General features: G+C 41.0%; 4 protein-coding genes and 3 long non-coding RNA genes across 23 annotated transcripts in view; all 7 read right to left on the bottom strand.

Moving 5' to 3' along the window:
* Positions 1-26,683: 26,683 nt before the first annotated feature.
* Positions 26,684-27,844, bottom strand: LOC139354329 (uncharacterized). The gene has a single exon (XM_070998553.1). It carries the CDS (start codon positions 27,842-27,844, stop codon positions 26,684-26,686), a length of 1,161 nt encoding a protein of 386 aa, XP_070854654.1.
* Positions 27,845-130,977: 103,133 nt separating this feature from the next.
* On the bottom strand, positions 130,978-132,428 carry LOC139354033 (transmembrane protein 65-like). The gene is made up of 5 exons (XM_070998275.1): positions 132,127-132,428; positions 131,951-131,992; positions 131,825-131,892; positions 131,565-131,768; positions 130,978-131,501 (listed from the first exon to the last, which is right to left on the bottom strand). The coding sequence occupies exons 1-5, from the start codon at positions 132,392-132,394 to the stop codon at positions 131,406-131,408; spliced, it is 678 nt and encodes a 225-aa protein (XP_070854376.1). The 5' UTR covers positions 132,395-132,428; the 3' UTR covers positions 130,978-131,405.
* A 2,881-nt stretch (positions 132,429-135,309) lies between these two features.
* On the bottom strand, positions 135,310-225,444 carry LOC139354032 (transmembrane protein 65-like). Of its 16 annotated transcripts, none has more exons than XM_070998266.1 (7): positions 225,062-225,427; positions 224,870-225,015; positions 136,459-136,581; positions 136,283-136,324; positions 136,157-136,224; positions 135,897-136,100; positions 135,310-135,833 (listed from the first exon to the last, which is right to left on the bottom strand). In XM_070998266.1, the coding sequence occupies exons 2-7, from the start codon at positions 224,964-224,966 to the stop codon at positions 135,738-135,740; spliced, it is 630 nt and encodes a 209-aa protein (XP_070854367.1). In that variant the 5' UTR covers positions 224,967-225,015; positions 225,062-225,427; the 3' UTR covers positions 135,310-135,737. The 16 variants fall into 16 exon arrangements, 11 of the variants coding, with proteins under 11 accessions (XP_070854367.1, XP_070854368.1, XP_070854369.1 ...); XM_070998267.1 differs by having other exon boundaries at positions 224,870-224,996; XM_070998268.1 differs by having other exon boundaries at positions 224,870-224,991.
* Positions 225,445-232,661: 7,217 nt separating this feature from the next.
* LOC139354057 (uncharacterized) lies at positions 232,662-234,163 on the bottom strand. Its single transcript, XR_011605158.1, has 2 exons — positions 233,104-234,163; positions 232,662-233,048 (listed from the first exon to the last, which is right to left on the bottom strand). It is a non-coding gene; the product is annotated as an uncharacterized lncRNA (long non-coding RNA).
* Positions 234,164-245,654: 11,491 nt separating this feature from the next.
* LOC139354499 (uncharacterized) lies at positions 245,655-247,510 on the bottom strand. Its single transcript, XR_011605460.1, has 3 exons — positions 246,273-247,510; positions 246,046-246,212; positions 245,655-245,989 (listed from the first exon to the last, which is right to left on the bottom strand). It is a non-coding gene; the product is annotated as an uncharacterized lncRNA (long non-coding RNA).
* A 5,276-nt stretch (positions 247,511-252,786) lies between these two features.
* Positions 252,787-253,603, bottom strand: LOC139354523 (uncharacterized). The gene is made up of 3 exons (XR_011605488.1): positions 253,446-253,603; positions 253,219-253,385; positions 252,787-253,162 (listed from the first exon to the last, which is right to left on the bottom strand). It is a non-coding gene; the product is annotated as an uncharacterized lncRNA (long non-coding RNA).
* Positions 253,604-283,531: 29,928 nt separating this feature from the next.
* LOC139354248 (uncharacterized) overlaps positions 283,532-288,358 on the bottom strand; it is a 5,270-nt gene continuing 443 nt past the window's right edge. Inside the window, exons 1-8 of one of the 2 annotated variants that reach the window (XM_070998479.1) lie at positions 287,904-288,358; positions 287,757-287,852; positions 287,349-287,703; positions 286,966-287,241; positions 284,334-286,868; positions 284,187-284,282; positions 283,779-284,133; positions 283,532-283,671 (exon numbers count right to left, since the gene is read on the bottom strand). The exon at positions 287,904-288,358 is cut by the window's right edge and continues 443 nt beyond it. In XM_070998479.1, the coding sequence (XP_070854580.1) occupies positions 287,510-287,703; positions 287,757-287,852; positions 287,904-288,186 (573 nt within the window). In that variant the 5' untranslated portion in view covers positions 288,187-288,358 and the 3' untranslated portion in view covers positions 283,532-283,671; positions 283,779-284,133; positions 284,187-284,282; ... (1 more) ...; positions 286,966-287,241; positions 287,349-287,509. Of the gene's footprint in view, positions 283,672-283,778; positions 284,134-284,186; positions 284,283-284,333; positions 286,869-286,965; positions 287,242-287,348; positions 287,704-287,756 lie in introns of both variants that reach the window. The other variant, XM_070998480.1, reaches the window with a different exon arrangement.

Raw genomic sequence — 288,358 nt, 5'->3', positions numbered from 1 at the left:
TGGATGGAACTGGTGCCCCTGCGCAATGCGACAGCAGAGTCGCTCAAGAAGGCGTTTAGGGAGCACATAATCGCAAGGTACGGGGTCCCGAAGATGGTCATATCGGACAACGGAGTACAGTTTGCAAGCCGTATCCTTAAAGTTTCCTGGCTGAAATGGGTATCAGTCAACAATTCACCGCACCATACACACCACAAGAGAATCCGACCGATCGAGCAAACAGAACAGTCAAGACCAGAGAAACTGGACGAGAAGTGGCCGGACATTATGCTAGCAGTGAACACGAGCACATCAGAATCCACCGGCCATACACCGGCGTTTCTTACCCAGGGCAGGTCTACCCAGCAGCCTATATGATAAGAAAACCCAAGGCACTGGACGAGCTACGGAGACCCCTGAGGAAAACGCCAACAAACTGAGGGAGGTATTTGAGATCGTACGGCGATATATGGAAAAGGCATCCCAGGACCAAGCGAGACACTATAATCTGAGAAGGAGGCAATGGACACCAGCGGTATCAGGATTAAGCGTCGGGCATTTGCCAGAGTCATCCGCTATTACGCCAGGCGGAGAGGACACTTACGAGGATGGCACAGGGACGAATGGTGATCCCGACCGATTCAGCGTCTGTCATTTGCCAGAGTCATCAGGCAAACTTGGAATGAAAGAGAAGTAAATGCCGGTTCAACCAAAAGTGCAACTCACCACGGGCAGAAAAGCCCTGCTGCAAACGAAGGCAAAACGCTATTCAAAACCGCTGGGTCCTTTGTACTTAGGATTAAGGACAACACACGGCCTAGGCTGGTAGGAGCTGAGAAAAAAAATGGAAGAGAAAGACAAATCAACCAAAAGCTGTACGGGCAGATCCAATTTTGCCAATTCACCATTGCCTAGGGAAGGGGGCGCCTCAATTTGTAGGCGGTCGATTGTCACTGGACGATAATGGCGATCGATGGGCGCAAGAAATACTGGAAACATCGGCTAAAGGTGAAAATATTGCAACGAGTAAGTGGAAACGCTTCTCCGTCGGTATCGATAGTCGAGGAAAAATCGATCACGTACGGATAATGTGACCAAATGGAGGAATTATGGAAAGGAGTAGGACGCAGCAATGAGCAGCGAGCTGGGTATCGATTGCACATGAGTATTGATGTTCCAGTGGAAACATGTGAATTATCGGCGCGGAAAATTTGAAGTTGCTACGAGGAGGATGGCTAGCGCTGTAGAAACTCAATGGAGCTAAAAGCGTCGAAGGAGCACCGAGGGAGCACCGAGGCAGCATTGAGGGAGCGCCGGGGGAATCGGCAGGAGCCTCACAAGGACTGGAAGGCTAGGATATGCAAGGAAACGCCGGAGAGTAGGAACGAGCTTTTAAATGTTTCCCGAAGTAAGGGAGGAATGTGAGGAGTTGAATTACTCCCCACAAATCTCTGCAGCAGCAGCAACAGATGGCCGGCCACTTACCAGATACGCGGCGAATTCGTGTAGTAACGGCGCGGCGAGGAGCGGTTGGAGACGAAGAGAGTTTGGAGACCAATGTGGGAGAATAAGAGAGTTTGGAGATCACGGTACAGCTACCGTGGCAGAACCTCGGTTGAAAGCTGTGCGCAAAGGACAAGTGGGACGAACAGGAGTCACGGACTTTGGACCCGGAGTGGAGAGATTTACCGGGCCGTGCGCAAAAGGGAAATAACGATTCCCGGAGGCCCTACATAAGGCCGCAGAGCGGCTGGATCAGTCGATCATGAGGAGTCAAACCATCGAGATCAGTCAAGATACCAAAGTGAACAGTCAGTCAACCAAGTAAACTACAAGGGAGCCACAACAAGGCGAGTCGTCGGAAGCAGCGCTGTGGAAAGCCTACAAGGACCAAGATCGTTACGTCGAGACGTTTGGGACTGGGACATTAGGAATCTCCGAATTGAGACACAGGTGGCTGAGGCCCGGAAGGTATCACACGGCTAGGTCAAGGCGTTTGGTTTCCAACTTTGTCACGACCACACCCTGGCGAATCGCCCGGGGGGTCTCTCAGAGTTAAGCGAAAGAGGCCTGCGACGAAGAACCGTGAGCTCGGGGGGAAAATTGTCTAAGACCCAGCGTACGTTGCCCGACCAAGCAGGACCTGGCGCGAAGGACAAGCGGTGTATCGATTTGTGGTTTCAAGAGGCGTTGTCCTGGAGAGCCCTGCGATTACCGGCGACTACGAAAAGCAACTGCCCAAAAGCCCAAGTGCCAGAAACGCCAACCTATTAGTCAAGATGAGCGAGCGATCGACCCAGCGGTTCGGCAAGTCCCGGAGCGGCGGTTGCTCAAGAACACGCAAGACAAGAAACAGCGCAGATCATCGGCAGTCAAGTCACCATCGCCGCGCGGAGCTCATTGGGGATCGCATGAACGTCGCGGACGTCAAGCATTAGGGTGAAGCCGGGTGAAACGTTCGTCTGCGCTAGGCGTAAAGCACAGTGAGCGGCTGGGCAGCGCGAACTGAGCAAGAACCTAGCGGGACCGTCCGGGACAGAGCAAGGGACGGAGCCCAAAAAAATATTTTCTGACAATGGAACCATTTTCAAAGCAATTGAAAAGATTGTCGAAGAGGAGCTAAAAAATGTTGAGTTTGACAAGCTCATTATAAAATATGACAAAATTAAATTGCGCTTCAATCCACCTGCCGCACCACACATGGGCGGGGCATGGAACGTTTAATTCGATCGATTAAAATGGTACTCAAATCCAGTTCCCCGAACGCCAAATTAAAGGCGTCTTCGGACATATGCAAAAACGTCGCAGAACATCCCGGGCCAGTAGTACCTTTGGCCGATGCGATGGATCGTTTTTCGAATTTCCAAGTGGCCGGCGGTGGGTGCGTCGTGGCATTCCTTCAAGACTTGCGGACGGTGGTCGGTGGGGACGCATAGTTTCCAGCCCAGGTAGTCTTGGTCACCCGGCCGGTGTGCCATGTGTCGATAAAGAGCTCCGTTCTTGATGATATAATCCATATACTTGTGGGGGTCATTACGCACTTCGTCCATTTTCCGTTTCAGCCATTTTCACGTGCTTTCTTCTGGTGCCATTACTATTACAATTAAAGGTTGTTCAACGCTTTAGTGGTCAGCGTCCACATTGTATTTTCCCCGGCGGTAGTGGACGTAGTATTGGTATTGTTGCAATTTCAATGCCCACCTAGCTACTCGCCCAGTGGGGTTTTCTGTGCTGTCCAGCCACTTCACTGCTAGATGATCTGGGAACACGTCGAACCTGTATCCTTCGATATAGCACTTTTGCTTTTGATATTCTCAGATTATGGCTAAGCATTCGCGTTGCACTTTGCGTTTTGCGGCGTAAGCATGTGGGCTTCCGGTTACGTTACCTTGCATGAAATTTTGTTAAAAAAGGTAGTGGGAACCTGTTGTTGGAATTTAGCGGAAGGAAATGACCCCCAAGATTATCTCCGTGGTCGGCTCTGGGTAACCAGTTACCGAAGAGGGCGCGTGGTAGTCAGGCGTAGTATTTGGTGGTTATCAGTATGCTCGGTCTACGCTACTGTTTGCTGTCGGCCAGGGATTGTCCACTGGCGGCGTTTCTGATAACTTGGCTAAGCCTCGGGTTATTGTTTCCCGGAAAGGGCCTCCGGCAGAGTAAACTTCGCGAGTTACAGACCAGGGATGGCCACTCACCACGATTATCAGGGATGGCCCCTGGCAACTACTACCACTGGCAGTGCAAACCGGGGAAAATTTTTGACCGGTCGTCCACGCTGCATTATGTTGAATTTGACCCGTTTCCGTGGCCAAAATTAAAATTTTTGAAATTAACAAGATTTTTTACTGGAGGTTTCTTTTATAATGATGGTTATGTCTTTAGGAAGGTATTTTAGAAAAGTGGGTGTCAACGCCCCCCTCCGCCCACAGAAAACGGAAAAAAACGAAAATTTAAAGAAATTATAATGTTAGAACGGACAAATGAGGACACTAACTGGCTGAACTAAAAGTATGAACTAGCCTCTTACAAAAAGGCCATTAGAAGAGCAAAACGAACGGCATGGCAGACCTTCTGCTCTGACATAGAAAAAACAACTGATGCCGCAAGGCTCAGGAAAACACTCTCTAAGATAGCCGCGCCTTTGGGCTATCTTCAAAAAGCAAAAAGGCAGGGCCTTTGAGGCCCTGATTCCAGACAGAGAGGAATGGGAGCAGGGCCGACCGGGCACGACGAACGCAATCTGTTTCTACACAGATGGCTCCAAATTAGAAGGACACGTTGGCGGAGGTGTATACTCCGAACAATTGGATATCAGGAAGCCGTTCAGGCTCCCGGACCACTGTATCGTCTTTCAGGCGGAGGTCCACGCTATAAAGAAGCACTAACCTGTTTAGGGAATTTTAGCCTCCAAAGAGGACACCTAAACATATATAGAGGTAGCCAAGCGGCTATTAAATCGATCTACTCCACAAACACCAACTCCCGTACAATAGCAGACTGTCGCAGATCTCTCCACGAGATGGTAAATCAGTTTACTATCAGCCTAATATGGACCCGGAACCCACCGGGACATCGTAGGCAACTGCATAGCGGACGAGTTAGCCAGGGAGGGCACCACCAAGCCTCTCCTCCCAGGAGAGGAGAATGTCGGTATGCCCATGGCAACTTGCAAGCTAAATATAAAAAAGTACTTTAACACACTAGCCAACACCCATTGGTAATCTCTCATCATACATGGCCTGTGATAAACAACAACAAACCTCGGAGTTACTCAAACTCAGCCGCACAGAGTGTGGCATGTTGATTCGAGCTCTTACAGGCCACTGGCTTGTTGGCGTACATGCCGGCAGGCTAAAAGCGCCGCAAAATGATTTCTGCAGAAGCTGCAGGGATGAGGAAGAAGTGGAAATGGTAGAACACCTTCTCTGCTTATGCCCAGCCCTATGCAGACTCAGACTGAAACAAAATGATTTCTGCAGAAGCTGCAGGGATGAGGAAGAAGTGGAAACGGTAGAACACCTTCTCTGCTTCTGCCCAGCCCTATGCAGACTCAGACTGAAACACTTAAGAAGTTCCTTCATCGACGATCTTACTTAAATATCGGAGGTTAATCTCAAAAACATAAGTGCCTTTATTAAATCTTCCGGGTGGAAGACATGCTGATCAGCTTAACACAGGTTGAAACTAATAGAAACGGGACCCTAGAGAAGGAAAAACGAGATCATGCGGTATCACAATGGACCCATAGAGGTCTAAGTGTGTCGGACCATAGTCCGACAGCCGCCCTAACCTAACCTAACCTAAAGTTAGAGACCCCAATTTTGGAACACAGGATGAATGTCCTATTTCAAATGTGTCCTGAAAAAATATAGAAGTTATTCATTAAGAAAAAATTGTATTTTGTTGTATCATTTTATGTATTCATTGTCATCAATTTCATTATTATTATAAAAAACAAGGAAGAATGCTATAGTCGAGTACACTGACTATCAGATACCCGTTACTCAGCTAAAGGGACTAAAGGGAAATGGAGATATGCAAGCAGCAAAGCGAGATTAAAATGCGCCACCTACCGGCGGTAGAGAGATTTAAGCGTTATGGGCGTTAGAGTGGGCGATGCAAATTTTTTTTTGATCAATCGATAGGTATTGACGAGACCAATACATTTCAGTTGAAATTTTTTGTCTAGCATGAGAGTGGGCGTGGGCGTGGCAAACTTTTTTTTGGGTCAATCGATAGGTTTTGATGAGAACAATACATTTCAGTTAAAAATTTGATTCTGGCATCAAAACTGCTTGCTGGAGCCACAGTGTTGGGCGGTTTGTGGGCGTTAGAGTGGGCGTGGCACATTGCTGAAACAAACTTGCGCTGCGTAAGAAGCTCAGAAATCTGCACGTCTAATCTCAATATCCTAGCTCTTATAGTTTCCGAGATCTCAGCGTTTATCCGGACAGACGGACATGGCTAGATCGACTCGGCTAGTGATCCTGATCAAGAATATATATACTTTATGGGGTCGACGACGAATCTGGTATACCCCTTTAACTCTACGAGTAACGGGTATAAATATGTATTGTCGTCTTCCCTTGCGTCGATATCATTTTGCAGACTCATCTGCAGATTCAACTTCACAAGCCAACAGCTGGATGACTTCTACTGGCAAAGCAAGTCTCTTATGTTTTTGGATCCGTCTGATTAAGATGTTGCTTCCTTATAAATCAAATAACGCAAAAAGGCGCGAAAAGCGCACAATGTGCTTACAAGTTCTGACTTCAGAATTGACAACTCTACAACATGTATATGTCACTGAAATAATTTGAAATTGGTTTTTAAACTCCTTGGAAAGTTCAACTTTCTTTCCAAAAGTGAAAAGGGGACATCACTTGCTAAATATAAAAATTGTTAGAAAAATACGAACGAAACACGCAACATATTAGTATCAACACATAGTACTAACCTGAAGAATTAATATTTATTTTGAATTTGATTATTTAATGATTTTTTGTCAGAGATATGCCAATTTGAAATTGCACCGCAAAGTTAACTTTTAAGACAGCACGTGTTGTTCGCTTGAACCAACTGACTTTAACAGGTGTTACTTTAACACTAAACTGTTAAGTTAACATTTAACATAGCATTTTGATAATTTCTTAAAATGTTAGCATTGAAAAATTGGAAATGTGCATACTCGCGAAAAATGAGTTTTGGCCACGGAAACGGGTCAAATTCAACAAAGTGCGCTGCAATGTCAGCAGTATACGTTGGGCTGGTGCGCTGAGTCTTGACCGACCGTCCCAGACTTGCAGCGCCCGCACTATATTGTGCTGCTACTGGACGCCTGGTCGCTGTTCCGTATAAGTTGCATTGATTGTATGTCTCGCTCGTTGATAACTTATAACTCCGTCGTGTTGGATGTCGCGTGTTTTTGACCCTTGCTGCGTAACCTTGGTTAGACCGAGCCGTGTAACCGTGGTTACGAACATTCTTCACCCATTGACGGGCTCGTCAATAAAAGCGGAGATTAACTACTTTTTGTCAGTTGTCGATATCTTGCTCGTCCGTTATACGGATCTCTTGTTTCAGTGCGCTTGAGAGGTGAGGGCCACCCTCTCTCACAGGGACTAAGCTTTCTTTACTCAAATGGTCCCAAAATGTTTCGTCGAGGAGACAAATTGTGGATACGTAGTCCGATTGGTGTGCTGTCCTAGCCTTGCACCGTAGCAACAGTTCTATTTTCAGTGCCGATGTGTCATCTTGGGACGGTGATTCAGATTCCGGTGTTAAATGCGATGTTGAACCCGCCTTTATATATACTTAATACTTAATAAATTTACTTAGTTTTACCATTAAGTATATATATATATTTTTGCTGATGTTTCGTTTATCATCTCAGTCTGTCGCAATGGTGCTTGCTGGTCACTACGAAGTCGTTCTGGACCTTGACGGTTCGATGCGTTCTACCCGTGCTCCCAACTGTTGGTCCTTACCGGCTAATATCCCTGGGTTTTATTTACGCCGTCAAAACCTTACAGTCTTGATCCGTACTCCGTGTGGTCCTATTATAGATGGCCTGCGTTATCCTCCAAATTGGCCTGTGAAGGTTGGCTGTGCTTGCTGTTACCTTGAGTGGTCCTCCAGTGACGATTGCTGATCCTTAGAAGCAGCCCGGAGCGCCGTTCTAAAAAGGCTAAAACACTTTTAAGCAACGAGACTTCTGTCGGTGAGTTGGCTGAGTCTTCGAGAGCAGCTAAAGTATACTGGTACAGTTTTCGATGCTTTAAAACCCCTATAATTGAATCCCAGATTTTTGTGCAGATGTCCAGTTTTTTTAAAGTACTCATTGAATTGTTGATAGTGTGTAAGGCCATGTAAGGCCTTTAGTTGGCGGGAGGAGCAGCCTATAGGCTTAAGGTCAACCATTTTTGCTGTGGCGGGGAGTACTAATAACTTCTGCTTCTGACAGAGCTGCGGCCCCAGGTGCTATCCAGTTCGTCGTGGACTTTCCTCAGTAACGCCCAATGGATGTCCAGGTGTCTTTGTAGGGCTGGGGTGACCGTTGGGTTGTTAGATGCTAATGTTAATGATGTTGCATGTGCAATTCGTTTCACCTTCTCTGCAACCTTCGGATAACCGTGTCAATCGCGGAGTCTCTTTTGACTTGATCTCCTGTCGGAATCTTAATGTTGGCCGACGTCGCGTTATTGTCCAGAAATATTTTTTGATATTTTTCGATCAGCTTCTTAAGTGCTACTAGTCGTGAAGCGTAATCACTTCCAGTGGGTAATGCCGCTTTCTGGACCTCTTCATCTAGATCACAAACTTGTTGCCAGAGCTCCCTAAATTGTTCTAATTTACCGGCAAAATAGCCTTCTCGGTGTCGTCGTTCCGCAGAATCCTTGCCATAATTCTAAGCGTAATCACTTCCAGTGGGTAATGCCGCTTTCTGGACCTCTTCATCTAGATAACAAACTTGTTGCCAGAGCTCCCTAAATTGTTCTAATTTACCGGCAAAATAGCCCTTTCGGTGTCGTCGTTCGGCAGAATCCTTGCCATAATTCTTAATGGGCTGTTGGATTTGCACTTGCAGCTCGTTTTGGTCATCTAACAGACGACTGCATAAGTCGATTTTGCTTTGGTTTGCTTCTTCTATGAAGGAGGTTGACATAGTGCAAGTTGTTGTAAGGTACTGCACTCTGTGGCACTTATCTGACTGCGGTTCTTAAGATAGGATTGACAGACGATTGTGTTAGGACATCTTACCTGTTCAAACCGGCCTGTGCGTTGCCTAAGTGGAAGGCGGTTGCTGAAGCGTGATTCCTTGTTGGTAAAGGATCACGTCGGGGTCATCAATGTTCCTGTCTAACCGGAGTAGACAATGTTCGGGTCAGTCCGCGGGACAAGGGGTGTACTGAGCGCTTGTCGCTGGCACGGGGACGCTAGATATGACAGAACGATAGCGTCGCGACACGGGTAACTATGGTTAGTATGGTGCCGGACCGCAGGCGATATATGAACTGTGCTGGGGTGGGCTAATGAATGTTCGTGTTTTACCGGGGTAGACAATATTTTGGGTCTCTTCACGGAACAAGAAGGTTACTAAGCGCTTGTCGTTGGCACGGGGAAGCTAGGTATAACAGGACGATCGCGTCGCGACACGGGTAACTATGATTATGACGGTGCCGGACCACAGGCGATATATAAACTGTGCTGGGATGGGTTAGCTAGGGTCAACCGATGATAGAAGTAATGAGACAAGTGGGACTAAGGCTTATAACTAACTTTATTGAGCTGTTGATCAGAGCTTAAACACTATTCTGACCCGGAAATTGGGTGTATAAAATATCTGCTGTGTAGTGCATTCGTGTTGGGGCTGCTCCTCTACTTTGGTTGACCTGGTTGTAGTTTTCTGACTGTTGACCGGCCGTCCAGGCTGCAATGTCAACAGTATACCGCACGTTGGGCGGTTGCGCTGAGTCATGACCGACCGTCCCAAACTTGCAGCGCCCGCACTATATTGTGCTGCTACTGGACGCCTGGTTGCTGTTCCGTATAAGTTGCATTGATTGTATGTCTCGCTCGTTGATAACTTACAACTCCGTCGTGTTGGGTGTCGCGTGCGTTTGACCCATGCTGCGCAACCTTGGTTAGACCGAGCCGAGTAACCTTGGTTACGAACACCAGGGATGGCCACTGGCAACGCGAGCTAATGTAAGTAAGTGACCAGGGAATAACCACTGCTAGTGCAAGCTACGACCAGTTACTTGCCAGGGATTTGCCACTGGCAATGCAAACTACGGTTAGTTATTCTTATTGGGTACGGAGACGGTGCTGTCCAGGAAGTTTCACTGGCCCTCAGACGGGAGATTCACTGTAGAATTAGAACACTTGGTTAATTTATTTAGTTCTGGGTAGGTATCGCGGGTATGCTGAGTCCCTAATACTGCCCGTTAAGCAGTGGAAAAATATCTGTTCTGAGAGTCTTACACGGAGCACGCGTCCGTCTGCTGTCACGATCGAGAAAACAAGACAGCTTTTCGATATCGCTTCGCGTGCTCTATTACTCTTATCGATACCACGATTGTTATAATCAATATTCGATAGGGGTGTGTGAACACTGTTAAACTGTTACTTAACAGTGGTTGAGGCATCTACTTGATCGGTAGTCGATGACTTTGACTGCTGACCTGACCTTAGCGAACTATCGTTCTATCGCATAGTTAAAAAGACGGAATGTTGGGTTTTGAGCTTAATTTGTTTATCATCCAGTGGACTTATATCTAATCACATGCCATAAATTTTTGGTTATTATATGACAATATTATTATGGGAAACTAAATCTAATTGTGCGCCGCGATCTCCGAAAATGAGGCGTCACACATGTAGCAGCTATGGTCGCTGCGGCAGGAGTCCTGAGTACAGAGGTACAGAGCGGATAACTGAAACGGACGAAATTATGTGTGGAATTAAGGCGGATACTGGCTTTGTAGAGTCGCATGAAATCGAGGCAGTAGTTGAACCGCTGGTTCGATGCAACCTAATGACGACTTCGGCAAGTGGGCCTGTTGTGAGCGCTTGTGCTATCCTGAAATTGATGGTTGCTTGCAAAGCAATTGAAGTAAAATCGCCTAGGCGATCTTCTACCGTCATTTGTAGAAAACGTGTACATATACGCACGGGGTGGTTCTTCTTTGAAGAATGAATGGTGCGTTGAAATTCCTTTAAGGCTGCTCCAGACTCTTGTGCGATGGATTGCAAAAGGAAGAGAGTTTTTAGGGGGCTGTTCACCTGTAATCGGTAATTTTGAAACTATAATAAAGGTTCGACACTAGTCTTTGAATTTAAGTGGCACAATTTTTTGACGAGCGTTAGGGAGTTGAATGCCAGATGACATTGTATTTTGGGACGGAGTTACTGGTGCTTGAGATATTTGGGAGGGGCACTGTCGGACTTGCTCGAGCATCTGAGCTGCAAACGTTTCGTTATATTTCGACAATGCAATTAGAGCATGTGTCATACAGATTCAGTTACCTTTTGCCACAAGGAATCGATATGATCGTAACTGATTTTGCACCTGAAACGTTTATGGAGACCTCGAATTGGGTTAAAGAATGTTGTCATGAAGGAATATATATTACATTTCAAATTCAGAAGTAAGGAAACGGAAACGGGATAAAATCAAATTGGAATGTAGGATCTAATCAAAATCGGTAAAAATATGCGGTAAAACTAGAGTGTTTGGAAAAAGTTAAACCAAGTCGAATTTCAGTTTTAAGGATTTCTTTCGACCGGAAATATTAAATTGTGGGCCCAAAAATGTTTATCAAATGTGGAAAATGCGGAAACTGACGCTTGGATATACAAATATGGAATATATCAGGTGTTTGGATTTTATGTAAAAAAATTACGGGTGTCTATTTGGAAGGAACATTTATTGTGAGCCCTTGACCCACTGTGCGCTGGGGTACACGTGGAGAAAACGTAGATGTACGTATGTATTTTTGTTGGTTGCGAGTAGCGGAAACGCGATAAAATTGCTGGAACAGTGAAAACTTCGCTTATGTATGTTTGTGTATGCGTTTGTTTGTCAACTGCACAATTTAATTGCAGACGTTTTTGCTTGCGTAAATTTGCGTATATTAGGATTTGTTTTCAATTTGTGAAATAAAATAGTGGTAATTGTAGGTAGAGAAACGAAGTTGAAGTGGGCTGTATTAGAAGTAGTACTAGAAGTGGACTTTATTAGAATATTTATGTAAACATATACACGCAGTTGGAGCACTGTGAAAAAAGCATAGTGCAATTTTTGGGAAGCATTTTTAAAATCGAACATTTTTACTGTGGTTGGGTTTTATTTGACTCACACTTGAAATATGAAATATATAATATATATTATATATATTACTCTTGTATTTAGAGAAATATCATACAGAAAGTTAGTCGAAGTAGAAAGCTCTAGGAAGGATTACAAGGACCAGACGCCCACGTAGGTTGGCAGACGGAAGATGCGGCAGAAATCAACACAATGGGGGACGAGCTTCTCCAAATGGGGTTCATAGAGCATTCAAAGAGCACATACAGCTCCCCCATCGTAATGGAGAAAAAAAAGACAGGCAAGTGGAGACTGTGTGTCGACTTCAGACAGATCAACGCGAAGTCAGTGAAGGATGCCTACCCAATGCCCCGCATAAACTACATCCTAGATCAACTAAGGGAAGTACCGCGCTGCCCAGCAGTTTGGAAGGATGTATACTGGCAGATCCCACTGAAAAAAAAAACATGCAATACACGGCGTTCACGGTACCAGGCAAAGGACTATTTCTCCACTCGGCGTCGGCAACGCTTCAGCGGGTTTTGGACCAAGTAATTGGCCCCGAGATGATACCTCACGCATTCGCTTACCAGGATGACACAATAGTGATCGGTCGCACGCTGGAAGAACACAAGATAAACCTTAGAGAAGTGTTCCGGCGTCTAAGGGAAGCAAACCTGAGGCTGAATCCAGAAAAATTCCAATTCTTTAAGAAGGAACTGTTGTACCTGGGACATCGAGTGACTAGTGAGGGAATAGGAACAGATCCAGAAAAAGTAGCCGCCATCGCTGTACTAGAACCGCCATCGACCGTCAAAAAGCTCCGGAAATACCTAGGAGTAGCGTCGTGGTACCGCCGGTTTGTACCAGATTTTTACAGATCGTCAAACCCCTGAATGACCTGCTGCGCAAAGGCAGCAAGTGGGAGTGGACACCAGAGCACCAGATGGCGTTTGAGGAAGTAAAGGCAAGACTCGTGGCAGACCCGGTGCTAGCATGCCAGGACTTCAGTAGAACTTTCATCCTGACCCAGGACACCGAAAAGGGCGAAAGAGTAATCTAATATTCGAGCTGAACACTGAATGGCGCGGAGAAAAAATATTTAACAACGGAGAAGGAGTGCTTGGCAATCGTCTGGGCGATCCGAAAGTTCAGGCCTTATCTGGAAGGGTACCACTTTAAGGTAGTAACCGACCACATGGCCCTGAGACACTGTATAGAAACATACCACAACGATCAGGCAGTGAAGACGTCGCGTCATGGAAGATGTGCGTCCCAAAGTCGCTACGAGAAACAGTGTTGAGGAAAAACCACGACGCACCATCGGCGGGACACGTAGGAAGCCGGAGGACAATTGCACGGTTGGCGGCCCGATACTACTGGCCAGACATGCATTGAAACGCCCGAGCCCACGTAAAAAAATGCGAGACTTGCATGCGGTTTAAGCCCAATCAAATGCAGGTGGCCGGAAAGATGTTACGGTATGTGCAAACTTCGTTGGACCCCTACTAAGGTCTAAGCACTGCAACCAAATGCTGATGGTCATGAAAGACAGATTTTTGAAATGGATGGAACTGGTGCCCCTGCGCAATGCGACAGCAGAGTCGCTCAAGAAGGCGTTTAGGGAGCACATAATCGCAAGGTACGGGGTCCCGAAGATGGTCATATCGGACAACGGAGTACAGTTTGCAAGCCGTATCCTTAGAGTTTCCTGGCTGAGATGGGTATCAGTCAACAATTCACCGCACCATACACACCACAAGAGAATCCGACCGATCGAGCAAACAAAACAGTCAAGACCAGAGAAACTGAACGAGAAGTGGACGGAGATTATGCTAGCAGTGAACACGAGCACATCAGAATCCACCGGCCATACACCGGCGTTTCTTACCCAGGACAGGGAACCCAGCAGCCTATATGATAAGAAACCCTAAGGCACTGGACGAACTGAGGGAGGTATTTGAGGTCGTACGGCGAAATATGGAAAAGGCATCCCAGGACCAAGTCAGACACTATAATCTGAGAAGGAGGCAATGGACACCAGCGGTATCAGGATTAAGCGTCGGGAATTTGCCAGAGTCATCCGCGATTGCGCCAGGCGGAAAGGACACTTACGAGGATGGCACAAGGACGAATGGTGATCCCGACCGTAAGGCAACAGGATTCAGCGGCATTTGCCAGAGTCATCAGGCAAACTTGGAATGAAAGAGAAGTAAATGCCGGTTCAACCAAAAGTGCAACTCACCACGGGCAGAAAAGCCCTGCTGCAAACGAAGGCAAAACGTTATTCAAAACCGCTGGGTCCATTGTACTTAGGATTAAGGACAACACACGGCATAGGCTGGTAGGAGCTGAGAAAAAAAATGGAAGAGAAAGACAAGTCAACCAAAAGCTGTACGGGCAGATCCAATTTTGCCAATTCACCATTGCCTAGGGAAGGGGGCGCCTCAATTTGTAGGCGGTAGATTGTCACTGGACGATAATGGCGATCGATGGGCGCAAGAAATACTGGAAACATCGGCTAAAGGTGAAAATATTGCAACGAGTAAGTGGAAACGCTTCTCCGTCGGTATCGATAGTCGAGGAAAAATCGATCACGTACGGATAATGTGACCAAACGGAGGAATTATGGAAAGGAGTAGGACGCAGCAATGAGCAGCGAGCTGGGTATCGATTGCACATGAGTATCGATGTTCCAGTGGAAACATGTGAATTATCGGCGCGGAGAATTTGAAGTTGCTACGAGGAGGATGGCTAGCGCTGTAGAAACTCAATGGAGCTGAAAGCGTCGAGGGAGCACCGAGGGAGCATTGAGGGAGCGCCGGGGGAATCAGCAGGAGCCTTACAAGGACTGGAAGGCTAGGATATGCAAGGAAACGCCGGAGAGTAGGAACGAGCTTTTAAATGTTTCCCGAAGTAAGGGAGGAATGTGAGGAGTTGAATTACTCCCCACAAATCTCTGCAGCAGCAGCAACAGATGGCCGGCCGCTTACCAGATACGCGGCGAATTCGTGTAGTAACGGCGCGGCGAGGAGCGGTTGGAGAAGAAGAGAGTTTGGAGACCAATGTGGGAGAATAAGAGAGTTTGGAGATCACGGTACGGCAGCAGTGGGCAGAACCTCGGTTGAAAGCTGTGCGCAAAGGACAAGTGGGACGAACAGGAGTCACGGACTTTGGACCCGGAGTGGAGAGATTTAGCGGGCCGTGCGCAAAAGGGAAATAACGATTCCCGGAGGCCCTACATAAGGCCGCAGAGCGGCTGGATCAGTCGATCATGAGGAGTCAAACCATCGAGATCAGTCAAGATACCAAAGTGAACAGTCAGTCAACCAAGTAAACTACAAGGGAGCCACAACAAGGCGAGTCGTCGGAAGCAGCGCTGTGGAAAGCCTACAAGGACCAAGATCGTTACGTCGAGACGTTCGGGACTGGGACATTAGGAATCTCCGAATTGAGACACAGGTGGCTGAGGTCCGGAAGGCATCACACGGCTAGGTCAAGGCGTTTGGTTTCCAACTGTCTTAAGCTGTCTTAGACCCAGCGTACGTTGCCCGACCAAGCAGGACCTGGCGCGAAGGACAAGCGGGGTATCGATTTGTGGTTTCAAGAGGCGTTTTCCTGGAGAGCCCTGCGATTACCGGCGACTACGAACGGCAACTGACCAAAAGCAGTCAAGATGAGCAAGCGATCGACCCAGCGGTTCGGCAAGTCCCGGAGCGGCGGTTGCTCAAGAACACGCAAGACAAGAAACAGCGCAGATAACCGGCAGCCAAGTCACCATCGCCGCGCGGAGCTCATTGGGGATCGCATGAACGTCGCGGAAGTCAAGCATTATTATTATTATTTATTGTTTTAGGCTTCCTAACGCTACAAGTTTTAAAACTTATAAATTACAGCGCTAGTCACAACTGGTAAACATATTTAAATTTGGACAAAATTGGTTCTTAAATCTAATCACATACATTGTTACATTTATTGTTGAACATTTAGATAAATAGAAATGAAGTTAAATCGAAATTAAAAAACTAAGGAAAAGGTTTTGGGGATAAGTCGCAATGTTAAAATAGGATAATATACCTTATAGTAGACTAGAACTGCTATTTTTTAGGTGTGAGAGAAGTTTTGTCTTAAATAGTGTTGCGCTCCTAGTTTATTTTATGTAGTTGGGAAGCTCGTTCCACGTTCTAATCGCATTTATAAAAAATTGTCTATTTGAAAGCAGAAACCTGTGTCGGATGCAGATAATATTCTTTGTTCTTGTAGATCTGGAGAATTGTAATTTTTCAAATAAGTACGATGGCTCCCTGGTGTATATAACTTTGTGTAAAAACATTATTGTTCTACTTTTCATATAATCTGCCAAGCTTATATCAAATATCTTGTAAGAAAATTGAGTTACATGGTCAGATCTATGCAAATTAAATATAAAACGCGCAATACTGTTGTATGCTGTTTTCAGCTTATGTTGACTTGCTACATCACAATTTGCATAGATCTCTAGACCATAAAAGAGTGTGGGTATTATACAAGACTTGGCAATTAGAAGACGCACACTAACAAGTAAGGAACATTTAACTAGTGACAAGGATCTTATTAGTCCGTATGTTTTGCCTACAGCTTTGCTTACGTGGTCATTCCAGTTCAAGGTTCTATTAAATGTGATACCCAAATTATTGGCGGTTTCCACGTACTCAATTGGTGTTTTGTTAATCATCAAGGGAAACAGTTCAATATTGCATAATTTCTTCTTAAAAATGATTAAGCACTTTGATTTCAATGGATTGATGGCTAGACCGTTGTTTTTTGCCCATTCATTTACTCTTCCAAGCTCCATTCTACAAATATCTAAACACTCACTAATTCTGTTTAAGGGACGACTAACATACATCTGAACATCATCAGCATATAAATGGACATTACATTTCGACAGCACAGAAGGAAGATCATTTATATAAAGTGTGAATAATAGTGGTCCAAGAACCGAACCCTGGGGTACACCACGCTTCAGATAGGCAAACGAAGAACAAATATTTGACGATACAACATATTGACGACGATTTTTAAGATACGAACACAAAAGTTTGACGGCAGTATTGGAGAAGAAATACATATTTTTGAGTTTTGAGCACAGGATATCATGATTTACTGTGTCGAACGCTTTGCTGTAGTCCAGCAATAGTAAGAAGGTGACATACGAGTTGTCCGTCTGTTGACGTATATCTTCGGTTATTTTTAAGATGGCTGAAGTGCAGCTACGATTTTTTCTAAATCCACATTGATGGTAATTTAAGAGGCTATTGACAGATATAAAATTATTTATTTGTGATGCGACAATATTTTCAATTCAATAACAAGAGATAAAGATATTAAACTAATTGGAAATCCTTATATAGAGATAAAAAATATTTTAATTACGAAATGAATTATTCTCTAAAGCGGCATCTCTGCTTGAGTTGATTTCGCCGACATCACTACTCAGATCAGAAAGCTCATTGGAGCTTTGCACGTAGTAAGCCTCTCCTCCGTCTATAGGCTTAACAAATACGTCTCCACGGCGAGTAAAGACGGCCGCTACGCGCTTTTGCTTTTTGAGGCGCATGGCATGCTTAAAAATTTCGTAATTTGTTTTCGTTAATTGTTCGTTTAAGTATATAAATGCCGGCGAGTCAAAACCGATCAGCTGTAAGCTCAGCTGCGATTTGGCACAGCAGCACAGCTTTTTCGCGCACGTGATCCATTTTTGTTATTATTATTGGGTCAACAAGTGAGTTTCTTTGGCGCGGTCGGACTCGAAAAATAGACCTAACTCGCGGAGGAGGGGTCAGGTGTAGTGAGAAACAAAGTCGATTGAAAAGGGTGTTTAAATTTTCGCCCTCGACGTGCGGTACACCATGCCAGCGCAGGTTGCATGCAACATCCGCGACCTCCTGTGCATTGCACTTTGCTGCCAGTTGAGCATCCAGTTCACACACTTGTTGTTTCAGTGTATTCACCTCTTTTGCCTCGGTTTCCAGCTCTCGCACTCGTTTCGTAAGGTTGTGTATTTCGGTGTTCATTGCATCGAATTTAGCCTGTAGAGTGTTGAGAAAGCGGGCCTCGCTCTCTCGATACTCTCTACCCAGTGACTCCCTTTGCTCCGCAAATTTATCGTCGATCAGCTGCAACAGTTCCATGTGGATTTCCTTCCGTTGACTCGTGAATTTTGCATCAATTTGTTGCAGCAATTGTGTGTCCGACGTGCGAGCTACCTTGATTTCGGTACTCGACTTTTCACTCCTTAGTCGCTTTGATGCACTCGTACTGTTGTTGTTTTGATCAATTTTGAGTTTGAGTGATTTGTGTAATTGTATAAGTTATTGATTTGAGTGTGTTTTCGGTAGTTTTCAGTCTTTGTGCACTGCAGTATATGTGTGTGAATGTTTCCTTCCAAAAGAAATGTGTTGTAAGTGTTTTTAAACAAAAGTATGGAGATTACACGCACGATTTGAACGCTAAATGATCATAGACCACAGGCGGCTTATAGTCCGATAGAAATTGTTAACGTTTCTAGATTTTATAGACTTTTTGAGCGACTGTTTCGGGAGCTTTGCAAAAACGCGACTTTCCTTTTGTTACTTGATCTAAGCGGGACCTTCCGGGACAGAGCAAGGGACGGAGCCCAAGAAAATATTTTCTGACAACGGAACCATTTTCAAAGCAATTGAAAAGATTGTCGAAAAGGAGCTAAAAAATGTTGAGTTTGACAAGCTCGTTATAAAATATGACAAAATTAAATTGCGCTTCAATCCACCTGCCGCACCACACATGGGCGGGGCATGGAACGTTTAATTCGATCGATTAAAATGGTACTCAAATCCAGTTCCCCAAACGCCAAATTAAAGGCGTCTTCGGCGTTTCTGATAACTTGGCTAAGCCTCGGGTTATTGTTTCCCGGAAAGGGCCTCCGGCAGAGTAAACTTCGCGAGTTACAGACCAGGGATGGCCACTCACCACGATTATCAGGGATGGCCCCTGGCAACTACTACCACTGGCAGTGCAAACCGGGGAAAATTTTTGAACGGTCGTCCACGCTGCACTATGTTGAATTTGACCCGTTTCCGTGGCCAAAATTAAAATTTTTGAAATTAACAAGATTTTTTATTGGAGGTTTCTTTTATAATGATGGTTATGTCTTTAGGAAGGTATTTTAGAAAAGTGGGTGTCAACGCCCCCCTCCGCCCACAGAAAACGGAAAAAAACGAAAATTTAAAGCAATTATAATGTTAGAACGGACAAATGAGGACACTAACTGGCTGAACTAAAAGTATGAACTAGCCTCTTACAAAAAGGCCATTAGAAGAGCAAAACGAACGGCATGGCAGACCTTCTGCTCTGACATAGAAAAAACAACTGATGCCGCAAGGCTCAGGAAAACACTCTCTAAGATAGCCGCGCCTTTGGGCTATCTTCAAAAAGCAAAAAGGCAGGGCCTTTGAGGCCCTGATTCCAGACAGAGGGGAATGGGAGCAGGGCCGACCGGGCACGACGAACGCAATCTGTTTCTACACAGATGGCTCCAAATTAGAAGGACACGTTGGCGGAGGTGTATACTCCGAACAATTAGATATCAGGAAACCGTTCAGGCTCCCGGACCACTGTATCGTCTTTCAGGCGGAGGTCCACGCTATAAAGAAGCACTAACCTGTTTAGGGAATTTTAGCCTCCAAAGAGGACACCTAAACATATATAGAGGTAGCCAAGCGGCTATTAAATCGATCTACTCCACAAACACCAACTCCCGTACAATAGCAGACTGTCGCAGATCTCTCCACGAGATGGTAAATCAGTTTACTATCAGCCTAATATGGACCCGGAACCCACCGGGACATCGTAGGCAACTGCATAGCGGACGAGTTAGCCAGGGAGGGCACCACCAAGCCTCTCCTCCCAGGAGAGGAGAATGTCGGTATGCCCATGGCAACTTGCAAGCTAAATATAAAAAAGTACTTTAACACACTAGCCAACACCCATTGGTAATCTCTCATCATACATGGCCTGTGATAAACAACAACAAACCTCGGAGTTACTCAAACTCAGCCGCACAGAGTGTGGCATGTTGATTCGAGCTCTTACAGGCCACTGGCTTGTTGGCGTACATGCCGGCAGGCTAAAAGCGCCGCAAAATGATTTCTGCAGAAGCTGCAGGGATGAGGAAGAAGTGGAAATGGTAGAACACCTTCTCTGCTTCTGCCCAGCCCTATGCAGACTCAGACTGAAACACTTAAGAAGTTCCTTCATCGACGATCTTACTTAAATATCGGAGGTTAATCTCAAAAACATAAGTGCCTTTATTAAATCTTCCGGGTGGAAGACATGCTGATCAGCTTAACACAGGTTGAAACTACTAGAAACGGGACCCTAGAGAAGGAAAAACGAGATCATGCGGTATCACAATGGACCCATAGAGGTCTAAGTGTGTCGGACCATAGTCCGACAGCCGCCCTAACCTAACCTTACCTAAAGTTAGAGACCCCAATTTTGGAACACAGGATGAATGTCCTATTTCAAATGTGTCCTGAAAAAATACAGAAGTTATTCAATAAGAAACAAGGAAGAACGCTATAGTCGAGTACCTCGACTATCAGATACCCGTTACTCAGCTATATGGAGATATGCAAGCAGCAAAGCGAGATTAAAATGCGCCACCTACCGGCGGTATACAGATTTAAGCGTTATGGGCGTTAGAGTGGGCGTGGCAAATTTTTTTGGATCAATCGATAGGTATTGACAAGACCAATACATTTCAGTTAAAAATTTTTATCTAGCATAAAAATTGTGGGCGTCACAGGTTTTCGCGGTTTGTGGGGTTAAAGTGGGCGTGGCAAACTTTTTTTTGGGTCAATCGATAGGTATTGATGAGAACATTATATTTCAGTTAAAATTTTTATTCTAGCATCAAAACTGTAGGAGCCACAGTTTTGGGCGGTTTGTGGGCGTTAGAGTGGGCGTGGCACTGTGCCGAAACAAACTTGCACTGCGTAAGAAGCTCAGGAATCTGCACGCCAAATCTCAATAGCCTAGCTCCCATAGTTTCCGAGATCTCAGCGTTCATCCGGACGGACAGACAGACGGACAGACGGACAGACGGACAGATCAAGAATATATATACTTTGTGGGGTCGGAAACGCTTCCTTCTGCCTGTTACATACTTTCCGACGAATCTAGTATACCCTTTTACTCTACGAGTAACGGGTATAAAAATGTTATTTTGTTGTATCATTTTATGTATTCATTGTCATCAATTTCATTATTATTATAAAAAACAAGGAAGAATGCTATAGTCGAGTACCCTGACTATCAGATACCCGTTACTCAGCTAAAGGGACTAAAGGGAAATGGAGATATGCAAGCAGCAAAGCGAGATTAAAATGCGCCACCTACCGGCGGTAGAGAGATTTAAGCGTTATGGGCGTTAGAGTGGGCGATGCAAATTTTTTTTGATCAATCGATAGGTATTGACGAGACCAATACATTTCAGTTGAAATTTTTTGTCTAGCATGAGAGTGGGCGTGGGCGTGGCAAACTTTTTTTTGGGTCAATCGATAGGTTTTGATGAGAACAATACATTTCAGTTAAAATTTTGATTCTGGCATCAAAACTGCTGGAGCCACAGTGTTGGGCGGTTTGTGGGCGTTAGAGTGGGCGTGGCACATTGCTGAAACAAACTTGCGCTGCGTAAGAAGCTCAGAAATCTGCACGTCTAATCTCAATAGCCTAGCTCTTATAGTTTTCGAGATCTCAGCGTTTATCCGGACAGACGGACATGGCTAGTTCGACTCGGCTAGTGATCCTGATCAAGAATATATATACTTTATGGGGTTGACGACGAATCTGGTATACCCCTTTAACTCTACGAGTAACGGGTATAAATATGTATTGTCGTCTTCCCTTGCGTCGATATCATTTTGCAGACTCATCTGCAGATTCAACTTCACAAGCCAACAGCTGGATGACTTCTACTGGCAAAGCAAGTCTCTTATGTTTTTGGATCCGCCTGATTAAGATGTTGCTTCCTTATAAATCAAATAACGCAAAAAGGCGCGAAAAGCGCACAATGTGCTTACAAGTTCTGACTTCAGAATTGACAACTCTACAACATGTATATGTCACTGAAATAATTTGAAATTGGTTTTTAAACTCCTTGGAAAGTTCAACTTTCTTTCCAAAAGTGAAAAGGGGACATCACTTGCTAAATATAAAAATTGTTAGAAAAATACGAACGAAACACACAACATATTAGTATCAACACATAGTACTAACCTGAAGAATTAATATTTATTTTGAATTTGATTATTTAATGATTTTTTGTCAGAGATATGCCAATTTGAAATTGCACCGCAAAGTTAACTTTTAAGACAGCACATGTTGTTCGCTTGAACCAACTGACTTTAACAGGTGTTACTTTAACACTAAACTGTTAAGTTAACATTTAACATAGCATTTTGATAATTTCTTAAAATGTTAGCATTGAAAAATTGGAAATGTGCATACTCGCGAAAAATGAGTTTTGGCCACGGAAACGGGTCAAATTCAACAAAGTGCGCTGCAATGTCAGCAGTATACGTTGGGCTGGTGCGCTGAGTCTTGACCGAAAGTCCCAAACTTGCAGCGTCTGCACTATATTGTGCTGCTACTGTGCGCCTAGTCGTTGTTCCGTAATGGTTGCATTGATTGTATGTCTCGCTCGTTGATAACTTACAACTCCGTCGTGTTGGATGTCGCGTGTTTTTGACCCATGCTGCGTAACCGTGGTTAGACCGAGCCGTGCAACCGTGGTTACGAACATTCTTCACCCATTGACGGGCTCGTCAATAAAAGCGGAGATTAGCTACTTTTTGTCAGTTGTCGATATCTTGCTCGTCCGTTATACGGATCTCTTGTTTCAGTGCGCTTGAGAGGTGAGGGCCACCCTCTCTCACAGGGACTAAGCTTTCTTTACTCAAATGGTCCCAAAATGTTTCGTCGAGGAGACAAATTGTGGATACGTAGTCCGATTGGCGTGCTGTCCTAGCCTTGCACCGTAGCAACAGTCCGATTTTAAGTGCCGATGTGTCATCTTGGGACGATGATTCAGATTCCGGTGTTAAATGCGATGTTGAACCCGCCTTTATATATACTTAATACTTAATAAATTTGCTTAGTTTTACCATTAAGTATATATATATATTTTTGCTGATGTTTCGTTTATCATCTCAGTCTGTCGCAATGGTGCTTGCTGGTCACTACGAAGTCGTTCTGGACCTTGACGGTTCGATGCGTTCTACCCGTGCTCCCAACTGTTGGTCCTTACCGGCTAATATCCCTGGGTTTTATTTACGCCGTCAAAACCTTACAGTCTTGATCCGTACTCCGTGTGGTCCTATTATAGATGGCCTGCGTTATCCTCCAAATTGGCCTGTGAAGGTTGGCTGTGCTTGCTGTTACCTTGAGTGGTCCTCCAGTGACGATTGCTGATCCTTAGAAGATGTATTACGATTCCATTTTCAGCAGCCCGGAGCGCCGTTCTAAAAAGACTAAAACACTTTTAAGCAACGAGACTTCTGTCGGTGAGTTGGCTGAGTCTTCGAGAGCAGCTAAAGTATACTGGTACAGTTTTCGATGCTTTAAAACCCCTATAATTGAATCCCAGATTTTTGTGCAGATGACCAGTTTTTTAAAGTACTCATTGAATTGTTGATAGTGTGTAAGGCCATGTAAGGCCTTTAGTTGGCGGGAGGAGCAGCCTATAGGCTTAGGTTAGGTTAGAGCGGCTGCCAAATCATTGACACACTTAGTCCTTAAAAGGTTGTATTGGTCGAGATAATCGACCTGATAGCCGCTTGACTATCACTATAGATGTTAATCAGTTTATTCTGACAGTTTGCATCGTTCAGAAGCATCAAAGCTTCAATTATGGCAAATACTTCCGCCTGGAAGACGCTACAGTGATCCGGAAGTCTGAAGGATTTCCTGATATTAAGTTGTTCGGAGTATATACCTCCTCCGACTTGATTATTTAATTTTGAGCCGTCAGTGTAGAAATTGACTGCCTCTGTAGGGCCCGGCTGGCCTTGTTCCCAGTCTTCTCTGGTTGGGAGCAATGCTTCAAAGGGGGTGTGGATGTATTCAATAGGTTTACATAGATCTGTACTGGGTGGGATCATTGTGTCTTGCTGGAGTATCCTGGCATGACCGTATATTTGGGGCTTCCACTGCCCTAAGTCCCTCATCCGAACCGCAGCTATCTTAGCTCGTTCCATGCCGGCTAAGTCCAGACTTGGAAGGTTCAGAATAGCATTTAGCGCCTCGTTGGGGGTGGTGCGAAGGGCTCCGCTTATGCATAAGGATGCCATTCGTTGTACCTTGTTTAGGTTTGTTGTGGTTGTCTGCTTCATTAGCGCGGGCCACCATATTGACACTCCGTAGAGCAGAATAGGCTTAACTATCGCTGTGTGTATCCAGTTGACGATTTTTGGGGACATGCCCCATTTCGTTCCGATGGCCTTTTTGCAGGAGTAGAGGGCAATTGTTGCCTTCCTCGTTCTCTCTTGGCTGTTTTGTCTCCATGTCAGACGCTTATCTAATATTAACCCCAAATACCTGGCGTTGTTACTGAAGGAGAGAGAGCAGTTATTTAATATTGGTGGGTTTAGTTGAGGAATCTTGTATCTGTTTGTAAACAGCACCAGTTCCGTTTTCGAGGGGTTTACCCCTAGACCTCTTTCTGTTGTCCAGTCAGAGAGTATTTTAAGTTTGGCGGTCATTAGATCGCATAGTGTCTGAGGAAATTTTCCTGAGAAAATAATGGCTACATCGTCCGCATATACCACAACCTTGCATCCACCCCCTTCCATGTAGCACAACAGCTTATTTACTGCGATGTTCCATAGCAGGGGGGAGAGTACACCACCCTGAGGGGTTCCCCTGTTCACGAACCTTGTTTGTGTTGAGATTCCTAGCGTGGAGGTTACCATTCTGCTCATCAGCAATTTATGGATTAACTCCACGATTTGGATCTCAACACCCAGGTCGGTGAGGGATTCGGTTATGGCTGTAGGGAGAACATTGTTGAAAGCGCCCTCTATGTCCAGGAATGCAGCAAGTGCGTATTCCTTGTGATTGAGTGACTTTTCGATTTGGCTGACTACCGCGTGTAGAGCTGATTCGGTGGACTTGCCTTTTGAATATGCATGCTGCGCTGCTGATAACTGTTTCGAGTCCATGACTGACCTGATGTGCAGTCCAATCAGTCGCTCGAAGCTCTTAAGGAGAAAGGATGTCAGACTTATGGGCCTAAAATCTTTCGTCGTCGTGTGCGAGGCTTTGCCCGCTTTGGGTATAAAGACTACCTTTGTTTCCCTCCATGATGATGGCAACGTTCCTATCCTAAGAATGGTACGGAAAATTGTCTTTAGCCAGTTGATGGCAAGTTGACCTGCGTGTTGGATGTGCGCAGGTGAGAGATGATCGGGTCCTGGTGATTTGAAGGGTTTGAAGCTGTTTATGGCCCAACTTATGTTGCGTTCGGAAAGAAGCGTTTCCAAGTCAATGCTTAGACCTGCATGATTTCCTGGGAGACGTTCTACCGGGAGACTACCCGGAAAGTGGGTGTCTAGTAGTAGGCTTAGGGACTCCTCACTAGAGTCTGTCCACGAGCCATCTGGTTTTTGAAGGTACCCCAGGGAGGGCGTTGTTTTGGAGAGGATCTTCTTAAGCCGAGCTGCATCGGCTGTTTCCTCTATGTTTGAGCAGAAGGTCTGCCAAGCTGATCTTTTTTCTTTCCTTATGGCCTTCTTGTAGGAGGCTAGTTCTAACTTGTACTGTTGCCATTTTAGATCCTCATTTCCTGCTTTTGCCCTGTTAAAAAGGGTTCTGCAACTAGATCTGAGTTCTGAAAGTTTCTGTGTCCACCAAGGAGGCTTTCTGGTTCCTCTCGGTTTGCGTTTAGGGTGGGCTGCTTCGAAAGCCGAGTTGCAGGCATTCGTGAACATCCCTACTATGTTATCAAGACTGAGTATATCACTGTTGTCACTTGGGGGTTCTATTGGAAGAATGTTTAGTAGGGCTTCCCTATAAGCGCGCCAGTTGGTACGTCTAAGGTTGACGAATTCAGCTGGAGTAGGAGGGTCTAGCGATAAAGTGGTTTCTATAAATCTATGGTCAGAGAAAGAGTGTTCGTTTGAGACTTCCCAGTTTCTGACTGCTTCTAGCAGATTACCTGACACCATGGTAAGGTCAATGACTGTTTGGCTATTTTTTGTGATAAAGGTGGGGGTATTACCCCTGTTGCATAGAAATAGATTTGAGCCAAGGATGAAGTTAAAAAGAGACTCACCCCTGTTGTTGCTTGTTGGGCTTCCCCACTGAGTGTAATGAGCGTTTGCGTCGCAGCCGATTACCAGTCCTATTTTGAGCGCCTCGCTATCTTTGACCAGTGTCCGGACAAGCTCGTCTGGGGGGTCTTCCTTCTCGAAGGCCATGTAAGCTGAAGCCACCCTGATTGTAGCCGCTGGAAGTTCCAGACTTGCTACGGTGTTGTCTCCGTTGCTGTAATTATGAATCAGAAATATGCTAAGGTGCCTTTTGGCTAAAATGCAGGTTCGAATTTTACCTTCTTTTGGATCAAGCAGCAGCTTGAAATCTTTGGTACCCAGTCCAGCAACCTTGCCTCCTACCACCCAAGGCTCCTGTATGAGTACTAGGTCTGCCCCGCCGTCAGCCAGGCGGAGCAGGAGGGCAGCCGACGCTGCTTTACTGTGATGGAGGTTCACTTGCAGTAGTCTTAGCGACATCTGCCGAGTTCCCCTCCACCACCGTGACGTCCGCTTCCTCGCTGCCGCTGAGGTCGCCGTCGTCTTCGTCCGCCGGGTTCATCGCCTACATCCCTCTGCTTAGCGACGCGTCGGTTGAGTAGCCATCTTCCGGCTCGTCATCTCCAGGAGCCTCTATCTCCTCGGGAAAGACCTGCTCGGCTGGGTTGCCGGTCGGGTCCTCCTTCGAGTTAGAGTCTCCCTTGTAGACTTTTATGCGGATGGCACTGAATCCGAAGTTCAGCTCCCCGTGAGCGGCCTCTATTGGGGATACTGACTCCTTATTCAGCACCACGATGGCCTGGCTGATCGGCCCCTCGTGAGGTTCCACCTTTACGACTTTCCAGTCGTGCGTGGGCAAATTTGGGTTGCACCTTTGCAACATAAAGAGGATGTCCTCCGGTGTTTTGATGGACGACGGCAGCCATATCCTCGCTCGTGGTCTGCTGGGGACGTCGCACCAATCTAGTGCAACGATTTTCGCCCCAGGATACACCTTTCCGAGCTTCTCCGTCGCCTTCTTGTAGAGGTCAGCTGATCTCTGGCTGTCGCAAGACACCACCTTGACGCTGCCCTGGAACCAGCCTGCGTCCTTGCAACATGGCGTCGGTTGGGGGAAGTCCCGGAGCAAGGCCATGCAGATGACCGCTAGCTGCTCCTCGACCGCCTTCCACTGGTTTCTTGGGATCCGGCCTCCGGGGTTTCCCTTGTCAACCAGTCCAATCATAACCTTGTCCCGCGCTATCTCCGCAAATGACAGGTTCTGTTGGACCCTAGTTCTCTTTGCCGCAGGTCCAGGCAACTCTAGAGATCGTTGTCTCTTTGGCTGTGTACTTACAGCATTAGGCTTCTCTTGCCCGTAGTTGGGGAGCACCGTCTTCGCCCATTCCACCTTCTTCAGCCATTCAGCTGAGGGGTTGGCAATCTTGCTCCTGTTGTGTGAGCGGAGTGTCTGCGCGGCAGTCCGCTTCTCCGCATAAGTGTGTTTATTTTGTTCGGTGGTTGGAGCGACCGTCTTCGTCATACCTCCTGCAGTTTTTGGCGCCGGCGCGCACTTTGCAGAGGTGCTGGCGGCCGACTGTCTTCCACCTATCACCCCCAGTTTGGGGTGGGGCCCTTTTGGGATAGCCCCCGAGCTGGTGCCAGCACAGGCGGAGCCAACGCTCGCAGATCCTGTCGCACCCATCTTCTCCTCCGTCACGGGTTTCTTAGGAGTGCCCGGCTCCATTGTGTTTTTCTTTTTATAATTATTGGTATCCATAATCGATTCCCACGAGTTGCGGAGAAAGGGAAGGTCCACCCGGGCAGAGATCCGCGATGCCCGGGTAAGGCGATAAATAGAGCAGGGGGCCGCCATCTCCCTGAGCCCACCGTTTGAGACTGAGCTAGTTTTTAGCCCGGGCCCTCAGCCAGGCTGACTCTCGGCACGGTCCGATTTACACCTTAGTCCGGCCCGAGGTGAGATGTTGTGTGGGATAGGAAGGAGGTAGGTTGTGCGTTTGGGGAAAAAGGGGTTGTGTAGAGCAACTATTTAAATGCGGCTGAACAATTCGCATCGACGGTACTGCCGCTAAACAGCGACAGATACCCGCTGGCTGTCCAGGGCTGTTTATTGCAGAGGTTTCGGTCTGGCGGAATCCGTTTGACCTAGCCTACTGCTATTCACAGCTGGCCTTACAGGCCGTTCGCTATCCGCAACCTGCGACCCGCTTGGTCGCCTCCAGCTAGGCGTCCTCGGAACCATCTCACAAGTTCCTTGGACCAAGAGCCTATAGGCTTAAGGTCAACCATTTTTGCTGTGGCGGCGAGTACTAATAACTTCTGCTTCTGACAGAGCTGCGGCCCCAGGTGTGCTATCCAGTTCGTCGTGGACTTTCCTCAGTAACGCGCAATGGATGTCCAGGTGTCTTTGTTGGGTTGTTAGATGCTAATGTTAATGATGTTGCATGTGCAATTCGTTTCACCTTCTCTGCAACCTTCGGATAACCGTGTCAATCGCGGAGTCTCTTTTGACTTGATCTCCTGTCGGAATCTTAATGTTGGCCGACGTCGCGTTATTGTCCAGAAATATTTTTTGATATTTTTCGATCAGCTTCTTAAGTGCTACTAGTCGTGAAGCGTAATCACTTCCAGTGGGTAATGCCGCTTTCTGGACCTCTTCATCTAGATCACAAACTTGTTGCCAGAGCTCCCTAAATTGTTCTAATTTACCGGCAAAATAGCCTTCTCGGTGTCGTCGTTCGGCAGAATCCTTGCCATAATTCTAAGCGTAATCACTTCCAGTGGGTAATGCCGCTTTCTGGACCTCTTCATCTAGATAACAAACTTGTTGCCAGAGCTCCCTAAATTGTTCTAATTTACCGGCAAAATAGCCTTCTCGGTGTCGTCGTTCGGCAGAATCCTTGCCATAATTCTTAATGGGCTGTTGGATTTGCACTTGCAGCTCGTTTTGGTCATCTAACAGACGACTGCATAAGTCGATTTTGCTTTGGTTTGCTTCTTCTATGAAGGAGGTTGACATAGTGCAAGTTGTTGTAAGGTACTGCACTCTGTGGCACTTATCTGACTGCGGTTCTTAAGATAGGATTGACAGACGATTGTGTTAGGACATCTTACCTGTTCAAACCGGCCTGTGCGTTGCCTAAGTGGAAGGCGGTTGCTGAAGCGTGATTCCTTGTTGGTAAAGGATCACGTCGGGGTCATCAATGTTCCTGTCTAACCGGAGTAGACAATGTTCGGGTCAGTCCGCGGGACAAGGGGTGTACTGAGCGCTTGTCGCTGGCACGGAGACGCTAGATATGACAGAACGATAGCGTCGCGACACGGGTAACTATGGTTAGTATGGTGCCGGACCACAGGCGATATATGAACTGTGCTGGGGTGGGCTAATGAATGTTCGTGTTTAACCGGGGTAGACAATATTTTGGGTCTCTTCGCGGAACAAGAAGGTTACTAAGCGCTTGTCGTTGGCACGGGGAAGCTAGGTATAACAGGACGATCGCGTCGCGACACGGGTAACTATGATTATGACGGTGCCGGACCACAGGCGATATATAAACTGTGCTGGGATGGGTTAGCTAGGGTCAACCGATGATAGAAGTAATGAGACAAGTGGGACTAAGGCTTATAACTAACTATATTGAGCTGTTGATCAGAGCTTAAACACTATTCTGACCCGGAAATTGGGTGTATAAAATATCTGCTGTGTAGTGCGTTCGTGTTGGGGCTGCTCCTCTACTTTGGTTGACCTGGTTGTAGTTTTCTGACTGTTGACCGGCCGTCCAGGCTGCAATGTCAACAGTATACCGCACGTTGGGCGGTTGCGCTGAGTCATGACCGACCGTCCCAAACTTACAGCGCCCGCACTATATTGTGCTGCTACTGTACGCCTGGTCGCTGTTCCGTATAAGTTGCATTGATTGTATGTCTCGCTCGTTGATAACTTACAACTCCGTCGTGTTGGGTGTCGCGTGCGTTTGACCCATGCTGCGCAACCTTGGTTAGACAGAGCCGAGTAACCTTGGTTACGAACACCAGGGATGGCCACTGGCAGCGCGAGCTAAAGTAAGTAAGTGACCAGGGAATGACCACTGCTAGTGCAAGCTACGACCAGTTACTTGACAGGGATTTGCCACTGGCAATGCAAACTACGGTTAGATATTCTTATTGGGTACGGAGACGGTGCTGTCCAGGAAGTTTCACTGGCCCTCAGACGGGAGATTCACTGTAGAATTAGAACACTTGGTTAATTTATTTAGTTCTGAGTAGGTATCGCGGGTATGCTGAGTCCCTAATACTGCCCGTTAAGCAGTGGAAAAATATCTGTTCCGAGAGTCTTACACGGAGCACGCGTCCGTCTGCTGTCACGATCGAGAAAACAAGACAGCTTTTCGATATCGCTTCGCGTGCTCTATTACTCTTATCGATACCACGATTGTTATAATCAATATTCGATAGGGGTGTGTGAACATTGTTAAACTGTTACTTAACAGTGGTTGAGGCATCTACTTGATCGGTAGTCGATGACTTTTACTGCTGACCTGACCTTAGCTAACTATCGTTCTATCGCTTAGTTAAAAAGACGGAATGTTGGGTTTTGAGCTTAATTTGTTTATCCTCCAGTGGACTTATATATAATCACATGCCATAAATTTTTGGTTATTATATGACAATATTATTATGGGAAACTAAATCTAATTGTGCGCCGCGATCTCCGAAAATGTGGCGTCACACATGTAGCAGCTATGGTCGCTGCGGCAGGAGTCCTGAGTACAGAGGTACAGAGCGGATAACTGAAACGGACGAAATTATGTGTGGAATTAAGGCGGATACTGGCTTTGTAGAGTCGCATGAAATCGAGGCAGTAGTTGAACCGCTGGTTCGATGCAACCTAATGACGACTTCGGCAAGTGGGCCTGTTGTGAGCGCTTGTGCTATCCTGAAATTGATGGTTGCTTGCAAAGCAATTGAAGTAAAATCGCCTAGGCGATCTTCTACCGACATTTGTAGAAAACGTGTACATATACGCACGGGGTGGTTCTTCTTTGAAGAATGAATGGTGCGTTGAAATTCCTTTAAGGCTGCTCCAGACTCTTGTGCGATGGATTGCAAAAGGAAGAGAGTTTTTAGGGGGCTGTTCACCTGTAATCGCTTGTTTTCAAAATGGATTTCCACAAGCTGAGCGAGAGCCATCATGATGAGCGGAGATTTTGAAACTATAAAAAAGGTTCGACACTAGTCTTTGAATTTAAGTGGCACAATTTTTTGACGAGCGTTAGGGAGTTGAATGCCAGATGACATTGTATTTTGGGACGGAGTTACTGGTGCTTGAGATATTTGGGAGGGGCACTGTCGGACTTGCTCGAGCATCTGAGCTGCAAACGTTTCGTTATATTTCGACATTGCAATTAGAGCATGTGTCATACAGATTCAGCTGTCTTTTGCCACAAGGAATCGATATGATCGTAACTGATTCTGCACCTGAAACGTTTATTGAGACCTCGAATTGGGTTAAAGAATGTTGTCATGACGGAATATATTTTACATTTCAAATTTAGAAGTAAGGAAACGGAAACGGGATAAAATCAAATTGGAATGTAGGATCCAATCAAAATCGGTAAAAATATGCTGTCAAACTAGAGTGTTTGGAAAAAGTTATACAAAGTGGAATTTCAGTTTTAAGGATTTCTTTCGACCGGAAATATTAAATTGTGGGCCCAAAAATGTTTCTCAAATGTGGAAAATTTAAAAAATATAATCAAACTGACGCTTGGATATACAAATATGCAATATATCGGGTGTTTGGATTTTATGTAAAAAAATTACGGGTGTCTATTTGGAACCAACATTTATTGTGAGCCCTTGACCCACTGTGCACTGGGGTACACGTGGAGAAAACGAAGATGTACGTATGTATTTTTGTTGGTTGCGAGTAGCGGAATCGCGATAAAATTGCTGGAACAGTGAAAACTTCGCTTATGTATGTTTGTGTATGCGTTTGTTTGTCAACTGCACAATTTAATTGCAGACGTTTTTGGTTGCGTAAATTTGCATATATTAGGATTTGATTTTAATTTGTGAAATAAAATAGTGGTAATTGTAGGTAGAGAAACGAAGTTGAAGTGGGCTTTATTAGAATATTTATGTAAACATATATACGCAGTTAGAGCACTGTGAAAAAAGCATAGTGCAATTTTTGGGAAGCATTTTTAAAATCGAACATTTTTACTGTGGTTGGGTTTTATTTGACTCACACTTGGAATATGAAATATATAATATATATTATATATATAACTCTTGTATTTAGAGAAATATCATACAGAAAGTTAGTCGAAGTAGGGTTCAAGCCACCGAACTGCTGAAGAAAATTCACGAAAAACACGGGAGAGAAAAATTCAAGAACAACGAAATCGGATTCGAAGGACGAAAATGTTGGGGCGGAAGCTGCTTCCATGCTGGCAAGTTGAGGAGGTACAAAGATGTCAAAAACTCCACAATCGAAAAAAAACGGATACACTGTTGTTACACGACAAGAGTTTGAGTTTATTGGAACACTGGGAAAATATGACTACTTAAACCTAGCTTAACTAAATCGCTCCAGAAAGGAGCGGAGACTTAGGGGAAAGTTGTAGATGGAGAGCGCTGCCGCTCGACGCTGCCTCCAGAACATTTCATGAACATTTCACCAAACCAGATATTGAAGATATAGGCCGTAAGTTTTTTATATCACTTAGGTCTTTAGTTTTAAATGGGATGGGAGTTATCTTGATTTTTTCCATTCATCAGTGAACTCGAATTTAATTATTATACGCGTTACTAGTAGAGTAAAAGAGTATAATAGATTCGTCGGAAAGTATGTAGCAGGCAGAAGGAAGCGTTTCCGACCCCATAAAGTATATACATTCGTGATCAGGACCACCAAAAATTTTCCACGCCCACTCTAACGCCCACAAGCCGCCCAAGCCTGTGGCGCCCACAATTTTCATGCTATAAAAAAATGATAACTGAAATGTGTTAGTCTCGTCAATTCCTATCGATTGACCAAAAAAAGTTGGCCACGCCCACTCTAACGCCCATAACCCTTAAATCTGTATACCGCCCACATAACCATATATTGATATCGCGGGTAGGTGGCGCATTTCAGTCTCGTTTTGCTGCTTGCATATCTCCACTTCCCTTTTTCCCCTTTAGCTGAGTAACGGGTATCTGATAGTCGAGGTACTCGACTATAGCGTTCTTCATTGTTTTTTATTATAATTATAGAACGAGACTAGTTCCTGTTTCGTAGTTGTGTTCAAATGCATTGTAGCATCTTTTATGTTATTTGATCTATGCCCCCACTCTTTATTTTGTTTTGACCTGGAAGATTGTCAGGAACTTTTGCCTGACAGTTTTTTAAATTTCTTAGAAATCTTCACGCTTCTTTGGTGTTAGCTCTGACTTAAAAGTTCCTTTAGAGATGAGCAGCCTTATAACTTTATATCTTATTTTGAGTTGGCAAGTTGACGTAGCACCATAGAGTAATGAACTATATAGAGGCGCCAATTGCTCTGCCGCTCTCTTTAGATAATGAGGCTATGATGCCACTTAGGCGAAAAATGCTTATTTCCCTCTTTTTGACAAGTTCGATCGAACTTGTAATTCATTCCCACCTCATTCTGCACCGCTCTTGCTCACTGTTTTGTTTTTGTTTTTAATCGAAATCCCTACTGCTGTTGCTTCGCACCTAAGTTAGCTTCAAACTTGGCCTTGAATTGGCTCTTAGCAGAGGTTGGGCAGAGGTTCGGGCAGAGCAATTGGCGACTCTATATAGATTCTTACTCTATGGTAGCACAGCATATGTTTGCGCGGTTGCTTTGCCTATTTGCATGCTCCAAGTCAGTGTGTTGCTGGAGGTTATCCCCAAAATTCACTGCGTGTTCTACGTGCACAATAGGCGTATTGCTTTTAAATAATTTGTGAAGAGTAGAAGCGATAATGGGTCTTTTGCCGATTACTTAACATTTTCATTTTTATACCCTTGCAGATGCTATGAAACTTTCCCAAAAGTCTTATTTCTTTTGCAGGTAGTATATAAGTCTTAAAACTCCCATAGGAATACTAGGAAAAGAAAACAAAAAAAATGTATACCTGTGGTGTTTTTTAAAATATATTCTCCTACGCTTGGAAATAACATTTTTATAATTAGTTCTGAATTTCGAATTCACTATATCATATAGCTGCCATAGGAACGATCGAAAAATTGGTGGGAAAATAATATGAAACAAATTATAGCTTCGGTGTTTTTTGACATATTATCTTATACTGTTGGGAATATCATTTTTTGTGTTTTTATACCCATTACCCGGGTATACTAGATTCGTCGGAAAGTATGTAAGCGTTTCCGACCCCATATAGTATATATATTCTTGATCAGGATCACTAGCCGAGTCGATCTAGCCATGTCCGTCTGTCCGTATGAACGCAGAGATCTTGGAAACTATACAAGCTAAAATACTGGGATTAGGCATGCAGATTCCTGAGATTCCTGCGCAGCGCAAGTTTGTTAAAGCAGAGTGCCACGCCCACTCTAACGCCCACAAACCGCCTAAAACTGTGGCTCCTACAGTTTTGATGCTAGAATAAAAATTTTAACTGACATGTATTGTTCTCGTCAACACCTACCGATTGACGCCCACAAGCCGCCCAAGCCTGTGGCGCCCACAATTTTCATGCTAGATAACAATACCTCTCGTCAATACCTATCGATTGATCCAAAAAAAAATTTGCCACGCCCACTCTAACGCCCATAACGCTTAAATCTGTCTACCGCCGGTAGGTGGCGCATTTTAATCTCGCTTTGCTGCTTGCATATCTCCATTTCCCTTTAGTCCCATTAGCTGAGTAACGGGTATCTGATAGTCGAGGTACTCGACTATAGCGTTCTTCCTTGTTAAATTTAATAAGTATAACTGTAAGGGTATACAAACTTCGGCTTGCCGAAGTTAACTTCCTTTCTTGTTTGTAATTGATTTTTTTTTTTGCTACGTTTTACAGAAATTGTCTTCTTTTTCAACTATCAAAGCTCATAGCTTGGCTAAAATAACACGGATTTCCAAATGCCATAGCTAATGTGGAACCTCTAAGTCAACATTTAATATTTTTGTACACTTGCAGAGGGTATTATGATTTCCGTCAGAAGTTTGCAACGCAGTGAAGCAGACGTTTCCGACCCCATAAAGTATGTATACGAGGGTGGTCCGATAAGTACTTAGCCTCCAAAAGAAAAGCGAAAATTTTGGTAAGGTGGTGATTTATTTCTCAACATAATCTCCTTTTAGCTCGATACACTTGACCCAGCGATCCTCATGCTTCTTTAACCCGTCTGAAAAATACGTTTTCTCGAGGTCTGCAAAGTAGGCCTCTGTGGCGGTGACGACCTCCTCATTCGACGCAAACTTCTGTCCAGCGAGTGACTTTTTCATGTTTGTAAACAAAAATAAGTCACACGGGGCCAAATCAGGAGAATATGGTGGGGTAGCAGTTCGTAGCCCAATTCGACCAATTTGGCCTTGGCGAGGGCGGAAGTGTGAACCGGTGCGTTGTCATGATGAAAGAGCACTTTTTTCTTCGCTAAAATCGGCCCAATAATTTGGCATAGTACATCCCTGTGACCTTTTTGCTCTTCTCCAGGTAGTCGATGTAGATCACACCTTGTGAATCCAAAAAAACGGTAGCCATCACCTTTCCGGCCGATGGGACAGTCTTCGCCTTCTTCGGAGCAGGTTCGCCGGGTGAAGTTCACTGTTTCTACTGTGCCTTGGTCTCTGGTGTGTACCAGTGGATCCATGTTTCGTCGACGGTCACGAAACGACGCAGAAACTGCCCTCGTATTCTTGATCAGCGTCACTAGAAGAGTCGATCTAGCCATGTCCGTCGGTCTTAAAGCTATCGGGCTGAAACTTTCCCAAAAGTCTTTTTTCTTTTGCAGGTAGTATATAAGACGGAACCAGCCTGATCGGACAACTATAACTTATAACTTCCATAGGAATAATTGAAAAAAATTTTTAAATTATGTCGTTGGTGTTTTTTAACATGTAACCTCCAACGCTTGGAAATAACATTTTTTAATTAGTTCTGAATTTCGAATTTAATTTTATCAAAATCGGACGACTATATCATATAGCTGCCATAGGAACGATCGGAAAACTGGTGGGATAATAATATGAAACAAATCATAGCTTCGGTTTTTTTGATATATTATCATATACTATTGGAAATGGTGTTCTATGTATTTTTAAGAATTTCGAATTAAATTTAATAATTATAACTGCAAGGGTGTACAAAATTCGGCTTGCCGAAGTTAACTTAATTTCTTGTTTAAGTTTATTCTAAAGCTATTTTCTTTGGCACTTTCTAAATTATAGATAATATTAAATTGATTTTACTGACACACACATCTATCTCTTTAACTGGAACACGAACACTAGCATAAAGTAAAAATCCCCAAGAAGGATGATGGTGCACGTCTCGATTAGAGGTCGTATTTTTATACCCGTTACTCGTAGAGTAAAAGCGTATACTAGATTCGTCGGAAAGTATGTAACAAGCAGTAGGAAGCGTTTCCGACCCTATACATATATCTAGCCATGTTCGACAGTCCGTCCGTCCGTATGAACGCTGAGATCTCGGAATCATAAGAGCTAGGCTGTTGGGACTTGGCATTTAGATTCCTGAGCTTCTTGCGCAGCGCAAGTTCGTTTCAGCAGGGTGCCACGCCCACTCTGATGCCCACAAGCCTCCCAAAACTGTAGCTCCTACAGTTTTGATGCTAGAATAAAAATTTAAACTGAAATGTATTGTTCTCATCAATACCTATCGGTTGTCCAAAAAAAAAGTTTGCCACGGCCACTTTACAAACTTAACAAAATCGTTAATATGAACGCGGATATCTCGGAAACTAGCAAAGATAGAGAATTGGGATTTCAGATTTAGATTCCGTAGCCTTGTACACAGCGCGAATATGCCACGCCCACTCTAACGCCTATAAACCGCCCAAGTCTATGGCGCCCACAATTTCCAATTTCCATTTAACAATTTTAACTGAAATGTATTAGTTTCGTCAATACCTATCGATTGACCCTCTCTAACGCCTTTCTACCGCCCACATAACCATATATTGAGAGCGCGGGTAGGTGGCGCATTTCAATCTCGCTTTGCTGCTTGGGTATCTCCATTAACTTTTTGTCCCTTTAGCTGAGTAACGGGTTTCTGATAGTCGAGTTAAATTGGTTAAACGAAACTCGAGATATAACTAAAAACAAGAAGATTATTAGTTTCAAATATTTTTGACTTCTCTTCGTGATCCAGGGGTCCAATTCTACCAGAAACTACGTCATCCTTTTTGGGGCAGTTAGACTTAACATAAAGAGCACAAGAAGGGACATCACATTAATTTAGGAACATAAAACTAAAACTATTATCACAACGGGCTACGGAATTAAAATACATATTGCATGCAAACTCACCTTTAACCGTGTGGTCAGTTTGTTGAGCTGCTTTTCCTGTTCCTATATTTATTGTTCCTATTTTTAAATAAATGAATTGTATAGCTTAAATTAAGGTCATATGTAAGAAAAATTATGTCATGTTTTAAAAAAACTGGTTCTCTGACCTGGCGATGGATTTAAATTTTGTTTGGGTCATTAATAAACAAGAAAGAAAGTCAGCTTCGGCAAGCCGAAGCTTATATACCCTTGCAGCTATAATTATTGAATTTAAAAACACAAAAAATTATATTCCCAATAGTATAAGATAATATGTCAAAAAACACCGAAGCTAGAATTTGTTTCATATTATTTTCCTACCAATTTTCCGATCGTTCCTATGGCAGCTATATGATATAGTCGTCCGATTTTGATAAAATTAAATTCGAAATTCAGAACTAATTAAAAAATGTTATTTCCAAGCGTTGGAGGTTATATGTTGAAAAACACCGAAGCTATAATTTGTTTCATATTATTTTTCCACCAATTTTCCGATCGTTCCTATGGCAGCTATATGATATAGTCGTCCGATTTCGATAAAATTTAATTCAAAACTAATAAAAAAATGTTATTTCCAAGCTTAGGAGGTTATATGCTAAAAAAACACCAAAGATATAATTTTTTAAAATTTTTTTGTCCGAGTATGGTTATAGTTAATTTTCCTTTAAAAGGTTACAGTTGAAGTCACCTTCCAGGATAATGTCAGCATAAGAAGCTGATAATTCTGCAATAGTATTAACGACGGATTCGTTTGCAATCATTCTGATCAGTCGGTAGAGACAATATTTTCTTTTTATTTTACAAGATATTTCCAATAGTAAGAATTGTATTTGGCTCTCACTTGGATATTTAGTCTTTATCTTCCTTATTAGTTTCTTATTAACGTAGATTGCGACACATCCAGCATGACTAAGACGATCAGCACAATAAACATAATAACCATCACACAAATTACGCAACCACACCGTGCACTCGCTTTTATTTTGGGCGGACAGCTTAGCTTCTAGTCCCCACATTCTTTCACCCAATGCATGCAAATTAAATTTATTCGTTGTCGTTGATTTAAAAGTATATAATTTTTATTTTTTAAATATTATTTTATTGTTGATTGACCTTATTTTACAAACTCACTAATACATCAAGTGGCTTCAATCCGCTATAGACTGACTCCTCAATTGGAACGCAATATGATCTATAGTTAGAACGCAATACTTTAGGCTTCGAACGAAAGAGTTTGGGCTTCGAACGGAAGCTTATGTTTACTTTACCATTTGTTTATTTATCTTAGCAGGACGGTCAAGCGCGGCCCTCGAAGTTAATGGAAAAGGCAAAGGCAGAATCTTAAGCAAAGGCAGAGCCAATGTCGTTGATACGAGGGCAATATAGCTGAAATTGAATTTTAAAATATGTTTATTCCTTCCATAAGTGGACCCGTTTCACGGGTTTGATAACTCCCCCCTTCTAAAACGGATCGTCCCGATTCATTATGAATTTCATTTAAATGATCTCTTAATTCTGCTAAAACAATTTCTTCGTTAATAGGTTTTTCAAGTTCTGGCCGTTGTTTTTTGGTTACAAATATTCTTTTGTATTTAATAATAGGTAAAGAAATCAAATATATAATGATTGAAATTGACACATTAAAGGATGTAGATATATTGGTATTATTAATTTTAATGAATGGATTTATAATATTTATATTATCTAAAAAGAGATCCGAGTTATTTGATAATATAAATTATAACAAAAGTGATTTCATTATATTTTATTTTATGTATTGGTAACCCGTTAGGTCAGCTTAAGCTCTGTTTAGAAACTGAAAGTACAATTCAAAATGAAACTGCGGGTGGCCACTCCATCGATCGGCCAAGATGCTGATGCCGTACTTTTGGGCAGCCGCTGCTGGCGGCCCGCAACTCTGTTGCTGGCCAAACTTTGTTGACGCTGCGCCTCGTGACCACTCAGCGCTTACATGGGCCGGATCGGATTTTACTGGCCGGATTCCCGCTTACGCGTGCATCCGGTGTTGGCCCCAGATCGTTGACCGTAGTCGGGTTAACTCCTCCCAGTTTTAAGTTTGGACCGCCCGCGGTCTTTCCAAGTATTTCTGCCAGCAGCTTGCTCCTTGTCTTCTTGTCATTTCGGCGTCGGATCAAGAAGAAGAAAGCATCTTAATAGTAGGACGGTGGTAGCCCCACAGCTGAAGACGGAGCTATAGATAATTTGGCCCCCAAGATCGCCGATAGACTGAGGAGTTGGTGATGCTCAGTAATGTTAATTTATGTCATGGCTGGCACAGCTGGTGTTTTCTTCAGAGCCCCATGATGATTTACGTATGGGGTTCCAATCTGGCTTATTTGATCGTCGAAGTTTATAAGGAACGTGCCGGCAATGTTTTGATGAGAATTGCCGCCCGTTATGTTTGCAGCAGCTTCGTTGATGATAAGCATGCCTTCGTCTACCATAACTACTGGCTGAAGATGGCTGGACTTTGTGTCGCAGTGGGAGAGAACGCCGGTCATCAGCTGTTGAGCGCATGTTGAAGTCTCCAAGGTTTTGCAGAAGGTTGTTCCTACGGCTAGTATTGTGTTGATCTAAATCTTATATTACGTTATTGTGCCGAACGGGATAAATCATTAATTTTTTGCACACTTTCGGTTTTGGGAACTTAACTAGAAAATACAAAAGGTTATTATTCTGAAATAACTTTACTTTAGATACCGCTAGCGCGTCAGCCACACTGACATTTGTAAGGTGTTAGTTCGTTATCTCTCTCACATCAATGTTATCTAAAATAACTGGACTCAACCAATCTTTTTTTGCTAAAGTTATTGTCGGGTCACGCAGCTGCAGCAGCTAATTAACTTAATGCGATCTCTTATATTAATTGCATCGCGAAAGGTAGCTCTCTCTATCAAGCTCTCTAGTTTTTTGTTTACTTGCATTCTTGGGCCCAGCATTCGGCTCCCTTTGTAAAACCAGTACGAATTCTGATCTCGACATTAAATGCACTCTCGTCTCGTCTGCTGTACTCTCTCTCGCTAATATATTGTTAACAAGCATAAAGCAACCTGAAATTCGTATTTTAATTTAGCAATAACTAATAAAAAAGATTATTAGTTCAACATTGGTGACCCCGACGTGATTTGTGCATAAATAATACTAAGTTCAAACCATATAAGTCTATTTATTGACTTTTTCGTTCTTGCGGCTGCGGTGTATTGGCGGAGCAACAATCATAAGGCCTTAAATGCAGTGAGCGCTATATAAAAAAAAGAAGTTGGTGATTGCGGAAATTTACATACAAGGCGCAAAATCAGCTTTACATAGAAGCGTACCTAGACAAGTAACGGGTTGTTATTCCCTCGTTTGCTTTGCGCTCATCTTCCCGCTGAAGCCGAATTTCGGGCATTTCGTCTGCTGTTGTTGTTGTAGCCATGCATACGGGAATTTTTGGAGATGTTACCGCTGATGCAAACAGGGCAATATTTTTAAAGCGCAAGGCAACGGCTTTATTTAATAGAGTGGAGCGCTTAGTGGATTCCCTATCATGCGACGAATCCGGTCTTCATGTGAAGTTGGAGTTGATTGATGAGCTTCAGGAGTCATTTAAAAAGGTGCTCGGTGAGCTCGAAGAATTGGATTTCGAGGAAGTTGAAAGTGATTTAAGTGAGAAATTTGATTACATTCTCGTAATTCTGAAGTCATCAGTTCGATCCGAAATTTCAAAGCGCGCCTCACAGCTTCTTTCGCATTCAACTTTTGCTGACGGCATCACTCCGGGAGTTTTCGGCCCCCAGTAGCGTCAGCCTCGACATAGGGCAGCATTGATGCCCCCACTGGAGCTTCCAAAATTCACTGGAGGTTATGAAAATTGGGCAGACTTTTATTCTATGTTTACCACGATCATAGATAGCCATCCGGAAAAGCTGCAACATCTACGATCGTGCCTGAGGGACGCAGCGTAGGAAACTACGCAATTGCGTTAGATTTGCTGCAAAATAGATTTGATAATCGACGTTTGGTTTTTCAGGCACACATTATTGAGATCCTGGGACTTAAGGCGGTGCAGAGTGGTACCGTCTCGACACTTCGGGAGCTGTCCGATAAATTCAACGCTCATATTCGTGCTCTCAAAGGACTGGGCACGACGAAACAAATCGCAGGATACATCATCGTCCAAGTGTTCCAAAAGTTGTATCCGACGAGTCAGGCAAAGTGGGAAGAGCGTTTAGAGGACCCTGCCTTCGCCAATTTAATTCCTACGTGGGAGTCAATGGCATCATTTCTGGAGCAGCGATGCAGGACGTTGAAGACTATGGATTTCGCCATGGCAAACTATGCGCCGGGCAATCAGGTGGGAAGTAACAGAATACCCAATGCGCGTAGATCAGCATTTGTTGCCTCGAATTCTAACCCTTGGATTTTTATATTCTGTAATGATACGGGGCATTCCATTTCTTATTGTCAGAATTTTAAAATCCTGTCTCCTGCGAATAGGCTTCAAGAAGCGAAACGGCTCGGTCTTTGCATAAATTGTTTTAAGGTTGGTCATCAAGTTCGGCAATGCAACTCCAGTAGTTGTCGTGCATGCGGATTTAAGCACCACACCCTGCTTCACCTGGGAAACTCACCTTCTTTTCACTCACAAGAAGGAGCACAGCTTCAAGAAGCACTTCCCTCTGCCTCACCCTCTGCACTGCCTTCCACTTCGACTGCTCTTATTGCACAGGAGTTTAGTAATGATATTGTGCTCTTAGCAACGGCTAGCGTTTTAGTAAAAAACTGTTCCGGGTTTTTCGTTCCCTGTCGAGCTCTACTCGATTCGGGCTCCCAACTGAATCTAATAACGTCCCGATTCGCAAATCAGCTTCAAGTAAAGAAAATAAAATCTTCAGCATCTGTAACTGGAATAGGAGATTCCAGTTTTGTGACGGACGGTCACTCGGTCAATATTACGATTCAGTCCCGAACTTCGGAATACTCAGCCAACATTATCGCGGTGATTGCTCCGAACATAACAGAGCGACAGCCAAGCTTCAACGTCGACATTGGCAGCTGGAACATACCCAAAAATATACAGTTAACTGACCCAAGGTTTTATGCTCCCCAGCGGGTGGATCTTTTAATCGGAGTCAGCCTCTTTTTCGAGATGTTGTGCGTTGGCCAAATCAAGCTCCCTCCTGGATTACCCCTAATTCAAAAGACGCGTCTGGGTTGGGTTGTTTTTCGAGGTTATGGCCTTTCCAATGACTCGGCTTTAATGTCGTCTCAAGATGTACTTCTCGCTAGTAGAGAGAATAGTTTCGATCGGTTAGATGATCTTCTTCGACGATTTCGGGAAGTGGAACTTCTACTACTAAGGAAGAATTGGACTGTGAAGCACATTTCGTAAGACACGTCGTTCGTTTGCCAGCTGGTGATTATTCTGTTCGGCTGCCTGCCAAGTTCAATCTAGAGCTTTTGGGACAGTCCTAACAGCAAGCTTATCGAAGATTCTTGTCCCTAGAGAGAAAGTTAAATCGTCAGCCAGCCTTGAAGGCTCAATATGCAGCATTCATTAAGGAATACCCCGATCTAGGACGTATGCCGCTGACATCGGGTTGTGCCGATACTTTTTGCCTCATCATTGCGTCATAAAGGAAGATAGCTCCACTACAAAGCTTCGCGTAGTTTTTGATGGATCGGCGGCCAGTTCCTCAGGCTATTCTCTCAACGATGTTCTTATGGCAGGGCCTGTTATTCAGCCTAAGCTGTTCCAGATTCTTCTTCGGTTTCGTTCACACCCAGTAGCAATCACAGGAGACATTTGCAAAATGTACCGTTGTGTTAGGGTTCAGCCTGAGGACAGCCATTAGCAATGCATTTTGTGGAGGGACTCCCCCCAGGACCAATTGCGGGAGTTTAAGCTGGACACCGTTACTTATGGCACGAAGCCAGCATCATTTCTGGCTGTGCGAGCTATGCATCAGTTGGCAGCAGACGAGCATACAGCGTTTCCGCTTGGGGCTGAGGTCATTCGTCGCGATTTTTATGTGGATGATTTGATATCTGGAGCCAAGTCCAAGGAAGAAGCAGTCATCATTATGGAACAGGCATCAAAACTTCTAGCCAAGGGAAAAATTAAGCTTAGAAAGTGGTGCTCAAATGTGTCGGCTGTTTTGGATGGATTTGCAGACAAGGATAAGGATTCCTATTTGAAGTTTGATGATGGCACTGATTTTGCAAAAACCTTAGGTCTCGCTTGGGACCCAGTTTCTGACCAATTATTGTTTTCCTCTTCGGTCTTACAGTCAACATCAAGCCTCTGCAGGCGATCTGTCCTGTCTGCAATAGCGCGATTTTACGATCCTCTCGGGTTGGTTGAACCTGTGATCACAAAATCGAAAATTTTCCTTGAACAACTGTGCAAGGAGAAGTTATCCTGGAATGAAAGCCTTCCTGAGTCACAGAATACGGAATGGAGTGCTATATGTACGAGTTTTGGGCAGATTAGGCATGCGTCGTTTCCTCGGCTGGTTCGTTCTCCAAACTCTGAGAGTGAAATTCATGGATTTTGTGATGCATGCATAGAAGCATATGGTGCCTGTGTCTACATCGTTTGCAACGGCCGATCTCAATTACTTTGCTCAAAGTCAAGGGTAGCCCCCTTGAAAACACTCACTGTGCCCAAGCTGGAACTGTGTGGGGCGGAACTCCTGTCTAGGCTCATCGCAGAAGTGGCTGGGACGAGTGCATTTGAGAGAAAGTTTTACTGCTGGAGCGACTCTGCGGTAGCGCTTTCATGGATCCGAGACGAGCAATCCAGATTAAATATTTTTGTAGCGAACCGAGTAGCTGTCATTCAAGAGCTAACTGAGTCAGTGCAGTGGCGATATGTTCCAACTTCTTTAAATCCAGCTGACATTCTATCCCGAGGTGCTTTTCCTGCTGAGCTCATCGAGTCTCCTCTCTGGGCTTATGGACCAAAATTCCTCTGTGGCCCCAAAGCTGACTGGCCGACCCCAATCACTGCCGGTTCGCCGGAGGATTCTACTAAAAAAGTCTCCATACGAAGACATAGTGGCCAGTTCAAAATTTGACAATTCCTTTGCTGCCCTTCAAAGAATTTTCGGATATGTCTATAAATTTAGTAGTCGCATCCATCGCCCTACGCTCACGGTGTCTGACCTTCAAGGCGGTACTCTACTGTGGCTGACATCAAATCATAGGGAATGGTGCACTCCTCCAGCTCGCTCGCATCTCTTTCGCCATTCATTGACCAATTTGGGCTTCTTAGAGTGGATGGCCGGCTAAGAAATTCTTCTCTGGATTTTAATGGGCGTCATCCAATTATATTACCACGGAGTCATTCGGTCACTATTGCCATTATTACTCACTTTCATGAACGCAATCTGCACACTGGGCCACGGGCATTACTCGGCATAATTTGATCCCAATATTGGCCTATTTGGGGAGGAAGAAGGTTATGAAGGCGGTAAACAAATATATTAGATGCTTTCGAACGAAGCCTCGAGTAGTGGAGCATACCATGGCGGATCTTCCAAAGGAGCGACTTGATGGGTCCCATGCATTCGAAGTCACTGGCATTGAATTTTGCGCGCCATTTTTCTACAAGTCAGAGGCGCAAAGCAAGCCTCCAGTAAAATGGTACGTTTGCGTCATAATTTTTTTCTCCACGAAGCTATTCATTTGGAGTTAATCAAGGATCTCTCTACGATATCGTTTCTACATGGCCTCAAACGATTTATATGCACTAGAAGAAGGCCGCGGTAGATTTCGTCTGATAATGCAACCACTTTGTTGGCGCTCGCAATGAGCTGCTCGAACTAAGGCGCCTATTCCTCAGCAGTGATCACCAGAGAGCTGGCCAGTTCAAAATTTGCCAATTCCTTTGCTGCTCTTCAAAGAATTTTCGGATATGTCTATAAATTTAGTAGTCGCATCCATCGCCCTACGCTCACGGTGTCTGACCTTCAAGGCAGTACTCTACTGTTGCTTCGTCTTGTCCAGCGCTCACATTTATGGGATGACATCAAATCATAGGGAATGGTGCACTCCTCCAGCTCGCTCGCATCTCTTTCGCCATTCATTGACCAATTTGGGCTTCTTAGAGTGGATGGCCGGCTAAGAAATTCTTCTCTGGATTTTAATGGGCGTCATCCAATTATATTACCACGGAGTCATTCGGTCACTATTGCCATTATTACTCACTTTCATGAACGCAATCTGCACACTGGGCCACGGGCATTACTCGGCATAATTTGATCCCAATATTGGCCTATTGGGGGAGGAAGACCGTTATGAAGGCGGTAAACAAATGTATTAGATGCTTTCGAATGAAGCCTCGAGTAGTGGAGCATATCATGGTGGATCTTCCAAAGGAGCGACTTGATGGGTCCTATGCATTCGAAGTCACTGGCATTGAATTTTGCGGGCCATTTTTCTACAAGTCAGAGGCGCGAAGCAAGCCTCCAGTAAAATGGTACGTTTGCGTCATAATTTTTTTCTCCACGAAGCTATTCATTTGGAGTTAATCAAGGATCTCTCTACGATATCGTTTCTACATGGCCTCAAACGATTTATATGCACTAGAAGAAGGCCGCGGTAGATTTCGTCTGATAATGCAACCACTTTGTTGGCGCTCGCAATGAGCTGCTCGAACTAAGGCGCCTATTCCTCAGCAGTGATCACCAGAGAGCTGGCCAGTTCAAAATTTGCCAATTCCTTTGCTGCTCTTCAAAGAATTTTCGGATATGTCTATAAATTTAGTAGTCGCATCCATCGCCCTACGCTCACGGTGTCTGACCTTCAAGGCAGTACTCTACTGTTGCTTCGTCTTGTCCAGCGCTCACATTTATGGGATGACATCAAATCATAGGGAATGGTGCACTCCTCCAGCTCGCTCGCATCTCTTTCGCCATTCATTGACCAATTTGGGCTTCTTAGAGTGGATGGCCGGCTAAGAAATTCTTCTCTGGATTTTAATGGGCGTCATCCAATTATATTACCACGGAGTCATTCGGTCACTACTGCCATTATTACTCACTTTCATGAACGCAATCTGCACACTGGGCCACGGGCATTACTCGGCATAATTTGATCCCAATATTGGCCTATTGGGGGAGGAAGACCGTTATGAAGGCGGTAAACAAATGTATTAGATGCTTTCGAATGAAGCCTCGAGTAGTGGAGCATATCATGGTGGATCTTCCAAAGGAGCGACTTGATGGGTCCTATGCATTCGAAGTCACTGGCATTGAATTTTGCGGGCCATTTTTCTACAAGTCAGAGGCGCGAAGCAAGCCTCCAGTAAAATGGTACGTTTGCGTCATAATTTTTTTCTCCACGAAGGCTATTTATTTGGAGTTAATCAAGGATCTCTCAACGGCTATCGTTTCTACATGGCCTCAAACGATTTATATGCACTAGAAGAAGGCCGCGGTAGATTTGGTCTGATAATGCAACCAACTTTGTTGGCGCTCGCAATGAACTGCTCGAACTAAGGCGCCTGTTCCTCAGCAGTGATCACCAGAGAGCTACGTTGGACTTTTGCCTAGCGGAGGCTATTGATTGGTGTTTCATTCCTCCTAGGTCGCCACACTTTGGCGGTCTTTGGGAAGCGACTGTGAAGATCGATAAGCATCATTTCTACCGCGCTGTTGGCACTACTGTTTTAGCCTTTGAGGAGTTGCGGACCCTGGTGTGTCACATTTCTGCGGTTGTTAATTCTCGACCATTAGTCTCGATTTCAGAAAACCCAGCTGATCTATGATGTATGAACCCCAGCACATTTTTTGAATGGTGGTCCGCCTTCCTCTTTCGTCGAGCCGGATGTGACAGGTCTTAACTTCAATCGCTTGGATGGATGGCAGCGCGCGACTTACTTGCAGCAGATCTTTTGGTCCCGATGGAAGGAATAATACTTAACATTACTGCAGCAGCGCTCCAAGTGGCGCACCCCAAAACCTGGCCTGGTTGTCGATGACTTAGTTCTGGTCAAGAACGAAAACTTGCCTCACATGAAGTGGCCCCTCGCCAGAGTGATCGAGCTTCTGTTCGGTGGAGATGGGGTTGCTCGAGTTGCCGTTCTGAAGACAGCATCAGGAGTGACAAAGCGAGCAGTAAACATGCTGTGTCTGCTTCCCCTTAAGGATGATGTTGAAACCCAGGCTTCCAACGGGGGGAGTATGTCGGGTCCCGCAGCTGCAGCAGCTAATTAACTAAATTCGATCTCTTATATTAATTGCGTCGCGAAAGGTAGCTCTCTCTATCTAGCTCTCTCGTTTTTTGTGTACTTGCATTCTTGGGCCCAGCATTCGGCTGGCTGTCCCTTTGTAAAATCAGTACGAATTCTGATCTCGACATTAAATGCACTCTCGTCTCGTCTGCTGTACTCTCTCTCGCTAATAAATTGTTAGCAAGCATAAAGCAACCTGAAATTCGTATTTTAATTTAGCAATAACTAATAAAAAAGCTTATTAGTTCAACAGTTACAGATGTAATTAAGTTTTCCAATTCAGTTATTACTGCTCTATTTTTTGCAAGAACTGTCTCGTACAGGTGGTCGGAGTCTATCTTGTCTGACTTGCTAATGGAGTTTACTTGCTGGGACAGAAGATTAAATTGTGTTTGAATCTTGCTATTGACGTCTATCTGATTATTTTCAGCCTAAATGGAACAAAAGGAAAATGGCCAATACTAATTTTTCTTAATCTATCTTAGGTTGTCTTTATGGACCACTCTCCCCTTTATTAAAACCGTTGTCTCCAGGTCCGCCTTAACGGTTTCCTCGGAACAAAGTGGTGATAATTTGTTTCCTAGCCGTTTATTTGTTTTTAACCAAACTCTGTCCCCTACCTGAAAACTTTTGTAATTTTCTTTAATTTCTATTTCAAGTTCATTGGGGGCTGAATGGATAATTTCGACAGGTTTTTTACATGATACGGAGTGAATTGTTTTGTTATATTCTATAATTGCTAATAGCACAATGTCAATGGTATCGTCAAGTTTTCAGTCTATTTTTAGGCAACGAGCTATCACAGCTAACGTACTATGAAAACACTCTACAGTTCCGTTTGATGTGTTATGCAGAGGTGGGGAATTTTCAATACTTATTCCAAAGTTTCCTGTTAACCATAATTATTTTTGGAAACAGATTGACAAGTTGAAGTAAATGTGTTTTTATGTCTATAATTGCACGAGAGCTGAGGGTCGAACGAAGGCAAACTTAAAGAACTTATCCACGGCGGTTAAAAAATATTTTCCGTCCGTAGAAAAAATATCGACGTGTAGAATTTTCAGGATGACGATTGTATTTCCATTTCGAGCAGTAACAGTTCTTGTCATTTTGGGAAAGAAGTAGTCTGAAAGTATTTGTTTAACGTTTTCTTGTGCCGCGCGATGTGCCCTGTTGTGCTCAGTCACAGCTACAGTCTAGCTACTGGGGGACCTACCTTTTTTTCGTCGAATACTAGGCTTACGCCAACAGCTCTTGACTTTTTCATCGTAAATGGAGTACAACTAAATCAACTCTCGATCGAAACAAAGTACGAGTTATCTTCGGACCATTTGTCAATTGTTGCAACGCTTAGTCAAACACCTCAATACAAGGCCAAAAGAAAACCATTACTACCGCCCGGCTCCTCCGTTGAAAAGTTTAAGGAAACCCTGGACAGAAGTATAAATCTCAACACTGTTATTAACCATCCAGATGATCTTGAAGATGCGGTAACGGCTTTTATGGAGCAAATATACATTGCTGCTACTGCTGCTACCCCGGAACAAAGGCAACCTCCGGATCAAAGTAGAAGCAATTTGCTCCCACAAAATGCTTTAGTTCTTATACAGCTAAAAAGAAGAGTTCGTCGAGAATACACAAGAACAGGAGATATGCGCGTCTACAACATCTACAAAAGGCTTTCAAATCGCCTAAGCAAAGTCCTGAAAAAGAACAAGCAAGATCAAATTGACCATATGTTGGAAAATGCGGGACCGGATGCATCGACTAACTACTCTCTATGGAAGCTAACAAATCGATTTAAGAGACAGGTTACCCCAAAGGCTCCTATCAGAAATCCCGCTGGTGGTTGGTGTGGATCCAGTCAGCAGAAGGCTGATATCTTTGCTGACAATCTAGAGAACAGATTCAAGCCGTTAAACCTAACTCCGATGGAAAATCGTGTGCTTGTGCAAATGCGTCTGGACAGGCCTTTTCAAATGGCTCTTCCCACAAAGCCTGTTACCCTAGAAGAAGTTGTGACACAGATCGGAAAGCTCAAAAACAAAAAAGCCCCAGGCGAGGACCTTTTAGACAACAAAACGCTCAAGATTCTTTCCACCAAAGCTCTGCTATTTATAGTCCTGTTGTTCAACAGCGTCCTAAGGCTGAGTCATTACCCAAGTTCATGGAAGAGTGCCATTATCACGATGATCCCCAAGCCTGGAAAGCAACCCACCGAAGTTGATGCATACAGGCCAATAAGTCTTTTACCTGCATTGGGCAAAATGATGGAAAGAGCGATACTGGATCGGATCCTTGGACTAGAAAGTGTGAGCAGAGCTATTCCTAAGTGGCAGTTTGGTTTCCGAAAAAGTCACGGCACACCTGAACAGCTCCATCGCGTGGTCAATTTCGCTCTGGAAGCTATGGAAAGCAAAATGTACACAGTTGCTGTGTTTATGGATATACAACAAGCCTTTGATAGGGGATGGCACGACGGCCTCCTAAGCAAGCTAAAGATCCTACTAACGCCACAGCTTTTCCTCCTCATTCAGAGCTTCCTATCGGAAAGGAAACTTAGTGTTGTTGTCGATGGTAAAAAGTCGTCAAAACGTCCAATCTCAGCGGGTGTACCTCAAGGCAGTGTACTAGGTCCGACACTTTACTAACTGTATACGTCAGATATGCCAGATTCGTGGGGTTGTACCGAAGTTGACGATGATGACATGCTCATCGCAACATACGCCGACGACACAGCGGTTATGGTCAGGAGTCCAAGCATAGACATTGCAACCTTGGGCCTGCAGGAGTACGTATCACGTTTTGAAAAATGGACAACTGAATGGAATATAAGCATAAACTGCAGCAAATGTGCTTGCGTCACATTCTCCACAAGGCCAAAGAACTGCCCAGGCATTTCCATGTTCGGTTCTATACTTCGACACGAGTCCTACTATAAGTACCTTGGTGTGATTTTGGATAGAGGACTCACATTCCAGAGGCACACAACCATGATCAAGCAGTCAGTGCTTTCAAAGGCAGCAAGTATGTCCTGGCTTCTTTCGTCAAGAAATAAGCTCTCTTTGTCCCACAAAGTTCGAATTTATAAATCGATTCTCAGTCCAATCTGGAAGTATGCGTTAGAAGTCTACGGCATAGCGTCTAAGACGAATCTAAACAAAATACGAGTAGCGCAAAGCAAGATTACAAGATCGATGTGTAATGCCCCCTGGTACATGCGAACCAGAGATATTGAAAGAGATCTCAAAATCCCAAAGATAGGCGATGTTTGTCGTACGCATGCTGAAAACTACTTCAGACGCCTTGGCTCTCATCCTAACTCCCTGGCAAAGAGGCTAATTTGGAGACCAACAAGAAGAAGACTGAAAAGAAACCACCCACATGACCTTCCATTAAGATATATTTAACACCTTGTCTAACTAAATATCAAATGAAAAGAATTAATGTATAATCTTGTATACCAACACTTTGTTATCCCCTATATTTACAACCTGCTCAAGCTGCCACATAGGTAGCAGTATACCTGTTAATCCTGAATAAATATACACTTTTACAAAAAAAAAAAAAAAAAAAAAATATTTTGAGTTGCTCTGATTTGTCAGTTACGGCAATTACAAAAGAAAGACTGTCGAGGGGAATTTCTGAATCAAAGGGTGTAGAGTAAATGCGAGAACAGGAAGTTCGCAATGTATTGTGTTGACGACATCTGGCTTCACGACATTTCTTAGGAGATGTAGTAGAGAGTCTTTGTCCCTGAACTGAATAATATGTCTCATTTTATTTTGGAAAAGAACATAGTTTTTGGTTGCTGAATACAGTTATTGAAGAATCAGTGATTGAGATAGCTCGTTGCCTAAAAATAGACTGAAAACTTGACGATACCATTGACATTGTGCTATTAGCAGTATAGAATATAACAAAACAATTCACTCCGTAACAGGTAAAAAACCTGTCGAAGTTATCCATTCAACCCCCAATGAACTTGAAATAGAAATTAAAGAAAATTACAAACGTTTTCAGGTAGGGGACAGAGATTGGTTAAAAACAAATAAACGGCTAGGAAACAAATTATCACCACTTTGTTCCCAGGAAACCGTTAAGGCGGACCTGTGGACAACGGTTTTAATAAAGGGGAGAGTGGTCCATAAAGACAACCTAAGATAGATTAAGAAAAATTAGTATTAACCATTTTCCTTTTGTTCCTTTTAGGCTGAAAATAATCAGATAGACGTCAATAGCAAGATTCAAACACAATATAATCTTCTGTCCCAGCAAGTAAACTCCATTAGCAAGTCAGACAAGATAGACTCCGACCACCTGTACGAGACAGTTCTTGCAAAAAATAGAGCAGTAATAACTGAATTGGAAAACTTAATTACATCTGTAACTGTTGAACTAATAAGCTTTTTTATTAGTTATTGCTAAATTAAAATACGAATTTCAGGTTGCTTTATGCTTGCTAACAATTTATTAGCGAGAGAGAGTACAGCAGACGAGACGAGAGTGCATTTAATGTCGAGATCAGAATTCGTACTGATTTTACAAAGGGACAGCCAGCCGAATGCTGGGCCCAAGAATGCAAGTACACAAAAAACGAGAGAGCTAGATAGAGAGAGCTACCTTTCGCGATGCAATTAATATAAGAGATCGAATTTAGTTAATTAGCTGCTGCGGCTGCGTGACCCGACATACTCCCCCCGTTGGAAGCCTGGGTTTCAACATCATCCTTAAGGGGAAGCAGACACAGCTTGTTTACTGCTCGCTTTGTCACTCCTGATGCTGTCTTCAGAACTGCAACTCGAGCAGCTCCATCTCCACCGAACAGAAGCTCGATCACTCTGGCGAGGGGCCACTTCATGTGAGGCAAGTTTTCGTTCTTGACCAGAACTAAGTCATCGACAACCAGGCCAGGTTTTGGGGTGCGCCACTTGGAACGCTGCTGCAGTAATGTTAAGTATTATTCCTTCCATCGGGACCAAAAGATCTGCTGCAAGTAAGTCGCGCGCTGCCATCCATCCAAGCGATTGAAGTTAAGACCTGTCACATCCGACTCGACGAAAGAGGAAGGCGGACCACCATTCAAAAAATGTGCTGGGGTTCATACATCATAGATCAGCTGGGTTTTCTGAAATCGAGACTAATGGTCGAGAATTAACAACCGCCGAAATGTGACACACCAGGGTCCGCAACTCCTCAAAGGCTAAAACAGCAGTGCCAACAGCGCGGTAGAAATGATGCTTATCGATCTTCACAGTCGCTTCCCAAAGACCGCCAAAGTGTGGCGACCTAGGAGGAATGAAACACCAATCAATAGCCTCCGCTAGGCAAAAGTCCAACGTAGCTCTCTGGTGATCACTGCTGAGGAATAGGCGCCTTAGTTCGAGCAGCTCATTTCGAGCGCCAACAGTTGGTTGCATTATCAGACCAAATCTGCCGCGGCCTTCTTCTAGTGCATATAAATCGTTTGAGGCCATGTAGAAACGATACCGTAGAGAGATCCTTGATTAACTCCAAATGAATAGCCTTCGTGGCGAAACAAATGAAGACGCAAACATAGCATTTTACTGGAGGCGTGCTTCGCGCCTCTGACTTGTAGAAAAATGGCCCGCAAAAGTCAATGCCAGTGACTTCGAATGCATGGGATCCATCAAGTCGCTCCTTTGGAAGATCCACCATGATATGCTCCACTACTCGAGGCTTTATTCGAAAGCATCTAATACATTTGTTTACCGCCTTCATAACGGTCTTCCTCCCCCAATAGGCTAATATTGGGATCGAATTATGCCGAGTAATGCCCGTGGCCCAGTGTGCAGATTGCGTTCATGAAAGTGAGTAATAATGGCAATAGTGACCGAATGACTCCGTGGTAATATAATTGGATGACGCCCATTAAAATCCAGAGAAGAATTCCTTAGCCGGCCATCCACTCTAAGATGAAGCCCAAATTGGCCAATGAATGGCGAAAGAGATGCGAGCGAGCTGGAGGAGTGCACCATTCCCTTGAACTGCAATGATTTGATGTCATCCCATAAATGTGAGCGCTGGACAAGACGAAGCAACAGTAGAGTACCGCCTTGAAGGTCAGACACCGTGAGCGTAGGGCGATGGATGCGACTACTAAATTTATAGACATATCCGAAAATTCTTTGAAGGGCAGCAAAGAAATTGGCAAATTTTGAACTGGCCACTATGTCTTCGTATGGAGATTTTGTTAGTAGAATCCTATGGCGAACCTCAAGCGTTGGCTACTCAGCAGTGATTGGGGTCGGCCAGTCAGCTTTGGGGCCACAGAGGAATTTTGGTCCATGATCCCAGAGAGGAGACTCGTTGAGCTCAGCAGGAAAAGCACCTCGGGAGAGAATGTAAGCTGGATTTAAAGAAGTTGGAACATACTCCACTGACTCAGTTAGCTCTTGAATGACAGCTACTCGGTTCGCTACAAAAATATTTAATCTGGTCGGCTCGTCTCGGATCCATGAAAGCGCTACCGCAGAGTCGCTCCAGCAGTAAAACTTTCCCTCAAATGCACTCAACCCTGCTACTTCTGCGATGAGCCTAGACAGGAGTTCCGCCCCACACAGTTCCAGCTTGGGCACAGTAAGTGTTTTCAAGGGGGCTACCCTTGACTTTGAGCAAAGTAATTGAAATCGGCCGTTGCAAACGATGTAGACACAGGCACCATATGCTTCTATGATGGCATATTCTGTGACTCAGGAAGGCTTTCATCCCAGGATAACTTCTCCTTGCACAGCTGTTCAAGGAAAATGTTCGATTTTTTGATGCGTAAAATCGTGCTATTGCAGACAGGACAGATCGCCTGCAGAGGCTTGATGTTGACTGTAAGACCGAAGAGGAAAACAATAATTGGTCAGAAACTGGGTCCCAAGCGAGACCTAAGGTTTTTGCAAAATCAGTGCCATCATCAAACTTCAAATAGGAATCCTTATCCTTGTCTGCAAATCCATCCAAAACAGCCGACACATTTGAGCACCACTTTCTAAGCTTAATTTTTCCCTTGGCTAGAAGTTTTGATGCCTGTTCCATAATGATGACTGCTTCTTCCTTGGACTTGGCTCCAGATATCAAATCATCCACATAAAAATCGCGACGAATGACCTCAGCCCCAAGCGGAAACGCTGTATGCTCGTCTGCTGCCAACTGATGCATAGCTCGCACAGCCAGAAATGATGCTGGCTTCGTGCCATAAGTAACGGTGTCCAGCTTAAACTCCCGCAATTGGTCCTGGGGGGAGTCCCTCCACAAAATGCATTGCTAATGGCTGTCCTCAGGCTGAACCCTAACACAACGGTACATTTTGCAAATGTCTCCTGTGATTGCTACTGGGTGTGAACGAAACCGAAGAAGAATCTGGAACAGCTTAGGCTGAATAACAGGGCCTGCCATAAGAACATCGTTGAGAGAATAGCCTGAGGAACTGGCCGCCGATCCATCAAAAACTACGCGAAGCTTTGTAGTGGAGCTATCTTCCTTTATGACGCAATGATGAGGCAAAAAGTATCGGCACAACCCGATGTCAGCGGCAGAAACTGATGACATATGTCCTAGATCGAGGTATTCCTTAATGAATGCTGCATATTGAGCCTTCAAGGCTGGCTGACGATTCAACTTTCTCTCTAGGGACAAGAATCTTCGATAAGCTTGCTGTTAGGACTGCTCCAAAAGATCTAGATTGAACTTGGCAGGCAGCCGAACAGAATAATCACCAGCTGGCAAACGAACGACGTGTCTTACGAAATGTGCTTCACAGTCCAATTCTTCCTTAGTAGCGCGTATAATTGGCTCGGCGCAGCTTTCCACTTCCCGAAATCGTCGAAGAAGATCATCTAACCGATCGAAACTATTCTCTATACTAGCGAGAAGTACATCTTGAGACGACATTAAAACCGAGTCATTGGAAAGGCCATAACCTCGAAAAACAACCCAACCCAGACGCGTCTTTTGAATTAGGGGTAATCCAGGAGGGAGCTTGATTTGGCCAACGCACAACATCTCTAAAAAGAGGCTGGCTCCAATTAAAAGATCCACCCGCTGGGGAGCATAACCGCTGGGTCAGTTAACTGTATATTTTTGGGTATGTTCTAGCTGCCAATGTCGACGTTGAAGCTTGGCTGTCGCTCTGTTATGTTCGGAGCAATCACCGCGGTAATGTTGGCTGAGTATTCCGAAGTTCGGGACTGAATCGTAATATTGACCGAGTGACCGTCCGTCACAAAACTGGAATTTCCTATTCCAGTTACAGATGCTGAAGATTTTATTTTCTTTACTTGAAGCTGATTTGCGAATCGGGACGTTATTAGATTCAGTTGGGAGCCCGAATCGAATAGAGCTCGACAGGGAACGAAAACCCCGGAACAGTATTTTACTAAAACGCTAGCCGTTGCTAAGAGCACAATATCATTACTAAACTCCTGTGCAATAAGAGCAGTCGAAGTGGAAGGCAGTGCAGAGGGTGAGGCAGAGGGAAGTGCTTCCTGAAGCTGTGCTCCTTCTTGTGAGTGAAAAGAAGGTGAGTTTCCCAGGTGAAGCAGGGTGTGGTGCTTAAATCCGCATGCACGACAACTACTGGAGTTGCATTGCCGAACTTGATGACCAACCTTAAAACAATTTATGCAAAGACCGAGCCGTTTCGCTTCTTGAAGCCTATTCGCAGGAGACAGGATTTTAAAATTCTGACAATAAGAAATGGAATGCCCCGTATCATTACAGAATATAAAAATCCAAGGGTTAGAATTCGAGGCAACAAATGCTGATCTACGCGCATTGGGTATTCTGTTACTTCCCACCTGATTGCCCGGCGCATAGTTTGCCATGGCGAAATCCATAGTCTCCAACGTCCTGCATCGCTGCTCCAGAAATGATGCCATTGACTCCCACGTAGGAATTAAATTGGCGAAGGCCAACGCTTTTCCCACTTTGCCTGACTCGTCGGATCCAACTTTTGGAACAGGACTTGGACGATGATGTATCCTGCGATTTGTTCCGTCGTGCCCAGTCCTTTGAGAGCACGAATATGAGCTTTGAATTTATCGGACAGCTCCCGAAGTGTCGAGCTCCACTCTGCACCGCCTTAAGTCCCAGGATCTCACTAATGTGTGCCTGAAAAACCAAACGTCGATTATCAAATCAATTTTGCAGCAAATGTAACGCAATTGCGTAGTTGCCATCCGAAATTTCCAATGAGCGAATAGTTTCCTACGCTGCGTCCCTCAGGCACGATCGTAGATGTTGCAGCTTTTCTGCGTTGGTGAGGTCCGGATGGCTATCTATGACCGTGGTAAACATAGAATAAAAGTCTGCCCAATTTTCATAACCTCCAGTGAATTTTGGAAGCTCCAGTGGGGGCATCAATGCTGCCCTATGTCGAGGCTGACGCTGCTGGGGGCCGAAAACTCCCGGAGTGATGCCGTCAGCAAAAGTTGAATGCGAAAGAAGCTGTGAGGCGCGCTTTGAAATTTCGGATCGAACTGATGACTTCAGAATTACGAGAATGTAATCAAATTTCTCACTTAAATCACTTTCAACTTCCTCGAAATCCAATTCTTCGAGCTCACCGAGCACCTTTTTAAATGACTCCTGAAGCTCATCAATCAACTCCAACCTTTTAAAATATTGCCCTGTTTGCATCAGCGGTAACATCTCCAAAAGTTCCTGTACGCATGGCTACAACAACAACAGCAGACGAAATGCCCGAAATTCGGCTTCAGCGGGAAGATGAGCGCAAAGCAAACGAGGGAATAACAGCACGTTACTTGGCTAAATACGCTTCTATGTAAAGCTGATTTTGCGCCTTATATGTAAATTTCCGCAATCATCAACTTCTTTTTTTTTATATAGCGCTCACTGCATTTAAGGCCTTATGATTGTTGCTCCGCCAATGCACCGCAGCCGCAAGAACGAAAAAGTCAATAAAGAGACTTATATGGTTTGCACTTAGTATTATTTATGCACAAATCACGTCGGGGTCACCAATGTTGAACTAATAATCTTTTTTATTAGTTATTGCTAAATTAAAATACGAATTTCAGGTTGCTTTATGCTCGTTAACAATTTATTAGCGAGAGAGAGTACAGCAGGCGAGACGAGAGTGCATTTAATGTCGAGATCAGAATTCGTACTGGTTTTACAAAGGGACAGCCAGCCGAATGCTGGGCCCAAGAATGCAAGTAAACAAACAACTAGAGAGCTAGATAGAGAGAGCTACCTTTCGCGATGCAATTAATATAAGAGATCGCATTAAGTTAATTAGCTGCTGCGGCTGCGTGACCCGACAATAACTTTAGCAAAAAAAGATTTGTTGAGTCCAGTTATTTTAGATAACATTGATGTGAGAGAGATAACGAATGAACACCTTACAAATGTCAGTGTGGCTGTCGCGCTGGCGGTATCTAAAGTAAAGATATTTCAGAATAATAACCTTTTGTATTTTCTAGTTAAGTTCCCAAAACCGAAAGTAGTTTGCAAAAAATTAATGATTTATTACGTTCGGCACAATAACGTAATATTAGATTTAGATCAACACAACACTAGCCGTAGGAACAACCTTCTGCAAAACCTTGGAGACACAAAATCCAGCCATCTTCAGCCAGTAGTCATGGTAGACGAAGGCATGCTTATCATCAACGACGTTGCTGCAAACATAACGGGCGGCAATACTCATCAAAACATTGCCGGTACGTTCCTTATAAACTTCGACGACCAAATAAGCCTGAATGGCTTAAATCATCATGGGGTTCTTAAGAAAACACCAGCTGTTCCAGACATGGCAAAAATCAACATTACTGAGCATCACCAACTCCTCAGTCTACCGTTTATGTACGAATTAAGCCCGCGCAATCTGCAGCGAATCGGCGATCTTGGGGGCCAAATTACCTATAGCTCCGTCTTCAGCTGTGGGGCTACCGCCGTCCTACTATTAGGATACTTTGCTCTCTTCTTCTTGATCCGACGCCGAAATGACAAGAAGACCCGGAGCAAGCTGTTGGCAGAAATACTTGGAAAGACCGAGGGCGGCCTTAACTTAAATCTGGGAGGAGTTAACCCGACTACGGTCAACGATCTGGGGCCAACACCGGATGCACGCGGAAGCGGGAATCCGGCCGGTGAAATCCGATCTTTGTCCCTGAACTGAATAATATGTCTCATTTTATTTTGGAATAGAACACAGTTTTTGGTTGCTGGATGCACTGATTCTTCAATCACGATTTGATTTGCAAGGCAATTTACCGGTCTGCCCGTTGTTTCAATGGTGTATGCCAGGGTCTCTTCACCGTGAATAGTGGCGGTGTCAGAGTCACCCTTATCTTCTAGCGCGTTTACATTTTGGCGGGAAAGAGCATCCGCTACTTGTTTCTGTTTGCCAGGGGTATAAACGACCGTGGCATTGTGCTCGTCGACAAACGCTTTCCAGCGATTTATTTTGTCGTTTGTGTTCTTTGGTCATACAGCAGATGTCAGGGGCTTGTGATCTGTGTAGATCGTCAAATTCTTTACCCCATGCAGATAGTTTCTTGAACTCTTTAGCGCCCATACTATGGCTAAGAGTTCCTTTACATTTGCCGTCAGGTGTTCCTCGTCATTGCGAATTGCTCGCGAAATCATGGTAATAGGTCGTTTACATTGAGATAACAGGGCGCCTATGCCATGTTGTGAGCATCTGTAGTTAGGTCGAAGGGTTTACTAAAATCGGGATGCATGAGGGTTACTTCCTCCGATGCTAAAATATTTTTCAGTCGTTCAAATGCCTCTTTTTGGGCGTGATTTAAATTTATCTCAATTTTCCTAGACTGATTCGCACCTAACTTACCATTGTCGCCCTTAAGAATATTTGTAAGCGGACGAGCGATGCACTATGGGGATTTTGACCACTTTTTTTGGCCAAAACCCATTTTTTAAAAGTCGTTAAAAATTGATTTTTTTTTATCAGAATGCAACAGGGGAACGATAATATCTAATGTTTCTAACAGAGAAGCTTAACAGTGCGCACCACTGTTAAGGTATCTGCTGTGAAAGCCTGTTTTTATTTCAACGAGACGGCAGCGCTGGTAAATCTCCTTTTGTTCCTAATAGTTTAAGTTGTCAAGAAGTGTAAAACTAAACAAAGCACTGCAGTTTTTGAAATACAATCAATCAATTGTTGAGCTCGGTTAGTATAAAAGTGCACTTTTGCGCGCTTTTTCTAAAATTTAGCTTTAAAGACCTTTACCAAATACTATCTATTTCTCGCATTTTTGTCTGGTAAATGCCAGTTTCGATGTTATCTTAAAAAAAACAGTGTGCAATCATATTTCTTATTAAATAACGATTATTTTAAAATTATTTTACAACATCATTTCACTTTCTTAATATAGTGGTATCAATATAAAAAATTACAATTTCACTTAAAAAATAAAAAATAAAACGCCAAAATTTTTTTAAATTCAGTTCGGTGTTCATAAAAAAAAAAAAAATTTAAAAGGCGGGACTATGGCCATCTTTTTTATTTTATTCCCTTTAAATTCGATATACCTAGTTTAAAAAACAAAACATTTTAATGTTGCTTCGTTTTTAAGTTATAAATTAATGCCACAAAAAGGAAAATTTCCCATAGTGCGATTGTAGCAAACCCTTTAACAAGCTAGCCCCAGAAAGGATCTAAGATTAAATAATGTTTTTAGGGGCAGACAGTTTTTAATGGCTTGCACCTTTTCTGGGAAAGTTTGGATCCCCCGTCGCGATACTACAAATCCCAGGTATTCGACGCTTTCTTTAAAAAATTTTGATTTTTCCTGGGACAAACGCATACTGGCGGTGCATAAACGACTTAGGATCTTATTAACATGTTTGATGTGATCCTCTTTTGTTTCGGAAAAAATTATCACGTCATCTATGTAGACGTAACAAATTTTCCATATGACGTCCCTTAAAACGTCATCAATAACACTTTAAAAAATACTAGGCGCGTTTCTTAGCCCAAAGGGGAGTCTGCAGAATTCGTACTGTCCATTGTTTACTGAAATAGACGTTTTCTTTCTATCTTTTCCCGCCAGCTCTATCTGGTGGAATCCCGATTTTAAGTCCAACGTTGTAAAGTATTGGGCTTTTCCTAAGTTCGACAGTATTACCGATATGTTAGGAATAGGGTACTTATCATCATCCGTTTTCATATTTAGTTTCCTAAAGTCGATAAACACCCTTTTTTTTGTGGCCATCTTTGTCAACACCCTTTTTGTCTACAACCCAGATGGGATTATTGTAGAGTTATTTTGACGGTCGAATAATGCCATCAGCAAGAAGTTGTTGAACCTCCGTGTTGACAAAATACGATACCCTTTGAGGGTAGGGGTACATTTTCGAATAAATGTGTTCTTCATCCGTTGGGATTGTAGCAACCGTGTTTGAGTTATACGGCAGGGACTCGTTGGGGTCCGCAAATGCGTTTGATCGCAATTTTATCATCTTTTGAAAATAATTTTTAATAAACATCGGTACGTCTTTATCGTCAATTTTTACAAAATTCACATCCTTAAACTCAGCAAATTGAAGGGCCTCTATGCTGCCTTCAAATTCTATAATGTTTTTTACTAAATTGATTTTAGCATTGACTTCCTTTAGGAAATCCAGACCCACAACCCCTTCAAATTCCTTTAGGCAATTTAAGTTGAAGAGGGTGTTTTTTGTATTAAAAAGATGAATAAAGCATTTTTTTACGAATGGTCCAGGTCTTTTCAACCGGTAATATATGTTTTAACTCCGTTAGGGGCTGACTATAGTTTTTTGAGGCACCGGTATCTATTAAGAGCCTTATAGTATGCCCTGCTATCGTACGAGTTATGTACGGAAGCAGGAACTTCCCCCTAAAAAATTACAATATTCCAGGTCCGAAGTTTCGTCCTCTATAGCTGAAGCTTCTGCCCTCGCATAATTTTAATATTCATTATCCCCATTTTGTTCGGTAAAGTTCAGTTTCTAAGTTCTGATCGAGACATCTTTATAAACTTTTTTGGTGTTTGCGTGCAGCTATGATGGGGAAGTAGGGTCTACTTACTTGGCCTCGGGCACCTGATACTGGTTCCTTTGACCAAACGGTCGTTGTTTAGAACTACCGGGATCCCTGTATTTGTAAGCCTGGTCTTGCCCAGACTTAACGTAGTGCGGATTTTTTTGTCCGTTGCCGGGCTTCTGTTTGTGTTGACTGCCAGTTTATTGGGGCTTTTCATTTTCATTTGCAAACCTAGCCAGGCTTGCGGCGTAGGCGCATCTGTCATTAGCCGCTTCCGGTTCTTGTGCGAGTGCTAATGCGGAGGGCATATCTTTGGGTTGGGCTGGGAACACTGCGAGTCTTAAGGGCTTCCTTAGCCCGGAGACGAAATTGTGGAGAGCACCGCTCCTCAATTTCTGATTCAACACAGCAGCAGCGGTAGGCTGTTTTATGGCTGTTAATGTTTTATTAGTAAGAAGCGTTAGCGTCTTCTCTATCTCATCGTAATACTTATTTAAAGAAAGTTCTCCCTGCCTCATGGTATCTTATTCTTGCTGGATTACACGTACCGGTGTTTTGTCGGCATACGTGAAATCAAGACGAGCTACAATGGCTTCAAAATTCAAAACCGTGTTAAAGGGGGCTTATACCGCATCTGCATTGCCCCTTATTTTGTTTCTTATAATTGCTACTGCCTGGTAGTGTCTGGAACTGCCATTAAAGGGCTTAAAGACGGTATATGCAGCGTTAGCCGCTTGTCTCCAAGAGACATAATTCTCCTGCTTTCCGTCGAATTCGGGAATGGACTTGACAATGTCTAGAGGCTCTTCGCACTTTACACTATTGTCGACACTTATGGTCCCATAGGCCTTAACCTCCGTATTTGTCAGAGAAATAGCACCTATTCTACCCTCCAACTCTTGGAACTTCTTCTCAAGGGCCTGGGCCTGTATGTTCAACGCTGCCTGAACTGCGGCGCGTACAATTTCAGAAATATCGCTATTCGGCATACTAATACTGTTCCCAACATACCCTGCGAACTCGTTAGTCTGTGGTTTCTTTATTTTGAGGTTCCTGTGCCTTTTCCTTCTCTGTCTCTGAACTGAAAAAATCAATTGTTTTCTTTGTTTTCTGAAGTTTGATAATACTAAAGAGATAATAAACAATCGCATTACCTACATTTTGTCAAGTGGAAACACAAGGTATTTTATTCTTTTTTTTAATCTTTTATTGTTTTGCTGCGGGAGGCGAATCGTTGTGATGAATGCTGAAACTTTTTTCCAATTTTTGACAATTAATATTTTTTTGCACATAAAAAAAATTATTAATGATTTCCACTTCTAACTGGAAGTTCTAATTTATTGTTATACCCTTGCAGAGGGTATATGATTTCAGTCAGAAGTTTGCAACGCAGTGAAGGAGACGTTTCCGACCCCATAAAGTAAATATATTTTTGATCAGCATGACTAGACGAGTCAATCTAGCCATGTCCGTCCGTCTCTCAGTTTTAAAACTATCGGGCTGACACTTTCCCAAAAGTCATATTTTTTTGCAGTTAGTAGTTGCAAAGCAGTTTACCTGTCTGTCCGTTGTTTCAATGGTGTATGCCAGGGACTCTTCACCGTGAATAGTGGCGGCGTCAGAGTCACCCCTATCTTCTAGCGCATTTACATTTTGGCGGGAAAGAGCATCCGCTACTTGGTTCTGTTTGCCAGGGGTATAAACGACCGTGGCATTGTGCTTTCCAGCGATTTATTTTGTCGTTTGTGTTCTTTGGTGATACAGCTGATATCAGGGGCTTGTGGGAGTCAGTATTTTCGGCTAAGTTGGCATTCCTAGTTAAGACATTACCCATGGTAATTAACATAAATAGCCCAGATGCAACCCTTCAGTAGCAAGGATCCGATCCTCGCTAGAATACCAAAAATACCATTTTTAAGGATTTTGGGGATTTTGTGCATCCTACATCCACTCTAGACGCCATGATTTCCTCCTCTTTGTCGCAAGCTTCTCCCGAGATCGGTTCGTTCCCTGCAAAAAGTGCTATAATTTTCAAACCCGTCCGCATCCACACATCCGCGTGTGAAATTCTAGGAATTTTGGTTGAGCAGTATGACCTGTTATCACTCCCAATATTGGTGGTAAGATTATTCGACGATATATTGAAAAAATCTAATTGTAATTCCCGGAAAACAGCAGTGACCAGAGACACGTGCAAATTCTCGGAATTGACGGAAGCTTTACAGTCCTCCCTCTGCGCACAGCAAGGAGCAGGTGCCGCGTGCAGCTCATCAGCGGAACCATACTTTTCTTCAGCGCCAGGCCATAATCGATATTTGGGATTCTTATACCGCACACCGCGTGAAAGGAATCTGTCTTCTTTGCCACACCTGGATTAATTTCATCATCAGCAAACCATAAGCGGCTTCAAGGATCGCCGCAGTCAACCCGCGTGAGGTTTTGGCTTTGCCAAGTCCGCACGACGATGTACAAGTCGGATCACGTTGCAGCTCGGGCGAAAAACGCACCGGCGCCGATTCGGCGTAATTCGGGCAAGACAGCGGAAGCGGACGCCGCATCCCAATTCGAATTTCAGTTCCAATTCTGGTTTCCAGTCGGGACTGCCAACTCGTTTTTGTATCGCTAAAGCGATTGTAGTTTAATTTTCTTATTCTAAATATTTGTACGACAAGTTTCTAATTTAATCTACGATTCCTATTTAGCTATTATACTTGCGTGTGTGCTTACGACATAGTATGACATATATACACCTAAATTAAATTATCCTACAGCGCACATCGATCGTCATCAGGCCTGCTGACTTCGTTGGAGAGTTCGTAAGTACGGCATAGCCGTAAATCATTTACATTCCTACATATATATTCATTCTTGTCTGAGCCCGCGCACTTTTGGTACCAATATATACATGTAATTTTTCCACATTCGCGTATTAATATAAATATTAAATAAGAATCGTTTGCACTTATATAATTTAACGTAATCCGCCTAAGTGATTTCCTGTAATTTTTGAATAAGCTTGCCGCATATCGATAAAATATGTAATCAGTTTCGTAATAATTTAACGTAAACAAAATATCCATTTCTTTTCCTATTTGATAATCTTGTACTGACACTCGTTCATATAGAGAGTCTTTTGGCGTAAAGAACGCTTAGTCCTAAGGCTTTAGTGTTAGGATTTGTAGTATTAAGAACAAAATAATATGGGGATTTTGACCACTTTATTTGGCCAAAACCCATTTTTTAAGTGGTTAAAAATTGATTTTTTTTATCAGAATGCAGCAGGGGAACATCAATATCTAATGTTTCTAACAGAGAAGCTTAACAGTGCGCACCACTGTTAATGTATCTGCTGTGAGACGGCAGCGCTGGTAAATCTCCTTTTATTCCTAATAGTTTAAATTGTCAAGAAGTGTAAAACTAAACAAAGCACTGCAGTTTTTGAAATACAATCAATCAATTGTTGAGCTCGGTTAGTATAAAAGTGCACTTTTGCGCGCTTTTTCTAAAATTTAGCTTTAAAGACCTTTACCAAATACTATACATTTCTCTCATTTTTGTCTGGTAAACGCCAGTTTCGATGTTACCTTAAAAAAACAGTGTGCAATTATATTTCTAATTAAATAACGATTATTTTAAAATTATTTTACAACATCATTTCACTTTCTTAACCTTGATATAAAGGATTTTAGTATATTTGTTAAGAATTATAGTGGTAACAATATAAAAAATTACAATTTCACTTAAAAAATAGAAAATAAACAACGACAATATTTTTTTTAAATTTGGTTCGGTTTTCTTAAACAAAAATTAAGAAAAAAAATGTGTATTTAATTGAAAAGAAAAAACATTTTTTTTTTTAAAGGTTGGACCATGCCCATCTTTTTTATTTAATTCCCTTTAAATTTGATAAACCTAATTTTAAAAACAAAACATTTTAATGTTGCTTCGTTTTTAAGTTATTAATTAATGCCACAAAAAGTAGGAAAATTCGCCATAGTGCGATGGGTAGCGATATATAGCAAACCCTTTTGTAAAACATCTGTACTAACAAGCTAGCCCCAGAAAGGATCTAAGATTAAATAAGGTTTTTAGGGGCAGACAGTTTTTAATGGCTTGCACCTTTTCTGGGAAAGTTTGGATCCCCCGTCGCGATACTACAATTCCCAGGTATTCGACGCTTTCTTTAAAAAATTTTGATTTTTCCTGGGACAAACGCATACTGGCGGTGCATAAACGACTTAGGATCTTATTAACATGTTTGATGTGATCCTCTTTTGTTTCGGAAAAAATTATCACGTCATCTATGTAGACGTAACAAATTTTCCATATGACGTCCCTTAAAACGTCATCAATAGCACTTTAAAAAATACTAGGCGCGTTTCTTAGCCCAAAGGGGAGTCTGCAGAATTCGTACTGTCCATTGTTTACTGAAATAGACGTTTTCTTTCTATCTTTTCCCGCCAGCTCTATCTGGTGGAATCCCGATTTTAAGTCCAACGTTGTAAAGTATTGGGCTTTTCCTAAGTTCGACAGTATTACCGATATGTTAGGAATAGGGTACTTATCATCATCCGTTTTCATATTTAGTTTCCTAAAGTCGATAAACACCCTTTTTTTTGTGGCCATCTTTGTCAACACCCTTTTTGTCTACAACCCAGATGGGATTATTGTAGAGTTATTTTGACGGTCGAATAACGCCATCAGCAAGAAGTTGTTGAACCTCCGTGTTGACAAAATACGATACCCTTTGAGGGTAGGGGTACATTTTCGAATAAATGTGTTCTTTATCCGTTGGGATTGTAGCAACCGTGTTTGAGTTATACGGCAGGGACTCGTTGGGGTCCGCAAATGCGTTTGATCGCAATTTTATCATCTTTTGAAAATAATTTTTAATAAACATCGGTACGTCTTTATCGTCAATTTTTACAAAATTCACATCCTTAAACTCAGCAAATTAAAGGGCCTCTATGCTGCCTTCAAATTCTATAATGTTTTTTACTAAATTGATTTTAGCATTGACTTCCTTTAGGAAATCCAGACCCACAATCCCTTCAAATTCCTTTAGGCAATTTAAGTTCAAGAGGGTGTTTTTTGTATTAAAAAGATGAATAAAGCATTTTTTTTCGAATGGTCCAGGTCTTTTCAACCGGTAATATATGTTTTAACTCCGTTAGGGGCTGACTATAGTTTTATGAGGCACCGGTATCTATTAAGAGCCTTATAGTATGCCCTGCTATCGTACGAGTTATGTACGGAAGCAGGAACTTCCCCCTAAAAAATTACAATATTCCAGGTCCGAAGTTTCGTCCTCTATAGCTGAAGCTTCTGCCCTCGCATAATTTTAATATTCATTATCCCCATTTTGTTCGGTAAAGTTCAGTTTCTGAGTTCTGATCGAGACATCTTTATAAACTTTTTTGGTGTTTGCGTGCAGCTATGATCGGGAAGTAGGGTCTACTTACTTGGCCTCGGGCACCTGATACTGGTTCCTTTGACCAAACGGTCGTTGTTTAGAACTACCGGGATCCCTGTATTTGTAAGCCTGGTCTTGCCCAGACTTAACGTAGTGCGGATTTTTTTGTCCGTTGCCGGGCTTCTGTTTGTGTTGACTGCCAGTTTATTGGGGCTTTTCATTTTCATTTGCAAACCTAGCCAGGCTTGCGGCGTAGGCGCATCTGTCATTAGCCGCTTCCGGTTCTTGTGCGAGTGCTAATGCGGAGGGCATATCTTTGGGTTGGGCTGGGAACACTGCGAGTCTTAAGGGCTTCCTTAGCCCGGAGACGAAATTGTGGAGAGCACCGCTCCTCAATTTCTGATTCAACACAGCAGCAGCGGTAGGCTGTTTTATGGCTGTTAATGTTTTATTAGTAAGAAGCGTTAGCGTCTTCTCTATCTCATCGTAATACTTATTTAAAGAAAGTTCTCCCTGCCTCATGGTATCTAATTCTTGCTGGATTACACTTACCGGTGTTTTGTCGGCATACGTGAAATCAAGACGAGCTACAATGGCTTCAAAATTCAAAACCGTGTTAAAGGGGGCTTATACCGCATCTGCATTGCCCCTTATTTTGTTTCTTATAATTGCTACTGCCTGGTAGTGTCTGGAACTGCCATTAAAGGGCTTAAAGACGGTATATGCAGCGTTAGCCGCTTGTCTCCAAGAGACATAATTCTCCTGCTTTCCGTCGAATTCGGGAATGGACTTGACAATGTCTAGAGGCTCTTCGCACTTTACACTATTGTCGACACTTATGGTCCCATAGGCCTTAACCTCCGTATTTGTCAGAGAAATAGCACCTATTCTACCCTCCAACTCTTGGAACTTCTTCTCAAGGGCCTGGGCCTGTATGTTCAACGCTGCCTGAACTGCGGAGCGTACAATTTCAGAAATATCGCTATTCGACATACTAATACTGTTTCCAACATACCCTGCGAATTCGTTAGTCTGTGGTTTCTTTGTTTTGAGGTTCCTATAGCTTTCTAGAAGTTCCTCGTCCGTACTGTCTGTGACTTTTCCTTCTCTATAGCTCATTTAATTTATTAAGAATAATCTCTGAACTGGAAAAATCAATTGTTTTCTTTGTTTTATGAAGATTATACTAAAGAGATAATAAACAATCGCATTACTTACATTTTGTCAAGTGGAAACACAATGTATTATATTTTTTTTTTAATCTTGTATTGTTTTCCTGCGGGAGGTGAATCGTTGTGATGAATGCTGTTGCAGGTTACTCGCAGCCAATTTATCCTCCAGTTACAGGGCACCAGAAACTTCTTTTCCAATTTTTGCACTTAATACTTTGTTGCTTATATGCTTATGTTGTTTATAATTAGTTTTGAGTTTCGAATTCAATTTTATCAAAATCTGACGACTATATCATATAGCTGCTATAGGAACGATCGGAAATTTGGTGGGAAAACAATATGAAACAAATTATAGGTTCGGTGTTTTTTAACATATAACCTCCTACGCTTGAAAATAACATTTTTAAATTGGATCGAATTTAATTTTATTAAAATCGGACGACTATATCATATAGGTGCCATAGGAACGATAGGAAAATTGGTGGGAAAATAATATGAAACAAATTATAGCTACGGTCTTTTTTGACATATTATCTTATACTATTGGGAATATCATTTTTTGTATTTTTAAATTTAATAATTTTAACTGCAAGGGTATACAAACTTCTGCTTGCCGAAGTTAACTTCCTTTCTTGTATTTTTCCTTTTTTCAAAAGCTTTATTTCGTTTTTAGTTCTGCGCACTCAAACAATTTTTTGCACTTAAGAAAATGTTGAATTGATTTCGCTTTTAACTGGAAGTTCTTAGTTTTTTCCTTTTAAAACTTTAGTTTGATTTTATTTCTGCGCATTCAAACATTTTTGCACTACAAAAAAATTTATAGTTGATATCGCTTTTAACTTTTTTCCTTATAAAACTTTATTTTCTTTTTACTTCTCCTCATTCAAAAATTTTTTTTACTTTGAAAAAGTTATTAATTGGTTTCGCCTTTACCTGGAAGTTCTTATTTGTTGTTTTTTTCCTTTAAAAACTTTATTTCCTTTTTATTTCTGTGCATTCAAACTTTTGGGCAGCCGCTGCTGGCGGCCCGCAACTCTGTTGCTGGCCAAACTTTGTTGACGCTGCGCCTCGTGACCACTCAGCGCTTGCATGGATCGGATTTCACCGGCCGGATTCCCGCTTACGCGTCGGATGCACGCCCCAGATCGTTGACCGTAGTTGGGTTAACTTATATAATCGGATATTTCATAATTTTTGAAGTGGTTCGTAGTTATATAGCTAAGAATTTTGTTCTCTTAATTGGTATATAAAACGTTATTAGTTGTCGTTGTATCATTAAATGTTATTAAGAATGATTCGCTTAACTCGGGGCTGTTGTCTCTTATTTTTTCTAAAAACTGATTTCTCACCGTTTAATAATAGGGTAAAGCAAGCTTTATCTACACTTAAAGTGCAATAATTATTAAAGATTTATTTCTTTAATGTCGACATCTTACTTACTTACTTATTACTTATTTAAAATTTTCCATCGGCTTGGGAAACGGATCGGGCGAAATATATAGCAAATCTGTTTTTTATTAATGGATATTTTATATAAATTATTTAAAGTTCTAAGAAGTCAATGATAATTACTGGCTTTTGTTCGTGTTTTAATATTTCTTTAATATCTGCATTGTTTAAAATGTTTGTATGAAAAACAAACAACTGTTCAAGGGTGATAGTATCATTTACATTTTATAGGTCAAGTGTTAACAATCGTTAGCGATGTTTTTATACCCTTGCAGAGGGTATTATGATTTCAGTCAGAACTTTGCAACACAGTGAAGGAGACGTTTCCGACCCCATAAAGTAAATATATTCTTGATCAGCATCACTGGACGAGTCGATTTAGCCATCTCCGTCTGTCCGTCCGTTTCTACGCAAACTAGTCTCTCAGTTTTAAACCTATCGGGCTGAAACTTTCCCAAAAGTCTTATTTCATTTGCAAGTAGTATATAATAGTAAAAAAGATTTAAAAAAGTGTATCTTTGGTGTTTTTTATTATATAACCTACTCTTGGAAATAACATTTTTAAATTAGTTCTGAGTTTCGAATTTAATTTTATAAAAATCGGACGACTATATCATATAGCTGCCATAGGAACGATCGGAATATTGGTGGGAAAATAATATGAAACAAATCATAGCTTTTAAGAATTTCTAATTAAATTTAATAAAAATCAGACGACTCTAACATATAGCTGTCAAAGAAACGGTAAGAGAAATTATAAAATAATTATTATACCCTTGCATTTATTTTTATATTATTTGTAATTGATTTTATTTTTGCTAAGTCTTACAGAAATTGTCTTCTATTTCAACTATTAAGGCTCATAGTATAAAGTATATATATTCTTGATCAGCATCACTAGACGAGTCGATCTAGCCATGTCCGTCTGTCCGTCCGTTTCTACGAAAACTAGTCTCAGTTTTAAAGCAATCGGGCTGAAACTTTCCCAAAAGTCTTATTTCTTTAGCAGGTAGTATCTTAGTCGGGACCGGCAAGATCGGAACACTATACCTATAGCTTTCAAATTATTGAACCTTACTTTTAGCATTCCGAAGCACTGCTCTATGCGTAATCTGTATCTGCCAAAAGTTATATTAAATTCACTAAAAAAAATATTAAAGATTAAGGACACAAACATTTTTTTATTGTAGCGTGCCGAAAAAGTACATTTAAGAATGATTTTTTTTTTCGAATGTAAAATTTTTTTTTGTCGCAAATAATGATATCAGAACTTTTTTATGTTAACGGTGCGGTCGTTACTATTTTTTTACCTCGTTAAGAGGTGTTTTTGTTTGATATCAGAAGTAATTTTGTTTCCTAAGTTTAAGTTACATATACCTCAATACCATGACCAAAAGTCATCTCCATATAACTTAGTTATTAAATAACTAGAGCACATAGGCTTGACCCCTGATCTTAGATGAATGCCGCTTGATATATTGCAAGCACTGTGAAGTCATTTCCCATTGGCACCCTCGAGGAGGGTTCAGTATAAGGATTTTCGACAACCAAAAAATAAATGTTTTCACTGCCCAAAATAAATGTTTTCACTGCCCAATTAGAATTTAATAAAAACTTTAAATATACCCATAATTTTTCTCAAATTTTTAAATTATCTTTAAACATAAAGCAGTATATACACATATTTGCTGTTACGTGACCAAGAACAATAAGGGATTGTTGTAACATTAGCTTTGTAAAATGTTCCATTTTTCTTAAAACTGATGTATAATGTCCTTCATTCAATGCATTTCCATGGTGATATATGGCACTTTGAGAGGCGATTGTTAAATTAAAATTGGTTATTTTTCTATTCGCTGCATCGACTTAACTGTGTAAGAACACAAGTACGCGCCCTGAATTTTCCATTAAGGACTGACACTGTAAATAGATTCCGCAATGTGCACACTCACTATCTTAAATATTTTTCCAATTTCCATGGTTAAATGATATTTATTCATTTATTGTGCATTTTCTTTCTTTAGGAACACAAAGTTGAGCAATTACGTTTTTTGATATTTTTATACTTGGCCTATAATCGCAGTTAGAGCGTTTTAAAGATTCCACAAGTGTATAATTGTTTTATTCCTGCTAGGGGACGACACTCTCATAGTTGTCGCAAAAAATCTCCGCTGTCCTGCTGTTCTATGTTGTATAAAAATTCTTGGTCGTAAATCTGAAATATTTATGTTTGCCCCATCGTTGAAGGGTTTGTATAACTAAAGAATAATGCCTTTAAAATGTTACTTTTTTGATCATTTAATACTGACTCCTTTATTAATTATATAGTTATAAGCTATTAAAAAGCAGAGTTTGCATATACCATACCACGTATATTATGTAAAATTGCTGTAGTATCCTTTTTTTTTGCTTCTTATATTCTTTTCTAATATTGATGGCTCAATAATGCCCGTATTTTTTTTTTGTATTACCAGCAAAATGTGGTAGATTTTCTCTATATTTACTTCTTAATCGATTGTATTCTATAATAACACCATCATTTGTCTTAATGCTTTTCGGATTAAGGTTTAGAATATGTATTTATCTATTTATTTATTTTGTTTACGTCAAAAGGGCGTTTAATTTCAGGAGGCAGTGTCGAGCGGCAGTTTTATCTAGATGTCTACATCTCGCGCGCTCGCACTGCCATCCGCTCTCTCTCTCCATCTTGTAGCGTTCAACTCGAATCCTACCGATTCTCAAGTCGCCACTCGGTATGCTGGTCATAGAGGTCGTGCACTTCTAGCGATGCTCTGCGCTATGCTCGTCGGACTGGCGTGCGTTCTTTCTACTTCCTATAACGACATAAAACAAGAAAATAAGTGCACTATCTGAAACTATTAAGATGTACCTAAATTGTTGTAATCGGCTGTACCCACTGCTTAGTTACGCCAACAGGAACAGATCTCCAATCGATCAAGAGTTAGGGAGACTTGGACGTTGTTTGCCCCTATTCTTTACCCACCCTTCCATGGTAACCTTGACATCTACTAGATTACCCTTTATCTGACATCAGATTATGTTCTAATAGCCCTCAAACATCATGTAGCTCCGGTGGCGATCCATTTAAAAAAAAAGAAAATGTACACGATCATTTCGTGGCGTTATACAAAGAATTCATAGTTTCCATTTATTTCATAAGTTTACGCGCGGTACGCTCTAATAAACCCTTCAAAGGTCGTCTTAGACAATCTAAGCACAGGCTGGTGCCGTTTACTTACTGGATATACTCCAAGATTTATATTCCTCATAAAGTATATACATATATATATGGCAAATCATTGCAAATTCAAAAGCGGTACGTAATTCAGGTTAACTAGGTAAATTCTTATTTATATATTTACGCCAGAGGTTTTAGCTATCGCGGGATTCGCATCGACAATAATTAAGGCTCAAACATTTTCATACAATATTCATTAAGGGTTTACCCACGATCGGTAATTTATAGGAAAATCCATCGAAGCGTTCGTTGGTCCCAATGAAGCTCTAGTTGATTCCTTGAGGGTGGATTAGAACATGATGTATATGTATATGTGTGATGTTTTCAACCTGAACTTCGATGTACTTCCCGTTTACATAAGAAGCTTTTTACCTAATGGACGTATTTAAAACTATCGTTAGAAATTTCGTACAAGTACACTTATGCAAAAAAAACTATTCAAATACAGCGAATAGATAAAAAAGGACAAGGAAGAACGCTATAGACGAGTACCTCGACTATCAGATACCCGTTACTCAGCTAAATAGAGATATGCAAGCAGCAAAGAGAGATTAAAATGCGCCACCTACCGGCGGTATACAGATTTAAGCGTTATGGGCGTTAGAGTGGGCGTGACAAATTTTTTTGGATCAATCGATAGGTATTGACAAGACCAATACATTTCAGTTAAAAATTTTTATCTAGCATAAAAATTGTGGGCGTCACAGGTTTTCGCGGTTTGTGGGGTTAAAGTGGGCGTGGCAAACTTTTTTTTGGGTCAATCGATAGGTATTGATGAGAACATTACATTTCAGTTAAAATTTTTATTCTAGCATTAAAACTGTAGGAGCCACAGTTTTGGGCGGTTTGTGGGCGTTAGAGTGGGCGTGGCACTCTGCTGAAACAAACTTGCGTTGCGTAAGAAGCTCAGGAATCTGCACGCCAAATCTCAATAGCATAGCTCCCATAGTTTCCGAGATCTCAGCGTTCATCCGGACGGACAGACAGACGGACAGACGGACAGTCGGACATGGCTAGATCGACTCGGCTAGTGATCCTGATCAAGAATATATATACTTTGTGGGGTCGGAAACGCTTCCTCCTGCCTGTTACATACTTTCCGACGAATCTAGTATACCCTTTTACTCTACGAGTAACGGGTATAAAAAGGAAAACTAAAAACTACGCAAGGTTACCGCCGCTGAGCATACAGCAGCCGAATCGCATCTGGCGACGCCGTGCGCCGATGCCTCCTGTTACTTAGGCCTCATGCCCTAGTGGTGTTGAGGTAGCGGGGTATCTACCCGACTACATATCTAGTCTCTGATGTGTAGGTGTCGGCTAGGTCTGCGTTGCTTAATTGTTCATAAAGCCGCCTCCGCTGCCGGTACGTAAGCCGAGATGTGGGCGCTGGATGGCTGATCCTACCTCCTGATCAAGTCGAAGAAAATTCCTTTCTGACTGTTTATGAATACGCTCGCAGAAAATTGACGGCAACCGACCAGGGTCCTAAAAGCCACCCCCCGCTCTGCAATCGTTCGACGATATCAGCGCCAGCATATACTGAGTGGCAGGGACTTAGCGCCTGTTAAGAGATCGATAGCGGGGGGGGTGTGTTCTGAAACCAAAACACTTCCGATATTATATGACCGGTCCTCAAGAAAAATTATGACTGATATTCACCTCAGACTATGGCTTTGCACTATTCACTTTAGCTATTACTGTACAGGTTGCACCTTGCCGCACTTCGGTACCGTTTGTCGGTCAGTTTTCACGTGGATTTGTTTCGAATTATATCTTGACTGTGGGTTTTGGCGCACGTCTGCTGGCCTTATTAAGAGAAACTCAAGTGTTCGAACTGTGCACAGAAGTTGGCCTACGTGGCTGACTTCGCTTCCAGGAATCTAAGTAGGGAGCGCAGAGACGAATTATAACGGCGTTATGGCGTGATATTTTCCGTCGTCTCGTCGCTCACACTGATTTTCGCCAGATGTTCAGTCGCCGCTGCGCAGATCGTGCGAGCGAGATGGCAGACGTACAGTACAGAGAGGCGGTCCAGCAAATTCGGGAATTACGCCGCTACTTACGTTTTATACATGCGAGCGAGGAACAACTTACAGCCTAAACTTTAACCCTTATGCGTGCGTGCGTGCATTGTACCCTACAATCTCTCCCCTAAGTCACAGCTCCGCTCTGGAGCGCTTAAGTTAAGTTAGGCTTAAGGAGTTCATGTTTCAAAGTGTACTAATAAACACCTATGCACGTCACGCAAAAAACCGCAAAGTATATATCTGGATTTAAGTTTGTTTCGTTCCCCATGTTTCTTTTCATAATCAACTTGTCCTACATGATAATCTTTTTTTTTTCTGTTCTCATTATGTGTTTCTAACATTCTTGTTTGTGTATTTTTCAAAATAATGGGAATATTATCATAATCAATTTTATTATAAAGGATATCAAAAGGTTTTTCGTTCATTTGTGGAATGAATGCTCTGATTATATTTTTGAGCGGCTCTAATAACTATTTCGGAATAATTAGTTAAATTAAACTCTTCTTTTACGCAGCGAGCTATTTCTGTTAATGTGGAGTGTGCCTTTTCAACTTGTCCGTTTGAAGTACTATGTCTTGGGTCTGAGTAATGCAATGTAATTCCACACCTCTGTGCAAATGTTTTTGATTGGGCCGAGGTAAAACTTGGTTCGTCATCGGTCACAATTACTTTTGCTTGGGGAAATTGTTGAAGATTTCCATTACCTAAATTTCAATGTTTAACCTATTTTGAATTTCTTTTACAACAAGGAAATTGGAATATGCGTCTATACAAGTAATAAGTGTTAAATTTTGCGCGTAGTATATATCTATATGTAGATTTTCTCCTTCTTTAGTTGGAATAGGGGCTTCCCCGGCTGGAATTTTTATTGGGTGCCTGTTATATTTGTTTTCATTAGGAATCACACAATTTTTGATATATTCTTTTAATTTTGTAAATAAGTTTGGCCCATAATATAACCTACTGATTTGTTTGTAATTTTCATCTAGTCCCCTATGAGCTCGACTGTGTATTTCTTCTATTATTATGGCTTTATCTTCATCGTTTTCTATATCTTGAAGAAAGATTCTCTTAAAAAGAAATTGGTTAGTGAAATTATTTTTTAAGGGTAATTGAATGTGATATAAGTCCTCTAATGTACAATGAATTCCTACCGTAAAGTTTGGTGGAATATACTCTTTTCATATGTTTATTAAATTTTCTGGTATGTCATATTCAATTAAGGGGGGAAATACAATTGAAAATTTATTTTTTTCGAAAAAATTTTTTTTGTCCTCATGTACTCTAAATATGTCTGGGAATAAGCCTTTAAAAGCATAAAGCCGTCCGGTACTTATTTTCAAAGTAATACGCAATTTAGTGAGTGCGTGTCAAATAGCTGAAATGCGCGTGAGGCGCGCTTACCATGTTCCGGCCTCGTACTGCATCTAATTTTTTCCAACTTCACATTTTTTCATGGAAAAACCATTTTTTTACATATGAAATAATTCATGTTGTGCGCTGTACCTCTAAGATTAATGCCCAGTTGCTGTTTTTTGTTTTAGACGTGATCCTGGGCCTGGAGACTGCACGGCGCAAAGTTCATCCCTCAAAACACGACTCCACATTATTGATCATAAATGGGCTTAATTACAATATTTTTTAAAAAACTTGACTGATTTTCATTGCCCAATAATTTCCTAATAACATGCAAAAAGAATCGCTAAGATTCATTTAATTCCCTACTTGCAATCCACTCCCAAAAATAGGCCTCATTTTAGGCCTTTTAATTGTATTTCCCCCCTTAAGTGTCGTGTCCTGCCAAAGACTTCCAGTGACTCATGTATTGTAAACCTCCCCGTTGTTAATAACAGTTGTTGTTTAAACTGAATTAACGGTTTACGGGTTTCTTGTATTACATTTTCAAAACTACTTTTAGCCGAATGCTGTGTGTTTTGATCTGAGTTTGACTGTTCTACATCACTGTCTGTAATGTTATTTATTTGTATTCGAGATAATGCATCGGCTACAACATTTGTTGTACCGGGTTTATATATTATTTTTGGGGTAAAACTTTCTATGAAAGAATACCATCTTTTCATTTCTATGTTCGGATTTTTATCCGAAATCGTGAAAGATAAAGATTGATGGTCTGTTTGGATTTCTATACCAATTACTCCGTACAAAAAGTTTCTCAAATTTTTTAAGGCCCATACTATGTCTAGCAGTACCTTTTTGTTTGTGGCACAAAGTTGCTCGGTTTTATTAAGTGTTTTAGGAATGAAAGTAATTGGTTTATTATCCTGTGATAATACCGCTCCGATAGCTACGTCTGACGCGTCTGTCGTCAAAGTGAATTTTTTTCTATAATCTGGATAGTTCGTTAAAAGCTTGTATAGAATCGTCAAACTGTTTTAAAACTCTTGTGATATTTTTTTAGAAACATTTCCATGTTCCTCTCCTAAATATTTTGTAAGAGGTTTTGCAATTTTTGCATAATTACGGAATAATTTTCGGTAAAAGCCAGTTAGGCTTAGAAAACTTCGAAGTTTATTAATATTTTGTGGTAACGGATATCTTGAAATTGTAGAAATTTTTCAGGATCTGTTTTTATTACATTAAAAGAAACAATGTAACCAAGAAACGAGGTTTCAAATTTAAAGAATTTAGATTTTTCGAGAGAAATGTTCATATTTGCTCTTTGTAAAATGCTTATTATTTGAGTGAAATCCGAGAAATGTTGCTCGATTGTGTTTGAAAAAATTATAATATCGTACATGTAGACGTGGCATGTTTTTCCTACTTGTTCTCTAAGAATATCATTCATTGCTCACTGGAAAATTCTGGGCGCATTTGTTAATCCGAAAGGCATGCGAAAAAATTCAAATTTTCCCTTGGTAATGGAAAAAGATGTTTTCTCAATATCTGAGTCTTTCATTAAATTGAAAAACATTGTTGAAAAACATTTTGCCTTTCCTAAGTTGACTAATATAACAGAAGGGTTTTGCATCGGGTATCTATCCGGTATTGTGTTCTCATTTTATTTTTTGTAGTCTATAACGGGTTTGTGTTTAGGGCTACCGCCTTTGTTTTGACCTTTTTTGGATACCACCAGTACTGGTTCATTTAACATTCTATTTATTTCGCTATTAACGAAATCTGAAACCGACAAGGCATATGGATATTGATTACCATAAATTACCCTGTCATAATTTGTATTTATTTCGCCACGAATATCAATTTTAAAAGGAATTTGTAGGTATATTTTAGAATGTTCCTCTTCAATTATGTCTATTATTTTTTCTCCAAATCATCTACTTGATTTAAATTTAACATTTTAATGTTATTAATTTTATTTTTTTCGGAATCTTTTGATCCCAAATTTTTTACTGATTCGAGTTGGCGCGTTTAGGATTTTGTGTTCCCAAACATTTTAACTTTTTGTTGACGGACAATTCTTCGTCAGCTTGCTCGGGCTTTCAGATCCTAAACTATTTGTTTTTTTGTTGACGGATAATTCTATGTCGGCTTGCTCGGGGTTTTTAGATCCCAAACTATTTTTTTTTTGTTGACGTATAATTCTACGTTGGCTTGCTCGGCGATTTTAGATCCCAAACTATTTGTTTTTTGTTGACGGATAATTCTACGTCGGCTTGCTCGGGGTTTTTAGATCCCAAGCTATTTGTTTTTTTGTTGACGGATAGTTCTACGGCGGAATCTGTGCTTCCAAGCTTAATAACCTTTTTTCAACCATTTGTGATTCTGTTTTAATTTCACTTTGATCTTCAAAGTAATTTTTTTTAATATATTCTTTTAATGGAAGGATAATTTTTCCTTCAGTTAACGATAACTGGTTTAAAGAACTATCTTCATCATAAAATAATTTTCTTCTTTTCCGTTATAATTGATGGTCTCTTTTTGAATATCAAGTACCGCTCCTATCATTTTTAAAAGATTAAAACCTTTAAGTAAGTCGGAACCTAACCCTTCTATTTCATAAAATACTTGATTTGTGTGAAATATTGTTATTAAATGATAATATTTTATTATTGTACCCAATAATGGTTGAAACTCTCTTGTAAATTGGGAGCTCTTTTTTATTTTGATAAATTCCCTTTTTTATGTAACAGGATGTTGCTCCTGTGTCAATTAAAGCTTTCAATTCTTTTTCGATTTTTATACCGGTTACTCGTAGAAAAAAAGGGTATGCTAGATTCGTCGAAAAGTATGTAACAGGCAGAAGGAAGCGTTTCCGACCCCATAAAGTATATATATTCTTGATCAGGATCACTAGCCGAGTCGATATAGCCATGTCCGTATATACGTCTGTCCGTCTGTCTGTCTGTCCGTCCGGATGAACGCTGAGATCTCGGAAACTATAAGAGCTAGGCTATTGAGATTCCTGAACTTCTTACGCAGCGCAAGTTTGTTTCAGCAATGTGCCACGCCCACTGTAACGCCCACAAACTTCAAAAAACCGTAAATATGAACGCGGATATCTCAGAAACTATAGAAGTTAGAGAATTGGGATTTCAGATTTAGATTCCGTAGCCTTGTACGCAGTGCAAGTTTGTTACGCAAAGATGTCATGCCCACTTTAACGTCCACAAACCGCCTAAATCTGTGGCGCCCACAATTTTCATGCTAGAAAGAAATGTTAACCGAAATGTATTAGTATCGTCAATACCTATCGATTGACCTCAAAAAAAGTTTGCCACGCCCACTCTAACGCCCATAACGCCTAAATCTGTCTACCGCCCACATAACCATATATTGAGATCGCGAGTAGGTGGCGCATGTCAATCTCGCCTTACTGCTTGCATATCTCCACTTCCCTATGGTTCCTTTAGCTGAGTAACGGATATCTGATAGTCGAGGTACTCGACTATAGCGTTCTCCCTTGTTTTGTCTGTTCTTATCAAGTAGGGTAATCCTACTTCGGATTCTGATCTATAAAATTATCCTCTTCTATATTATTTACTCTCATATTTTTTTGAGCAGGCTGATTAATTGAACCAGTTGATTCCCGCTTTAACGGTGGATGTGGTTCAGATGGTTTGTTCTGACTGGCGCGTTTATTGTTTTTTGCGATTGGTTTTGATTGTAATTATTTCTTGGATAATAATTATTATAGTTTATTGTTATTAAAATTGTTATTAGGTCGATTTTGATACTGGATTGACTCATCTATCTCCATGGGTTCAGGAGTAGACTGTACCTGATTGTTATTGGACTTCCAATTATTATTTTCTCCCCACTGATTGTTGTTACTCTGTCCCTGATTCCACTGATTATTTTTTTTACCTGTTGCGGAGATCTTTGATTGTATCTTAAATAATTTGAATAATTGTTATTGGTCTATTGATTAAAGAATTACTATTTTGTCCTTGACCATTACTATAATTTGAGTTATAATTCCTATAACTCGTTCCAACAAAATTGTGAACGAATTTTGCTCTCATATTATTACTTTCCATCTCCTGTACAAACGCCATTGCATTAGGCAAGTCTGTTGGGTTCATGGAATACAGAGTCGATGATATTGGGTCGTTAAGGTAACGAAAAGTTTTAGTGCACTCTGTCTACGTCTATTATTAATTTCTGAAGTGATTGGCTTATTACGGCCATACGTCATTATAGTTTTGTTAGTTAACAATGTTAGTTTCCTGTACACCTGGATATAGTATTCCATTACACTTAGTTTTCCTTGTGTAAGTATACTTAATTCTTGTTCGATAACGTGTAGCGGTCTTCTATCACTAAAAACAAAATCTAATCTGGCCAGAATTGCATCAAAATTTAGGACTCTTCCGTGGATGGTTAGAGCATCATTGGCTTTCCCGGCTATCTTGTTCCTTAATATCGATAGGGCTGCGAAATATCGTTTACTTTTTCGAATATAATGACTCATAGCGTTTTCTGCTGCTTCCCTCCAACTCACATATTTTTCCAGTTCCCCCTTAAATTCTGGAACTGATTTAATGATTTCATAGGATTCTTCACATTTTATTGAATTGTCAACTTCTTCAAATTTATAAGGGGCCGTCCATAAACCACGTGGACAGTTTTGGGGGGAGGGGGGGGTTCGTCAAAAGTCCACGATTTTCTACGAGGGGGGGAGGGGGGTCGAGGTAAATGTCCACGTGCACATAGTAAAAATTTAATTTTAACCTTTATGTTATTTATTCCACTTTTAAATTTACTATTAAACTTTTATTAATTTACCCTTTTTAAAAATCACTATAGATGTCCTTTTTAATAAGAAAAAAAAATTTTTCAATCAAAAAGTCCACCTGGACAAAATGGGGGGGGGGGGGGGGGGCGGGTTAGTTAAAAATCCACGATTGTCCACGAGGGAGGTCAAAAAGTGCTTAAAATTTGTCCACGTGGTTTATGGACGGCCCCTAATCTTCTACTTTGTTGACATTCGTTTGAAGTTTTAGGTGTTTCTATTTCTTGTTTTAAAGAATTTACCTCCGATGAAACAATCTGTTTTAATAATTCTTTGGTCAAAAAAGCTTGCCTTTCTAATTCTTGATTAGCCATTTTGCTTGTGCTTGGCGTATCGGTCATTTCCAAAATATTAAATAAATTCAACAAAGCGTCTAGACCTTTCAGGATGTATTATATAATTTATCTTTCAAATTAAATTTTTACTTAAAATATAATTGTTCTTATTTCTTGCGATCTTTCGACTATTAAGCCGTGTCTTCTTTGATGATGGCGAGGGAATGCCATTCAGCCCTTCCTTCCTTCCTTCTTCGTTATTTTGGTTGTAGTCGTGTTGAATTTTGGCGAGGGATTGCCCTTCAGCCCTTCCTTCCTTCTATCTGTGACTTATTGAAACATTTCCGTTTTATTCTTTTTGGTTTTCCCAGTTGATATGTTTATGTTTTTCAAATTATTGTTTCTATATAATTTTCTTTCTTAAATTGTTTTTTGTTTATAATGCTTTAATTATTATTTTTGGTTTTCACTGCATTTATTATTTTGTTTTTGTTGTGTGTTCTTGCACTGTGAATTAATTTATTCGGTCCACCTTTATTATATTTTACCAGTTATTTAAATTGATTATTACATTAATTGATTTAAATTTTTAAATCACGATCATTGTCACAATGTTGGGTGTCGTCGATTTGTGGTGGATGTTTTACTTTTTTCCACTAAAAATTGTTGGGTTTTTTGCGGCGCGAGTTCCGTATTTAAATTAACTTGTTGTAATTAATATTTTTTAAGAACTTTTTTATGGCACCGCCCCACGTTGGGCGCAAATTAAAATTGTCGCTGGTAATTTATTTAAAAAAATATATTTTATTATTTATTCAAACTTGGTGTTAAGCCTTTTATTTTATTTCACTAATACAAGACACCTTATTTCTTATATTCGAATTCCGAACTTCCGATCTCTATCTCGGTCCAAAATGGGCTACCCGCTTAATTCTAAAACCTTCTCCAACGAACTTCGGCCAGAAGCTTTTCTTTGAGCTTCAAGAACTTTTCTTTTGTTTAGAACAAAAGCTTGGGATGAAATCATTTATTAAATTTAAATATGCTGACCGATGCAATTTGTTTCGGCTTGGAACGCAAAAGTTTGAACTTCCAACGCAATTGATTGGGCTTCGAGCGGAAGCTGATGTTTACTTTAAGTTTGGTTTGTTTATCTTGGCTGGGCCACCAAGAGCGGACCCCAAAGCCAAAGGCAAGGGCAAAGACAAAGGTAAATGCAAAGGCATAGGCAAAGATCGCTTAGACTGAATTTTGAAAATTGTTTTTTAATTCCATATGTGGCCCGGTTTCACTGGTTGGATAATTTGTACGTATTGTGTGTTGTGAAGTGTGTGAGAGATTTGTCGTTAAGAATAATTAGTTGAGTATAATCAATGAATTTTTGTATTATTTTCCCTCGTGAGTTTGTTGTAGGTGATCCCCAGGATGGGGGCCAACTGTTAAAATCCTTCGTGAGTAGTGAGGGTGTTTGTTGAGTAATAAGTTTTTTGGAGTTATTGACTTGTAACGGTTATGTTTAGAGAGATATATGTTGAAAATACGTTTAGATTTAGTTTGGACTGAATGTGTATTGCTAGTGCTTCATTTTCGTCTGGGATGTTAGGTGTAAAATTGTTTTTTTTTTGCTTTGCTATTTATTTATTGAATCTTCTCCCTTTGGATACTAACAATAAGTGTATCAAATCTTAAACTAATTAATGTAACTAGCAGTCATAAAATTGATATTGTGCTAAGGGGGGCCCGAAAGTTATTGCTGGCTTGGCAGGTCGTTGCGTTGTAGACGGGATCGGCTGGAAACCCAAGTCAAGCCTCTTGCGAGGCGATTGGGGTGCACAGAGAGTTTTTCATGGTAGGACGCTTTTTGTTTGTCTATTTTATCTTTTACGGTAAGAATGCCTAGATCCCTGTGGATGTTTTGGTTGCGAATATACCATGGTGCCCCAGTGATAGTTTGCAGGATTTTCGATTGAACGCGATGTATAATGTCTATGTTGCTGCTGCTGGCGTTCTCCCATAGCTGGGAGCCATATGTCCAGATGGGCTTGAGAGTGGAGTTGTAGAGCAAAACCTTGTAGTCCAGGCGCAGGGGCGAACGAGCGTTAAGAATCTAGTGGAAGATGCTGGCTTTTAGTTTTAGATGTACTTTCTTGTGTTCGATGTGTCTTCTCCAGGTTAGTCGTCTGTCAAGGTGGACGCCGAGATACGTTACATCGTTGATTTGGGGAATCTGCGTTTTATTCAATGATAGTAAAGGACATGTTTGCCTCTTGAGAGTAATCGTTATGTGTTTACATTTTTGTCCATTTATTTTAATCCGCCAATCAGATAGCCACCACTCTACTACGGGTAGGTGGTTTGCTAGCTGTGTTGTGGCTCGGCCTGGCCACCTCAAGGGACTTAAAATTGCAGTGTCGTCAGCGAACGTAGATGTTGTTAGCTGCTCGTTCGTGGGAATACCCGCTGTGTATAGGAGGAACAGAGTAGGCCCTAGTGCGCTTCCTTGCGGGACTCAAGCTTTGATAATGCTATCGTCGGATGTTGTTGTGTTGCACCTTACTGCGAAGGTTCTGTTGTGTAGATACGACTCAAGAAACTTGTGAGTATAATCAGGTAAGTGTGTTTTGATTTTGTGCATGAGGCCTAGCCATACTCGATCAAAGGCTTGAGATACATCGAGGAATATTGCGCTGCAGTATTCCCGATGCTCAAAGGCTGTGCGTATTTCTGATGTTATTCTGTTAACTTTTTCGATTGTTCCATGGTTTTGACGAAAGCCAAATGGATGAACAACATTGTGTGCTCCTAGATATGGTATTATGCGAGTTAAAAGCATTTTTCGAACAACTTAGACAGACACGATAACCAACTAATTGGTCTGTAGGATGACGGAATTGTGTGGTCTTTTCCGGGCTTCGGTATCATAATGATAATAGATTTTTTCCAGGTACGTCGCAGGCGTCTCTTTTCTAGGACTAGTCGTTCAATTTGCAGATTAGTTTTGAAGTTGTAGGTTTGCACGTCCCTGCCTTGTGGTGTTGAGATAGTGGCTGCCTCCACGAACACTTCTTCAAGAGCATCGGTAGAGCAGTCGATGTCCGCTTCGGTGTTGAAGTGAGGGGTTAATTTGATGTGTGAGCTTACATACTTTTTGACCTGAGGGGGTGATCTGTAGTTTTTGTGCTTTGTAGAAGAGTTATTAGCACTGGCGAATGGTCTGACGACAGGTCCGAAAGCGCTTTGGCGCTTATTATATTGCGGGGAATGTTTTTTGTCACCGGAAAGTCTATTAGGTCTGGAACTTTCCTGGGGTCTGTTGGCCAGTATGTGGGGCTGCCAGGGGAAACATAGTCTAATTTGTTGTTCGGTGTTATGATTGCATTGTATAATTGCCTTTCTTTGGGAGTCACAAGGCGTGGTCCCCAGTGTAACGAACATCCGCTAAATAAAAAAACTAAGGCTGCGTGTTCCGGACGGGTTAGAGCGCACGCAAAAATGTCAATCGGCTTTGGCTCGTTGGCTAGTGGGGTGGATCTTTGCTTTAACTCATCAATGCCTCTTCGATTATTATCAAAACTCGGATTGCGTGCAAAGACAATCGAAAACTAAGGCCGGGGAGAGAAAGCACTACTACACTTGGTCTATTGTCGGGCGTAAGGCCCCCTACACCTGCGATCGAGTCTACCGCCTCTCCACCTCAGCTGTTAAAGAGGCGGCATTTAGCCCACCCTTCCATTGGACGTTCCATAACCCTTTTCCTTCCTTACCCCTTCGAGGTAGCGGCTCTACGGGGGTCTCATGTCCGCCGAGGACAAACACTTAATTTACCACATTATAAACATTTTATTTACCAACTAACAAATTAACGTCCAAGCAAAATTCACAACGCCCAAACTACGAACTGAAACTAACATTGAGTATAAGGGGACAGTATAGAGATAATAAAAAGATAAAATATCATAATATAATAAATAGCATAAAATATAATAAATAGCATAAATAATTTCTTATAAATATGGGGTAGATACAATAAATGTAGCTTATAAATATTTCGATTAGGATCGGGCTGCTGATATGTTTTACTTTTCTTAAAACCTTTCTTTGTTTTACTTTAGATTCGTAATTACTTTGCTTTACGTTACAATATCACCGTTCTCGTTTGCATGCCAAATCAAAACTTTGTGCGCAGCCGCAAAGGCAATTTACGATATTGGCGCGTTGAGTGGGTTTCTGCTGCTCAAAACCTACGGTATTGGCTCTCACTTAATTTATCGATTATCTTTACTTTTTCATATTTTTACCATTACATAACAGGCAGCATTACATGTACGAAAAAAAAATTGACTTGCCAAATCTTAATAAGTTTTCTTTTGATTTTCGTTGGCACGCTCACACCACAGAATAAAAATTAAAAATGAATTTGAAATCGCCACCTACTATCAAATATGTTTTTATATAAAATAAACACTCACCAATTTTCCAGCGCCATCCTCGAAGAAAGCGCTTTTTTCGAAGTCGGCTGAAAATGCTGCGAAAAGAACAAAGTCTTTGGGGACACAGGGGCTCTATCACTTTTTCATTTTTTTTATTTTTATAAATCTTTTTTTCTTTTTAGGTGGGATAAGTTGCCATGCAATTATTTTTATCTTAGAAAATAAGAAGTCTATGCCGGTGTTTTGGCAGCTCACCAGGAGGCTCAAACAATTTAACAAATCACAAAACACACCTTAAAAGAACATATAGCCAAAAAATAAGATTACTTATAATTAACAAAAAAAATAAAAAAAAATGTAGCTCGGTTCTGTTCCGCCACTCTTCTTTTCGCTCTCTTATTTCTTTTTTCACTTTTCTTTCTCCTTCACGCAAATATGTGAGGTTAAATGGTCTTTCTTTTCTTTTCCCGCTGGTTTTCTGACGTGGGTTTTAGATCCCTTACGGGCACAATTTAATGGGGGTTTTTTTTTTATACCCGGTACTCGTAGAGTAAAAGGGTATACTAGATTCGTCGGAAAGTATGTAACAGGCAGAAGGAAGCGTTTCCGACCCCATAAAGTATATATATTCTTGATCAGGATCGCTAGCCGAGACGATCTAGCCATGTCCGTCTGTCCGTCAGTCCGTCTGTCTGTCCGTCCGGATGAACGCTGAGATCTCGTAAACTATAAGAGCTAGGCTATTGAGATTTGGCGTGCAGATTCCTGAGCTTCTTACGCCCAAAACTGTGGCTCCTACAGTTTTGATTCTAGAATAAAAATTTTAACTGAAATGTATTGCTCTCATCAATACCTATCGATTGACCCAAAAAAAAGTTTGCCACGCCCACTCTAACGCCCACAAACCGCCCAAGCCTGTGACGCCCACAGTTTTCATGCTAGACAAAAAATTTTAACTGAAATGTATTGCTCTCATCAATACCTATCGATTGAACCAAAAAAAATTTGCCACGCCCACTTTAACGCCCATAACGCTTAAATCTGTCTACCGCCGGTAGGTGGCGTATTTTAATCTCGCTTTGCTGCTTGCATATCTCCATTTCCCTTTGGTCCCTTTAGCTGAGTAACGGGTATCTGATAGTAGAGGTACTCGACTATAGCGTTCTTCCTTGTTATACCCGTTACTCGTAGAGTAAAAGGGTATACTAGATTCGTCGGAAAGTATGTAACAGGCAGAAGGAAGCGTTTCCGACCCCATAAAGTATATATATTCTTGATCAGGATCACTAGCCGAGTCGATCTAGCCATGTCCGTCTGTCCGTCTGTCCGTCTGACCGTCTGTCCGTCTGTCCGTCTGTCTGTCCGTCCGGATGAACGCTGAGATCTCGGAAACTATGAGAGCTAGGCTATTGAGATTTGGCGTACAGATTCCTGAGCTTCTTACGCAGCGCAAGTTTGTTTCAGTAGACTGCCACGCCCACTCTAACGCCCACAAACCGCCCAAAACTGTAACTCCTACAGCTTTGATGCTAGATAGAAAATTTTAACTGAAATTGTATTGTTCTCATCAAAACCTATCGATTGACCTAAAAAAAAGTTAGCCACGCCCACTTAAACGCCCACAAACCGCGAAAACCTGTGACGCCCACAATTTGCATGCTAGATAAAAAATTTTAACTGAAATGTATTGGTGTCGTCAATACCTATCGATTGATCCAAAAATAATTCTGCCACGCCCACTCTAACGCCCATAACGCTTAAATCTGTCTACCGCCGGTAGGTGGCGCATTTTAATTTCGCTTTGCTGCTTGCATATCTCCATTTCCCTTTGAGTAACGGGTATCTGATAGTCGAGGTACTCGACTATAGCGTTCTTCCTTGTTTTTGACTAATTTCCCCCAGCTTCAAACAGAGTCGGGTAAAATTATAACCTCGCGAAAAAAATTACACCCTTTTCATCGTCCAGCGATTTTTTTGCGCTCCGCGCCGATCGTAAGTCGCGTAAATACTGGTGGCCCTCTCCAAATCGCACTCCAATAAGAACTTCTGGTGCACTCAGCTGGTTGAAGTCCAAAGTGTTTTCGCCGGTATCGAATGTCGTAACTTTTCCTTCTTTTTGGTATTTTCAGTTTTGTCATCGCCCAATCTTTCTGCTCTTCTCGGGTATATGACCGTGTTGCAGCTATTACTGACCTGTTCACTCGCTCTGATGCATTTGCCTGCGGAGCATACACAGCGGTCAAGCTATGGGAAATTTTGTGTTGGTTTATATCCCCTTCCCGTAGAGTCCATCCGTTCGAAACGGTTGGGATTTTTGACAAATGTGAAATTCCGATTCCCACAGGGCACAGCTACCATCTACCATCCGACAAAAGCGGTCAAATCAGCTGTGGCTAATAAAAACACAAGCAAAAATTGTGAAAGTGGATTTTGCCAAACCAAAATGAAACATTTACCAACTATTTTGGCTGTTGTACAACAGCAAAATCTTAAGTTGAATCAGCTTTTATTGGCAGCCAATTCAGAGGAGTGAAATGACGACGAATTGGATCTGTACGAAAGCATTTTTTCAGCAAAAGAGCAAATGCCACGAAGTGTGTGGATGCTGGTACGTGCTCTTAAATTGTATTGAAAATACTGTTAAAAAATGCGATTTATATTAAACAGATGCGATACGGGACATTTTGGGAAAAGGATATACCGGAAAACAACGACGAGTTCTTCAAAGAGAGCTTTCGTATGGAGAAGAGGACCTTTTCGTTTTTGGCGGACCGACTATGTGTTTTGCGGAAGAACTGGCGAAATGCCATTCCTCTGGAAAAGCGGATCGCTATAGCCTTGGGATCATCAGCGGTTTGTTGGGAATGGTCTTGACAGCCACTACAAGAATAATAATGCAGTCATTTTAGCCTGTTGCATTTTGCACAACATTTTAAATGAGCACAAATAAATGGAACTTGGCAACAGGCTGATTTTAGCCATCCTGCAGAAAAAATAAGGGCAGCTATTTCCCAATATTGTCTAAATGGTAACAAATAAAGTTCATTAATTATAAATCTGTTTATTTTTTATTAATTATTATTTTGGTCTATTTATTCTACATTTTTAAGAATTCGTTGTTTTCCTCAACAGCTCCAACAAATCCGATTGGAATTTAGCTTGGCTGTCTGCCATTCTCGACAATATTTCTGTCTGCGCTCGCTGCTCCTCCAGCCTTTCTCGAGCTATCTCCACAAGCTCCGACTTGTGGTCACCCTTTGCGCGCTTAGCAGTGCTGCCTGAGCGTTGAATGCCGCTGCAGATTGAAGCTTCCCTGTCATCTGGGTGTACAGCCAAGAGCTCCGCAAAGTATTCCCTAGAATCTGAAATAAATACATTTTATTTACATTATTATTTTTAAACCAAAGATATATGTGTGGGGACATACTCTCGCCTTCCATTTTCAAAAGATTCCCGTCATCATTGTTTACGTTTTCGTAATGAATGTTTCACTTTCCACTGTCATGAAGAAGAGTTTAGGGTTTCCACCCAAAATTATCGCCTAACTATCGCATAAAATAGTCCGTCAAATTTGGATGGGGAACTAACTGGGAAATTTTCGGAACGGCAAAACCTTATGGACCATCCGTTCAACGGATGGTAGATGGTAGATGGATCTTTGTGGGAAGACCCTATTAGCAACTTTTGAAATGGCTCGGACTTAAACTGGGGGCCATTATCCGATACGATCGTTTCAGGCACACCAAAAGTGTGAAACAATTCTTGCTGTAAGTACTTAACAACCACATCAGCAGTCATTTTCTTTACGGCTTTCAAAAAGACAAACTTTGAATAGTGGTCTAAAATTATAAATATCCCCACATTTCCTGAACGCGATCGTGGATATGGGCCGAGAAAATCAATGTAGAGACGCTGGAAAAATCTCTGCGATTCGGGAGCAATTCCTATCGGCGGCCGTTGCACTCTATTTGGTGATTTTGTCCTTCTGCAGATGTCACAGTTACCTATGTATTCCTTAACGTCTGTCACCAATCCTGGCCAGAAATAATACCTGCGAATTCGTTCTAAGCTCTTGTGCACTCCACCATGAGAAGCAAGCGGGTCATCGTGAGCTTTTTTTAAAAACTCAGGCACCAATTCGCATGAAATCTACAACTGCCATGCAAAAGTATCGTGCAATAAATCTCCTGTTGCATGATCTACGATATAGTAAGCCATCAGCAATCCTTAAATCTGGAAATTTATCACTGTTTGCACTAATTTTTTCCTGCAGTTCTATATATTCGCCAGACTTAAACGCTGAAGACTGCAAGTCGTCCATCAAACCGTGGCTAGCATCTATTGCTGCTAGTTCCTCCTCATTTACACGCGATAAAGCATCGGGAAAAAGTTAAGCCTACCATTTCGATGCTCAATTTTAAAGTTAAAACCTTGTTGCTAGTTGCTAGTGACCACCAGAAATCAGGACTTCGAAGCACGGGCGCTGAGCAAAGCATGTCTTTTAGCGCTTCGAAATATTCTTTGCCTTCAGGGGTCATCACAAATTTTTTCTTTTGCTTTAGTAGATCTGTGAGTGGAGCAGCAACCGAAGCAAAATTGTTGATAAATTTTCTGTACCACCCAACCATGCCAAGAAAACTTCGAAGGGCTTTTAAGGATTTTGGCAAAGGAAAATCCTTCATAGCGGAAATCTTTTCGGGGTCCGTGCCAATGGTCATCCAGGTCATCCAGGTACACGAATACTTAATTTCTCAATGAGGCTGGAATCACTTTATCCATGAGCCGGGTCATTGTTTGGGAAGCATTAGTCAAACCCAAGGGGCATTACTTTGTACTGGTAAAGTGGCTTTCCCGGAATGGTAAAAGCAGTCTTTTCGCGAGAACTTGGCTCCAAAGGAATATGCCAATAAGCGTATTTTAAATCTAAGCTTGAAATGTAGATTGCTTTGGGAAGTCTACCAAATATACCGTCAATCTGCGGAAGTGGATATGCATCTTTTTTCGTAGCTATGTTAACTTTTCTGCTATCGAGACAGAGTCTTACTATGCCAGGCTTCTGCACTAATACCACCGGAGACGACCAAGGACTATCCGATTCTTCGATGACTCCGAGTTTAAGCATTCGCTCTATCTCAGCATACAACAATTTCTCAATAGCTGAGGATACCGGGAAATGCCGCTGTTTTACCGGCTTTGCATCTCCTGTGTCTATTGAATGAGAGATTAGCGTTGTTTTTCCTAATCCTGACACAGCGAATGAGGGAAACTTAGCAACTACTTTTTCCAAAACCGAACTCCGCTCGTCCGATAGCTCGTGTAAATCTGACGCAGTTTCGCTTATTTGCATTGCAGAAGGTAGCAGAACAAACGTGGACCAAAAGTCAATCCCTAAATAGAGGTCTTGGCTTAACGATGGTATTATATTGAGATCCAAATCTTTGATGACCCCTTGTATGGGACTGGAGTACGAAAACGTCCAATGACTTCTTGTCTTTTACCATCGGATGTACAAGCTGCTGTAGCAACCTGTTTAAATGAATGTTTGCTTTGAATTATTTGCTTTGCCAAATTTCCACCTACCTCACTGATGGCTGCCCCTGTATCCAAAAGTCCTATGATTATCCAATCTAAAAGTTGAACCTCTGCATATAGTTGCTTATCGTTTCCTTGAAACCGAATAGTATTTATTGTTCTAACCGATTTCCAATAAGATCGCATACGATTTGTGTGTCTTGATTTGGATCTGCATGGAACCTTAGAAATATTTTCCAGGAATTGCTGGTTAGCAAGTTGAGGCCAAAAACTCGGATGAATTCCTTCCTCGCCTGAAGTATTAATGTTGCTTTCTTTGAAAATTGACGATGACGATTCTACTGGTTCAGCTCTGTGTTCGTGTCTTTGTTTTTCTAAGCACCCTGCTGCTGACGATACTGTGTGCCCTGTTTTATGTTTTTTTGACAACGAGCACAGTGAGTTTTTAAGATGTTTTTGGCCCCACAGCCCCAACAGAAGATACGTTTCTTTTCGCGACAATCTTGGTGGCGATGACCCTCTTTACGACAGTTCCAGCAAAACAAAGCTAGGGCGCCAACTTCGAAGCCAGGGCGCCAACTTCGAATTCATCATCATCTGAAAACAATACACGCCCATCGAGATCCTCTTCTTCTACCAGCTCAGCCACCTGTCTCCGAAAAGGAACTGCCTTTTGGTAACCTTGATTTTTCCTAACCTCGTCTAAGAAAATCTCACGGCGACGGCACTTCCAATCCATCTATCATCTGCATAATTGCGTCGTGAAAGCTGTCGAATTTCTCCTTCTCTTTTTGCTTGCGATCACGAATATCTTCTCTAACGTCAACATCAGTACGGGTGTCTCTAAATTGCTTCCTAAAAGCTTGACAAAGCAGATCCCATCTCAGTACTGGAGATGTTTTATGGAACCGCCAATAAAAATGTCTGGCTTTGCCTGCAAAAAGCATGCTTGCATTACGAGTGACGAGTGACGAGTGAGAGCTTCAACCCTGTATATCAACGTTGAGACAATCTTAATTTCCGATAAATCGAATCTTCCAACAACTCAAGATGTGCGCAACCTTATCTGACCTTTGCGCTAAGTCAGAGACAAAACTTCGCTGCGATCCTGGTCCAGTACCGTGGCTGCCAGCAAAACCTAGATCAGTGTTGAGATAGCTGTTCACTTATCGGTTGTAATTGAGCTGCTATAGTTGACCGAATTAGCTGTCCCATTTCCCTTGATAACTGGGCCATTAACTCGCTTTGCATTCCTCGAACGGCCTCTGATATGGCATTTGTTGAAGGTTCGGTTTGTCCTGCATTTGAATCCGACGGTTGGCGAGCCGACTGATTCACGCCAGCTGTAGTTCGTGGACTATCCAAATTTGTTTTACCCTGCGACCTGGTATTGGGCGTAGCCGGCTTCTCAACGCAGACTGTACTACAGGTTGGACAAGTTGGTTTCTTTTTGGCATAAATTGCTATGCACGATTTGTGAAATTCGTGCGCGCATTTAGTTCTGAAAATTGTTGAAGCTGCTAACGCCTTCCCACACAGCACGCATACTGGTGGGTGGTAGCGCAACACTACTGTTTTCCTCCTCAGACATCTTTTAGTCTCAATATAAACGACTAAATAATAACTAAAATAAACAATAATGAGCTCTTCACAAACAGATCCTAATAAGAGAAGAAAATTACTAAATAAATATGTTTAAAACTAGAATTTATTCTATGCAAATCATATATCCAAACCAAACAATGATTTCTTATTTTCCTTTGACTCGGATTCTTATTTCAAGAGTTTAATGCCCTCAACCGCAAAACCAGCTGTTTCCTTGCTTTTCGCTCAGCTTTATTATAAGTGCATGTACACTAATGTATGTATAAGAACCGAACAAAAACACTGAGCACAAAAATAGTGCTCAACGAAAATCAAAAATAAAATTTCTCAAGAAAAAAATCGTTTGCCTCTAGCGTGACTAATTCCCCTGCGAAAACCAAATTTAAGACTTCGACCAGGCAGGTGTTTAAAGAATTGGAAAAAAAAAACAAAAAAAAAATGAGCATGCGTATGGGCTGCGCTTATCTACAAATGAGCAACAACAACAAAACCTCAATGCAAATCGTGGTCAGCGAGCGGTCCGCTCGGACTGCGTTCCAAACGATTTCGCCCATATGCCCTTATACACTGATCTTATCAGCTAGTCCTAGAACGTGGGCACTTAGTTTCTTTTTAAAGAATTTTCTAAGTGCATCCAAAGCGTTTGACCGTGTACTGATTTTTCTCAATATACGACGGAATAAGTACCCTGTTTTCGACATCAGACGTGGCTAGGCGAACTGTTAATAATAACTGCAAGCCTATAAATCCTATGCGACCGAATGTAAAAGCTAAGGTACTCAACCATGAAAGAAATTAAAAATAAAAAATGTTTTTGCATATCGTCAGTCGTGGCCGATGACAAATTACTTGTAATTCTGGCCACCGTTTTCCAAGCGTCTGATTGTGCTTTTGCAAAGACAAAAACGAACGCTGACAGGTATAAAGATGCGTCGGAACGCTGTTTTTATAACTTAGTAGTGTGTGGGTGGTAGACTGAAAATTTCAGCCACACGGTTGGGCGCCAGAATAATTATAATAATCATACTAACAACTAATTATTTATGAATGTAACGAACATCCGCTAAATAAAAAAACTAAGGCTGGGTGTTACGGACGGGTTAGAGGGCACGCAAAAATGTCAATCGGCTTTGGCTCGTTGGCTAGTGGGGTGCATCTTTGCTTTAACTCATCATTGCCTCTTCGATTATTATCAAAACTCGGATTGCGTGCAAAGACAAACCAAAACTAAGGCCGGGGAGAGAAAGCACTACTACACTTGGTCTATTGTCGGGAGTAAGGCCCCCTACACCTGCGATCGAGTCTACCGCCTTTTCACCGCAGCTGTTAAAGAGGCGGCATTCAGCCCACCCTTCCATTGGCCGTTCCATAACCCTTTTCCTTCCTTCAGAACAGCCCCTTCGCAGTAGCGGCTCTACGGGGGTCTCATGTCCGCCGAGGACAAACACTTAATTTACCACATTATAAACATTTTATTTCCCAACTAACAAATTTAAATCCTAGCAAAATTAATATCGCCCAAACTACGGACTGAAACTAACATTGAGTATAAGGGGACAGTATAGAGATAATAAAAAGGTAAAATATCATAGTATAATAAATAGCATAAAATATAATAAATAGCATAAATAATTTCTTATAAATATGGGGTAGATACAATAAATGTAGCTTATAAATACTTCGATTAGGATCGGGCTGCTGATATGTTTTACTTTTCTTAAAACCTTTCTTTGTTTTACTTTAGATTCGTAATTACTTTGCTTTACGTTACAATATCACCGTTCTCGTTTGCATGCCAAATCAAAACTTTGTGCGCAGCCGCAAAGGCAATTTACGATATTGGCGCGTTGAGTGGGTTTCTGCTGCTCAAAATCTACGGTATTGGTTCTCACTCAGGCAGCATTACATGTACGAAAAAAAAATTGACTTGCCAATTCTTAATAAGTTTTCTTTTGACTTTCAGTGGCACGCTCACACCACATAATAAAAATTAAAAATGAATTTGAAATCGCCACCTACTATCAAATATGTTTTTATATAAAATAAACGCGCACCAATTTTCGAGCGCCATCCTCGAAGAAAGCGCTTTTTCCGAAGTCGGCTGAAAATGCTGCGAAAAGAATAAAGTCTTTGGGGACACAGGGGCTCTATCACCTTTTCATTTTTTTATTTTTATAAATCTTCTTTTCCTTTTAGATGGGGTAAGTTGCCATGCAATTATTTTTTTTTTTTTTGAAAATGGGAAGTCAATGCCGGAGTTTTGGAAGCTTATCGGGGGCTCAAACAATTAAACAAATCACAAAATACACCTTAAAAGAACATATAACAAAAGAAAGAATTACCTATAATTAACAAATAAAATGTAGCTCGGCTCTGTTCCGCCACTCTTCTTTTCGCTCTCGTACTTTTTTTTTCACTTTTCTTTTTCCTTCACGCAATAATGTGAGGTTAAATGGTCTTTCTTTTCTTTTCCCGCTGGTTTTCTGGGATGGGTTTTAGATCCCTTACGGGCACAATTTAATGGGGTTTTTTTGACTAATTTCCCCCAGCTTCAAACAGAGTCGGCACAGGGTAAAATTATACCCTCTCGAAAAAAATTACACCCTTTTCGTCGTTCAGCGATTTTATTGAGCTCTGCGCCGATCGTAAGTCGCGTAAGTACTGGTGGCCCTCTCCAAATCGCACTCCAATGAGAACTTCTGGTGTACTCAGCTGTTGAAATCCAAAGTGTTTCCGCCGGTATCGAATATCGTAACTTTTCCTTCTTTTTGGTTTTTATACCCGTTACTCGTAGAGTAAAAGGGTATACTAGATTCGTCGGAAAGTATGTAACAGGCAGAAGGAAGCGTTTCCGACCCCATAAAGTATATATATTCTTGATCAGGATCACTAGCCGAGTCGATCTAGCCATGTCCGTCTGTCCGTCTGTCCGTCTGTCCGTCTGTCCGTCTGTCCGTCTGTCCGTCTGTCCGTCTGACCGTCTGTCCGTCTGTCCGTCTGTCCGTCTGTCTGTCCGTCCGGATGAACGCTGAGATCTCGGAAACTATGAGAGCTAGGCTATTGAGATTTGGCGTACAGATTCCTGAGCTTCTTACGCAGCGCAAGTTTGTTTCAGTAGACTGCCACGCCCACTCTAACGCCCACAAACCGCCCAAAACTGTAACTCCTACACCTTTTGATGCTAGATAGAAAATTTTAACTGAAATGTATTGTTCTCATCAATACCTATCGATTGACCTAAAAAAAAGTTTGCCACGCCCACTTAAACGCCCACAAACCGCGAAAACCTGTGACGCCCACAATTTGCATGCTAGATAAAAAATTTTAACTGAAATGTATTGGTGTCGTCAATACCTATCGATTGATCCAAAAAAAAATTTGCCACGCCCACTCTAACGCCCATAACGCTTAAATCTGTCTACCGCCGGTAGGTGGCGCATTTTAATTTCGCTTTGCTGCTTGCATATCTCCATTTCCCTTTGAGTAACGGGTATCTGATAGTCGAGGTACTCAACTATAGCGTTCTTCCTTGTTTTAGTTTTATAATCGCCGAGCCCCTATAAATCACATAAAGTGCTGCTGATCAGACCCTTTGGATCTTGTTTATTTATTTTCAACTCGGACTCGGCGAGAATGACAAAATTCAATGCGTTTTCCTTTTTAAAGTCTTCGCGAAATTAAACCACTTAAATTTTGACGATGGTTTTCACGACTTTATCGGTAAAAGTTTCAAATGGAAAAGAACGCTTATGCCGCTTGCCAATGGCGGCAAACCCCTTAACAGCAGAAATGAAAACCGGTCTCAGCAGAAAACAACAACAGTTGACCAAATGAGGATCTTTCAGCCGTGCCGAAAAATACTTCCGGCGTCGTCATTTTGGGTATTCTGAAGACGCGCTGCTGTCACTTTTCGCATGCAGTCCTTTATCTCCTTGTAGACCGGACAGCCCCTGTTGTTTGCCGTGTGGTTAGCTTGGCAGTTAACGCATTTTTCTTTTTGGGGTCTTCTTTAGTGGCAGGGCAGTTAGCCGAATTGTGGAAGTCTCCACAAGCTACACAAACTATTCGAAGTGAACAGTATGCCCTGGTGTGTCCATACTCCTGACAATTTGTGCATTGCACTGGGCCGTTCCTTTTATGTGGCTCTTCCACGTTAATTCTTCGGTGCAATAAGTATTGCAGGTTATAAATGGGGTGCACTTCATTTTTCTTCAAGACTCTGCTGTCTGGCTCCAGCTCGACCCTGAACAGCGGTTGCGGCTCTTTTTTCCTGTTTATAATGTTACTGACGTTCTTTGCAGAAAACCCTTTTGCCTTGAGAGCATCGATAACTTCCTTGGCGGTTACGTCGAGCTCGATTCCTTTTAGTACCACTTGCAGGCCCTTGCTGCTTTTTAGTTGGTACGTTTAGTAGCTTTTCCTAGCTTCCTCCAGGAATTTGGATACTGCTCGGAAATGTTCTTCAGATTTGGTCTGAAGCTTGGTTTCATGGATATCCCCTTTTGTGACCGAAACAACATGAATGTTTCCGTCCCCGGTCAGCGCAAAAATTTTGTTTATCAGGGGGTTCGAGATTTTCTCCTAATGGAAATTGGTGGGGACTTAGGTTTCGGTTGGGTCTACTGATACTGTTCTGGTTCATTTTCTGCTAGAAGCGCAAATCTATTGCTGTTGGATCTCCCGGGTAATTTATTTTCTATTTGAACACGCTTTATTTTTGACTTGTTACCTACCGCGGTATTCTGCGGGCTAAGCCTACGTGGTATTCTACGGGCTAAGCCTACGCAGTACTCTGCGGGCTAAGTTTACGCTTGATATGGATGTACCGATCTAGTCCGGACTGTATGGCCGGACCCGCTTGCTGAATTTTGTTATGGTTCTGATTTGTTGTCATGGTTTTTGATGCCGCTGTATTTAGAGCTGCGGTTGCAATCGATTCCGAAATAATAGCAGTAGCTGTGGTTGTTGTTGGTTTTTTTGCCGTAGCTGTAGTTGTTGCCGACATATTTAATTCGGATGCAGAAGTTTTACCGTTGCATGTTGTTGGTGCGCCAGGGGTCGAAACTGATGGTGGGGGGGTTTTGCATTGTTGACTCCGCGGCGTCGGAGTAGGGGTAGCCGTAGGTAAGCATGAGGATCGTGCTCTTTGGCTATCGACCGACAGTAGGGTCGTTTTTTGCACTTCGCTATTACGCGTTGAGACATACGAATAGTAACCGTCTCTTCGGCTCGCGGAGCTTAGTCGCTCTTTATTTTGTTCGTAGCTCATTGAGCTCTTATTAGCGTGGCACTTATTTATTATTATTAGATAAAATAATTATGTGCTAGTTTAAGTCATTACACCGATTTTATGAGTTGATACTTTGGGTTTTGGCGTCTTTTCGCTTATTTGAAATTAACCAGTTTAGTTTTTGTGTTTTGTTTGCATTTAATTTATCAACTTTCTTGCACTTTTCGCGGAGCCCACACGAGATAAGTCCGCTCTCTTCAGCTGTCGCGAAAAAAAGTGTAGGTGTGTTGAATTGATTTATGTATTAGTAACGCCACGCCGCCAAATCTGTTGGTGGTGAGATTTGTTAGTAAAGTGTAGTTGATTAGGGTTGGTATGTTGCTAATGTATTGTATGTGTGATTCTTGTAGGGACATTATGTGAAGTGAGTATTTTATATCAAGATAGTAGGTTGTTGTAGTTATTCACAGAACCTTCTATATTCCATTGGATTGTAATTAGATATTCTATAGATATATATGTATTTTGTAGTGGGCTTAACTTTAGGATAGGGTAGTGTGGAGTATTTAAGTTTTCAGGTCTTGCGTTAGTTTTAGCGATTTAAACAGATTTGCTGTCGCTCTGGTTATTGAGTTTGTATTTGTTAATAGTTTTGGTGAGTTCTGCTGAGTGCGGTGTAGTCCTTGCTGTGGGAGGGTTAATGTAGTCGGTGTCCATTTTTTCTAATTTGTCCTGGCTATGATGGTAATGGTGTTGGATATGATAGTTGGATGATGTGGTTGCTTTGGTTGATCCGGATGCGATTGTCTTGGACGAGTTGCTGTCACGGGGTACAGTTGCGATGTAAGTGTTTTGATGTTGCAGTAAAGTTTTGGTTGAGTTTGTGTTTGGTAATTGTGTGTTGGATGATAGTGTTTGTTTTGATTGGAGTTGTGACGTTCGTTAGTGTTTCGGCGTAGGCTCCTCTTATTTGGTGGCCACATCGTTCAAAGTATATACGTTGGGCAGTTTTATGGTCGACATTTTCTATAGTTTTTATAGCTGTCAGTTCCTGTTGTGTAAGAAAAGTTGGGCATTTGCGGTCGAGCGGGCTGTGTCGGTAATCGATTTCTGTTTTTTTTTTTTGCAGCTTAAACTATTTATTTCGTTTAAGCATATATTTCCTAAATTTGTATGTTTCGTGTCTGAACAATTTGCCCATGTCTCTCTACTTTTACATATAGTTGCTGGGTGTCCGAATCGGAGACATTTTTTGCATCGAAGTGGAAGGGGTATGTAATCTCTTACGCGGACGGATTCGTACGCAGATTTTATTGTTTTTGGAAGTTTGGTGGTTTCAAATGTAATTATGACTAGGCCAGTTTTTATCAAAGTGTTGTCTGCGAGGTTGGTGTTGTTATTATTTTTTTTTTTAGTATTTTTCTAACTTCGGTAAACTTATGTGATTTCAGCTCTATTATATTGTGGCTTCGTCGATGTATCGTCATAGTTTGTTGCAATATATTATTTCTTTAAAAAAGTTGTTTGTCTTGTGTTCGGCTGCTGTTACATCCATGTCTGCAATTTTGGTTAGTTTTAGGAGATTTTTAGCTTGAAGATCGTTTTTAGATCGTTCTTAATCAAAACTGACTCGTCTTTTAGTATTTTAAAGACTCAATTTCCCCTCCGCATGCATAGTCCACAGATTTTTTAATGATGAATATTGAAATTTTTCCGAACAATATATTATCTTTTCTTTTGATAAAAATGAACTTCGGTTCGCCCAGTTTGGAGTTGTATGATCTGGAGGTGAATTTGTTCGATGATTCTTCCATGGAATCGAGTGGCCTTGAGCCAAGCTTGGGTGTTGCTTGTTTGGATTTTTTTTTTTCTTGAGGCTTGTTTTTCACAGTTCTGCCGATAGGGTTGCTGATGTTTTGCTAAGCACGGTTTTATGCTGCTGCACCACGGTAGCCGAACGAGTAAATCAAAAGGTTAGGTTAGGTTAGGTAGGAGTGGTTGGAGACTAAATATTAGTCCCCTCACTTAGGCCACAATGAGCCCCTTGTGATACCACATGATCTCTGAAAAGATCCGTTTCCCTATCTCATGGGTTATCTGCTTTCGCGAAGTATTCTGTTTTTCTCAAGAAACATAGTAGTTTTTGAATGCTTACGTCCTGAATGGCCGCATGGTTCGGAAGTGTGTAGCTACCTAGGATTTGAAAGCGCTTTAGGTTATGCGCTGGGCAGAAGCATAGGAGGTGTTCGATGCTCTCCTCTTCGTCTATCTGTTTGCAGCTGCGGCAGAAGTCGTGGTTACTTAGACCCAGCCTTATCGCATGAGTCCCTATAAGACAGTGGCCCGTGAGGGCATTTAGGAGAGTGGAGATGTTCTCACTGCTGCATTGTAGGAGAGTTTTTGTTCTTTTCGTGTTGTAGTTTGGCCATGTGAGTCTAGAATTGTGGCATGTTGAGATTGAGTTCCAACGGTTGTTGGAAAGAGTATACAATCTCTGCCTGAGATGGAGCTTGCAGGTAGCCATGGGCATCCCTACCGTGTCCTTATCGCGAAGGATATCGGCGGTTGTCCCCTGTCTTGTCTGCTATGCAGTTGCCCTCAATGTTGCGGTGTCCAGGCACCCAGATGAGGTTGATACTCAGATGAGTGGCCATCTCGTTAAGAGATTTGCGGCATTCAGAGATTGTTTTTGAGCTCGTTGTGTAGGAGTCGAGGGCCTTGAGGGCAGCTTGACTATCCGAAAAGATGAAGATATCTATGTCTTGATGTACAGACGTGTTCAGGTGGGTAGTGGCTTCCTGAATTGCAATCACTTCCGCTTGGAAAACACTACAGTGGTATGGTAGGCGGAATGAGACTTTTAAGTCTAGTTCGGGGGAAAAGACTCCCCCACCTGTTTGGGAGTTAAGCTTGGAGCCGTCAGTGTATATGTTGACGGCGTTTACGAATTGATGTGGGAGGTTGTCCCAGTCTGAACGGGTGGGTATATAAATTTTGTATCTTCTTTCGAAGTCGACTATGGGTGGGACGTAGTCTGTATAACGTGGTAGGGGTGAATGCTTTGATAGGATATTGGAGTGACCCGTGGAGCCTGTTGTCCATGCCGCTGCTTCACGGAGCCTCAGCTCTGTGGCTGATGCCCAGCTTTTGGCAAGTAGGTCCAGGGGTTGGAGATCGAGAATTGTATTTAGTGCCTCAGTGGCGGTAGTGCGCAGCGCCCCACTGATGCAGAGCTCTGCGCTTCTTTGGATCTTGTGAAGGATCCGGAGGTTGCAGTTTTTATCTAGAGAAGGCCACCAAACGCTATGCGTGTGCGATCTAGGATGTTATCAGTCCAGAGGAGCTTTTTGTCAAGAATGACACCTAGGTACTTTGCTTGGTTGCTAAAGGTTAGGCGCGTTTGGTGTAGTTTTGGGGGAACTAGAATTGGTACCTTGTACTTCCTTGTAAAGAGAACTAGTTCGGTTTTTTCCGGGTTAACTCCCAGTCCACAGCCAGCTGTCCACCGGGTGAGGGTGGATAGGGCTGTCTCCATTAGATTGCAAAGGGTTTGCGGGAATTTACCCTGCAGTAGGATAACCACGACATCCGCGTAGGCTACCACTTTTGTGCCCGCCTCTTCTAGGAGTGAAAGCAGTTTGTTGACCACTAAAACCCATAGAAGAGGTGAGTATGAGTCCCACTATGGGCCGCTCAATGCCCAGTTCAGTCAGAGCACAAGTAATCGCCGTTGGGGTGACGTTGTTAAAGGCGCCTTCTATGTCTAGAAACGCTGCAAGAGAGTATTCCTTATTGCGGAAGCCTCGTTCTATACTGTACACTAGAGAGTGGAGGGCGGTATCGGTTGACCTACCCTTACGGTACGCATGCTGTGCGTCAGAGAGTAGGCTATGGTCGATGGTTAGTCTGATATGGGTGTCGATTAGCCTTTCCAGGGTCTTCAACAAGAAGGAAGAGAGACTGATCGGGCGGAAGTCCTTTGGGTTGGTGTGGGAGGGCTTGCCGGCTTTCGGTTTAAAAATTACCTTAACGTTCAGCCACCTTGTTGGAATATGGTTTAGAGCAAGGCAGCCGTGGAAGATGGCTGTCAGCCAGGGAAGGGACATATCTAGTGTCCGTTGTAACTGGGCCGGGAAGAACCCATCAGGGCCAGGTGATTTGAAGGGCTTGAAAGAGTTGACAGCCCACTGAATGTAGCCAGGGTTTGTAATGTTGTCAATACTCTGGTCGTCTAAATTCTCCTCTATGTGGAGGTCCTCCACTACATGGGTGTTCTTAGGGAAGTGAGTGTCTAACAGTAGTTCAAGGGTTTCCTGACTGTTTTCCATCCAGCTGTCAGCATTGGTTTTAAGATAGCCAATGGTCGCTGGAGCTTTAGCTAAAATTTTTCTGAGTCTGGATGCCTCCGCAGTAGATTCTATACTACTGCAGAAGTTAGCCCAGGCTCTTCGTTTTGTTATTCTAATTTCCTTTTTGTATAGGCTTAGTTTTGTATGATATAAATTCCAGGAGGATTCGCTATTGTTGTATTTAGCTTTATTGAAGTAAGTTCTACACTCTCTTTTAAGGTTCGCTAGGGTTGGGTTCCACCATGGGGATTTGTGCTTTGTTTTGACTGTTCTACTTGGGCAAGCCCTTTTTAAGGCCTCACCGCAGATATCAGTAAAAGTGTTAACTAGGCTATCTAATTCTTGACGGTTGCGTATGTGTGTCGGAGGAGCGAGTAGGTTCCTGTTGAGGAGATTTTTATAGTATCCCCAGTTGGTTAATCTTAGATTAGTTATGTTCTCGGCGGGAGGATAGTCTAGACTTATTGTAAATTCTATGTATCGGTGGTCCGAGAATGAGTGTTCGATCCCCACCTTCCACGCGTCTAGCTGGTTAAGTAAGGGATCAGAGTATTGTCTAGTACTTCCCTCCTATTTCTAGTGATGAAAGTTGGGTCATTACCTTTGTTGCAGATGAATAGATTTGATTGAAGGAGATAGTCGTAGAGTAACTCACCACTTTCGTTGGTGTTTGTACTTCCCCATTGTGTGTGGTGTGAGTTAGCGTCCCCACCCAGGATGAGTTCCTTAGATGAGTGAGTGCGTATGAGTTCTTGTGTAGTGGTGTTTGGTAGTGGCCCTTCGTAGTCGTGAGCCAGATAGAATGATGCTATGGTGTGATGGGTGTGTTCGTTTAGCTCCAGTTTGACCGTGGTAAGGTCGCCTTCGCTAAACTGTGGAATAAGAAATATATTAAAGTGTGACGTTGTAAGAATGCAGGTTCTGGTTTTACCCTTATCATTGGTGTAAAAAAGCTTGTATAGGGGGGTTGATAAGCCACAGATGTTGTTACCAACAATCCATGGCTCTTGAATGAGGACTACGTCTATGTTGCCTGTTGCCAGGCGGGTGAGGAGGGCAGCGGATGCTGCCTTGCTGTGGTGCAGATTAATTTGCAGAAACTGCACCATCTTTGGGACTGGGTTCGGGCTGGGTACCCTCCGCTTCCTCCGCTATGTCCTGGAGAGCCGAGCGCCCTGGTCGGGTTGTGTCCTGGGTGCACAGCTGCTTCAGGCTCTCAGTCAGCTCCGAGTCGGTTGACACGTAGCCGGTGATCTAGTTCGTCGTCGCTCGGGGGTTCGTACGACGCGCAGCCAGCCAGGTTGTCTGCCGCCAACTTATCGGTGTCGTATATGCGTAGCTGCACCTTATCGAACCCGTAGTTCACTCTGTGTTGTTGGGCTGCGAGGGGTTCCAAGCAGGCCTGGTTCAGGAGGATAACCACGCTCATGGTGACTCGCTCGGTTTTCTCCACCTTGACCACCTTCCAACCGTCTGTTGGAAGTTTTGGGTTGAACCTGGTCAGCAGGCTGAGTATAGCCTCTGGTTCCGATGGTTCCGACGGCAGCCACACCCTCGCTCTCGATCGAGACGGGATGTCTGCAGCCTCACAAACTGCCAGCTTGGCCCCGGGGTAGACCTCGCCGACTTTGGTAATTGCAGCCTTGTAGAGTGCTGCCGATCTCTCGTCTTCGCAGGCGATCAACTTTACATTGCCCTGGTACCACCCTGCATCTGTGCAATCGGGTGGCGGGCCTGGGTTTTCGTCCAGCACTTTCAAGGCCACTGATGCAAGGGCCCGTTTAACCAGACCCCATTGGTTTCTTGGGATCCTACCGCCTTCAACGCTCTGGTCGATGACACCAATGATCTTCCGATCCTTTACCACTTCCGCAAAGGATCTCGACCATGTGCCGCGGTTGGTTACCTTAGCCTTCTTGCTCGCTGGTTGAGCTGACTCCATCGACCTCTCTCGCTTGTTGCTGTGGCTGGTGGTCATAGCGATGTCGAAGTCTGGGATAATTGCCTTTGCCCAGGCTATGTCCTCTTGGATTTTCAGGTAATCCAATTTCGATGTCTGATCCTCCCGTATCGGATTGGTGGCCAGCCGTTTGAGGATCCTAGAAGCCTTCCTTCTTTCAAGAGGTCCTGCTTGGTTAGGTGGTACCCTCTTAAACTCCTTTGCCCTGGTACTCACCACGAGACCGGCCTTAGCGCTACCCTCAGGTTGGAGTGGCTGGTTAGCCACACCTACGCTGGTGGGAGGCTTGGGCTTGTCGCTATGGCGAGTTGGGCTTAGCCGGCTGCGTTGTTCGCTGGCCTTGGCAGGGGTGGACGTCACGTGGACTGGGGTAGTCAGAGCCGTGATTTTGCTCTTTCTTTCGTCGTTGGTTACGACTTCCGACTTTATAAGAGTGTCGGGCTCTTGTCTTGTGCAGTCTTTTAGTTTTGTATTTGTTAAATTCTCCATGTTAATTCCCACGACCTGCGGAGAAAGGACAGGTCCACCCGGGCAGAGATCCGCCGTACCCGGGTAAGGCTGACTTAGAACAGGCGGTAGCCACTTGCCTGAGCTCACCGTTTGAGACTGAGTTATTTGATGACTCGGGCTCCCAGCCAGATTGACTCTCGGCACGGTACGAGTGACACCTTAGTCCAGCCCGGGGTGAGATGAGTTGTGTGGGTAGGGAAGAGGTAGGTACAGAGCGTGTGGGTAAGGGTGTGTGTGAGCTATTTGTCGGAGGCGGCAGCACAAGCGCGACGTCGGTACTGCTACGGCGCAGATACCCGCTGACTGTCCGGGGCTACTTATTTGCGCTTGGGGTAGCCGGGCCGTGTCCAACTTCCACGCTTATTCGTAGCTACCCTGGAGAACCAGGGCGCTCGCTATCCGCAACCTGCGACCTGTTCGGTAGCCTTCAGCTCGGCGCCCTCAGAGCCATCCCACTAGCTCTTTGGCCGAATAATAAATCAAAAAGACAAACAGCATTTTATTTATATGTTATTATATATTTTCAATTATTATTAATTAAAATTAAAAACTTTTTTTCGGATGTTTTGTTTTTATTCCAATTGTTTTAGTTCATAAGATAGCCACATGTTTGCTGAACATATTCTACTACTATAAAACCAATTGCGAACAACTCGATGGGGATATCGTGGCAGCCAGTTGAAAAAACATGATTTCGAGAAGAGCGACAAACCACTTTAAATATTAAAGAGTCCTATTAGCTAAATATTTTATAAAAGGTTTAATTGCGATTTATGAAAAAAATTCTGATTTTTTAATTTTAAGCCATGATTTAAAGAAGCCATGAAAAATAATAGGTGAACTCATAAAAAAGATGCTCGTTATAATTGACTAGCCTATTAGGACTTTGTAGTTGTTATAGATTTAGTCATCGACATCTTCGTTATCTTTTTTCTCCTCCATAAAGCACAGAGGTCACATTCCAAGTAAACACCCTACAGTGATGCCGACAACACGTCCTTGGAAGGTTATAAATGGCATTTAAACAATAATTTATTATTATTTGTTCTATGGGAGACCTAGGAAGCTTAATGACTGTTGCTAGACTTCAAATCGATCTGCACTGGAGTCAACTTGGGCTGCTTTAAACCCAATATCTGGCAGCCGTTTTCAACGTAGGTGGCCATGGTAATACCCAGAATATCGCTTTTAGTGTTTCCAAGACCAGCGGTTGCCATCGTAGAAAGCGTTAGAAAGTGGCCCAAATAATATTCAATATATTCGCCCTGCTGTACAATTGGTCCGAGAATGAATAAGGAAACATATATATACATTAGGGTGGTCAAAAAAATGAAAACTGGTTCTCACCATTTTACATGGCATATTAAAGTCTGTAAAAAATGTAATCAAAAATAAAAAAAAAATTTGTTGAGGTTTAGACCTTGCGAATTGTCCTCAAAGTTGGATTTAAAATTACTCATACGACATGTGTTCCAGCCAGAACTTTATTCGAAAAAATCGGTTTCCCACCCCCAACTTTGTCAACATTCTAAACTCAGTCAATATTAGTAAAAAATGGACAATTCCGAAAGGTTTTTGGTTGGACATCTAAAATCAGAATTTGACACAACGGATTTACCATATAAGAGATTCGTATTATCTAGTGTCCTCTATATTACTATATTTTCAGGAAAAAGATTGTTACAAAGCGCCAAAGATGTAACACAAATGCTAGTTACCATTTGGAGTCAAAGGGGTATTTCAGTCCGGCCTCACTATCATATTATTAAATCCATAACGCGGCTTCACAAAAATTTGTTTTGCCTAAAAAATGTTTAAAAAAAGGAGAGCTTCACCGAAACACGGAAAAGACGTTTTAGAATCATGTTAAATGAACGCTTTAATGTCAACCATGCCATGGCATCATCAGCTGCTGTCGCGCCATATAAATTTGGTGCAGCGTTAACGAAGCGAGCAAACGACAGAAAAAGTCCCCTATAATTATTTACTTATGCTAATTTGTTTTTAAATAATAAATAAATATATATAATTGAATATTGCCTTCTTTGTCCTTCCTTATTTGGGTATATAAGTGTTTACAGAAGGTCCATTTATGAAACGGTTTTTTCAAAAATAAATAAAATTATTTGCGAAATGTTTTAAATGACTTATTATGCACCTCGAGGATTTTAATACCTTATTGTCAATATTTTCAAAAATCTGTCTTGTAAGTTCTGGCCTTTTTCAATTTTTAAAGCGTTCAAAGTAGTTCGGAAAGGTGGCAAACGAATTTGAGAAATGAAACCAAGTCAAGGCCACCCATATGAAAGTAATATATTTGATCAAGGGCAACAGTGCGTATGAGTTATAAATTTTGAAACCAATTCGCAGACCCTAAAACGCGTTTTTTTCAAAAAATTTCTTTTAATATACATTAAATACCTCAAAGCGCACCGTATAGGCGGGTGAGAGTAAGACCTTAAAAATGTCCATACAAATGTGGACCGCCCTAATGTACATATATAAATAACTTATAGAAACATGGATTCAGTGTTTGTCCAACAGTTATTTAATTTATGTGCGCATTACTCTAGGCTTGTTGTTGATTTAGACATTACTTATCTTTTTTCGCTGCCAATCATCGGGTACTATACAAAATTATTGGAGAGTCGTCCGAAGAGAGCTCGCCAATTACCAACGCCCAGTTGGCCTGCACACCCGAAGCTAAATTGATGAGTGAGGTGGTGTAGACGGGACGGTTGTGTTGGATTCCGGTGTAATTTATTTTAAATATACAAGGTGAGTTCCAAAGTAAAGTAAACAGGTGCAGAGTGCACGAGTGGTTTCAACGTTTTCAAAGTGGTCGTGAGGACATAAATGACGATGAACATGTGGGCCAACCAAAATCCGTGATCACCGAAAGTTCCATCGAAACTGTGCGTGAATTCAAAAAAAATCAGCCGAAATCATCATTGAAATTCATGGGAATAGAATTGAACATCTCCAAAACATCGATTTATCGCATTTTGACCGAACATTTGGGCTAACAAAAGGTGTGTGCACGGTTTCTTCCGTACAAATTGACTGACGTCCAAAAATTGCTCAGAATTCAACATTCGAAGGACATCATTAAGAGGCGAAAAAAGACCCGAACTTCCTTTACAAGATTGTGACTAGTGACGAAACGTGGTGTTTTCAATATGATCCCGAAACGAAACGCCAGAGTGCTGAATGGAAGGCGGCGGACGAGCCGAAACCCAAAAAATCGCGGCTGGAGAAGTCAAAAATGAAGACAGTGCTGATTTGTTTTTATGATTCCAAGGGTATTGTCCACAAAGAATTTGTTCCACCCGGCCAAAACGTTAATGCGGTTTCTACCTTGGAGTTTTGAAGCGTTTTGTGCGCCGTATTTGACGTGTTCGGCCTGAATATCGCGAAGATGAAAGTTGGCGTTTGTTGCACGATAATGCGCCGTCTCATCGGTCGACGCTTGTGTCCGACTATTTGACCAAAAATCACATTTTAGCCATCAACCACACCCCGTATTCACCTGATATGGCACCGTGCGACTTCTACCTTTTCGGAAAAATGCATTTGCCGATGAAAGGAAAGCGTTATGCAGACGTAGAGGTCATTCAAAAGGTTTGCACCGTCATACTGCCATACCGGGCAACGAGCTAAAACACACGTTCGACATGCTTTTGGACCGTGCAAAACGCTGTATTAAAGCAGAAGGAGGCTATTTTGAATAAAATAAATTGATTTTGCCGAAAAAACTATTTGTTCTGTCTTTTTTTTAAAGTCCTGTTTACTTTGGAACTCACCTTGTAGAGAGCCCCTGGCCTCTATACTCAGAACGATGTTCAGATTGCTGGTGGGGGAAGAAAAAAACTCTCGGTTGTCCCATATAGGAAACAATTATATGTGTCTCGATTAACCCATGAATTCACAACAAGAACTCCCATCACAAAACATCGCAGTGGAAGGAATGACATTTTCTTATGTTCGCAGGATATTTTCCTGTAAAATATCTACTTCGCCTGAAGTGTTTACTTAATTAATAAGTTTCTGGCTTGATGAATTCGTTCCAAACAGACGGAGAACAAATAACAGGCCTTCACGGTACTCAGGTGTTAAAAACTAAACAGTTTACTTTTGGATATCGAAATGTAAAGGGACTTAATATGAAGCTACCTAAGCTTTAGTCTGACTTCTCTGCTTTTAATGAAGCTATTCTGGCCTTTACTGAGACTTGGCTGAAACCGGAGGTATCAGACTCAGAAGTTCTGTTCTTTTAATACTTATAGAACAAAGTCGGGTGCTGATTGCCGTTACTTCTTTTCTAACATCGGAGCGGATATGTTTCCAGAGTGACATTAAATTTGTTAGTGTAAAAATTTTTTGGAAACTATTTTGTAAAATGTTTTCATAGTCCATCTGAATCTGACCTAATAATTTATTAGTACTATTTATCTGCAATAAAATCTGGGATTTCTTGGTGTTCTGGGTGGTTTCAATCTCCCAGATATTTCTTGGTCCCCTCCCACTAACTGACTCACTTGTCTCTACACCTTTATCTGTCCATGACTTTGTTGACAGTCTGTTATAATTATCATTACAGCAAGTAAGCTTTATACGTAATTCACTAAACAGACAATTAGATCTTGTATTTGTTTTAGACCCGTGTGAAGTGACGGAAGTCATCCGTAAAAGTGACTTATATTTCCCAATAAAATTGAATACATTTTTACAGTTGCATAGATTTATTATAAATAATAGACAGATAGAGGATAGAGTTCCTCCAAAGCTAAAAAGGCCTTCTTGGTTTACGAATGCACTTCAAAGATTTCTCCCGGTATATGGTGGCCCGATCTGATTTTAATTTTATCATGTTCAGTGTATTTAAGCCGATCTAAATTTGAATTTTCAAAGGATTCGAGGCAGTTTTATAACTTTATTAATGCCAAGCAAAAGTCATCAGCTTTGCCTTCATCGGTTTAAACTCAATTGAGGCATCTACGGATTCTGAAAAAGCCGATTTATTTGCAGACTTTTCCAAACTACTTATAGTTCGACTTCTTGGTCAAATTCTAACTATACTAAATACCGAAAGCAACCGATCTACTCGAATTAACATCTATTGACAGACGTTATATATACACATTTTAAGTAAAGCTTTTGACTCTGTAAAACATTATAAACTTCTATTCAAATTAAATCATCTGTTAACTTGGATCTCAGTTATTTGAATGGTCGATCTCAGAGGACTATATTGAAAAACGTTTCCATGATGATCAAGTGACATCTGGAGTGCCTCAGGGTAGTCATTTATGCCCTTTGCGGCATACTCTTTATTTAATTCTCTCTCTCTCTTGCTCCCTCGCTCCCGACACTCCGGAATGCCAAAAAGTCTTAACACAATTTTGGCTCATTTGTCGATTCTTGAATTATGTTGACACAAGTGAATCTTTTGCAGTTCGATCCCTTAGCAATATATCACACAAAATATCGGCTTGAAATCAATTACATGGGTATATTGGTGCAAGCAAAATTAACTGCAGAGCTATCAAAGTAAGCATGATTTTCCCTCACGATTTCCGAAAACAAAACATTAATAGATATCGATGATTTGTTCAACCCAAGTTTTACTTATTGTTCAAAATCCTATTTTACTAAAAAAAAAAGATGTTTTCATTTGCATTTGAACTCGGGCCCATAAGTTTCGCAGTTAAGCGACTAGAGCCGGAGCCCACAGCGTGTTACGTTAGTCAAATGCGAGATTAAGCCTTTTTGCAGCAGAGCAAAATTATACACTAACATAACCAAAGAATCTTACACGGACAACGCACTCTGGGAAGATAAAAATCCACATCGAAAATCGACACCAAAAATTTAGTTGTACATTCCTTTCTATGGTTGATACTCATCTTGTAGTCTACATAATCTTTGACAAAACTATAATATGACTCCCACTTAACCTTTACTGTAAATAAAGCTAAGAGTGCTCTTGGATCCATATAGGATCCATATACAACCAAATTATTGTTTACCTCATTGGTTTGCCCTTATCTGGAATATTTTTCTTCGGTTTAGATCTCACAATATCAAGTGCTCATTGACTGCATTGAGTCGGTACAAAAACATTTTCTTCTCTTTGCCTACGTGGTCCGAACTGGGATCAAAACTTAATTTGCCTAGTCTAGTAAAGATTTGGTAGACCGCATTACCTTTTATGTTCCTGTTAGACTAAAACGCAATAACTATCCTGCTAACTTTTTTTTATCTTTTTGTTTCACGTCCATTCCTCGCGAACCGTATTTTCGCCCGAAATGATTTATGACGTTGGACCACTTGTTTGTACTGCTCTTAGTGCATCAACGTTCAGCAACATTTAAAACAGTTTTATAGTCTTATAAAATGTATTAAACTGTTAAGTAGTACTCAGATCGGCTAAGTTTTACTAGTCGAAAAATCGAATTTTTTTTAGTGTGACTATGTAACACTATGTAACATCACAAATGTACCTACATTATTCGCTTTGAATCGCCGTTTTGAAATGCCATACGCAAGGTTTCTGACAAAAATTATCTCAATGTTGGCAAAAAGCAGTTTTTGGCTATATTTGGAAAGCATTATTAATTTATTTATTTATTTAACAAATTAAGCTTATCATACAATGTTAAACTTAATACTAAATTTCCGAGCACTGGCTGCGGAGGCCTTCGACTCTGACTGTAACTAATCTGCTGTGTTTAAATCTGTACATGCGGTTTTTTAAGGGCTTAGTTTGTTATTATATTGCTAGCTTTGATTTACTTATAAACTCGTACATTTTTTTTATATTTTCTACGGTTGGCAATCGAGGATTTGGGAAGGGGCCTGTGTGAACTCTAATACTGGCCAGTCCAGGGCAATTGTCTAAAAGGTGGTCGGTGTTTGGGATTCCTCCGCAGAGACTGCAGATCGGATTGTTGATGCCTTTTAATAGGTGTTTGTGTGTGTGTTTAGTGTGTCCTATACAGAGCCGGATAAAGGTACTGCACTGTTGTCTCCCGATTGCCGCTGGGAGAGGTATTTTTGTACATGTGGGATTAAATTTGCAGTATCTATGGGTGAAAGTGGACCGTTCCTCCATCTTTTGGTTTTCCAAATTGCGATCTATTAGTTTGTGTATGTCCTTGCTGTTTACTGGAGTGAAAACGAATGTTGGTGAGAGGCCAATGTTGTGGGCTGCCTGGTCCGCGTCTTCGTTACCCTTTATGCCTTGATGGCTTGGGACCCAAAAGAGTGTTATTTTTTTCGGATGTTCTTTTGTTAATCTTTGTATCTCCCTTATGGTGGGATCGCGATACTCGGGGTTATTTATTGCCAGGAGTGACGACAGACTGTCAGTGCAGACGTTTTATATATAGCCGTAGCTTCTGCCATGATTATAGAATTGTAGAGGTGGAGCGCCTTTCCCGCTATGATGGTGTTGTTAGCGTCGATAACTGCGAAAGTGGTTGATTCCAAAGTTTTGGATCCATCGGTAAACAGCCAATGTTTTTCACCGAGGAGTTCTTTTTCGTTTTGAAAGCGATGAACTGAGTTGGGAGTATGATTTTTTGTTGAGATACGCAGCTTGGTGTTGATGTTAGGTTGGTTCCGAGACCAGGGTGGAGATGGCCCGGACGATCTAAGTCTGTTTGGTGCGGGTAGGTCCAATTTCTTGCTAAAGTTGGCGCATATCCGGAGAGTAGAATGACATTTGTATCTCCTTCTTTCTTTAAATATGTTTTTGAAGTCGTCAGCTAATAACCGATTTGGAGTGGTATATAATTTAGGTGTGAGTCGGGTTGTAGTTTCTATTATCCTTCCTATTGGTGATGCTGGGTAGTCCGGACTCCGCTAAAATGAACTTGGTCGGTATGGTGGATGAATACTCTTGATATTGGAGGCTGCAATCCAGCAGAATATCGGGAGCCCGTAATCTATTTTTGAGAGTATTAATGCCCTTGTTATGTTAATTAAAGTATTAATATGTACATGAGAGTATTTTGAGCTTCGAAATTTAATTATATTGAGACGAGATTCGAACTGCTTTCTATGTCTTAGGCAGTGTTCTTTAAATGTAAGCCTAGAGTCGAAGGTAATTCCTAAGATTTTTAAATGATTAGTTTGTTAAATGATTTTGTTGTTAAATACAATTTCGGGAAAGTTGCAATTTTGTTTTTAGCAAATATGTAGGACCTGACATTTTTCAATGGAAAGAGATGCCCCAGATGAAGCGCCCCACTGTTCCAGTTCGTCCAGAACGTTTCAGAATCTTTCTTGGTGATGTAAATAAATGCGTCATCAGCATACAATGAAATGGAAATGTCGTTGTGTCTGTTAAAAATGGAAGATATTTGCTCAAAAGCAATTATAAAGAGTACCACCGAAAGAGGAGAACCCTGAGGAATGCCATTGTGGAGCTTATGTAGATTTGATGTTTATTTATTTATTTATTTCGCCAACAGTTGGTACCTTAACTGGCTACTTGTCTATTACTAAACTAAATACTAAGGGACGAAAGGTAATTGTAAAGGGTTTTCTTAATTAATTCCCTAGGGGAGCATGGGCCCAGCCGCATGTGAGATGGCAGTTTGTTCCAGTAGAACAAGGCTCTACACAGAGGCTCATTAAAAGCATAGTTAGCTCTATATGCCGGAATAAAAAAAGGTTCAAAATACCTTAAAGACCTACCAGGTACGGAAAAGCCTATGCTACTCAGCAATGCAGGGCAGTCTATTTTGGAGGACAGCAGGTCACAAATAAAAACTAGTGCGCTAGTTGTTCTACGATCTTGTAGGGAAGAAAGGTGCACAAGACGACATTTCGCAGAGTAAGAGGGAACCGGATCATTAAAGTTTAGAGAAAGAAAGGCAAAAGATAGGAATTTTTTTTGAACACGCTCAATACGATTGATGTGTGTAGTTCCAGTCGGACTCCAGACAAACGAAGCATATTCCAATCTGGACCTAATGAACGAAGAAAATAGGCTTAGTTTCGTGTACGGATCTTTAAATTGCGTGGAATTTCGTTTTACAAAACCATACATAGCGTATGCCTTTGGAATTATGTAGTTTATGTGAACCATGAAAGTAAATTTGGTATCAAACATAACTCCTAGGTCCAGTGATTCATTTCTTAAGGAAAGAACATGGGAACTAATGGAATAAGAGCTGACATTAATTAATCGTTTGCTGTACCTAACGTAGAAACATTTTGACACGTTCAGAGGCAACTTATTACGAGAACACCAATTTCCCACTTTTACTAGGTCATTTTGAAGAAGTTCACTATCGGAGATTGAATTCACAGACCTAAATATTTTAAGATCGTCCGCAAACAACAGGAATTCAGAATTTGTTATGCAATAGCTTAAATCATTAATGAATATGATGAATAGAAACGGACCCAATGCACTTCCCTGAGGAAGGCCAGAAGTAGCCACATACGGGTTTGAGAAAACACCATTGCACTCTACTCTATAAATCCGCCCATCTAAATAAGATTTAAACCAATTTATTATTGATGAATGAAATCCCAATTTCTGCAATTTTGCCAATAAAGCATTATGGGAGACTTTGTCAAATGCTTTGGCGAAGTCGGTGTAGACTACATCAACTGGATGATGACTGATAAACGAGTGGATGCAAAAAAGATTAAACGTAGCTAAGTTAGTGGTAGTTGACCTTCCAGGCATAAAACCATGTTGGCTAGGAGTGATGATCCGACCAGCAAGAAAAGTTAGCTGCTTAGCTACAATTCGTTCTAACATTTTTGAGACATTACTTAGCTTTGCAATTGGCCTATAATTTGAAACAATATTTTTGTAACCAGACTTGAATATAGGAGAAACTGTGGCAAGTTTCCATCTATTCGCAAATACCCCAGTGGAAAGAGACTTGTTGAAGATCATTTTTAGGGGCTCACAAAGAACACCTATACAGTTTTTCAAAATAAATGGAGAAAGGCCATCGCAGTCTAATTTTCCTGAGTCGTTAAAACTCTCAGCCGCCATATGACAGTCCAAATCAGTAACATCTAAGCACCCAATATTTAGCATCGTGGCAATGGCACTGAGTGAATCATCGTCATTCCACAGCGAGCTCGGTTCAAAGTTAGATACAAAGTACTTAGCAAATAGATTAGCGACCCCAATATCAGAAGAAGCTGAAAGACTTTCATATGACATATGGGAAGGAAAGTAGGAGGTTGTACGTTTAAAATTGACAAAGTGCCAGAATGACTTAGGATTGGTAATTAGTTTACACTCTATATCAGCAATATATTGGCTGTATAAGAATTTATTGGGGAACTCAAACTCACGCTTATGTTGTTTGTACCGATCAAAGTCGGCAGTTTCACCGCTTTCTATGTAGCGCTTATAGAATTTATTTCGGAGATTTTTGTATTTTTTTAGTCCTAGTGTGTACCATGGTAGTCTATAAGAACTTTGAACTCTAGTTTTAGCATATCTGCCTATAATAGTAGAGAGAAAAGATATAAAAACTTCATAGGTTGTATTCACATCCGCATGCGAGAGGACTTCCGCCCATCTGATATTAGAAATATCACTACGGATAGAATCTAAACTGCTAGAATTAATATAGGTAAGAGGCAAGCGAGAATTATTTGGTGAGAAAATATAACAAGTAATTAAGATTAATAGGGGCTTGTGATGAGCATCACACGCGGCTAGAGGATTATCGCTGCAGCATAGAGTAAGGCATAAATCAGGGTGTACAAAAATTAGATCTAGAAGCTTATTTAAGTTATTAAAAACATGGTTAATCTGGACTAATCCCATACTAAGAAGCTCATAGATGACTAAGATTTCGTGGGGAAGATGCAGATTACTGGGAACCATTGCTGAAGACTCAAGGTCATGAGCCCACACGAAAGAAGATAGGTTGAAGTCGCCCAAAACACATATATATTGGCCATCTTCCAGCTCCTGGTATAGGTGGGCAATGTTGTCAACATGCGCTTTATATAAATCAAAACTGCTGCTTGGGGGTATGTATGATACTGTCAGGAAAATTGTTTCCGTAGGACCAGCGAGAGATACACAGAGTAGGTCGAGCAGAGAATCCTCGTTCTGGAGACAAATAGCAATGCAACGCAGCTCACGCCGCACAGCAATTAAAACTCCGCAACCTCTGGAGCATCGTGTTTTAACGGAATCTCGATCCTTACGGAACACATGATAAAGATTTGTATCAAAGAATTCATTATCGAAGAAATCTATGTTGAGCCAGGTTTCAACAAAAATGATGACGTCATGATCACCATGAGACGTTGCTTGGAAAAGGGATTGAGCTGTCGTACGCATACCACCGATATTTTGAAAATAATTATTGAAATTTGTATTGTTAGCGCATATCCGGTCATCCATGGTCATGCTATCAATAACTGGTCCAGCATCATGGCCCGAATCCATGAGGCCTCGCTGGGATTTTATCATAATTAATAAAATTATTTGTAAGAACCTTCAGTAAAGTACGGATACGAATAGGCTGGTGATCGGCGCTCCAAATATTAGGTGGGCAGTCAATATTAGCATTCAAGATATAACTGCACGCAGGTGAATCCACTCCTGGTAATAATGAGCGAGAACGTACTACAGCAGCCGCAGTCCATTGTTGTTGTTGATGGCGAAAGCATCTCCAAAGAGCACCTTCAGAGAGAGCACTCTGAGAGGCTCGCCATCCAGCCAAATGTGTCGATAAAAGTTGTTGTAGAAAGTCGAACGTCAGAAAGGTAGAGACGGAGAGCGCATGAAGGGCGATGAAGAGTAAGAATCCACCCGATTTTCTAGGTACTTCCGGAGAGAGACGCAAGATGATGAGAGCGCAACTCCGAGGAGCGCGCCGATATCAGAGCCAGGCGGACGGCGAATGTTGCGCACAGCGGACAACAAAAGCTCCAGCTGATGTTGTTGACGGTGCAACGGGAGAGAGGCGCAAGATGATGAGAGCGCAACTCCGAGGAGCGCGCCGATATTAGAACCAGGTGGACTGCGAACGTCTCGCAAAGCAAACAACAAAAGCTCCGGCTGATGTTGTTGATGAAGCATCAGGAGAGCCACGGAAATTGATGTGAGCGCAACTCCGAGGAGCGTGCCGATATTCAAGCCAGGCGGACGGCGAATGTCGCACAAAGTGGACAACAAAAGCTCCGGCCGATGTTGTCGATGGTGCGTTAGGAGAGAGTCAGAAGATGAAGAGAGCGCAGTGAGAAACGCAAGCAACTGCCGATGTTGTTGCGAAAACGACTAAGACAAATGAGGAAAGGCTTGCAGACGATGTCCCGCAAAAGTATCGACGCCAGTGGCGTCGAACACTAGGGGTTTGATGATGAAGTTTGTCCAGGCTCCGGCAAATTAGATAAAATTCCATCCCCTACCACAGTGGCCCGCTCTCTATGAATAAATCTTTTGACCTTAACTGAGTTCGGCCAGAAATCGTTTTTGAAGACTATATCGTAAAGCTGATCAGGGATACCAAGCTTGAAATTTACAAACTTTAAAGTTGTAACGTCGACATCTTTTTTTACAAGCTTTGCACAAGTGAGAGAACTAGCATCCACCTTAAGCTTGGTGGACACATATTTTAAAACAGGATTCGGCAAACTTTCCGACATGCAAAAATTTCTTGGTCGGCAAAACATGAAGGTCTTCGGCTTTAGGAGCCACTCCAACAACATGTTTATTGGGCTTGTTGTTGTTCCTTCTCCTCTTATTTCGAACTTGTATAAAATTTCCTCTCTCCATATCCAGAGCATGATTAGAAGGGTCAACGACCGCGGAAGCCGTAGCAGCAGCAGCCGCATATGACAGGGGAGCTGCAGCTACTTTGGTAGGCCTCGGTAGACGAGGTTTGGGACTTACATTCTGATTCAATGCATCATCTTTAGGGGGGAACGCCTCCATGAATTTATTTTGAAGGCCCTGATATAAGCGCTCCAGGGCTTTCAATTTTTCATCGAATTCATCTATTTTAGAATGCGAACCATTCGCAACCACACAGCTATCACATTGCCATTGTATATTTGGATTTAATAAGAGTTTGAGCACATCATCCGGTAGGGCTACGCAAGAAGTATGATAGGCGCGACGGCACAAAGAAGAGCAGCGAACAGCATCCGAAGCGCGAAGCTGGGCCAATGTAACATCGGTTTTGCACTCGGGACAGCGGGGAAGTAACAAGAAAGCTAGATGACGACTGAGCTATTTACTCGAACCCTGAAAGTTCTGTTGGTCATGAAGGCTTTTATAAGGTTATAAAGTCTTGGACCAACGCCCAAGAGTTCAAGTTGATATAACACTGAGTGTAACCCCACGCGATCGAAAGCCTTTTCAAATTCCGTCGCCAGAATGGATACGTGATTTTTTGTAGAAAGGGCCTTCGACGCGAAGTGTTGGAATCTTAACCGAGCATCCATCTTTTTGGGGGTAGTGAAAGGTGAGATTCGGGAAGTGAAGTTTTGAAAGCAGGTGCGTTTGGCAGCTAGTACAGCCTTTCTGAAGCAAGCGTTGGCTCTTTTGTAGAGTAAAAGATTCGGAATTGTAAGGTCCGATTTGTACTAGTGAAAAAGATCTTGTTTTTAGTCCCTAAGCTCCTGGAGAGAATTGTTCCACCAGGGGACTTTGGCGTTGTGTGGAATGCTTTTAGTTTGTGGGATGCTGCAGTTTGCCGCCGCCCTTATACATTTTGTGATTTGGGCAATTTGGCTGTTAAGGCTACCAATGAGATACTCGTTCATTTTGTCTTAAAACTCTCCCAATTTGCCAAGTCGGTTTTGTAATTTGGTAATGGTGGGGATTTATCAGCACTGAAACGGATTGATACCAATGTTGTGATTGGGAAGTGATCGCTGCCATACAAATTAGAAGCGATAGACCAGTCGCATATGTGTGCAAGTTGTGGGGATATCAGGGAGATATCTACGTGAGTGAGAGTATTGTGGGTCGAGAGGTGAGTGGCGGAGCCGTCATTAAGTGTGATTAAATTTAGGTCAGCAATTATACGCTCCAGGGCTTTCCCCCGGGAGTTGGATTTTGGCGATCCCCATAGCGGGCTCCAAGAGTTGAAGTCGCCCAACACTATGAAGGGTCCGGACAAATGGTTTAAACAGTCAATGATGTCGGTACTCCTGAAACTCTGGCAAGGTGGGATGTACATATTTATTATGGTAATGGGCCGGTCCAGATTAAGCTGGAGTGCTGAGCATAATATGTTTGATGTAATCTGTTTGTGGGTATGGGGGATGTGTCTTTTAATGAGCACTCCAATACCTTTTTTGGCTGACGTGTTATGGGGTAGGTTACAGAAATAAGCTAAATAGGCCTCAGGGCAAACAAAGCTATTTGAATCGTTGGGCAGATGGGTTTCCTGTAGGCATATAATATCGGGCGAATTGTCTTTAATGAGTAGAGACAGTTGGTTGTAATTGTTTATAAATCCATTTATATTCCATTGGGTGATTTTTAAAGGCATTTATTTAAATAAGAAAAAAAAGGGGGGTACGGGGGGCGCTTTTAGAGATCTTGTTCCATTAGAGATTCAGAGTCAGAGAGGTTTTTTGATTGGCTAAATTCGGAGTCTGCGGACATGTTTTCATTTGTAGAATTACTGTGGTCCGAATCTAAACTTTTTAGAAACCGTTGCGCTTCGTTGATGATAGCGCGAGATTTTTTTAGTCGGTCTTTGATCATGGGGTTTTTATCTTGCGTTTGTGGTGACGGTGGTGATTTGGGGTAGTGGGGGGAAATGGGGGGAGCCCGGCGAGAGCGTTAGAGGAGTGGTGGGGGAGGGGATTACATTTGCTTTTTGTATTACATTGGTTGTGCTTTGCTTGCTGGTTGATGGTTTGTTGTTGTCTTCTACTTGCAGGGAGTCTTGCTTCGGTTTCGAAGCCGTTACCGAAGTCGGTTGAGAGGAAGCAACCTTCGCGAAGGAAGCCGAATGATTGATTGTCGATGATGATTGTTGTAGTTGTTGTTTTTGAATAATTCTAGCTTCACGCATGCTGCATTTTTTTGTTGTTTTAGTTTTTAGTAGGTCTCTTTGCTGTTGATACGCTGGGCAAGCAGGTGAGGAGGCGGGGTGTTGGCCTGAGCAGTTCGCGCACACGGTGCGTGAGCAGGGCGCGGGTGGGTGAGGGGCATGATTGTAGGTAGAGCACATGGTTGGATCATCACAGTTTCTAGCTGTATGTCCGATCTTCTGGCAATTTTTGCAGCGCATTGGGTTTGGTATGTATTCCCTTACTTTGACACTGTACCAAGAGATGTCCACTTTAGTGACCAGAATCACTCCCGAGGGTTTGGTGGCGTTGTCGATGGTTTTAGTAAACTTGAATACCGAATGCACGTTTTGGGCTCGTAGCTCTTTCACACTTTCTTCTTCTGGGATGTTGTTTAGGCATGGTGCGTATATTGTTCCCTTCACAAAGTTAAGAGATTCGTGGTAATTAAATTCGACGTCCCATAAGCCAAGTAAGTGGGTGGTACGGAGGAATTTGTCGGTCACTGGTTTGGTGCTAACTAGCATCAATAGATTTCCATCTCTTAGCGTAGAAATGGAAATTATTTCCTTGCTGATGGTTTGTAGTGCCTTGTGTGCAGCAAAGCAAGAGTAGTGTGAGATTGGTTTTTGGGAGTCTTTTGTTTTTACGATTATAAACTTTTGATTTTTTTTAAACTGGAGTTAGAAGTTCAGGGAATTCTTCCGAAAGTTTTTGGTAAGGTCTTTTCTTTTTTGATTTGGGGCTCTCGCCTAGCACAGCAAAGCGATTACTTTGAAAATTGGGGGCTCGGGGCCCATGATCGCGAGTGTTTTTCGTCTGTTTTTGGCAGATGTATGGGCACTCGGAGGGGGGGAGGTATACTGAGCACAGGTTTCGAAGATCAACGATGAGAGAGAATAAAGACGTCCGCACTCGATGATTGGTAGTCAGTGACTGATTTGAAAAGCAATAACAGGCGAATGGATTCTAATTTTATTAGTTTGTAAAAACATTTGAAAAGACCCACTCTTTATCTTTCGAACACCAAATCCCATCAACAATCATCTATAATTGTTAAATCTGATGCTTGTTAGTTCTATAAAAAAAATTGAATGGTTTTTAGCTAACTCAAGGTGATGGTTGGTTATATTTTATTTTTATAACACAACGATTTTGAATTTTAACACACGGCACTCCCTGGGAAGTCTACCTCGGATTTCATGTGATTTGCAAATTTAGGCTGGTTGTCAGCCAATAAACTGGAGGGTGTGACATGAGCGTCGAAAACTTCCTTCCCCCGGCACTCCCTGGGAAGTCTACCTCGGATTTCATGTGATTTGCAAATTTAGGCTGGTTGTCAGCCAATAAACTGGAGGGTGTGACATGAGCGTCGAAAACTTCTATTAATAACACATCTTGAAGTCTGTACTTAAGAGTTTCATACTTCTGGCGTTGTGATATTAATCAAAGCTTTGTCGCTTAAACTTCTGATGTAATGTTAGCTAAGCTAACTGTTGGAATATGACATTACTTCATATCGATAAGAATATCGTATAAGCAAAAGTATTCTGCTCACTACTGGTAACACTAATATCGTTTTGGTTCCGATGAGCTGGTTCAGCTCTCACTTATTCCGCATAATTTTAAAGTGACAAGACGTGATCCAAGGAACTTAAAATATATATCTAAAACTATACGTAAAGTGTATTTAACTTGGTTTGTGAGTTGGTGGGAAGTGTAGTATTGCGCCGAGCACATTATACATGCTGTGGGAGGACCACAGGACGAATACAAGAGACAACACGTGAAATCTGGATTCTGACGAAATAGTGTGACGCTTCCAGGAAAACACACACACATAAATAAATTGTGTGTATTCTTATACTAACGCTAGAGTTACTAACTCAAAATACATTCTTATAAAGGACGGAATTGCATTGCAATTATTTTAACCATTCAAGTAACCTTACAAAATTCTGAGTTATGATAGACAAAACTGTCAGGTTTTCCGAGTTGTTTTCAAAGTTGCACTTACGAAAGTTGTTAGACACAGACCATATTCGAAATATCTTGTCCGTATTAAAAGCACAGCATAGGATGGCCAGAAGCCTAAACTTTTTACGGACGGCACTCAAGGTGGTAGCCGACACCCTAGATGCCTCCGACCTTGCAATGTTAAAAATATCCGAGTCACGACTGCACAGTGGTTCGGCTTGTATGGAGCTGCGGCCATAATTACTTTTAGTTGTTATATTGTTACAAAATTTTCCCCAAAATTAAAAAAAAATATTATAATGTTATATGTATTATATGAATGTTATAAGAAATGGCCATATCGTACGTCTATATGATATAGCTGCTATAGGAAAGATCGCCGCCGGGACGACACCTTTTTTTTCCACCACCAACTTTGAAGTCTCATTACTTTTTGAACAGCCCTCGTATCGAGGCAATTTTTTTTTTTATTTACTTTGAACCTTTTGTAATACAATAAATAAAAAAAGTTTTCAATTATTTTTTGCGTTTTCAAATAAGAATTTTTTTAAAAAGGGTCCAAAAAACGGGTTTTTTGTGTGTGTGTGTGCAGTCGCTTTATTGAACGCTCTATAAAATAAACGATATTCCACGGAAAATAACATTTATAAAATTGAAGAGTCTATAACTGCCTAATATACCACCAGCCCTATCCGCGAACAACACAACATAGTGCTAATAAACAAAGTTGACTCTATAAATCAGAAAATAAATAATTGCTGAACAACAAGTGCGGTTGTGCGTGCACCTTCAGTGAGAGACAATCGGTGCGGCAGCATCTTCGGAGTGCAAGAGAGAAAAAGGTTGCCCCATCAGCTACGCTATCGCCGATAAGGCAGCTTTTCACTATTGTCGATAAGGCAGTTTGTCGGTAAAGCAGTGAGTGGTTGCAAGCTAAGCTACAACTTAAACTTAAAGATTAAATCCGAAAGATACAATACAAACACAACCGACCTAACCTTAACCAAATCAAACAATAAATACACTTAAAAAAGTCATGGGTTCTTCTGCTCCACCCACTAAACGTACCCGCAACAATGCTGGAACTGCCAGCGAACGCATCTCGGATGTAAATTCGCCTCAGCTTCTGGAGCTCCTAAAGACTCGCTTCGAGGAACATACCGAGAAAATTGAGTCGGCCGTTCGGGAAGCTGAACAGCGAATGCTCAGAAGCCTTATGGATCGCTTGGACAAAATCGCCGGGGAAGTAAAACAAATGGATGCTCGTGTCCTGACGTTGGAGCGCGAGGTTGCCGATCTTCGCTCCATGAGGGACCGAATGGGTGAGCGGGTTGAGACGCTGAACCGGGAGGTAGAAAATCTACAAGCAGCAGGTCAGAGGTTGGGTGCACTGGAAGCCAGGATGGTAACGCAATGCAGGGAGACTAGCTCGTGTGATCTGAGGGTTCATGGAGTTCCCTATGTCGAAGGTGAAGATCTCAGAGCGCTCTATCACAAGCTATGCTTTAATCTCCAGCTGACTCCACCACCAAGAGTCTGCGATATCTTCCGAGCAAGGAAATCACAGCAAACACATGTGGATCCGGTGATAATAATTAAAATGCTAAACCCACGCGAAAAGATCAAGCTGCTTGGTCAAGTCGGAATGTACAGGCGCGAGCACAAGAAACAACTTAGCTTGCAGTTTCTGGGTTTCAATTCAGAAGCGTTAATTTATATTAATGAGCAATTGTTAAAAGAGCATTATCTCATCTTTAAAGAGGCTATGCGCATGAAAAAACATAAAATCCTTACGGCTGTCTTTACACGACGCGGCCTTGTGCACGTACGCTGCACTCGAAGAGAGGGTGTCTGTTGCATTAACAGTATGGAGGAACTTTCGTCCATTAATCTTTCGCCTGATCCACTTTCTACATCTCTCACTAACGCTTCGGCTGGACCTGAAGCTGATAGCTTTCGTTCTTAAGCGTATAAATTGTATCCTCTTAATTAAGATAGGTTTAAAACTAGTTTACTCTAAGAAATGTATAAGATACGCATTGAATATTGAGATTGCGCGCCTAATAATCATTGATAACAACAATGCAGGATGAGGAAGTTTGTTCCATAGCTAGTGCCATGATAAAAACTATAAGTAGTTATAAAATTGGTCTAAAAATTGTTCACTTAAATGCACAAAGTTTGCTAAAGAAGATTGATGAGTTTAGATTCCTTTTCACTCAGTCTAATGTCGATGTGATATGTGTGTCTGAGACGTGGTTTGTAAATGATCTATGTGATTCGTCTATTATTTGTGAAGGCTTTAATGTTTATCGGTCCGACCGTACTGGTCATGCAGGAGGTGTTGCTATATACGTGAATGTGAAGCTGAAATGTAAAGTGGTACTTAAACAGCCAAGTGACAGTACTATCGAATACATTCTATTAGAACTTCCCAATAAATCCCATGGATGAACCCTTCTAGGTTGCATATATAGACCGAATCGGACAATTGACTACGGGTCATTACTTAATGTTGTTTCAGACATTTCGTTGGAGTACACTGACATCATATTGGCAGGTGATTTTAACAGCAACCTATTGTCAGAAAGCCATCTCGTAGAGAACTTTAAATCCCTAGGTTTGTTTTCCGTAAACGAAACGATTCCCACGCACTATAGCAGCCACTGTGATACATTACTTGACTTATTTCTTATCAATGACCCTAGCAAAATCATACATTATGACCAGGTTTCTGTACCAGCCTTCTCCAGACATGACCTAATATTTTTAACATACGACTTGACCTTTGACAGCAAAATCAATTCTTTTACGTATAGAGATTACAAAAATATAAACTATAATGAATTAAAAACGGAATTTTTGTGTTGTGACTGGTCATGTATTTACCATCTTCGTCATGTAGATTGTCAATTAGAGGTTTTAACCAACAATGTCCAGTATTTGTTCAACAAGTTTGTGCCCCTAAGGACCAAGGTGATTAAGCCAATGCAAAATCCATGGTTCATGGTTGGTAGCTTACCTCCGTTGGAAGCGATACAAAACTGATGAATTTCGAAAACAATACAAAGAGGCTAGGGTAAAAGTAAACAAAAAGATAAAATCAGCAAAGAAAGAGCATTATAACATACAATTTAATAATTGTGTTAACTCAAAAAACAGATGGAACAAATTAAAACGGTTAGGTAATGGAAAGTGTAAGCAACAGACAGAGTCTGAGGTGGATGTCGAATTAATAAACAAAAAGTTTTTGGAAATAGATGTACCTGAAGCAACATGCAATCCGTACCTGAATACTCAACCCCTCTGTGATAATAGTTTTAGCTTTATACATATGTATAAACCAAAGTGATGTCATAGCTAGTATTCTGCATGTCAAGTCTGATGCTGTTGGTCTCGATAATATGAGTCCAAAATTTGATAAGCTTTTGCTCCCCTTAATGTTGCCCCATATTACATATATTTTTAACACGGCTATTACAACGTCTTCATTTCCGTTAATATGGAAAAACGCCAAAATTTTCCCAATTCCTAAGCCAAACAATGACTATAGTCCTATTCCAATATTACCTTTTGTATCAAAAGCCTTTGAAAACCTTATGTCCTCACAGATTAAACTATACTTAGCTAATAATTCTCTACTTGACGAAAAACAATCAGGATTCCGTAAGAAAAGGAGTTGTATTACTGCAATCACAAATATTGTAGAGGATATAAGACAAGAACTGGACAGTAACTGCGTAACGTTTTTGACGCTCCTTGACCACAGCAAGGCTTTTGATTCTGTGAATCATAATATTCTCTGTACCAAGCTTAGGAATATGTTTAATTTCTCAACTAATGCGACGAAGCTTTTTAGGTCGTACTTAACGAATAGGTTTCAAGCAGTCGTCTCTGGAACGCAAGTTTCTTCTCTCCGGAACTTATCCAGGGGAGTGCCACAGGGATCTGTGCTAGGCCCTTTATTGTTTTCTATATATGTCAATGATCTCCCTAGTATCCTGTCTGAGTGTGAAGTACATTTATATGCTGATGATGTCCAAATATATGTTAGTAGACCCGTAACTGAAATACATGACTGTGTCCGTATAAGTAATAAAATGTTGTGGCTAATTGAAAAATGGGCAAAGGAAAATGGCTTGGGAATAAATCCTAAAAAATCGAAGTGCTTGGTAATTGGTAAAAAGCAACTTTCAACACTTTCACTTCAAAAACTATATATAAACCATACGCCGATAAGCTATGAAGTGAATGCAGTTAATCTAGGCATAACATTTAACAATACTTTATCATGGAGCAACCATATAGTCAAAGCGACAGGGCGTACATATGCTCTGCTGAGAAAATTTTCATTCTCCAAATTCTTAACTGAGGAAGTTAGACTATTAATCGCCAAAGTTATTCTCCTGCCCAATCTCTTTTACGGCATAGAAATTTTTGGAAATTGTGATGCGCGGGATTTGCGTACATTAACTGTAGCTTTTAATTCAGTTGTCCGTTATGTGTTTAACTTAAGACGTTTTGAACATGTACCAGAACTGACATATAAAATACTTGACCTTAACTTGACCTCCTGGATCGATCTCAGAATTTTAATCTTCTTTCACAAAATAGTGACGAGTGGAGAACCAAAATATCTTTTCAATAAACTTACCCCAGCCACATCTGTAAGAACCAAAAATTACATATGCCCTCGAATACAAACACTGTGTTCGAGAAGGCAATTTTTCATAAATGGTATCCGGCTATGGAACAATCTACCGCACCAATACAAAACAATTAGGAGCGCAACTCAATTTTACAATAAAGTTACAGATCTTTTAAAATACCAGTACACATAAGTATAAAAATTAAATGAAAAAAAAAAAAAACCAAAAAATAAAAAAATAAAAATATATATATTTTAAAAACAATAATAATTGTAACTAAGAAACTACGAAAATTTGATGTTAGTCAATAATATTAATTAAGAGCGAGAGAAATTGTTTTAATAACTTAAAAATAATAATAATATAAAATATCAACTCAATGTGACTAGCGCGATAAGTATAAGTGTGCACTTGTAGCGCTAGGATATAAATAAATAAATAAATAAATAATCGCATACCCCCTTAAATAGAAAATTAGTATGCAAATTTTTTCTTATTTTTAGAGGTATGTTATCTAAACTCCCAGACTATAAGGTTGGTGTAGTTTTACATTTGCTGCCATAGGAAAAATCAACTATTTTGTTTATATTTCATAAATTTAAATATCTTCCCCCGTCTAATTCTCAAGCTATACACCTACTAAAATAATATCATATCAAAAAAATAAATTAAACAATCATATTGTAAGCCAATTTATTATATTGATTGTAGCCGTTATTCTCAATATTATTTTGAACATCCTCGATAATTTCCCGTAATTTCGCAGCGTTGCTACCACCTTTGGTGCACCATAAATTTAAAATATATTGTCGTGAAAATACACAATGATACGAATCTCCTTTGGGAATGCAAACAAAAATTATAAAAGAAAAACGGAAAAATAATTAGAATAATTTTAAGTAAAAGAAATAAACTGACAAATAGAAGCTGTAAGCAATCACACAAGACGAACACAAAGACACAACAAAAACAGAGACACAAAAGACGACACAGGGGCTCCGCTGCAGCGCGCTGGCAAAATTTGACCTTGAAAAAATGAGAAGTCGTGTTAGCATATTAACGATTACAACTACATTCGCAACATTCCGCACCTAACTTTAACGATTTTAAAATCTTAAAACTCTGATAAGTATAAAAACAAATCCTTGTTTGGAATCGTGTGGGATCACAACTAAAACTTTAGGTAAACAAATTTGAGACATACAAAACAGGTACAAACAAAGAGGTTTAACATATCAAGTTAGATTTTATTAATTTCATATCAAGTTAGTATAAATTAATTTCATAAAGTAAAATAAATACCTTGAGCTTCAAAATCCATTTTGAATATTATAAATTTATCAACTTGAACCAGTCCGATTTGAAGTGCGCTTTTGATTTGAAATATTTCACCACAGCTCCGATGCGCTGTTGAAATGAACACGTGTTCATGCTTTTGATTCTATTTTTAGAATGTACCGTTGGGTTTCCAGCGAAAACCGGTTTGCAAATTGGAAGATTGGACATTTTAGAGACAAACTGTGTAAATTTAAATTAAATATTTTCAAATCGGTTTTTTTGATTTTTGGCCTCTGACGGAACCACTGTGGACTGGAAGAGTCAAGGTACTTCAACAAGTTCACAGACAAAATATACGAAATAATTAAGGCAAAAAAGAACGAGCTGGTTGACTCTCCACACTTATACGAAACTTTCTTGGCAAGAAATAAAATGTTGATAACCGAAATCCAAAACGTAATGCGCACTTGCAATATCTAATATTATTAGCCCAGCCATTTCCAATCACCAAGCTTTGAAGTCTGTATTGATCGATCACCCCGCACAGGTACCTGCTATGAGCCTTATAGATTTCAGTCCGATATCATTAACCATGTGCTTGTTACATTCACTCAACAATAACTTAATCAACAATAACGGTCACCGAGTGCGTAACAACAACATTCGCTTCGTTCTGCAAGCTGGCAGACCACGATACTTGCGCCCGAGGCTTACATGCGGGGGGTACAGTGCAGGTGGCTTATAACCTGCAATCGATTATTTTCTAAACGCTCAGTAAGGCTGTCCCAAACTGAACGGAAGCCATCATTAGTAAGTGGGGGTTTTGAAACAATGGAACTAGCTTCGCCTCCATTTAAATATAACAACTTTTCAACGGGAGTAAGACTCGGATTGTCTATATATATCGCCGCGAACTAGTCCCGGAATGTCGGCCAGCAGACAATCGCCCAAAAGAAAGTCTATGTCGATAGGAGCAAGTCGACCGTCATAAAACATTATATTTTTGGACGGAGTTACTGGAGCTCCAGATATTTGGGGGGAGCACTGTTGGATTTACTCGAGGGTCTTAGCGGCAAATCATTTGTATGTTGAGTACGTTTGATTATATTTTGCCTTGAGAGCGGATTGGAGCATGTCATATGCTTCCTGTACCTTTTGCCACAAGGAATTGACATGATCACGACGCATTTTGCAGGCAAATAAAGTTTGTGTGAGGGGACCTAGAACGATTACCCTGGCCTCAAACTGGCTCAGAAGGTCAGTTATTAATGAATAATAAACATAACAATTTCAAATTTAGGAACCAATTAAAATCCGTAAAAATAGACGGTCACACTGGAGTGTTTAAATAAGTTGTTACGAAGCGGGAATATGGAATATTTTCGACCGGAAATATTTTAGTGTGGGTCTAAAAAATATCTACTAAAGTAATTAATGAATAGGAAACATATTAGAAAAATATGGTCACACTGAAGCTCGGATTGAATATATATGACGGACGTTAATTTTGTCTACTTCAACAGAACACTTATTGTGAGCCCCTGACCCACTGGAGTAAACGTAATGAAAAAGCGTTGAAATTAAACAAATGTTTGCGGGATCTGTGAAGTCTTCGCTTATATATGTTTGTCTGTGCGTTTGTTTATCAACTCCACAAACTAATTGCAGACGTTTAACTTTGTTTAATTTCGGAAATAATTTAGTAGTAAGTGTAGGTAGAGAAACGAAGTTGAAGTGGACCGTACTAGAACTAATATTTGAAGCAGAGTGTATTAAAATATTAATGTATGTCTGTCTATACAAGCAACTGTAGAACAGTAAAAAGTGCAAAGCAAAATTTTATCAGAAAAATTAAAAAAAAAATTTTTCTGTGACTGCATTATTTTTTGCACACACTTGAAATTACAAACATATTATTGCAATATATGGGTATTAAATAGTACAACTGGAATTTCTCTTAATTCGTAGTTTAATGGTAAAAAATTGGTACTGCGGACTTGCAAACTTTTGGATGTCAATGAAAATATTTCGAGAGTACGCAATTGTGATTTTTGCCGTTATGTCGGATTAAATCTCCGAAATGGTCAAAAAGACGTTCTGAAATAATTACTGTATGATCGGCCAATAATAATAATAAGTGGAACTTATCTGAAGAGATTCAAGCCACCGAAGCTGGTGGTGAAAGTCCAAGCAAACTCCAGGTGAGGAAAATCCCAGAACTAAGGGATTTGGCTCTTTGTTAACGCTAAAAAGAATATAAACAATGTTTAAACAATGTAGGATTGTACCTTAAAACAAGGGAAAGCGCTATAGTTGATGGCCTCCACTATCAGATTATCGGTATTTAGTAAAATGGAATTCGACGGAGGTGAAGAAATGCATGCAGCAAACCGGCTGCTTCCGAGATTTCACACCACAAACACGCTACCTAGCGTGTATTTATTTCTTTATTTGCTTAATAACTTTTTAATGAATGATTTGACTTGAACCATTTTTGGCATGTAGATGGTTATTGATAATAAGAACAAAGTCCCAATAACACTTTCACAAAAGAATTAGCGTTTTTGTCGTTTGTTGGCGTTAGAGTGGGCTCACCCCCACCCCCATGAAACAAACTTGCGCTGCGCAGGAAGCCCCAGAATCTGCCTGTTTAATCGACCAATAATATATATGATATAATACAACGTATACTCTTACGGTAGCCGATCGAGTAAATCAAAAAGACAAACATCATTTTAATCTAAATGAGCGACAGTTTTTAATTCAATAACATCAAAAGTGACAGTTTTGCGCGACTTAAAATTAAAAAAACTTTTTTTTGATGTTTTGTTTTTATTCCAATTGTTTTAGTTCATAAGATAGCCACATGTTTGCTCAACATATTCTACTACTATTAAAGCCATTGGTCAACTCGATGGAGATACCGTGGCAGCCAGTTAAAAAAACATGATTTCGAGAACAGCGACATACGACATTGAATATTGAAAAGTCCTATTCGCTAAATATTTTATAAAAGATTTGATTGCGATTTATGACAAAAATTCCATTTTTTTGATTGTAAGGCATGATTTAAAGAAGCCATGAAAAATAATAGGTGAACTCATAAAGACGACTTTCGTTATAATTGACTAGCCGATTAGGACTTTGTAGCTGTTATGGATTTAGTCTACGACATCTTCTTTATCCGTTTTCTCCTCCATAAACCACAGAGGACACATTCCAAGTAAACACCCTACAGTTATGCCGACAACACGTCCCTGGAAGGATATAAATTTTATTTGAACAATAATTTATTATTATTTGTTCTTTGGGTGACCTACGTAGCTTGATGACCGCTTGCTCGACTTCAATTCGAACTGCGCTGGAGTCAACTTTGGCTGCTTTAAACCCATTATCTGGCAGCCGTTTTCAACGTAGGTGGCCATGGTAATACCCAGAATATCGCTTATAGTGTTTCCAAGACCAGCGGCTGCCATCGTAGATAGCGTTATAAAGTGGCCCAAATAATATTCAATATATTCGCCCTGCAAATTTCAATAGCTAGAAGGGTTGACATGATAAGTTTGAACACAAAACTTACCGCCATGATCATGATAAAATTGTCCAGAAATCCGAAGGCGATAAAGGGCACTGCATTCACAAAAAAAACTACAAATGTATAAAGATTTTATAATAATTTGGTCATATAAAATTAAGCTTTACTTACTGCTATACAATTGGCCTGCAGTGGGTGGTGCTGCTGATTCAACTGAGAACGAGAAAGAATATGGAAAACATATATATAAATACCTTATAGAAACATGGATTCGGTGTTAGTCCAAGTGTGTTTTAATTTTTTGCGCAAAACTCTAGGCTTGCTGTTGATTTAGATTTAGACATTACCCATTTTTTTTCGCAGCCAATCATCAGGTACTGTACAAAAGGTGCCTGCTATAACATGTCCCAATTCCGTTTTATTGGAGAGTCGTCCGAAGCGAGTGCGCCAACTGCCAACGGCCAGTTGGCCTATACACTCGAACATAGATTGATGTGTGAGGTGTTGTAGACGGGGCGGTTGTGTTTTATTCCGGTGTAATTTTTTGAAAGTGTATAATTGATTGTATATAAATCGAAGATGAAAGTCAATACAAATATGAAAAAAAATATACATTTATTAATGATAACAGAACTAGAGTCTTAAAAACCTTATTATTGTGTTGATACTCATACGTCGAAACTAAAAGGTGTGCTTTAAAAAAATTAATCGATTTGGATAAAATAAGTTAGTCAGAAAAAAAATATAGAAAATAAGATTGGGATAGCGAAAGCTTTAATAACACCATGTAGTATCAAAAATGTACCCATGATTTATCAACAAACAATTATAATTGTTTATATTGCAGCGTACTTTGGCTTGTTAACTACAATGTCCAGATCTGATTTTGGCGATTGTTTATGTTTTTAAGGTAGTGTGACCTTATAGAGTTACACGAACATAACATTAATAAAATCCGGTCAAATAATAAGCCGCTGACGATCGATCGATGGCAAACCCGTAGGTAACTAACCAATTTAACTAATTAACTAACTGTCCAATTTATAACATATTTGCACGCCGATAGAAATTGAAAAATTAAATTAAATTTTTTCTGAATTCCGATTTCTTGGCGATAGAGTAAGCTGGAGCAAACCTGAACCCAACATTTAACTCTAGCCTCAAAAATGTGGACGCAAGAATATTTCCGATTTCGCAAACTGTCTCCACATAGCCGCGAAAACTTTAATTGTTATGCCTTTTAATAAATGTTCAGGTTTTAACTGTGGGTATAAGTGGTGATGGCCGGCAGAAGCAGCGCTCTCGACCGGTGGGCTTGCATTGCCGCTGTTTCTGAAGTTCTGGCTCTGCGCAATTCACACACATAAAATAGAACAACGGTCGACACCCACACTTCGACAGTTTTCGCAGAGCAACTCACTCACGCAAACAGATTCGAATATGTCATTTTATGCTCTGCTTTTGCTAGTCAAACAAAACAAAATCCCTTAAACACTGTTGTGGCAAGGTCGAGTCGGCTAGTGATTCTAATCAAGAATATAAGTGAAGGAGTAACAATAAGACATTTAATATTTTGCATATCCCATTCTTGTTTCACCCTAGTGTTAAGGCAAAGTTAGGTGTCAGGTCTGCGCCCTAATGGCATTGGACACCATCAGTGGCGCGTTCTTGCATTTCTTGCTTGGTGCGTAGTCGACTCGCCGACAACGCTTAAGTGTATTTCGAATTATAAGTTTCAGTTTCGATTAATAAAGAGCGGTTGCTCATAAAACTTAGCTCCGATGGTTCATAAGGACCATCTCTCTAAGCTCAAACGCACCCAACACTAAGACATTATTACCGTATAGCACACACAATAGATTTAATTTACCACTTTCCTACATGATCACTGGCCTTTTAATTATAATTTTAGCTATAGCTAAGGCTAGAGTTACTGACTACTCTCACTCGCAATACATTCCTATAAAGGCCGTCCTTTATTTGCGTTATTAAGGGAACATATACATAATTTTATGCATGCAAGTAACCTTACTGAATTCTCAATTGTGATGGACGAAACCGTCAAGTCGTCCGAGTTATTGCCAAAGTCGCATTTACGAACCAATTAAAATCCGTAAAAATAGACGGTCACACTGGAGTGTTTAAATAAGTTGTTACGAAGCGGGAATATGGAATATTTTCGACCGGAAATATTTTAGTGTGGGTCTAAAAAATATCTACTAAAGTAATTAATGAATAGGAAACATATTAGAAAAATATGGTCACACTGAAGCTCGGATTGAATATATATGACGGACGTTAATTTTGTCTACTTCAACAGAACACTTATTGTGAGCCCCTGACCCACTGGAGTAAACGTAATGAAAAAGCGTTGAAATTAAACAAATGTTTGCGGGATCTGTGAAGTCTTCGCTTATATATGTTTGTCTGTGCGTTTGTTTATCAACTCCACAAACTAATTGCAGACGTTTAACTTTGTTTAATTTCGGAAATAATTTAGTAGTAAGTGTAGGTAGAGAAACGAAGTTGAAGTGGACCGTACTAGAACTAATATTTGAAGCAGAGTGTATTAAAATATTAATGTATGTCTGTCTATACAAGCAACTGTAGAACAGTAAAAAGTGCAAAGCAAAATTTTATCAGAAAAATTAAAAAAAAAATTTTTCTGTGACTGCATTATTTTTTGCACACACTTGAAATTACAAACATATTATTGCAATATATGGGTATTAAATAGTACAACTGGAATTTCTCTTAATTCGTAGTTTAATGGTAAAAAATTGGTACTGCGGACTTGCAAACTTTTGGATGTCAATGAAAATATTTCGAGAGTACGCAATTGTGATTTTTGCCGTTATGTCGGATTAAATCTCCGAAATGGTCAAAAAGACGTTCTGAAATAATTACTGTATGATCGGCCAATAATAATAATAAGTGGAACTTATCTGAAGAGATTCAAGCCACCGAAGCTGGTGGTGAAAGTCCAAGCAAACTCCAGGTGAGGAAAATCCCAGAACTAAGGGATTTGGCTCTTTGTTAACGCTAAAAAGAATATAAACAATGTTTAAACAATGTAGGATTGTACCTTAAAACAAGGGAAAGCGCTATAGTTGATGGCCTCCACTATCAGATTATCGGTATTTAGTAAAATGGAATTCGACGGAGGTGAAGAAATGCATGCAGCAAACCGGCTGCTTCCGAGATTTCACACCACAAACACGCTACCTAGCGTGTATTTATTTCTTTATTTGCTTAATAACTTTTTAATGAATGATTTGACTTGAACCATTTTTGGCATGTAGATGGTTATTGATAATAAGAACAAAGTCCCAATAACACTTTCACAAAAGAATTAGCGTTTTTGTCGTTTGTTGGCGTTAGAGTGGGCTCACCCCCACCCCCATGAAACAAACTTGCGCTGCGCAGGAAGCCCCAGAATCTGCCTGTTTAATCGACCAATAATATATATGATATAATACAACGTATACTCTTACGGTAGCCGATCGAGTAAATCAAAAAGACAAACATCATTTTAATCTAAATGAGCGACAGTTTTTAATTCAATAACATCAAAAGTGACAGTTTTGCGCGACTTAAAATTAAAAAAACTTTTTTTTGATGTTTTGTTTTTATTCCAATTGTTTTAGTTCATAAGATAGCCACATGTTTGCTCAACATATTCTACTACTATTAAAGCCATTGGTCAACTCGATGGAGATACCGTGGCAGCCAGTTAAAAAAACATGATTTCGAGAACAGCGACATACGACATTGAATATTGAAAAGTCCTATTCGCTAAATATTTTATAAAAGATTTGATTGCGATTTATGACAAAAATTCCATTTTTTTGATTGTAAGGCATGATTTAAAGAAGCCATGAAAAATAATAGGTGAACTCATAAAGACGACTTTCGTTATAATTGACTAGCCGATTAGGACTTTGTAGCTGTTATGGATTTAGTCTACGACATCTTCTTTATCCGTTTTCTCCTCCATAAACCACAGAGGACACATTCCAAGTAAACACCCTACAGTTATGCCGACAACACGTCCCTGGAAGGATATAAATTTTATTTGAACAATAATTTATTATTATTTGTTCTTTGGGTGACCTACGTAGCTTGATGACCGCTTGCTCGACTTCAATTCGAACTGCGCTGGAGTCAACTTTGGCTGCTTTAAACCCATTATCTGGCAGCCGTTTTCAACGTAGGTGGCCATGGTAATACCCAGAATATCGCTTATAGTGTTTCCAAGACCAGCGGCTGCCATCGTAGATAGCGTTATAAAGTGGCCCAAATAATATTCAATATATTCGCCCTGCAAATTTCAATAGCTAGAAGGGTTGACATGATAAGTTTGAACACAAAACTTACCGCCATGATCATGATAAAATTGTCCAGAAATCCGAAGGCGATAAAGGGCACTGCATTCACAAAAAAAACTACAAATGTATAAAGATTTTATAATAATTTGGTCATATAAAATTAAGCTTTACTTACTGCTATACAATTGGCCTGCAGTGGGTGGTGCTGCTGATTCAACTGAGAACGAGAAAGAATATGGAAAACATATATATAAATACCTTATAGAAACATGGATTCGGTGTTAGTCCAAGTGTGTTTTAATTTTTTGCGCAAAACTCTAGGCTTGCTGTTGATTTAGATTTAGACATTACCCATTTTTTTTCGCAGCCAATCATCAGGTACTGTACAAAAGGTGCCTGCTATAACATGTCCCAATTCCGTTTTATTGGAGAGTCGTCCGAAGCGAGTGCGCCAACTGCCAACGGCCAGTTGGCCTATACACTCGAACATAGATTGATGTGTGAGGTGTTGTAGACGGGGCGGTTGTGTTTTATTCCGGTGTAATTTTTTGAAAGTGTATAATTGATTGTATATAAATCGAAGATGAAAGTCAATACAAATATGAAAAAAAATATACATTTATTAATGATAACAGAACTAGAGTCTTAAAAACCTTATTATTGTGTTGATACTCATACGTCGAAACTAAAAGGTGTGCTTTAAAAAAATTAATCGATTTGGAAAAAATAAGTTAGTCAGAAAAAAAATATAGAAAATAAGATTGGGATAGCGAAAGCTTTAATAACACCATGTAGTATCAAAAATGTACCCATGATTTATCAACAAACAATTATAATTGTTTATATTGCAGCGTACTTTGGCTTGTTAACTACAATGTCCAGATCTGATTTTGGCGATTGTTTATGTTTTTAAGGTAGTGTGACCTTATAGAGTTACACGAACATAACATTAATAAAATCCGGTCAAATAATAAGCCGCTGACGATCGATCGATGGCAAACCCGTAGGTAACTAACCAATTTAACTAATTAACTAACTGTCCAATTTATAACATATTTGCACGCCGATAGAAATTGAAAAATTAAATTAAATTTTTTCTGAATTCCGATTTCTTGGCGATAGAGTAAGCTGGAGCAAACCTGAACCCAACATTTAACTCTAGCCTCAAAAATGTGGACGCAAGAATATTTCCGATTTCGCAAACTGTCTCCACATAGCCGCGAAAACTTTAATTGTTATGCCTTTTAATAAATGTTCAGGTTTTAACTGTGGGTATAAGTGGTGATGGCCGGCAGAAGCAGCGCTCTCGACCGGTGGGCTTGCATTGCCGCTGTTTCTGAAGTTCTGGCTCTGCGCAATTCACACACATAAAATAGAACAACGGTCGACACCCACACTTCGACAGTTTTCGCAGAGCAACTCACTCACGCAAACAGATTCGAATATGTCATTTTATGCTCTGCTTTTGCTAGTCAAACAAAACAAAATCCCTTAAACACTGTGGTGGCAAGGTCGAGTCGGCTAGTGATTCTAATCAAGAATATAAGTGAAGGAGTAACAATAAGACATTTAATATTTTGCATATCCCATTCTTGTTTCACCCTAGTGTTAAGGCAAAGTTAGGTGTCAGGTCTGCGCCCTAATGGCATTGGACACCATCAGTGGCGCGTTCTTGCATTTCTTGCTTGGTGCGTAGTCGACTCGCCGACAACGCTTAAGTGTATTTCGAATTATAAGTTTCAGTTTCGATTAATAAAGAGCGGTTGCTCATAAAACTTAGCTCCGATGGTTCATAAGGACCATCTCTCTAAGCTCAAACGCACCCAACACTAAGACATTATTACCGTATAGCACACACAATAGATTTAATTTACCACTTTCCTACATGATCACTGGCCTTTTAATTATAATGTTAGCTATAGCTAAGGCTAGAGTTACTGACTACTCTCACTCGCAATACATTCCTATAAAGGCCGTCCTTTATTTGCGTTATTAAGGGAACATATACATAATTTTATGCATGCAAGTAACCTTACAGAATTCTCAATTGTGATGGACGAAACCGTCAAGTCGTCCGAGTTATTGCCAAAGTCGCATTTACGAAAGTTTTTAGAGTTCGAAACAGACCATATCCGAACTATCGTGTCCGTATTAGAAGCACAGCAAAGTATGACCAGGAGCCTAGATCCTATAGGCACGGCACTCAAAGTGGTAGCCGGCACCGCTGATGATTCAAACTTTGCAATGTTAAAAATGTCAGAGTCAAATAACAGGCAGGTGTTCATTAACACTGAGACACAAAAGCACATCAACAAGCTCACAGACACAATTAACAATAACGTCCTAGTGCGTACAAACATACGCTTCGTTCTACGAGCTGGCAGCCCACAAAATTGGCTCCCGAGGCCTACATGCGGTGGATACAGCACAATGTGAGAGCAGGCCATTCCTTAAAGGCTCATCACACTGGTAGACGACGGAAAACGTTTCATCAACTTTGCTGAGATATAAACTGACGGCACGCACCTGATTACATTTGAGCGAGTCATCCCCACTGCTGAACATTATCGACCACTCCTCGAGAGAATGAATAAGGAGGAGGTGAAGTATGCTGGATCTACTAACATTTGGATCGCTACAGGCTTGGGCATTAGCATCGGCACCTAGTGTTGAGAAGAAGACGAGGTCCAACATGTCGACGGTAAATTCAATATGACTGAGGGGGCCATAGTTCTAAAGGGGGAGCAGTTAAGGAGTGACAATAAGTCATTTCATAATTTTTATATCCCTTGGATCTTGCTCCACTCTAGCGTAAACGCTACAGTCGATGAAAATTGAACACCACGCCATCTGTCGTAGATTCCTTTACTTGCTTATAACTTTTGAATAAATGGCATGTAGATTAGTATTGATAACACTACAATACAAAATACGTTTTTGAAAATACTCCAAGAAGTACGATGGTAGTACCTTGTAAAACTGAATTGAATTAAAAGATTTTTAAAGAACATTTTTTGGTATCTCCGTCTTTTTCTTTATAACTTAAGATGAGCTCAACTAAATTATGTGATATATGTTTTAATCTACAACAAGAGTGAGATCACCCTTCAACTTTGCCGTGTCAGTCATCGATTTAATTTTGAATAAGAAATCAGGCACTTAGGATCGACACACGCGGAAAAGGAAAAGCCATATTGATTCTCTTTGGTTAGTGTGTATATTTTCCTGAAGTATTAACATTTTTTTGAGATTTATAATAAAAATGAAAAGTATATATAGAGTTTTCTATTTTGGTGGTCAAAATTAAACTCATTTTAATACTCCCATTTTTATTAAATTTTTTCACTAGACCTCTAAAACGATAGCAAAGCTATCTCTTGAGAGTCGCGGTTATTGAAGGTTTAATTTCATTATTGAACCAACCACTTTTTCCAGTGATTTAGATCGTCTTCTTGGGAATACGCGGTTAACAGCCGCCAATTCTTGTGATCCATAAAATCTAGAGACAGGGTATTGTGTTCCTTTTTTTTGTTTTAAAAACCGCGAATTCTTGCTATTCAACTAATATAAATATAATGATGTAAGTCCTCTTCTTTTTAAGAATCAGCTACTTTCCTTTTGTAATTTTTGCAAATTTTTAAGAGGTAACCAACTAACAATATCTAAAAATATACGTATTTTATTTAACTGGTTGTCCCGTTTGTTAAATAATGTTTATGTTTAGTATTTATTATAAAACTCAAAAATAATAATTATTTCGGAGTTTTATATTTTTTTTTAATCAAAAATGATGATAAATTTTTAACTTTTAAATTAAAACTGATATTGATTACGATTTATAAACAACTTAATGACGTAAGGCGTCTGTTGATATCGTTAAAATCGAAATAACCGTTCACTTAAGTATTGATCAACGTAAGTGGGTTCATGTTATTCCCTTAGGCAGAATTGTTAAACTTTTTTTAACGTTTATGGAAATGTCGATAAAAAACTTTAAAGAAATACCCATGTTATAGTTAAATTAATAATAACAAATGGGAAAACATAGATCGAAAATGGTGCAACTAAAAATATATATATATAAGATCTTGTATAAAATTCATTTATTACTTAAGTCTACGAGGGTAATAGCTGAATTCATTAAATGTACAAAGTGAAAATTACATTTTATCGAAAACAAATACTTAAAATATCGAATAAAGAAATATCTATTTTAATTTTTTGATATCGATATCTGCGGTCCATTTATTTCCGTGAAAAAGTCCCAATGTGAATGGAGGAAGATAATCTTCAGTGCACTCCTGGACAAACAAAAAATATTACATTTAGATACAATTCTAACAGCTATAAAAACAGCTTACCAATCGCTTTATAGTTTTTGAGTAGGTCTTTCAATCTTCATGTTTCCGATAAAATTTTATACAAGCAGTTTTTAAAAATTGAAAGCAGCTGCAACCACAGTTTTCAAAATTTTTTTCATTTATTATTTTTTTTTTTTTTTGTTTAAACTCGCACCTAATATTGATTTCACCAATTTCGGTCAGGATATCCAATATCGGTCGGCTGTTTTTTTAAATCATTGTAGATCTAACTATGTCTTGCATGAACCTTTCAGAGTATTATGTTCTGACTATAATAGACTTTGTCCTATTATCTCAATATCTTCCTCTCTCAAAACCATTAATATTAAATTTCATATCATACTATTTTCGTTTGTTTCTTTTATAAATATCAATTCTGCAGGAATCAAAAATTTCCTGTGGCGTACATGGTGTTTTAAGATCTAGCAATAATCAATAACATGTTAAAAAAAAAATTCTTCGATTTTACTCTCAAAATTTCGGTTTTTAATCAATTTTCCGCAGACAATGCAAAACAGGCTTGGATCATATAAACAATATTTTTGACTTATATTCATTTTCTGTTTACTGTAATACAAAAATCAAGGACCCTAATTATGATTTTTAAAATAATAATTATTTATTGATTTTTATAAAACTAATTGACAAATTGAGTGATTCCGTAATTTTTATTATACCAAGAGAGAACGCTATACTCGAGTGACTCTATTATTAGATACCCGTTACTTAGTTTTTCAATTGAAAATTGACAAAATTAAGTAAAAATGTTAGGAATGCACTGCAGGTCAGGATGGACCTTCCGCGCCACTACCATTGTTTTTCAGCAATTTAAAGTTTACATTAACACAATCGGAATTAGATAATTAAAATTTGTATTGAGTTTATTGGAGAGATAAAGAGGGAGACAAATTGCTTAAATTGTTAATTATTCAATAGAGTAAGTGAGCCGCGCACTCTGCTCTCTCTTACAGCCGGCAGCACTTTTCGCTTTGCCGCGCAGTTCGACCTGCAACTTTTTACACACACACATGCATTTGTTACTGTCTGGCTCTGACGTCATTGCTTTTCTTCTTGAAAGGTATATGGGCGTTAGAGTAGGTGAGGAATTGTTTTTTTAAGGTCAATCGATAGGTATTGGAAGTCCAACACATTTCAGTTAAATTTGTTTTGCCAGCCTCAAAACTGTTGGTGCCACAGATTTGCCCCGTTTGTGGGCGTTAGAGTGGGCATGTTACATTGCTGAAATAAACTCGTGCTGCGTAATCTGTAGAATCTGCATGCCTAGTCCCAACAGTCAGACGGACAGACAGGCGTAGCTAGAACGAATATATATACTTTGTGTTCGAAAACGTTTTCTTGTACCTGTTACATACTTTTCGGCTACTCTACCTTCCCTTTTACTCTAGGTCATATCTTGTTCTAAAGAATTCTCGGTTTTTGAAGATCCAATGAAGTAGATGCGAAAGACGGTGTCTAGGACAATTTGCATATTAATGGCCCCCACCCCCTTACTAATTAGCACATAAATGGTCCCCGCCCCTCACTAATTAGCATATTAATGCCCCCCGCTCCCTCATTAACGTATGCGGGTTTTAGGGCAATTAGCACAATCCATAAATAAACTGATTTTAACACGTCTAGATGTCATAAAAATGTCACGATCATGTCCACAAAGAGTGTACTTAATAGCCCCCACCGCCACACCCCCATGTGATAATACAGATCATGTGACCTTCTTCTTCATTGTGAGCAATTAATACTCAGCAGTTGTTATTGTGCACGTGAGAAAGGTCGCACACTTTCCCCACATCCCCATGTGACAATATTGATCATTTATTCTTTCCCTCATTATGAGCAATAAATATTCAGCAGGTGTTGCTGTGCACGTGAGAAAGCCCGCACTCCCATAGTATCCAAAGATTGTTATCTTAGAGGAATATGTCCGATCATGTTGGGGAAAGGTGTGATCACGTACCCTTTTGCCTTATTATCACATGTATTGATGTGCACGTGAGAAAGGTCGCACACCCAAAGTATCCAAAATGGTTTTCTTAGAGGATGTTTGTTTCCTATGATTGTAAAACTAATTTAGAAATCAAAAAAACCCCAAAAAAATAAATCTCACAAGTTAATGTTTCTCAAATGTGGAATATTTTTAAACGCAACATTTTTGTTTTTTCCCCATAACGTTTAACTGGTGAAAATTGTCTAAGATTCTCTCTCTTCCACAAATGGGTCATAAACATGTCATAAAAGGGATTCAAGCAAGAGCTATCGGAACATGCGTACCTGTCCATTACAGTATATATAGCTTAATCAAGAAAATATTTTTCCGTTCTCCGTATTTATTTCATTTATTTTATTATTATATATATTATATATGAATTTCTATATAATTATTTTCTGGCTCCATTCTCCGTACCTGTAGGCTTAATTACAATTAAAAAGTCAGAAGCATATTTTGTAGCTCATTATAATGGTAATGTTTTTATTATGTTAATTATGGTAATGTCTTATTATATAGTTAAAAATATATTGTTCATAATTGGGAAACTTAATTGGTAATTTTAATTGAAAGTCTAAAGATGCCTGAAACCAACAGATACGAATCTTTAAGGAAATTTTAAAAGTATCCAAGGAGTCGCTACGGGAATTTGGTATCTATTGCGATACTATAGAAGAGTTGGACATCCTGAAATGGCACTTGGTGGTTTTGGAGAGCGCTAACAACATCGGCTACCGACTCTTTGATATTGAAAACGTGGAAAATCAAATCACCGAGCTGATGATGGAGACAACAAAGTTTCTACACCGAATTGATCTCGATTCTAAAATCGAAAAAAATCCGCTGTCACGACTGCTACTGGAAGTAAGTTAAGGAGATCATTTTTCGTATAAGGGACTCAATTTCAGACTTAGAATGCCTTTTAATTTTAATTCCCATCCCCTTTCTGGATCTGGAATTGAACTACGTATTGTATTAGTTTTGAGTCTGTTATTCCATTTACATTCTTATGATTTATTTTTTCTAATCTTTTAACGATTTTTTATCGTTTGTGTTTACTTTTGCACTTTCGCTGTGGACTTCTTAGCAACCCTTTGTAACCTCACTATTTCTATTGTTGGTAACAGGTAAGACTTTGAGTTTACAGTTTATGAGTACACGCCACAGACTTTTTTTGACAAAGGATATAATGGATCTTTAAAGTGTGACTACAGACAGCTGTTTGGGTAATACAATTCAAGATAAGCTCATTGTTTTTAATTTTTTTTATCTTCTTTGGCCGTATATTATAAAACACGTCCCCAATTATAGTTTCTTATAGCTTTTTTATGAAGGGATAATATTCCAGGAATTTTTGTCATTACCTTGACCTTTGCGCCTGCTTTGAGGCATTTTAGCAATTCTTTACACATCCACCTTGTGTAATATAGGTAACAAACTTGACTCTGGGATTATGGTATGGTTAGCAATTGGCTTGTTTAATGAGACTTTAATTTTGGGTGATAAACTTATAAGTAAAACTCGCAGACCTTGTTTGACCAAGGAAATACTGGATTATTTAGGTGTGTATACATACATCTGTTTTGGTGATAGAATTTGGTATAATCACAGGGCTTCTTGTTTTTACTGCATTACGCCGGAACGATTTCAATTACTTTCCCAATTATAGGTAGTTGCAAATCGTTGACATATATATTTTTCTTTATTTCTAGACTTTTTATTGTAGGATATAGCCAATTCATTTGCCAAGCATTGGTCTTTACGTTCTGATGACAGTAATTTCTCGGCACTTCTCTACAAGGTAAAAACAATATAGTAAGCAACAGGCCACGCCTTAAACCATTTTAAAAATAGAACAATAGACCTATTCAACAGCATTTTCAGATCAAACATACCACAAACATACAAAGTCAGCACCATAGTACCAATCCACAAGGCGGAAGAGACAAAACATCCTATCGCCCTATATCGGTTAATCCCTATATATCTAAAATATTATCTCCAAAAGACTTTAGTGGTTTTGGATTTTACACAATAATAGGCCAATTTAAATCTTAGGGTTGCGGTAAAACGACCCTAAACTATTTAAGCAAATTTATGAAAAACAGAAAAATTCGACTACGCACGAACCAGACACACTCAACTATACAAAATCTTCAAAACGGCATTCCATAAGGATCCCCATTATCGGTAATATTTTTTCTGATAGCTTTCAACAGCCTAGCAGACATTGTAAAAAAAACAAAGAGATCTCAAATTTACTGCCTATGCAGATAATTTTAACATACTGATTTACATAACCCGAAGCAAATCCTTAAACTCCAAGTTAGACTCTCTGTTCTCAGAAATCATTAACTGCTCAATCTCTGGAGCATCATTGTCCCTAGATAAATGCAACAACTTACATATATGTAGGAAAACAAACTGCCGATGCAAAATTAAAACAAGCTTATGTCCAATCAAAACATCTAAAGAAATAACCATTTTAGGACTAAATTCTAATTCGCTTTAACAATGTTCGTACCCAAAGGTACTCAACATGACCACACCCAACAAATCAAGCAGTAGCCAAGTTGGGAACAGTACCAGGCGCTCATATGACACTGCATATGAGAATTGCTGATCAGCATATTATATGTCTCACTAACTCACAGTCTCATCGACTGAACGGCACACTGACCCGCCAATGCAGTCAGCACATTTTGCAGTGTCAGCCAACTACGCAAAGCCAACTACGCAAACTGCTACCATAATCATAATTCCCTGACCTACTTTACAATATAGCTCACTTCACTAATCATTACACTAAACTTCCGTGTTCCAAGTAGTATATAAACATGTTCCAAATGAAGAATAAAACAGTTATCAACACACCTCTTAACTCCGAGGTTCTACTTCCTACATCTGGGAACAGGGCTCGTAATACACTATCTCAACTAGCAGCTAACCACGTTAGCTCACCCTTAGCGCAGCTCCAGCATCGCCTGTGGTCCGGCATCGCAGTAACTATCGTTACCATTGCCGCGACGCGATCGTCCTGCCATCAAAGCGTCCCCGTGCCAGCGACAAGTGCTCATTACCCCCTTGTCCCGCGGTGTGACCCGGAAGTGTCTACTTCGGTTAGGCACAAACAACCAATATACCGGAACGCCCCAAAGTCTACTTTGAGGCCAATCAAGACATATATTAGCTCAGCTCTCTGCTCAGCGTTAGGAGCATTCCCTTTCACTCCAACCAACAACCTCGACCTTTAAGCAAACGTATGCCCCCTAGAAACCAAACTCCAGTTTGCGAAAGCCAAGCTTTTTTATACAGTAGTAAACTGCCAGGACACCCCTCTTTATCCCATAGTAAAGAATAAAAAATACGAAAACTTCGTACTCTAAGACTGCATCAACATCTGCTCCCATCTAGGCCTGACAATTACCCCGGTAAAAAAAACTACCAATGTCCAACCCTTAATGGCACATAAAACCTGAGGCATTAGACACACACCTTAATAAAAAAGAAAAAGCAACTACCCCAAAGAAAATATCTTTAAAAGAGATTTTAAATAAAAAAAAAGTATACACTAGTACACACGAACGGATCTTAATCCAAAGAAATTATTGGCTATGCGATAACAACAGAAAGCTCATCCAGTGTACGTCGCTGAAGCCACAGCAATCCTTGACGCAATCGAGATGTAGGTCTAAAAATCAGAGGAAAAACATGCACATTCACTGTTTCCCTGTCAGTAGTGGAAGGCATACAAAACATAGAACACGCTACATATCTTAGCTCTGGGTGCCAAGCCATGTATAGGTAGGCTGGTAATGAAATCATCAATGAAGCTGCTAGAGCAACTACAATTTCATCCTTAATTGCTTCACCAAACATAAATAAAATATACAGAAATAGATATTTAAAATTAACACTGCTCAATTATGTTCCACACCTGATTAATAAAACCTCCACTTGGTATCAAACCACGAATGTCAGCCAACTCAACATTGCTCACTACACAAAAAACCCTGCCTTTACCAAACTATCCAGACTGTCCCATGCAAATAGATTCGTTCAACTTCCATCGAAACAATGCAAATTCTGTAATATCACAGATACATTAATTATACATAATTTGAACGAATGCCCGTCCTTCCACAACAAAAGACCCAAACTCCCAAACTCCGATCTTAATAATCCAAAACCTAAAAAACATACTTGTCCTCATATTTCTAAAAAAAATCAACATACTAAAATAATTATAAGGCTTTAAGAAGACAAATCTAAAATTATTTTCTATTATTAAATATTAAACTTAAGATTTCTACTTGCCCAAAAAATTATATCCTAATTAAGTGTTATTTGGTAATTGTAAGTTAAATATTAATATTAAACCTTGTATAACTAATATCAGAGATATAAAAATACAAGGGCGAAAAAACAGTTTTTGGTGCATAAACTCTAGTTTATAAGATATGGACTTGAAACTTTTTTGGTTTATTATATGAACGTAAATAAAATTTTATTTTTAGTGGATTAAAATTAATTTTTTATTAAACAACTGTTAAAAATTGTAATTTTAATTGAATTTGTGTTTGCATGGTTTGTATGCAAGAAGAAATGTTTTTTTGTTTATACTTTGGTTGTTTATTTTGAATCTCTTACCAGACTAACAAAATGTGTTAAAATCTTAAAATATGTACTGCATTATTCTAACAGTTTGTTGAACTGTATTAATGTTAGACTGTCCTAATAATGGTCGCTGGATGGGACGGTCGTAACGACGAAGGCGGGAACAGCTACATACCATGCTCTAGCGAGGTGGTTTGAATGGGCTGACTGCTTTGTATATTAAGTTTACTCAAGTATGTCAAGTCTCTCTGAATATTTCCACTCCGAAGGACCTTGTAGTCCAGCCAATGCAGACTGTTTTCCTTCAGCCTTAGATGAGTTCGTTTAGCTGTAATATGCGTGCGCCTGGTAAGCCGTCTGTCGAGACTTACGCCAAAATATGTTACTTCATCTGACTGAGGAAGCACGGTGTTGTTTAGTGTAAGGTTTGGGCAATTTCGTCTTCGTAGGTATAAAGTTGGCCCGAGAACGCTGCCTTGGGGAACCCCAGCTTCGATGTTATGTTCAGCTGACATGGAAGTATTGCATCTCCCAACAAATATCCTGTCTTAAAGATATTGACTTGGCGCGTATTAGGGAGCATTATTTTGATGTTATGCATTAGGCCGTCAAGCCATACTCTGTCGAATGCTTGAGAGACGTCCAAAAATACCGCAGTGCAGTATTCTCTATTTTCAAATGCACTTCGAATTTCCGATGTTATGCGGTTCACCTGTTCGATAGTTTCATGTTTTTGGCGAAATCCGAATTGATGTGCTGGGATACTATTATGTCTTCGGAAGTATGGTATGATACGGGTTAGAAGGCATTTTTCAAAGAGTTTTGATAGACACGAAAGTAAACTTATCGGTCTTTGAATCGGTTATCGGTCATTATGATGATTGACTTTTTCCACCTCTTTGGGAAGCAGCGCAGTCTTGTCATCGCGTTGAACAGCTGGCATATGGTACCACCAGCGCATAGTGGGAGTTCTATAAGCATTTTTGGAGTTATTAGATCGCAGCCTGGAGATTTTCTCGGTTGTAGCTGCTCTTTTATAATTTTTATGACTTCGCATGGTCGAAATACAATTGGTTCGGCAATAGGAAAGCCGTCTGTTGCTGGATTTGGCTGGAACACATTTTTAAGGTGGGCAGCGAATGTGTCGGCTCTGTATTTGTCTCTTCGGGCCCAGCAGCCTGCAGGGGTCCTTATTGGCTTAACCGTTACTGTTGGAGGGCTCAGTGCACAGTGGTTGCGCCCATAGGACAAAATTCAAAAAATCATAACAACAAAAATTTGCGAAAAGTAACCAAATAGCCTCTAAAATGACCAAACTTCTTCATAACAAACCAGTTTTTTCTAGATATCTAACGGGACTTTCTAAAAATAGAATTGAAACTGTGAACACGTGTTCATTTGCAAAGCGCATCTGCACGCATAGCGAATTTTTCACAACAAAAGCGAACTTCAAAGTGTTCAGTCAACTAATTACGCTGTCCAATTTAAATTATATAAAATGGACTTTGAAGTTAAAGGTATTATTTTTAAGTTTCAATATTAATAAAAGCTAACATGTGTTGTCGTTATTTTTAAATTAATTCTTAACTTTAATATATTTTTAGTATCTTTTGTATTCGTGTTTTCTATGTTTACTAAAAGTTTTAACTGTGATCCCCCGAGATGCCCCGATTCATTTTTTATTCAGTGTATTTGTCAATATCTTATAAAATTATCTTATAAAAAAAGTTAAAGCTAGCTGCAGATACTTGCAGATGTGTGCGTAATCAACCATAAACTAACACCGTCTCTTTTTTTCTTCAAGGTCAAAGCAGCTGTTTTGCATTGTAGTTGTGCTGTGTCTTTGTGTTCGTCCTTAGTGTTTTATGTTTTTTTTAGGTTCAAATTTTAATATTTATAGCGTAATTTCTTTATTAATTTAATTTTGGTAGGTGACTCTTCTCATTGTGTCTTCACCCGCTTGTACATATTCAATTATTGGTGTACAGTAATCGACACTAATGCAGAAAAATTACGGAAGGCCATCGAACATGTGAACCGCAATATTGAAAACATTGGCTACGTGTCCGATATGAGCGTGTAAACGAAATGTATTGGTTACATTTGCAAAAAAATTGCTTCGTTTTGGACACAATATAAACGCAAAAAGGCATCAATTCTTGAATTCCAATCTAATTGGCTTAACGAAAAGGAGACAATTTTAATGAAACGCACTCCAAGTAAGTCTCAAGAAATGATCGAAACTGCTAAGCGTGGACGTCCGAAAGTAGACTTTATTGAGTCATCAAAAAGAACTAAGAGACGAAGAATTGCTAAGCTTTCAATAACTAATGAATCTGCAGCTTGTGACTTACGATCGTGTAACTTTCAATCAAATGCAATGTGTAGCAAAGCTAACATCGATGAAGTCTTGTCGCTTCTCATGGAGGCAAACTTGAGCAAGCATCAATATTTTCTTATTCGAAGCTATGTAAACTCAAAGACCTCCTTTGACCTTTTTCCAAGTTACGGTCAACTGTTAAAGGCTATGTAATTAACCTATCCAGACAAAATAACTGTAAGTGAATCAAAAGCTGAAGTCGAGTTAAAGAGCTTGGTTGACCATACTGCGAGGAGGATTGTAAAACTTCAGCATGATGTTCTTGAAAGCGTTGGAAGTGATTGCTCTGATAACCTTATTTAAATTGAAAAATGGGGATTTGACGGCAGCACTGGACATTCAGAACACAAACAGAAAGTCTGCAATAAGGATTTGAGAGATTCCAGTCTTTTTGTGACATCATATGTGCCATTACAACTTAAAACCATGGAAAATTATCCAAAAGATGAAAAAATAATTTGGAAGAATCCGCGACCTTCGTTTACACGATACTGCAGACCATTAAGATTGCAGTTTGCAAAAGAAACGGCTCAATTAGCTGAAGACGAAGAAAAGTATTTCAAAGCTAAGATTGAAGTGTTGAATGCCACGCCATGTAATGTGTCCGGTAAAGAAATTAAAATTAAACACAGCTTGCAGTTGACCATGGTTGATGGGAAAATTTGTAGTGCCCTAAGTCATACGTCATCTTCTAAGTGCTACATATGTGAGGCAAAGCCGACAGAGATGAACGATTTTGAAAATTGTTTGAAAAAGAAGGTTAATGAATCACGCTTTGAGTTTGGATTGTCTCCATTACACTCCTATATTCGTTTTTTTGAATACTTTTTGCATGTATCGTACTGACTCGACCTGAAGAGCTGGAGAGTTAGTACTCCAGAAGGAAAACAAGTACTTTCGACAAGGAAATCCCAAATGCAGAATGATTTTCGCATACGAATGAGAATTATTGTGGATACACCTAGGAGTGGAGGAAGTGGCACGTCAAATGATGGCAATACGGCCAGAGCGTTTTTTAAAAATCCGAAACTAGCAGCAGAAATAACGGGTATTAATGAAGATATTATAATCCGGTGTTCAATATTGCTGCAGTGTGGCATCAGGCTACAAAATCAATGCGGCAAAATTTGGAGAATATGCACTTGATACTGCCAGAAAGCTGATTAGCTTGTATCCATGGTACTATCTTCCACCATCCGTACACAAAATTTTAGTTCATTTTTCAGATGTCATAAGTTATGCACTTGTGCCGATTGGAGAATTATCAGAAGAAGCTGCGGAGTCAAAAAATAAGGACATCAAAATGTTTAGAAGACAGCACACCAGGAAGAATTCTCGGATTGACACAAACACAGATTTGATGCACAGATTACTTCTGAGCTCAGATCCTTGTGTTACTGGCCAAAGAAAGCTCCCACATTCAAAAAAGTCAGTTTTATCAGCATCAGTATTTGATCTACTCGATGACTTAAATTAAATATATCCAGTTATCATTTATTTTTTAAAATTTTGTTTTCTTTTGCTATAATTTGTATTTTTGTTTATTATTATTGCTATGTTTTTTTCATGTAATTTACACTTAATAATCCAAACTAACGAATTAATATTGGTGGGCGGATAATAAACCACTCCTCTTCCTCTTAAAATATTACTTAAATGTAATATAACTTAAATAAAAAAGTTTAAAACTGAAAATAGCAACGGGTTTGAAATTTGGTTCGATATTTTGTATGGTAGCTATAGGCTATAGTCGAGCTATATGTCCAATTTTTTTTTCTATAATTAAAATATTTTTATAGAATTTTGGGGAAAATTTTGAAACGATATAACAACTAGAAGTATTTTTGGCCGCTCTCCCCATACAAGCAGGACCACTGTGCAGTGTTGAGTGGGGTTTCCATAGTGGGAATTTTGAGCTGGATGGAGATAGTTGTTCTATATTGCGTTGTTGGGATCTGTCTTCTTCTTGTCGTAGTGCCTTGGTGAGTCGGCGTGAAGCTTCATTTAACTGTTGCTTTGCAGATGGCGATCGAAGTAATTGCCATTCGCGCCGCGATCGACGCTTTGCCAGAACTAGCTGCTCTATTTCTGCATTTGTGTGCCTTGTGTTAAGTGCCATGTTTTGCCTTCGTGGTGTTGCGATTCGATCCACTGAAGCCAAAACTGACTCAAGCATGCTTACGGTTCTGTTCATGTCGTCTTCGTCTATGGTGTAAGTTCAATGTGAGAACTTACGTATTTTTATACCCGTTACTCGTAGAGTAAAAGGGTATACTAGATTCGTCGGGAAGTATGTAACAGGCAGAAGGAAGCGTTTCCGACCCCATAATGTATATATATTCTTGATCACGATCACAAGCCGAGTCGATCTGTCCGTCTGTCTGTCCGGATGAACGCTGAGATCTCGGAAACTATAAGAGCTAGGCTATTGAGATTTTGCGTGCAGATCCCTGAACTTCTTACGCAGCGCAAGTTTGTTTCAGCAATGTGCCACGACCACTTTAACGCCCACAAGCCGCCCAAAACTGTTGCTTCTAAAGTTTTGATGGTAGAATAAAAATTTTAACTGAAATGTATTGTTCTTATCAAAACCTATGGATTTATCCAAAAAAAAGTTTGCCACGCCCACTTTAACGCCCACAAACCCCTCAAACCTGCGACGCCCACAATTTTCATGCTAGATAAAAAATGTTAACTGAAATGTATTGGTCTCGCCAATACCTATCGATTGATCCAAAAAAGAAATTGCGACGCCCACTCTAACGCCCATTACGCTTAAATCTGTCTACCGCCGGTAGGTGGCGCATTTTAATCTCGCTTTGCTGCTTGCATATCCCTATTTACCTTTGGTCCCTTTAGCTGAGTAACGGGTATCTGATAGTCGGGGTACTCGACTATAGCGTTCTTCCTTGTTTGAATTTGAGCCAGTTTGTGCTGTTAGAGGTTAACATGACGGGGTTGTCATTGCTAACTGGCGTTTGGTTTAGGCTAAAGAGTACAGGCGAGTGGTTTGATGATAGATCCGAGAGAGAACTGGCGCTAACCAGATTTCGTGGGATGTTTTTTGTAACTGCGAAGTCAATCAAGTCCGGCAGTTTTCTGGTGTCACTAGGCCAGTGTTTAGGTGAACCAGGGGAAACGCAGTCAAGTTTATTGCTAGGTTTTATAATTGCGTAATACGTTGTCTACCTTTCGGTACTAGCTAGCTTAAGTTTGTGCCGTGAAACGCCGTTGGCATTCCACAGTGCAATGCGCAGGGGAGCCATTGATTATTTTGATAAGGTGTTTTGGAGCTTCTTAATCAAAATATTTTGATTAGTCAACATACTGTGCATGGTCGTTCGCATAGAAGAAATGAATTCAACCATACTGTGTTGCAATGTGAGTATCATCGTTTCCATTTTATTTTTTGTGTGCTCTGCAGGTTGGTAAGAGACTGTAGGTGGTGATTGGAAATTGTACGCAGGGCTCGCATTACCCGATTTTATAACGCGTGCAAAACTTACGTTTTTATTTATAGCGGAACTGCTGAAAGAAGATCGGACTGCTGACGAAAAGAAAACTTCAGGTGTGGATTTGGAGGGTATCAATGGTGTGTGGTGAGATCGCGCTGTTGACACTCTTTGGTTGATAGGATTTTTTAACTCCTTGTATACTGGACAGCCTCTGTAGTTTGCTGTGTGGTCTCCTCCGCAGTTACTACACTTTTTGTTATTTGGCTCATTATTTAATTCACACATAGCAGAGGTATGCAACCCTCCGCAAGCGACGCATACAGAGCGGAGTGTGCCGTATTCCCGGCCATTTGCGCACTGGTCTGGGCCATTGCGTTTATGCGGCTCTTCAACCGTGATTCTGCGATGCAATAGAAACTGGAGATTGTAGATGGGATAGACTTCGTTTTCCTTGAGCGCCTTAGAGTCAGGTACACGTTCCACTTTAAAGAGAGGTTGCGGTTGTTTGTTTCGGTTACGCATATTTGAAACGGATTTTACGTTAAAACCTTTATCTTTTAGTGCCTGTTCGACTTATGCAGTGCTTACGTCTGGTTCGATTCGTTTTATGACAACTTGTTGGTCTTTACTACTTTTTATCTGGTAGGTATAGTAGTCCTTTTTCTTGGCGTCTAGGAGCTCCGTCAATTTTCTAAAGCTATCTTCGCTTTTGAGTTGGACCTTTGTTTCATGTATGTCTCCTTTAGTCAAGGGGATTACGTGGAAGCTAGTTTTACCAATCAGATCGATTATTATATTAACAAGGTTGTTGGAGTTTTTCTCTCGAATATGAAGCGGGGCCGGCCGCGCGTATCCAAAACTGCAGAAGGAATTTCGTCGGACTTGTCAGCCGAAAGTTCAAATCTATTTGCAGTATTGCACAGTTCCTTGGCTTGATGAAGCCCGATTGATTTTTGCGACGTTACCCATTTTCGTGTCCTGTGGACTTAGTTTTCTTTTAATGTTTATGTAGCGATCCATGACAGTCTGTATGGTCGAACCTTGCTTTTAAATTGAAGCATCTGTCAGTGCTGCGCTAGTTGCAGTTGATAAGTCCGCTGGCACAGCAGGTAGGATGATCGACTGAATCGGGCATACAGACGAAACTGATGTTGTTGTTGTTGTCATTGCATTTACAGTTGCTAATGACGTCACTGTGCTGGTAACCGTGGCCAGGCATGTGGGCAGTTGGGGTGAGGCAGGGCCAGGAAGAGGGGAAATGCATTTATCGCTTACCCGGCTTTGCACCGTCGCTGACATAGACGGAGAGAGAGCGCGCGCCCTTTCGTTGTGAATAGGCTTGCGTTCGTTGGAAGGTGTTGAGGTTAACTATCGCGGTGGATCGACTACTGCAGAAATTGCTGCTTCGGCTGTCGATACGAAAGAGAAGTATGCATTGCTCCGCGCCCGAACTTCGTTTGGGTTCATCATTTTAAAAGTTTGTTTTTTTTTTTGCTTTTGTTTGTATTTTAGTATTAGAAGCACTAATTAAAAACACAAAATAATAGTAATTTGCGACTTTTCATCGCAACAAGCATCTTTTCGCCGTTTATTTTTATTTTATATCGGGTTTTTTTTTCAACGATTGTCTTCCAGAGCACGAGAGAAATAAATGCACGTCTGCACTCGCCGACGTTCGCTGACAAAATAAAATAAAACAAAATTCTGTTACATATTCAGGACCCTTTATAAAAATTTAAGAATCACTGAAATTGTGCTAAATTTTTGTAAAAGCTCTAAAGATTTAACGTACTCTATTTCTATTCTATTTCTTTAGTTTTCAATTTCGTTTGGTACCTCTTCCTCTAATTCTATTTTAAAAGTGTCACTTACATCATCGTTACCATTTTCTTCAAGTGTGTCATCTTCGCACGAGTTTGGGGATGTTCCCCCGTCTTTGTGGCCAACCCCTGGGGACATGTTTGGCGAACCCTTACTAGATAGTAAGGGATCAGACGAATCCATAGCAGAATCCATAGTGGAAAACATCTACACTTTCTGGCGTAATATTTTCTGTCAGCCTTGAAAATTTTGTGCCTTGCTTCTGATGCACTTTCTTCTAAGGAGTCAAAAGGAACAATTGATTTTTCAATGATGATGTATTCATATACTAAAATTTTGTGTACTGTTGGCGAAATGGGATACCCAAAAGTAATTAGCCCTATACATAGTTAAAATTACAGAACAGACAATTTTGAATTTCTCTGAATGTATAGGGTAATAACAATTTATGGCAATCAGAATTACATGTAAGCGCTCTATCAAATTATGATTTATTCCTAATATAGCGGACAATTATTTTGGGTTGGAGAATGCCCGCCTTGCCGTATTTTCGTCATTGTCTCGATTTATCTACGTGAAGCCCCATATCATTCCAAAACGCTGCTTGAATTTTATGTTTACGTGCCTCCAATTCGATTTTGTCATATTGATTCGTATGTGGCTTCATATTAAACGTGTTGGAACAAAGTCACTTATATTAAGGAGGTGGGTGGGCTTCGCCCCACACATTGGAGACGATAGGATTTCGTTCCTGTTAATAAAGCTAACACCTTGCCGTCTATAAGTGTCAGGTGCCCAAGGAATTTTAAAAAAATTTCGCTTGATTGATAAGTATCCACGTATAAATCCAGGTTTTTGATCTGATTGTCCAAGTTTTCTTTTTCTTCTAATACAAGAGACGTTGTTTCTGCAACTTACGCTATTTTTAGAGGACGGCAAAATCTTATGGACTGAGGCGATCTATTTAACCAAATGACTCTTTGTTTCCGATCTATCATTTTTATGGGAATCATTGATGTAACAAAAAGGGAATCATATAAAGATGAAGACTCTGCAATGCTAAAGATTTGTTTGTATAAACTGTGACCAGTAGACCCATCAAAACCATAGCTAAAAATAAGTATACACTGAGTAACATCTGAAAGTATTCCACAGACTTCCTTTTGCATCAGTAATATTCGAGAAGCGGTATAATTCAATAAGTTTTGCAAGGAAACTTTGGCTTCATTTTCGGTACATGCTATTCCAGCTGGTCTACATTATTATTTCTCCTCAGCTATTTTTGCATAAGGGGTGTAAATTGGGGGTTCGTCAAAAGTCCACGATTTTCCACGAGGGGGGGAGGGGGGTTTGAGGTAAATGTCCACGTGGACATAGTAAAAATTTAATTTTAACCTTTATGTTATTTATTCCACTTTTAAATTTACTATTAAACTTCTATTTATTTACCATTTTTAAAAATCTCTATAGATATCCTTTTTAATAAGAAAAAAAAATTTTCAACGAAAAAGTCCACGTGGACAAAATGTCCACGAATGAAAAAGTGCTGAAAATTTGTCCACGTGGTTTATGGACGGCCCCATAATTCACCGTTCATTTTGGCGCCCAACGTGGGGCAGTGCTTGCAAATTTAAAAGTTATTAACTTAATTCCAAATTTATCGTCGTGAAAATTTACGGCCGCTGTAGACGCCTATTTCCTTATTTCTTCGATTCGTCGTCACGCTGAGGCTGTGAACGCAGTCAGCTTTACTCTAGTCGAATCGCAAAGCTCTTCACAAGAGCATCCTACTCATTCCCTTGCTGCACGCCAGTCGTTGCCGCTGTTGTCAAACTTCAGTTTCGCTGCGCGCCTTTCGTCGCCGCTGTTGCCAATCTTTAGCTCGTTCGTTGCTGCCGAAACTTCAGTTTTGCTTTTTCAATGAAAAAGTCCACGTGGACAAAATGGGAAGGGGGGGCGGGTTAGTTAAAAATCCACGATTGTCCACGAATGAAAAAGTGCTGAAAATTTGTCCACGTGGTTTATGGACGGCCCCATAATTCACCGTTCATTTTGGCGCCCAACGTGGGGCAGTGCTTGCAAATTTAAAAGTTATTAACTTAATTCCCAATTTATTGTCGTGAAAATTTACGGCCGCTGTAGACGCCTATTTTCTTATTTCTTCGATTCGTCGTCACGCTGAGGCTGTGAACGCAGTCAGCTTTACTCTAGTCGAATCGCAAAGCTCTTCACAAGAGCATCCTACTCATTCCCTTGCTGCACGCCAGTCGTTGCCGCTGTTGTCAAACTTCAGTTTCGCTGCGCGCCTTTCGTCGCCGCTGTTGTCTTTAGCTCGTTCGTTGCTGCCGAAACTTCAGTTTTGCTGCTCACCTTTCGTCGCCGCTGTTGCCAATCCTCAGCTCGCTCTCGCTCTCGTCGCTGCTGAAACTTCAGTTGGCTTCTACATTGATCGCATTCGCACGAATTTCGCACCAGGATCGCTGCTCGCCGCACTTCGCAAATTGATCGCCGCTCATCATTGCTTTGAGTAACATCTACGATGTCAACTATTGAGCAATGTAAACGCCAAGGGACTAACATTAACAGGAATATAGCTCGCGTTAAAACCCTTGTAACAACAAGCGCTGGCGAAGACTTTCCAGCGCCGAACTGCGATGCCGGCTTGGAATTATGGAGTTTTACCTCACGAAAGCATTGGCAGTCCCATCTGAGATTGAGATGTTGGATCCCAACGACAGCGATCGCGGAGAATTGGAGGATAGTTATGTGGAGACCAAAGTCGCCAACAAGGATCAGCTGGGTGAGGAACTTAACAACACCAGACCACCACATTCACCGTTTTCGCTGGCCCAATCCAGTTCGACTGCTCTGTCGTCATCGAAGTTGCCCCGCCTTACCTTGCCAACGTTCGACGGAAAATTTGAAGAGTAAAAAAATTTCATCAACTCGATCACACAAATTATCGCACGGGAGGTAACCCCAGGTCCCGACGCAGTGCCCAACAGAGCAATGAAGCTGGCGCTTGGGCTTCGGCCGGGCACTTTCGCGGACCTCTACAACGCCTGCCTGCGCGAGGGAACATTTCCCCGGAGATGGAAAGTACAGAAGCTGCTTCTACTCAACAAACCTGGGAAGCCGCCTGGCGAAGCTTCCTCCTACAGGCCAATTTGTCTGCTTGACACTGTTGGCAAAGTGTTCGAGAAGCTCATCTCGAAACGGCTAAACCTGGCCGTAGATGCGGCTGGTGGCCTATCCACCGCCCAGTTTGGTTTCCGGAAAGGAAAGTCAACGCTGGACGCGATCCGAATGGTCACCGGGACAGCTGCGGAAGCCATACGCGGGAAACGTTGGAAAGGCGGCACAAAGAAGTACTGCCTTCTGGTCACGCTCGACATCAAAAACGCGTTCAACACGGCGAACTGGACGAGGATCATGCAGGTACTAAGGCGGCTACGGATCCCGGAGTACCTCACCAGGATAGTCGACACCTACCTCGGCGAAAGGGTGCTGCTTTTCGATACGAGCGACGGCCCGAAAGAGTACTGCGTAACTGCTGGGGTTCCACAAGGATCGGTCCTGGGCCCCCTGTTGTGGAACACTATGTACGACGGAGTGCTGAGGCTTCCCATGCCTGCAAACGTCCACGTGACTGGCTTCGCGGACGACGTCGCCATCACGATCGTGGCCAAGACGATAGCCGAAGTGGAGGACATGGCAAACACTGCGGTGAGGAAGGTGGAATCATGGCTCTCACTCGCCGGGCTCCAACTCGCGGCACATAAAACAGAGGCCGTTCTCATAAGCAGCCGGCAACTCGTCGAGACGGTCAAGCTGACGGTCGGAGGGGTTGACATAGTCTCGCAAAGAGCCATAAAATACCTAGGCGTCATGATAGACACCAGGCTGTCCTACAAAGAGCACCTAGAGTACGCCAATAAGAAGGCCGCTGCGACCGCCAGATCGCTCGCGCGGATTCTCCTGAACACAAGGGGCCCAAAGCAGGAACGGAGGAAACTCATAGCGAGCGTCGTCACGTCCCAAGTACTTTATGCCGCCCCGGTATGGGCTAAAGCCGCCACGACGCCCTCGTATATGAGTGGCGTGGCTCGCACGCACAGACTATGTGCAACAAGGATATCGTGTGCCTTCCGGACAATCTCTGAGGAAGCTGCGCTGGTCATAGCTGGTCTAGTTCCGGTGCAAGAACTAGTAAGAGAGGCGGTAGAAGTGGAGGAAACGGTCACGACCACGGACGACCAAGCTAGGCGCGAGGCAAGACGGCCCGCGAGAGAGAGATCCATCTCTCGGTGGCAGGAGAGGTGGGATTCCGCAACCTCTGGACGCTGGACCCACGATCTGATTCCCGTCTTGAGTCCGTGGCTGGAAAGGAGGCACGGGCAGGTGGACTTCTACCTGACCCAGATCTTGAGTGGGCACGGATGCTTCCGGTCGTACCTGAAGAAGTACGGTCACGACACGAGTGTCGGATGCCCATCCTGCGGCTCTGGAATCGAGGAGAACGCACGCCACGTCCTGTTCGAGTGCGTGCGGTTCGTAGAGGACAGGACCGCCCTGGAAATAGCGACCGGTGTCAGCACTAGCCCCAGCACGCTAGTGCCAACCATGCTAAGAGGCCAAACGGAGTGGGACGCGACGACCAAATTCGCTGCGTCTGTAATGCGAAAACTCAGGATAGCTGAGAGAGAGAGGAGAGGCCTGGACACGTAAGCTGCCGCGGTTGTGCGAAGCATTGCTTTGCGGCCGTACCGCACAACATCTGCAGTTTACGCCCATTTATCTTCTAAATGTATATTTATTAGTTGTAGTAATAAAGCTAAAAAAATGGAATACAAAAAAAAAAAAAAAAAAAAAAAACGGGAGGTAACCATGTCTCATCTAGAAAAGTTCAACTTGCTGCGCAGCTTAAATGGACCAGCACTAGACGCAATTAAGGCAATAACCGACGAAAACAATCGCAAGGCTTTGCAGCGGCTTATTGAGAGAAGTGATAATTCAACACTTATCTTTCTAAAAACCATAGCTGCGTTATTTAAACTTCAACCAGCAGAGAAATCAAAGGCAATACAGCTTCAAGGCTTGGTGGACAAGGCGTCTGCTATGTATGGAGCACTGGAATCCCTTGGTACCGGCTCAGTTTTTGCCCAGGCCATGTTGATCTACAGCACAACTGCAATAAATGGAACGAGTCGTTGGATTTCGAAAATCTGCGAAACTGGAAACAGTGTTCGGAGCTGCTGGAAGGCCAATGTCAATATTTTCAATCACGCTACCCCCCATCACAAGGACCAGTCTATCCAAGCAAGCCATCTCGAAATCTGTCGTATGGACATAAATCATCGTTCGCATTCACTCAATCTGCATGGTCGCTATGCTCGTCAGCTGGCCACAAACTGTTTGGATGCCCAACATTCAAATCGATGACAACACCTGATCGGTTTGAAACAGTTAAAAAACTTAACTTATGCCTCAATTGTCTCGGCAGTGGTCATCGAATCGCTCAGTGCTCATCAAGGAGTCGTTGCCGCAGCTGCAATCAAGCTTATTACACACTGTTGCATCATGACAAGGACATTCCGGCCATAGAAGCGCGTCCTCATCCGATAACGTTCTTTCATCTGCACACTCAACCGGGACAAGTTATTTTAGCCACAGCCGTGGTTCTGGTCAAAAACGCATCAGGATCATACAGGCCTGGCAGAGCATTGCTTGGTGCATCAACGGGGAGTTCGCCCAAAAACTTCGTCTTCGTTTCGAAAAATTTAACATGGGAATCCGCAGCGTTGGAGACTAGTTAACGAACATAAAGCTCCTGGCCACAACAACCATCCAATAGCGTATCACAGATTGTCACTTCTCACTGGAGTTCTGTGTCATCGGCCACATCTCGTATCAGCCAGACTCTGAGATTGACATCTCTTCCCACCAACTCACCTTTGGCAGATAATAGATTTCATGAATCTCGTCGCATTGGTCTTTTACTTGGCGCTAAAGTCTTCTAACATTCGCTTGCCGTTGCATTCATGCAGGAATATCGGGTCACATGTCATTGGTGACCAATCCACCCCTTCACGAGTCGCATTACTATATACCCCACCACTGCGTTTTGAAGCCATCGAGCACCTCTACCAAATTGCGAGTGGTTTTCGACGCCTCGTGCACAACAACTACGCAACTGTCGCTTAATGACCTACTGCTTGTGGGTCCCAGTGTGCAAACGAATCTTTATCTGCAGTTTCTCAAATTCAGACTGTTTCAATATGCCATGACAGCTGACGTGACAAAAATGTACATGCAAGTCCTCGTCGAACAAAGATTTACAAAATATCAATACATATTTTGGCGAGATTCCCCAGATGCAGATCTGCAGACGATCCAGCTAATACCGTCACTTACGGAACCGCCACTGCACCGTATCTAGCAGTGCGCAGTTTACACTATTTGGCTGACAACTATACAAGGAGGAATTCCCGAACGGCGCATCGTTTATCAAATCATCGTTTTACGTGGACGACCTGCTTTGTGGAGCAGACGACATACGCACCTGGCAACTCATCAAACAAGAAGTCATCGAAGTTCTTCAAAAGGGGAACTTTCCGTTAACCAAGTGGCCCTCAAACCACCCTAAGTTCACTGATTACAAGCCCACGAAGAAACTCTACATCTGTGAGGACAATGTTACAAGCGCACTCGGTGTCATTTGAAATCAACTCGATAATGCGTTTCTGTTCACCTTTGCTTCAAAATAACCAACCTGTCCAGCCACAAAGAGATCCATCTTATCCATCGCATCACCACTTTTTAGCCCCCTTGGTCTTTTGTCACCGATAATCATCCTGGCGAAAATGATTATTCAGGAACTTTGGATTCTCAACCTTAATTGGGACGAATCGGTTTGGCAATTCCTATATGATGCATGGACCGACTACTTAGAAACCTTGAACATGTTGCTATCTCTTCAAGTACCTCGGTGTTTTCTGCGAAATGCCAATATCAACATTCAACTGCATGCATTTTGCGATGCGCCCATCAGGGCGTACGGATGTTGTGTGTACGTGCGAACTAAAGGACCAAGTAAAATCACCGTTCGGTTGTGGACATCAAAGTCTAGAGTACCCCCTGTCAAGAACCAATCGCTTCCGACACTGGAACTGTGCGCCGCACACTTACTCCCTCGATATTTCGATTTATACACGTCGTTCGGAAATCATCTAAGTTCCAGGGTCCAACCCGGAAGAATCTTCAAACCCACTCGATTCCGGAGGAACTTCGATAGCTCAGGAAAAACCAAGTACTTAAAGGTCCTCTAAAGATTCTTTCTCCTTTCGTAGACACCGCTGCTGGATTCGAACTCATAAAGGTCGGAGGACGACTCGACTATTCCGATCTTCTGAGAGTGAGAACCAGCCACTACTACTTCCCAGCAAATCACCAATGGCAGTTAAATATGTCCGCAACATTCACAATTGAAACTTCCATGCCGAACAAAAGGCGTTGGTGGCGCTACTTCGTATGAAATTCTGGATCATTAATGCAATGGATTTAGCGCGCCGTATTGTTCGAACCTGTACCCGCTGCATGCGATATTGACCCGCACTACTGCAGCAAGTAATGGGTCAATTACCCAAGGCAAGATTGGCAATCAGTAACTGGTAATCAGTATTGCGGTGTTGATTTCAGCGGACCATACACACACATCTCCGAATACGCGGAAAGCCTCCATCCATTCGTACGTCTCGTCGTCAAGGCCGTGCATATTGCGGTGGTCACAGATTTGAGCACAGAAGCATTTCTGGCGGCTCTGAAGAGATTCTCTGGACGTCGCGATCTCCCCAGGTATTTACTGTGACAACGCGACCAATTTCGTTGGCGCCTCCAATCAGCTGCACGTCCTAAGGAAGTTCCTGGTCAATGAGCAGACTCAAACCGAAATTCATCAATTGTGTGCGGCTGACTTCATCAGCTTTCACATCATCCCACCCAGGGCTCCGCATTTTGGTGGGCTGTGGGAAGCGCAAAAGGCCTACTCAACAGAACCTTTGTTAACACCAAGTTAACGTACGAGGAGCTTTCAACAGTCGTGGTTAAGATAGAAGCCATCCTCAACTCACTCCCCCTCACACCGATGTCATTAGATCCGAACGATCGCTCAGCTCTGACAGCAGGTCACTTTTTGACGGGAAGATCACTGCGATCTATGCCAGAACGTATCGTCAACGACTCTAAAGCCAGCACATTGCAACGATTTGAAGCAGTTGCGGCATTAAAGCAGTCCTTTTGGCATCACTGTTCTACAGACTATTTCAACGCACTCCAATCATCCCCATCATTCCCCATCGCCAAACGTCGCTCTCGGTACCATGGTGCTTATTCACGGAGATAATGTACCCCCTCAGCTCTGGAGAATGGGTGGGATCGAATCCCTAGTGTATGGGCGCGACAACATAGCCCGAATCGTTCAGCTGCGCACCGCCAAAGGAACCTGTTGCCGCCCTGTTCACAAGCTCGCTGTAATTCCAATGTCTTGAAAGTGGACCCTTTTAACGGGGTCGGGATGTTGGATCAGATTATAAACAAAATACTGTATAAACGTAATGTCTACATATGTTGAGCTGTAAGCCCTTTAACAACTCTCCGCTCTGCTCGGCTTAACGAGCGTTCGAAAATAAAGGCAGTAGCATATCATCTTTGAAAGAGAAAAGTAGTCTTGGTCTTCAGTTTCGGTTGTTAGTTCAGTTTATGCTTAAAATTTCCTGCACCCCCATACTCTGATTTAAATGAGTTATAATTGTAGAAAACGCTCTATAATTCACCGTTCATTTACTGCGGCTTAGCAAAGTAGTACTCAGTAGTATCAGTATCAGCAGTATGTTTTCCTTGCTGAAATGATAGCAGTGTGTAGTAACAAAGCAGTTGAATTTTGTTTTTCCTTTCCAAGTTCAGATGCCAACTTTATTTTAAGTCGTTTACCAGCAGCTTCATGTCAATTTCGGACAGCCTCCTTTTGTTAGGACTCGTGGTGGTTTTATCTAGAATCTAGAATCCATTATTCCAGTCTTAAATATTAATTACGAAAATAAGTAGGTTTATGCAAAAAATCGGGTTTTTTTATCCATAGTGCAGTGTACAAATAACAAAAATTGATTTTTAATAAAGATCGTTTAAAAATTTAAACAAAACATGCTTATTATATTGGAAGGAAATCGCATTCTTCTTTCCTCGAGTTATCATTTTTCGATTCTTAGATGCTTTCCATCACTTAAACGGAATGTAAACATGAAAACAAACAAGTTCAAAGCCACTTATGAAATAAGGGCGGTACAAACCAAGACATCCAAATTTTACTATGTACGTGTTTGTGCTTGCGTCGGCCCGACGTATAAAGCTGTAAGCTAAGAATAAGAATATGAAGAAAGTCGATAAACTGTAGCTAGTGAAATATGTTTTACAAGCGCGAGATGCCAGTTTAGTTTAATTGTTGATGCGTGCTTGAATATTATTGTGAAGCGCAAACATTTTTAAATTTTTTTTGTGCCTAAAATTGATACAAATGACTCAAAGATGAGTGGAAAATTGAAAATTATCCATTTCCATATAATATATGGACGCTTTTCAGTGATCAGTGAAGTCAATTTTGACTTAAAATATAGGCAAGCTGTGCTTGAACGCTTTTAACGTTGTTCTTAGCACCTGGATGGGCGATTTATTTGTATTTGTAATTTTTGTCTTGAGCTTCCTAACGCTACAAGTTGTAAAACTTTTACATTACTGCGCTAGTGCCTTTTATGTTCTTATCGCGTTTATAAAAAATTGTGTAGTAACATACACTGTCACATTAATTATCGGAAATACATTGAAAACTAGAATTAAATCTACAATTGAATCGAAAACTCAGAAAAGAGTTAAGGGGATAAAGGTTAAGAGGATAAGTCGCAATGTTGAATTAGGATAATTCGCTATAACAGTGCCTTTTATGTATTTGGAAAGCTCATTCCATGTTCTTATCGCATTTATAAAGAATTGTCTAGTGACATACACTGTCACATTAATTATCGGAAATACATTGAAAACTAGAATTAAATCTACAATTGAATCGAAAACTCAGAAAAGAGTTAAGGGGATAAAGGTAAAGAGGATAAGTCGCTATGTTGAATTAGGATATTTCGCTATAGCAGTGCCTTTTATGTATTTGGAAAGCTCATTCCATGTTCTTATCGCATTTATAAAAAATAGTTACATTTGTTCGGAGCAGATCGCCAGCGCCTACTCATGCGCGCATAGGTGTACGACGGCACCTGCAGCGCTCTTTGCTTATCGTTGTCGCCTTCGTTCTTATACCACTAAAGCTGTCGCTTATCTATTCAGCAACTACTTTGTAAGCCTGCATATGTCTTTATGAAGATCTTGGAACCGAGCTTTTACTCAGACCGTCTGTCGCTCCGAATAAACGCTATGCACTTTAATATAACCTATTCGTGCGTTATTACTTATATATATAAGGGTGGCATATTTGTTGTCTTCCCAACCAACATTTGGTGACCCCGACGTGATATAGTTTTTACCGGAGTCTGCAACTCGGTCTCGCGAGTGCTTAATATAGTTTAAACAAACGCTTTGTTTCGCTGCCGTTATCGTGCATTCGGTCACAAACACACGAACATACATACATATGTGCATATAAAAGTGCACAGCCGGCCGTTGGATTTTTTGAACATTTTTGCGCTATGAAAAAACACCAAAACTGTGTTGTGCAAAAAATTCTTAACCAAGTGAATCGCATTTAATCTTTGTTAATAGCTCATATTACATATATCCGCTGTTGCTAGGCAGGCAATTTATCGGCAAGAAGAACAACAACCAAGTTAAAGGTTCCGTTGCATCTCGGCGACGCTTGTTAACCTTTACATTTTCGCGGTAAAAGGTATACGGTGTTTCGTGCCTCTAACGCGGTCGGACATTTTATTTTATTTAATTTTTTTTCTCGTGATTAAAAAATGGCGAATACGAAAAACTCGGTTCGGGCTCATAATGAATCCACAAGTGACGTTGACTACTACCGAGTCAAAGCCCAATCTATTTTGCGGCAAATGAGCTCGATGAAATGTTATTTGAACGCTGATGCGGTTAATCAGTTTGACGAAGCTGATTTGCCGAGGTTTTCATGGATGTGAAGGCGAAACTAAGCTGAGGCTTGGCTGCTCATCGCAAGTCACAATTGCCGGCTTCAACCGCTGCAAATACAACATCTATTGACATCACAAATAATGCGGATCTTTCTTTTTGATCTAGGAAGCATCGGTTGCCAAATTTGGAAATTGCTCGTTTTCATGGATCCTACTCTGAGAGGCCGGATTTTCTTGCGACTTTCACTACCGTCATCGGAAATGATGATGAGCTAAGCGACATTGAAAAATTACAATATTTGCGTTCGAGTTTGGGGTGCGCGGCTCTGGAAACCATACGCTCGTTTGAACCCTCGAATGCTAATTATAGAAAGCCATGAATTTGCTGGTTAATCGATTTGATAACAAAGTTTTACACTTTCAGCCACACGTTCAGGCAATATTCGGTTTAAAGGGTGTCGAGAAGGGATCTTCGAAGGGTCTTGGGAAGCTGAGTGATTGCATGAATTCGCATCTGCGAGCAATTCGAGCCCTGGCCAATACGCAACAAATTTTGGATGGACTTTTAATTCACATCGTCACTCGGAAACTGGATCAGACGACGCGAGAAAAATGGGAAGAGGATTTGTCAATCACTGAGCTGTCTACCTGGAATGCTATGGAGTCGTTATTGGAAAAGAGGTGCAGGATGATGGAAAACTTGGATCAAGCCTTGGTAACTCAAACACCAGGCCAGCAGGTGGGAAAAAACTTGCACAAATATAACCAAATTACACTTATTGCTTCTGCTACTAACTCAAATCATTTGATATATTTATTTTGCAATGCACGGGATCATTATTTGTCAAAGTGTTCTCGATTTTTAAATTTGAGTCCGAATCTTCGATATAGAGAAGCAAAGAAGTTGCACATGTGCGTCAACTGTTTGCGCAAGGGGCATAGTTTGCAGCAGTGCAAGTCGACTTACTGCAAATGTTGTCGCATGAAGCAACATTCATTATTACACATGAACCATGACCCATACGCAACATCCACCTCATTTTCATCTCCATCTTGCGATCCATCCTCGAGCACTCAGCCATTACCATCTACTTCATCAGCATTAGTATCATGTTCGCATACAACATCGCATCCTGATCATCATTTACTAAGCCCTCCACCTAAAACTTTAAATGTTTTGCCGATCGACTACGTGTTGCTTCCAACTGCTATTATCTACGTTAAAAATTGAATTGGAACATTTATGCCTTGCCGAGCAATTTTAGATTCGGCCTCCCAGCTAAACTTTATAACCTCTCGCTTAGCTAGCCAACTAAACTTGAATCATAGAAGATCGCAAACCTCGATTTCTGGTATTGGAGAATCTTCCATGATCTCTGATAAGACTGTCGATATTCTTGTGCAATCACGGGATGCAAGCTATCGTGCGGCACTCACAGCGGTTGTGACTCACAATATTACTGATTATCAGCCCCATTTCAACATAAATGCAGCATCATGGAGGATACCGCAAAACATTTCACTCGCTGACCCTAATTTCAATCAATCACAACGAATTGACCTTTTACTCGGCGCTGGGTTGTTTTTCGAAATAATTTTTATGGGACAAATTCGTTAGGATAGGGCTTTGCCAACTCTTCAGAACACCAAACTTGGTTGGATAGTCTCTGGAGGTTTTACAAGACAGCACCAAGGACCCAGCTGATCATTCCCATGACACACTTGCCGCCGTAGTAGCCATATCGATTTTGGGAAATTGAGGACTTCACTTCGTCAAAGCCATCTTTATTGCCAGAAAAGTTGCGATGTGAGCAACTTTTCACTGAAAATTGCACTAGACTTGAAAACGGCCAATACTCTGTTCGTCTCTTGTCCACTTCCGGATTCGAATCTCTAGGTGATTCTTATTGCCTGGCTCGTCGTCGTTTCAAGAGTTTGGAAGTTAAACTATATAGAAACCCAGCCCTGAAAGCTCAGTATTCAGAATTTTTGAGGGAGTATATCGATCTAGGTCACATGTCTCTTGTAACTAAGGAACCGTCGGAAACACAATTCCTTTTGCCCCACCATTGCGTACATAAACAGGAGAGCACGAGTACGAAGCTTCGTGTCGTTTTTGATGGATCTGCTAAAACAACTTCTGGTAGCTCTCTGAACGACTTACTTCTGGCAGGACCAACAATTCAACAATAAATCTTCAATATACTGCTTTGTTTTCGATTTTTTAAAGTTGCCATTTGTGGAGATATCTCCAAGATGTACCGTTGCGTGCGTGTTTCGTACCCTGATGATTTTTTGCAGTGCATCGTTTGGAGAGAGAGCTCCACGGAAGAGTTGAGTGTTTTTAAATTGAACACGGTGACTTATGGAACCAAGCCAGCAATTAGGTGCAGCCCAATCCAGCTTTTCATACCACAGGAGTGGATTATTGTGGGCCTTTCTATCATAAGGCAGAGGCCAGAAATAAGGCACCCCACAAGTGCTATATCGCCATCTTTGTCTGCTTTTCCACGAAGGCTGCTCATTTGGAAGTGGTCCAAGATCTCACGACGGATTCTTTCATCGCAGCGCTGATTCATTCATCAGCCTTAGAGGCAGTCCGCGTACCATTTGGAGCGACAATGCTACAAACTTTGTCGGTGCAAAGAGCGAGCTTGCCGAGCTGAAAGAGCTCTTTTTAAGCGAGCAGCACACATCATCGATATCTTCCGTCTGTTTAGCTGATGGGATCGATTGGAAGTTCGTCCCTCCGCGTGCCCCGCACTTCGGTGGTTTATGGGAGGCTGCTGTGAAGTCAGCTAAATATCACATCTACAGAGTCGTCGGTGCATCCATCTTAGCCATCGATGAATTAAGACATCTTGCATATGAGATTTCTGCTATCCTTAACTCTCGTCCACTCTGTCCAATTTTAGAAAATGCTGAAAGCCTTGAGGTGCTAGCACCGGCGCATTTCCTGAAGGGTTCCAGCTACACTAAGTTTCCTGAACCTGACATTACTCATCTTCGCGAAGGCCTCCTCAGCAGATGGCAGCGGGTGACCCAGATGCAACAACATTTCTGGAAAAGGTGGAGCAGCGAGTATTTGTCTATACTTCAAGAGAGGAGCAAGTGGCGCGTCGAAACGTCTAACATCAAGGTTGGAAGCATAGTTTTGCTGAAGGAGGACAACGTTCCACCCTTGAGATGGCAGCTTGGGTGCATCCAGGAAGTCATACCCGGAACGGAGTCATCCAAGTAGCTATGGTCCGTACAGCTACGGGTCTGATCAAGAGAGCCGTTGGCAAACTAGCCGTTCTGCCCATCGATTCCGAGATTGTTGGAACCTTACCTCTTCCAACGGGGGGAGTATGTACGACGGCACCTGCAGCGCTCTTTGCTTATCGTTGTCGCCTTCGTTCTTATACCACTAAAGCTGTCGCTTATCTATTCAGCAACTACTTTGTAAGCCTGCATATGTCTATATGAAGATCTTGGAGCCGAGCTTTTACTCAGTCCGTCTGCCGCTCCGAATAAACGCTATACATTTTGATATAACCTATTCGTGCGTTATTACTTATAAATATAAGGGTGGCATATTTGTTGTCTTCCCCACAAACAACATTGTTACATTAATTATCGGAAGTACATAGAAAATTAGATTTAAATCTACAATTGAATCGAAAACTCAGAAAAGAGTTAAGGGGATAAAGGTTAAGAGGATAAGTCGCAATGTTGAATTAGGATAATTCGCTATAGCAGTGCCTTTTACGTATTTGGAAAGCTCATTCCATGTTCTTATCGCATTTATAAAGAATTGTCTAGTGACATACATTGTTACATTAATTATCGGAAGAACATGGAAAATTAGAATTAAATCTACAATTGAGTCGAAAACTCAGATATGAGTTAATAGGATAAAGGTTAAGAGGATAAGTCGCAATGTTGAACTAGGGTAATTCCCTATAGCAGTGTCCTTTATATAGTTGGAAAGCTCATTCCATGTTCTAATCGTATGTATAAAAAAATGTCTATTCGAACGCGGAAACCTGTATCTGATATTAATTGTTCTCGTACATCTAATTTTTTAAAAAGGAATTATGACTCTCTAGTGTAGATAAATTTGTGCACAAATAATATTGTTCGACTTTTCACATAGTCTGCCAAGCTACATAGTCAGATCTACGCAAATTATATATAAATCGCGCAATACTGTTGTATGCTACTTTTAGTTTATGCTGGCCTGCTGCATCATAATTTGCGTTGATTTCCAGGGCATGGAAGAGTGTGGGTATTAGATTTCGCAATTAGAAGACGGACAGTAGCACGTAAGGAACATTTAACTAGTGAGTATGATCTTATAAGCCCATATGTTTTGCCTACTACGATTTTGTTGACGTGGTCATTCAAGTTCAAAGCTCTATTGATTATTATACCCAGTCTATTAGCGGTTTCCACATACCTTATTGGTGTATTGTTAATTATCAGGGGCAGCAATTCGTTAATGTAAGAAAAATCTAAGCACTCACTAATTCTTATTAAAGGACGACTAACATACATCTGGACATCATCAGCATATAAATGGACATTACATGTCGACAACCCAAACGGAAGATCATTTACATAGAGTGTGAGTAATAGTGGTCCATAAACCAAGCCCTGCGGTACACCACGCTTTAGATAAACAAACGAAGATTACATATTTGACGATACAATAGGTTTGACGGCAGTATTGGAGAAGAAATACAATTCAATTAGTTTTGAGTACAAGTTTCATGATTTACTGTCCCAAACGTTTTGCTGTAGTCCAACAAAAGTAGGAAGGTGACATAAGAGTTATCCGTCTGTTGACGAATATCCTCAGTTATTTTTAAGATGCCTGAGGTGCAGCTACGATTTTTCCTAAGCCCAGATGGGTAAACATTTAAGAAATTATAAACAGATATGAAACTATTCATTTGTGATGCGACTATATTTTCAAACACCTTCAAAAGGTACGGAAGAATAAAGATCGGCCGGTATTCTTTATTTGCTGTTGGTATTGGGATAATTTTGGCAGTTTTGCAGCAATTCGGAAACGTAGATGTGGTAAGAGCCGTGTTAAATGTGTGAGTAAGGTAAGAAATAGGGAGTAGAATTTTTATAAATATAGGATGGATAATGTAAGGTCCAACTGCGTTAGACTAAATTTTCAGAATATTATCTAGAACATCACATTGGTCCTATTATCACAGATATTCAGGTACTGCATTCAGGTACGCGTTGTAGTTGACCTCAGGATGAGTTCATCTGAGTTGAGTTCATCTGTGTAAACATCTAGATCCTGTGATGTATTTTGTATACCTATTCCTAGAACTTTCATCTGTTTCCATGTTTGACTCGAAGATGTTGAGTTTTTAAATCTTAAAAATACAAACATGATGCTGAGTTGCTTTGTATCTTTTTCACTTCCTTACGTTTTTCAATTGCCAATTTTAAATTATTGGTAAACCAGGGTTTTTCGAACGCTCGAATTGTTTTACTTCTATGTAAAATAAAACTATCGTATTCAAGTTGACGATCAAATGTGGGAAAACTGTAAATATTGTCCCATATGCACTGATCAAATGCTTCCCGCAACAGACTGTAATTAATATTCTAAACCACATTCATAGTCTTACATGAAATAAAGTCCTCAGTTTATTATTTTATAACACTGTTGCACTACTCGGAAAATTATGAATATTTTACACGATGTAGATGGCTATTGGACACACAATCTGTAAAATCTCGGCGGTGTTGTCAGATCTGGCAAGTTTAAAAAAAAATTTTGAAAATTTGTTCCGGGATTTTATTTACAGTTGAGGAATGACAGAAATCCAAAGATTGGTTATCAATCTTGTAGGCTAGTTAATAATAAAATAATAAATAATAAAAAGGTATATCTAAAGATTCGTTTTCATGTTGCGGAAGATAACTCGTAAGCCATTGGCTAAGAACATACAAACGTACTACTCGGAATTCATACTTTTACGTTTCTATCTACCATTCCTCATCCAACATTTTTCTAAATCTTTTGGGGCAGCACAGCACAGTGTATTCAGTTTGCATTAAAGATTTTCGAAATGGAAATTTTCACGGCGTATATGTTTCAGTAGGTAACTCTGTGAAAATAAACTTTTCGATGTACTTTGTTATCAGAATCACCGACACAAAGATTATTTGAGGCTAGCACAAAAAAAAAGCTTCTTAAAGGCGAGCTCGACTTTCTGATAGAAATAAGTCCAACCAAATTAAGTTAGCGAAAAAAAAAATCAGGACTGATCGAAATCTAAGTGCTAAATGGATAATTTAATGGTAATATGTCTCTAGAAGGTAACCTTTTAGTAAGGAGTAAGGAAAATGTGTGGATATTCTTATGATTGCCAAATAAGAAATTCAACGAATCTAAAGGCGATTGCTGCTGTCGCGCCGGAGAAGTCAAGCTTTCTCAACTTCAAAAATTACCTGAGCCTCTTAGGAGCCTAATCCTAGGCAGTCATCCCAAAAATGTCCACTTCCTAGATCGTTTACGAATATACAATTGATTATTTCAAATGACTTCATTCGGCTGTGATAAAATTTATGAAAGAGGCCAACTTTTAAGGCAGTCTATGGTGAAATCGTTTTTTTCTTTTCTGTCTTGTTCTGGTTGTTCCAAGACAGTTTTGTCGTGTTCAATGAAGGTCTTTTGCGTATTTATTGGTATCAGAGCTCGCATTTTGATAGCATTTTGTTATATGAAGTCAGGAATCAAAATGAAACTTGTTAACCAAATTATTTGAAAATATATTATATTATTTCTTTTTCACAACAACAAAAGTAAATGTGAAGACCGTTTGCGTTGAGTTTTTGGTCAATCGGTCTTTTATTAACTCTCATTGTGCGAGCGTTTCTCGTTCCGCTCTTTACGCACTGCTCATTAAAGAGCGACATACAAAGAGCTCAACGAAAATCGCTCAACAGAAAACATAAATGAAGACAGTCTCTTGTTTAAAACGAGAGCGATACAGTATGAACTTTTTCGGTTGTGCTCGCAACGAGAGCACGAGAATAAAAACGGTCAACAGTTATTTGCGAGCTATGGTGATTTGGTAAAAACTTTACAATTAATGTTGCATAAAATTAATCCGTTCATTAAGGATCTAAAAACAGATATTGACAAAGTCCCTGCAACTACAACTGACTACAAAATGATCATTCATGCTGATCGCACACCAACTGGAACTGGATCAAGTTTGCTATAATGCACTGCGAGCAAGTGAAGTAGCTTATTGTTTGTCAGCAGTTCAAGCACAAATTTTATTACTGAAAGTCATAACACAAAAAATTAATTATCTGCACCGTTCTTATGACGATTTGCAGTATCCGCTCCTCTTTCCCCATGAAGAGGATGGATATTCAATTGATATACCAAAAGTAGATCCTCTATCAAAAAACTATTTAAAAACAAGAGAAAACGCTATAGTCGATGGCCTCGATTGTTATATACCCGTGACTTATCTTATGGGAGTGCGAGAGGGATCTTCAACTAACCTATAGCGCCCCTAGCGGCTTGGTGGCGTATTAGTAAAAACAGCTGATTTGCTGCGTGTGGTGTGCAATCTCGAATGAATTGCAAAATTTTGATTATTATTTGGTAATAACTTCTTAATGACTGGTCCGATTTCAATAATTGGCATGTAGATGGGTATTGATAGAAAGAACGAAAACTTAAAACAGGAAGCCGAAGAATCTGCATGCCAAGTCCCAACATTCTAGCTCTTACAGTTTCCGAGATCTCAGCGTTCATACGGACAGACGGATCCAGAGTATATATTCTTTATGGGGTCCTAAACGCTTCCTTCTACTTGTTACATACTTTACGAAAAATCTAGTATACTATAGTATACGAGTAACGGGTATAGATACCTTATTGGGACTACAATTTTATAGTTACCAAATAATGATTCGGGAGGGTGAAGCTACTTATTTAATTAATTGTAAAAAAGTTTGCCAAAATTGAAACAGAACGACTTAATTTTATTCGAAATTCTAAACAAACAAACAAACTACTGGTCTTGGGTTAGACGCACTTAGTTTTCCACATTAACTTGTTTTATATTTATTATTTTAATGATTATTGAAAAAAAGTTAATATGCAAAAACCTTGGTTATTTAATAATACTTCAATTAAAATATTCAAAATATTATAAAAATATAACATAAGTTGTGTTTTCATACATTCTCTTCAACCAACTTAAAATAAGGCACATTTTTCTTGGTCAATAGAATAGAGGCACTTAGACATATTTTTTTTTTTAAGTAACTTATTTTTAACTTAAATTTGTAGTTGGTGTTAATATTTGATTTATTAGAAATAAAAAGAAAACATTTCAGTAATGAGTACTGCCTCCTTTGTTAGTAATAACTTCATATATCCGGTCCTTCATAGAATAATACAGGGAATCTATGTATTTCAACGAAATCTCGCTGCAGTTAATGTTTTCTTATCTTCGTATTGCTTTCCTCCTTCGTATACCTTCCGCGTTAGCCAGCCCCAAACATTTTCAATTACGTTAAGATCTGGAGAACATGGTGGCCAGGTCATGATATTAACGTTTTGACTCGAAATAAACGACTTTACCACCTGAGCGTTATGAATAGGAGCATTGTCTTGTTGAAAAATTCAAGGCATTGGTGCAAAGAGATCATTTAATTTTGGAAATAAGGACTCCAACAATGTTTTGTTGCGATCGCCGTTCATCTTCTGATCGATACAAATCAAGACAATTGTTCCATAAAACGTGATGGCACCCCACACCATTACTCCACCATCTCGGCTGTGGTTGCGACTTAAATATAGCTCATCTTTTCGCAAATCGTGATAATAATATTGAAAGTCATCGGGGCCATCTAAATTAAAACGTTTTTCATCAGTAAAAACAACAGAACGCCAATCATTAAGCCGAGTGTCAGATTGAACATTCGACGTCATGTATTCTTCCGCGAATCGAAGCCGTTTTTCTTTGCGTATGGCATTCAGAGGAGGTTTTTTCTTGATTTTTAGACGCTTTAGGTGTTCTGCATTTATGATTGTACGCTGAACAGTTGAAATGCTTGCTTTTACTCCGGCTAATTCCTTAATCTTAGCTGCGGAATTAGTCGAAATTGATGCAATTCTAACAATTACTGTACTGCTTGTTCAGATAGCTATCTTTTTTTCCTTTGAAGTTTTTTCCGTATTCCTCTGGATCTTTTAAATATCTATCAACAGTCCTGGAGCTGCGATTATTCTTTTGGCAATGTTTCGATTGGACAGTTCTTGCGAGTGAAAAAAGTCTACTTTTTGTCGTTCTAATAAACTCATAGCACCATCTTTTCCCATTTTTACTTTAAACATAGCTCTATTTCAATGACCAACCGAAAACACGCGTGATTGCCATAGAAATTTATGAAATCTTCGAATGTACAGTTATTTTTTCGCAAATCAACCAGCTGTGAGCACTTATTTTTCGAAAAAGATTCGAACTCTGATAAGAAAAGCTTTTTGGACCATTAGAATAAGCATTATTATAAATATAGCATTTTATTTAAAATAAAAGTTGGTACATCTAACCTAAGACCAGCAGTGTATATAGACCTCAAAGACGCCGTAGGTAGACAAGATGTAAGTTAGCATCATCGTTCACAAGGTCTGCACAATATATGCATGAGGGAACTCAGGATGCTATGACACACGTCCGGCACTTTGGCCGGCACTAGAAAATAGCCATTGATTTGTTAGGTTTAATTACCGAAAACTTTAGCCACTTGAAATGATTATTATGTCTCAAGAGAAGATTAAAAGGACCCAGGAGCCATTTGGGATACTTATATACCGTTTTTCGATCCATAAATGGATATATTCTTTACAGTGAGTTTGTTCTAGCTGCAAAAAACTCGTACTTGATATTTGGCATGGCCTTTCGGAAGGCTACTCGGTAAATATCCTTGTCAAATCCTTGTCTTATCCTAAACTTAGATCAGTGCTGAGTAGATCTGATGGTTGTCATTATCCTTTTATGTAGTCCTTTTGCCTCCCTGGCCACTCAATGCTTTGTATCGTCCTATGAGCCAAGCATTTTTGAATGGTTAGAGTCCTTTAGAACGCCATAAAGGGACGACAAATTCGGCTTCAAGCCACCCAGCCCATTCACAAATAACTTCGATCCTGAAAATTAAATATTATTTTTCGCAGAGATAAGGGAATTATTTTTTTTTGTTTTTATACTTAACCATTTTTGGTGTAATGTAAGGTACTAAAACGATTTTAAAATACTGTTTTGGCATTATACCACTTAATATGTAGAGGCAACGCGGATTTCGAAAAAAAAGCAACCTCGGTTAAGTTTTAACGAAATAGTTATTAAAAACATAAGTGTGCCAAGACTTTTGTTCGGAAAAGTCTGCCTTTTTTTTGGGTTTTTTAGTTTTACAAATTTTGTTTTAGGTGATAATTCATTGAAACAAAATAAATTTGATTGTTAATTCCTTTATCCAAAATAATTTTGTTGAATTTTATAATACATCTTTAGAGGAAGGAAAGCGCACTTAAAGTTGAAGATGCTAAGTGTGCCAACACTTAAGTGTTCGTCACTGTATGTCAATAAAGGCAGCGATCCGGCTTAATTTTCCCTGCTTTTCCTATACACGATCGATATTCAACAGTTATGCAATTGTCTTTTCATTTAGAAAATGGCCAGCGCGAGTCCTTTAATCCAAACGATCCGAATCCGAATCAACTAGCGAAGAAAATAAACACTTCTGGAATACTCTCTTTCTTTGAGAGGATCCATCTTATTAATTAGGAACTGTTGTGACTGCGCCGATGGCACCCGAGAGTCAATGACCTCTGGACTTGGTGTTACCTTTGAAGAAAAACACAGAATGAATATTTTGAGCTGAGCTACTTGATTTTAAACTGAATTGATTAAGGAGAGCAACACAATGGTTGATAGGCGGAAAATCGATATCATTGTGCGATTGTGAGTCGTATCCGTAAGGTAATGTCCGAAAATTTTGGAGGTGTGTCAGTTTTTCCGAGAAAGACCTTTGTCTGGTATCGATAGGACGCGATAAGAAATCGATTACAGGATTGTTGTAAGCACTAATGTTTTAGAGGGAGGGCCGTTTTTCGGAAAGGGACCTTGGTCTGGTATCGATAGCACTCGCTGAGAAATCGATTATAGGATTGTTGTAAGCACGAATGCAAAGTAACGAACGTAACAACTACAGGAAAAAGCAATGCTGGGTCCAGCATTAAGACATCCTCCTGACGGGAACTGAAAAAAACACGTGAAAGCTGACTGTGGCATGGATGTGAGGTCAAAGTACGTTTCAACTATTGTTTAACATCTTATTTATTTACCAGTCGACGTTTTGACTCTGAGGAGATTGACGTACTTTTGTCATCGGAGAGCAAGTGATCGCAATACTCAAGATATTTTTCAAAAAACAGAAAATCAAAACAAAATCCAAAAAAAAAAACCAAACAATTTATGCACAGAATCCGTTATATCAATATCAACCCACGGAGGGACGCAGCCAGCCCAAAGCAGCTGCAATGATTCGACCGTTGCACACAGTGCAACGAGATACCTTTTTGTGAACCAAAATTCATTGTTAAGCTTTTAACCCAAAAAGTAAAAAAAAGAAAAAATTCTTAAGTTTATTGATAACAAACCTACTGAAACCGGCCTAATTAAATTCACCTTCGCAAAGACAAACCTACTCCCTACTTTGACCCTACATCCCCTTGCCCCTTAAATGCCGCAACTGTCACAGATTGAGACACTGTAACGAACTGATTTTGTGTGTCTGCTCGCTACGAGATTCGTGCGGCTAGCTCAGAAGATTGTGTGTTCGTCCCACCAAATTTATATGACGTGACTGCCCCGTAGATCAGTGAGAAAACAATGGGTTCAAATGGCAACAGTGGGATTTATTCTCGTGGTATTGGTACAGCGGGTGTGTGGCTATGCTGGCTTCTGTATCTCCTTGTTCTGGTTCCGCCGGCTGCTGGTGCTCCTCCTTCTGGCTTGTCGACGCGTTGACTCGGCTTCCGCTTGGCTCCTGGGTCTCGGGACGCTCGTAGTGGCCGCCTCTGTTCACTCGCCGACGCGCTGCCTCGGGGTCGCTTGTTGCGCCTTAGACCCGCAGAGAGTTCGGCCTTATGGGCTTAGGGAAGCGTCACCGTTCTCAGACTAGGGTGAACAAGCCTTGCTCTCCAGGCTGACGCCTTTCGAGGCAATACCTGTCCCTTGCTCTGTCCCGGACGGTCCCGCTAGGTTCTTGCTCAGTTCGCGCTGACAGTCAAGGCTGCCGCCCGGAGGCTGTCTAGCGGTTCACTTCGCTTTACGCCTAGCGCAGACGAACGTTCCACCCGGCTTCACCCTGATGCGTGACGTCCGCGACGCTCCTGCGCTCCCCAATGAGCTCCGCGCGGCGATGGTAACGTGGCTGCCGGAAATGTCTGCTGGCGTCGCTGCCGATGTCCTCTGCGCTGTCTTCTGACCAGTATCTCGTTGTTCTGGCGCTCGGGGAGCTGGGCGGTCGCTGCTCGGGAACTTCGCCGGTAATCGCAGGGCTCTCCAGGCTGCCGCCTCTTGAAACCGCAAATCGATCTACCGCTCGTCCGTCACGCCAGGTCCTGCTTGGTCGGGCAAGGTACGCTGGGTCGCAGACAACTTTCCTCCCCAAGCTGACGGCTCTTCGTCGTAGGACTCTTTTGCTTGTCTCTGACAGACCCGCCGGGCGACTCGCCAGGGTGTGGTCGTGACAAAGTTAGAAAACAAACGCCTTGACTTAGCCGCGTGATGCCTTTCAGAACTCAGCCACCTGTGTCTCAATTCGGAGATTCCTGATGTCCTAATCCCGAACGTCTCGACGTGGCGATCTTGCTCCTTGTATGCTTCCCACGGCGCTGCTTCCGACGACTCGCTTGGTTGTAGCTCCCTTGTAAATTATTTGCTTGACTGACTGTTTATTTGGTACTTTAATTGATCTTGAAGGTTTGACTCCTCGTGATCGACTGATCCAGCTGCCAGCGCTCTGCGGCCTTATATAGGGCCTCCAAGCACCGTTATTCCCCTTTTGCGCACGGCCCGCTGGATCTCTCCACTCTGGGTCCAAAGTCCGTGCCTCATGGATGACCCACTTCTCCTTCACGTACCGCTTTCAATCGATGCTCCGCCCACTGCTGCAGTCCCGCTGATTCCCGGGCCGCTTGTGGCACGCCTGTGTGCCGCTCCACTGCCGAGATGTGGCACTTCCTCTCCCGGTCCAAAATTCACGGGAGAGTCCAAAGTCCGGTGGAGTTCCGTTATCCCCTTTTGCATACGGCACTCTTGCTCTGCCCGCGAAGTCTCCATTCTCTCTTGATCTCCATCCTTGGTCTCCAATCTCTCTCGCTCTCCTTCATTGGTCTCCAAACTCTCTCGCTCTCCTTCGTTGGCCTCCAAACTCTCTCGATCTCCACCCTTGGTCTCCAAACTCTCTCGCTCTCTCCTTCATTGGTCTCCAAACTCTCTCGCTCTCCTTCGTTGGTCTCCAAACTCTCTCGATCTCCACTTTTGGTCTCCAAACTCTCTCGTTCTCGTCGCCGCGCCGTTACTACGCGAATTCGCCGCGTATCTGGTAAGCGGCCGGCCATCTGCTGCTGCTTCTATTTGTGGGGAGTTATTCAACTCCTCACATTCCCCCCTTACTTCGGGAAACATTTAAGACTGGTTCCTACTCTCCGGCGTTTCCTTGCTTATCCTAGCCTTTGAGTCCTTGTGATTCCCGCGGCGCTCCCTCGTTGCTCCCTCGATGCTCCCTCGACGCTCTTAACTCCCTTGAGTTTCTACAGCGGGGGTCATCCGCCTCGTAGCGACTTAAAATCTCCCGCGCCGATATTTCCTGTGTTCCCACTGGGACATCGATACTCCTGGGCTATCGATCCCCAGCTCGCTGCTCATTGCTGCGTCTCACTCCTTTCCATGTTTCCTCCGCCTGGTCACACCATTCGTGCGTGATCGATATTTATTCGCATATCGATACCGACGGTGCGGCGTTGCCACCTGCTCGTTTGCGATATTTCCACCTTGGCCGATATTTCCATTGTCGTGTGCCCATCGATCGCACTATCGTCCAGTGCCAATCGATCGCCTATCGAGGCGCCCCCTTCCCTGGCTCGTGGTGATTTTGCAACTTTCATACTATGAAATTCATAGGTAAGTTTCTTTTGCATTTCCTTCACTCCTTTTCATCTCATCCTTTCATCCTCTCTCGCCCTTCACTCGTCCTCTGTTGGCAGCATCTGACGCCACATTGGCAGCTTTTGAGAGCGGTTGCGGAGAGGACTTCGCATTCGCTTCGCAACCAGGACAGCCGGTAAGTATTTATGATGTCTTTCTGCTTCCTGCATTAAGCCCCCTTTAAATTTCAGGTTGCTGGTGCGGCCCATGCATGCCCCGTTCCTTTTCTTGTTTTTAGTCAACTGTTGGTGCGGTGCGTGTTTGTTTTTTTTTTGTGACAAGCTAGCTACGGTGTAGATCTGATTCTGCACCGTCCTCCCCTTTTCCTCGGGTAACAACTAGACGAGCTCGTCCGGCGCATTCCGTATAGAATCTCCGGATGCTGCGGTGTATCTCTGGACTGCGCGTCTTGTGTTGCTTGTCTCCTTCCGTGCATACTCTCTTCTACTTTACCCGTATCCTTGTGCCGTTTTGTAAGTGTCCCTTCCGCCTGGCGTTATCGCGGATGACTCTGGCAACTGCCCGACGCTGAATCCTGTTGCCTTGCGGTCGGGATCACCATCCATCCCTATCCACGTCCTTGTGCCCTACCCTTATGGTTGACCTTTCTGCGTGGCGTGTGGATGACTCTCGCTTCGGCCTGACGCCTTATCCTGTGGCCTCGCAGTCTGGATCAACGTGTGATCCTTATCCATGTCCTTGTTCTATCCTGATTGTCCTTTCCGTGTGGCGTATGGATGACTCTCGCTTCGGCCTGACGCCTAATCCTGCCGCCTCGTACCCGTTGTTAGACATCTGATGTTTCTGCTGTCTCGCCAACGTGAACTGTCTTTTCTTTCTTCGACTGTGTGTGGCGAATTTTGCAGATCACTGGAGAGACGAAATCTACCACCTGGTAAGGGCCATCGTACCTCGGGGCTAGTTTTGCAGCGAATCCTTCTGCCGCTTTGGACAGGTGATGTTCCTTGGCCCACTATATCGCCCACCGCTGGTGACCACTGTCTCCTTCTCAGATTGTAGTGTCTGGCTTGGTCCTGGGACGCCTTTTCCATATTTCGCCGCACGATCTCGAATACCTCTTTTAGTTTGTTGGCATTTTCCTCAGGGGTCTCCGTAGCTCGTCCAGTGCCTAGGGTTTCCTTATCATATATGCTGCTAGGTAGACGTGGTTCCCTTCCCTGGGTAAGAAACGCCGGTGTATGGCCGGTGGATTCCGATGTGCTCGTGTTCACTGCTAGCATAATCTCCGGCCACTTCTCGTCCCAGTTTCTCTGGTCCTGCCCTGCGAACTGCGCAATCATGGTCTTGACCGTTCTGTTCGCTCGTTCGGTCGGATTTTCTTGTGGTGTGTATGGTGCAGTGAACTGTTGTCTGATACCCATCTCGGCCAGAAAACTCTTGAAGATACGGCTTGTAAACTGCACTCCGTTGTCCGTTATGACCACCTTCGGGACCCCGTACCTTGCGATTATGCGCTCCCTAAACGCCTTCTTGAGCGACTCTGCCGTCGCACTGCGTAGGGGCACCAGTTCCGTCCATTTCGAAAACCTGTCTATCATGACCAGCAGCATTTGGTTCCCGTGCTTAGATCTTGGTAGGGGTCCAACGAAGTCTGCACATACCGTGGCCCATGGTTCCTCCGGCACTTGGGTCAACATCTTCCCAGCCGCCTGCATCTGATTGGGCTTAAACCGCATGCAAATCTCGCATTTTCGTACGTGGGCTCGGGCGTCTCTATGCATGCCTGGCCAGTAGTATCGGGCTGCCAACCGTGCAATTGTCCTTCGGCTTCCTACGTGTCCCGCGGACGGTGCGTCGTGGTTTTCCCTCAACACTGTTTCTCGTAGTGACTTCGGGACGCACATCTTCCATGACGCGACGTCTTCACTGCCTGCTCGGTGAGGTATGTTTCTGTACAGTGTCTCACCATCCATAACATAGTCCGGGTACTTCTGCGGTTGGGTCCTTATCTTTTCGCCCATGTCCTTGATCCAGCTGCACTCTCCTGAGGTTATTGTTGCCGATGCCTCTTTTACTCCTCGTAGCGTCTCTGGTAGTGGTTGTCTTGATAATGCGTCGGCCACCACGTTTAGCTGGCCCTTTCTGTACGCTATCTCAAAGTCGTACTGTTGTAGCTCCAGGGCCCATCTGGCGATCCTTCCTGAAGGGCTTTCGATGCTGTTGAGCCACTTCAGGGCCATGTGGTCGGTTACTACCTTAAAGTGGTAACCTTCCAGATATGGCCTGAGCTTCCGGATCGCCCAGACGATCGCCACGCACTCCTTCTCCGTTGTCGAGTAGTTCTTTTCCGCGCCGTTCAGTGTTCGGCTCGAGTAGGAGATTACTCTTTCGCCCTTTTCGGTGTCCTGGGTCAGTATCGCTCCGATGCCGTAGTCGCTGGCGTCTGTTTGCAGGATGAAAGTTCTACTGAAGTCCGGGCATGCTAGCACTGGATCTGCCACGAGTCTTGCCTTAACCTCCTCAAACGCCATCTGGTGCTCTGGTGTCCACTCCCACTTACTGCCTTTGCGCAGATGGTCGTTCAGGGGTTTGACGATTCTGGAAAAATCTGGTACAAACCGGCGGTACCACGACGCTACTCCTAGGTATTGCCGGAGCTCTTTGACAGTCGATGGCGGTTCTAGTTCGGCGATGGCGGCTACTTTTTCTGGATCTGTTCCTATTCCCTCGCTAGTCACTCGAAGACCCAGGTACAGCAGCTCCTTTTTGAAGAATTGGCATTTTTCTGGATTCAGCCTCAGATTTGCCTCCTTTAGACGCCGGAACACTTCCCTCAGGTTTCTTTTGTGTTCTTCCAAAGTGCGACCGATCACTATTATGTCATCCTGGTAAGCGAATGCGTGAGGTGACATCTCGGGGCCAATTACTTGGTCCAAGACTCGCTGAAACGTTGCCGACGCCGAGTGAAGTCCGAACGGCATTACCCTCCATTGAAACAGACCTTTGCCTGGTACCGTAAATGCTGTATATTGCCTGCTACTTTCTTCCAGTGGGATCTGCCAGTATCCATCCTTCAGGTCCAAACTGCTGATGTACCGCGCTTCTCTTAGTTGATCTAGGATGTAGTTTATGCGGGGCATTGGGTAGGCATCCTTCGCTGACTTCGCGTTGATCTGCCTGAAGTCGACACACAGTCTCCACTTGCCTGTCTTCTTTTTCACCATCACGATGGGGGAGCTGTATGGGCTCTTTGAATGCTCTATGAACCCCATTTGGAGAAGCTCGTCCACCTTTGCGTTGATTTCCCCTTGAATTTTTGGGTTCTTTGGGTAGTATCTCTGCTTGATTGGCTTGTCGTCCTTCATTTTGATCTGGTGTTCTGCCATATTCGATGTTCCCGACATTGTGCTGAAGTCTGCCAGCTCTGTTTCAAGGAACGCTGTAGTATCGTCCAACTCGTTTACTTGTTGAACGACTGCTACTGATAGCTTCTCCTCGAGCCATCCATTGTGTCGGTTCCTGGCTGGTATTATTATTTCGTGTCCAGCACACCTTATCTCGGTTCCGACTTGTTTCAGGAAGTTCCATCCCAACACTAATGGATCCACTACTCCGGGTAAAATCAACAGGCTCATGGTCACTTGTTTGTTGCCGAATTTGACCTCCACCTCGAGCTGCGCATCAATTCCGCCGCACCTTCCATCTGCCAACCTAACTTGCCGTCTCGTCCTGGTAATCTTTCCTAGAGCAGCAATATTGTCCGCCAATTCTTCGCTAACGAAGCTTGCCGTTGCTCCGGTGTCGATTGTGGCTTTGTAGCTTTTCCCACCAATCATCACAGCTGCGGACAACTGCTGCTCCTCCTCGATTAGCTTGCCCGTTAGTTTGGAGAGGTGGCACTGTGCGATCCCCGCTCGCCTCTCTGCGGCTGAGATCGCTGGCCATTTCCCGATCGTTGGCAGCAATCGACGCTCCTGACACCCACCTTGCCGCATATCCAGCAAAACAGCAGCCGCTGGTTTCGACATCCTCTAGCCCAGTGTCCGTTCCCACCGCATTTCCGACAGGCCTCCTGCGGGTCTGTGATATGGGTGGCCTCTTGTGGCCTCTGTGTGTTGCTTGGCGGCCTCCACAAGGTATTGTTTGGCTGTCTCTGTTGCTGTGGGGGTGGTGCCCAATGGCCTCCGCGTGGTGCGTCTGTTGCCTGCTGTCGTCTGGCTTGGTGTGGTGGTGACCATTGATCGTTTCCTCGTGTGTCCTGGTTATCTTCCTCCTCGCATCTCCTGCATGTCACCTGTGTTGGTGACGCCGACTTTGTCTTTGAGAACTTGTTCTCCTGTGCGAAGACTTCCCGTTCCTTTTCAAGTTCTTCGTACTCATCGGCTAGGATCATTAGCGTGTCCAGGTCCGACACTTTGTATGCTCTTAAGAACATTCGTAAGCTTGGGGTGCAGTTCTCTTTAATGACCCTTAACGTCTCTTTCGTAGAATAGTTAAGTGGCCTTACCATCGTCTGCATGTCGATCATATAGTCCTTGAACGACTCGCTGAAGCCTTGCTTCCTTTGCCGGACCTAGTCCGCCAGCCTGGTGAAGAAATCTCTTGGCAGGAAATATGTGTGGAAACTTTCAATGAATTCTGCCCAAGTTCTCCACTGCTTATTGTTGGCGATGAACCATTTCAAAGCCCTTCCTTTTAGCAACTCCGGCATCGCTCGAGGGATCATATCGAGCTCCAAACCGTACGTGTTGGTGGACCATTCTACTTGCTCCAGGAACTCGAATGGTTTTTCCGCCCCGGCGAACCTGAACGACCATTCACGGACTTGTTTAGCGACCTTTGCATAGTCCGACTGGCTTGGTCTCGGGGTTAGCGCTGCTGCTTTCTTTTCTTGGCTTGATTCTCTCTTGTGGGCCTCTTTTTGCATGTTGTCAATGCTCAGGCTTGCCACCAAGTTGTCCCCTTCAGCGTTCGTTAGCGTAATGCTTGGGCCGGCTCTGTCGTAGTATGTTGCCTCCAGCTCGGCCCAGATGTCGACGAGTTGTGGATCATTCTCTGTTTCGGAGTAGTATTCCGATAGTGCCTTCCTCATGTCGTCTAGCCTGCCCTCCAGGGCGACATTAAGCCTCTGTGCGACATGGGCGAAGTCTTCCTTCTTGAGGCGGTAAATCCACTTCTTTCACATTTTTACTGTGCTGTTCTCACTGTTGGGCCAATCACGTTGGGCGCCAGATGTAACGAACTGATTTTGTGTGTCTGCTCGCTACGAGATTCGTGCGGCTAGCTCAGAAGATTGTGTGTTCGTCCCACCAAATTTATATGACGTGACTGCCCCGTAGATCAGTGAGAAAACAATGGGTTCAAATGGCAACAGTGGGATTTATTCTCGTGGTATGGGTACAGCGGGTGTGTGGCTATGCTGGCTTCTGTATCTCCTTGTTCTGGTTCCGCCGGCTGCTGGTGCTCCTCCTTCTGGCTTGTCGACGCGTTGACTCGGCTTCCGCTTGGCTCCTGGGTCTCGGGACGCTCGTAGTGGCCGCCTCTGTTCACTCGCCGACGCGCTGCCTCGGGGTCGCTTGTTGCGCCTTAGACCCGCAGAGAGTTCGGCCTTATGGGCTTAGGGAAGCGTCACCGTTCTCAGACTAGGGTGAACAAGCCTTGCTCTCCAGGCTGACGCCTTTCGAGGCAATACCTGTCCCTTGCTCTGTCCCGGACGGTCCCGCTAGGTTCTTGCTCAGTTCGCGCTGACAGTCAAGGCTGCCGCCCGGAGGCTGTCTAGCGGTTCACTTCGCTTTACGCCTAGCGCAGACGAACGTTCCACCCGGCTTCACCCTAATGCGTGACGTCCGCGACGCTCCTGCGCTCCCCAATGAGCTCCGCGCGGCGATGGTAACGTGGCTGCCGGAAATGTCTGCTGGCGTCGCTGCCGATGTCCTCTGCGCTGTCTTCTGACCAGTATCTCGTTGTTCTGGCGCTCGGGGAGCTGGGCGGTCGCTGCTCGGGAACTTCGCCGGTAATCGCAGGGCTCTCCAGGCTGCCGCCTCTTGAAACCGCAAATCGATCTACCGCTCGTCCGTCACGCCAGGTCCTGCTTGGTCGGGCAAGGTACGCTGGGTCGCAGACAACTTTCCTCCCCAAGCTGACGGCTCTTCGTCGTAGGACTCTTTTGCTTGTCTCTGACAGACCCGCCGGGCGACTCGCCAGGGTGTGGTCGTGACAAAGTTAGAAAACAAACGCCTTGACTTAGCCGCGTGATGCCTTTCAGAACTCAGCCACCTGTGTCTCAATTCGGAGATTCCTGATGTCCTAATCCCGAACGTCTCGACGTGGCGATCTTGCTCCTTGTATGCTTCCCACGGCGCTGCTTCCGACGACTCGCTTGGTTGTAGCTCCCTTGTAAATTATTTGCTTGACTGACTGTTTATTTGGTACTTTAATTGATCTTGAAGGTTTGACTCCTCGTGATCGACTGATCCAGCTGCCAGCGCTCTGCGGCCTTATATAGGGCCTCCAAGCACCGTTATTCCCCTTTTGCGCACGGCCCGCTGGATCTCTCCACTCTGGGTCCAAAGTCCGTGCCTCATGGATGACCCACTTCTCCTTCACGTACCGCTTTCAATCGATGCTCCGCCCACTGCTGCAGTCCCGCTGATTCCCGGGCCGCTTGTGGCACGCCTGTGTGCCGCTCCACTGCCGAGATGTGGCACTTCCTCTCCCGGTCCAAAATTCACGGGAGAGTCCAAAGTCCGGTGGAGTTCCGTTATCCCCTTTTGCATACGGCACTCTTGCTCTGCCCGCGAAGTCTCCATTCTCTCTCGATCTCCATCCTTGATTGGTCTCCAAACTCTCTCGCTCTCCTTCGTTGGCCTCCAAACTCTCTCGATCTCCACCCTTGGTCTCCAAACTCTCTCGCTCTCTCCTTCATTGGTCTCCAAACTCTCTCGCTCTCCTTCGTTGGTCTCCAAACTCTCTCGATCTCCACTTTTGGTCTCCAAACTCTCTCGTTCTCCTCGCCGCGCCGTTACTACGCGAATTCGCCGCGTATCTGGTAAGCGGCCGGCCATCTGCTGCTGCTTCTATTTGAGGGGAGTTATTCAACTCCTCACAACACATAACAAAATCAAGCAAAAGTCAAAATTATGCTCCAATTGGTCGACTGTTGAACATACTACCGACAAAGAAAAATGCTCCAACAACAAATTCTGCATCAACTGTAGAAATTACGTAAACGACGAACACAACCACAGCCCAATACACAAATCATGTCCAGCCTTTATTAAACAAAAAGAAACTACAACAATTAAAGTCACTGAGAAAGTCGATTTTAAGGAAGCTATAAAAATATACCATTCCAGTCATATCCACAAACCCACATCATACGCAAAGATAGCTGCTAACCAAAAAACAACCAGTACTCAAAACCAAAATAACGAAAACTCCGCAGACGATAAATCCCAAAACCAGCAACGACCTATACAGAACTACGATGTCATCTTAAGCGACGAATTGGAACCCTCTACATCCAGGACAACGACACACCGCCGGCCCGTACCGAATGCGAAAGTGGCGACGAAGACGTGGAGGTCGACCGAATTAAGGCCTACATCCAAATGATAACCAATAAAGACGTTTCAGAATCAGACCGTAAGCTCAAACGCCAGAATAAAGAAAAATCAATAGTATCTAAGTCCCTTAAGGCCAAAGACAAGACCGAAAAATCCATTATTAACACTAAGAATCTAAAACACTAGTAGAACTTAAGTTAAAAGATTTACTCTGCATCCTAGATATTAGCCTGCTTATAAACTACATACATTTACAACTTAATCTAAAACCCTACATGCCTAAAGTAATTTTCCTTCAAGAAAACCACATTCACTCCCTCCATAAGATCCCTGTACCACCAAACTTCACAATAACATAAAAAACTCACATGGTGGAGTAGCAATGCTAGCCCACAACTCCATGCAATACGACCGTCTTACAATGAACCACGATTTCGATGCAGTAGGCATAGTCCTACATTCCAAAATTAAAAAACCGTCTGATAACAACCTATATCCCATCTGATAAAAGTTTTCAGCTTAATAACTTTGTTGACATGTTTGGAAACCCTAACGAGAACACGATAATAACAGGGGACTTCAACACTTGGCATCAAAGCTGGGGGTCGCCTACAAACAATAGAAAAGGATGTTATATTCAAATATATCACAGAATCAAATTTACTCACTCTTAACGACGGAGAAAGAAAGCAGTCCATTGGTGGAATACAAACCTTGAAGAACTCAAAATCAACAAAAACACAGCTTGGAATCAGCTAAAACGACTGAGAATATAATACACTTCAAGAAAACCAAGGCCCTTTTTAGAAGACATTTAAAATAATCAAAAAAGATAGCTCTACAAACTTTTACATAGGAAATTAGCCCAAACTCTACGACTGCTAGAATGTGGTCAAACATTAATACTTTTTGTGGCAGGAAGGTAAAACATGACATTCACTGCATTTCCTCTCCAAATGAGTCATCCCGAAACATAACTGGCAAATCGGAAATCGCTCAAACCTTTGCAAGCTACTGGTCAGAACAAGCAGCCGACGAGAATTTTAACACAGTTTTTGAACAGAAAAAACACTTGAAGGTCGTTAATGTCCGCAGTTACAGACAAACCTCAATTTGGACAAGCATGGTTGATTAATGCTCATAAGTCGTTGGGTATCCTTTGAAGGAACGATGAAGATGAGATTTTACCGCTTCGACGTTAGTCTCCCAGAGTCCTCCGAAGTTTGGTCTGTGTGGTGGGTTAAAATGTCACTGAATAAAGCGCTTTGTGAGTTCTGGGACAACAATCTCGTTGATTCCTTGGCGGAACTCCTTGTTCCACAAATATAGGGATTTATCTGCAGTTATACAATTTGTGCCGCTGTCGCTGTAGACGTGCCGCACGATAAACCATGGGAGTGCCCAGAAAAAATGTTCTGCTGTTAGTCCTGTCATCAGCTCTAAATGGACACCTTTACTTGCTAGGCAGATGAATACGGCAATGTAAGCCTTGTATGTGGTGTGTCTTCGAAACCTCGAAGCCTTTAAGTCGATTGATCCTGTGTAATCCAAGCATGTGGCATTTACTCTTAGAGCTTTCTTGCCATTAATAATCCAAAGCTGTTGCTGGGTGATCGCACGAGTAAACTGCACTACCCCATGCATGGTATTTAGATGAACATATTTAACAGCAAGGTCCGTGAAATGATTAGATAAGACGATGGGCGTGAGGTGTTGAGTGGTGAGCCGCAAGGCGTTTCGAAGTCCCCGCACTTGGGGGATCCTATGACTTAGTCACAGTTGGCTTCGCTTGTTAGATTTCGAAACTGACTATTTTTCTGGACAGCTCCCTAGCGAATACTTCCTTTTGGACTACGCGAACCACCGTATTTACAGCCTTCGAAAATCAGTCTGGACCACTCACCAAAGTTTATGCTGCGCTAGCCGCAGCTGCAGGATTGCCCTGGGTAGACAAATGACCCCACTGTAAAGCAAAGATGATCTCGTGGATACTGCCATTCCGATTTGCTACAAAAGTCTTCCCCCATATATCCAGGGAAGCACGATCATGGCGTCTGACCAGTAGTGTACTGCGACAGGCATCTGCGGGACATGCAGCTGTTGCTGGATCCATGTGGCGAGTTTGGTTGCGAGAATTACTACTGATAGTTCCACTCTTGGTATTGTGAGAGGTTTGGTTGGTGTAACCCTACTGCGACCTGCGACTAAGTGTGTGTGCGTTGTTCCAGAAGTGTTCCATATGCTGCATACACGAGGGACGATCCATTGCCGAACATATGCAATTGGAGTGAGACCACTTTGCTTAAGTCGAACCCGAACCAACGTGGAATGCGAATGTGTTGCACGTTTGGAAGCACAATCAACTGCACAGAAAGTTCCATCAGTTTGCTGAATACAGAAATTCCATTTAGTCCTTAAGGAGAATCTTTGAAATGACTAGAGCTGTGCCACTGTAGATAATAAAGATACATTCGAAAGTGTGGGATTGATCCAGAAATTGATTTTGAATCCATAGACGTCAGGGTCTGGCTGCCAGTATAATCCAAGCGTTTTAATGCTATCTTTGCTATCCTTTTCAAAGATAGAATAAATTATAAATTGAATATGGAGAGCAATACAATGATTGACGGGCGATAAATATATATCATAGCGCGATCGGGAGTCGTAAGCGTACGGTAATGACCGCATATTTTAGAGGTGATGCCGTTGGTCAGAGAGGGACCCTGATCTGGAACCGATAGGACTCCATAAGAAATCGATTACAGGATTGTTGCAATCACTAATGTAAAGTAAAGAACGTAACAACTTCAGAAAAACGCCCCTACAGGAACAATAAACAGTTTTTTAGAAGAAAACGCGGCAGTAACGTACCTGATTTTTCTGGATCTATAAAAATTCTGATTTGGGTAGGGTTTATACCTTTTACCCATGCTTACGTCAAAAAGGGCGTTTAGTTTCAGGAGGCAGTGTCGAGCGGCAGTTTTATCCAGATGACATAACCTTGAATGTATTTTCTTAGGCTTTTAGGTCCAACTTCATTTTTTCATTTAAAAACTGTAAATGGCGTTATACTTGTAGGATAGAGGATGACAGTCCCTGGGACAAAACTTTCACCGAAGCTAGCGTTTGTCAAGTTTAAAAAAACTTACATGATCTGTTCGGAATTATGTTAGTCTTTTGTAAACTCTTGGATCCTTTGGGTCTTAGGGCTAAGTACAACATATATTTATCGGAAGATTTACTCCATTTATTACAAATGCCCTTAAACTGTGACATTACTGATAAAATTATGGAGAGTGTATAACAAATGCCTAATAAGCATTGAATATTTTGTATTGTCTATTGGTGGAACATCTCTTAAAAAAAAATGGTCTTCCTCAACCAAGTATTGCTGAAACCGAGTTTGAAGAAAATAATATAGATTATCTTAGAGAAGTAACCTCATTTTTTCCAGAACATCTTCATGGGAGGGAAGAACTCTACGTTCCGTATTTGTTATGTTGTTGTTGCCGTTGAAGTTTGTTTTTGCCGTTTAGCTTTTTGATTTTTGTTTTATGTTCTAATATTATTTTGTTGTTTTTTTAATTCTTTTCCCAGGAACTAATAATCATTGCCAGTATTCTCGAAAGTTTGTTTTTAGCATTTGGCTTTAAAAATGCGATACTCGTGCGCAAATATCTGAAAATATGCTAAATGTCTTAAGTAGAGACTTCAAAAATATGAGCCGGATGTTGGTAAATTTCAAAAACAAATATCGTACACTTGTAAGAAGCACGAATTCTTTTGGCAAAACGCTAAGCGAAATAAATATGATGATTGTTTGGTTTCGAAAGGAATAAATACATTTCCTAAATAATAATTAAAGAAATTTGATTTATCTTTTTATTAAATGTCAATTAAAAAAACACGAATATTTAATGATACGTACTTTTATTAACTCAAAAATATCAAATAAATTGTTGTCCAGCTATGATCAAATTCTGTGTGCTAAGCAAAAAAGCTATCCGGATAATGTTATTATCAGCGAATCGCATGCAAAAGATGAACTTCAAAGCTTATTGGATCAGACTGAGACACTCATATTATTATTAACGATATTAATGATGAACATGTGATTTTATTTGGAAAATGGGGATTTCATGGTAGCACGGGTCATTTTGGGTCAAGACGATGCTGTCTGTTAGGTGGCATGAACGCCAAAAATTTCGCAATGCGGCTCCAATCAGCTAAAGTAAAAAGTTAAGCAATTCGCTGGTAAATTTTACCGGGCACTGAAGAAATAAGCGGTGAATTTGAATCCACAAGCTGACCCTAGCAGAATCCAGAAATGAGTTTATTCTTTAAAACAAGGGGAAATGTGTACCTAGATGGGAACACTTAGGTTCACAAACTGAGAACCCAGCTCTAGCTAACGGTATAAAAAATAGAAACTCATCTACGATCCGTCTAATACCCACTATTGTCAACCCGAAAAGAATCCTCGTTTCAACAGTCGCAGTAAAGGATAAAGAATTCTTGATTCGGAAGCGTAGTCTCGGATAAAGGATCAAAAAAGAATCAAGTATCTAAAGCGGACGGTAACACCGCCAACGTGATCAACAATATTGAAGTGGTAGACCGCATAGTGAAAATTGTGAAAGTCTACAACGTGCTGTGCCTGATCGCCTTATCCATGTGGGTCCTGATAATCCTCCGAGTACTGCAAATGTATAAAAGATCCGTACAGCATCGCGGGGACCACGGTCACGAGCTCGAGATATTCGTGACCGTCACCACCAATTAGCCCTAGAGGAGCCGAATAGAAAGTTGAAAAACAATTACCAAAAGAATTTGACAATTGAAAGCAATAACCTAAGCGATTAGCAAATTAATGCAGAAAAGCCATCGCGTAAGAAACTTGCGCTGCGTACAAGGCTACGGTATCTAAATCCGCGTACGGAATATCCGCGTTCATATTTATTTGAAGTTTTTGGGCGGTTTGTGGGCGCGGCAAACTTTTTTTTGGATTAATCGATAGGTATTGATAAGAGCAATACATTTCAGTTAAAATTTTTATTCTAGCATCAAAACTGTAGGAGCCATCGTTTTGGGCGGTTTGTGGGCGTTAGAGTGGACGTGGCACCCTGCTGAAACAAACTTGCGCTGCGCAAGAAGCTCAGAAATCTGCATGCCAAATCCCAATAGCCTAGCTCTAATAGTTTCCGAAATCTCAGCGTTCATACGGACACACGGACATGTCTAGATCGACTCGGCTTGTGATCCTGATCAAGAATATATATACTTTGAGGGGTCGGAAACTCTTCCGACGAATATATACCCTTTTACTCTACGAGTAATACGATTATATTAACATAGCCGCCAGCAACAAATTGTACCCGCAAGTGCAACCTTAGGCATGCCATGGCGTCAACACTACAAAGTTCACCCGAATGCTCCGCTACGGTGGTCTTTCCCCATTCTGTCCATATATATTCTTAGTGTGATTTTTAATTTATTTGTTTCTGTGCTATAGACGAAATGTGAAAGAATTTTACAATTCACCAATAGAAAAATTTACCAGTCCAATTAATTGTACCAATATTTTATTTTAAGAGAAAGTGCACAAATATATATACATATATATATATATAAACCTAATGTTCTTACAATCCCCAACAACCCGAACTTCGAGATCTCATTTGTTTGCATATTTATTTATATTTATGTTTATATAAATATTTATATACTAGCAGGTTCGGCATCAGCTTAATTATCTTTTAGTCTTAACTAGCTTATAATCCTCTAATTTTGACTAGCTTTTATCTTTGGTACTTAAACTAAATTAAAAACATTCCTCATTTCCACACAACCATAGAGGTAGAGGTTCAATACTTTACAATTTCAGCAAGACGTTTTTAAAAACGATATTTTTGGATTTTTCGACTAATGCTAGTTAACAATTAAATTAAATTTATTAATAATATTGTAGCCAAAAGGGGTGTTTCAAGACCCTTCCAGAGGCTATAATAATTTTAGTTAGAAGTTTGCAACGCAGTGAAGGAGACGCTTCCGACCCCATAGAGCATATATATTCTTGATCAGCTTCACGAGATGACTCGATCTAGCTATGTCCGTCTGTCCGATTCTACGCATGTGGGAGATACATATATAAGCAGTTTGGAAGCCGTGTGGAGAATACTTGCTTTTCCTATGCACCAACGATTTCCAACAGTTTTGCATTTGTCTGTGCTTTTAGAAAATGGCCAGCGAGTGTACTTTAATCCACACGATCTTAATCAACTATACAATACACTCTTTCAAATACTACACTTAAATGATGAATTCGCCAGAATTTTTCTATATGATGGAACATCAACAATATAAAGTTTTTTAGAAAAAAACGCGGCATTAACCTACTAAAAATTTTTTAGTTAAAAAGGATTCTGCTGTGCCCAGGGTTTATAGCATACGAGGTCCTACCTCATTTTTATATTTAAAAACCGTAAATGGCGTAATACTCGTATACAGCACGGGCTCACTTAGGCACAAGGGCTTTCTTGAGGAAGTCAAGGGGTATTTGAGATACACTTATTAGGGAATTTATTTATTGAATAAGCTCGGCGCGTAACAAATTACCTAGAGTTTGGGATATAATTCGTGAGCCAAAGGGAAAAGAGAGTTGGACGGTAGAGCGCCGGAGGAAATTTTTTAGCGGACAGAACCTACCTCAATATGGACACAGAAGCGGCCTCCCTTATGCTAAAACTTTGGAGCGCACCAATGATCGCGTAGCTGCCGTAAAGGGAACCCGAAACCCAGAGCGAGTGTTTTTTTGTGTTGCAAAAATTCGCAGCCCGACTAAAGATCAATTTTCCGTATGTGGGTGGGGGAAAAACCATGTGGAGTTAACCTCAAATTGCCGCCAATTGCCGACTTTTGTAAAAGTTTCATCCCGAAAGCTTCAAAACTGAGAGACTAGTCTGCGTAGAAGCGACTCGTTTAGTGACAAAAATCAATATGTGGGCAAACGTCGGATTTTTGTATTCTTAGCTATACCGCGGAATCTGTAGGTGATGGAACACAAGTTTGTATGGGACTTTTACTCAGAAGGATCAAATTATCATGAAAAACTAGTAATGGTTCATGGAAAATTTTGGCTGTGTACCTGTGTTATTTTCCCATTAATATTCCATTCTTTCCTTTGGCTGCTATATGATATAGACGTCCGATTTTCTATATATTTTATTGGTAATTCTGAAATATAAAACAAATGCTATTTACCGGAAAAGAAGTGAATTTGATCAAAAATATCAAAGGTATAATTATTTTGCTATTATTTACCGATCATTTCTATGGCAGCTATATGATATAGACGATCAATCCCTTCTAAAAATATGAAACTATTAAAAAGTCCAGGCCCCATCCGACCAAGCAAATCCGACGTAAAAAAGATTCTTAGGAGAGTAAACGGAAATCTAATAGGGACAGGCCTTATTATTCTGACATTTAATACACACGTTCTCCCTGAACATATTATGATGTGCTACCAAAGAACTGCAGCAGTTCAAGAATACTTCCGTTTACCAACCAGATGCAACAACTGCTTCGAATATGTCCACGTTCAACAAATATGTAAGTCAAATAAAATTTGCTACAACTGCGGAGATAGCTATCACCTCGACCCTAATAATCTTGAAAAATGCATAAGCCCTCAAAAATGCACTAACTGTAAACAAGACCAAACCCAAGACCCACACAACTCTGTCAATAGAAGATGCCCTACATCTAAAACCCAAAAATAACTCATTGCCATCAAAACTACCAAAAAATAAGTCAACAGAACAGCAATCTCAATCCTTAAGAAACGTAACACAAACACCACCCCGCTTCCATACTCAACAGCCACTAAAAACATATCTCAAACTCATTAAACGCTGCACTTCGACAAAACCCAGGACCTCAACACCTCAAAGGTCTCAATTCCACGCAACAAGCTTCAAAAACCTCCAGAACTCTAACATCATATGATGATCTTAAAACATCTAATGCCACTTAACTTCCAGCAAACTCCCCCCTAACCCAGTACAAATCTCTACTTTAAAGCGCATTCCCGCATAGCTCAAAGCTGCAAAACAAAAATTCGGATAAAAGAAACTAAAACAAACGCAAACAAACATGGAGACGCCTCGAGCGACTCTTGCGACATGGAAAACAACTAAACTACATAACTCCCCCCTCACTTAGCTAGTTACATGCTAACAAATATTGCAATGGCATACTAAGGGTATAGAAATAATTACCTAGAATTATAAAGACTTATTAAAAAACGAAACCCGCAGAACCCCTTACAAGAAACCCACATATCCATCCCCATACCCATAAACTTCTCTATATTCTGCAGCCACAATACAAACGCATTTGGTGGCACAACCATCCCTCCATTTCTCACACAGCACCAACTGAACTCTGACCTTGAAGCAATAGGCAATATGATATGATAGCGAACACTTCCCCATCTTGATTTCTATGTTCCCAAAAACCTCATCCCCTCCATATTTAGCCAAACCAACATTTAACTTCAAGAAAGCAGTGTGAGGAGTTGAATAACTCCCCACAAATATAAGCAGCAGCAGCAGCAGATGGGCGGCCGCTTACCAGATACGCGGCGAATTCGCGAAGTAACGCCGCAGCGAGGAGAGGATGAAGAACGAGAGAGTTTGGAGACCAAGGATGGAGAGCGAGAGAGGTTGGAGACCAAAGATGGAGATCGAGAGAGTTTGGAGACAAAGGATGGAGATCGAGAGAGTTTGGAGACTAAGGATGGAGATCCAGAGAGTTTGGAGACCAAGGAGCGGATAAGGAGAGAGTGGAGACTTGCCGGACAGAGCAAGAGTGACATGTCGGGATAATGGGACTCCACCGTACTTTAGACTCTCCCGTGAACTTTGGACCGGGAGAAGAAGTGCCACATCTCGGGTGTGGAGCGGCACACAGGCTTGCCACAAGCATCACGGGAATCAGCGGGACGGCAGCAGTGGGCAGAACATCGCTTGGAAGCGGTACGTGAAGGATAAGTGGGTCAACCAGGAGTTACGGACTTTGGACCCGGAGTGGAGAGATCCAGCGGGCCGTACGCAAAAGGGAAATAACGGAAATAAGGAAAACGGAAATAAGGCCGCAGAGCGCTGGCAGCTGGATCAGTCGATCACGGGGAGTCAAACCTTTAAGATCAGTTAAAGTACCAAGTGAACAGTCAGTCAAGCAAGTAATCTACGAGGGAGCTACAACCAAGCGAGTCGTCGGAAGCAGCGCCGTGGGAAGCATACAAGGAGCAAGATCGCCACGTCGAGACGTTCGGGATTAGGACATCAGGAATCTCCGAATTGAGACACAGGTGGCTGAGTTCTGAAAGGCATCACGCGGCTAAGTCAAGGCGTTTGTTTTCTAACTTTGTCACGACCACACCCTGGCGAGTCGGCCGGCGGGTCTGTCAGAGACAAGCAAAAGAGTCCTACGACGAAGAGCCGTCAGCTTGGGGAGGAAAGTTGTCTGCGACCCAGCGTACCTTGCCCGACCAAGCAGGACCTGGCGTGACGGACGAGCGGTAGATCGATTTGCGGTTTCAAGAGGCGGCAGCCTGGAGAGCCCTGCGATTACCGGCGAAGTTCCCGAGCAGCGACCGCCCAGCTCCCCGAGCGCCAGAACAACGAGATACTGGTCAGAAGACAGCGCAGAGGACATCGGCAGCGACGCCAGCAGACATTTCCGGCAGCCACGTTACCATCGCCGCGCGGAGCTCATTGGGGAGCGCAGGAGCGTCGCGGACGTCACGCATTAGGGTGAAGCCGGGTGGAACGTTCGTCTGCGCTAGGCGTAAAGCGAAGTGAACTGCTAGGCAGCAAGAACATAGCGGGACCGTCCGGGACAGAGCAAGGGACAGGCATTGCCTCGAAAGGCGTTGGCCTGGAGAGCAATGCTTGTTCACCCTAGTCTGAGAACGGTGACGCTTCCGTAAGCCCACAAGGCCGAACCCTATGCGAGTCCAAGGCGCGACAAGCGATCCCGAGGCAGCGCGTCGACAAGCGAGCAGAGGCGGCCACTACGAGCGTCCCGAGACACAGGAGCCAGCGGCTGTCGACGTACTAATACCAAGAGAATAAATCCCACTGTTACCATTTGAACCCTTTGTTTTCTCACTGATCTACGGGGCAGTCACATCTTATAAATTTGGTGGGACGAACACACACTCTTCTGAGCTAGCCGCACAAATCTCGTAGCGAGCAGACAACAGAATCAGTTCGTTTCAGCAGACTGGCAACTTTACTTTACCAAGCACAAAGCAGCAACAGCAATGTAATTGTTTACATTACAGAAGCCGCTCTCATTAAAAAAACTCTTAGCCAATCTGCCCATACATCTATCTTTCAAAATACAACTTGTTCCCTAAACCACACCGTTCCCTGGTGGAACCAGAAACTTACACACAAAACACTAAAAGGAAATTACTTAAATTGAACATTAACACTATAAACATCCTTGAATTTAAAAAAGCAAATTCTATATACAGAAGAGCAATTAAAGTAGCCAAAATAACTCCTTGAACAACTTTACTTCTGAAATTAACCCAAAATCCGACCCATCGAGAATGTGGCCAAACAAAAAACATAACCATGCTAAACACAACCCCCTAACCCAAACCACATCTACATGCCCATCTGAAATAGCCAACATCTTCGGCGACCTATGGTCAAAAGAAGCTTAAGATATCATCTTCTCCGATTCATTTAGGACAAATAAACTTCTTATGAATACTTATATAAATTAACATCCCTTTCAATCAGCCAATCAAATAGAAAACGACATTTCTTTCCTTAACTCCCTAAAAGGCTCCAACCCTGGCAAGGAACGCATGTACTATTCCATGACCAAAACGCAAACCTCCTTTCAAATAAGAATTCTAAATCTCTTTAATAATATTATAGATTCCCACATCCTTAAAGCCTACAAAGTCGGCTTCATCCTTCCCATCCTCAAACCACGAAAACCGCAAGTCGAACCTAAAGCATACAGACCAATTTCCTAACCTCATGTATTGCCAAAGTCTTAGATACAATTATCTCCAAAAGGTTGTGGTGATTTGTTACCACAAACAAACTCATTCACGGTTTGTTCTAAACAGTCTGCTACAGGTAGACCACCTAGCAACAAGATCCCTCTCCTTAAAGCGCCATCTGTCGATTATTTCCCTGGACTTTTCCAAGGTGTTTGACAAAATGGGAATCCACTCTATAATTCGATAACTCCAAGAATGACAGCTAGGTCCTCGAATCATCAAATATGTAGCCAATTTCAACAAATAGGAAAGTTTTTGTCAAAAACGGTCGAAATATGTGCAACTTAGCAACGGAATCTCGAACGGTTCTCCCATTTCCGAAATTCTTTTTCCAATCTGCTAGAATTCCCTATTAAAAATAATCGCCCGCCCGAGGCAAATCAATTCACTTCTTACGACAACGATTTTTACTTAATCATCTTTCACTTAAGACCTAAAAACCCCACAGTAGATCTCACTTCCCTCTTCCAAGAAATAACGCACTGGTGCTCCTACTCAGGAGCCTCCTATTCAGTCGAAAAATGCCAAAGCGTACACATCTATCGCAAACGCAATTGCAAATCCGAACCGGCTCCATAAACATACCAGAAACCAACAGCACAACTATCCTAGGCCTCACTCTAAACAATAGATATAACTGGTCCACACACATAAATAAATTAAAAACAAAACTCTCCAAGTCCCAATACATTTATCTTTCTCTTTTCTCTTTTAAATACGATACCAACACATCCACCCTTATCCAAATTATGAAATCCATCCTCATCTCCAACTTGACTACTGCTTGCCCATATATGGGAACGCTCTTAATCACCTTACTGAGGTTAAAAACAACACTACACGCCGCAGTCAGATCAGCACTAGGTGCTTTTAGGACTACACCAACTAACAACCTGGTAATAAAAACCAATATAAGCTCATTTGACACTCATTTGACTCTCCCCTTAAAACCCTTACTAAAGCCTCTAAAAAGAAATTTAAATATCTCAGCACAATAGACCGAATAATTGACTTTTGTAAGGAACTTCACTTTTACTTCACTTTACTTTACACCAATTAAAAATAAAATAAAACAAGGGAGAACGCTATAGTCGAGTACCTTGACTATCAGATACCTGTTACACAGCTAAAGGGACCAAATGGAAATGGAGATATGCAAGCAGTAACGCGAGATTGAAATGTGCCAACTACCCGCGATCTCAATATATGGTTATGTGGGCGGTGCACAGATTTAAGCGTTATGCGTGTTAGAGTGGGGGTGGCAAACTTTTTTTTGAATCAGTAGACGAGACCAATTCATATTAGTTAAAATTGTGACGTTTGGTCGGTTTGTGAGCGTTAGAATGGGCGTGGCAATCCTATTTTTAAATCAATCGATAAATATTGAGGAGACTAATACATTTCATTTAAAATTTTGTATCCAGCATGGAAATTGTGGGCGCCACAGATTTGGGCAGTTTGTGGGCGTTAGAGTGGGCGTGGCATTTTCGCGTGACAAACTTGCTCTGCGCTCAAGGCTACGGGATCTTAATCTGAAATCCCAATTCTCAATTCTTGATAGTTTCCGAGATATCCGCGTTCATATTTACGTTTTTTTGAAGTTTGTGGGCGTGGCAAACTTTTTTTTTGGGTCAATCGATAGGTATTAATGATAATTTCAGTTAAAGTTTATATTCTAGCATCAAAACTTTAGGAGCCACAGTTTTGGGCGGTTTGTGGGCGTTAGAGTGGGCGTGGCACATTGCTGAAACAAACTTGCGCTGCGCAGGAATCTCAGGAATCTGCATGCCTAATCCCAGTGTTGTAGCTCCTATGGTGTCCGAGATCTCAGCGTTCATACGGACAGATGGACATGGCTAGATCGACTTGGCTAGTGATCCTGATCAAGAATATATATACTTTATGGGGTCGGAAACGCTTCCTTCTGCCTGTTACATACTTTCCGACGAATCTAGTATACCTTTTTACTCTACGAGTAACGGGTATAACTACCACTATAAAAATTCGACATGGAAATTATAACTAAAGCTACCAACACTACACTATACTACAACTACAACTATAATAAAACAAGCACACCTCCTACAATCTATGAACAACTTTTCGAATACTTAAAAAACACTCTCCACTCCCACAATTTATTCGACACCGACAGCTCTATGGCAGGAATCCTCCCCCACTATTCATCCGCTCTCTCCAGTGAACTAATAGCCATCCACGAAGCCGTTAAAATTGCACTAAAAGCCCCAGGAAAAAAAGCTATCTGCTCTGATCCTCTTTCTGGCCTACAGTCCCTCATTAACTCCAACAACCACTCCGATTATGCCTCAACCATAAGAAATCTCGTAACAAACCACCTCCCAAAAATGAAACTAATTTGGATCCCCAGCCACACCGGCATAATAGAAAATGAGAACGCTGATAAAAGAGCTAGAGGCACATAAATATCCATTCACCTACACCCCAAACAACAATGCCAACGATATCTCACACTTCCTAGAAAACAACATCAAATCCAAACAAACTGACATGCACAACAGAGTCTCTACTTGGTATAAACAAATACTTCAATCTTCCCCGCAAACCATCTGTCACACTCTGGTTAGGATACACCAAACTTACAAATGCTCATAACATCGATAGATCCCTCCCCAACACATATCCGTTCTGTAACAACTCGACAATATACCTAAACCACAACACAGAAGAGATACGTTTAACTCGGAAAACCCCATTAACATCATTTCAAACCCTACCAACATCAACATTAACAAAAATCCTCTCCTTCCTTCGTAAAACAAATTTATCCCATACCATTTAAGAAGGCTGGCTCGATATAAAATAACCCATACGAGCCGAAAGCCTTAGTTGCTAGCGTTGTAATTTTTAAGTTAGCTCTGAGTTGTACACTGTAAGATAGCTTTAAATAAATAAATAAAAAACATTTCCAAGAATAAAAGTTAATATGCTAAAAAACACCACAGTTAGCATTTTTTAACGTTTTTTTTAAATAGTGTTTTGATCATTCCAATGGGAGCTATAGAGTATAAGTTAACACGGTCACCCAGCAACAGAAAAGTTACCAGGATGATCCCGATTATCCGGATGGGAATAATGCAAGGCCAGCGTCACCTGCGGATATTGCACAACGACGGTGCTATGGACAGCATAATCAGCTGGCAATGCACTGCGACGGAAGCAGCACACAATCGGCGGGCAATGCACCGCGACGCAGGAAGCGGCTGCAAATCAGAGCATAGGGCTAGCTTTTATTTTAAGAATTTATGTACTTAGCAGTTAGTTGAATTTTGGAAATAAATCGTGACGGTCATCGCCTCGCGAAACCAAAGTCTTCTCAATTTAATTGGCAACCAACACGTTCGTAAGACCCTCGAGCAGTTAAAAAAAATAAATAAATAAATTAATAAAAACAGTACCAACAAACCCCGAACCAACAGCAGCAGAAGTATTAATAACATAACATAATTAAATACGCCAACGTCGTCATACCAGGAACTGGCAGCAACAACATAAGAAAAATCAAGAAGAAGGAAACTACAACGAGCACCAGCAGCGGCAACATTTTAATTTAAAAAAAATTAAAATTAAGACCATGTAAGTAGTGTGTTTATTGATATTTTTCCGCGACTTATCTGACTCGAAATATTTAAAAAAAAAAGTGATTAAGAAATTTAAAAATAAAACAATCAGGGTATTCCCTAAACTGTTGAATTCCTGAATTGTTGAAAATTCAACAGGACATTTAAGCAACTAAGGGAACGACCCTAAAAGTTCCCTGTTGAACTTTCAATTTTAAGATGTCAGCTGTTTATCAGATTGTTAAATTGTCAGGCCGTGTTTACCAAAGATTATGTGTAAAATTACGGAAAATGCCGAGAATAAGCCAACTAAACTATTAGATCTCCTAACAGGGCAGCATCCTATCAGATATCCTTTACTTGCATATTTTATACGATTGCAATTCCTCCATGTTTACAAGTGACCAGAGTTACCCTCTTACTTTTAAGCCTAGTACTCAGATCGACAAAAACCGCGAGCTAACCATAGGAGTGAGCGAGAGGCAAATACGCGGCTAACGCTTTTCGTCGGGTCTGTTATTCAGCGCGGTACTCAGATGAGCTAAGGAAATACCAGAAAAAATACCTGATTTCGCGAGTGAATTTTCAATGAACGCCCATAATCTTTGGCGGTGTTCGTGCAAAGGCGATGTGGAAACTAAAAATTAAAAATGGAAGGAAAACCCCAAAATCGGATGCAGGACGTCAGTGCAGATGAAATAGGACCCCAAATCCAAGCTTATGCCCTTCTTTGTGGGATTTCACCGACAGGAAGGAATTCCACAAAAGGGGCAAATTCGCAGAATAGTTGAAGTGCTGGAGGAGATCTACTAGAGAATCCCAGTGGGAAGGAACATGCCGAGGGGAACTTCGATCTGTACACAGACATCCTGCCGGGCGCGTCCTCGCAAAGAAAGTAAAATCCACCAGCTACTTGGCAGCTTAAGCGGAGCTGTAAGACCCACTGGCTTCTAGAGGATGGAGGAAAATAGGGCGCCCGCTAAGGAACAGTTGGAGAAACCATAGCCAGCCACTGCCAGGATGATGGGCGACTTCCTGCAGCATCAGCGGATCAACCCGGTTCTCCCACTTCCTCAAGGTCCAACATGCCTATTGGTACTCGGAGCTGTACTGCGGTGGAGCGGTAAAGATGGCGAGGCGTCCGTGGGACGAGAAGGCAACTTTAAACTACTAATTTACATAATTGAAAATATTCGTTGAACATTCCAATTATTTTTATTTAAATTTCTTTGGGTACCAGCAGACTACTCCTTTTTAAATTTCTCCAATTGATTTGTTTTCCGTTTGGCAACAAACCCAGCTGCTTGACAGTAAGACCATGCTACATGCATTGCGGGTGAACTTTGAAAACTTCAGTCACACTACAAAGAATAAGATTTTACTAGGCTTTAGTCGAGAACAGCGACAACTCTGATTTTCAGCAATTCAACAAAATTTTCAACAGCCCCGAGGCTGTTGAATTGCTGAAATTTCTGAAAGTTGACTTTGTATGGAACAGCTAATTAACAGCTGACCAAAATTCAACCATTCAGCAATTCAACAGTTTAGGGAATACCCAGAATAATTTTTATAACATATTGCAAGAGTCTCAGACAAAATTTCGTAAAATTTTCGAGAAAGAAATTAAATACAAAAGGAACAAAATTCGTTGTGTTAAAGAAAACCTATGAGTGATAGTGAAATAGAAGACTTGCTAAAAGAATTCCGAAAGCTCAGAAGCGCGGAAGATTTGCAGGAAAATCCACACAGTTCAAATATGGCAATGACCAACGTGCAGTTAAAAGCCATTGTAGAAGCCGCAGTTGCAAGCGCACTCGCTACGCAAGAAAGAAGTTTCGAACAAAAATTACTAGACGTTCAGACACACCAGGTGTAGAAACATATAAGGAGGCCAAAATCAGAATAAGTATATCGTGTAGTGGGACCTTAGATATTATGAAGTCCCTGCCGGTCTTTAAGGGTAAAAATTAGACGTACGTCTCATGGAGAAAAGCGGCGCACACAGTATATAAAGTGTACGAAAAATACGACGGTAGTTCCAAACACTACAAGCTCTAAGAATACTAAAAAATAAAATAAAAGGTTCAGCCGATATGGTTCTTTCGACTTTCGACACACCTCTGAACTTCAAAGCCATAACAAACCGACTAGATTTTACATACGCAGACAAACGACCTGTATACTTAATAGAACACGAGAAGCCAACGCTTCGAGGAAACATGACTCTCTTGCAATACTATGACGAAGTGGAGAAAAAACTTACTCTGCTAATAAACAAGACAACTATGACCTACGACAATACCGTAGCAGCGTCAATGAACGAAAAATATAGAGCAGATGCGCTTCGCGTATTTATTTCGGGAACAAAAAAATCGCTAAGCGATGTTCTTTTTTCAGCTAGACCATCCGATCTTCCTTCCGCTCTAACTTTAGCACAAGAAGTAGAAGCTAATCACGAGCGATACATGTCGCAAGTAGTTGTGCCCGAAAACTGATACAAAAGGACAGAGAAAGAAAGACAATAACAGGTTCTAAGTCTAACCTGGAGGGTAAAAGCCAACATTTTAATAAAAGATCAAGACAGCCACTCAGACAGGATCCAGTCCAGCCAGTGGACGTCGATGGCTAATCTCGTTCTAGACAATCAACTCAAATTCTACAAAGTAGTCTGTTTCATAGACAAACCCAAAACAATCAGTGGCAGACCAATCAACAAAATATTCAACACAACGCTTATAGTAGCCATGGTCTGGCACATAAAAGACCCACTAATAGTAGCGCGACGTACACAGGACAGAAACATTAAAGAACAAACCATATGACGTTAGACAATGACCAATCTAAAGAAAACGATGACAAATACCCTACAGTAGCCGAGGAGGAAGTAGAAGACATAGATAATGACCTCGTAGAATATGACGAAATAAATTTATTAGGCATAACTCCCTGCTCCCTTTCATAGAAAGGGATATCTCAGGGAGAAAAATTAAACTTTTGATAGACACGGGGGCTTCCAAAAATTTTATAAAACCTATGAAAGAATTAAAAAACGTTATTTTCGTAAATAGGCCATTTTCTGTAATATCAATCCATGGGTACAACAAAATACATTTTAAACCTAATTAACACAACTACAACATTCTTCTTATTACCGAACTTAAAAACGTTTGACATAAAATATAAAAAGTGAATAACTAACCGCAGTTTGGAAGAAATTAAATTTTTTAAATGTGCAAACGGTAATTTTACAAAAAGTACCCCACGAAGTTATGGAAAAACTCCAGTCAATGTTAGAAAACCGCACGGGTGTATTTGCAGAGCCGAATGAGGCACTGCCTTACAACACTAATATCATTGGTACTATTGTAGGGGTGTGAAATTATTAGGAAAAGATTCTTGTATTTTTATACCCGTTACTCGTAGAGTAAAAGGGTATACTAGATTCGTCAAAAAGTATGTAACAGGCAGAAGGAAGCGTTTCCGACCCCATAAAGTATATATATTCTTGATCAGGATCACTAGCCGAGTCGATCTAGCCATGTCCGTCTGTCCGTCTGTCTGTCCGTCCGGATGAACGCTGAGATCTCGGAAGCTATGGAAGCTAGGCTATTGAGATTTGGCGTGCAGATTCCTGAGCTTCTTACGCAGCACAAGTTTGTTTCAGCAAAGTGCCACGCCCACTCTTACGCCCACAAACCGCCCAAAACTGTGGCTCCTACAGTTTTTATGCTAGAATAAAAATTTTAACTGAAATGTATTGGTCTCGTCAATACCTATCGATTGATCCAAAATTTTGCCTATCGAGTGACCCGAAAAAAAAATTGCCACGCCCCCTCTACACCTACACCCCAAACAACAATGCCAACGATATCTCACACTTCCTAGAAAACAACATCAAATCCAAACAAACTGACATGCACAACAGAGTCTCTACTTGGTATAAACAAATACTTCAATCTTCCCCGCAAACCATCTGTCACACTCTGGTTAGGATACACCAAACTTACAAATGCTCATAACATCGATAGATCCCTCCCCAACACATATCCGTTCTGTAACAACTCGACAATATACCTAAACCACAACACAGAAGAGATACGTTTAACTCGGAAAACCCCATTAACATCATTTCAAACCCTACCAACATCAACATTAACCAAAATCCTTTCCTTCCTTCGTAAAACAAATTTATCCCATACCATTTAAGAAGGCTGGCTCGATATAAAATAACCCATACGAGCCGAAAGCCTTAGTTGCTAGCGTTGTAATTTTTAAGTTAGCTCTGAGTTGTACACTGTAAGATAGCTTTATATAAATAAATAAAAAACATTTCCAAGAATAAAAGTTAATATGTTAAAAAACACCACAGTTAGCATTTTTTAACTTTTTTTTTTAAATAGTGTTTTGATCATTCCAATGGGAGCTATAGAGTATAAGTTAACACGGTCACCCAGCAACAGAAAAGTTACCAGGATGATCCCGATTATCCGGATGGGAATAATGCAAGGCCAGCGTCACCTGCGGATATTGCACAACGACGGTGCTATGGACAGCATAATCAGCTGGCAATGCACTGCGACGGAAGCAGCACACAATCGGCGGGCAATGCACCGCGACGCAGGAAGCGGCTGCAAATCAGAGCATAGGGCTAGCTTTTATTTTAAGAATTTATGTACTTAGCAGTTAGTTGAATTTTGGAAATAAATCGTGACGGTCATCGCCTCGCGAAACCAAAGTCTTCTCAATTTAATTGGCAACCAACACGTTCGTAAGACCCTCGAGCAGTTAAAAAAAATAAATAAATTAATTAATAAAAACAGTACCAACAAACCCCGAACCAACAGCAGCAGAAGTATTAATAACATAACATAATTAAATACGCCAACGTCGTCATACCAGGAACTGGCAGCAACAACATAAGAAAAATCAAGAAGAAGGAAACTACAACGAGCACCAGCAGCGGCAACATTTTAATTTAAAAAAAATTAAAATTAAGACCATGTAAGTAGTGCGTTTATTGATATTTTTCCGCGACTTATCTGACTCGAAATATTTAAAAAAAAAAGTGATTAAGAAATTTAAAAATAAAACAATTAGGGTATTCCCTAAACTGTTGAATTGCTGAATTGTTGAAAATTCAACAGGACATTTAAGCAACTAAGGGAACGACCCTAAAAGTTCCCTGTTGAACTTTCAATTTTAAGATGTCAGCTGTTTGTCAGATTGTTAAATTGTCAGGCCGTGTTTACCAAAGATTATGTGTAAAATTACGGAAAATGCCGAGAATAAGCCAACTAAACTATTAGATCTCCTAACAGGGCAGCATCCTATCAGATATCCTTTACTTGCATATTTTATACGATTGCAATTCCTCCATGTTTACAAGTGACCAGAGTTACCCTCTTACTTTTAAGCCTAGTACTCAGATCGACAAAAACCGCGAGCTAACCATAGGAGTGAGCGAGAGGCAAATACGCGGCTAACGCTTTTCGTCGGGTCTGTTATTCAGCGCGGTACTCAGATGAGCTAAGGAAATACCAGAAAAAATACCTGATTTCGCGAGTGAATTTTCAATGAACGCCCATAATCTTTGGCGGTGTTCGTGCAAAGGCGATGTGGAAACTAAAAATTAAAAATGGAAGGAAAACCCCAAAATCGGATGCAGGACGTCAGTGCAGATGAAATAGGACCCCAAATCCAAGCTTATGCCCTTCTTTGTGGGATTTCACCGACAGGAAGGAATTCCACAAAAGGGGCAAATTCGCAGAATAGTTGAAGTGCTGGAGGAGATCTACTAGAGAATCCCAGTGGGAAGGAACATGCCGAGGGGAACTTCGATCTGTACACAGACATCCTGCCGGGCGCGTCCTCGCAAAGAAAGTAAAATCCACCAGCTACTTGGCAGCTTAAGCGGAGCTGTAAGACCCACTGGCTTCTAGAGGATGGAGGAAAATAGGGCGCCCGCTAAGGAACAGTTGGAGAAACCATAGCCAGCCACTGCCAGGATGATGGGCGACTTCCTGCAGCATCAGCGGATCAACCCGGTTCTCCCACTTCCTCAAGGTCCAACATGCCTATTGGTACTCGGAGCTGTACTGCGGTGGAGCGGTAAAGATGGCGAGGCGTCCGTGGGACGAGAAGGCAACTTTAAACTACTAATTTACATAATTGAAAATATTCGTTGAACATTCCAATTATTTTTATTTAAATTTCTTTGGGTACCAGCAGACTACTCCTTTTTAAATTTCTCCAATTGATTTGTTTTCCGTTTGGCAACAAACCCAGCTGCTTGACAGTAAGACCATGCTACATGCATTGCGGGTGAACTTTGAAAACTTCAGTCACACTACAAAGAATAAGATTTTACTAGGCTTTAGTCGAGAACAGCGACAACTCTGATTTTCAGCAATTCAACAAAATTTTCAACAGCCCCGAGGCTGTTGAATTGCTGAAATTTCTGAAAGTTGACTTTGTATGGAACAGCTAATTAACAGCTGACCAAAATTCAACCATTCAGCAATTCAACAGTTTAGGGAATACCCAGAATAATTTTTATAACATATTGCAAGAGTCTCAGACAAAATTTCGTAAAAATTTCGAGAAAGAAATTAAATACAAAAGGAACAAAATTCGTTGTGTTAAAGAAAACCTATGAGTGATAGTGAAATAGAAGACTTGCTAAAAGAATTCCGAAAGCTCAGAAGCGCGGAAGATTTGCAGGAAAATCCACACAGTTCAAATATGGCAATGACCAACGTGCAGTTAAAAGCCATTGTAGAAGCCGCAGTTGCAAGCGCACTCGCTACGCAAGAAAGAAGTTTCGAACAAAAATTACTAGACGTTCAGACACACCAGGTGTAGAAACATATAAGGAGGCCAAAATCAGAATAAGTATATCGTGTAGTGGGACCTTAGATATTATGAAGTCCCTGCCGGTCTTTAAGGGTAAAAATTAGACGTACGTCTCATGGAGAAAAGCGGCGCACACAGTATATAAAGTGTACGAAAAATACGACGGTAGTTCCAAACACTACAAGCTCTAAGAATACTAAAAAATAAAATAAAAGGTTCAGCCGATATGGTTCTTTCGACTTTCGACACACCTCTGAACTTCAAAGCCATAACAAACCGACTAGATTTTACATACGCAGACAAACGACCTGTATACTTAATAGAACACGAGAAGCCAACGCTTCGAGGAAACATGACTCTCTTGCAATACTATGACGAAGTGGAGAAAAAACTTACTCTGCTAATAAACAAGACAACTATGACCTACGACAATACCGTAGCAGCGTCAATGAACGAAAAATATAGAGCAGATGCGCTTCGCGTATTTATTTCGGGAACAAAAAAATCGCTAAGCGATGTTCTTTTTTCAGCTAGACCATCCGATCTTCCTTCCGCTCTAACTTTAGCACAAGAAGTAGAAGCTAATCACGAGCGATACATGTCGCAAGTAGTTGTGCCCGAAAACTGATACAAAAGGACAGAGAAAGAAAGACAATAACAGGTTCTAAGTCTAACCTGGAGGGTAAAAGCCAACATTTTAATAAAAGATCAAGACAGCCACTCAGACAGGATCCAGTCCAGCCAGTGGACGTCGATGGCTAATCTCGTTCTAGACAATCAACTCAAATTCTACAAAGTAGTCTGTTTCATAGACAAACCCAAAACAATCAGTGGCAGACCAATCAACAAAATATTCAACACAACGCTTATAGTAGCCATGGTCTGGCACATAAAAGACCCACTAATAGTAGCGCGACGTACACAGGACAGAAACATTAAAGAACAAACCATATGACGTTAGACAATGACCAATCTAAAGAAAACGATGACAAATACCCTACAGTAGCCGAGGAGGAAGTAGAAGACATAGATAATGACCTCGTAGAATATGACGAAATAAATTTTTTAGGCATAACTCCCTGCTCCCTTTCATAGAAAGGGATATCTCAGGGAGAAAAATTAAACTTTTGATAGACACGGGGGCTTCCAAAAATTTTATAAAACCTATGAAAGAATTAAAAAACGTTATTTTCGTAAATAGGCCATTTTCTGTAATATCAATCCATGGGTACAACAAAATACATTTTAAACCTAATTAACACAACTACAACATTCTTCTTATTACCGAACTTAAAAACGTTTGACATAAAATATAAAAAGTGAATAACTAACCGCAGTTTGGAAGAAATTAAATTTTTTAAATGTGCAAACGGTAATTTTACAAAAAGTACCCCACGAAGTTATGGAAAAACTCCAGTCAATGTTAGAAAACCGCACGGGTGTATTTGCAGAGCCGAATGAGGCACTGCCTTACAACACTAATATCATTGGTACTATTGTAGGGGTGTGAAATTATTAGGAAAAGATTCTTGTATTTTTATACCCGTTACTCGTAGAGTAAAAGGGTATACTAGATTCGTCGGAAAGTATGTAACAGGCAGAAGGAAGCGTTTCCGACCCCATAAAGTATATATATTCTTGATCAGGATCACTAGCCGAGTCGATCTAGCCATGTCCGTCTGTCCGTCTGTCTGTCCGTCCGGATGAACGCTGAGATCTCGGAAACTATGGAAGCTAGGCTATTGAGATTTGGCGTGCAGATTCCTGAGCTTCTTACGCAGCACAAGTTTGTTTCAGCAATGTGCCACGCCCAATCTTACGCCCACAAACCGCCCAAAACTGTGGGTCCTACAGTTTTGATGCTAGAATAAAAATTTTAACTGAAATATATTGTTCCCATCAAAACCTATCGATTGACCCAAAAAAGTTTGCCACGCCTACTTTAACGCCCACAAACCGCGAAAACCTGTGACGCCCACAATTTTCATGCTAGATAAAAAATTTTAACTGAAATGTATTGGTCTCGTCAATACCTATCGATTGATCCAAAATTTTGCCACGCCCACTCTATTCTTTCTTCTCATCAATACCTATCGAGTGAATCGAAAAAAAAATTGCCACGCCCCCTCTAACGCCCACAAACCGCCCAAACCTGTGACGGCCACAGTTTTCATGCTAGATAAAAAATTTGAACTGAAATGTATTGGTCTCGTCAATACCTATCGATTGATCCAAAATTTTGCCACGCCCACTCTAACGCCCATAACGCTTAAATCTGTCTACCGCCGGTAGGTGGCGTATTTAAATCTCGATTTGCTGCTTGCATATCTCTATTTAGCTGAGTAACGGGTATCTGATAGTCGAGGTACTCGACTATAGCGTTCTTCCTTGTTTTTAAATATAAAATAGCGCTACTGGTTCCGCAACCTGGTGGCAGCCACACATCCTAGAAAATACTAAACGATAATTTCGTATTTTCTAACACTGCTTGTCAGAGGGCTTGCACCCGCCATTTGCGTTTTTTCGTTCTCTTATTTCTGATCTTTCGGCCAAAGCACACGCGTTTTAAATCAAATCGAATTTTGCAAAGAAGTGCTAAGTCCACGTGTGTATATATATACGCACCATATCGGGCTTAATAACCGCCTAACAAGACAAAAGACTAATAAGTAAACCACCACAAAGCTATTTCCAAACGCCCAAAGTGGCTGGCGTAATTTAGCTGGCACCGATCGCAACATCCAACTTATAGTTGAAAAACTAATTAGGTGAGCATAGGGAATTTAATATTTTTCAATAATTGTGTACTAATGGATAAAGGAAAGTAGGAGTGCGCAGCGCTATTTGATCAAATCGCCTGGTGCTCGTTTTGGCCCACTCTGGCTGCCAACACGTGGAGCGGGACTACTCGAGCCGAGCCACATACAGTTTACCAGTGCAAATTTAAGTTTCGAGCCAAGCTTTCCAACCGTTGTAAGACAAAGGAAAACTTAAGGTAAATAAAAGTAAACCCAGCCTTGACCAGTTAGTTATTATGTTTGCCGTTCCTAGATTGATACACGTGTTGTTCGCCATATTCTCCTGACCAGTTGCGAGTAACCTAACCCCGGACTGATTGTTAGCCATCGACACGTCCAACACGAGCGTATCGCGGATAAGCAGACACCCGGGAGTCTTGTTCTAGCTGTTGAATCTGCCGCCTCGCAGCTAAGGATTCACTCCCGATCTCGGCAGCCGATCTGACTGTTGCATCGCTTTTGTAGTTTTTAGAATAGATTTAAATTTTATAGAAATTAAGCTTATTACACGGGTACAGTATGTATATGTTAGATTGACTGTTAACTAATAATATTTTGTAGTTCACTCAGCATACACACATCCTCGTTTACACACACCGTCCACAGGCCTGTCGACTGCACTGGAAACAGATTTAAAGTATTAATGTTGTAAGTACGGCATAGCCGACCGTCTGTTAACATCAATCTGAGCCAAGTAATATAACTATAGAATAACTATAGATTCAAGTCTCGACACCCGTGCTATTTTGTTGAAGACTACCTTTTTTCTTTTTAATGCTTAATTGTTAACGTAAATTTTTGAATGAAGAACATAAATGAAGTCATTTGTACCCATTATATGGTTAATCTGCCATGGGCAAGCTAACGTTAAGAAAATCATAAGCAGCCGCCATGGGCAACTTATCTTTAATTGAATTTTGGTACGTATTTGAGAATGAAGTATAAAATGAAGTGAATTTGTTTGCGAATTGGGACACCTGAAGTAACTGTGCATCAGTAATAAGGGCATTGGCCACATACGCAAAGCGAGCCTATGCAAGGTTGGGTGGGTTTTTGAAGAGGAATTAAAGGACATCTGCAATTCCTCACACTTAGTATAAAATTAGATTCTTTGAGCTTTGGTTTAGTTATTCAATAGTTCCCTACTCTGTCTACTATTTAAGTTTATGTGACGGCGCGGTTCTCTAGGTAGCAAAACCCCACTCCCATTTTCCCTGAGCACAGCCGACCCTGTAGGCAGAGTACGCTGCCAGATAGCCGCACACATTGCCGTGTTCGTTACATATTCTTTGGCGCCCAACGTGGGGCGATCGGAAATCAGGAAAATACCGTATCTTGAGAAGATAACAGAGTTAATTTTTCGTGTCGCTACCCAATGCAATATTGTAAAGTAAAATCCAAATTTTTTTTTTATAGTTCCTAATTTGAGCCTTAATGTGATACTTTGGAATTCAGACATCGCGCGTTCTTGCAGGTGCTGAACTTAGGTTATGTTATCGCTCAATCCTAATTCCCATATCAACAATAAATGAATTGCTTCGGAATGTGAGATTTGGGGAAAAGCTCGAATTCGCACCAAGCAACATTATTCTTTTATTAATCACATTTGATACACCTAAGAAAAGTCATTAGAGATTTACTTTGTTGGAAATTTCTAGCAAGTACTCATGATTATATTTTTAGAGATCAAACATTAAGTCATTACTGCTTTGAGATTTGTTTAGCTGAATAGTTTTTGGAAAGACACTCAGCAGTAGTGCACTTGCTTCCTAATATTAAAAGTCTTTTGCTCAACAGAAACCCTAATTTTATATTAATATTCATTTGATGCACGGTAACTAAAGGATAGTCCCAATTTTAAATCAGAGTTTTTTATATTTACAATATTTGAGAAATTATTATAATACTACAACATGTCAGTTCAGCCTAATCGAGACGAGGTTGCAGTCACCGATAGTGGAGATGAACGTTCTCTTTGTATTATTTGCAATGATACTATGGTAATAGATACTGAACTTGCAGAAACCCCTTGTAGACATAAATTTCACAGAACATGCGTGGTACTGTGGTTAGGAACTAATGAAACTTGTCCGCTTTGCCGAAGTGCTTGTACCCTGGTACAACTGATAACCTTTCCTGCTGGTCAACCGAATAGGTCTACTAATGATACTAATAGGGAAGTTCGAGGTGCTTCTGCCAATCAAGCTACTGGTGCCGTTAACCGAACTAGACCAAACACAAGAGCGAATTCCCATCAGAACTCAACGAATCAGAGAGCACACTCTAGCTTGAGAAGCCAAAACACAACACATAGATCAACTGAACGTTCTAGCATTTCCGAAACTCGAGTACAGCAGTTAATCACAGACTCCTTAGAAACCTTTCGCGTTAGCATGGTTGCAGCAGTAGCGGATGAGATCAGTAATACGATGCGAAACCTTCAGTTGGCTAATAATTCCCAAAATCTGCGAAATAATATCCCTGTAGAAAATCCTGGTAACTTAAATCGATCCAATGCAAGCAGGGTTGATAGTAATCAAGGCTCTAGTATACGATTGCCTTCAGGTGATCCTTTGACACAAGCCGTATATCATCCTGACAAAGTTTCAAGCGTTATTTCTAATTGGAATGTGAAATTTACTGGCATGGCAAATGACATGCCTGTTGAAGACTTCATCTATAGGATAAATAGTTTGACTATACAATGTCTAAACGCAAAATGGAATTTGCTATACCAATTTGCCAACGTACTATTTTCCGGACCAGCTTTACAATTTTACTGGCGTTTCCAGAGAACTTCAAGTGAACCGAATTGGTTTCACCTGTGTACAAGTCTCCGTGAACGGTATAGAGAACAGCGCACTGACGAAGAGATTAAAGACTCTCTTCGACATAGGAAGCAGAAAAGCGGAGAAAATTTTGACGATTTTCTAGATGCTATCCTAACGATTGCAGATGCTTTGCGTGAGCCTATGTCCGACAGTGAACTAGTTACCAACGTTAAAAAGAACCTTAAACCTGAATTACGACTAGAATTATTACATGTTTTGACTCCAAACATTGCCTCCTTAAGGGCAGAGTGCCACAAACACGAACGATTTCTCATTAGCATGGCAGGTAGATCGGCAGCCCGGCCTCCTCCAAACCGGCGATTTGTAAATGAGCTAGTGCAGGTTGAAGAGCCTAGGGAAGAAGAGAATTATCAAACATTGAACGACGTAGAAATAAATGCGATGCGCAATGCTGAGCGTTATAAATGTTGGAATTGTGAGGAAACCGGACACAGATATCATGATTGCCTCAAAGCCAGACGCATATTTTGCTATGGGTGTGGTCGTCTTGACACTTATAAGCCTAGTTGCTTGAAATGTAATCCCCCGTCGGAAAACTCGTAAGAGGATGTCCATCAATTCTGACTGGTGGATATTCTGTTTCAAACTCAGCATCAATAGTAGGTATTAATCATCTTCCATCTTCTAGTTTAAGTAACTCTCAACCTGACTCGACAACATATAACCCAGAATTAGACAAACCCAACTGTATGTTAATTAAAAACACTACAGAGCCCTCACGAAACTTTAAAATTATCCCCTACCATGAAAGAGTACGTAACTATTATCAACGCAGAGCGGAAATATTTACACTACGAATTAATTCCGCCAACAAATCTCGATCGGCTAATCGAATGTGTTCATTTTGGAAACAGCAGCGAAAAATGAAGAAATATGTCGTATCCTCTATTGTTAGGCAGGACAATGACAACCGTCCTTACATCGCTTTGGAATTATTTAACAAAACCTTCTTGGCCTTGCTTGATAGTGGAGCTAACAAATGCGTAGTAGGTGGTAAATTGGCTAAGCTTATTCCTACAGATCATCCAGGGTTAAGGAAGTTAAAATGTTATGTTCGTACAGCCGACGGACAAAATCAAAACGTCACCGCTAACATTGTCGTTCGGATTCACTATAACTCCTTATCTCAGGATGTAGAATTTTTAATAGTACCCAGTATTAAACAATATATAATCTGCGGAATGGATTTTTGGAAACTATTTGGTCTTCGAATATCCAGTTCAACGACTATTTCCGAAATTTCTGACTCCAATGATTTAAGTGACACAGTCTTGCTTAATGCAACCGACCGAAACCGATTACAAGCTGTTATCGAATTCTTTCCATCGTCTGAAAAAAGTGGTTTAGGTAAATCAACCCTAATTGAACATCATATTGACACCGGTGCAGCAAAAGCAATTAAGCAAAGATATTACAACCTATCTCCAGCCAAAGAGCTTCAGTTATGCCAAGAAGTAGACCGCATGATTAGTCTGGGAGTACTAGAAGAAGCGCCCGCGTCCTCATGGTCTTCTCCGGCAGTCTTGGTCGTAAAACCAGGCAAAATGAGAATTTGCTTAGATTCTAGGAAGCTTAATTCTGTTACAGTAAAGGATGCTTATCCTACTTCTCTTATTGAAGGTTTACTAAGTCGCTTACTGTTACAGCCGACCCCTTAATGAAAGCTTCTAACAGCACTGCTTTATAATCCGATGATTTTTATTAGTTAAATCAAATTACAAAATCAAAATTAAATCAAGAGCTTTAAAAAATCTTCCTCTCCTATTGAGGATCGCACTGTAACTGTATGGTCTTTCGATTGTCGATTGTATTAGTACATCCTAATTACGAAAAACCGTTTATAGTGCAGTGTGATGCCTCGATCAATGGTGTGGGAGCGCTTCTAGCTCAATGTGATGAAAACGGAATATAACGCCCTATTGCATATATGTCTAGGAAGCTTAATAGATCTCAAAGGAACTACTCTACTACGGAACTTGAATGCTTAGCAGTAGTTTTAGCTATTAAAAGACTTCGAATGTATATTGAGGGTCATGAATTTACTGTTGTGACTGATCATGCAAGTCTCCGATGGCTCATGACGCAGCAAGACCTTCAAGGAAGACTTGCTAGGTGGGCACTCAAACTTCAAGGATTTTATTTTAGCATAGAACATCGTCGAGGTAGTGAAAATGTAGTAGCCGATGCCATTTCAAGATCTTTTGAATCGGATGAAGGCCTTGCCACAATTGATATCGATGTTCTCCCAGAAATTGATGTGGAATCCGAATTCTTTCAATCCTCCAGCTATTCGCAACTTAAAGAAAAGTTAACGCAGTCTCAACTACCGGATTTTCAAGTAATAGATGGTTTTCTTTATTACCGGGTTGGTTTTTCTAACAGTTCCTCCGAGCATCCGGAAGACTCCTGGAAGCTTGTGGTTCCGGTCGAGCTTAGAAAAGGTGTAATCAAGGCAGCTCACGATCAGCCGTCTTCTTCTCATTGCGGTATAGCTAAATGTTTGGAAAATATTCGAAGAAAGTTTTACTGGCCGCGTATGGTTGTAGACGTTCGCAATTACATCAAAAACTGTGAGATTTGTAGGACTACAAAATACCCCACGCAGAAACTTAAACCACCAATAGGACAACAAATTGTTAGCGAACGAGTATTTCAAAGACTCTATATAGACTTTATTGGTCCCTTCCCAAGGACGAAAAGAGGTAATATAGGAATCTTTATAGTACTCGATCATCTATCGAAATTCACGTTTCTTAAACCGGTAAAGAAGTTTACAACTCAAGTCGTCGTATCATACCTGAAAGAGGAAATTTTTGATTGTTACGGAACGCCTGAGGTTATAGTCAGCGATAATGGTTCGCAATTCAAAAGTCATGAATTTTCTTCTTTTCTTTCTAAGCGTGGCATTACCCACACTTGCACCGCAGCCTATTCGCCGCAGTCCAATTCCGCAGAAAGAGTTAATAGGTCTATTAATGCTGCATTGAGAGCCTATACCCGATCCGATCAGAGAGAATGGGATAGATATCTTAGTAGTATAAACTGTTCTCTGCGTCGTCATATACACCAGTCAATAGCTGAATCTCCATTATAAATTACTCAAAAATCTCAATTTGCATAATGAAAGTTCCTTACGACTAAACCGACAAGACAATTCTCTACGTTACGTTTTGACCTCCAAAAGCATTTAGACAAAGCTTATGAAAAGAATGAGCAACCCTATAACCTCCGATCTAGGCCTCGATCTTTTCAGGTAGGAGACGAGGTAATTAAACGAAACTTCGCCCTTAGCAATGCCGCCGACCACTTTAATGCTAAGCTTGCACCGGTAGGAATAAAGGTCCGTGTCAAGCAAATACTGGGGAACTCTCTCTATTTACTTGAGGATTTAAACGGAAAGGAATTAGGAACATATCATGCAAAGGATATTTGGTAACAGTAGACACCCTTTTTCAGGTTTTATCTTTGTCATAAAGACTAAAGATTAATCCTGTGCTTTAGGGGTGTGAAATTATTAGGAAAAGATTCTTCTATTTTTTTTAAATATAAAATAGCGCTACTGGTTCCGCAACCTGGTGGCAACCACACATCCTAGAAAATACTAAACGATAATTTCGTATTTTCTAACACTGCTTGTCAGAGGGCTTGCACCCGCCATTTGCGTTTTTTCGTTCTCTTATTTCTGATCTTTCGGCCAAAGCACACGCGTTTTAAATCAAATCGAATTTTGCAAAGAAGTGCTAAGTCCACGTGTGTATATATATACGCACCATATCGGGCTTAATAACCGCCTAACAAGACAAAAGACTAATAAGTAAACCACCACAAAGCTATTTCCAAACGCCCAAAGTGGCTGGCGTAATTTAGCTGGCACCGATCGCAACATCCAACTTATAGTTGAAAAACTAATTAGGTGAGCATAGGGAATTTAATATTTTTCAATAATTGTGTACTAATGGATAAAGGAAAGTAGGAGTGCGCAGCGCTATTTGATCAAATCGCCTGGTGCTCGTTTTGGCCCACTCTGGCTGCCAACACGTGGAGCGGGACTACTCGAGCCGAGCCACATACAGTTTACCAGTGCAAATTTAAGTTTCGAGCCAAGCTTTCCAACCGTTGTAAGACAAAGGAAAACTTAAGGTAAATAAAAGTAAACCCAGCCTTGACCAGTTAGTTATTATGTTTGCCGTTCCTAGATTGATACACGTGTTGTTCGCCATATTCTCCTGACCAGTTGCGAGTAACCTAACCCCGGACTGATTGTTAGCCATCGACACGTCCAACACGAGCGTATCGCGGATAAGCAGACACCCGGGAGTCTTGTTCTAGCTGTTGAATCTGCCGCCTCGCAGCTAAGGATTCACTCCCGATCTCGGCAGCCGATCTGACTGTTGCATCGCTTTTGTAGTTTTTAGAATAGATTTAAATTTTATAGAAATTAAGCTTATTACACGGGTACAGTATGTATATGTTAGATTGACTGTTAACTAATAATATTTTGTAGTTCACTCAGCATACACACATCCTCGTTTACACACACCGTCCACAGGCCTGTCGACTGCACTGGAAACAGATTTAAAGTATTAATGTTGTAAGTACGGCATAGCCGACCGTCTGTTAACATCAATCTGAGCCAAGTAATATAACTATAGAATAACTATAGATTCAAGTCTCGACACCCGTGCTATTTTGTTGAAGACTACCTTTTTTCTTTTTAATGCTTAATTGTTAACGTAAATTTTTGAATGAAGAACATAAATGAAGTCATTTGTACCCATTATATGGTTAATCTGCCATGGGCAAGCTAACGTTAAGAAAATCATAAGCAGCCGCCATGGGCAACTTATCTTTAATTGAATTTTGGTACGTATTTGAGAATGAAGTATAAAATGAAGTGAATTTGTTTGCGAATTGGGACACCTGAAGTAACTGTGCATCAGTAATAAGGGCATTGGCCACATACGCAAAGCGAGCCTATGCAAGGTTGGGTGGGTTTTTGAAGAGGAATTAAAGGACATCTGCAATTCCTCACACTTAGTATAAAATTAGATTCTTTGAGCTTTGGTTTAGTTATTCAATAGTTCCCTACTCTGTCTACTATTTAAGTTTATGTGACGGCGCGGTTCTCTAGGTAGCAAAACCCCACTCCCATTTTCCCTGAGCACAGCCGACCCTGTAGGCAGAGTACGCTGCCAGATAGCCGCACACATTGCCGTGTTCGTTACACTATTCGGACGGAGAACGAAGACCAAATATGTCCGCCTTTGTAAATACAGAAACACAGGCCATGTTACGAGACGGCATAATCCAACCATCTAGGGTTGTAGATAAGAAAGGGACTAATGAACAGGGAAACACAAAAAAAGACTTGTAATAGACTTTAGAAAACTTAATTTAAAGGCGGTAGACGACAAATATCCTATTCCGAATGTAGTTTTCATCCTGGCCAATTTAGGCAAGGCAAAGTACTTTACCACTTTGGATTTGAAGTCTGGTTTTGACCAGATACTACTCGCTGAAACTGACAGGGAGAAAACGGCCTTCTCTGTAGGGAATGCGAAATACGAATTCTATGGGCTTCCCTTTGGATTGAAGAATGCACCCAGCATTTTTCAGAGAGCCATCGACAATGTGCTCAGAAAACAAATAGGGAAATCATGCTATGTCTACTTCGATGACGTAATTATTTTTTCAGAAAATATGCATGAACTTGTGAAACACATAGCATGGGCAACCAATCACACTATTCAATGTCAGATCATTCCTTGGTTTAGCGAGTTACTATAGGTGTTTTATTAAAGACTTCGCGTGTATTGCAAAACCTATAAGTGACAACCTAAAAGGTGATAACGGCAAAGTGGGAGCTAGACAATTAATTAAAAAAAACAAGGAAGAACGCTATAGTCGAGTATCTCGACTATCAGATACCCGTTATTCAGCTAAAGGGACTAAAGGGAAATGGAGATATGCAAGCGAGAATGAAATGCGCCACATACCGGCGGTAGACAGATTTAAGCGTTAAGGGCGTTAGAGTGGGCGTGGCATATATTTTTTTAATCAATCGATAGGTAACCACGACCAATACATTTCAGTTAAAATTTGTTATCTAGCATGAAAATTGTGGGCGCCACAGGCTTGGGCGGTTTGTGGGCGTTAGAGTGGGCGTGGCATATTCGCGTATCAAACTTGCGCTGCGTATAAGGCTACGGAATCTAAATCTGAGATCCCAATTCTCTATCTTTGATAGTTTCCGAGATATCCACGTTCATATTTACGATTTTTTGAAGTTTGTGGGCGTTTAAGTGGGCGTGGTAAACTTTTTTTTGGATCAATCGATAGGTATTGATAGGAACAATACGCTTCAGTTAAAATTTTTATTCTATCATCAACACTGTATAAGTCCCAATTTTTTATGCGGTTTGTGGGCGTTATAGTGGGCGTGGCGCGCTGCGGAAGAAGCTCAGGAATCTGCACGCCAAATCTCAATAGCGTAGCTCTTATAGTTTTCGAGATCTCAGCGTTCATCCGAACGGACAGACAGGCGGACATGGCTAGATCGACTCGGCTAGTGATCCTGATCAAGAATATATATACTTTATGGGGTCGGAAACGCTTCCTTCTGCCTGTTACATACTTTCCGACGAATATAGTATACCCTTTTACTCTACGAGCAACGGATATAAAAATCACCCACTTGGGATCGACTAACGCGGAAAAGGAAAATACCATAGTGACTCTTTGTGGACTGCCTATCCGTTTTTATCACGATTTTAATGTTTGTGATTTATATAATAATAATATAATAAAAATAAAAATCATAATATAAATCAAAAATAATCATTATTCCTGAGCAAAAAAAAATAAAAGTCAAAAATAATGATTATTTCTGATTGATATTTTTTTGATCAAACTAAAACTCATTTTAAAACAACGGCTCTCCTGGGCCGATTTTTTGAATAAACCTACAAAGGAGTGTCCTGGAAAACAAAATGGTTATATTAGCCTTCTGCATCCTTGCAGATGATATTTTGTCATGTCATTCTTCAAGGCAAATGAAGAAGAAATTAAGAATTCGCGGATACTGAAGAATTGATAAAAGTTACTGGGTAAATTGTTGGTTTGATATTTAAATCAATTCTTTAGTAACCGCGAATTCTCAAGACGTAGAGGATTACCTTTTACAGATTGTGTGGATCACACTCAACTTAATAAAAGGCATTTAAAAATATTGTTCCCTTTTGCTTTGAAGAATTGGCAGTTTCAATTGGTTAATTAGTTCAATTTGAACAAGAGAAAAGGAAAACCGCATTTTGTTTGGGACTTGTGAGCAGATAATCATATGTACTAGCGTGGTTAGGTCAAAAGCACTTCTACTGCCTAAAGCAAAAATATCTACAAGGATGCAGAAGGCCAATTTGCCATTTTGTTTCCAAGAAAACTTCTTTGATTTCCTTTTGTAGGTTTATTCAAAAAATTTCAAAATATCGGCACAGGAAATGAGTTTTATTTGTGATCAAAAAAATAAAAATCAAAAATATTCATTATATTTGATTATTATTATTTTTGGTTAGGAATAATGATTATTTTTGATTTTTATTATAAAACTAAAAAAATTATGATTATTTCTTTGTGTTATTTTTTTTTTATCAAAAATTATGATTATTTTTTGAGTTTTACAATAAAACTCATAATGATTACGGTCCCTGCTTTTTTGTCATTTAGAAATTGCTTTCATTTAAGTTTGGCACCTTCGGTCCAATTTCTGGCTACCACATCAATAAATGCTTATGAATTCCTTTATTCATATTTATATTAAATTATACACAAAAATATGAAAGTCTGCTGTGATGGTCCGGTAATAACGAATGATACAACAACCGAAAGGTATTGCAAAAATTAAAAGAACTGCATTCCAAGAATTCATTTTATTTGAATGACTAGGGGAAAGAGCGGTAAGAAGCTACTAATGGGGCACAATATGATAGTCTCTGAGCTTACTTTACATTTTAATGAAAAAAACGAGTCAAATGACAAATCATTTGTTAAACCCGATGGTCTTTTCAAAAGTTAGTTTCTCAAAATAAAAATGTTGGTCTGCATGATATTGTGTTGGGGACTTTAAAGGAGTGTTAAGACGCTGAAATGCATTGCTGTCTTTAATATCTTTTTTATTTTTCCGAAAAAAATGTTGGCACGCCCAATCAAACGCCCACAAACCGCCCAATACCCGTTACTCAGCTAAAAATAAGTATACTTTTTACATTTTATCTACATAAAATTTTACACCTTTCGCGTTTATCTATTAGCTGCGACGTCAAAGACGATGTTCTTGTTAAATACGGGCGTAAAATCATTACTAACTAGTAAATTATAATTTAACAATACTCGGCGTGGCGGTAGGGGTTGAGAAGCGGAATAGAAGAAAATTTATTTTACATTTTAATCTTTTTAAATGTGGGCTCCACAGTTCTTGGCGGTTTGTGGGTGTTAGAGTGGGCGTGGCACCTTTCGGAAATGAACTCTAGAATCTACATGCTTTATGCCAAAACCATAGCTTTAGTATCCGTTCGTACAGACGATTTTTGAAGTTTTGTGGTTAACGGACGGTTGTTTTGACAATTTGGTGTTACAGAATCTGTATAGTTTTGGAAAACTTTTGGCAAAGCCAACTTTTTATTTTGATATTAACTTAATTTTGAAACGGTTTCTTAGACACTGCTGTTTTGGTGAAAGTTGGATGAAGGAGATTTCTGTGACACGCCTGAATAAGATCGTTTTGGAAAATATCGTTTTTGATTGACCCATTTTTTTTTTGTATTATATTAACCAATCGTTGTGGGATGATGTTGAAACCCCGGCCGTGTCGTAGAGGTCTGGGCGTTCGTGTCTTGTGGGGCGCTTGATTTCGTTAGCTTTTCTATTAATTGGAAAAACCCAAGAACGGTCGATTGCTAGTTATTTAAACAAAGTACAAGATTATTTCACTGATTCAGATATACAGTGACGAACTTAAGTGTTGGCACACTTAGCATCTTGAACTTCAAGTGTTAAATATTCCCCTTATCCAAAATTATTTTGTTGAATTTCACAACACTTATAAAAGTAGAAAAGCGCACTTAAAGTTCAAGATGCGAAGTGTGCCAACACTTAAGTTTGTGACTGTAAAAGCTTGGAGTGCCATTACCACAAGTTCAGTCCGTGCACATCAGGCCAACATCAATGTTCCTCTTTTATTCTTGTGGCAATTATTCTCCTTGGCACCGCCCTGGTGCTCGGTTTCGACGAAAACGGGAATCCTGTATGACTGAAGTGAATGCCGTCGACGCTGACATGCAGGAGTTAATCAAAACGCAGCCCACCGCTACCTATGCTGGCAATTGCCTTCGTGCATGCGTGATGAAGAGCTTTGGGCTGCTTGGCGCCAACGGTAATCTGGATACAGAGGTCGGGCTTGAGAAAGCAAAGCAGTACACGTGTAACGATCCGGCGAAGTTCAAGCTGGCTCTCGAAATTGACGACTCGTGTGTCAGATGACCACAGTGGACCGCCGAAATCTACGGCGCCTGTTAAAGGTCAAAAGGGGGCCTATTAGCTCCTCCGGAACGCCCGACATAGACAAACAGTGACTCTACCATGACAACGTACACACATATAGGTGTATGTACCTTTAAGTTCGATCAATCTACATCAGGGGTCGGCAGCGGCCTATCTAGTGAGCATAGGGAAGTGTTCTGCCCATCCTCTGCTCGCTCGCGTATAACGTAGATGTTCGTGTGACTTCGGCATGGGTCTTCGGGTCATATTTTTCTCAGCTTCGGCGCGTTTTTTTGTTGCTGCGGCAAAGGATCTCAGTGCAAAGCAGAGAATCGTCAGGGTTCAGCACACCGCGCGCAAACTTTGTGTTTGTTACACTCACACTAATACAAGACAAACTTGTGATGGTATGTGTGTGCCGACCACTGATCTACATAGTTCATTTAAAATAAACATATTTCCAAAAGTACTTACTCTCGTACAACTTCTTTTCCTTGTCGGCGTCTATTTTATCAAGTGCGGAACGCAGATTGCTGCGCTCCTCTTCGTCCAGGTTGCATAGCAGATTCATCGCACGCTCCGTAGTTATGTGGGTGCTAAACTTAGAGTAGTTCCTGGGGCTGGAAGTGGTGCAGGTATATAAAGGCAGGATCAGCTGTTGCTTACCCAGAAGCTCAACGCCACAGCACAAAGGTCTAGTCGTAATGCTCTTGCACCGATGAATAAGGTTTCTGAAGGCAACTTTGCATTGTCGCATTGTTATGCGTTCCTGTTTATTTATTTGTTAATAAATTACACAATCACACTTCCGACAATCTGAGCAAGTTCTGCCACACACTCAGTAGCACACCGACTGGCCGGCGATTGACAAGTTTGTTGTGCGCTTAAGCTGCGGGTTGGACTGCAAAGCATTTATGCGCAACAGCGAAATTTTAGAATTTTGCGCTCAGCGAATAGAACATAAGTAGGGATTGAATACTAAGTAGAGGTTGCAACAGTGTGCTAATTTGTCAATATTCCCTCTAGTCTTATCGGTCTTTAACTAGTAAATAAATGCGAAACATCTATTAGGCCCCGTTTACACTACATTCAAGTTAGCATTTTGTTACAGCTTCTTCCCACAGAGCCCTGCAGTTCACAAATTGAGTTAAGCGCCCAATCATCACGAAGCCGGCTGCGACGTCGGCAGAGCAGCCAGCGACGCCGGCTGAGCTGAGCGGAACGGCGGCAATGAGACGCGCTCTCAGTCGGGGTCCGCAAAGAGAACGCACAAAAAGTACTTTTGAGCTCTCTCTCTCTCTCGCCATGTCTCAGCTGGAAAATGCGTGCGAGGGCAATGAGGCTCAGCAATTAAAATAGCTAGACTTTTATGCACCCTTGCCTTTTGAATAATGCGACATTTTTTCGTAAATGTTAAAACAACCAATTAATATAATATGTTTGGGTTTTAAATTATTTGTATTTCTTAAAAAAATGTATATGTTTATTTATATTATTTATTAATATGTAAAGTCTTAAAAATATATTTTTATATAACGATTTGCATAACCGTATATGTCTATAAATACCCTGATTTTATGTGCAAGATGCATAGACCAAACGGGACATGCCAAAAACACAGAGCAACAACGGATTAGCGGAACCGTTGTTGTTGTTGCTTGTTGTTTTTCTGAAAGGCACGCGACTTTTTTTGTCTTTTTCACTTGAGTTTACTTATGTGAAGGAATTAGAATTGCCCGCAATTAACGTAGTTAAGTAAAATAAACCAGTGGTTTGAAAGTGATACCTATACGATTCCCAGGTAAGTCTGTCGCAGACCAATATTTATTTAAACAGTGAGAGTGAAAACAAGATAATGAATATTCAAAAAATGGAAAATACAAGATTCCCAAAAAAACACGTGGCGGGAAAATAATAGCTGTGAAAAATATTAATTTTTGACGTGAAAAACAACAAATGATGCATATAAAAAAATAAATGAATGAATCTGTGAAAAAATTTAATAATGTTATTGAGTGCAAAGTTCCTAGGGACCAAAATTAAGAGATGTCTGTTTTTATAACTTATGTTTGTTTGTATTAATAACATTAGAGCACAATTTTTATTTTTGTGTAAAGCCTAGTACTCACATCGCCGAAAACTGCGAGCTAACCATAGGAGTGAGCGAGAGGCAAACAGGCGGCTAAAGCTTTTCGTCGGGTCTGTTTTTCAGCGCCGTACTCAGATGAGCTAAGGAAATACCAGAACAAATACCAGATTTCGAGAGTGAATTTTCGATGAACACCGTTAGCCGCGGCCCAAAAAATAAGAAATTTAATCTTTGGCGGTGTTCGTGCAGAAGAAATGGAAGAAAAACACCAAAAACGGCTAAAGGACGTCAGTGCAGGTGAAAAAGGACGCCTAATCCAAGCTGTTGCCCATTATTGTGGGACTTGACCGACAGGAAGCAATACCACAACGGGGCAAATCCGCAGAATAGTTGAAGCGCTGGAGGAGATCCACTAGAGAATCCCAGTGGGAAGGAACGTGGGACATCGCTCGACGACGAGGTCTCCATTGAGGAATAAACCTCCACCAGCTACTTGGCAGCCAAAGCAAAGATGGAGGAGGCGCCGGCTTCTATGGGGAGGAGAAAATATGGTCGCCCGCTAAGGGACAGCTAGAGGAGCCATCACCAGCCATTATTGGCCAGCCTATTGGGACTTGGAGCTGGACTACAGATGGCGCGGGAAAGATGGCGAAGCATCCGTGGAACGAGAAGAAAGCCTTAAACTTATAATTTACATAAATAAAAACATTCGTTGAACATTCTATTTATTTTTATTTTAATTTCTTTGTGCACCAGCAGACTCTTCTTTTTTAAATTGCTCCAATTGATTTCTGTTCCGTTTGGCAACAAGCCCAGCTGCTTAACAGTAAGACCATGCCATATGCATTGCGGGTGAACTTTGAAAACTTCGGTCACACTACAAAGAATACGATTTTTCGACTAGTGAAGCTCTTAGCCGATCTGATCTGGCTTAAGTAAACAAACATGGCTATTTAAATAAAAATCTCAAACATCTCTTATTTTCCGTCCCTGGAAAAGTGGTATTTTTTTCCGCATCTGCAAAATAAATAAATGATTTAATAAATAATAAAAAAATACATAAATAATTTTTTACAACAAAATAAAATAAATCAAGTGACCGAAAACAAAAGTTTGCAAATTTCTTCTCCATATTTTTTTTATTTTCTTACATTTTTAGACAAGGCTGATGGTAAATCTATAAAGAAGTGGAAGGCTAAGTAGTTCTATCTTAAAGCCTAGTACTCAGATCGCCTAAGCGTTTCACTAGTCGAAAAATCTTATTCTTTGTAGTGTGACCGAAGTTTTCAAAGTTCACCCGCAATGCATGTAGCATGGTTTTACTCTCAAGTAGTTGGTTTTGAAATTTAAATTTAAAAAGGAGGAGTCTGCTGGTACACAAAGAAATTAAAATAAAAATAAATGGAATGTTTAACAAATGTTTTTATTTATGTAATTTAGTAGTTTAAAGCTTCCTTCTCGCCCCACGGATGCTTCGCCATCTTTCCCGCTCCACCGCAGTCCAACTCCGAGTCTCAATAGACATATTGGACTTTGAGGAAGAGGGAGCCGGATTGGGAACGGGGTTGATCCGCTGATACAGCAGGAAGTCGCCCAGCATCCTGGCAGTGGCTGGCTATGGTTTCTCCAACTGTTCCTTAGCGGGCGCCCTATTTTCCTCCATCCTCTAGAAGCCAGTGGGTCTTACAGCTCCGCTTAAGCTGCCAAGTAGCTGGTGGATTTTACTTTCTTTGCGAGGACGCGCCCGGCAGGATGTCTGTGTACAGATCGAAGTTCCCCTCGGCATGTTCCTTCCCACTGGGATTCTCTAGTAAATCTCCTCCAGCACTTCAACTATTCTGCGAATTTGCCCCTTTTGTGGAATTCCTTCCTGTCGGTGAAATCCCACAAAGAAGGGCATAAGCTTGGATTTGGGGTCCTATTTCATCTGCACTGACGTCCTGCATCCGATTTTGGGGTTTTCCTTCCATTTTTAATTTTTAGTTTCCACATCGCATTTGCACGAACACCGCCAAAGATTATGGGCGTTCATTGAAAATTCACTCGCGAAATCAGGTATTTTTTCTGGTATTTCCTTAGCTCATCTGAGTACCGCGCTGAATAACAGACCCTACGAAAAGCGTTAGCCGCGTATTTGCCTCTCGCTCACTCCTATGGTTACCTCGCGGTTTTTGTCGATCTGAGTACTAGGCTTAAAAGTAAGAGGGTAACTCTGGTCACTTGTAAACATGGAGGAATTGCAATCGTATAAAATATGCAAGTAAAGGATATCTGATAGGATGCTGCCCTGTTAGGAGATCTAATAGTTTAGTTGGCTTATTCTCGGCATTTTCCGTAATTTTACACATAATCTTTGGTAAGCACGGCCCGACAATTTAACAATCTGACAAACAGCTGACATCTTAAAATTGAAAGTTCAACAGGGAACTTTTAGGGTCGTTCCCTTAGTTGCTTAAATGTCCTGTTGAATTTTCAACAATTCAGCAATTCAACAGTTTAGGGAATACCCTGATTGTTTTATTTTTAAATTTCTTAATCACTTTTTTTTTTAAATATTTCGAGTCAGATAAGTCGCGGAAAAATATCAATAAACACACTACTTACATGGTCTTAATTTTAATTTTTTTTAAATTAAAATGTTGCCGCTGCTGGTGCTCGTTGTAGTTTCCTTCTTCTTGATTTTTCTTATGTTGTTGCTGCCAGTTCCTGGTATGACGACGTTGGCGTATTTAATTATGTTATGTTATTAATACTTCTGCTGCTGTTGGTTCGGGGTTTGTTGGTACTGTTTTTATTAATTAATTTATTTATTTTTTTTAACTGCTCGAGGGTCTTACGAACGTGTTGGTTGCCAATTAAATTGAGAAGACTTTGGTTTCGCGAGGCGATGACCGTCACGATTTATTTCCAAAATTCAACTAACTGCTAAGTACATAAATTCTTAAAATAAAAGCTAGCCCTATGCTCTGATTTGCAGCCGCTTCCTGCGTCGCGGTGCATTGCCCGCCGATTGTGTGCTGCTTCCGTCGCAGTGCATTGCCAGCTGATTATGCTGTCCATAGCACCGTCGTTGTGCAATATCCGCAGGTGACGCTGGCCTTGCATTATTCCCATCCGGATAATCGGGATCATCCTGGTAACTTTTCTGTTGCTGGGTGACCGTGTTAACTTATACTCTATAGCTCCCATTGGAATGATCAAAACACTATTTAAAAAAAAACGTTAAAAAATGCTAACTGTGGTGTTTTTTAACATATTAACTTTTATTCTTGGAAATGTTTTTTATTTATTTATATAAAGCTATCTTACAGTGTACAACTCAGAGCTAACTTAAAAATTACAACGCTAGCAACTAAGGCTTTCGGCTCGTATGGGTTATTTTATATCGAGCCAGCCTTCTTAAATGGTATGGGATAAATTTGTTTTACGAAGGAAGGAGAGGATTTTTGTTAATGTTGATGTTGGTAGGGTTTGAAATGATGTTAATGGGGTTTTCCGAGTTAAACGTATCTCTTCTGTGTTGTGGTTTAGGTATATTGTCGAGTTGTTACAGAACGGATATGTGTTGGGGAGGGATCTATCGATGTTATGAGCATTTGTAAGTTTGGTGTATCCTAACCAGAGTGTGACAGATGGTTTGCGGGGAAGATTGAAGTATTTGTTTATACCAAGTAGAGACTCTGTTGTGCATGCCAGTTTGTTTGGATTTGATGTTGTTTTCTAGGAAGTGTGAGATATCGTTGGCATTGTTGTTTGGGGTGTAGGTGTAGAGGGGGCGTGGCAATTTTTTTTTCGGGTCACTCGATAGGTATTGATGAGAAGAAAGAATAGAGTGGGCGTGGCAAAATTTTGGATCAATCGATAGGTATTGACGAGACCAATACATTTCAGTTAAAATTTTTATTCTAGCATAAGAATATATATACTTTATGGGGTCGGAAACGCTTCCTTCTGCCTGTTACATACTTTCCGACGAATCTAGTATACCCTTTTACTCTACGAGTAACGGGTATAAAAATACAAGAATCTTTTCCTAATAATTTCACACCCCTACAACAGTACCAATGATATTAGTGTTGTAAGGCAGTGCCTCATTCGGCTCTGCAAATACACCCGTGCGGTTTTCTAACATTGACTGGAGTTTTTCCATAACTTCGTGGGGTACTTTTTGTAAAATTACCGTTTGCACATTTAAAAAATTTAATTTCTTCCAAACTGCGGTTAGTTATTCACTTTTTATATTTTATGTCAAACGTTTTTAAGTTCGGTAATAAGAAGAATGTTGTAGTTGTGTTAATTAGGTTTAAAATGTATTTTGTTGTACCCATGGATTGATATTACAGAAAATGGCCAATTTACGAAAATAACGTTTTTTAATTCTTTCATAGGTTTTATAAAATTTTTGGAAGCCCCCGTGTCTATCAAAAGTTTAATTTTTCTCCCTGAGATATCCCTTTCTATGAAAGGGAGCAGGGAGTTATGCCTAATAAATTTATTTCGTCATATTCTACGAGGTCATTATCTATGTCTTCTACTTCCTCCTCGGCTACTGTAGGGTATTTGTCATCGTTTTCTTTAGATTGGTCATTGTCTAACGTCATATGGTTTGTTCTTTAATGTTTCTGTCCTGTGTACGTCGCGCTACTATTAGTGGGTCTTTTATGTGCCAGACCATGGCTACTATAAGCGTTGTGTTGAATATTTTGTTGATTGGTCTGCCACTGATTGTTTTGGGTTTGTCTATGAAACAGACTACTTTGTAGAATTTGAGTTGATTGTCTAGAACGAGATTAGCCATCGACGTCCACTGGCTGGACTGGATCCTGTCTGAGTGGCTGTCTTGATCTTTTATTAAAATGTTGGCTTTTACCCTCCAGGTTAGACTTAGAACCTGTTATTGTCTTTCTTTCTCTGTCCTTTTGTATCAGTTTTCGGGCACAACTACTTGCGACATGTATCGCTCGTGATTAGCTTCTACTTCTTGTGCTAAAGTTAGAGCGGAAGGAAGATCGGATGGTCTAGCTGAAAAAAGAACATCGCTTAGCGATTTTTTTGTTCCCGAAATAAATACGCGAAGCGCATCTGCTCTATATTTTTCGTTCATTGACGCTGCTACGGTATTGTCGTAGGTCATAGTTGTCTTGTTTATTAGCAGAGTAAGTTTTTTCTCCACTTCGTCATAGTATTGCAAGAGAGTCATGTTTCCTCGAAGCGTTGGCTTCTCGTGTTCTATTAAGTATACAGGTCGTTTGTCTGCGTATGTAAAATCTAGTCGGTTTATTATGGCTTTGAAGTTCAGAGGTGTGTCGAAAGTCGAAAGAACCATATCGGCTGACCCTTTTATTTTATTTTTTAGTATTCTTAGAGCTTGTAGTGTTTGGAACTACCGTCGTATTTTTCGTACACTTTATATACTGTGTGCGCCGCTTTTCTCCATGAGACGTACGTCTAATTTTTACCCTTAAAGACCGGCAGGGACTTCATAATATCTAAGGTCCCACTACACGATATACTTATTCTGATTTTGGTCTCCTTATATGTTTCTACACCTGGTGTGTCTGAACGTCTAGTAATTTTTGTTCGAAACTTCTTTCTTGCGTAGCGAGTGCGCTTGCAACTGCGGCTTCTACAATGGCTTTTAACTGCACGTTGGTCATTGCCATATTTGAACTGTGTGGATTTTCCTGCAAATCTTCCGCGCTTCTGAGCTTTCGGAATTCTTTTAGCAAGTCTTCTATTTCACTATCACTCATAGGTTTTCTTTAACACAACGAATTTTGTTCCTTTTGTATTTAATTTCTTTCTCGAAAATTTTACGAAATTTTGTCTGAGACTCTTGCAATATGTTATAAAAATTATTCTGGGTATTCCCTAAACTGTTGAATTGCTGAATGGTTGAATTTTGGTCAGCTGTTAATTAGCTGTTCCATACAAAGTCAACTTTCAGAGATTTCAGCAATTCAACAGCCTCGGGGCTGTTGAAAATTTTGTTGAATTGCTGAAAATCAGAGTTGTCGCTGTTCTCGACTAAAGCCTAGTAAAATCTTATTCTTTGTAGTGTGACTGAAGTTTTCAAAGTTCACCCGCAATGCATGTAGCATGGTCTTACTGTCAAGCAGCTGGGTTTGTTGCCAAACGGAAAACAAATCAATTGGAGAAATTTAAAAAGGAGTAGTCTGCTGGTACCCAAAGAAATTTAAATAAAAATAATTGGAATGTTCAACGAATATTTTCAATTATGTAAATTAGTAGTTTAAAGTTGCCTTCTCGTCCCACGGACGCCTCGCCATCTTTACCGCTCCACCGCAGTACAGCTCCGAGTACCAATAGGCATGTTGGACCTTGAGGAAGTGGGAGAACCGGGTTGATCCGCTGATGCTGCAGGAAGTCGCCCATCATCCTGGCAGTGGCTGGCTATGGTTTCTCCAACTGTTCCTTAGCGGGCGCCCTATTTTCCTCCTCCCTACAGAAGCCAGCGTGTCCTCCAGCTCCGCCTAAGCTGCAAGATAGCTGGTGGTGGTGGTGTCCGGAGTCCTAATGGAGGGGTCGTCGGAGATCGTATTACTGGTGGATACTTCTATTAGTACAACGCGACCAAATTCTTTCGGCCAGATCTTACTTTATTTGCGAGGACGCGCCCGGCAGGATGTCCATGTAGAGATCGAAGTCCCACTCGGCATGTTCCTTCCAACTGGGATTCTCTAGTGGATCTCCTCCAGCACTTCAACTATTTTGCGAATTTGCGAATAAAAACTTAAAAAATTGGATTAAGATGTCTTATTTATTCGAGATACAAATCGGAACTGCCCTACTCTACATAGCGATCCCTATTTAAAGCTGTGGGTTGGGGCAGCGACGTTGGCTTCGGCGGCAGCGGCGCTGGCAGCGGCGTTGGTAGCGTTGACAAAATTGCTTGGTTGGAGAATCTGCAGGGTCTGCAGAATTCGTATTCCTTACTTAGTTGCGGCTGACCGAATGCTCGTGTTTATGTTATTGAACTTTATGTTATTGAACTTGGGCTGCAACTTTGTGCGTGACAATGTTGCAATATTTTCGGAGAAAAATATGCGGAAATATTGCTGTTGTTAACTTGTATGTATGTACGAGTATATACGAAATATTTTGACACTCCGCTTTGTAGCGAATATCGCGATCACTTCGAAGCAAGCTGTTCTCCTGATCGGATGTAAAAGTGATTAATAGAGTTTGAGTTTTACACGTAAAAATGAAGAAAATGAAAGGAAATTAAGTGAAAACCCGCGCAACTGGATAAATGGAATTGAATGCACGAGAAGGAAAACACTAAAAAGGCGCTAAAAAGACGCTTTGCTGCCGTTGCATTCTGTTCTGTGGCGTCGCAGTCGTTTCACCTACATCTTTATTATATTTTTTTGTTCAAAATAAATTAAATAAATAATTTAATCTTATTTGAATCCCTTTATATAAAAAAACCTACTCGAAACTTATTTTAAAACTACTTAACTTTTTCTTTATAGATAAAAATTTATTTCAACGTATTGTACCCTGAGAAAGAAGCAATTTTATCTAGTAAATGGAACAGTTCAGAAAACTGTATCATTGGGTAATAGATAATTTTTTTAAAGTCAAACTAAAGTTTTTGCAGGTTAAATTCTATCTTCTTATGACAAGCTTGACTTTTTCTAAATTATGCCATTACCAAAAATCTAATCATATATATTTTATATATTATATATTATATATTATATATTATATATTATATATTATATATTATATATTATATATTATATATTATATATTATATATATTATATATTATATATTATATATTATATATTATATATTATATATTATATATTATATAATTATATATTATATATTATATATTATATATTATATATTATATATTATATATTATATATTATATATTATATATTATATATTATATATTATATATTATATATTATATATTATATATTATATATTATATATTATATATTATATATTATATATTATATATTATATATTATATATTATATATTATATGAGTCGTTCTTTGACCGAATAAAAATCTTAGAAGATTTTTTATTCTTTATTAGAACGTTGGAAAAAGACTAATTGTATGTTATAGAATTGGTTAGAATGAAACCTCGGCTTGCGTCTTAGAATTTACTGTTAGTGCATTAGGTGACGCAATCGCAGGTGGATGATGCGATCGCCACTTCTTTGTTTATGTTTACATAATTCGGTCTTATTGGATTTTGCGATCTTATTGGATTTTTACGTTTATTGAATTACGTCATTGTTGACGTTCGGACTTAATCAATTTTCTTTGTTTGTTTGCATTGCGGGATCTCGAGCTTCTGTATCGTTTTTAATCAAAGCCGAAATTGGCGATTCTGTTTATTTGTAAACGGTTTCGATCTTTGAACTGGTGGCCGTTGAGAAATCGCAGTGCAGACACGTCACTCCCTCATCACTTAGACAAAATCGTATGGTTATTTATGTGATTTTGGGGTATAGTTTTGGTATTTCTTGTAACTCTTGTGAGTCTATTGTTGGGTCGTCACCTTTTGTGTTATTGTATTTTATAAGTATTCTTTTAGGTATTTCCTTAAATTTATAAAGTAGGTACAGTGATATACTTAATATTAAGAGACCCAGTGTTACAATTACAATTATTTTGTAAATCTGGTTTTCTTTATTTTGTTCAAAAAATATTTCTTTTGCTTGTATGTATGATATTGGGTCTAATTTGGTGACATAATTTCTTGTGTATATGCTTTGTGTGTAGTCAGAATTATAATAGCTTATGGATAAATCGTTAATTGCAATTGAGCAATTGTGTATTTTGATCATATTGTTTCCTTCAATTACAATTTCATTTTTAATACAATTTTGATTTAGTATAGTTTTTGACAAATTCCATGTAACTATGATATTTGGTTCGACATAATTAATTTGGGTAGTTAAGAGCGTTTTTGTGTACCTGCAACTAGTATCTGTTTGATTAACGAGACCTAAAAGACATGTGTTGGTAACAGGTTTTTTTGTTTCTTTGTTATACAAACTATTTCTGTATACGTAATATTTGTTTTCGGTGTTATCTTGTAATATTTTATTATTTTCATCTGGATAAGGTAATATTTCGTATACGGGAAGTTTCTTTATTTCTCTGAGTATGTGGGATTTAATTAATATTTCGTTTGAATCTGACCTAAGCCAAGTTGAGGTTTTTATGTTTAGAAGTATCTCAGAATTAATGTTTGTCAAGTAGTCGTGTTTTAATAACTTTGGATTGAATATTCCTAATCTTGCTAACTGCATTCCCATTTCCAGGTCTTCAATGTATTCTGCAAAATGTTCTAAATTAAAAACCAATAATTCAAAAATTTTTTCGTTTTCGTTGTATTTGAGATGCTTGTTTATTATATCGATGCCTTTGTTAACTGTATCGATTATATTATTTAGTTCGTTTACCTGTACACTGTTTTGAGCTATTACATTGATTTTTTCTTCTAATTCTTCTTTATCATTATTATCTAATGTTCCAAAAAGATATTTGTAAGCTGTATCTACAAAATTAGCTAATCCTCATTTGTTTCTCCTAACAATTTTTAACCCATTCATTTCTCTTTGTAGTTTTTCTGTTAAACATTTAATCTGTATTATTTCCTTAAAGCCAAACGCTTGTGATAGCAAATTTTTGTAAGTTTCTTCCGTTTTTGTAATATTAATTGTGAGACAATGGTATTCAAAACTATCTGGGATGTTGATTGTGTCGGTCATAAATAACAAATAGCCATTGTATGATTTTATAGGGTTAATTTCTATAAATTGGTTGTTACCCATTGGCATCATTATTATTAACGTTGATGTCAGAAAGATGAAAGTAAAAGCGCTGGGTCTTGATCTGGGTCCTCCTGCAAATATTTACTTTTATTAACTTTCTTTTGTCTCTGGAAGTTTGTTTTGTAATGTTTTATTTTTCGACCTCTGTTAGTTTCCTCAAAATTATCATTATCTATTTGTTCTATATTTCCTGTCTTTTTATAAGGATTGTGTAGTTTCCCGTGAATTATGGGAGCCTTTCTAAATTTGGTATTTACCTCAAAATGTTGTCGTTTTTTATTTAGTTGTTCTATCTTAGCTTCTTTTATAATTTGGCTATTATATGCAGGGGTACCTGCATAAATAAAAATATCAGCTGGGGTTCTACCTCTTGCATTGTGTTTTATTTTATGATTGTAAGTATACAGTATTACTTCCATTTTCATAAGTTTATTTTCCGGATTGTCGCCGGTCTCGATCACACGTTTTTTTTCGTTAATTGTTTTGTGTAATCTTTCTACATCTGATACTCCATTTTTACTTGTTGTTATCTGAATATTTACGTTTTCTGTGTCCAGCCTATTTTTAAGCGCTATACTCATAAAAGCACTATCCCTATCTGTTTTCAAGGTTCTGGGTTTTCCCATTGAATTGAATATTCGAAAAAGTCCTCTTTTAACTTCCATCCAGTCCTTTCCGTTTAATTTAATCGCGCTTCCAAATTTTGAGAATAAATCAATACAAGTTAGGTAATTTTGATTTTTGATCGTGTAAATATCTGCAACGTAAATTTCCCTACAAAATTCTGTTTCTGGAGTTGTTTTTAATAAAAGCGATGTTTTTCTATGTTCGGTTTTTGCTTGGTTACAAACATTACACTCATTAATTAAATTCTGAATTAAATTCTGGTAGTCGGGATAATAATAGGTTTCTTTGAAAAGCCTTACCATTTTTTCAATTCCTGGGTGCAATAGTTTTTCGTGGTTGCTAACAACAATTTCTTGAAATTCAGCGTAAGTTTTTATGTCCTGTAATTTAATTACTGCTCTTACAATTTTTGTAGTAGTGTTCATAACCTGTTTACAAGCTTCTTGAATGATTTCAAAATCAGAGTCGTGTTCGATGAAAAGTGCACTTGATTTGGTACAAAAGTGTTTTACTAATATTTGCTTACCTTTTTCGGTGTTTAAATCATTAATCATTATTTTAATCTTGACTTTTTTAAAATAATTTTCACTTTCTTCACCTTCTGTATTGCTTCGAATCATTTCTACCTGTCTTGCGAAATGTGATTGATTGGTTTTTCAGTAATTGTTATTAAATTTTCATTATCTTCTTCAGCGCTATGTGCTGTTGCTTTGTTACTGCCATAGTATACTTCGTTAATTTTGATTCTTGACAATGCATCGGCTACGTGATTTTGTTTTCCTTCTAAATATTTTATTTCGACGTCATATTCTCCTAACCTTATCCTCCATCTTTGCAGTTTCATATTAGGTTCTTTGATATTGTTTAGCCAGACTAACGGCTTATGGTCACTTAATATCTCAAATCTTCTTCCGAATAAATAGGGTCTTAAGGTTTTTGTTGCCCATACTATAGCTAATAATTCTTTTTCAATTATACTATAGTTTTCTTCATGTACATTTAGAGTCCTACTAATGTAACTGATTGGTTTGTTATCCTGAGAAAGAACTGCTCCTAATGCAAAGTTGCTAGCATCAGTAGTTAATTGAAACCTTTTTCCAAAGTCTGGACAAATCAGTATGGGATCGTTTATGATAAGTTGTTTTAATTTATTGAATGCTGCAATAAATGTATCATCTTTGAATGTCACTTTAGAACCAGCTTTTAAACATTTAGTTAAAGGTTTTGAAATGTCTGCGAAGTTTGAAATGAATTTTCTGTAATAACCGCAAAGACCAAGAAATGATTTTATTTCTTTTTGAGTTTTGGGAATTGGACATTAATTGATTGCCTTAACCTTTTCTGGATTTGGCATTACACCGTTGGGTCCAACTATGTGTCCCAAAAATTCTGTTTCTTTTTTCAAAAGTTCACATTTGTCTAGTTGTAATTTTAGATTAGCGTTTTTAAGTTTTTCAAAAACAATTTTTAATGAAGTAAGGTGTTCGTCAAGGGACGTAGAGAAAACAATTATATCGTCCAAGTATACAAGGCAATGCTTGTTTATTAATTCACGAAGGACATTGTTCATGCATCGCTGAAAAGTTGCAGGTGCATTTTTTAATCCAAATGGCATTCGTGTGTACTCGTAGTGTCCGTACTTTGTGGAAAACGCTGTTTTGTTTATGGAATTTTGGTCAATTTCGATCTGGTGGAAACCTTTAGCCAAATCAATGGTGGTAAAATATTGACCCCGTTCTATCTTGCCTAGTATTTCGTCCATATTGGGAATGGAAAATTTATCACTAATAGTGATCTCATTTAAGCCCCAATAGTCTACTACAAGTCTAAATTTTTGTTTACCTGAAGCATCTTTCTTTTTTGGTACTATCCACAATGGACTGCAATAAGGTTATTGGCTGTGCCTAATTATTCCTTGCTTTAACATATCCTGTATTTGAGACTCAACTTCTTTTTCAAATGAAAAAGGATATAAATTGGATTTTCATGATGAGTTTTTATTTCATGCTTAACAACATTCGTAAAGGTCAAATTTTCACCATCACGATATTGAATGCATTTATATTGGTTAATTAATTTTAATAATTTAACTTTTTCTTCTTCATTTAAGTGTTCTAAGCGATAACTTTTTCCCTCTGCTAATTCATTTTGAACAGCATAATTTATTTCATCAGTATAATTTTTAGATTTTAGCAATGCCTCAAAATCATTTATTTGTGTTGGATTTTTCAAACTAATGTTTTTGTGTAAAAAAATGCGCCCACTAATAGTAGTGCGATTATTTAAATAATCAATACTTGCCTGGTTTGCCTATAGTAACTTTCGTCCTAGTAGTATGTCATAATTGGAAGAAAAGTCGTGAATATAAAATATTTGTTCTTGAGTAAATAAACTATTAGGTGCAACTTTTACAAATTCATTTAGTTCATAATGATCTGTCATAGTGCGTATAATTGTAGGATCTTTATGTATGCTCCCGTTGAGAAAATTCTTTTTCATTAAGTTAATTGATGAACCGATATCGACAAGGCAACGATAATTATGATTATTTGTAGTTATTTCTATGTATGTAATTGGTCCGAGGCTTGCATTGGAACATTTTCATTTTCATTATAAACATCTTCTTTGTACTCCTTATTTTGTTGATAATTTTCGTGTACTTGCATTCTTGATTGTCCACTATTACTTTCTCTGACTCTCTGTTGTGATTGGTTGGGTACTGAGCCCGATCGTCCACTTGGCTGTTGGCTTTGATTCATTGTATTATTTTTCTGTCCCTGAATTAAATTTCTTCAAAACTCTTGGTAACTTCCCCTATTTTGGTCAAAAGTATTATTTCTGTTATTCGATTGGAACCTATACTTTTGTGGAACCATTCTTTGGGGTTGGTTGGGGTGTGGTTGAATTGAAAGAGCTGGGCCAGGATTAAATTGTTGGGTGTTGTACAAATTAGTGTAAGGGTAGGGGTTACGTATATAATTTGTTTGTTGATGCTTTTGAATTTTATTAACATTGATGTTATAATGTTTTAAATTTTCATTTTCTTCGTATAGCCCTTCTTGCTGAGCCGCTTGTTTCAGTTTAAGTACTGTTGAAATATCGCTTCTTGCTAATGTCATAAAAATTCTGTCAGGTAATTTTCGTTGTATTAGGTTTTTTGTAGTCCTAAACATTGCTTCTGTGTACAATATTAATTCATTTGGATTTCCTTCAAGTTCTAATTTGTTGCTTATAACTAACTGCTTAAGCTCGATCTCGTTACAAAATTTTCTTAGATTACCTTCAAAATTAGTATTGTATAATCGCCTTAATAGTTCCTCCACAGGTGTTTGCGTTTTGTACTCGTCGATTAGGGCTGCTCTAAGATCTGGATAGTTGTTGACTTGTAGAACTTGCAGAATCCTCTGGGCATCACCGGTGATTTGAAGTTCAATTGCTCCAAATATAACGCTTGTCTGTCGATCATTGGTTGTAGGATACAGACGCAAAAGGTAGTTAACTCTTATGACAAAGGTTCCTAGGGTAGATGGATCTCCTTCAAACGTTGGAATATTCCGGATCTGGGACGAAAGTTGATTTAAGTTTTGCCCTTGAGCTGGTGGTTCTTGGTCCATTTTGTTGTGTTTAATTAAACTCAACTTTATTACTGACCGAATAGGATTTATTCAGTAGTCGATTGAAGTTTAATTTATTACAATATTTGTTCAGTGCCTTTAATTTGCACTTAGGTTCTTTTGCGGATCTCTTAGTTGCACTTCCGAGCTAGTCGAATAAATTGCTTACTTGTGGGCAATTCCACGCCCTGGAAAATGGATTATTATATATTATATATTATATATTATATATTATATATTATATATTATATATTATATATTATATATTATATATTATATATTATATATTATATATTATATATTATATATTATATATTATATATTATATATTATATATTATATATTATATATTATATATTATATATTATATATTATATATTATATATTATATACTATATATTATATATTATATATTATATATTATATATTATATATTATATATTATATATTATATATTATATATTATATATTATATATTATATATTATATATTATATATTATATATTATACCGCAACTTGATCAAGAAGGTTATCTTCAATGAGAAGTCCAGTTGACAAGTATCGCAAACTGCAGCGAACAGCAACAATTACACAACCCCCTCTAGCACAGTGGGTTTTCGTGGTATCTCTGTCTTTCCGAAACACATGGGGTCGAAGAATTCATTTGAGTAAAAATTTATGTTGAGCCAAGTTTAAACTAAAACAAGGAAGAACGCTATAGTCGAGTACCTCGACTATCAGATACCCGTTACTCAGCTAAATGGAGATATGCAAGCAGCAAAGCGAGATTAAAATGCGCCACCTACCGGCGGTATACAGATTTAAGCGTTATGGGCGTTAGAGTGGGCGTGCCAAATTTTTTTTTGGACCAATCGATAGGTATCGACGAGACCAATACATTTCAGTTAAAATTTTTTATCTAGCATGAAAATTGTGGGCGTCACAGGTTTTCGCGGTTTGTGGGCGTTAAAGTGGGCGTGGCAAACTTTTTTTTGGGTCAATCGATAGGTATTGATGAGAACAATACATTTCAGTTAAAATTTGTATTCTAGCATCAAAACTGTAGGAGCCACAGTTTTGGGCGGTTTGTGGGCGTTAGAGTGGGCGTAGCACTGTGCTGAAACAAACTTGCGCTGCGTAAGAAGCTCAGGAATCTGCATGCCAAATCTCAATAGCCTAGCTCCCATAGTTTCCGAGATCTCAGCGTTCATCCGGACAGACGGACAGACGGACATGGCTAGATCGACTCGGCTAGTGATCCTGATCAAGAATATATATACTTTGTGGGGTCGGAAACGCTTCCTTCTGCCTGTTACATACTTTCCGACGAATCTAGTATACCCTTTTACTCTACGAGTAACGGGTATAACTATAACATCAAACTCGCATTGGGATGTGGCAAGGTATACTTGCTACGACTTTGCCCGCATTCCATTTACTTTTAGTAAAGAGCAACTTGTTCTTAAGAGCGATGGCAATGTCGCCGTTAAAAGAGCATTTCTATCCAAGTTGAGAAGAGAAGGGCAATGTTGTTGTTGATGCAGCTATCGAGAAGAGCTACACAAAGCAGTCGATGAGAAATCCAAGCAATTTCGAAGCGTCAGAGAGGAGTGCGCTGATAAGGCAATGATTTTGTGACCACGAGTATCACTCAAATCAAATTTCGAAAGCTCAAGCCGTTGGGTTCTTGTGAGCATTTGACGAAGGTAACACAAATCAGACCACAACTGCAGCTGACGTTGTGGTTGGTTCGATTGTGATGAGCGCACAACTCCGAAGAGCGCGCTCAGAGCGGTAATCTTCATGAAATATGATGAGTTCGCCTCCAAAGAGCGTTTGACAAACGTCGTGCGAAACAGACAACCACAACTCCAGTTGATGGTGTTGTTGCTTTGATTGTGATGCGTGCACCTCCCCGAAGAGCGCGCTTAAAGCGAGAAGCGTTGTGGAATATGATAAGAGCGCCTCGTCGGTCAGCGTTTGACAAATGTCGCGCAAAACAGACAACGACAACTCCAGCTAATGTTATTGTTTGTTTGACGGTGATGAGTGACATTATTTCTTGTGTATATGCTTTGTGTGTAGTCAGAATTATAATAGCTTATGGATAAATCGTTAATTGCAATTGAGCAATTGTGTATTTTGATCATATTGTTTCCTTCAATTACAATTTCATTTTTAATACAATTTTGATTTAGTATAGTTTTTGACAAATTCCATGTAACTATGATATTTGGTTCGACATAATTAATTTGGGTAGTTAAGAGCGTTTTTGTGTACCTGCAACTAGTATCTGTTTGATTAACGAGACCTAAAAGACATGTGTTGGTAACAGGTTTTTTTGTTTCTTTGTTATACAAACTATTTCTGTATACGTAATATTTGTTTTGGGTGTTATCTTGTAATATTTTATTATTTTCATCTGGATAAGGTAATATTTCGTATACGGGAAGTTTCTTTATTTCTCTGAGTTTGTGGGATATAATTAAAATTTCGTTTGAATCTGACCTAAGCCAAGTTGAGGTTTTTATGTTTAGAAGTATCTCAGAATTAATGTTTGTCAAGTAGTCGTGTTTTAATAACTTTGGATTGAATATTCCTAATTTTGCTAACTGCATTCCCATTTCCAGGTCTTCAATGTATTCTGCAAAATGTTCTAAATTAAAAACCAATAATTCAAGAATTTTTTCGTTTTCGTTGTATTCGAGATGCTTGTTTATTATATCGATGCCTTTGTTAACTGTATCGATTATATTATTTAGTTCGTTTACCTGTACACTGTTTTGAGCTATTACATTGATTTTTTCTTCTAATTCTTCTTTATCATTATTATCTAATGTTCCAAAAAGATATTTGTAAGCTGTATCTACAAAATTAGCTAATCCTCATTTGTTTCTCCTAACAATTTTTAACCCATTCATTTCTCTTTGTAGTTTTTCTGTTAAACATTTAATCTGTATTATTTCCTTTAAGCCAAACGCTTGTGATAGCAAATTTTTGTAAGTTTCTTCCGTTTTTGTAATATTAATTGTGAGACAATGGTATTCAAAACTATCTGGGATGTTGATTGTGTCGGTCATAAATAACAAATAGCCATTGTATGATTTTATAGGGTTAATTTCTATAAATTGGTTGTTACCCATTGGCATCATTATTATTAACGTTGATGTCAGAAAGATGAAAGTAAAAGCGCTGGGTCTTGATCTGGGTCCTCCTGCAAATATTTACTTTTATTAACTTTCTTTTGTCTCTGGAAGTTTGTTTTGTAATGTTTTATTTTTCGACCTCTGTTAGTTTCCTCAAAATTATCATTATGTATTTGTTCTATATTTCCTGTCTTTTTATAAGGATTGTGTAATTTCCCGTGAATTATGGGAGCCTTTCTAAATTTGGAATTTACCTCAAAATGTTGTCGTTTTTTAATTAGTTGTTCTATCTTAGCTTCTTTTATAATTTGGCTATTATATGCAGGGGTACCTGCATAAATAAAAATATCAGCTGGGGTTCTACCTGTTGCATTGTGTTTTATTTTATGATTGTAAGTATACAGTATTACTTCCATTTTCATAAATCACTTGATTTGATAGAAAAGTGTTTTATTAATATTTGCTTACCTTTTTCGGTGTTTAATTCATTAAACATTATTTTAATCTTGACTTTTTTACAATAATTTTCACTTTCTTCACCTTCTGTATTGCTTCGAATCATTTCTACCTGTCTTGCGAAATGATTGATTGGTTTTTCAGTAATTGTTATTAAATTTTCATTATCTTCTTCAGCGCTATGTGCTGTTGCTTTGTTACTGCCATAGTATACTTCGTTAATTTTGATTCTTGACAATGCATCGGCTACGTGATTTTGCTTTCCTTCTAAATATTTTATTTCGAAGTCATATTCTCCTAACCTTATCCTCCATCTTTGCAGTTTCATATTAGGTTCTTTGATATTGTTTAGCCAGACTAACGGCTTATGGTCACTTAATATCTCAAATCTTCTTCCGAATAAATAGGGTCTTAAGGTTTTTGTTGCCCATACTATAGCTAATAATTCTTTTTCAATTGTACTATAGTTTTCTTCATGTGCATTTAGAGTCCTACTAATGTAACTGATTGGTTTGTTATCCTGAGAAAGAACTGCTCCTAATTCAAAGTTGCTAGCATCAGTAGTTAATTTAAACCTTTTTCCAAAGTCTGGACAAATCAGTATGGGATCGTTTATGATAAGTTGTTTTAATTTATTGAATGCTGCAATAAATGTATCACCTTTGAATGTCACTTTAGAACCAGCTTTTGAACATTTAGTTAAAGGTTTTGAAATGTCTGCGAAGTTTGGAATGAATTTTCTGTAATAACCGCAAAGACCAAGAAATGATTTTATTTCTTTTTGAGTTTTGGGAATTAGACATTTATTGATTGCCTTGTAACGAACACGGCAATGTGTGCGGCTATCTGGCAGCGTACTCTGCCTACAGGGTCGGCTGTGCTCAGGGACCGCGCTCAGAACCGCGCCGTCACATTAACTTAAATAGTAGACAGAGTAGGGAACTATTGAATAACTAAACCAAAGCTCAAAGAATCTAATTTTATACTAAGTGTGAGGAATTGCAGATGTCCTTTAATTCCTCTTCAAAAACCCACCCAACCTTGCATAGGCTCGCTTTGCGTATGTGGCCAATGCCCTTATTACTGATGCACAGTTACTTCAGGTGTCCCAATTCGCAAACAAATTCACTTCATTTTATACTTCATTCTCAAATACGTACCAAAATTCAATTAAAGATAAGTTGCCCATGGCGGCTGCTTATGATTTTCTTAACGTTAGCTTGCCCATGGCAGATTAACCATATAATGGGTACAAATGACTTCATTTATGTTCTTCATTCAAAAATTTACGTTAACAATTAAGCTTTAAAAAAAAAAAAGGTAGTCTTCAACAAAATAGCACGGGTGTCGAAACTTGAATCTATAGTTATTCTATAGTTATATTACTTGGCTCAGATTGATGTTAACAGACGATCGGCTATGCCGTACTTACAACATGAATACTTTAAATCTGTTTCCAGTGCAGTCGACAGGCCTGTGGACGGTGTGTGTAAACGAGGATGTGTGTATGCTGAGTGAACTACAAAATATTATTAGTTAACAGTCAATCTAAGTCCAAATATACATACTGTACCCGTGTAATAAGCTTAATTTCTATAAAATTTGAATATATTCTAAAAACTACAAAAGCGATGCATCAGTCAGATCGGCTGCCGAGATCGGGAGTGAATCCTTAGCTGCGAGGCGGCAGATTCAACAGCTAGAACAAGAGTCCCGGGTGTCTGCTTATCCGCGATACGCTCGTGTTGGACGTGTCGATGGCTAACCATTAGTCCGGGGTTAGGTTACTCGCAACTGGTCAGGAGAATATGGCGAACAACACGTGTATCAATCTAGGAACGGCAAACAGAATAACTAACTGGTCAAGGCTGGGTTTACTTTTATTTACCTTAAGTTTTCCTTCGTCTTACAACGGTTGGAAAGCTTGGCTCGAAACTTAAATTTGCACTGGTAAACTGTATGTGGCTCGGCTCGAGTAGTCCCGCTCCACGTGTTGGCAGCCAGAGTGGGCCAAAACGAGCACCAGGCGATTTGATCAAATAGCGCTGCGCACTCCTACTTTCCTTTATCCATTAGTACACAATTATTGAAAAATATTAAATTCCCTATGCTCACCTAATTAGTTTTTCAACTATAAGTTGGATGTTGCGATCGGTGCCAGCTAAATTACGCCAGCCACTTTGGGCGTTTGGAAATAGCTTTGTGGTGGTTTACTTATTAGTCTTTTGTCTTGTTAGGCGGCTATTAAGCCCGATATGGTGCGTATATATATACACACGTGGACTTAGCACTTCTTTGCAAAATTCGATTTGATTTAAAACGCGTGTGCTTTGGCCGAAAGATCAGAAATAAGAGAACGAAAAAACGCAAATGGCGGGTGCAAGCCCTCTGACAAGCAGTGTTAGAAAATACGAAATTATCGTTTAGTATTTTCTAGGATGTGTGGTTGCCACCAGGTTGCGGAACCAGTAGCGCTATTTTATATTTTAAAAAAATACAAGAATCTTTTCCTAATAATTTCACACCCCTAAAGCACAGGATTAATCTTTAGTCTTTATGACAAAGATAAAACCTGAAAAAGGGTGTCTACTGTTACCAAATATCCTTTGCATGATATGTTCCTAATTCCTTTCCGTTTAAATCCTCAAGTAAATAGAGAGAGTTCCCCAGTATTTGCTTGACACGGACCTTTATTCCTACCGGTGCAAGCTTAGCATTAAAGTGGTCGGCGGCATTGCTAAGGGCGAAGTTTCGTTTAATTACCTCGTCTCCTACCTGAAAAGATCGAGGCCTAGATCGGAGGTTATAGGGTTGCTCATTCTTTTCATAAGCTTTGTCTAAATGCTTTTGGAGGTCAAAACGTAACGTAGAGAATTGTCTTGTCGGTTTAGTCGTAAGGAACTTTCATTATGCAAATTGAGATTTTTGAGTAATTTATAATCTTTTCCGTGACAAATCATATGCTGCCCGAAAACAACAAAGAATGGAGATTCAGCTATTGACTGGTGTATATGACGACGCAGAGAACAGTTTATACTACTAAGATATCTATCCCATTCTCTCTGATCGGATCGGGTATAGGCTCTCAATGCAGCATTAATAGACCTATTAACTCTTTCTGCGGCATTGGACTGCGGCGAATAGGCTGCGGTGCAAGTGTGGGTAATGCCACGCTTAGAAAGAAAAGAAGAAAATTCATGACTTTTGAATTGCGAACCATTATCGCTGACTATAACCTCAGGCGTTCCGTAACAATCAAAAATTTCCTCTTTCAGGTATGATACGACGACTTGAGTTGTAAACTTCTTTACCGGTTTAAGAAACGTGAATTTCGATAGATGATCGAGTACTATAAAGATTCCTATATTACCTCTTTTCGTCCTTGGGAAGGGACCAATAAAGTCTATATAGAGTCTTTGAAATACTCGTTCGCTAACAATTTGTTGTCCTATTGGTGGTTTAAGTTTCTGCGTGGGGTATTTTGTAGTCCTACAAATCTCACAGTTTTTAATGTAATTGCGAACGTCTACAACCATACGCGGCCAGTAAAACTTTCTTCGAATATTTTCCAAACATTTAGCTATACCGCAATGAGAAGAAGACGGCTGATCGTGAGCTGCCTTGATTACACCTTCTCTAAGCTCGACCGGAACCACAAGCTTCCAGGAGTCTTCCGGATGCTCGGAGGAACTGTTAGAGAAACCAAACCGGTGATAAAGAAATCCATCTATTACTTGAAAATCCGGTAGTTGAGACTGCGTTAACTTTTCTTTAAGTTGCGAATAGCTGGAGGATTGAAAGAATTCGGATTCCACATCAATTTCTGGGAGAACATCGATATCAATTGTGGCAAGGCCTTCATCCGGCATCGGCTACTACATTTTCACTACCTCGACGATGTTCTATGCTAAAATTAAATCCTTGAAGTTTGAGTGCCCACCTAGCAAGTCTTTCTTGAAGGTCTTGCTGCGTCATGAGCCATCGGAGACTTGCATGATCAGTCACAACAGTAAATTCATGACCCTCAATATACATTCGAAGTCTTTTAATAGCTAAAACTACTGCTAAGCATTCAAGTTCCGTAGTAGAGTAATTCCTTTGAGATCTATTAAGCTTCCTAGACATATATGCAATAGGGCGTTATATTCCGTTTTCATCACATTGAGCTAGAAGCGCTCCCACACCATTGATCGAGGCATCACACTGCACTATAAACGGTTTTTCGTAATTAGGATGTACTAATAATGGAGCAGTGGTCAGAGCCTTTTTCAATTGTTCAAAAGAAACTTGGGCGTTATTATTCCAGTGAAATTCTTTTCCTCGCAACAACTCGGTTAGGTGGAAGGTTTGTTCCGAATATTGGTTAATAAACCGTTGATACCAACCGGTCATCCCGAGGAATCTCTTAAGTTGACGTTTGGTTTTTGGAACAGGAAAGTTGGACACGGCGGTTACTTTATTGGGATTCACTTGCAAAGTTCCCTCTCCAACAATGTACCCTAAGTAGTCGATTTTCTTTAAGCAAAACTGACTTTTGGCGATATTAATAGTAAGACCTGCCTTTCGAAGTGGCGTAGCGACTTCGGCCAGATGAGAAAGATGCTCTTCGAAACTTGAAGACATGACTAATAGGTCATCTAAATATACCATCACGTGTGATTTCATTCTATAAGGTATTACTTTATCCATAAGTCTACAAAGTGTTTGCGGAGCATTAGTTAGTCCGAAAGGCATTCGTGTAAATTGATATAAAGGACGGTTGGGTATAGTTATTGCGGTTTTTGGTTTCGATTCTTCGTCTAGACATATCTGCCAAAACGCATCTTTTAAATCAATCATCCTTTACTGTAACAGAATTAAACTTCCTAGAATCTAAGCAAATTCTCACTTTGCCTGGTTTTACGACCAAGACTGCCGGAGAAGACCATGAGGACGCGGGCGCTTCTTCTAGTACTCCCAGACTAATCATGCGGTCTACTTCTTGGCATAACTGAAGCTCTTTGGCTGGAGATAGGTTGTAATATCTTTGCTTAATTGCTTTTGCTGCACCGGTGTCAATATGATGTTCAATTAGGGTTGATTTAGCTAAACCACTTTTTTCAGACGATGGAAAGAATTCGATAACAGCTTGTAATCGGTTTCGGTCGGTTGCATTAAGCAAGACTGTGTCACTTAAATCATTGGAGTCAGAAATTTCGGAAATAGTCGTTGGACTGGATATTCGAAGACCAAATAGTTTTCAAAAATCCATTCCGCAGATTATATCTTGTTTAATACTGGGTACTATTAAAAATTCTACATCCTGAGATAAGGAGTTATAGTGAATCGGAACGACAATGGTAGCGGTGACGTTTTGATTTTGTCCGTCGGCTGTACGAACATAACATTTTAACTTCCTTAACCCTGAATGATCTGTAGGAATAAGCTTAGCCAATTTACCACCTACTACGCATTTGTTAGCTCCACTATCAAGCAAGGCCAAGAAGGTTTTGTTAAATAATTCCAAAGCGATGTAAGGACGGTTGTCATTGTCCTGCCTAACAATAGAGGATACGACATATTTCTTCATTTTTCGCTGCTGTTTCCAAAATGAACACATTCGATTAGCCGATCGAGATTTGTTGGCGGAATTAATTCGTAGTGTAAATATTTCCGCTCTGCGTTGATAATAGTTACGTACTCTTTCATGGTAGGGGATAATTTTAAAGTTTCGTGAGGGCTCTGTAGTGTTTTTAATTAACATACAGTTGGGTTTGTCTAATTCTGGGTTATATGTTGTCGAGTCAGGTTGAGAGTTACTTAAACTAGAAGATGGAAGATGATTAATACCTACTATTGATGCTGAGTTTGAAACAGGATATCCACCAGTCAGAATTGGTGGACATCCTCTTACGAGTTTTCCGACGGGGGATTACATTTCAAGCAACTAGGCTTATAAGTGTCAAGACGACCACACCCATAGCAAAATATGCGTCTGGCTTTGAGGCAATCATGATACCTGTGTCCGGTTTCCTCCCAATTCCAACATTTATAACGCTCAGCCTTGCGCACCGCATTTATTTCTACATCGTTCAATGTTTGATAATTCTCTTCTTCCCTAGGCTCTTCAACCTGCACTAGCTCATTTACAAATCGCCGGTTTAGAGGAGGCCGGGCTGCCGATCTACCTGCCATTCTAATGAGAAATCGTTCGTGTTTGTGGCACTCTGCTCTTAAGGAGGCAATGTTTGGGGTCAAAACATGTAATAATTCTAGTCGTAATTCAGGTTTAAGGTTCTTTTTAACGTTGGTAACTAGTTCACTGTCGGACATAGGCTGACGCAAAGCATCTGCAATCGTTAGGATAGCATCTAGAAAATCGTCAAAATTTTCTCCGCTTTTCTGCTTCCTATGTCGAAGAGAGTCTTTAATCTCTTCGTCAGTGCGCTGTTCTCTATACCGTTCACGGAGACTTGTACACAGGTGAAACCAATTCGGTTTGAAGTTCTCTGGAAACGCCAGTAAAAGTGTAAAGCTGGTCCGGAAAATAGTACGTTGGCAAATTGGTTTAGCAAATTCCAGTTTGCGTTTAGACATTGTATAGTAAAACTATTTATCCTATAGATGAAGTCTTCAACAGGCATGTCATTTGCCATGCCAGTAAATTTCACATTCCAATTAGAAATAACGCTTGAAACTTTGTCAGGACGATATACGGCTTGTGTCAAAGGATCACCTGAAGGCAATCGTATACTAGAGCCTTCATTACTATCAACTCTGCTTGCATTGGATCGATTTAAGTTACCAGGATTTTCTACAGGGATATTATTTCGCAGATTTTGGGAATTATTAGCCAACTGAAGGTTTCGCATCGTATTACTGATCTCATCCGCTACTGCTGCAACCATGCTAACGCGAAAGGTTTCTAAGGAGTCTGTGATTAACTGCTGTACTCGAGTTTCGGAAATGCTAGAACGTTCAGTTGATCTATGTGTTGTGTTTTGGCTTCTCAAGCTAGAGTGTGCTCTCTGATTCGTTGAGTTCTGATGGGAATTCGCTCTTGCGTTTGGTCTAGTTCGGTTAACGGCACCAGTAGCTTGATTGGCAGAAGCACCTCGAACTTCCCTATTAGTATCATTAGTAGACTTATTCGGTTGAGCAGCAGGAAAGGTTATCAGTTGTACCAGGGTACAAGCACTTCGGCAAAGCGGACAAGTTTCATTAGTTCCTAACCACAGTACCACGCATGTTCTGTGAAATTTATGTCTACAAGGGGTTTCTGCAAGTTCAGTATCTATTACCATAGTATCATTGCAAATAATACAAAGAGAACGTTCATCTCCACTATCGGTGACTGCAACCTCGTCTCGATTAGGCTGAACTGACATGTTGTAGTATTATAATAATTTCTCAAATATTGTAAATATAAAAAACTCTGATTTAAAATTGGGACTATCCTTTAGTTACCGTGCATCAAATGAATATTAATATAAAATTAGGGTTTCTGTTGAGCAAAAGACTTTTAATATTAGGAAGCAAGTGCACTACTGCTGAGTGTCTTTCCAAAAACTATTCAGCTAAACAAATCTCAAAGCAGTAATGACTTAATGTTTGATCTCTAAAAATATAATCATGAGTACTTGCTAGAAATTTCCAACAAAGTAAATCTCTAATGACTTTTCTTAGGTGTATCAAATGTGATTAATAAAAGAATAATGTTGCTTGGTGCGAATTCGAGCTTTTCCCCAAATCTCACATTCCGAAGCAATTCATTTATTGTTGATATGGGAATTAGGATTGAGCGATAACATAACCTAAGTTCAGCACCTGCAAGAACGCGCGATGTCTGAATTCCAAAGTATCACATTAAGGCTCAAATTAGGAACTATACAAAAAAAATTGGATTTTACTTTAGAATATTGCTTTGGGTAGCGACACGAAAAATTAACTCTGTTATCTTCTCAAGATACGGTATTTTCCTAATTTCCGATCGCCCCACGTTGGGCGCCAAAGAATATGTAACGAACACGGCAATGTGTGCGGCTATCTGGCAGCGTACTCTGCCTACAGGGTCGGCTGTGCTCAGGGAAAATGGGAGTGGGGTTTTGCTACCTAGAGAACCGCACCGTCACATAAACTTAAATAGTAGACAGAGTAGGGAACTATTAAATAACTAAACCAAAGCTCAAAGAATCTAATTTTATACTAAGTGTGAGGAACTGCAGATGTCCTTTAATTCCTCTTCAAAAACCCACCCAACCTTGCATAGGCTCGCTTTGCGTATGTGGCCAATGCCCTTATTACTGATGCACAGTTACTTCAGGTGTCCCAATTCGCAAACAAATTCACTTCATTTTATACTTCATTCTCAAATACGTACCAAAATTCAATTAAAGATAAGTTGCCCATGGCAATGATTTTCTTAACGTTAGCTTGCCCATGGCAGATTAACCATATAATGGGTACAAATGACTTCATTTATGTTCTTCATTCAAAAATTTACGTTAACAATTAAGTTTTAAAAAGAAAAAAGAAAATAGCACGGGTGTCGAAACTTGAATCTATGGTTATTCTATAGTTATATTACTTGGCTCAGATTGATGTTAACAGACGGTCGGCTACGTCGTACTTACAACATGAATACTTTAAATCTGTTTCCAGTGCAGTCGACAGGCCTGTGGACGGTGTGTGTAAACGAGGATGTGTGTATGCTGAGTGAACTACAAAATATTATTAGTTAACAGTCAATCTAAGTCCAAATATACATACTGTACCCGTGTAATAAGCTTAATTTCTATAAAATTTAAATCTATTCTAAAAACTACAAAAGCGATGCAACAGTCAGATCGGCTGCCGAGATCGGGAGTGAATCCTTAGCTGCGAGGCGGCAGATTCAACAGCTAGTACAAGAGTCCCTGCTTATCCGCGATACGCTCGTGTTGGACGTGTCGATGGCTAACCATCAGTCCGGGGTTAGGTTACTCGCAACTGGTCAGGAGAATATGGCGAACAACACGTGTATCAATCTAGGAACGGCAAACATAATAACTAAATGGTCAAGGCTGGGTTTACTTTTATTTACCTTAAGTTTTCCTTCGTCTTACAACGGTTGGAAAGCTTGGCTCGAAACTTAAATTTGCACTGGTAAACTGTATGTGGCTCGGCTCGAGTAGTCCCGCTCCACGTGTTGGCAGCCAGAGTGGGCCAAAACGAGCACCAGGCGATTTGATCAAATAGCGCTGCGCACTCCTACTTTCGTTTATCCATTAGTACACAATTATTGAAAAATATTAAATTCCCTATGCTCACCTAATTAGTTTTTCAACTATAAGTTGGATGTTGCGATCGGTGCCAGCTAAATTACGCCAGCCACTTTGGGCGTTTGGAAATAGCTTTGTGGTGGTTTACTTATTAGTCTTTTGTCTTGTTGGGCGGTTATTAAGCCCGATATGGTGCGTATATATATACACACGTGGACTTAGCACTTCTTTGCAAAATTCGACTTGGTTTACAACGCGTGTGCTTTGGCCGAAAGATCAGAAATAAGAGAACGAAAAAACGCAAATGGCGGGTGCAAGCCCTCTGACAAGCAGTGTTAGAAAATACGAAATTATCGTTTAGTATTTTCTAGGATGTGTGGTTGCCACCAGCTTGCGGAACCAGTAGCGCCATTTTGATTATATATTAAAAAAAATACAAGAATCTTTTCCTAATAATTTCACACCCCTACAGCCTTAACCTTTTCTGGATTTGGCATTACACCGTTGGGTCCAACTATGTGTCCCAAAAATTCTGTTTCTTTTTTCAAAAGTTCACATTTGTCTAGTTGTAATTTTAGACTAGCGTTTTTAAGTTTTTCAAAAACAATTTTTAATGAAGTAAGGTGTTCGTCAAGGGACGTAGAGAAAACAATTATATCGTCCAAGTATACAAGGCAATGCTTGTTTATTAATTCACGAAGGACATTGTTCATGCATCGCTGAAAAGTTGCAGGTGCATTTTTTAATCCAAATGGCATTCGTGTGTACTCGTAGTGTCCGTACTTTGTGGAAAACGCTGTTTTGTTTATGGAATTTTGGTCCATTTCGATCTGGTGGAAACCTTTAGCCAAATCAATGGTGGTAAAATATTGACCCCGTTCTAGCTTGCCTAGTATTTCGTCCATATTGGGAATGGGAAATTTATCACTAATAGGGATCTCATTTAAGCCCCAATAGTCTAAATTTTTGTTTACCTGAAGCATCTTTCTTTTTTGGTACTATCCACAATGGACTGCAATAAGGTTATTGGCTGTGCCTAATTATTCCTTGCTTTAACATATCCTGTATTTGAGACTCAACTTCTTTTTCAAATGAAAAAGGATACCCATACGGTTTTTTATAAATTGGATTTTCATGATGAGTTTTTATTTCATGCTTAACAACATTCGTAAAGGTCAAATTTTCACCATCACGATATTGAATGCATTTATATTGGTTAATTAATTTTAATAATTTAACTTTTTCTTCTTCATTTAAGTGTTCTAAGCGATAACTTTTTCCCTCTGCTAATTCATTTTGAACAGCATAATTTATTTCATCAGTATAATTTTTAGATTTTAGCAATGCCTCAAAATCATTTATTTGTGTTGGATTTTTCAAACTAATGTTTTTGTGTAAAAAAATGCGCCCACTAATAGTAGTGCGATTATTTAAATAATCAATACTTGCCTGGTTTGCCTATAGTAACTTTCGTCCTAGTAGTATGTCATAATTGGAAGAAAAGTCGTGAATATAAAATATTTGTTCTTGAGTAAATAAACTATTAGGTGCAACTTTTACAAATTCATTTAGTTCATAATGATCTGTCATAGTGCGTATAATTGTAGGATCTTTATGTATGCTCCCGTTGAGAAAATTCTTTTTCATTAAGTTAATTGATGAACCGATATCGACAAGGCAACGATAATTATGATTATTTGTAGTTATTTCTATGTATGTAATTGGTCCGAGGCTTGCATTGGAAAATTTTCATTTTCATTATAAACATCTTCTTTGTACTCCTTATTTTGTTGATAATTTTCGTGTACTTGCATTCTTGATTGTCCACTATTACTTTCTCTGACTCTCTGTTGTGATTGGTTGGGTACTGAGCCCGATCGTCCACTTGGCTGTTGGCTTTGATTCATTGTATTTTTTTTCTGTCCCTGAATTAAATTTCTTCAAAACTCTTGGTAACTTCCCCTATTTTGGTCAAAAGTATTATTTCTGTTATTCGATTGGAACCTATACTTTTGTGGAACCATTCTTTGGGGTTGGTTGGGGTGTGGTTGAATTGAAAGAGCTGGGCCAGGATTAAATTGTTGGGTGTTGTACAAATTAGTGTAAGGGTAGGGGTTACGTATATAATTTGTTTGTTGATGCTTTTGAATTTTATTAACATTGATGTTATAATGTTTTAAATTTTCATTTTCTTCGTATAGCCCTTCTTGCTGAGCCGCTTGTTTCAGTTTAAGTACTGTTGAAATATCGCTTCTTGCTAATGTCATAAAAATTCTGTCAGGTAATTTTCGTTGTATTAGGTTTTTTGTAGTCCTAAACATTGCTTCTGTGTACAATATTAATTCATTTGGATTTCCTTCAAGTTCTAATTTGTTGCTTATAACTAACTGCTTAAGCTCGATCTCGTTACAAAATTTTCTTAGATTACCTTGAAAATTAGTATTGTATAATCGCCTTAATAGTTCCTCCACAGGTGTTTGCGTTTTGTACTCGTCGATTAGGGCTGCTCTAAGATCTGGCTAGTTGTTGACTTGTAGAACTTGCAGAATCCTCTGGGCATCACCGGTGATTTGAAGTTCAATTGCTCCAAAAATAACGCTTGTCTGTCGATCATTGGTTGTAGGATACAGACGCAAAAGGTAGTTAACTCTTATGACAAAGGTTCCTAGGGTAGATGGATCTCCTTCAAACGTTGGAATATTCCGGATCTGGGACGAAAGTTGATTTAAGTTTTGCCCTTGAGCTGGTGGTTCTTGGTCCATTTTGTTGTGTTTAATTAAACTCAACTTTATTACTGACCGAATAGGATTTATTCAGTAGTCGATTGAAGTTTAATTTATTACAATATTTGTTCAGTGCCTTTAATTTGCACTTAGGTTCTTTTGCGGATCTCTTAGTTGCACTTCCGAGCTAGTCGAATAAATTGCTTACTTGTGGGCAATTCCACGCCCTGGAAAATGGATTATTATACATTATATATTATATTTTATATATTATATATTATATATTATATATTATATATTATATATTATATATTATATATTATATATTATATATTATATATTATATATTATATATTATATATTATATATTATATATTATATATTATATATTATATATTATATATTATATATTATATATTATATATTATATATTATATATTATATATTATATATTATATATTATATATTATATATTATATATTATATATTATATATTATATATTATATATTATATATTATATATTATATATTATATATTATATATTATATATTATATATTATATATTATATATTATATATTATATATTATATTTTATATATTATATATTATATATTATATATTATATATTATATATTATATATTATATATTATATATTATATATGTCAAGGAATCACTAGAACCTTCCTCTGCTTCAGGCTGCTCTTCGTGCTGCTCCAAACGGAAACGTTTTCTGGCGCGTGGCATCTTTTCAGTTTGGCTCTTCAAATACGAATGCTTTCCCTTACAGCTTGCGTCCCCTTTTCCTTTTTCGCCAGGGTCACTCGCTACTTTCTTCTACTCTCGTTCTCGCATTCCAATACACACACTAATGAGAACTTCTCGTTATTCCTTTTTGATGCGGACACCTGCATCCTTCTATCTCACAGACTAACGTTGACAACAGAAACTATTGCCTCTATTTGAACAGCCAAAGGAACAGCACAGAAGGACATACATGAAAACGAATGGGAAGCGAACAAATCAAAGCTAACAGTTGTTATAACTTTAATTGGCCAACTAATCTACAACACGGCCATCCTGACTTTCACACGTCCTCGTGTGTTTCCAACTTTTAAACATTACAAAATATTATCTCCCAATAATAAATAGAACTAGATATGTACCTTGAAGTTAAAGCAAAACAACTATATTTTCATTAATCAAAAGCCTTATAAACTATTAATCTGTGAATAACAAATCAAACTTAGCATTTTTTCTTTCTTAACATTTTTTTTCTCAATAACATTATTCTTTTAAATTCAAAAGTTATACAGAATTCTTAATTCTTAACTAGCAGATCGAACTTACACTTCCTCATACGTTAACAAAGGACAATATTTTTATTATTTTAAGCCTTGAGATCCGGACTACCATCAATTCAAACAATATTAATTTTCCATTTTCATTTGCTTCTCCAATAAGCAATCACATTAACAGTTTTCATTTTACTTAACAATTTAAGTCCTGTCTCAACCAACCGGCCAACATAGCACACAGCTGTCTCGACTATAAACAGATCGATTGACCAACCGGCCAACATAGCACACAGCTGTCTCGACTATAAACAGATCGATTGACCAACCGGCCAACACATAGCACACGGTTATCATTTACATTTTCTTATTTCATAAATCATCGCAGCCATCACCGGCTTGATCAACATCATCTTCATCCATGACCGCCTCGTCATGCTCTCTGGTAATCCCCTTCTCAGGCATTTTTCATAAAAATTCGTGAGAATATTTGTAAGTTCGATTGCCCTTTAACGCTTTTAATTTATATCGATCGCCTGGTAATAGCTCAACAACTTAAAATGGGCCTTTAAACTTGGGGTCTAGTTTTGTCTGGTGTCGCTCCTCATTCTTGAGTAAGACATGATCCCCAACTTTATGCTTAACAATAGTGGCTTTATTCCGATCGAATCTTAATTTGTCATATTTGGAATTTTGTTCCATATTGTGCTTAGCTATATTTCTGATTAGATTTACATCAACTACACTTTCGTTTTCAGCAACGGGTACAAGACCAAATGGTCTAGCTTCTTTTCCAATTAGTAACTCTATTGGACTAACTTTCGTTACCCGATTAGGAGTGCAATTAAGAGCCAGTTGAATTTCATACAAAGCGTCCTGCCAAGATCCCTTGCCGGTTTCAACCGCAGTTAGCATAGATTTAAGAGTACTCATCACTCGTTCGACCTGGCCATTGGCCCGGCTGGCGCCAGTTGCGATCAAATGTAAATCTATCTTTTGCGCTGAGCAAAAGACACGAAACATAGTACTAGCAAAGCTACGTCCCTGATCAGCTATTAAACGGGAAGGAACCCCAAAAATCGATACTAAAGACTTCACTGATTTGATGCAGCTTTCAGAGTCTAGTCTAGTGGTGTGAAACAAATGGACGAACTTAGAAAATGCATCTATTTGAACGATTATATATTCCTTTTGGTCATTTTTACCACTAAGCTTCCCTGTGATATCAATATGAACTGTATGAAACGGGACGCTCACTTTCGGAATGGGATGCAATTCAGCTTGTACCTTGCCAGTCGGAGGCTTAGATAACCTATAGGTAATGCAATTGTCAACGAATTTACGGACATACTTTGACATTTTGTCAAACCAATAGTACTCATACATTTTTGCAAGGGTCTTTTCCCAACCGAGATGCATAATTGCCTCGTGAACGTTGTTAACAGCAGACCACCTAAAGGGCTTTGGAATAATAGGAAGACAGTGAGTTTTCCCATGTCTTTGAATTTTCCTATATAGAGTACCACCACGTAACTCAAAGGTTTTCGCTATATCCTCAGGAAGTTCTTCATTGCGCAATTTGGACACGATAGATGATGTTTCTTCATCTCTTTGCTGCTCTGCCAGCAACCAGTTGTCGGTAATCTCTGTCAAGTTTATACGCTTTTCGGTTATACCTTTTGAATTTTTACGATCTTCCAACACTGGGTTTCGAGAGAGAAAGTCTACGTGAGCCATTCGATCACCTGGTCTATACTCAATATCGAACTTAAAAACCTGCATATACGACCACCACCTTTGCACTCTAGGAGTTAACTCGGCTTTGGTTTTGGAAGCTTTGAGCGAATTACAGTCCGTATACACCGTAAATTGACGACCATGCAAGTAATGACGGAAATACTTCATGGAGACATATACTGCGAGCGTTTCCAACTCGTATGAGTGGTAGCGTGATTCGGCGGGGGAAGTCCTTTTGCTGAAATACTCGATCACTCGAGGCTTGTTCTCGATCCTGTGCAATAAAATGGCCCCATAACCATCAGCACTTGCGTCGGTCTGAAGCTCAATCGGAAAAAGTGGGTCGAATATAGTGAGCACGGGTTCATTGGTCAAGATAAAAATTACTCTTTGTCGTACTTGCTCGTAATCCGGGTTGCACTCAAACGATATGCTTTTGGAAGTTAAAGCATACAGAGGTTTCAACAATTGTGAGAACTGAGGGACAAATTGCCTAAAATAAGAAACGAGACCAATAAACTGTCTCAGCTGGGTCACAGACTGTGGGGGTGGCAGATCAGTCAATGCTTTTATTTTTCTTGGATTAGGTCTTATTTCACCTGCCTTAACTTCAAACCCCAAATATTCAACACAGGATTTAAGAAATGAGCATTTGGTGATATTAAAAGAAAATCCGGCTTTAGTAAGGGTTTGCAAAACTACCTCAAGTCTTTCTAAAGCTTCGTCTATGGTACCTGCTACTACCATAACGTCGTCCATGTAGACTACTACATACGAATGAACAAGAACACCTAAAGCACAATTTATAGCTCGTTGAAATACGGAAGGGGCATTCTTTAACCCAAATGGCATGGCAACAAACTCATACTGTCCGTCCGGAGTAACGAACGCTGTTCGTTCGATCGAATTCGGATGAATTGGGATTTGGTGAAATCCGCTTGCCATATCTATGCAGGTGAAAAACTTAGCACCACTTAGTCTACCTATCTGGTCCGAAATAAGTGGCAACGGATACTTGTCAGAAATAGTGTTCGAATTCAGTTCCCTATAATCAACACAGAGACGGTCAGTTCCATTTTTCTTCTTAACAAGAAGCATCGGGCTTGCAAAGGGGGAGGAACTTGGTCTTATAATGTTCGCATCCAACAGCTGTTTAATAGACATTCGCACTTGTTCTTTTTCTTCCACGCTCAATCTGTAAGGTCGTCTCTGAACTATCTTGTTTGGATCAATCAGTCGAATCTCTAGCTGCCCCGTAGTTACGCGACTTTGTGGAACCACTTATACCACGAACCAGAGTAATTTTGAAGCATTGATGTTAGCCTATCCTTATCTAAACCACTTAGATCGGTATCAACATTGGCCAAATCGGAAACACAGTCTGAAGTCAAGACAGGCAATACAGTTTTTTCATTAAACATTGAAAGTGAATTAGATGTAATTGTTACACCGATTCCCTGGCTCAAAATTTCTCTCCCAATCAAAGCATCATACATGATATAACTATCTTGAACTGCATGAAAAAGAACTTCGAAGGAATGATCACAGATCAAAACCTTAGCCAATATCTGTAGGGTGCTATAAACCGTATTACTACCAATACCTCTTAAAATTACTACGTTATTTATTCTAGATCCAGACAGCTTTAGCGAGACGGCTTCCTTGATGAGCGAGCACTCGGCTCCTGAGTCAAAACAAAATTGGAACGACTCACCAAATTGTTGAAAAGTTCCAAGGGGCTCAAGAACGGTACACAGGTTGACATCTTTAACATAATCCCTCTTAACCGTCATTGAGCGTTCCTGACGATCCGGGTACACAGTAGCCACATGCCCTTCCTTTCCACACTTAAAGCAGATTAGAGTCGAGCGATCTCTTCCTCCGTTATGTCCAGAACGTTGATTAGCTAGTTGACTATGTCGCCGGGGGCACACCAGACGAGCGACACTACGCCTTCTTGTGACCCTCTTTTCCGCATTTGTGACATCTGATATTGAAGAATGGTCTTGTTTTCTTATTAGTCGGGGCCGACAAGACGTCGCCAGTACCGCGGCTCGGTCCAGCATCAAAAGAAAAGGCTTTCAACTCCTGTTGCAACTCGTTTCGAGAATTGACTTCTGTAGTAAAAGCCAAGCGTCGCAATCGCTTGTCCAATCCAGCCACGTGTGCCAAAGCAACAGAAACGGCAATTTGCTCTACCGTCAGGGACTTCCACCTGGACATCAGGGATGTTACAACTCTGCTTCCATACAGCGACATAGATTCTCCCTCTGTTGGGCGACCATTCAGCAAATTCAACACAGTTGCAGCCAAGGTCTCCGTTCCGGCGAAATACTGCAAAAACAGTTCTTTGAACTGCGTCAATGTGATTCCAGGGTAGACCGTTTGTGCAAGCCAACAAGACGCGCTTCCTTGCAAGGACCGACTGAGAGCCATCACGAGAGCGCTGCCTTCTAGACTGTTTTCGGAAAGAATGTAATCCACCGTTGCGCTCCATGATACTGCATCCGCGCTTGCACGATCAGGATTAAAGTTCGGAAGTACAACGGTAACTGCGTCCTTCGGGGCGCGCTGTACTGCTTTTATAAGTTCGAAGAAAGTACGATTTTGTGATTCCAAAAGCAGCTTCAGATTATTTTCGCTTTCGGTTTGAGGCCTGGGCAATCCCACTTCTGATGTCGAGGAATCACTAGAACCTTCCCCTGTCGAGGAATCACTAGAACCTTCCTCTGCTTCAGGCTGCTCTTCTTGCTGCTCCAAACGGAAACGTTTTCTGGCGCGTGGCATCTTTTCAGTTTGGCTCTTCAAATACGAATGCTTTCCCTTACAGCTTGCGTCCCCTTTTCCTTTTTCGCCAGCGTCACTCGCTACTTTCTTCTACTCTCGTTCTCGCATTCCAATACACACACTAATGAGAACTTCCCGTTATTCCTTTTTGATGCGGACACCTGCATCCTTCTATCTCGCTCACACCAGTGCACAGACTAACGTTGACAACAGAAACTATCGCCTCTATTTGAACAGCCAAAGGAACAGCACAGAAGGACATACATGAAAACGAATGGGAAGCGAAAGACAAATCAAAGCTAACAGTTGTTATAACTTTAATTGGCCAACTAATCTACGACATATATTATATATTATATATTATATATTATATATTATATATTATATATTATATATTATATATTATATATTATATATTATATATTATATATTATATATTATATATTATATATTATATATTATATATTATATATTATATATTATATATTATATATTATATATTATATATTATATATTATATATTATATATTATATATTATATATTATATATTATATATTATATATTATATATTATATATTATATATTATATATTATATATTATATATTATATATTATATATTATATATTATATATTATATATTATATATTATATATTATATATTATATATTATATATTATATATTATATATTATATATTATATATTATATATTATATATTATATATTATATATTATATATTATATATTATATATTATATATTATATATTATACATTATATATTATATATTATATATGTCGAGGAATCACTAGAACCTTCCTCTGCTTCAGGCTGCTCTTCGTGCTGCTCCAAACGGAAACGTTTTCTGGCGCGTGGCATCTTTTCAGTTGGGCTCTTCAAATACGAATGCTTTCCCTTACAGCTTGCGTCCCCTTTTCCTTTTTCGCCAGGGTCACTCGCTACTTTCTTCTACTCTCGTTCTCGCATTCCAATACACACACTAATGAGAACTTCTCGTTATTCCTTTTTGATGCGGACACCTGCATCCTTCTATCTCACAGACTAACGTTGACAACAGAAACTATTGCCTCTATTTGAACAGCCAAAGGAACAGCACAGAAGGACATACATGAAAACGAATGGGAAGCGAAAGACAAATCAAAGCTAACAGTTGTTATAACTTTAATTGGCCAACTAATCTACAACACGGCCATCCTGACTTTCACACGTCCTCGTGTGTTTCCAACTTTTAAACATTACAAAATATTATCTCCCAATAATAAATAGAACTAGATATGTACCTTGAAGTTAAAGCAAAACAACTATATTTTCATTAATCAAAAGCCTTATAAACTATTAATCTGTGAATAACAAATCAAACTTAGCATTTTTTCTTTCTTAACATTTTTTTTCTCAATAACATTATTCTTTTAAATTCAAAAGTTATACAGAATTCTTAATTCTTAACTAGCAGATCGAACTTACACTTCTTCATACGCTAACAAAGGACAATATTTTTATTATTTTAAGCCTTGAGATCCGGACTACCATCAATTCAAACAATATTAATTTTCCATTTTCATTTGCTTCTCCAATAAGCAATCACATTAACAGTTTTCATTTTACTTAACAATTTAAGTCCTGTCTCAACCAACCGGCCAACATAGCACACAGCTGTCTCGACTATAAACAGATCGATTGACCAACCGGCCAACATAGCACACAGCTGTCTCGACTATAAACAGATCGATTGACCAACCGGCCAACACATAGCACACGGTTATCATTTACATTTTCTTATTTCATAAATCATCGCAGCCATCACCGGCTTGATCAACATCATCTTCATCCATGACCGCCTCGTCATGCTCTCTGGTAATCCCCTTCTCAGGCATTTTTCATAAAAATTCGTGAGAATATTTGTAAGTTCGATTGCCCTTTAACGCTTTTAATTTATATCGATCGCCTGGTAATAGCTCAACAACTTAAAATGGGCCTTTAAACTTGGGGTCTAGTTTTGTCTGGTGTCGCTCCTCATTCTTGAGTAAGACATGATCCCCAACTTTATGCTTAACAATAGTGGCTTTATTCCGATCGAATCTTAATTTGTCATATTTGGAATTTTGTTCCATATTGTGCTTAGCTATATTTCTGATTAGATTTACATCAACTACACTTTCGTTTTCAGCAACGGGTACAAGACCAAATGGTCTAGCTTCTTTTCCAATTAGTAACTCTATTGGACTAACTTTCGTTACCCGATTAGGAGTGCAATTAAGAGCCAGTTGAATTTCATACAAAGCGTCCTGCCAAGATCCCTTCCCGGTTTCAACCGCAGTTAGCATAGATTTAAGAGTACTCATCACTCGTTCGACCTGGCCATTGGCCCGGCTGGCGCCAGTTGCGATCAAATGTAAATCTATCTTTTGCGCTGAGCAAAAGACACGAAACACAGTACTAGCAAAGCTACGTCCCTGATCAGCTATTAAACGGGAAGGAACCCCAAAAATCGATACTAAAGACTTCACTGATTTGATGCAGCTTTCAGAGTCTAGTCTAGTGGTGTGAAACAAATGGACGAACTTAGAAAATGCATCTATTTGAACGATTATATATTCCTTTTGGTCATTTTTACCACTAAGCTTCCCTGTGATATCAATATGAACTGTATGAAACGGGACGCTCACTTTCGGAATGGGATGCAATTCAGCTTGTACCTTGCCAGTCGGAGGCTTAGATAACCTATAGGTAATGCAATTGTCAACGAATTTACGGACATACTTTGACATTTTGTCAAACCAATAGTACTCATACATTTTTGCAAGGGTCTTTTCCCAACCGAGATGCATAATTGCCTCGTGAACGTTGTTAACAGCAGACCACCTAAAGGGCTTTGGAATAATAGGAAGACAGTGAGTTTTCCCATGTCTTTGAATTTTCCTATATAGAGTACCACCACGTAACTCAAAGGTTTTCGCTATATCCTCAGGAAGTTCTTCATTGCGCAATTTGGACACGATAGATGATGTTTCTTCATCTCTTTGCTGCTCTGCCAGCAACCAGTTGTCGGTAATCTCTGTCAAGTTTATACGCTTTTCGGTTATACCTTTTGAATTTTTACGATCTTCCAACACTGGGTTTCGAGAGAGAAAGTCTACGTGAGCCATTCGATCACCTGGTCTATACTCAATATCGAACTTAAAAACCTGCATATACGACCACCACCTTTGCACTCTAGGAGTTAACTCGGCTTTGGTTTTGGAAGCTTTGAGCGAATTACAGTCCGTATACACCGTAAATTGACTACCATGCAAGTAATGACGGAAATACTTCATGGAGACATATACTGCGAGCGTTTCCAACTCGTATGAGTGGTAGCGTGATTCGGCGGGGGAAGTCCTTTTGCTGAAATACTCGATCACTCGAGGCTTGTTCTCGATCCTGTGCAATAAAATGGCCCCATAACCATCAGCACTTGCGTCGGTCTGAAGCTCAATCGGAAAAAGTGGGTCGAATATAGTGAGCACGGGTTCATTGGTCAAGATAAAAATTACTCTTTGTCGTACTTGCTCGTAATCCGGGTTGCACTCAAACGATATGCTTTTGGAAGTTAAAGCATACAGAGGTTTCAACAATTGTGAGAACTGAGGGACAAATTGCCTAAAATAAGAAACGAGACCAATAAACTGTCTCAGCTGGGTCACAGACTGTGGGGGTGGCAGATCAGTCAATGCTTTTATTTTTCTTGGATTAGGTCTTATTTCACCTGCCTTAACTTCAAACCCCAAATATTCAACACAGGATTTAAGAAATGAGCATTTGGTGATATTAAAAGAAAATCCGGCTTTAGTTAGGGTTTGCAAAACTACCTCAAGTCTTTCTAAAGCTTCGTCTATGGTACCTGCTACTACCATAACGTCGTCCATGTAGACTACTACATACGAATGAACAAGAACACCTAAAGCACAATTTATAGCTCGTTGAAATACGGAAGGGGCATTCTTTAACCCAAATGGCATGGCAACAAACTCATACTGTCCGTCCGGAGTAACGAACGCTGTTCGTTCGATCGAATTCGGATGAATTGGGATTTGGTGAAATCCGCTTGCCATATCTATGCAGGTGAAAAACTTAGCACCACTTAGTCTACCTATCTGGTCCGAAATAAGTGGCAACGGATACTTGTCAGAAATAGTGTTCGAATTCAGTTCCCTATAATCAACACAGAGACGGTCAGTTCCATTTTTCTTCTTAACAAGAAGCATCGGGCTTGCAAAGGGGGAGGAACTTGGTCTTATAATGTTCGCATCCAACAGCTGTTTAATAGACATTCGCACTTGTTCTTTTTCTTCCACGCTCAATCTGTAAGGTCGTCTCTGAACTATCTTGTTTGGATCAATCAGTCGAATCTCTAGCTGCCCCGTAGTTACGCGACTTTGTGGAACCACTTATACCACGAACCAGAGTAATTTTGAAGCATTGATGTTAGCCTATCCTTATCTAAACCACTTAGATCGGTATCAACATTGGCCAAATCGGAAACACAGTCTGAAGTCAAGACAGGCAATACAGTTTTTTCATTAAACATTGAAAGTGAATTAGATGTAATTGTTACACCGATTCCCTGGCTCAAAATTTCTCTCCCAATCAAAGCATCATACTTGATATAACTATCTTGAACTGCATGAAAAAGAACTTCGAAGGAATGATCACAGATCAAAACCTTAGCCAATATCTGTAGGGTGCTATAAACCGTATTACTACCAATACCTCTTAAAATTACTACGTTATTTATTCTAGATCCAGACAGCTTTAGCGAGACGGCTTCCTTGATGAGCGAGCACTCGGCTCCTGAGTCAAAACAAAATTGGAACGACTCACCAAATTGTTGAAAAGTTCCAAGGGGCTCAAGAACGGTACACAGGTTGACATCTTTAACATAATCCCTCTTAACCGTCATTGAGCGTTCCTGACGATCCGGGTACACAGTAGCCACATGCCCTTCCTTTCCACACTTAAAGCAGATTAGAGTCGAGCGATCTCTTCCTCCGTTATGTCCAGAACGTTGATTAGCTAGTTGACTATGTCGCGGGGGCACACCAGACGAGCGACACTACGCCTTCTTGTGACCCTCTTTTCCGCATTTGTGACATCTGATATTGAAGAATGGTCTTGTTTTCTTATTAGTCGGGGCCGACAAGACGTCGCCAGTACCGCGGCTCGGTCCAGCATCAAAAGAAAAGGCTTTCAACTCCTGTTGCAACTCGTTTCGAGAATTGACTTCTGTAGTAAAAGCCAAGCGTCGCAATCGCTTGTCCAATCCAGCCACGTGTGCCAAAGCAACAGAAACGGCAATTTGCTCTACCGTCAGGGACTTCCACCTGGACATCAGGGATGTTACAACTCTGCTTCCATACAGCGACATAGATTCTCCCTCTGTTGGGCGACCATTCAGCAAATTCAACACAGTTGCAGCCAAGGTCTCCGTTCCGGCGAAATACTGCAAAAACAGTTCTCTGAACTGCGTCAATGTGATTCCAGGGTAGACCGTTTGTGCAAGCCAACAAGACGCGCTTCCTTGCAAGGACCGACTGAGAGCCATCACGAGAGCGCTGCCTTCTAGACTGTTTTCGGAAAGAATGTAATCCACCGTTGCGCTCCATGATACTGCATCCGCGCTTGCACGATCAGGATTAAAGTTCGGAAGTACAACGGTAACTGCGTCCTTCGGGGCGCGCTGTACTGCTTTTATAAGTTCGAAGAAAGTACGATTTTGTGATTCCAAAAGCAGCTTCAGATTATTTTCGCTTTCGGTTTGAGGCCTGGGCAATCCCACTTCTGATGTCGAGGAATCACTAGAACCTTCCCCTGCCGAGGAATCACTAGAACCTTCCTCTGCTTCAGGCTGCTCTTCGTGCTGCTCCAAACGGAAACGTTTTCTGGCGCGTGGCATCTTTTCAGTTTGGCTCTTCAAATACGAATGCTTTCCCTTACAGCTTGCGTCCCCTTTTCCTTTTTCGCCAGCGTCACTCGCTACTTTCTTCTACTCTCGTTCTCGCATTCCAATACACACACTAATGAGAACTTCCCGTTATTTCTTTTTGATGCGGACACCTGCATCCTTCTATCTCGCTCACACCAGTGCACAGACTAACGTTGACAACAGAGACTATTGCCTCTATTTGAACAGCCAAAGGAACAGCACAGAAGGACATACATGAAAACGAATGGGAAGCGAAAGACAAATCAAAGCTAACAGTTGTTATAACTTTAATTGGCCAACTAATCTACGACATATATTATATATTATATATTATATATTATATATTATATATTATAAATTATATATTATATATTATATATTATATATTATATATTATATATTATATATTATATATTATATATTATGTATTATATATTATATATTATATATTATATATTATATATTATATATTATATATTATATATTATATATTATATATTATATATTATATATTATATATTATATATTATATATTATATATTATATATTATATATTATATATTATATATTATATATTATATATTATATATTATATATTATATATTATATATTATATATTATATATTATATATTATATATTATATATTATATATTATATATTATATATTATATATATATATATATATATGCAGCGAACAGCAACAATTACACAACCCCCTCTAGCACAGTGGGTTTTCGTGCTATCTTCGTCTTTGCGAAACACATGGGGTCGAAGAATTCATTTGAGTAAAAATTTATGTTGAGCCAAGTTTAAACTAAAACTATAACATCAAACTCGCATTGGGATGTGGCAAGGTATACTTGCTACGACTTTGCCCGCATTCCATTTACTTTTAGTAAAGAGCAACTTGTTCTTAAGAGCGATGGCAATGTCGCCGTTAAAAGAGCATTTCTATCCAAGTTGAGAAGAGAAGGGCAATGTTGTTGTTGATGCAGCTATCGAGAAGAGCTACACAAAGCAGTCGATGAGAAATCCAAGCAATTTCGAAGCGTCAGAGAGGAGTGCGCTGATAAGGCAATGATTTTGTGACCACGAGTATCACTCAAATCAAATTTCGAAAGCTCAAGCCGTTGGGTTCTTGTGAGCATTTGACGAAGGTAACACAAATCAGACGACAACTGCAGCTGACGTTGTGGTTGGTTCGATTGTGATGAGCGCACAACTCCGAAGAGCGCGCTCAGAGCGGTAATCTTCATGAAATATGATGAGTTCGCCTCCAAAGAGCGTTTGACAAACGTCGTGCGAAACAGACAACCACAACTCCAGTTGATGGTGTTGTTGCTTTGATTGTGATGCGTGCACCTCCCCGAAGAGCGCGCTTAAAGCGAGAAGCGTTGTGGAATATGATAAGAGCGCCTCGTCGGTCAGCGTTTGACAAATGTCGCGCAAAACAGACAACGACAACTCCAGCTAATGTTATTGTTTGTTTGACGGTGATGAGCTCACAACTCCGAAGAGAGCGCATAGAGCGGGCATCTTGATGAAATATGATGAGAGCTCTCCAGCTGATGTCATTGTTTCTTTGATTGTGATGAGTGCACATCTCCAAAAAGCGCTCTTAGAGCGCGAATCGTGATGGAATCTGGTGAAACCACCTCGCCAGTGAGACTTTGGTGATCGTCGGACAAAACAAAAAACGAAGAATCCTGCTGATGATGTTTTTGATTTAGGGGTGACGAGCGCCCAATACTTAAGAGTAATAGCAGCAGCTAGCGATACTGATACCAGCGAACGTTGCCATTGCGAATAAGTAGCATGAAGGTAAGGAAGAGGATCATAAAAATTGGCCGTAGTCAAATCGACACCAGAGACGGGTTTTTTTTGAGTCCGATGTATGATGATTGTGCCAATCCAGAACGTTCCCATCAACAATCGGCCTATCCCTTTGCATGAATCGACTGACTTTGATTGGATTGGGCCAGAATGCATAACTAAACACAGTCTAAAAATGCTGCTTAGGTATTCCTAATTTAAAATTGACGAATTCCAATTCCAAGGCTTGCAGATTATGGTGGCGGTATCCACACCTAGCTTATTTGCAACATATTCACACACAGAATCAGATTTTACGTGCGATCTGAATCTACCAATTTGAAGGAATTTGTTGCTCGGCACAACTTCGAGTTGTTCACAACTAGGAGCTTGACCAACTATTCGCCTCTTGTTCCTGTGATTCTTTGCATAGTTCCTGGCGGCAGTAGAAACTGGTCTGCAAGGTTGGCTTGACGACCAACTGAAGAAGCTGGAGCCAATGGTTTCACCACTTTTCTACGCTGTCTGACATTGCTATTGTCAGTGGTAGAAATGGGAAAAGCCTTCAGAAACTTTGAGTTTAAATCCATGTATAGACTCTTTAGGTCATGAAGTTCTTCCATTAATTCATCGATTTTCGAGTATGAATCATTACTCACAACACAGCCATTACACTGCCAGAGTAGTTTCGGCATATTTGCTAATAATCTAAAAGCATCCTCCGGGAGATCAACACATGCAGTGGGAAAATGTAGGGGTATAATGTATTCCCCCCCCAAGTTAAACACCAACAAAAATATATATATGTATGTAAGGACTGGCTTTACTTTTATTTTACAACTTCGTCTGTTCAGGATCACGGTCGGCGTTCAACTGCTCTCGGTCTCAGTTCACGAACCGCATCAACCCCCGAATCATTGGAAGAGTGTGAGAGCGATGAGAGAGATAGAGAACAGTGAGCGGCATCGTACAACAACAACAACTTTTTCGTACAAGAGTGATCTAGAAGGAATACAACAACGCATACATACATACATACTACTACGTAGCAATCCTGCTACAATTCGGGCGTCCTGACATTTTAAGATCCCCTGTGTTCAGTCCCACGGTACTTAGTTCGTATACACAGCTTATAGCCCTGCCAACTGAAGACTAAGGTCAGGACATCTGGCAACTCAACAGAGCTTGCGAGAGGAAGAAGAAAACTACGAGCTTCAGCGACCGGAACCACATCGTCTGCTTTTACTTTCTGTCCATTGCGACCCATTTTTTTGTAAAGTTAATTAATGAAGTGAAGTGAAGTGTACACATTATAAGCTAATGAATTAAAGGCTAAACTGTTACCTTTGAACTTCAGTCGTTTACCTACTCCCAAGAGCCCCTCTTAGTATGACAGCTGTACATAGCACTTTCGGCACGGCGTCACAACTTAACATGGTGGCCCGTGAGGGGACTCTTGCTTGAGGTTTAGAAATCTTAGTTTGATCTTTCAATTGTTAGTTATAAAGCATAACACCAATTACTCTATCTAGCACAAATTGCGATCGTCTCCGTTTGTGCCCCCAACACGTGCTCTCACACCGACAGAGCACAGTCATCAATACCAACACACCCGGTCGGCTGACAGCGCTCCTACACACACACACACACGGGTGCTGCAAGAAGGCCCGTTATAACTTCGCAACCAAGAAAAAACTCCTACTCAAAGCGGAATCGGAAAACAGTACAGCCTGCGCTCACGCTATAGTCAACGTTACATAAATTCAGGCGTAAGCAAAAGGGAAAGATCACGTGAGTACGGGTGCTTTTTTTGATTTATCAAGCAGAGCTAGGTTCAAAACAAATTTAGTAAAAATTCTCATAATATGTCTGACCACGAAGCTGATGATCCGGCCTTAGCAGGTTTTGTTACACTTCAAAAGGAGCGTCTTCAAAGTCTAACACGTCTGCAGCAGAACTATAAGAAGGATTCCGCGTCTCGAAAAACCGAAAGCTATTATTTGAAGCGCCTGCAGCAAATCGAGAGCTTAAACGCGGCCTTTGTAATCATCTGCACCGAGGGATATGCCAAAACGGACTATCAGCCAAGAAGATCGCCGTCAGTTTTGAGGATCTGTACATGGAAACCTATTGCCTTGTAGCTGAAGGCCAACGAATAAAGTTCCCAGTGACGCCGTCCTCAGCCTCTGCACCAACCGCCGTGTCGACGGTTGCCGACGCACGTGTCCACATGCCACAACTGCCAGTGCCGAAGTTTAGCGGAAACTGCGTGGAGTGTCCGGGATATTATGACGCCTTCACTCGGTTAATTCATCAAAATGAGCGGTTTCATTTCCTCAAGGAATCTCTGCCAGCTGGTCGAGATTGCGATATTCGACAAATTCCTTTGACGGCCGCTTACTATACGGTGGCATGGGACACACTAATTCAGCGCTAGAACAATCCACGCGTGGTCTTCTCCAATCACATGAACATGTTGTACCAGTTGCCAAGCCTAAGCAAGGAGAAGCCCGATGATATTCGATCTATGATCAGTGCAGTCAACGTCTGCGCAGCCGCCTGTAACACCCTCAACGCGTCGCTGCAGGACGGGGATCACTGGCTCGCCCATTATTTGACTGCAAAATTACCGAAAGTCAGTAAACCCACATTCCCTCGTACAAGGATCTCGAACAGTTTCTCAACAATCGGTTAATCACCCTGGACGCCATTGAAAATAGAAACTGTTCGGGCACCAACAAGTCTGGATCATCACTGGATCATCACACCACAAAACGCATCTCGGTTCATAACATCCACGCGCAACCAAGCCCACCTGTGCTTCGTTGCCCACACTGCAATGGTAATCATATCCTTCGTCGATGTCCGCGATTCCTAAGCTTGGATTGCTACCAACGTAAGGAGGTCATGAGTAAGTCAAACCTATGCCTCAACTGCCTGAGCAATTCGCACATGCTTGCCCGCTGTTCAAGTGTAAGGAATTGCTACCATTGTGGACAACGCCACCATTCTCTACTTCATCCAGCAGCGGCGCCAAGCATCACTCAAGCATCCCAACCTTACTCCAGTCAACCACATATCGCTTCGATTATGAACACCGACACCTCACCAGTTAGCCCCCTTGCTTATCCAAACCTCCAATGTTATTCTTCCACAGCCTCCCATGCAATGCGACAGAATATCCTGTTAGCTACCGCCCGGATTCTTGTCTGCCACCCCCAGAGCGGCGCTCAAGCATCAATAACAACCCTCATCGGATCGGAAGCTACAATAACCTCAGAGCATACCGTCCAAGCTCTCCAACTTCCACGATGCAAAATCCGCGCTTCGATCGCCGGCGTCGGCCAAACTACTGGTGAACGGTGCAACTTTACGGCAAGATGCTGCATCCGAACGTCGCTAAACCCAACGTTCAATCTAGTTGTCGACTCTGCGTACGTTCTGAACTCGCTGACCTCACCTCTACCAAACCAATCGTTTTCGCCTCAAAATTGGAAACACATCAACGGACTCCAGCTCTTGGATCCTCTATACTATCGCTCGAAGCGCATAGATCTCATCGTTGAAGCCGACCTCATGGCGAGTCTTATCCTTCCGGGAACCCGAATCGGAAATCCAGACGAACCTATTGCACAAAATTCTCACATAGGTTGGATGATACTCGGCAAGTTCCGGGATTTAATCCACACATTTAATATTCGCTGTCATCAAACCGCCCTAGATACGGAATCGCTTTTAAAGAATTTTTGCGAAATAGAATCTGTTCCAAGCCGATCACTTCACTCTGACGAAGAGCGGTGGTGTGAGTCCTTCTTTAAGGAAACGCACACACGTCAACCGAACGGTAGTTTTATGGTCAGACTACCTTTCAAATGGAATTTCGATCCCATAATGGCCCTAGGAAAATCGCATCAAGTCGCTTTAAGCAGGTTTCTTCAGTTAGAGCAGCGGTATCAACGGGATCCAGACAAATGGATTCCCTGCAAAGAGGGAATCGAAGAATATTTTGAATTGGGACAAATCACACAAGCAGTCTCTAGTGAGAGATCAACAGTCAGTGCCTCCACAAAACCCTGTCGAGTTGAATCCTGCGTTCTTCCTCGTTACGCTGTCTATAAAAAAGACAGTCTCACCACCAAACAGCGCATTGTATTCGACGCATCTAAACGTAGAGATCGACCGTTTGAGGTATTTGCCGATGCGTCGAATACAATTGTCCGTAGGACCCACTCTACAAAATGATCTCCCTGCAGTGTTGCTGAATTGGAGACAGTACCGACATGTTTTCACCGCCGACATCCAGCGCATGTACCGTTGCATCGACGTACATCCGGACGACACGCAGTACCAGCGGATTTTATGGCGGGCGGCGGATGAAAACATCAAGGAATATTGTCTGTCAACTGTAACTTTTAATACCGCTTCTGCACCGTTCACCGCCATCAGAGTCGTTCGTCAACTTGCAGAAGATTAACGAAAAAATTATCCACTTGCGGAAGAGGTCTTAAAGCACGAAATCTACGTCAACGATATTCTTTCCGGTGATCACACTATCTCAGCAGCACAAAACAAGAGCTTACAAGTCCAGAACGCTCTAAAATCCGCAAATATGGAATTGAGAAAATGGTCTAGCAACGACATAGCGCTCCTAGACAGCATTCCTTCATCAAACCGATGCAATCAAACTTCACGAAGCTGGGACAGCTCTGATACAGTCAAAACCTTAGGAATGCATTGGTTACCTAACCAAGACTGTTTCACCTACAAATTGCAAGCGAGCATTCCCACGGGTTCAACCAAAAAAGAAATTCTTTCGAGCATCGCCAGACTTTTCGACCCCTTAGGATTAATTGCTCCTATTCTCATTTCAGCAAATGTAATTCTAAAGGAAGTCACAATGGCACACCTACATTCCGAGAACGATCGCAAGCACTTAGGGTGGGACGACCCAGTTCCCAGTTCCATCACTGACAAATGGAAAAATTTTCCGTGTCAATTTGGAGGACATCAGGAAAATCCGAATACCTCGCAGCGTACGGTATACGCCAGACTTTAGCCATGATATCCAGTGTCACGCTTTCGGCGACGGGTCCACTCACGCCTACGCAGCGGCGGTTTACATGCGCATACCCCAACCGGATTCATCGTTTTATACCACTCTCATCACTGCAAAATTCAAAATCTCTCCAACGAAACCCCTCACGATCCCGAGGGCCGAGTTATGTGGCGCTGTACTGGCAACCAAACTAACTAAATGGGTAGTAGCAAACCATCGTTGGAAAAACGCTCAAATCTCCGTTACATACTGGACGGACGCAACTATCATTCTCCACTGGATCAAAGGAGATGTTTCTAGATGGAAAACGTTCGCGATTCAAACCAATGGAGACATGTTCCACGGCGGAAAATCCGGCAGACAGCGCCACGAGAGGACTATCCCCATCAGAAATCTCCATCTTCGATCTCTGGTGGCACGGACCATCATGGTTGAGGCAACACTCCAGTGAGTGGCCGGACACAGAGGTACCGAACATAAAGTTTGATGAGCAGTCCCTAGAAGCAAAATCTTTTCGGATTCGTTTGCACACCACTCAAGTAGACATTAATATCATTGAGCGGTTTTCGACTTACACCAAGCTCGTTCGTACTGCGCTTTTGTCACAACACTCAATCGAAGAAAACCAGATCTTACAGTCAGCTGTCGCCGGAGGAACTGAACAATGCATTTCGCTGCGTCGTAAAAATAGTACAAACCGAAATCTTGCACGCGATTCTCGCAGAAAATCCTCTGCCTCCGAAGAGCATCCTAAGAAATCTCACTCCCTTTCTTGACGACGGCATCTTACGCGTGCGCGGTCGTCTCAAACATTCCAACCTTTCTTTCGATCGCAAACATCCAATCATCTTACCGCAGCGTCATTTCTTTACAGAGCTGGTAATTCAGAACTCCCATAAAGCTACCCTGCATGGCGGCGCTCATCTTACTCTAGCCCACACGAGGTACAAGTTCTGGATTCGAAATGGAGGACAAGCCGTCCGAACAATCCTTCGAAAATGCATCACGTGCTTCAGCGCGTCACCTAGCATCTGAAGTCAATTGATGGGCGACCTGCCGGTACACAGGGTCAACCCACCGAACCGCCCATTCATTGCGACCGGCGTCGATTATACCGGCAGCACGGCTTCCTGGGACAAGTACTTACAAGGGATACATCGCTTTTTCCGTCTGCTTGGCTACGAAGGCAGTTCACCTAGAAGCGATTACCGGACTCTCATCGGAACAATTCCTACTAGCATTTTCTCGTTTTACGGGTCGCCGAGGACCAGTTCAACATATGTATAGCGACAACGGAACAAATTTCGTTGGCGCCAATAAGTTATTAGCAAGCGCACCACAAGCGGATCGCGACCACGCTACGTGCCCTACATGGCATTTCACCTTTGGGAGGCCGGCGTCAAGTCCGTCAAGCATCACCTAAAAAGGATTGTCAGAAGTCACAAGCAAACTTATGAGGAACTCGCAACGGTGCTCATTAGGATTAAAGCTTGCCTAAACTCTCGGCCACTTTGTCCGCTAACAGGTGGTCCAGACGACTTAGAAGCTTTCACGCCGGCACATTTTCTCATTGGCGACACCCTGCTCGCACCTGCCCATTGTCGTCCTCAAAACTCGTCTTTCCGTGAGCAATTTCTTTCTCATCAAAATTTGATCCGTCAGTTTTGGACGCAATGGAGCCGAGATTGGCTGTCCCATCTTCAAAACCCTCAACATCTTTTATCAAGTATCTATCATTTTTCAAAACTTTATCTATAACATAAGGACCCTTGTGTTTAGGTATTAGCTTTCTTGCGACTCTTACTGAGCTGTCAAAATTTTTTACCATAATATAGTCTCCCACTTTGTAATCCAAACTCTTTGTCCTTTTCTCATTATATCTCTGTTATTTATGTTATTTAATTTTCTTTGTGCTTCTGAACCGTCTTTTCTAATTTGGTCTAAATCTCTAACATCACTAACATTATCTAATTCTTCTAACTTTTGTCTCAATTCATCAAAAACTTTTCCTTTCTGCTCGATTCCAAACAACATTTTACTTGGCATTTGTGCTATGCTTCTTTGCTTCGTGTTGTTCAATGAAAACTCAACATCCTCCACAACTGTGTCCCAATGCATTTTCACTTCTGGATCTGCTAATTTAGCTATCATTGGTCCCACAATTCCATTAATCCTTTCTACTTGTCCATTGGTCTGCTGTAAGACCTAAAGTAGTCTTTCAATGCTATAATAACTTCCTTTGTGTTCGTCGATTTTGTTGCATATAGCCTAACATATATAGTAAAACCGTCTATCACCACAAAGAGATGTTTCTTTGCTCTTCCATTATCAACCGGTCCATAATGATCCATATGTATAATTTCGAATGGCACATTCCCTTTTGGTATACTTTGCAACAGTCCTTCCCCTTTCCCTGTCTTTGGCGAATATGCTACACATCTTATACAATTTTCAATATGTCTAACCACTTTCTCTTTCATATTCGAAAACCAATACGTCTTAACAATAGCATCCATAACTTTATCTCTTCCTAGATGACCTAATTCATAGTGATTTTTATATAATATCTTTTCCTCATTTCAAAACATTGCAATTCCTTTTCTTCAAATACAAATTCTTTATCCTTTTTTAACAATTCATATAGAGGTTTAGCGATCATCGAAAAATCTTTAATGAACCTTCTAAAATACGAACACAAGCCCAGAAAGCTTCTAACTCCGTGTACTTTGTCTGGGACGGGAAAATCTCGAACAGCTTCTATACCTTTGTCATTAGCCTGTATTCCTTTGCTAGTTACCAAAAATCCTAATTATTGTACACTTGCTTGTAGAAACTAACACTTGTCCCTTCTTAAGTCTAGTTTGTTTCTTGCTAATCAATCAAAAACTTCCCTAAGAACATCTAAATGTTCTTGCATTTCTTTACTCGCAATCATTATATCGTCCATGTCATGTCTGCAAAAATCTTATTGATAAAGCGTTGAAACACCGCTGGTGCATTCTTCAGTCCCATTGGCATCCGCATAAACTTAAAATTTCCTAATGGCGTCATAAACGAGGTATATTTTATCGATTCACTGTCCACCAGCACATGAAAGTAGCCATGCTTTAAATCTAACTTCGAAAATATTGTTTGATTTACCAACGTATCTAATAAATCGTCAGTCAAAGGTAACGGATAATTATCTTTAACCATTGTCTTGTTAAGCTTTCGGTTATCTACACATAGTCGTAAGTCGCCTGACTTCTTTTTAACTAACACTGTTGGGGATGCATACTCGGATTCACTTGGCCTTATAATTCCTTCACTTAAGTATTCATCTAATATCACCTGTAATTTTTCTTTTTCTATGTAAGCTAAACGTCTGGGCGAACAACTGAATGGTTTCGAATCCTCTAATCTTAATTTCATTTCGCATCTAACATCTGGTTCCTTTGGCCTTTCTTTATTTACATAACAACATTCCACCATCTTACCAAATTGACACCTAACATTATAATTCACATGATCACCAACTTTATATTCTACACTTTCATCCGTTAAATTTATATTAAATAATTCTTTTTCCACTAGATTTATTTCCGGCTCAATATAATTTTTATCCGTAACTTTTTCATCATCTCTGATTTTACTAAAAATTTCTTTAATAGTTTCCCTGCTGTCACTAATTCCATGATTAACATCGCTAAAAATTGTATTTTTATCCCTAACATTACTAACAACATCGCTAACTATTTGCTTTTCATCACTAACATTACTAACATCATTGCTAACTATCTGCTTTTTATTACTAACATCATCGCTAACTATCTGCTTTTCATCACTAACTTTAGAAGGATTTTCAATATTCTCAACCCTTACCATTTTGAAAGTGTCAAGGTTTAAATTTAGATTACAAGCATCCATAAAATCTCGTCCCAGGATTACATCATGACTCATAGATTCGTTTGCCACTACTAAATTAAAATGTATTTTATTTAAATTTTTCATAACATAACATACTACTTTCCATACGTTTTTAGGTAACTTTTGTTTAAACCATAATATAAACTTAAAACTGGTAATTTTGAAATGTTTTCTGGTACTTTAGATATTTTGATAAACGAAATCGGACTTCCTGTATCTATGAGGCATTCCGCAATTAACCTGGTATTAAAATCGTTTTTAAAATTAAGTTCAATATATCTTACATAATTGTTCTCGTTCTCGTTCTTGTTTTATTCTTCCTGCTTCGACTTCCTGCACTCATACGCCCAATGCCCTTTTGCATTGCAATTAAGACAGCGAGACTTCTTGCTGTCCCTGGGATCCGTTGATGTCGTCGCCCTGCTAACTCCATATGACTTTGGCAAGCTTACATCAGCAAACGCTCTTTTAATGTGCCCAATATCCACAAAGCATTGAATATGCGTCTGATTACGTAGTCCTTGATTGGGAATACCTTCGATGATGCAGCTCAACATTTCATCTGCATCAATATTAATGCACTGAGCAAGCATTATCTTGTCGTCGACAAAACACCCAAAAGTTTCGCTTTGTTTCATTTGCGAACTTCGAATTTGCGTCTTATCTCCAACTTCGATGATTTTCCGCCAAACGTTGAAATCAGCTCTGCAGTTAGGCCATCCAACGGTAGCAACACGCGGTCTGAATTTGCGTGCAGCCACTCATAAGCTTTTCCTTTAATTTTGCTCACCATTAGCATTTTCTCAAATTTACCACCTATTCCATAAATCTTTGCGATGTTATGCATTTCAGTGGTCCATTTGCAGGCACAAGACTCGCCAGCAAACTCGCTCAAAACCTGCGTTGTCATACTCAACGAGAAGTCGATGCTCTCGTTAAAATTTTCTACCACCGCAACGTTGCCGTTTTTCACTTTACGTTCGCTGCTTTTTGCGTTCCTAGAATTCTCTCCAGCCTGGTCGTGCATGTCGTCTTATGTATAGTTTTCTTTCCGTTTGCCTCTAATTCTGAGAATGCTGCCAACAACTTCGTCATTCCCTTTACCATCTTCGCCGTTCGTTTCGCCGTCTTCTTCGTCGTAACTCTAGATGCCGACGTCTTTGCGGTTACTTTTGTCGCCGTCTTCTTCGTCGTAACTCTGGATACCGCCGTCTTCGCCGTTACTTTTTTCGCCGCCTTTGCTGTTACTTTTGTCGCCGCCTTCTTTCTGGATAGTTCCGCCGCCGTCTTCGAAATTCTCGTCGCCGCTGTCTTCGCCTTTACTTTTGTCGCCGTCTTTTTCTCCTTTTTGTCTCGCCATTTCTTCAAACTTTCCACGAATTTCCTTCGGTAAATTATTTAATCGCAAAATCAATTTTCTCTTTGTTCCGGTTGTTGATAACTTCAATACACTCATCCAATCGACTCGTTGTTTAAATCCATTTTGATTTTCTTTTGTACTAACGTTTTAATTAAACAACAACACTTCGAGTCTTTACTTTTATTTTACAACTTCGTCTGTTCAGGATCACGGTCGACGTTCAACTGCTCTCGCTCTCAGCTCACGATCCGCATCAACCCCCGAATCATTGGAAGAGTGTGAGAGCGATGAGAGAGATAGAGTACAGTGAGCGGCATCGTACAACAACAACAACTTATTCGTACAAGAGTGATCTAGAAGGAATACAACAACACATACATACATACATACTACTACGTAGCAATCCAGCTACAAAAAGTACGGCGACAAAGCGATGAGCAACGAACCGCATCAAAACCGCGAAGCTGCGTCTCTGTAACTTCAGCATTGCACTTGGAGCACGAATAAGAATTCATAGCGAAAAGAAAACAAGTCTGACTACAACGAATGCTAATGACAGACTGATTTCGTCGTTCTGCTGAAACTCCGGGTAGCACCTTTCGAAATCTTTGGTTGATGTTGCAATTGAAGTCGACAATGTGAGGGACTCTCAATAGGTTAGGTCGATAGGGCGATAGCTGCAGCAGCGAGATGAATCTGGCGGGCGATCTGGCCATTTGAGGATTAATCCCGGTTCGCTCTGAGATTACCTTAAATGGCACTCATGTGTTCAATGACCGAGTTTTGGGAGAGGCCATGTAATATGGCGGGGAAGGAACGATGATGATCAGCAGATATTAGTAGAGTCGCAGCCATATTGTCGAACCAGGCAGATTCAGCTGGAAGTTCTAAGATACATTTTTTGTGTTTAAAACTAAATAAAAGTATGTGATACGAAAGTTAACACTTTATTTATTAATAATCAGCCACGAATTGGCTGCCAGCAACCGGTGTCTGTTCGACCCGCACAAAGGTCCAGCCATAAACGCCATTCGCACCACGCCGACGACATCCAGCATTTCCCGGTAAGTCAGTTCCGGACAACCACGTCCACCTCATCTCTGGAACTTCCAGCCGTCACATCGCGGCGTTGAGAAGTACCACCATTTTGTCGGGCTGCCCTTACGCAACTCACAGTAGTGCGCCAGATTTCATTCTTGGATTGCCGCTGGCCTCCAGCGAGAAGTCCTCAGTCCGGGCTATAATCGCCCTCCAGGCCCGGCCCAATAGTGGCTGAAATTTAGGACAATTGAATACATGTGAAACTGAACTACTACTACTATATTCACTTTCCTGTTTAATTGTGAATTTATTATGAATCGTCGTTTGCGTACCATTTTGCCTGTCCCTTCTTTTCCCCAGGAGCTCCTCAGGACTAGGTGACCCGACACGCGCGCATCGCGTGTGTTCCTTTTGAGGGCCGTGTTTCCATGCGAGCTCTACCAATACGTGACCGGTAGAGCCGAACTTTTCGCGGCACCTGTAGCTTTTTCCCAGCAACAAAATCCTCTGCTTTGACCGCGTAAATAATGAAGACGGCGGCCAAGTTTTTGGTCTTAAAGGCTGAGGAAGGATAAATGATTGTATTCATTAAATATTTGTAAAACCCACAATGTGTGAGTAAGTTGTCCCAGTGGGGGAGATGGAACCGTCGTAGTCGCGAGGAAGGGGCTCCGACCGACCGAGAATGAGTGGTGCCCTGCAGTGTCTTACGGGCATCCTTGGTTGGGTGGGAGCGATGGCTAAGTCATCAATAGTCACCAAATTTAACGGCTAGGCGGTGAAGGAAGAATAGGGGTTTTGAAGAAAGCGCAAGACGAGTTAGGCCGGAAGCCCACCGGCGAGGGTCAGTTCCATCTCCCCAGGTCCAGAGCCTTAAGGAGAAGAAGAGAATTGGAGAATTTGAATATGTATTCGTGAAAAAAGGTGTTTTTAGGTGAGGAAGATTTGTTTTATTGTTATTTATTTTTGCTATTAGATATTATCGTAACTATTTATTTATTTTGCTATTTATCATATTATTTATTATCGTATTAATTTGCTATCCTATTTATTTCTTTAATTATCGTTGTATTTATATAATTTGTTAGTGACGGTTTAGATAAGTATTTACTTAAAAATTTTTGGAAATCATGTCCGAGGGTAAGGACGTTAGAGATAGGCGACGAGATGGACGATATCTGGTCCTTTGACGTAGAGGGTGCTGCTGAGTTGCCGCGGATATTGCTGGCTGTGGGTTTAGCCAGAACGCCGGTAGGCGGTAGTGCGGTGGATCGAATTAGGGATCAACCGGCGGATCTGGTACACCATCGGTCGCCCACGGTCCATGATTTCAAGGCGATCATTGAGGCGCAGGATCAACTTCTGGTTCCGGAGCAGAAGAGTCCTCAAAAGCTGAACCTGGAACGGGATACAGCGGCGGAGTCGGCAATAAACGCAGCTTTGGCACTAGCGGCCCAAACCTATCGCGCATTTCAGGAGTTGGGAGTTAGCCAGGCGTTGAGGGAGGAGATCAAGAACGGCTTCATGGACATGATGAAGTTGCTGAACGCCGTCCTTAAGCCAGCCGAGAGCATACATCAGGCGCTCCAGGAGGGCGCGAGTCGCCAAGCATCGATGGTGCCCATTCCGTCGTGTCCAGGATGCGGAAAAAAAGGCTCAGCGGAAATTCATCAGCGACAGGAGACGGATAAATGCTACCGAAGGCCGCCGAAATTGCCGTCCAGGCAGCGACCTCGACCGCCGGTGAATGACTCTCTGAGGATCGACAGCAGCCTGAGCCAGGGAGCGGAGTATCATCCGGCAGGAGTGATCACCACGCACGGTAGTGGCGCATCGAGGACCGATGGACGGCGGATTTCCGGGACGAGTCGCGGTTGTACGCAAGCGCGGGAGCCGGCAACGGGAACCGCAACATCCCAGTGGACCGCTGGAACCTCTCCTTCGGCGGCGAGGACAATGGCCATTCCGTAGACGACTTAGTCTACCGTCTAGAGTTCCTGCAACGGCAGCATCAGTGTCCGTGGAATGAAGATTTGCGGAACTTCCACGTCCTCCTATCGAGCAGAGCAAAGGAGTGGTATTGGGTACACGTACTCCAATCCAGAGTGAACACTTGGGTCCAACTGCGCGGGGCTCTGATGGATCGGTTCCGTGGTCATCAGACGGAACACGAAAGGATGCATGAGCAGCTACAGCGTGAGCAACAGCCGGGAGAGAGCGCGGATGACTACATCCATTCCATGCAGCAACTCGCCTCACGCCTAAAAAACCAATGTCAGAGCGGCAGTTGGTGAAGGTGGTTAAAAAGGGCTTCCGGAACAGTGCGTCCAAGTAGAGAGGGATTTCGGTCGTCGAGGGCGCGCTGCTTACTTGCAGCAGAGAAAGTTACGGGTCAGCGAGGCGCACATACCGGACGAAGTCGACGAGCAGCGAAACCTCTAAGTGGACGAGCTCCGTGAGCGTATCCGAAACCCATTTGGGCCAGGTTGCTGGAATTGCGGGGCTGCGCAGCACGGATTCTAGGGTTGCGAGGCTACGGAGTGGAGGAATGTCCTGATTGCTCGAAAAACGGTCGGCTGGGCAATCCGAAAGCGGTCCCACGAAGTAGTTCCGAAGGATGAAGATGAAGACAAGAACGTAAATTGCCAATATAGTAGATATAAGTATTCGTTAAGATATTAACCGGAGGATGAAAGGCTTCGCACGGAACCGGATCATTGCGGAACATCAGCTGCATGCGTATAGTCTCACAGAGAGTCCAAAAAGCAAGGGAGTGCTTCAGGATAAGGAGATCCAGACGACTAAAGGTGGTAGCGGCCATGAAACGCATAGATTCCGCCGATCCTAGACCCTTCGCCGATGTAGAGACCTTGGGCAAGTCACTAACCGGCTTGTTGGACACGGGGTCCAGTGTATGTGTGCTGGGCAAAGGCTGTTAAGAGCTCGTGGAAACGCTTGGAGTTCCCATTCAACCGTATTTTTCGTAGTCCGGGCGGCTTCTGGCGAGGATCGATCCATTATCCGACGCTTGGAGCTGCCTGTGAAGTACAAAGGCGTAAGTAAGCCGGTCACGCTCTACCTTTGGCCATACCTGGAACAAACTGCGTACTTCGGAGTCGACTTCTGGCGGGCGTTCGGACTAGCTCCAACTGTCGTAGAGACGCCGGTGGCGAGAGAGGCGTCAAAGCTGCTGAAGAAATCCATGCCGATCATTAGACAAGGTCAAGGAGTTCCTTACCTTTGAAAGGAATGGCCTCGGAGTCACCAGCATGGAGAGTCATTCCATTGAGCTGATGTCTCCGGCGAAGCAAAAGGTGGTCGAAGGAGAAATCGATTAGACGCTGGACCTGGGTGTCATCGAGGAGAGCAAAAGCCCGTGGAGCAATCGCACAACAGTAGTGTCGAAGCCAGGGAAAGACAGGTTCTGTCTGGATGCCCGGAAGTTGAACGCATTGACCATTGAGGATGCATACCCTCTGCCCAGTATTGAAGGAATCCTCTCCAGGATAGATCAGACGCATTACATCTCCAGCGTAGACCTTAAGTTTGCGTTTTAGCAGATTGAACTGGATGGCAGAAGCAAGGAGGACACTGCCTTCACAAACACCAGGTGAATTACTCGGTCACGGAAAAGGAGTGTCTGGCGGCCATCCTAGCCATTCGGAAGTTCAGACCGTATGTGGAAGGGATGCCGTTCACATGTATTACTGATCACGCCAGCCTAAAGTGGTTGGACTGCCCTTACGCAACTCACAGTAGTGTGCCAGATTTCCTTCTTGGAGACCCGTATTGCCGCTGGCCTCCGGCGAGAAGTCCTCAGTCCGGTCTATAATCGCCCTCCAGGCCCGGCCCAATAGTGGTTGAAATTTAGGACAATTGAATACATGTGAACCTGAACTACTATATTTACTTACCTGTTTAATTGTGAATTTATCCGGGTTTAGAGAGCCTTATTTCTAATCGTCGTTTGCGTACCATTTTGTCTGTCCCTTCTTTTCCCCAGGAGCTCCTCAGGACTAGGTGACCCGACACGCGCGCATCGCGTGTGTTCCTTTTGAGGGCCGTGTTTCCATGCGAGCTCTACCAATACGTGACCGGTAGAGCAGAACTTTTCGCGGCACCTGTAGCTTTTTCCCAGCAACAAAATCCTCTGCTCTGACCGCGTAAATAATGAAGAGGGCGGCCAAGTTTTTGGTCTTAAAGGCTGAAGAAGGATAAATGATTGTACTTACCATATTCATTAAATATTTGTAAAACCCACAATGTGTGAGTAAGTTGTCCTAGTGGGGGAGATGGAACCGTTGTAGTCGCGAGGAAGGGGCTCCGACCGACCGAGAATGAGTGGTGCCCCGCAGTGTCTTACGGGCATCCTTGGTTGGGTGGGAGCAATGTGACGTGAGACAGCTGTGTTTTCGATATTTTATGTTTCGAACTGTGGCATTAGGGGTACCCTGTCCGGGGTAAGACTGAGCTAGCGGTACTGCCACCGAAAAATATGCAGTTCGTAACATAGTGGCGCCCAATATAAACTAAATAAATTGTCGAGGCAACGACGTCTCGCCCATTTATGACCCTGATGCCCCCATGTCATCCCGAACTGTGGCTTGCAACATAGAAGTGGTGACAGGGAAGTCAGCTGCGTAGGGAAATTGGAAATAGAGCGGGAAGCTGGTCGGCGAACATTGCCGACGAATCGCTCCTGGTCACAGGTTTAAAACTGAACCGGTGATGGCACCCTGGCGGAAACCAAGACTTGCATCACGGGAGACACTAAAAAAATATGTGACAATTTCTATCTGTGACGATATCTGGTCCACTGACGTAGAGGGTGCTGCTGAGTTGCCGCGGATATTGCTGGCTGTGGGTTTAGCCAGAACGCCGGTAGGCGGTAGTGCGGTGGATCGAATTAGGGATCAACCGGCGGATCTGGTACACCATCGGTCGCCCACGGTCCATGATTTCAAGGCGATCATTGAGGCGCAGGATCAACTTCTGGTTCCGGAGCAGAAGAGTCCTCAAAAGCTGAACCTGGAACGGGATACAGCGGCGGAGTCGGCAATAAACGCAGCTTTGGCACTAGCGGCCCAAACCTATCGCGCATTTCAGGAGTTGGGAGTTGAGGGAGGAGATCAAGAACGGCTTCATGGACATGATGTAGTTGCTGAAAGCCGTCCTTAGGCCAGCCGAGAGCATACATCAGGCGCTCCAGGACGGATAAATGCTACCGAAGGCCGCCGGAATTGCCGTCCAGGCAGCGAGCTCGACCGCCGGTGACTGACTCTCTGAGGATCGACAGCAGCCTGAGCCAGGAAGCGGAGTATCATCCGGCATCCGGTAGTGGCGCATCGAGGACCGATGGACGGCGGATTTCCGGGACGAGCCGCGGTTGTACGCAAACGCGGGAGCCGGCAACGGGAACCGCACCATCCCAGTGGACCGCTGGAACCTCTCCTTCGACGTCGAGGACAATGGCCATTCCGTAGACGACTTCGTGTACCGCCAAGAGTTCCCGCAACGACAGCATCAGTGTCCGTGGAATGAAGATTTGCGAAACTTCCACGTCCTCCTATCGGGCAGAGCAAAGGAGTGGTATTGGGTACACGTACTCCAATCCAGAGTGGACACTTGGGCCCAACTGCGCAGGGCTCTGATGGATCGGTTCCGTGGTCATCAGACGGAACACGAAAGGATGCATGAGCAGCTACAGCGTGAGCAACAGCCGGGAGAGAGCGCGGATGACTACATCCATTCCATGCAGCAACTCGCCTCACGCCTAAAAAACCAATGTCAGAGCGGCAGTTGGTGAAGGTGGTTAAAAAGGGCTTAAGGGACGGCATCGCTAGGTACGTTTACGCAATGGATGTACTCACGGTGGACGACCTTCCGGAACAGTGCGTCCAAGTAGAGAGGGATTTCGGTCTTCGAGGGCGCGCTGCTTACTTGCAGCAGAGAAAGTTACGGGTCAGCGAGGCGCACATACCGGACGAAATCGACGAGCAGCGAAACCTCTAAGTGGACGAGCTCCGTGGGCGTATCCGAAACCCATTTGGGCCAGGTTGCTGGAATTGCAGGGCTGCGCAGCACGGATTCTAGGGTTGCGAGGCTACGGAGTGGAGGAATGTCCCGATTGCTCGAAAAACGGTTGGCTGGGCAATCCGAAAGCGGTCCCACGAAGTAGTTCCGAAGGAAGAAGATGAAAACAAGAACGTAAATTGCCAATATAGTAGATATAAGTATTCGTTAATATATCAACCGGAGGATGAAAGGCTTCGCACGGAACCGGATCTTTGCGGAACATCAGCTGCATGCGTATAGTCTCACGGAGAGTCCAAAAAGCAAGGGAGTGCTTCAGGATAAGGAGATCCAGACGACTAAAGGTGGTAGCGGCCGTGAAACGCATAGATTCCGCCGATCCTAGACCCTTCGCCGATGTGGAGACCTTGGGCAAGTCACTAACCGGCTTGTTGGACACGGGGTCCAGTGTATGTGTGCTGGGCAAAGGCTGTTGAGGGCTCGTGGAAACGCTTGGAGTTCCCATTGAACCGTATTTTTCGTAGTCCGGGCGGCTTCTGGCGAGGATCGATCCATTATCCGACGCTTGGAGCTGCCTGCGAAGTACAAAGGCGTAAGTAAGCCGGTCACGTTCTACCTTTGGCCATACCTGGAACAAACTGCGTACTTCGGAGTCGACTTCTGGCGGGCGTTCGGACTAGCTCCAACTGTCGTAGAGACGCCGGTGGCGAGAGAGGCGTCAAAGCTGCTGAAGAAATCCATGCCGATCATTAGACAAGGTCAAGGAGTTCCTTACCTTTGAAAGGAATGGCCTCGGAGTCACCAGCATGGAGAGTCATTCCATTGAGCTGATGTTTCCGGCGAAGCAAAACGTGGTCGAAGAAGAAATCGATTAGACGCTGGACCTGGGTGTCATCGAGGAGAGCAAAAGCCCGTGGAGCAATCGCACAACAGTAGTGTCGAAGCCAGGGAAAGACAGGTTCTGTCTGGATGCCCGGAAGTTGAACGCATTGACCATTGAGGATGCATACCGCCTTTCCAGTATTGAAGGAATCCTCTCCAGGATAGATCAGACACATTACATCTCCAGCGTAGACCTTAGTTTGCGTTTTAGCAGATTGAACTGGATGGCAGAAGCAAGGAGTACACTGCCTTCACAAACACCAGGTGAATTACTCGGTCACGGAAAAGGAGTGTCTGGCGGCCATCCTAGCCATTCGGAAGTTCAGACCGTATGTGGAAGGGAAGCCG

Source organism: Drosophila suzukii (genome assembly GCF_043229965.1).
Source record: "Drosophila suzukii chromosome 2 unlocalized genomic scaffold, CBGP_Dsuzu_IsoJpt1.0 scf_2c, whole genome shotgun sequence".
Taxonomy (NCBI): Eukaryota; Metazoa; Arthropoda; class Insecta; order Diptera; family Drosophilidae; genus Drosophila; species Drosophila suzukii.
The sequence above is the reverse complement of the archived record's forward strand: the minus strand, read 5'-3'. Positions and strand labels throughout refer to the sequence as shown.

Coding starts and splice junctions, on each gene's coding strand:
- LOC139354329 (XM_070998553.1), bottom strand. CDS start 27,844: ATGGAGCCGGGCACTCCTAAGAAACCCGTGACGGAGGAGAAGATGGGT.
- LOC139354033 (XM_070998275.1), bottom strand. CDS start 132,394: ATGTATATTTTTTTTCATATTTGTATTGACTTTCATCTTCGATTTATA. Junction 131,993..132,126: donor TTGGCTGCGAAAAAAAATGG/GTAATGTCTAAA, acceptor TCTCGTTCTCAG/TTGAATCAGCAGCACCACCC. Junction 131,893..131,950: donor TGCAGGCCAATTGTATAGCA/GTAAGTAAAGCT, acceptor ATACATTTGTAG/TTTTTTTTGTGAATGCAGTG.
- LOC139354032 (XM_070998264.1), bottom strand. CDS start 225,152: ATGCGACAATGCAAAGTTGCCTTCAGAAACCTTATTCATCGGTGCAAG. Junction 136,582..224,869: donor GGAAAAGAAGTTGTACGAGA/GTAAGTACTTTT, acceptor TCGAGTGTATAG/GCCAACTGGCCGTTGGCAGT. Junction 136,325..136,458: donor TTGGCTGCGAAAAAAAATGG/GTAATGTCTAAA, acceptor TCTCGTTCTCAG/TTGAATCAGCAGCACCACCC.